Genomic DNA, 274,260 nt, shown 5'->3' on the forward strand with positions numbered 1-274,260 from the left:
GCTGACATTGGGCGAGAGACAGGGTACACCCTGGACAAGTCGCCAGACTATCACAGGGCTGACACATAGAGACAAACAGCCATTCACACTAATATTCACACCTACAGGCAATTTAGAGTCACCAATTAACCTGCATGTCTTTGGACTGTGGGAGGAAGCTGAAGTACCTGGACAAAACACACGCTTACACCCCTGCAGAGCTGTTAACATGTTCATGAAATCACCAGTGTAATTAGTGTACTTTTGCTCTTACCTTGAACATGCAGGACATGTTGAGTTGCTTCAGTTGCTCGCCCATGTGATCAATCTCTCTACTCTTATATTTGATGTTGCTTTTCAGGACATCTATCTCTCCATTCAGCCTCATCTTGTCTATCAGGAGTCTCTCTTTCTCCTCATCATATTTGCGCTGCATCTTGTCCAAGTTCTGTCTGTTCTGCAGGATCAGGCCCGTGCGGTTGGTGCTGCACCAGCGGTAGTCTTCAGACAGTCGCCAGTTCTCTGCCTTCAGGCGGCTGTTCTCACCCTGGATCTTTGACACCTGTGTTCCCACATTATTCAGGTAACGCTGGAACTTGTCCTCCACTTCCAGGGACAGGCTGGTACAGTTGGTGCGGATCTGCTCCAGGTGCTCCCTCTGTCTGGGACAGGTGAGGTGGAAGGGGCTGTGCAAGGGGACGAGGGAAGAGATCTTGTCTAGGAAAGCCTTGGAGACGTTGGAGATACCACTCAAAGACTGAGTGAAGTCATCTTTGCATTTTTGCCTGAAGAAGTCCACCTCCTTCTCATGTGTGGATCTTTCCCTCCGCAGACGGATGACCTCCAAGTTAAGGTTGTCCCTCTCTTTGGCGGTCTGGTCCAGTTCCATCCTCATCCTCTGTGTGGTTTGCGTGAAGTTGGACTCAACAAGCTCAAGCCTTGCTTTCAGCCGTTCAACCAGCAGCCCACAGTTACAGGTATCAGGGAGTTGTACTGCTCAGAAAAACAAGAGAAAAGAAGTGGATAACACATGCATCTTTTCCATTATAGCGGCTGTTTCCTTTATTTACGTGGTTATTTTTGGGTTTACATTTAGAAAGGTCATACTTACATGTGGGTTGGCAGTGGGAGTTGTAGCGTCCTGAGCTCTTGCAAAGGAACAACTCGCTGTAGCACTGTTGCTGTTCGTATCAGAGAAAGAAAAGCCAGTAATGTTTTAGTGGTTTGGTCTAAACTAGTTGTGAAATCAGACAAACAAGGAAAATAACTGATCATTTACAGTTTATTATGTTAGCACTGTCAACATCAACACTAAAGTACTCTGACTCATAATAATGATATTAAAAAATAATTTGTTGGGTTGCCTTTTGTTCTGAAAACTATAAAAGAATATCTCAGAACTACATTTTACAATCCCATACATTGAAATAGACATAAATATAACTACATTTAGACAGTGATCAGTGGTGCAAATATACTCAGTATTTGAAACCAATGTGAGGCTTTTAAAGCCCTTTAGATCATTAGAACACTTTTTTGAGTATATGTGACAATTCACTACATCAGGGGGTGAGTATTTTGTGCTAAATAAATAAAATCATAATTAATATTATTTCTATATTCTCAGAATAATTTAGTTGAACTTAAACTGTTGCATGATTTGAGTAAATAGCTCATGCTCAACTTAATTATTCTGGTGTGTTCATGAATTGTCACTTATACTCTATCGATGATTAGTTAAAGGGGAACTACGCCCATTTTCAAAATCCATACGTTATTCTAAGACAATCCAAAAATGTTCATAAACATTAACAACTCTCTTCCAAATAAAAAAACTATAGTGCTAAAACTCCAATTTGTGATGTCATCAAGTATGAAGTCAAACTATTACTATGACACAGAGAGCACTGAGTACATCTCTGGGTACATTTTCTGTTTCAGAACTACAATAGAATAAAACTCATTTGGGTATAAAAACATAAAACAGTCAGTGGCTCCACAAAATCAGGCTCCTAAAATACTGGAATTATCAATTTAGGTTGCATTCCCCTTTAAACACCCACAGAAACAGCTAAACTTCTGAATTTCTGAATCTCAACTAGTAAGCTGTTGATATCAATGGCGTAGTTACGGACCTCAGTGCACGCTATTGTGACAGGCCCTAGTGCACGCACACACCACTGGCAACTGTTCATAAAAACCCAAAGGAGTCCAGTTTTTGCCTCCTGTTGGTTCCTCTCTTGTCTTTTCTTACTGCCACTTTTCAGTCTAAAAGACATGACTGCTCGCTGGGCTTGTAGATTTGCTCAGCTTGTCAGCCTTGACAGATTTTGCACCTAGACTAGCTACGGTATTGCATCGTCTTGTCACATGATCAAACAGAGACTTGACATTAGCCAACATCAACATACGTGTTACCCAACAATCATCATTGCATACCTGTATATGACAATATAGGTTGCAATCTCAATCATTCGCATGCCCTCCACCTCACAGGTCCCAGTGCAACCACACTGCCTGCACTGTCTATATTTATGCCTCTGGTTGAAGGGTTTCAAATACTCTATTTATCTCTATCTCTAACTATCTGCAGCCATTTGATCCAAATAAAGCGTTTTTCTTGCAGGTATATTGAATCTTTTTTCCTTTCATCTGTATCTTATCTTACAGTGACACAAAAACATCCACATGTTCATTTCTATGGCTGCTGAAAGGTTAGCAGTTCAATACCGTATAAGACACAGAGGCAATATTACAGACAGGAACGTGCATCCAAAAGGCTTAAAAAAGGCTCAGTTTCTCACCATCTTCCTGTCCATATCTTGGATGAGAATGGCTGAGATGTTGGAGAAGTAGCGGAGGTTGACCAGGTCCCAGTCATTACGGGCTTTCTCTGTCAGGGTGGTGTTGAGTAAGTTGGTCAGGTTCTTCCTCTGCTGCCTCAGGAAGACGTTTTCTATGGAGAGTCGGCTGAAGCTCTCCTCCAGGTCGTGAATGCGTGACATGGATGCCGAGTCCTGCGACTTACCATAGACCAGAAAGAGCACCAGGCTGACTATGATGAGAGACTGAATGAGCGAGGAGAAGAAGAAGACAATGCGCATGTAGTAGCCGCAGCTCTTGCCCTTTGAGCGGTACTGCATCTTCTTTTGGGCATGCGGGCTGGACTTGGAGACGTGAGAGTAGCCGCTGCTGTACATGGGTGCTGATGGCCACACAAAGGGTCAGTAAGAAGTGGTGAAGTTTGAGGATGACTACGAGCAGCAAGCCAAGTTCAAACTAAGTTCATCTCTATATCAGAAGACAGACACGTTCCTCCTCAGCACTCCACAAGCCAAATGAACAAATAAAACAATGCTGAATTATTTTAGTGCAGCCTGATGATTCAGTCCATTTCTTGTAAAGTTGTGCAACCTTTCTCTAACAAAGCCAAAGGCACTAATGACGCTGACCAGACGTTTCCTACCAGCAGTGTTGACAGCTTGGAAATTGATCAGATTGTGTGTGAGGTGTAAACATGGGTAAGAATTTATAAACTCCAGCCACACACTTCCCATGATGGGAAGTTGTCCTGGCCTCAGTCCCCTCCCTCCTTTAGCTATCTCCGTGCTCTGGTGGCTGCCCCTCCCTATGCAGAGCTAATCAACACACACACACACACGTGGCCAGCACGCATGTATGTATAGTACAAACCAACCCTAACACACACACACTCCCCCATGTTTTTTGACCCTGGGTCAGTGCTGGACCTAGTATATTTAGGACCTTAGGAAAGCTTCCACTGCCCACATCCCAAAATATTATTAGGGCCCGAGCACAACATGGTGTGAAGACCCTACTGAAATCCTAGGAATTTTTCTTCTTCTTCCTCGTCCTCCAAATGAATCTCATTTTTGAGGGCCTAAAGGTGCTTGAAAAGTCATGGAACTTTGGGGTGCAAGAAAACAGTTCAGTAGCACCCCTTACAAAATTTCGACGAGGCAGGCCCCGAAGCTGGCTTCACCGACATGTATGAAACTTGGCAGGCACATGTAACACTTCAAGACGTACAAAAAGCCTCTGAAGCCAAACCCTAAACCCAACAGGAAGCCAGCCATTTTGAATTTTATATATAATTTTTGTGCAGTTCTGGCCATTTCCAATGGTCATACTTCAACAAACTCCCCCTACAGATTTAATCTGATCGACTTCAAATTGTGCCTGTATCATCTGAAGACCTTGGACATCAAAAGTTGCTTAAGGCTTCAGTTTTTGTCAAACTGTGTCTCCGTGGCAAGCAGTCAAATTTTGATGTTTCGCCACCAAACAGGAAGTGGTTTGTAACTCCAGCATACATCTTTGAATCTGCCCCAAACTTCACATGTTTTATAAGGCTCCAATCCCGAAGCCTACTACATGCACATTAGGTGTCATGGTGATTGTGCCACCGACTGGAAACAGGAAGTAAGACTTGTCAGTCAATTATCTTTTGATTTACCTGAAATTTACATGGTGGGGTCTACAATTGATTTACAGCAACATGACGTATAATTAGTGTGTTCTCCAGTGCCACATAGTGGACACAGGAAGTGGTACAAAATGTGAAATAGGTCATTCCAACACCCACACTTTATGAACTATATACCATCTCACTCCTGTGTGCAGGGTTTGACTTTCAAAGAAAGAAACAGCCCCCAGAAAGTGTGTCAGGCTTTGAAGTCAATTTTCATGGTCAAATAGTGGAATTACATTGTGAAAGAGACATCTGTAAAGCAGTGGATACATTTTTTTTTGAGGGTCACAACCCCCACGAAATGACTCGTTTCATTATCAGGATTTGATCCATTCAGTCCAGTAACATTTGGATAGTCTAGAGGAGCCGCAAGATTAAATCATTTTATCTCCACTCAAGTTAGCAGAGCGTTAAACTGGAAGTAGGCGGCAGAAGTCTTGAGTGTGCTAGCTCTAATCGGAGCAACGATGACAGCGGCAATCATGCAGGTAATTTCTTAGAGCTATTTTGGCTTTATGTGCCACTGAACAACTTTCATAGGGATGAACGCGACCCTGCCTCCAGCACTGTATCCAGGTCTCTTAATACATCCAGTATTCAGTATACAGTTGCTGCCTGGAAATACCGACAAACCACGCAGCAACGTTTCACACATCCAAACCTCGTTGCCTCTGGTGGCTTTTGCCTTTTCTTTTACTCTAGTGTACACACACTCCACTCCACCATTTCCCTTATGTTTGATAAATTAAGCCATTTTAATGTTGACACTGTTGCAGCAAAAACATTTGTGATGTTTGGAATCAGCTTAAAACCTCATTTCATTAGCATTTACGGTTTAAAAAATTAGTATGAAGTTTGAACGCAAAGTAGAAAAGTCTATAGAAAGTGGAGCACATTACACCAGCCCTTGAGTCACTTCACTGGCTTCCTGTATGTCAAAGAATATCTTTTAAAATCCTTTTATCTGTCTATGAAGCACCAAATGGTCTCGGGCCTAAATTCATGTTTGATTTACTTGGATGATATGAAGCATCCAGACCCCTCAGGTCACCTGGGGCAGCGGGTTTGCTCAGCATTCCCAGGATCAAAGCCAAGCAAGGTGAAGCAGCTTTTAGTTTCTATACTCCCCACCTGTGGAACAAGCTCCCTGAATACCTGATGTCTGCTGAAACTGTTAACTCGTTGAAATCAGGGCTTAAAACATCATTGTTCAATCTGCAACTATTTATTTGCTTGTTTTTGTTTGTTTAATTGTCCTTAATGTTTTTGCCTTTTTTTCTCTTCTCATTTTCTTTACCAATTCATTTATTCCTTGTCTTTTGACTATAATTTGAATGTTTTCTTGATTGTATTAAATGTCCTTTTATGCCCCTGTAAAGCACTTTGACTTGCCTTGTGTCTGAATGGTGCTACATAAATAAACTTGCCGTGCCTAAATGTTATTGATTAGGTGACATTTACACTGACAACACCCTCTGTTCTCTGTTGTGTAAACCAACAGGCCATAAAGACCTCACCAAACACCCTCCCAAACATCTTTATGGGATCATGAGCAGTCTTTTCCGGTGCACAGCAGGCCAGGAGGACAATGGCTCATGTTGTCCTTCTGACGCTCTCATTCGGTGGCTCTTTGATGCCGCAAGTCTCAGTCCAACACAATGACGTGGGTAAGCTGCCCTCTGTCTCACAGGACACAGACACACACACACAAAGAGAGACACTCAATTGAAAATGAAATAGAAGAGCCTGACAGTAACAGTCACAACTTTTTCCTGCCAAGCATTGTTGTCGTGCCAGGCCTCATCTTGACAGGAAGCAGTAATTCATAGAGGAATTGTTGATGGCCAAACCTGCGACAACGTTCTGGATGAGATCCGAGATAAAAAGGCACCAAGAAACGCAGGAAATCAGAGACAAATACGAGAAATAAACTTTCACAGTGTTGATTTGATTGAATCTGAAGGGGGTTGTTTTTATCATCACTTCTAAACACTGCGGGTAAGGAAGAGGGTTTTTTTTTATGTATACACATTTGGATGCAGTCATGGGGTGTTGCCAACGTGGCTGACACAGTTCTGTTGTAGCAGTTTTCATGCAATAGAAATATAATTCTGATAAATAGAGAGGGAAATTCAATCATATTTACTCATTTACATTTACAGCAGACTTAAAACTAAGCATGATATAAAACCAGGCGCTGATACTGAAACAGAGGTTGTTATCAGTTCTGTGTAATGAGCTTTGAAAGCCAAAATACCTCACGAGAAAGAAGTTAAAGGGATAGTTCAACCTCCAAAAATCAAAAACACATACTTTTCCTCTTACTTGTGGCACTGTTTGCTAGCTGAGTTGCCAAATTGATATGAAGCTACAGCCAGCAGCTGGTTGATTGGAAACAGTAATCAGCGAGCCTGGAATCTTGTCATTGAGGTTGGCAGGCATTTTGAGGGTTGGTGTCCACATAGGGTTTCTCTTTGGCAGAAAAGTGGTGGCAGGGCCCTGGGGAGCACTTCATCCCAACGCTTCATAAAAAAGCACTCCCAACACTTTATTTACTGACAAACTGTGTGAGGGTTTCATTTCAATGACAACAATAACTGAACCCCAAAAACAGTAGTTGGCAGCAGGCTTTCTGTGAAATGCTGTAAAGTTTACTTGATCCAAAACACATACTAAACACACATTAATGACACATTAAACATGGCTTAATAGAGACAATTTCAAACACAAGTACACAAATCAGCTTCACTGTAACTCGCAGCATTCACAGACAAAGCACTTGTCTTTATCTGGACACTTTTTCCCCACAAATACAACATGCTAATGTTATTAGCACAAGCCTATGGCATTTTACATTGTATGAATTAGGCTAGCAGCTAGCGGACTTTTCCTCTACTCAGATGAAGTCAGGGACAACAGCAACATTTAACAAAAGTAATGCTGCAAAATTTGGCTTACAACTCACAGGGTTCACTGACAAAACAACTGTCTTATACTAAACACGTTTACCAAACAAATACAACATGCTAACGTTATTAGCACAAGTCTTTGTATAAATTAGCCTAGCAACTAGCAGAAATTTCCTCAACTCAAAGGAAGCCAGGATAAATCACACACAAGACTTAAAATGATATTTAGTGGAGGCTTTATTGTCTTCACTATTTACTGTTTCTTATCTTTGAAATTAAAGTAAATAAAAGCTTTGTTTCCACTGAGGGAAATGGTTTCAGCTTACAGAAATAGACAGGAGGTCTGCGTTTCCACAACGTGCACTGTTGCCAACTCCTCAGTAAGAAAAGTAGCTATTGGCTGTCCTAAAAGTCGCTATAAGCCGCTAAATGACATCATTGCCTAATTTGCATAATTGTCCATTATGCATGTAATTGTAATGACTGCTGTAGGAGAGAGGAATAACGCCATGGAAGAGACAAAAATTGAGTAAAAAAACACTCTGAATATGTTTACAACTACAAATGAACCTTCTTTCAGTGATTTATATTAGACAAAGAAAATTTTACATTTACATCCCGCCCTGACTGTAAACCATGTCGGGATCAGCCAGTGGCGGTTCCGCACATGCGCGATTCACTTGCAGTCTGGACGTGGAGGGGTTAACATCTCCTGCTCTGACTGCTGCTGGGAGGGAGGACTGGGCCGCCTTTGAGTGCTTTGGGGCGAGAGAGGAGTCCACGGCAGCATCCGCTGCTCGTTGAGAAGAATAAGAATGATAGGTGCTCTCACAACAGTCTCCAGAAGTCTTCAATAACATCAGAAAAAGTTGCTAGATTTGTCGCTAGTCACTTTTTTGAAAAGAGTCGCTAGAGGGGTCTGAAAAGTCGCTAAATATAGCGACAAAGTCGCTAAGTTGGCAACACTGACAACGCGTAGTAACATTTCTGGGGAGGTGCATGTCAGGCTACGGCCTTGATTCAGTGCAGAAGTATAAATCCCACTTTGCTCTTACGTTTTTGTACAGAGTAAAGAAACAAGCTATAACATGTTGACTAGTGAGCTTTAGAGGTGCTGGTAGGAGGAATTTGTTACCTTTGGACAGAGCCATGCTAGCTGGCTTTATGCTAAGCTAAGCTAACCAGCTGCTGGCTGTATCTTCACATTTCAGCAGACAAACACAAGAGTGGTATCAATGTACTAATTTTCCCAAACTGCCATAATAAAAATGTCATAGTAACTAATAGTTACGTAGTTAGAACACAAAAAAATAAATAAATAAAAGAAGAGAACAAATTCAGGTTTGGTCCTTAAATCAATAAACTAGCATGAAACTGTCATTGCATGTCTCACATTGTGAGCTACTTCCAAAAACAAGTAGGAGTATGGTCAAAGGTTTAACGGCGTGTACTGTTACTGTGTGTCTGGAACGGATATATCCAGTATAGAAAGGATGTAAGTGTATCCTGTTTAAAGGGTGGCAGCGCTGTAATTCTTCACACCAACGGTGCTCTCCTGAACTTTGAGTCTGAAGCTTCTTACAATGTGTACGTCTCAGCAAGAGAGATCTGGAACTGTGAACTGCTCTGATGCTTTGGAAACTGTGTTATAGGCTCAGTGAAATTACAAAAATATATTTACTCATAAACTCTGAGTGGTACTTAGTCATGCAGACACATTTGATTGATTGTGCTGAGGTTTGTGATAGTTGCCTCTGAAATATGGAAAGCTTTTAATGAAAGGTTGATGCCATTTTGTCGGTGCTGCTCAAAGAGCTGAAAGATGACGTCTAACAAATTGAAAGCAGGATGTCTTTCCAGGGAAAATGTCTGGGTTACTCCTGAGAATAACAAATCTCACTTTCAACAACTTTTTATTAAGACTACTTATCCCTACAAGGCCCTACAAATTTTGCACAAAGTAGGCAAATGTATGGTATTTTTAATCCTTAAATGGTTTCTGTATCCTGGGGGATGCAGTGCACTTTGTATGATGAGAAACACCGAAGGTGGGGGTGGGTCATCTATTTAGGTCACGTGGCCTCATTCCATCATTAAAATATATTCTGATTATTTGTATCAAAATCCAAAATGAGAGCCTACCTTGTCAGAGACACTTACCATGACGCACATTGTTGTTTGTTGCCCATGTGGGTGTGTAACAGCCTAATTTGGCAGCACCTCATGGACAAACAAGCCAAAGCTGTACCACTCCCACACACCACTTAGCTACTGAAGGTGTGCAGCATCTGCTCCTGGAGCTGATGTTACGAACAGAATGTACAGTTTGTGAAGGGGGACACCGGGCGCCACAGATTACAGCCTTTAGTGGGTCAGGTGGTGAGGGGACACAGCTCCATTGTGTTTGCAGTTTGCAGTGTGTTGGACACAAACAAAGTCAAGTGTTTTCAGGGATGGTTTCCTGTCAGCTGAAGAGGACTGTTGAGATTTTACATTTCAGGTTTGTGTCGTCATGCAGCATAAAAAAAGGGCCAGTGTCTAATTCCTCTAACTGAATTGGAAAATATGTTTATCATTTTCTATAAAACCTGAAGACCTGACGTCACTCGACCTCACACTCCACTCCGTTATGCTCGTTCCTTGAACTTGCATACAACACACCATAAATCCACTAAGTTCAGTTTGTGTTGGCTTAAAATGCAAATTACTGCTGCTTTTAAAGACCAGCACATGAAATTTGAATTTCTCACTGACACAATTAACCCTTGGTGACACAAACTGAGTCTTGAAAAATCTCTTAACGTGTGCACCACGTTTAACACCTCTGTGCAAACACAAGGTGGTGGCAAAGCACCTGGCTCTGCTCAACACTGCGTCCACACACCTCGTCTTCACACAGATATTTACAGCTAAGAACTTTTCTGATGATAAACAATGAGTGGGGTAAACTCATGAAACCTCCACCCATGAAAAACTTTATAAAAGAAATACAAATGGGAAATGAAGACAAGAAATTCTATCTATATCTATGAATCTACTTACACATAAAGCAGAGATGGGAAGCAGAGATGAGCATGGTCGTATCACGTGCACTGGGGCGCATCTGGTCACAAATTCCAACACATGGAGGAAATTTAAATGGAAAATAATAATTCAATAGTATCTAAAATGGGTCCAACACATCCCAGCTTATGTTGGAGAAACTGTGGAACATGCACTGCCAATTTCACCCATATATTTTGGCAATGTCCGAAGTTGTGAGGGGTAAGAAATGCCTCTGACATAGATTACTTACAGCAGCCTTAAGTGTGTAAGCATCAAATGGCTGAGGCTCTCCTACATACAATACATGGATCCCAAAAGTCTGGGACCTCTATCAGACGGAACAAATTACACACTCATTAAGATTACAAACATCTGTCTTTACTACATGATGGGGTCCTGTCATGGCTTTATTCATACAGTGAGGTTTATCCTCAAGTAGGGCTCTGCCAAACCTTTACTTTTATATTGATATGCATTCTTTTGTAATTTTGATATACAGTACAGGCCAAAAGTTTGGACACACCTTCTCATTCAATGCGTTTTCTTTATTTTCATGACTATTTACATTGTAGATTCTCACTGAAGGCATCAAAACTATGAATGAACACATGTGGAGTTATGTACTTAACAAAAAAAACTGAAATAACTGAAAACATGTTTTATATTCTAGTTTCTTCAAAATAGCCACCCTTTGCTCTGATTACTGCTTTGCACACTCTTGGCATTCTCTCAATGAGCTTCAAGAGGTAGTCACCTGAAATGGTTTCCACTTCACAGGTGTGCCTTATCAGGGTTAATTAGTGGAATTTCTTGCTTTATCAATGGGGTTGGGACCATCAGTTGTGTTGTGCAGAAGTCAGGTTAATACACAGCCAACAGCCCTATTGGACAACTTAAAATTCATATTATGGCAAGAACCAATCAGCTAACTAAAGAAAAACGAGTGGCCATCATTACTTTAAGAAATGAAGGTCAGTCAGTCCGGAAAATTGCAAAAACTTTAAATGTGTCCCCAAGTGGACTCGCAAAAACCATCAAGCGCTACAAAGAAACTGGCACACATGAGGACCGACCCAGGAAAGGAAGACCAAGAGTCACCTCTGCTTCTGAGGATAAGTTCATCCGAGTCACCAGCCTCAGAAATCGCAAGTTAACAGCAGCTCAGATCAGAGACCAGATGAATGCCACACAGAGTTCTAGCAGCAGACCCATCTCTAGAACAACTGTTAAGAGGAGACTGCGCCAATCAGGCCTTCATGGTCAAATAGCTGCTAGGAAACCACTGCTAAGGAGAGGCAACAAGCAGAAGAGATTTGTTTGGGCCAAGAAACACAAGGAATGGACATTAGACCAGTGGAAATCTGTGCTTTGGTCTGATGAGTCCAAATTTGAGATCTTTGGTTCCAACCGCCGTGTCTTTGTGAGACGCAGAAAAGGTGAACGGATGGATTCCACATGCCTGGTTCCCACTGTGAAGCATGGAGGAGGAGGTGTGATGGTGTGGGGGTGTTTTGCTGGTGACACTGTTGAGGATTTATTCAAAATTGAAGGCACACTGAACCAGCATGGCTACCACAGCGTCCTGCAGCGACATGCCATCCCATCCGGTTTGTGTTTAGTTGGACGATCATTTATTTTTCAACAGGACAATGACCCCAAACACACCTCCAGGCTGTGTAAGGGCTATTTGACCAAGAAGGAGAGTGATGGAGTGCTGCGGCAGATGACCTGGCCTCCACAGTCACCGGACCTGAACCCAATCGAGATGGTTTGGGGTGAGCTGGACCGCAGAGTGAAGGCAAAGGGGCCAACAAGTGCTAAACACCTCTGGGAACTCCTTCAAGACTGTTGGAAAACCATTTCAGGTGACTACCTCTTGAAGCTCATGGAGAGAATGCCAAGAGTGTGCAAAGCAGTAATCAGAGCAAAGGGTGGCTATTTTGAAGAAACTAGACTATAAAACATGTTTTCAGTTATTTCACCTTTTTTTGTTAAGTACATAACTCCACATGTGTTCATTCATAGTTTTGATGCCTTCAGTGAGAATCTACAATGTAAATAGTCATGAAAATAAAGAAAACGCATTGAATGAGAAGGTGTGTCCAAACTTTTGGCCTGTACTGTATGTTGAAACATAAGCTATCTTTTTTGTTAGTTTAAGGCAAAACACTACAGGTGAATACTTAGTTTTGTCATGCACAGATCAGTTTTGAGATTTTGGGGCTATTTTGCTTCCATAACATGTCTCTTTCAGACTAGTGGGAAGAAAACATCCAAAATATGCCTCTAGGTGTTTATGTGAGTTCAGATTTCTGTTCTGGAAATGTCTGCAAAAAGTGCATCTTGCAATTTAATTTTTTATGCACAAACGTATCTTTAAAGGTCACTTTCAAAATTGACTTTTTTTTTTCTTATACTTTGGGCCAGAAATCTCCATTTTAGTAGCGCTTACATACAACAGAGTTTACAGTTTCATTTCTACCTGAAGGATTTTACAGACAGATTTGTTCATAGATCACTCACAGTCTGATTTATATAACATCTTATCCCTAAAAACATGGTGAAAATTGATCTTTTTAATGGCTGTTGACAGTATTTTCTGATTTATGGAGTGACAAAAAGAGATATCTAAACTTCCCTCTGTAAAAAAAAACCCCTGATAATCTGTCAACAAAATGAAACAAGGACTCTTTAGCTAATATTCAGATTTTTGTTCTGGAAATGTACACAAATGAGTGCATATTTATTTAGATAATCCCTCATTCTCATATTTAAACATAACATTTCATTAAATTGCAATGCAAAAAATATTTGTCTTAATGCGAGTAATCAGCTGGGGAAGTTTCATAATGGTATCTGTAATGTTAAAGGCGTTAAACCTATTTTCCTAGGGTGTCTCACCTTTCATATCGAACAACTAGATAATAAGATAAGCTTGTAAGGGCTTTAATGTATTTAAACTGGTAATCATGTTTTTAAATTGTTACATATACATACATTTATACTAGGCTATACACATGCTCACATGAAGCCCTGTTAATGGAGAAAGACAGGAAATTCGTCCATGTTCTCTGCTGTTACCTGGTTTCTGTAAAACTCACATTTACATGCAGCTGGTCAGTAATCTGAATTCTGCTGTTTGACAGAAGACAAGTGTATTTTATATAATTACAGTAGTGACAGTAATGGTATAGCATCTAGGGTGATAAATTCAAGACACACATACTGAGTATAAAATGTCATGGAACACTGCCATCTAGTGTGTGATCATTATAACTGCAGCTGAAGTCTGTCTCATTCCTCCATTCCTCAACAGATGTGGTGAATGTATGTGACTGCAGATTTCAGAGATCAATAATCCCCGAGTAAAGCAGTGAAACTATGGAAGCACACGAGGGACACTACAGACAGCTGTGTCCTGTATACATCATGTTAAAAAAGTTGCATTTCACTTATTCATGGCTTTGACTGTTTAGATCTGATCTTCTTGTGTTCAATATTTGATGGAGCGAGTCTTACACACAGTCTGTGCTCCTGAATTGTTAAACTAAGAAAAATCTTCCCACTATAAAAAATGTAAACTAGCCTAGAATCTGGCTGAATATAAACTACTGCCTGTCTTATACATGCTAGATATAACTGTAGGCCTATTTTAAGTGTCAGGCCAGAGGTTAATGAATGCACAGCAAAGTCAATTCTGTTTCTCAAAGAAATATTTCACAATTGTTGCCGAGAGTTAAATGAGAAAATCGATACCACGGAAGCCAGGCTCTAACAAAATCTGCCTACCAGCACCTCTAAAGCTCACAAATGATCTTTCTTTCTTATTTTTAACTGTACGCAAACAGAAGTGTAAAAAGCTGCAGCTTTTAGATATGGGTTATGTGCCAAACGTTTTCCTGACCATGCACAGCAACTTCTGGTTGTCCTTTTTGTTACCCATGAACAGAGCCAAGATAGCTATTTCCTCCGGCTCCTTGTTCCAACATATTCTCACTCCAACCTTGTCACATGTTGACATTTGGTCATGGACTTTCCAAGTCCAAATACAACATGCAAGGTACCCTGGGTACGTCAGTTGTTGATGTTCTGGGACGCCGTGTCAAGTTCTGCCTGTTACATGCATTGTCTTCTTTCAAAATACACTTCTGATTTCACAGGAAATTTAACATTTACATACAGTCTCTTTCAAAATAGACGCACTACGTCGGCTTCAGAATCTTACAAGACGTGAAAACCAGTCTCTCAGGTGAAAGTCAGTGTTGCTGCTGCCCTTACAAAGTGTGCACTCTTGCATGGAGTATGCATACAATTGTATCTTTTTAAGGTTGCGCCTTGACTCTTACTCATATATCCGTTGCAGTCTGAAGCTCAAAATTTTACTTGAAAAGAAAAGTGTGCGATCTGGAATGCAAGAGATCTTAACATCATCACTTAATGTACCCTGAAGATACAAAGCGCCTTTCACTGAGCTTGCCAGAGATGGAGATCCACCTGGAGAGCTCTGCTGTTGTTACTTTGTTATGTAGACTGTTTGTGAGTGACAGATTAACTGTAGTCATTGTGGCATCTGTCAAAGGTCAGTGAGCTGTCATCTGTCTGTATGCAGCTCAATCAGTGTGACGTATGTTCCACTGCACAGTGGATTGTGGGTCAAATGCAGGCTTTCTAGGGCAGAAAAGGCCCAACTGCCCTCCTCTACCTCTACCTCAGAGGCGTCTGAGTTCTCTTGAAGTGTTCACATTTGGGCAAAAAATGCTGAGTCATTGCTCTGAGTCTGTTTAGAGGGCTGAAAAGGATCAAGTGTGAAAACACCCTTATACCTGAACTTTTCTGGCTTAATGTGCCACTGATCAACTTTCATATGACTGAATGGGGCCACACTTCCAACACTGTCTTTACACATCATGCAAAATGTGACTGGATACTGCATTCGACATACTATGTATTGATATATACAGTAAATATTTTTCAGGCATTCTAAATAATACGGCAGTGGGGCGTCGGTGGATTAGTGGATAGAGCAGGCACCCCATGTCCTCCCCAAGGCTCGCGTTCGACTCCAGCCTATGGCCAGTATGGGTATTGGAACACTCCAATGACAGTGCTATTGCTCTTCTCCAACTCTCAGCTCTCACTAACACATTATATCTCACATACTTAATCTGTATATAAACAGAGGTGTGTTATTTACTGGACTATTTGTTTGCTGGGGGCGATAAATCTTGGAGTCTCCTGTAGTTGCCTGGCAACTGCTCAATAAGTATATTTCCTAAAATGTCTAACTACCCCTTAAAAGGAGAATAATCCAACTCCAGCTCTTCTCACTCCACCCACCTGCTGTATTGTTTCACCTGCCCTAACAGAACAACAGGCCTCCTGATGATAGTGCCTGAGTAACACATAGAGTCACACCATGAGGTTTCCCTCCAGAGGGATGTTTGGCTAATTGGTAACTTGCTCTGAAGGATCCGGTTACCCAGATCACAGCCGTGTGCTATATCAGATGGCTCGCCTGAAGAAAGAGCTCTCTGTTTCTGAGAGATACGGAGGGAAGTGGTAAATACCTGAGTCGCCTGCCAGAGAGAACAAAGACAAATAAACAATGTGGTGCTAAATATCTGCGTGTGCTGAGTTTGTGTTAAGAGGAGGAAGAGCACAAGAATGCTTTCTTTTGTTATCTGCGCCGCAGCTCCTGAGTGGGTAACACCCCATCGGCCAAATTTAAATGATACTCCGCTGCTTCAGTGGGGTTAAAAATTTCAGACACTCATTTATCCTGACAATGCATGATGATATCAAAGCCAGAATTGTTCAAATGAATTTTCTCAACAGGCACTGCCATGTGCAATCCTCTCAGATCATTTATTCAGGCTCAAATTCAATCCAGAAATGAAAGGCTGGCTGTGACCAGTGGCTCCTGTGGTGATGTGATAAGAAAGACTGCAGCATTCATATCAAAGAAATTCTCCCTCATATTCTATTTATTGGCTTTTTTAAATCATTTTTTCCTGCTGAGCCCAGAGGCAGCGGGGGCATTAATGGGTAAAATAAGGGGGATTTGGGTCGTAATGATGCGACGTACAGTGGCTTTCTGCATGCTCCCATCAGGCACTTCTCATCAGAGGTGGCAGAGAGATGATGAATCCCCGAGAGTTTATCCCCCCTCCTCTCTCCGTGTCCTCGGCCCAGCAGATGTTTTCCCTTTGACCCGCACAAAAGGCCGCTTGTTTTTGTTTCCAGGCTTGTCCATTCCTCAGAGGTCACAGGTCACGCTGGTCTCAGGGTGAAGCTGTCACTGCAAGTCTAAACATTTGACAGCCATCAGAGCGTGATGAAAATGCAGTAGCCGCGAGAAGGCTGCCTCATGATTACTTTAAGTAAAGACCTACTTTCCATATGCTGATGCGCTTGAGAGCACACACTAACACCCTGAGATTGAATTACAGTGGGTGCTGGGGTGCCTCAGGGTGAGGGCCGGCCTAACTTTAGACACTTGGACACACAGGGGGGTGGAGGGGTCGTGTTTGTTGTGGGACGGTCCTCTGTTACAGACCTTAAAGGTTAACTTAAATGGCTGAAATGTTAACTGAATCAATAGCTGAGTGAGTCGTGTTGGAGCCTGCCCAGAAATGCCGCAGGGTGGGGTTTAATGACCCCTCCTGTAATCTCAACTTTATAAGAAGTCTGACAATTTAAAGCCAAACAAAACAAAGGATCGTTTCAAATTTGACTGACAGGGCTACTGAGAGGATTATTACAAGGTTAAAAAAGAGGAGGGGATTAAACAAAAGAAACTTTAAATTATAACTGTATTTTGTGACCTAAACAGTTTTGAATGATTTAAAGTTAGGTCTCTTCCTACAAATTCACGTTTGAGTAGTCTAGAGAAACCAGAGCCACCTCCATTCTCAAACATCAGCTGATGCAAAAATATATTTATACGGTCAAACCATAGAAATACAGATGCTGTTTGTCTCCAAGGTTTCATCCTCTCATCTGCTCTCACTCTCACAGGGAATTACAAAAATATTTTAAAGGTAAGGGATTTCTTATTTGAAAATGCGCTACTCCACTGCTCATTTGGACATTGCTGCAAAGCCTCACCTAAGTGAGTTGATTTCTTTATGCTGAAGTTTATGCGGAAGTTAGTGGCTGCAATTGCAACAGTACCCATAAAAATGGTCGCCGCTCTGACCATCCTGCTACATTGATTTGAATGGAAAGGTCCGTACTCTCATTCTATTTCTATGGGTAAAACAAAACTCGTATTTAAAGAAAAAGAAGAAATTTATCAGCTCAGACTAAACATGTAGGAGCCAGAATGTGTATTTCACCCTCACTGTTTATTATAGGTCCGTTTCCACTGAAGAAGTTCCTGGTACTATTTGGGGGGCAGGAACTACTACAGGAACGTCCTCTCGCTCGGCCCTCTCAACCGCCGTGTCGCCACTGAGAGAGCGGAGTACGAGGAAGGTTCCTGTAAAGTTGCAGGCTCTGGATGTGACGTAATCGTTGCGTGACCCTTTTAACCGGGGTGACATAGGGACGCCATTAGCTGTTAGCCCTTAGCGGTGTCTGTAATAACTCACTAAATGGCCTGTGAAAAAAAATATTTTTTCCAGCGGATGTCTTAGTTACAACATGATTGAGCTAACTGGAGTAGTTTCATGTCGTATCCAACAACGGGAGGCTTTTAACAGATGACGTCCTGATGTTAGCTTTGCTGCTGCTGTTAGCTGTCCCTGTCAGCTGCAGCTACTGATGCTTTCTAGACATTGTGATTTCCCAAAACTGAATAAATACCACACATAGCAACACAAAAATGTTTTGCTAGCTCAATCATGTTGTAACTAAGATATCCGCTGGAAAAAATATTTTTTTCACAGGCCATTTAGTGAGGTTTTTTTTACATGGTGGCGAAAGCTATATGAACGAGCTAACCCTCGTCTGCTGAGATTTAAAAATGCCAGCTATTTTGTTGCTTTCTGTTGACATCACATCCCTCCTTGAGTATATCCAATCAGTACCACCTAAATCCCAAGCCCCAACCAGGAGTCTTTCGGGGCCGTTCTCAGTACCTACTCCGAGGCAGGGACTTGTTTAACCCCCGTAAAAGTTCTGGAACTCTGTCCTTCGGGGGTGGTTCCTGCGGTGGAGACACGCACCAACGGCCCCGGCCCCGTAAAATTACCCCGAAGTTCCTGCGGTGGAAACGGGCCTTATTTGTTTTGGCTGCACACGTCATTTTGGTCGCTGTCACTTCAGGTAGTAATTGCCACAGGTGTGGTTTCACATTATTTTACCTTTTCATTCACTGGCGTGGCGTTTTTTTTTTAGGTAAGAGGGTGAGTTTTGACTCAAATATTTTCTGTTGACCGCAATCATGTAATCACATAAGTTTGCTTCATCTCAGTTGCTTTAGTTATCCAGTTGTTTGTTAAATAAATCATAAAACGCATCATTGGACTTCAGCACATTTCTTTAAACGAGTCACAGTTAAGAGCCTACTCAGCCTCTTAGCAGCTTTTCTCATTGATAGTAGTCGCTACAAAACATTTGCATGAAAATAAGCGAAATTTGTGTGACGTGTGCAGTTAGAAATATGCATTAACTGAGCTGATTTTAGAGCAAACAAGACCTCTATTAAAGGAACACTTCACCCACTATATGATCATCTGTATATCAATTAGTCACCCCGTGTTACATGGAAATTGTGAAGACATCTTTGTGTTTCTCGCATGCCTTCAAAGTGAAAGGAGAATCCAAAAACTGAGAAAATTCTTTATGAATTGAAGTAAAAGGGGGCCACATTTCTCTATCTTCTGTTTACAAAATCTCATAGAACTCGTGCAGTATAATCCAAGTCATCCAGTCGTATACTCAGTGCTTCCCAAACACATGCATTTTTGCTAAAACCTAACTACTGAAAACACATCTGCAAACAAGCACATGCTTACCCAGTTGCGCTACTTTGTCAGCACATGAGACTGTTTATGCACAAGTGTTTTAAATGGCATGGTTTTAGTAAAAATGCACGTGTTTGGGAAGTACTTAGATTATACTGCACGAGTTGTGTGAGAGCTTGTTACCTGATGTTTCGATATAGTTTTGCTGTTATTAAACGCAGCGCCCTTTGACTTCAATACATTAGTAGTGTGCCAGTATTGGATTCTTCGTTCACCATATGTAGGCATGCGAAAAAAAAGTTTTTTTCACCAATTCAAGGTAACACACACTGAGTTACCTGACAAATGATCATTTTGTGAGAGAAGTATTCCTTCAAGGCAATGGTTCCCAACTGGTGGGTCAAGGTCCAAAAGTGGGTTGTGGGTCCATTCTGAATGGACCGCAAGTGACTTCCAAGCATGCCAACTTTTTAAAAAACTTTTAAGTACAGGGAACTTCCAAAGCAAAACCTTTATTTTCAAGTGCCCTTTCCTGTCGTAGAATGAGTTGCTAATGGATAGCCACTTGACAGAGACAGCAAACTAGCTCGACGACATGGCAAACCTCAAGTATGACACTGAATGTATTAAATTGTGTGGACCTTGAAATAATAACTAAGGAGAAATCTGGACCCCGTGGCTGGACCAGTTGGGAACCACTGCTTTAAGGTATGGTTGTTTCATCTTCTGGGTCAAAATGCTCCAAAACACTTTTAGACTGCAAGTTTATCCGCTGAACATCAGGCTTAATCAAACTCACATAAGAGTTTCAAACTACAGCCATGCCTTGTTAATTATATCCCTCCTATTGGCCACAAACTTGGAGACTTCTCATCCCAATAAAACTAGATACTGTCAGCTGAGCAAAGACACAAAGTTTGGATAAAAACAAATTAAGCTGCATCTTCTGAGAGCTCAAAATACATCACAGTGTGGATGTTGTTAGAAAGTTCCAAGGCAGCATCATGAAGCTGGAGGTATATAATCAAATAATCCAAACCCTCTGGCAGAGACATGGACAAACATGGTGGTGCATACAAATGTGTATATACCTGGCTGTAGAGTAGAATTGTTTATCTGTTTACACACACTGCTGGTGGCGCAAGATTCAACAGGTGTGTGTGCAAGTGTGTGTGCAAGTGTGACCCCATGAAACTAGAAATAGAAGTGACTTAAAATGGCTGCAGTAAAAGCAGCCAGTGTGACAGTGTGAGGATTAAGAGTGGTCACTGAAACTGCAGGAGCCAGAACGAACTCAGGTTAAAGGGTTTTGTTGTTGTTGTTTTTTGGGGTTAATGAATAAAAAAAGAAGATATGTGGCAGGGTCTACCACCATGCCAACTTGAACTAGTGGCCAAGTATGGTACTGCAACTTATACTAACAACAATACATTTTTCTACTAGATAGCTTCTATAAATGACATCTTATAATATACATGTCAAACAGCAAACAATGTCACATTATATTAAATTTTTGAGGACTTTTTGAGCTGCACATTGATATTAAACAGTGACACTGCTCTACTGTCAGCTGTCTCTGTGTGTGTAACACTGTATGTCTGTTGGGTTGGCAGCTTGGCAAACATCTTTTTGCAGTCTTGCATCTCTGGATTCCTCACTGGGAGCAACCGCATTCCTGACTGTCGATTCAAAGGTCACGTCACTCCTGCCCCCAGTGGTATCTCTGAGACAGACGCACACACTGACGTGGAAATGATAGGCATGTAAGGCATCTCTTTGAATCTATGGTCTATCATTCTTTTTCTCCTTCATGTGTGAAATTTTCAGTCTGTTCAAATGATCAAATGATATTTTAATATAATTACCGACTAATTTCTACGCACAGATATGTATGCAATGTCTCCAGACAACAGTTCAAGATTTTGGCATCAGAAGTGTTTCCAGCTATAGTCAGAGTAGTATTGACGAATCACATTTGAGCCGTGAGGTAAGCAGTCCGTGTGGAGAGGTGGAAAACATTGGCCGACATGCAATCTTGGAACCCATCAACTATTGACTGATGACAATTTTGCTTTTTATTTGTTTTTTTAATTTATCTGCAACTGTTTAAAGAGATTAGCCGAAATAAACGGCACACAGAACAGGAAGTTTTGGCCTGATTCTCTGCTTGCTACTCTGGATGTCCCAAAAATAACAACCATTTCCCCAGAGGCCTAATGTCATCAGACCGATGGCCAATGCGTTGATATTTTTGTAGTTTGTTCTGGTTTTGTACTAATTATTTTTGCCAATAAAAGAATCCTCTTCTGAAAATGTTATTTTTAATATTTAGAAAAAGACAGATGTAGAGATGTGCTACAGCCACATTATGATGGCAACCAGTTCAGACACCACTGCAAATTAGTGAGGTAAGGCTAAAACTACATGTATGACAGCAACAGACAGGGCCAGTATTCCGGTGTTAAATTGCACACGTGCACTGGAGCAGATTAAGACTAACTAGGCAATTAGGCAAACCTACTGTTGCTGGGTAGAAACTTAACTTTCCTAAACTGAAATACATGTGGACGCTATGTCCACCTAATGGCAACCTATTACCAGGCCAACACATAAGTGCTAAAAAAAAAAAAGTAATAATAATGATGATAATAATAACATATTTCATATAGAAGCACCTTTCAAGTCACCCAATGACAAGACCACTGAGTGAAGGAATGCATTGCACCGAGCATTACAACCGCTTGAAATGACTCATTTCACTTTTGAGATTTGACCCATTAGGTCCAATATTATTTGGAAAGTACAGAAGAACCACAAGATTACATAATTTTATCCCTAATAAACTTGGTGGAGCGCTAAACCGGATGTAGCTGGTTGTTCTAAAGGTTCTCTACGGAGTCGGATGTTCAGTTTTTCCTGTAAGTACACCTTGTTTTAATGCTTTTAAGTCTGTTTTTAGCTAGCGAAAATTAGCATTAGCATTATCACAGTTTACCACAAACTGTAAATGCACCATGCTAACCAAGCTAGCAGCTAGCATTAGGGTTAACATTAGCTTAGTCCTCTTGTCCAAATATGGTCACTTCTGGCTCTAAAAATCCAAGATGGTGACGGCCATAATGCCAAACTAGAGGCTTCAAATGAGGGGACTTTTTTTTTTTGAACATCAGATTTCATTCATTGTACCTAAAACAATGTGACAGTTAGCCACATTGCTAGCATGCAGGTCACACATTAGCTAAAACAGCTAAAGAAAATAATACTTTGTAAGGCCCCATCACTTTCTTACCCTAACCTTCCCGTATAATTAATCTATCGTTTATTCATTTATTATTTATTTATTTCACAGTATTTTGTAGGTAGTTCCTAAACCGGACAGGCAGAGGGTACTTGCTGTAGCTCTGATTGAGGGTAAGGGGCTGTAAGCAAATAGTTTGTTGGACAAAGGGAAATGGAGATCTTTGTGGGTACATGAGACCCTAAAAAAGAGGGTGGATCACAGGGAGTACCACCAGTTGGTCCAGGAACTGCGCCTCCATGATGGCCGTTTCCAGGCATATTTTAGGATGACTCAGGGGCAGTTTGACAACCTACTGTCTATCATCGGGTCGTATAGCTCTGGGTATCCAGCAACTGCTACCACCAGTTTCTCCTCCATTGTTTACCAACTGTAAACTTGTTGTCGTGACTTCTACAGATGGCCCACCTCTCAAATCATCCGATTGGACAATGGGTTAAAAGTGGAGATGATGAGAGGCACTTTTCCGCTCTGAGTTGAAGTATTTTGAACCCAAGGAGTTCAGAGTGCAAAAACACCAGGCGACTAGAGCGCAGAAACGTGAAGCAATTACAAAAAGCCACCTCCAGCTGCTAAAATGCTTGGGCCTGAGCTGTTACCGTTTTCAGGTTGTGTATTTGAGATATGCCAGTTTGTTTTGGTGTATCTGGCACTCGACTTTTTGGGGGCCATCTTTGTAAATTTTGAAACTGTTACAGATGCTTGACCTTTTCAACATCTTGCTAGCGCATCTGTAAGCCTGTCGGGGGTGGTCAAACTGTCGTAGCCACAACTCTAAATGTCTTTGTTGAAGAAGAACTCATAATTAGATTGGATTACTATTTCTTAATTTTTGGCGTGACGGTAAAGAAAAATAGAGCATTTGAGTACTGATTCCGACAGAGATTACTATGGAAATGATAAATTAATTAAATGTTTCTTAGGTAAAAACTACTGATTAACAGCTTTGCAGATATCTCATCATCTCTTTCACACACAATCCTTTACAAGCACCCTTTATTTGACAAGCCTAATCTTCCCCAACACAAGAAGTGACAATAAGCAGGCAGGGCGGGCTAATTAAAGGGACTTTCATTCAAATTAACACACACTCTCTCACACACACACAACCCTCTGATGACCCATTAGCCACACAATGGCCAGGACAATGCTTCTCTGTCACACACACACATTCTGTTCAGCAGGGGGTAAAGCTGGGTTTAGATTTAGGAATGCCATAAAAGTGTCCGTGGGGAGAAGAGAATGCCTTTAAAATCTCTGTAAAAGCTCTCCAGATAAGACAACAAGTTGCATATAGTGAATCTCTCGGGGGACTGACACTTTCATCTCATCATATCTGCGACTGCAACCCCTCCTCCACCCCCAAAGAGCTGCACATTACAAGCAGATTTGTCACTTATCTCTTAAAGCTCTTATCGAGGGGCTGCTGTGCGTCCTCTCCTCCCCTTTATCTGCGTTTGACCCTGGGCTTTGCAGCGTGGCAGGGGTGTGAAAGTCGGTTTGACCTTTCGGGGTAACCTCAAACACAAATCACTGTGTGCTCCACAAAGCGCTGAGACACAAGGCCTTCAGCAAATGAGCAATGACCACAGAACGGTAACCTTTATTTCGAGCAAGATAAGCGATTCTCAAGCGGGTTGCTCGCACGTATACAAGATCAAAATTCAAGTGGGAAGATATATCCTCGCTTTGAGAAGTAAAGCTCATCTCTGTGTTGCTGTGCTTCTTAAAATCATGTACTGCAACGCCGAAACTTTCGCCACCACATTTGATTTCTTTCTAAAGAAGACAAAGGGCACGCAGGGAGCTCGGCTTGCTTGTGTTTGTTGCAGGGCTTCGGGGTAATCTGGTATTGTCTGGGTGTTTTTTGAGGCCTCGGGGTCATGCTCTCTGCATCTCTGAGGGGAGAGATCCTCCACATCCTTCCTGTGTGAGTGTTTGTGTGTGCATGCTGCCCCACACAGCCCACTCTCTTTGCTCTTTGACTCCAATGGCCATATAAGGCAGCCAGCACCATGGAAACCGCAGGGCTTGAATAGCAGTGTCAAATCCCTGGGAGCACACACACATACACACACACACACACACACACACACACACACACACACACACACTGACAGACTTCCCCCTCCCCCTCTGCATACACTCTCCCTCCCTCCCTCTCTTGCTTTGCTTGATCTCTCTCTCTCAAACACACACAAATAGGTTGGATGAAAACAGACAAGGGGAAAGAGGGACGAGGAGGAGAAATAAAAAAAAAGCCAACGCTGAGAAATCCGGCCTGTCTCCGGCTGTGGCCATTTTCTTCCATCATAATTTGATTTGTGGACTCTGAAGCCTGAGAGAGAGCGAAGAGAGGGGGGGAGAGCAGCACCCGTCCTTCCACCCCCACCTCCTGTTTGCCTGAGCCATAGGGAAAGGCTTTACACACACACACACACACACACACACACACACACACACTCACACACGGACGAGAAGCAGCACAGGGCTAGGCCGCAAGTCATTAGTTCTTGGTGGGCAAGCACTGACAAAAGGCTGGAGGAGAGGAGCCCGCATGAGTGCCTGGAGAGCAACCACAGGAACTATGGAGGGCTGAGCACACAGACGCACTCCTCGTTTTCTTGGTTTTGTTTTTATGTTTTGGGAAAGGAAGCAGCTCAAAGGATATCGTCACAAGCGAGCACCACAACCAGCAGGGACGAGAGTGATCACTTCCTTGTGTTGAGGAGCTACTTGTGTATTTTGGAGGTCGGTCCACGTCGCCTCGTCTGCTGCTGCGGCTTGCAGCTGGCAGTGCCTTGAAGACCACATGAGAGTGATGTTGTTGTTGTGCGGACATCAGTGTGTTTTTGCCTGATCTGGAATGTCTTCATCGTGGGTCACAATGCTGCCGCTGAGAGGATTACAGCAGAATAGGAGAGCTGTGTCTGTGCTCTCAGCCTCGGTGCATGGAGGGAAGATCTAGAGCGAGAAAAGGATTTATTTCCCAGTGAGGGAAGGCAGAGACACGTTAACGTTGAGGTAAGCTTGGTGTCGTTTCTCTAAGGATTTAGAGTGGATCTTAAGGTAGAGTTATACGAGGAATAGCTGGTGTGAGCAGAGGCAAATTCAGTGTGATGGGTGCTTTAAGAGGGGTGGTCAGAGCCTCTCCAGGCATGTGCTAAGGCGAGCTACACCGAGGTCCTTTTTCAGCCATTACTGTTGCTACAGAGACAGAGCTGGGAGTGCATGTGTGAGAGTGCAGCCGTGTGGTGCAGGAGATTTTTCACCTCTTGTCATTTGCAAATCTTTTCAGCCTCTCTCAGGAGTGTATGTTTGACTCATTGTTTCCTGTGAAAAGGTTCCCCGGCTGAAGCGTGAGACTGTTCGACCGGGCAGGCTCCTCTTAAACCATCTCAGGAATCGGTCTGAGGAGAAGGACAAAAACAACAAACAGCTGGAGGAGAAGAGAGAGGACGGAGAGGAAAAGAAAAGGGGGAATTGAAATCCACAGGCATGCAAAACTAAAAGTTGCCACACTGAGACTGTTTCCAGGTCATAGTGGAGTGGGAGGAGACTGAGCTGCTCTTGTTTTTTCTGCCTAACACCCTCCTCCTCCTCTTCAATGCTACAGCCTATTTTTTCCTCATTGACATCTGCTTGTTTGGCCTGAGGACTTTTATTTTCTCACTTCTGCAATTATAAAACCATCAAGAGACTTAATTAACAAATGAGAGCACAGGCAAGCAGAGAATCCTGATTCTCTCAAGGAGAGGGGAAACACACTTTGGACTTTATTTTTTTTTATTCTTTATATATTGATGTTACCTTGACAGCAGCCAGACATCTTGGCCGCCTGTCCCATTTTCTTCTGCCGTGGTTCGGTAACCAAGCGATGGCCATGGTGAGTGGGGGCTGGGGAGATCCCAATGGGGGCACCAACGGCTTGGGGGACAAGAGCTACCTGAGGGGGGAGGAGGAGGACGGCTCTCCGCAGGCGGGAGGCAGCGACATGGAGGCCGGAGACGATGACAAGTCCTGCGTGGTGGACTGCGTGGTGTGCGGGGACAAGTCCAGCGGGAAGCATTACGGCGTGTTCACGTGCGAGGGCTGCAAGAGCTTCTTCAAGAGGAGCGTCAGACGCAACCTCAGCTACACATGCAGGTGAGAGGGGCATTGTGGGTAATTGTCCTTTTGTTTATTGATTGTGTGGTGATTAGGAAAACGGTGAAACAGTTGTAGCGTTTTCAGTTACAGACTCTTTCTACATGACGTATGTCTGCCATTTTTGTAGTTTTTATATCAGTTGTTGTAATATTTTTTAACACAGTGGTGATGATTGCTGAATGAATCATGCAGAGGATCAGAGAACTTTGTGCAGAGCTGCTACAGACAGCAACATGTCATTGTGTGGGTAAAACAATCAGTCAGGAAACCACAAACACAACATTTACTTTATTAAAGGTGTCTTTATGAGTGCTGAAACAATTCATCAATCAACAAAAAATCTTAAGCAATGTCAGTGGATCTGTGACAAAACTTGAGACCCCTTTCTCTCCTATATCCTCCTGAGACCCTGTGTCCTCATATAAGGACATAACATTTTGAGTTTCCTGCACTTTATTCCTCATTCTGCTGAACTTAGACTTGTTGTCCTTGTTTGTGGACATGTTTACGCTCAGTCTGCAGCTGATCCTGACACTAAAGTGGACAAAGTACAAAACCTGATCAAATTTTATGGTTGAAACTGATTTATTTGTGCTAAATAACGTCTGGAGTTTGATATGGAACAAATTTGACCAATTTAAACAATAGGAACAAGCTAAGATGCTTATAATTAGGAAGTACATGTTGGGACTAAATTGTCATCTTGTTTGAGGACAGTACGGAGCAGGAAGAATTAAATACAGTTACAAAATGAACAAATCACAAGGCTTTCAGGTATGTTGCATTATTTGCAATTTCGTTTTTGCACAGCTATGTTCATGAACAGTTTTGAACAGCTGAATAGTGACCTCTAACCCATACACTTACAACACATTAAACAATTGTTGCAATGTTTTTGCACAACAGTGTTCAAGTATTGAAATAAACTGTTTAATAATTTGTTACGCACTTGTGTCTATTTAAAATAAACCCATCGTCCCCATGTGAGGACATATTTTTTTTCCCCAAAACTACTTCCTGTTCAAAGATAATGCTTCGTTTTTTATACTTATCAGATCCTACATTCCAAATACCTCGGAGAAATGAAAAATGCATAGCAAACACAAGCTGGAGTGTCAGGAGGATAGTAAATCTTTAACTTAGATAGACAACTAATTTGCTCATTAGCTCTCATATTCCCTTGTCTTCATTTTTTAAATTCCCCTTCTCCTTTTCTTCATCGCTTCTTCCACTCAAGAAAGTGTGATTTGTAGCCACTAGGACACATGGGAAGGAGGGTGGGTTGGAGGGTGTTTTCGGGGCGATTGGTGGGTAATATTAATGTGTTTGTTTCTATGTTTGTTCATATCATTCCAGAGGCTGTCAAACGTCTGTTTTGCAGTCAGCACCTGCACTGTCTATTACTTGCTGAAGTCCGTTAAATAAATATGCTTTAAAGATATTTAGCAACTATTTTGATGATCATTGGAGTAATATTTCAAGCTGTAGTACCAAGCATTGGTGCAGGTTTTAGGGGGGATGCAGGGAACATGACCCCCTGAATAAAAACAGAAAAGTAGCCGACGACTATTTTGATTGAATTAAAGACATTCCCACCATAAATTGATGCAGAAAAGGCACAAATTCGTGCATAAAAATGTATCAGAATGCAGGAAATTAAATGTTTGAGGCTCAAAATTTCCTTACTCCATTTCATGTGTCCCCCACCTACTGTGGAAACAAAACCTACGCTCCTGATGTCAAGCTTTGTCTGGTTTGTCTGGTACAGACTCAATTTTGTGCATTCTGGTGAATTTCTATGCACCAATTTGTGCCTTCTCTTCATTAATTTATGGTGGAAGTGTCTTTTATTTCATCAAAATAAAAGTCCTCAGCTACTTTCATGTTTTTATTGAAGCACAAGTGTCCCCACCCCAAAATCTACACCTACGCCTGGCATTTTAGCTTGAAAAATTACTCCAATGATTATGAAATAGTTGCCAGATAAAACAAGTGAGCTGAACACGTTACCTTCAGCTTTCAGGACAAACAATTAACTGTTAAATTGAGAGAATCGTGGCAGCACTAAAGTTAATTGCAGCCTTGCTTTGCTACAGTATAATGTTTGAAAAGAACCATTAATGAAGGTGTCTCTATAATTGAGAGCTATATCCACATTCACACCATCACACAAAGACTTCCATTGATGATAATAATAATAATATAGTGAAATTAACTGTATAAATGACCCTATTTACTGTTGATGACTCAGCACGCCACAAGCATTGTAGCTCCGTAATTATGATATTGAGTTTAGGGCTGCGATTAACAATTCTTTTCAATGTCTGTACATCTTTACAGTGAAATGATTAATAATTTAAGTCTGTGAAATGTCACTGAATAAAGGAAAAACTAGTCATTATCATTTCCTAGAAGTCAAGTTGATGTCTTCTCACTGCTTCTGACCAAAGTCCAAAATTTAAACACATTCAATTTCAGTTTATATGTATGAAAATGCAGGAACTCATCACTTTTGGGGCGTTGGAACCAGAAAATATTTGGCACGTTTCTCTTGAAAAATGGTTGAAATAAGTGGTTATCAAAAAAAAAAAAAAGCTGCAGTTTTTTCTTTCCATCATCTCAGTGATTAATCAGCTAATCACATTCACATTAATTAAGCTAAATAACAATGAAAGAGTTTGTTGTTATGATATATGATAGAAAGCAGATGATTGTATCATTCAGGGTTATTTCTAAGCATGATAACGCTGCCTGTAGCCTCATGGTAAATCTGATGCAATATTAATGTTGACGAGCACTTTAAGACGGAAGTGTTGGCCGCAGATACATAAATAATCAATATTACAGCTTTTTATATACATTTAAATGTTTTACACAGACTTTGCATCACTGAGCAGTCAAGTTGGTTACACATTTGTCATTTGTAGGTTTGTAGGTTTAGATGATCATCTGTGAGTAAAATCAGAAAAGCACTTGAGGTGAAAGCAGATCTCACAGTCTGACACCTGCAGTAAATCTGACTGTCACAGCATGAGTGCAAACCAAGGTTATTATAGTTAACAAAAAATTAGAACTAGGTTTGAAAAAACATTTTAGTGAAATTAAATAAAAATAAAAACTAGACTTAAGAGAAAAACAACAACTAACATAAATAAAACTGTGTACTTAAAAACTAAGAAATAAAACAAAAAATACAGGAAAGATGTTTGTCAATTTGGTCAACTAAAATTTAACATTTTTAAACGATAAAAACTAAATTAAAACAAACAAACAAACACGATGTGGAAACCAAACTATAGTAATTCTGGTGAAAAATTTCAGCTTCTAAAACTCAAAGAAAGTTAAATAAATCACATACAGACTATTAATAATTTGTTTTTGTTCTCAGGTCAAACAGAGAGTGTCAGATCGACCAGCACCACAGGAACCAGTGCCAGTACTGTCGACTGAAGAAGTGTTTTCGTGTTGGCATGCGCAAAGAAGGTATCTGTCTACACTGATCCATAAATCCACCCTCCACTTTGATCCCCTGGAAAGGACTAGAGACCTTGTGGGTCATGCTGTCATTGGACATGTGCAATGTCTGCAACCAAATTGATATAAAAAATGAAAAGAGCCTGAGAGAGTCGCTCCATTACTTCAATCAGCTGCTCTTAGAACATAAAAAAATCAATCATAGTTAAATTAGCCTTTGTCATTATCTTGCTGCTTCTTCTATGAGCTCTACAGCGCAGAGAAAATGGCACACATGGCTGTCTAGGCCCTATCATGGCAAAGCAAGCCATGCGTGTCAGCTCAATGCCATGTACTAAGTGGCTTAATCTAGTGCTTGTGTAAGAGTGACTGAGAGGGATACAGTGCTAAGACACCTGCGTCCCAGAGCCTTAAGCCTCTGGTTGAAGCTGCAGAAACCCTCTGCCTCTTTGGCTCCATCAGGCAGAATCCAATATAGGGATTTCACCTTAAGTGGCACAGCCCAAGTGAGGCATCATTCAGCGTCATGCCGATAGATACACAGAAACAAATCAAGGCGGAGCTTTGTCTAAAAACAAGGGGATCTGATATGTCTTTGAGCTGCGTTTTCCTCCATAGTCACAGATCGTAAAGCATCCTAATGAGACACATTACGGCTCCCTGCAGAGACATTGACCACCTCCACAGAGAGGTCAGAGGTCAGGGTTAGCTACAGAGCAACATTCCTGGAACTGGGGTGGTTTCAGTGTCTTGCTCAAGGACACCGAAGCAGAACAGATCATTATCACATGAATTCATATCCCCAAATTATCTTCTCTGCTGCCTCTGTTTGGGTTGTAACACTGTCTTTCACAGCTATGGTGCTCTCTCTGCACTAAAGGCCAATTCATAGTTTACGCATTTGCATGTTTGCGAGGATCCGTGTTGGTACGCATGATGTCAAAGGTATCATCCTCCCATGTCTGTAACAGTCTGCCTGGACCCCTTCGTGGACATCCTCACGCAGCCCATATTTTGTCACTGCACAGATTGTATGTGTTGCAAGCGGACAGACCATACATGCTCCAATTACAAAATAGAATCTCTTGTTCCACACTTAGTCCAAAAGATTACAGTCAAGCCAGCTGCAGCCACCATACTGCAGTGAAGTTAGTTTTAAGTTGGATATTCGAAAGACATTCACTCTGGAACCAGCGTTGTCTTCGTAGTTTAACTTTCACCAATGCTAAGCGTAGGAGGATGATGCGCTTAACTCCCAAGACCCCTGTTTAATGCTGGGTAACCCTCAAGTTGTACTATAAGTGAAACCAGGTGTGCGACCGTGTGACGGCAGCTGTCCACAGAAAATATGTCCAAGCCTTAAGTGATGTTCTTTTCTCATCTTTTTTCTTTTTTTTGAGTAGAGAATTAAAGGAATACTTCACCCACAAAAGGATCATTTGATCAGTTACTCACCCTGTGTTATGTTGAATTTGTGAAGGAAAGATTTTTCTGGCATGCCTCCCCAGTGAATGAAGAATCCAAAAACTGAAAATTCCTAATCAACTGGAGTAAAAGAGGGCTGCGTTTAACACAACTTGTGCAGTATAATCCAAGTCTCATTTATCCAGTCGTATGCTCAGTGCTTCCCAAACACATGCACTTTTGCATGCTTGAACTCTGCTTAATAAAATGCACGAGTGTTTTAAACAGTAACGTTTTAGCAACAATGCATGAGTTTACGAATGGATAAATAAGACCTGGATTATATTGCAGGAGTTGTGAGAGTTAGCAAACAGATGTTTTGATACAGTTTGCTGTTGTTAAACGCAGCCCCCTTTTACTCTAATTCATCAAGAGTTCTCTCTGTTTTTGGATTTGTCGTTCACTGTGGAGGCATGTGACAGAAACAAAGTATTCCTGAATTAAATTGAACACGGGGTGAGTAACTGACATACAAGTGATCATTATGTGGGTGAACTATTCCTTTAATGTTCTGTGTGTATGACTGGGGAACACTACGGTTACTGCAATAGGATGTTGTAATTTTCCTCCAGAATTAATATTTCAGAGGTTTAAAATTTGAATGGAGACTAAATTCTTGTCTCAGAGTCTTTGTTTTATTTCCTCAGATAACCTTCATCTAGCCTGACAAGCACAAGAATATTTCTCCGCACTGTCACGCTCTTCTTGAATCAGTCTTGGCTCAATTGTGCCTCCTTTAATCTTGAAGAATAGCATCCTAATCGGGTCAAGCCTGTCCGTTGATAATCTGACACACACTGCTGGCTGAACTCAGTTTTAAGTTTTCTTTCTCTCTGTTTTCTTCTCCAAATCCCCGCGTCCTTCACCATTTTCTCCTCTCTTTATCTTCTCCTCCTCGTTACCCTCACTTCCATCTCCACTCTGTCTTCTGTCCTTTCCCTCTCCTCTCCTCTCCTCTCCTCCCCCTTTGTCCCCCAACCAAACTACAGCAGTTCAACGCGGTCGCATCCCACCTCAGCCGAGCCTCAGCCCCTCCATCACGCCAATAGGTGGCGCCAGCGGCCTTGGAGGGGGCGAGTTCTATAACAACAACAACAATGGAGGAAGTGGTGGAGGTCAGCCGGTGTCAGAGCTCATTTCCCAGCTGCTGCGAGCTGAACCGTACCCCAGCAGTCGGTTTGGGCACCAGTACAACCAACAGGCCGGGCCGGATAACGCCATGGGGATCGATAACATCTGTGAATTGGCTGCCAGGCTACTCTTCAGCACCGTGGAGTGGGCCAGAAACATCCCTTATTTCCCTGAGCTGCCCGTGTCAGACCAGGTTAGTAAATTAGCTTGAATTTCAAAAGTGGTTTGACGTGTTTGGATGCAGTTATTCCCTTGTTATCAGATTGCAGTCTTGAAAATGTAGGAGAGAAGCAGGGTAGGCTGTTTACATCAAAACATAAATATACAATGACTACTGTGAACATTAAAAATGGATGGCAACAGTGTAGGTCAATCTGATTAACACACTAACTGATCTGCAGGTGGCCCTGCTGAGGCTGAGCTGGAGCGAGCTGTTTATCCTCAACGCGGCCCAGTCGGCCCTGCCGCTCCACATGGCTCCCTTGTTGGCCGCGGCTGGCTTCCACTCCTCACCCATGTCTGCAGAGCGCGTGGTGTCCTTCATGGACCAGGTGAGGGTGTTCCAGGACCAGGTGGACAAGCTGACCAGGCTGCAGGTGGACTCGGCTGAGTACAGCTGTCTCAAGGCCATCGCACTGTTCTCACCAGGTGATTGTCGCTGCTCTGCTGTTTTATCTGCTGTTAGTGTGACAGAATGTGCTGCAAAACCATCCCAGCCGCCTTTGACAGGGAACTCCAGCTGTTAAAGAGAGAGTTCGTCCTCAGTCTAGATTGTTTTGGTGTGAGTTGCTGAGTGTTGGAGATATCTACTGTAGAGATGTATGCCTTCTCTTCAACTAGATGGCGCTCAGCTCTAAGCACTAAAAAATATATTTGAAAAATCAACAGCAGTGTCTCTTTCCGGAAATCATGACCCGGTTACTCAAGATAATCCACAGACCTTGTTGTGAGCAGATTCATGTAGGAACTATTTTCTCTCTACCAACCTACACTCGCCAATCGTATCACCACGCAGAAGGAAGCATGCATCTACTCATGGATTAGAGGCTCGTGAGAGTGTGAGATGTAAACATAAACAGCATCCTCCTCAGCTGAGCTAAAACATTTGCTAGCTCAGTGATGCTAGGTGAGCTAGCAGTGGATGCAAGCTTCTCTAGCATCTCAAAAAAAACCCCTCAATCCTTCATTTTCCAACGCAACTCGATAGCATCTTTCATCAGATCCTCCCTTCCTGATAAACATTTGCATCTTTCCAACTCCACATCTGCATTTTTTTAACACAGGCTTTCTGTCAGAAATTTGCGTTCTCAAAGCCTAAACCGAGATAACCCTCATGACATCACCATGACATCATCAGCGTTACCTTTTCAGAATTTACAAAGCTTTTCACAGGGCAAGTAGGACTAAGCATGACCAGTAAAATGATCTTCATGTGTTAACTTGTCACCCACCCAAACGCCATTGCAGACCAAGTACACCCCTCATAGCAATAGCACTCCTCGATGGCAGTGGCCCGCCCACAGGACAATGCACCATGCCACACCACAAGAACTGCTCAGCAATGGCCCAATGAGCGTGACAAAGAGCTCAAGGCATCGATTTGGCCTCTAAATTCCCCAGATCCCAATCTGATCAAGCATTCCTGGGACAAAGCAGTACCCCACCTTGCAACCTGCAGACTCAAAGGATCTGCCACCATTGCCCTGGTGCCTAACAGGAAAAGACGACCTCTGAGGTGCTGTGTCCATGCCTCGACAGGTCAGAGGCCCCACCATGGAGCACACTTGGGTCTGACCTGTCGAGGCATGGACACAGCACCTCAGAGGTCGTCTTTTCGTGTTTGGCACCAGGGCATTGGTGGCGGATCCTTTGAGTCCAGTAGGTTGCGAGGTAGGGTACCGCTTTGTCCCACGGATTGGGTATCAGCACATCCCATGGATGACTGGACTGGGATCTGGGGAATTTGGAGGCCAGATCAACACCTTGAGCTCTTGGTCATGTTCCCTGGGCCACTCCTGAGCAGTTTTATACAGTGTGGTGTGCAGTATGGTGCATTGTGCTGTTAGGAGGTGCACTGCTGGCCATGACGGGGTGCACTTGGTCTTTAATTGTGTTTGGGTGGGTGGTGCATGTCAAGTGGCATCCAGATGAATACCAGGAGCCAAGGTTTCCCAGCAGAACACTGCATTGTAACGAGATGATCGATAACAATTCACTTAACCTGTTGGCAGTTTAAATGTTTTGGCTGAGCTGTGTTTTAGTGTGAGGAGAACTGCAGGTAAATCTGCAACCTTAATCTGGGAATTCATCTCCTATGGCACCATCTCCTGGCTCATTAATGAAAATGCAATAATGCACAATGTGCTGTATAATTTAGTGCTGTCACTGATCATTATGCAGCACTGTGCACAAGACTTTTAAAGTGGGCTCCCTAAACAAATTACTCAGTAGATCTGCCTCATCCAAAAGAATTCAGATCCTTTGAAAGCTAAATGAGCACTTCCTGCCTTTCTTTACAATCCTATGATCAGGGTTAATAGGTTTTAAATGTGTTCTTTTTATAGTGCACACATGCTGAGGCACTATATTTGTATGTGTTCCCCTCACGGGCATTTTATCACATTATCTGCTGGGATTTCAACTTTCCTTTCGGCTCATCACGACGCTTTATGTAACCTGCCCACACTATTAAGTAACTGCCTCCTCCTCCTTCCCTTTCAGACGCCTGTGGTCTAACAGACCCAGTCCACGTGGAGTCTCTGCAGGAGAAGGCTCAGGTGGCTCTGACAGAGTATGAAAGGATGCAGTACCCGAGTCAGCCTCAGCGCTTCGGACGCCTGCTCCTGCGCCTCCCTGCCCTGCGCGCCGTTCCCGCCAACCTCATCTCGCAGCTCTTTTTCATGCGCCTGGTAGGAAAGACACCCATTGAGACGCTGATCCGTGACATGCAGCTCTCCGGAAGCTCAATCAGCTGGCCGTATGTCCCAGGACAGTAGCCCCCTTACAGGCGAGGTCTCCGTCTGGGATTAGTGACGACAAGGACCCACAGGAAACCTCCTGACTCATCACTATCCATCTGTGTGGTTATCAAACTGCAGCGCCAGCTGGCCATCATATGTACTGTACTGAAACCGCTCTATTCCCCCTCATGAAACGAGCCCTCTGTCTCCACGCGGGCCTCCAGCGAAGAGAGGAGCCAGTGCCAGGCTGGATCTGTCTTGTTGCCAGCCCAGTCGTTCTGGTGCCAGGTCTCAGGCCAGAGACCAGCTTTTCATGCTGGGCTCCGATATGGCCACCACAGCCAGTCATGTCACCACCCACATGCCATAGTGACTAAAGACGCCGCAGTTTCATGTAGAGGGCAGCAGCACCCTGCTACAAATACATCTAGAGGACAAAACTGTCCCGCCGCTGAAAGTCAGCAGAACAATTTTCCCCACACTGGGCTCATTTTCCATGGCTCACCATTTGTGATACAGTGACCTTTTTATCCACATAACTGAAAACATTACAGTCTCGTTATTAGTTGGATTTAATGAACGGTGGTGAACTGAACATAAGACAAAGGAAATGCCTCGTTGTTGAAGAGAAACTTTTGAACTGAGCTGAGAAAGAAGCCAAGGAGTCGATCAAATGGAATAGAAGTGAAATAAAACCAAGGAATAATCACCAAAGTCTATCATATCATCCTCAGAGATGCTTTTTAAACAGAATTAGTACACAAAGCAGAGAGAAAGAGCTGAACGGACTCTTGTGACTGACCATCAAGTGAACAATGCATTTAAATTCATTCACAGGGCTCACTGTTGCTGGAGTTAAAGATTTTTTCCAAAAAAAAAAAAGAAAAGAAAGCAGCCACAGTTACATGACAGCGGACTAATACCTCACAAGACATCAGAATGCTTCAGTCTGATCTTTCCTAAACACAAACCTCTGTAAGTGTTGTTCACCAGAAACCGCCTTCTTTTTGACAACTGCCTTGTTATTCATTATGAATTTGGGACACATTATAAAATATGAAATGAGCATCACAAACATTCGTCTTGTATCTTTTTAAAAACAAATCCCCAAAGTGATTTTCACTTGTGTTTTTGAATATGAGTTCTGACTGACTGAATAAGGTGAATTCAGCTATTAAACATTGTAATTTTTTTTCTATTGAGACAATGGCAGGCTGACATCAACTCGGGTTCTAGTAAAACAACTCCAGATATAAGAATTAGTGAATAGTTAGTGGTGAGAGAGTTTATAACCAACACTACTAATTGAATACCAGTTTACGTCGATCAATGCTGTTTCTGGGGGTAATAGTCTCCCGAAAAAATGTATTGAAGTGTATATATTGAGGCCAACTTTGTCTTTTTGCATGTTTGAAATGTTGTTTTGGATCTCTGCTAAGTGGAGACTGTTTCTTTTACATTATGTAATTCAAGGTTCATTTAAACATTTAAAGTATTGCTTTCACTGTTAGCTCCTAAATGTTTTTTTCTATATGTATTTACATGAAAATACCTCTGTCATCTGTTTAGATGTCAAAAAAAAGAAGCTTATCTTCATGCCATTACAGCTGATGTGACAGAGATGCTGTTGTGAATGATGTGAGACAACACTGTAATGGATGAAAATCTGGTGGAGAAAAAAAAACTGCACTTGGAGGATTTTAATGCCAAAACATCACGCTATCTGTGAGACGTTAAGAGAAGTTGGGCCCAGATTCGCTGGTCCACCAGGATTTACCTCACACAGGTGTTTCAAGAGGCGAGTTTACAGAATCAAATTTGAAAGGAAAGAACGATATCAACTCAAAACACAACATATTTCAGCATTTAGTGTTTCCACACACACAAAGTTTAAGGATGTAACTCTGCTTCTTGATCTACCACCGGGCCTTTTGAAAGACATTTGGATATTCTTCTTTTAGACAACAACTCACACACCCATGTCATCGAAGTAAAAAAAAAAAAAAAGAAAAAGATGATTATGCTATAAATGTTTTCTTATCTTTGTGTTACTGAGTTCTTAAGTTTTAAAACTTTCATGTGTATGGCAACGTTATTAAAAGAATCAGAAGATGACGATGTGTCTTTAGTTACATTTTTGTTTTTCAAATTACTTGAAAAAGTGTTGTAATTACATCTGTATGAAGAATGCCAAATAAACACTGCAACATGTACCATAAATGTACAAGTGTTTTAATAATGGAAGTTCATTCATTCATTTTCTGTAACTGCTTATCCTGTTAGGGGTTGCAAGGGGGCTGGAGCCTATCCCAGCTGACACTGGGCAAGAGGTGGGGTATACCCTGGACAGGTCACCAGACTATCACAGGGCTAACACATTCACACTCACATTCACACCTATGGGCAATTTAGAGTCAACAATTAACCTGTATGTCTTTGGACTGTGGGAGGAAGCCGGAGCACCCAGCTGGGGCAATGCTGAAAAATTTCACACCTTCATTTGGTTTGGTTCACTTTCACACTGCACTTTTTGCATGTCCCACTGTAAGCGAACCACACCAGGGTTCATTTGCAAGTGAACCGAGACCCCTAGTTTTCAAGCGGACCAGGGTTCGCTCGTGTGGTCCGCACCAGAGTTTGAATGAGCCTTCACGCCATTTCAAACAAACCGAACTATCCGTATAAGCAGACCAGGGTTCATTTAAAGTGGACCAAATAGCGCCAGTGTGAATGTGTCCAAAAATACCCCAAAACCTGCCAGCGGGTTTGAAAGGTATATTTCCTCTAACAAATAACACCTTTAATCAAAACTTGAAACTGTAAATACAGAAATAATGGTTGGATTTTAAAATTTCCAACAGTCTTTTAACACATCATGCGCGACAAACGCTTCCGTCAGGAAACCTAACCAAATCTAAGCTTTCGCCAAAATTAACCATTTGGAAGAAATATTCACATCTATTTCTGTAATCGCTTATTCTGTAGAGGGTCACCAATCCCAGCTGACATTGGGTGAGAGGCGGGGTTCACCCTGGACAGGTCACCAGACTATCACAGGGCTGACACATAGAGACAGACAACCATTCACACTCACATTCACACCTACGGACAATTTAGAGTCACCAATTAACCTGCGTGTCTTTGGACCGTGGGAGGAAGCTGGAGTACCTGGAGTAAACCCACAATGACATGGGGAGAACATGCAAACTCCACACAGAAGGGCTCCCACTCTGGGTTTGAACCACTGCATCACTGTGCCACCTAATAATGAAAGTCAATTCCAAAAATGGAAGTACGTTAACTGATTATTTATTCACATAATTTTCTCTTTTTCAACCTTCAGTCATGACATTATCTCTGTATAAAAACTGACATTCATCACGTCCCATATTTCAACATCCTGTAACAATTACACATTATTACATTAAAACTGCTGCTTAAAGTAAAATCTAACACAAGTTACAACAAATTCAAATGTTACAACCACACAGAGAAGTTTAAACGTAGCTCTATTTTGACAGTAATCTACTCTGACAGCGGCAGAAGTGATACAGACGTTGTAAACACTGGGGTCACAAACAGCTGAGGTTCAGTGAGGCCGGCATGAGGGTCGTGTTGAGCTGAACTGTCACAATTCAAACAGCAAAGCAATAAAACTGAAGATGGAGGATGAATCCATGTTTCTTTAGCCAGGTCACACCCCGTCAGTGCTCATCCTCAGCTGTTCGGACAGATTATTAAGACGCACACTAACAAAGACCTTGGTCAAAGGTTTTCACCAGACGCTTGATGTGGAAAAGTTTTTGCCGAAGTTCTTTGCACTGCCTCTTCTTTGCTTGATAGTCTGGAGTCTAGAGGGCAAAGAAATTAAAGCAAGTGGATATTAAACATTCAACATTATCAGCAGCAATACCTCTAGTAGAATAGTTGTTTAAAAATTTGCTCATTCACTTTTTTGCATAAAGTTAGATGGATAGAAATCTGATAGAAACTACATTTAGCCATGGGGGGGGGGGGGGGGGGCTAATTTTGTCTGTTTTTCACCATCCAGTAGTTTGGAAAATGCGCTTGGAACATTACCGGGGCAAAAACCGAACCTGCCAGGTATGTGGCATGTTATGTTAAATATTTAATTAAAAAGATATACGAATGGCTGAACAAGTCATATGACAATCTGACTGCACATTATGTATGACCATATTTTAACAGAAGTGAAATTGACAATGTCTTAAAACTAGATAAACAAGTTTAATCGCAAAAACTCACTTGACAATCAACAGGAAACTGAATTGAAGGAAATAGCTTGTTAGCCTGTTAGCAGCCTATTGGTTAAGCTAGCACACTGTCCTACGGTCTCTCCGAAATCCACCGCAAAATTTTTTTAAAGTACTCGAGGCAAATTCTGGACTGAAACATCACGGAGGGGAGGTGTTTCACAGGCACACTGGACATCACGTAGATTCCTATAGGAATGAATGGACTTCCAGTTGACTCGTTTCCATACATGTGTAAGTGGAGACAAGGCGTACAGTGTTGGAGGCAGGGCCAAGAACCAAGAACCATGAAACTGGTAGCCTCTGCATTTATGGTAAATAAAAGCCCCGCCTCTACTTATTAATTTTCTTACTTTATGCCCGTCTCCATTAAGAAGAAGTAACATTGTTTGCTAGCTTGATGCTAATGGCAGTACTCAGTGGCTTGCTAAAGTGCCTCTGCTGTTACACGCCATAATTTTTCCCCTTTTACTCTGTGTGGTAACATCCCTAGAGGAAATATCAAAAACCCTGGGGTGTTGTTGCCGTACAGTTCTCTACGGCAGCAGATCACTCTGTCTTTCTACTGGTCAAAGTGACAGCTGTGACGGGAGAAGTCATGAACGACAAAAAGAAAATCAACATGCTAGACTTTCTGTTGGAACGTTGTGAGGCGTCCCAGACGTGGCATCGATTGTCGTCTACTATGACACACTAGACAAGATGAAACGATGAATTATCGTGTACAACACTCATTGTTGTTCATGATCAATGCCAACATCATACGTTGCTGCATCGCAGGCTAGAATCGGGCTGATATCATGTAGTGTGAACCAGGTATAAGTCCATCACGTTTTGCCATCCGGCCCAAAAGTACTTTTTCACATAGATTTACATTGTGAAAGAGATGTCTGTAAATACTCTACTGATCTATTCATTCAGATGACATTCGAATGTCAAGAAGAGCCGCACAATGAAGTAATTTCATCCCCATTCAAGTTAGCGGAAGGCTAAACCAGAAGTTAGTCTCTCAGCCGGTGTAAATGTGTTTGCTACACTGCCTGGCCAAAAAAAAAGTCGCCACCTGGATTTAACTAAGCAAATAGGTACGAGCCTCCTATTGGATAATTACTGCATGGGCGATTATCTTTCAGCTGGCAACAAGTTATTTAACCCCAACTGGTGCAATGAGTTGCTTCTCATTTCCTAAACAACCATGTCGAAAGACACATCCCGTGGTCGTGGAAAAGATGTTAGTCTGTTTGAGAAGGGTCAAATCATTGGCATGCATCAAGCAGAGAAAACATCTAAGGAGATTGCAGAAACTACTAAAATTGGGTTAAGAACTGTCCAACGCATTATTAAAAACTGGAAGGATAGTGGGGACCCATCGTATTCGAGGAAGAAATGTGGCCGGAAAAAAATCCTCAATGATCGTGATCGGCGATCACTTAAACGTTTGGTGAGATCAAATCGAAGAAAAACAACAGTAGAACTCAGGGCTGTGTTTAATAGTGAAAGTAAGAGCATTTCCACATGCACAATGGGAAGGGAACTCAAGGGATTGGGACTGAACAGCTGTGTAGCCTTAAGAAAACCACTAATCAGTGAGGCTAACCGGAAAAAAAGGCTTAAATTTGCTAGAGAGCATAAAGATTGGACTCTGGAGCAATGGAAGAAGGTCATGTGGTCTGATGAGTCCAGATTTACCCTGTTCCAGAGTGATGGGCGCATCAGGGTAAGAAGAGAGGCAGATGAAGTGATGCACCCATCATGCCTAGTGGGCAGTGGGAGCAGTGTTATGATCTGGGGTTGCTGCAGTTGGTCAGGTCTAGGTTCAGCAACAGTATGTGCTCAAAGAATGAGGTCAGCTGACTACCTGAATATACTGAATGACCAGGTTATTCCATCAATAGATTTCTTCCCTGATGGCACGGGCATATTCCAAGATGACAATGCCAGGATTCATCGGGCTCAAATTGTGAAAGACTGGTTCAGGGAGCATGAGACATCATTTTCACACATGGATTGGCCACCACAGAGTCCAGACCTTAACCCCATTGAGAATCTTTGGGATGTGCTGGAGAGGGCTTTGCGCAGCGGTCAGACTCTACCATCATCAATGCAAGATCTTGGTGAAAAATGAATGCAACACTGGATGGAAATAAATCTTGTGACATTGCAGAAGCTTATCGAAACAATGCCACAGCGAATGCGTGCCGTAATCAAAGCTAAAGGCGGTCCAACGAAATATTAGAGTGTATGACCTTTTTTTTTGGTGGTGACTTTTTTTTGGCCAGGCAGTGTATATGGGCCCAATGATGCAGAAGATCCAGGTAATTTCATATCGTGATAATCAACCTTTTTTGGCTTCATGCGCCTCTGAGCAGCTTTTATAGGAGTTAACAGGGCCCCACCTCTAACCCTGTATCCAGTTCTCTTTATACATCCATTGGTGGGATCCTGCTCATTTCTATGAAAGCTGCTCAGTGGCACAAGAAGCCAAGAATTTGACTTCCCAGGTATAAAATTACCCAGCTCTTCCGCATCGTTGGGCCCATAGTGCAAGCACACTGCAGACTTTCACGACAGAGCAGCTAACTTTTGGTTCAGCATTCCGTCAATCTGAATTGTGTGTCTCTTGTAGAATTTCCAAATGTTATCAAAACGAATGGATCAAATCCTGATAGTGAAACAATCCACTTCATGGTAACTGTGATTAACAAACGTCTCTTTCTTAATGTACATCCATGGGGAAATTGGGCCAAAGGACATCACATGACAACCCTCGACATTGTAATTCCACTAATTAGCAAAGCAAAATTCGCTTCCAAACCTGGTCTCTTCCTTGGGGCTTGGAAATAGGCATAGCTAACTAGCTACCAAGTTGTAGTTTTAAGAGTGGTTAGATTTAACTTTCCATACAGATTTTCAGGGACAGAGCCCTCAGTGTCCCTCTGGAACTCTCTCCCAGCAGAAATTCATCTTTTGAAAAACTGAAAACCAACCTGTTCACCACGGCCTGAGGACTCAGTTAATCCTGTTATCTTCAGCAAACACTGCTGCCACTATTTTTTGTTTGTGTGTCCTTTGTTTCTGCCATCTTACACTTAAAACATCCTTTGGTACCTTGAGAGGTGCTTTAATAATCCAAGCTATTATTATTTCGTCTTCTTTTTCTCCTCATTCTCATTTCAGCAAATGTGAGTGTTATCGATCTGATCATCTAACGTAACTATTCTTTTAATTTCACATTATACAATGAGATCTAATTCCACTCACCTTTTTCAGGTCTTTGAGTCGGTTATACTCGTCTGCCACACCCTGAAAATGGAAATACAAAATCATCTCACTGGGTTGTGCTGACTTTATAATATATAAACAACATAAAATAATTCAGGGATTGTAATTGTTTCAATTCATCTTCACTGCTTTGTGTTCCTGTGGCCGACCCACAGACTCACACTGAGGCTGACCTGAGCTGTTAGATATAATTAAAAGGCTCAGCTCTGACTGCACACTCTCCTGGCAGCCGGCCCTGAATTTTTCCATTCTGCGCTCCACCCTTCTGTTGTTTTCTACCTGGTACTTCATGGAGTCCTCGTCCAACATGTCCAGCTCTCGGCTCAGCTTGTGCATCTGGTCACTGATGTCATCCATTTCGGCGCAGAGGCTCTTATAGCGGGCAAGATCGGAGTCAAACTCCTTCTTGTACTGCCGGCGCTGCTCATCTGAAGTTATCTCTGGGTACAGCCTGAGGTGGGATATTAACATGAAGACATGAAATTGTTATTAAATTTAAATTATTACTGAGGCAGTGGCAGAAAGAGAGGGGAATGAGTGTTCTTTATCGTAACCAGTATTAAATTAAAATAATTATTACAGTTGGCCAACTTGCCTCAAAGACAGCAGTGATGCAGGACAGTATTTGTAGTGTTGCAGCATTTTCTTCTCAAATAATATGATTCTCTGTGATACTCTTTCAAGGCAGCGCACACCAGAGGGAAGTAAGGCATCAGCTCAGTCTTCAGTACTTTAATTTGCGTCTTTGAATTTAGCATTTTAATAATAATATTTTAATTTACTAATAATAATCTGTTATCTTACAGAGAGGAAAAGAATCTGAACACTCATTGAAATAAAAAAAGTCTTTCAGTTGGATCACAGTAACTAAAATTATTAATATAAAAGTGTCATAGCAACCTTAACTTTTAGCTTGGGGCGACTGTGATACTACGACAATCTTTTTTTCTCTACATTTATTTTTAAAACTTAAAAATGGCTAGCACCCCTTTAGGGAGTGTTAGTTACTAATAATAGGGGAGGGGGTGGTGCAAAATGGAGGAGGCATGTGAAATAATTTTTTAAGCACTGGAGAGGGACTTGTGATTTTTTATTTTGGCTTCAGGGAGGGACACAAACCTTTATGAAATTGTGTTTTGTATGTCTTTTAAATACCCTCTGAACCAACAAACCTGCCAGTGAGGTTGAAAGACATGTTTTCAATAGAAAAAATGCCGAACATACAGCATTTATCAAAACCAGAAACTGTAAATACAGAAATTATGGTTGGATTTTTAACTTTCCGACAGTCTTTAAACACATCATGTGCGACAAATCCCACGACAAAATAGTGATGTTCCATCTAAATCACTTTATTCTATCTAATCAAGTAAGTGTTGAATGCATGAATCAGATCTTGTAAAATGAACAAACAAACAAACAAACATTGTATTCTGTGCTCCTGTGTGCATGACAACAGTGAAAAAAACAAGGCTTTTTTTAACTCCAGGATTTTGTTTTTCCAACTTTTAACTTTCAGTCATCAAAGGGTAAGTTTTTAAAATCTAATAATGTCTGCCATACCAAATTATTTATATTTTTCTGGCTGCTGCTGTCACTGTTGTGTGTTAAGCTATGGTTTATTTGGTAAAAAGCTTATCAGACAGTTCTGTGTGTAAATTGTGTTGATTTTGTGTGGTAGGATAAATGTAGTCAATAAACTATTAAATCAATAAATGAAAAAAAAAGACTCAGTGTGCATAAAATGTAAATACACAAACACACAAATAAAAAGTGGACTCACAAATATCTGTTTGAAAGTTGTGAACATTAAGAAATTTATATTTACATATGCTTTTCACATATTTGTAAATTAAATAAATGTATTCAAAGACATTTTTTATTTGTGGCATTTGTTTGTGTATTTGCAGCTGCATTTTAAATATGCTAAATATATTTGTGAGTTTACAAATCTTTTGTGCATTTGTGGAAAGTGTTTTATGTGTACGCATTAACACACAGATTGTTGATCTGTTCACACAAATAATACTGAGACAAATCTATGTCCAGCTTGTGTGATGAAGCGATATGTATGAAGAATTAAATTTGTTTAAGTAATGACTCTAACTCTCTCGGTGCTGTACATTTGGCGTGAATATAAAACAAATATGGTTATTTATGGCGGAGGGATGATCATACATTTACTCAGTCACTCAGGGAGGCTCAAGAAAAAATATTTGTAGCTCCAGGGAGGGTCATGATTAAAAACCCAGCCACTCCCCTCCTCTGATAAACAACAAACAGTCCCTTAGTTTGTCTTAATGCTTTATGTTCCAAAAAAAAAAAAAAAAAGGCACTTTGACTGCCCCTGCGTAGTGTGTGCTGTACACATAAACGTGTCTCGACTCAGATGACAAACACACTAAGACTGCAGTGCTAATTGGCAGCAGAGCAGCGGCCCACCTGTAGAGGTAATTCGTGTGGTCCCGGTCCAGCTCATTGCCGGTGTCTCCGGTGGTGTAACCGGTTTCATATGGGGACTCCATCATCTCCGGAGCAGACGGCCTGGGCTCTGGGTCCTTCCTCTGTTCCTTCTTCGCGTGATAAGGAGCAGGTTTCCTGATGCTGACGGTCTCATCTGAGGAGCTGCTGGAGCAAACTGTGACTCTGCTGTTCTGGCTCAGAGGCTCCGCAGCCCGACGGTTACTGTTGTCGGCAGAGAAACTACAGAAAAGCAAGACACACATCAGATGATTGATTGTGCTTGAATGCCTACTTTAAGTGTGTCTGAAAATATTATATGCAGCTATGGAGTGGAAATTAAGAAAACATCTTGATGATCCTCTCTAAATAATGAGCTGTAGGCCACATACAGCTGATTACTTATTAAATTAAGAAGCGTTTTACTGAACTGAAGCATATTCCAGGCAGAATAAGGACAGAGAGTCGGTGTATACTTCTTTTCCACAAAAGATGTGTGGTGTATTGTTTCAAATGACATTTTGTATGAATAAGTTTGAATTCAGCCACAAAAAACATTTATGCATCTCACACACGTTAGCATGAAACAAACAATACAGAAGTAATCTGGCTCCTCGGTTCTGAGCAATATGGAGGGTTTTTTGTTACATGTTTCTCAGCTGCACTTGATTCAATAACTAGGCAGTAGAGTCACCAGAAGAAATGTTGGCATTGTAAGTTTCTGCAAACTACAAATATTGTTCGTTTCATATGCATCATCGTTTCTAAAGTGATGAATTACATGAGCTACCAAACTGCAGACCACTGTTCGACACCTACAAACAACAAAACCAGCTGTGTTTTAGTGAGTCATAGCTGCGTTTCCAGCAGGTTTTTAGCTACCAGATGTGGCTGCTTTTCAATGACCAGTCGCTGCTTCTCCTGCCAACATAGTGCCACCAAAACCAGGTATTTGAAGCAGAAACATTGTCTTTTCCTAAACATAACCACACGTTAACCTCAGTGTTGTTGAAACTGGAGCGTATCCGTGGTTTTCAGAAATGTGCAATGCCAACATTTATTCCGGTGATTGGGTTGACTCAGGTGTGATAGAACAAGTGACGACAATGTCAACCATAAAAGAAGAAGATGGAACACATGCAGAACATTTCCTTAAAATTGCAACAACCTTAACTATTGTGGAAACAATGTAATCAGTCTAATCAGACCAAGACAGTAAATTATCAATCACCCAGTAATGTGGTTTTGGTCAATTGCTCCTCTTTTGCAGGATAAAACAGTACACCATTACATATTAGTTAGAACTGAGAACTAAGAAAGACCAAAATCAGAAAAAGGATCATCATAATTGACTAATTGCTGCATGTGTTTCTTTTTTATTATTATTATCTAATAACTGTCAGGAGAGCAGCCAAACGTTAGGCATCAATCACTGTCGTCACAGAAACTAAGGTGTCTACATTTTAAAGGAACAGTGTGTAAGATTCAGAAGGGTTAAGTGGCATTTACCGGTGAGGACTGTGGATTGCAACAGCTGAAACTTCTCTGTTAGGATTGTGAGATTTCCTCCGCTTAAAAACACGGACCCAGTGTTTCAAGTTACAAATCTGTTTCTTCTCCCCTGTGTGGCAGGTTGCAGACAGTTGCTAGCCCAATGTGTGCTCACCTTCTTTCTCCGTTAACTTAAGATTTCAGATTACGTTATTGTCATTGTACAAACAAATAACGAAATTCAGGTGCACTCGAGGGCCAGGCTCATATATGTAAGTAAGTAATAAATAGTAATGTCTAATAAATAAATAAATGCCTCCATTCCACTCACATTCTACGCAACTGTAGATACACTTAATACACTCATTGCCAACTTATGCAGTTAAAATAGGAACCAAAAAAAAAGTGCTCATGCATATTATTGCACATAAAAAAGTTACTGTACAATAGGAAAAAACTATAATGTGTTTCAGTGGGTTTGCTTCAGTTCCAGAAGATCCTGACGTTTAGGAACAAACAGACCCAGTGATTTAACAGGATAAAAACACTGAACAGAACAGTTTCACACAATTTTCTTTTTTTTTTTTTTTTTAAATAAAGTGTTTTTTTTGATGCTCTTGTTGCAGAGGGATTGCCAACTACGGTGGCGGAGGCAAAGACATAAATAGCCCTATCTAGAGCCAGTGTTTGGTTTGTCCGTTCTGGGCTACTGTAGAAACATGGCGGTGAAACATGGTCATCTTTGTACACGAGGACCCACTCCCTGTGTTGATATAAGTGGCTCATTCTAAAGTAACGAAAACTAAAGGAAACACTTATTATATTCCGTTTCTACCAATATATCCACCGAAATCCAACACACTTGATTTTTAAGGTTCAGGACTGAAACATGTTTTCCTGTTTTTTGAGCACTGTGTGTCTCAGGCTCATCAGCTGCCACCATCACTCACCTGTTGCCTTTATAATGTCCTTCACTGTGGATGCTGACTGTTCTGTTGCCGTAGGAGACCACACTGTTCTCTGCCCTCAGGTCAGGTGCTGCTCTCTCTGATACAACAACAGTTGGTGCCTGCTGGGTGCTGCGCACATCTCCAACATGGTTCACCTAAGACCATAACAGGAGACTGGGATCAGAAACTTTTAATATTCAACCACAGTGCAGATCATTTGATTCTGTTCTTGTGGACACAGAAGACAGAAAATACACATTATGTACTTTTCTGACACTTAATGCCATATTAACATCATGATACATATGAGAAAGTCCTCAGGAGGAGTCAGTCATTTTGTATGCTGGAAAGAAAAACATTTTCTGCACTAAACCTGTCACATAAGCAGCGGAGTGCAGAACTGGAGAGCTCTCTGCAGTGCACAGCACACTGCGTTCAGATGAGAGCGGCTGTGTCACTGCCAGACATGCATGCACGTAGCCAGACAGATACAAGGACGAACACACACAGTAGCCTTGGCCACAGTCTGACACCCTGCAGTAAAATGAAAAGAGAGCAGAAGTCCCTTCCCCCCTGATCAGTGTCTCACCTCCAATCCTTTCTTTCAACAACCATCAGAACCAATTAATTGGAAGGAAACACACAAAAACAATTTTCTGAACTGTGTCTGACATGAAACGCGTGTTACCGGTGGAGGTGTGTGTGTGAGTGTGTGTGTGTCACCATGAGCACGCTCAGAGAGGTTGAGACCGGAGTGAAATCAGTGGAACAAACATTTCTGCTGTTCCATCTCTCTGAACTATCTGGTAAACATGCAGCAGAGCACCAAGGCTATTTTCTATTGCAGGAAAGAAACGAGCTCAACATGCTTATCAAACAGAACATTAAACACCTACAGCAACACACAGCAACATTACAAACCTTTATAGCCACAGACGTGGGGGAAAAAGCATTACAAAAAACATGCCTGCTCATAAGAACATGTCCTCAAATGATACCAAACACTAAAACTGCATTGTCTCCTGTAATCTACTGTTCTACTGTATAATGCATCATTAATGACTCCTAGTCTTTGACCTATTTCTGGATCGGAGGGTATCCAGTGAGCTGGTGTCTGGAAAAAGCAGCCTGTGAAACAGATCTCATGAATGTGGAGTTGGAGGAAAGAAACAAACTCCCAGAAAGCTGCAGGGAATCTGATACACTGCAGCAAGAAGCTGTTTTGTGCAATTCAAGTGTTTTTAGGTCCAGTCAGTGTTTGTGACACTTTCTGCTGAAGACAAATCCAAAGACCTGCGACAAGGAAATTTGGAAGTGCTCTAAAGATGGCAAGAGGGATTTCAGTGTCTCGTTTCATTGCAAATTAGTGTACTGATTATTTTCTGGATTAACCCATCTGTGCCCGCAACTAAAATTTTAAATTTTAATTTTTCCTTTGGTATTTGGAAATCTTCTCTGGACTTGCCTAAGCACAAAAACCACTTTGTTATGGTTGGGGAAAGATCATATTTAGGCTCAAAATACACCGGGCACAATCCCTGCAGGAAAATCAGCGATGTCTGTGATAAAAGAACTGCTTTTTGTGCTACTATCCTGAGTGGAAAATCAGCAAGGTCTGTGTAAAAAAAGTTTTTGTGCAGATAACTTGAAAGGAAAAACAGCAATGTCTCGAATTAAAAAACAACTGCTTTTGTGTCTTTAAAGCCGCTGGAAAAACAGCAATGACTCTAAATCGCAACCACTTTTGTTAGTTATTACTCTTTAATAGTGGTCTGCAGCTTGGCAGGTCATCCACCACCCCCTCCACCTTCAGGTGACAAAGTCAGCTCATATACTACGTCATTTTATAGACTACGAAACCTGCAAATGTAAATGTGGTTTGAAGAAACATCTGCTTACATTTTCTTCTGGTGATTGGGCAGGTCAGAAACTACAAGGAGCACAATGAAGTACTGGATATCAATGAACTCTCGAACAAGGTGAATATCGATTCTCTCCACCTTTCACACTTCAAAACTTTCCTGTCATTAGAGGCAAAATAATAATAATAATAATAATAATAATAATAATAATATTCAGAAAAAACAGCAACGCAGTATTAGGATTTTCCCACTTTTTTAAAAAATAAAGACTTTGACAAGTTATAGAGATGTGATTTTTCATGTGATCTAAAAATTTAAAAGTTGTCACACACTGGTGACCAAGGCTACAATACAAGGTGCCACCTGCTACTCAGTTTTTAACACACTCACACTCGGATGGAAGCATCATCTGGAGCAATTTGGGGTTCAGTATCTTGCTCAAGGATACTTCAGCATGCAGACTGGAGGAGCCGGGGATCGAACCGCCGGCCTGGACCACCCGCTCTACGTCTGAGCCACAGCCATAATCTTTGGGTGTAAATGTTATTGTTGTTTACGTCTATAAAATCTATATAATAAGCTGGCACTAGCAACTCAAAAGTATTAACTGATTATCAAAATAGTTGCTGATTAATGTTCAGTTGATCAACCAATGAATTAATCAACTAAATGTTTCAGCTCCAAATATAGTGATGTCTTCAAGTTTAACAAAAAAAAAAAGACAAAGCAACAACAAAAATCTTCACTTTAAAGAATCTGTAAATAGCAATCATTTGTTAAAGGATATTTTTCACTTTTTGCAGGAGGAGCAGCACAGTTGACATTTCATCACATCATGTTTATCCTCTCAGTTCTGTTCTCCTGTTCGACTTGAGCAGGAGGCTCCTCACGACGATGAATATTAATTGTACTGAACTATTCTATATAATTAACATACAATTTTTAAAATATGCAGCGTTAGCTTTTAATTTAGCTATCCTACAATCTTTCCTCTCAATTACTGCCCTTTCCCAGTTCTGTTAAATAAAAATGTAGCACAAAACACGAGGAAATGACTTCTTTGCCAGGAGTCTAATCTGCAGCAGTCCCTTCGCATACTGAATCATTTAGCGCCACCACACTCTGTAGGGATTCACACAGCAACACAGAAGCAACTCAACCCTTTTTATACATTATACATGCCACATACATTATATATGCCTCCCTGCGAGGCAGGCATCTTCACTGCAATACAAGAGTGCCCCAGAATAGGGCCTGCATCTAGATGAAGTGGCTCGCTGCACCCGCTGCACTGATAGGTAGTATGTAGGCCAGGGCCTCACCAGATAAACTGATTGAATGTGCGTCTTCCCTTTCCATAACGAGTCACGGTGGACATGATACATTCATAGTGCACTGCGACTCGAGTACATTAATCACCGCTGAGTACCACATGAGGCTATCACTGTGAAGAACAAACAGCCCAGCTTTCACAGGGCTCCACAGCAGCATGAAAACCTGCTAAATGCTGGTGCACTGACAGTTTGAGACAGAGGCTTTCAACCTGTTGGCAGACTCTGAGCAGTTGCCAGATATTTACAGTATAACAGCATTACAATACTTTCACCATCTTCTGAATATGAAAATATGTAATTCGAACAAACTACCAAAGCTGTCCTTTTTCTATAGCGAAAAGTCATTAATAGTGATTAAAACATGAATAATTTTAAAGAGAACCGATAATGCTTTGCCTTATTTTCTGTCATATCATAACAGTACCGGATTTTCATATTAAACATGGCCAAAGTTTCAAATAATGATGTAGAAGTAATACCTGCGAGCAAAAACCTCAGGCTTCAGACCGCTCTGAATGCTCTGTTTCCAACTGTTTTTTCTATTTTCGAGACAAGCTGACATCAGCTCATGACTGGTTCTCTATATGGTCATCTGCTCAATGCACGCTAATGCAAGTATTTACAATATGTAGCCTACACTGCTACATGTAGCTACATGCCAACGTCAGGGAACCATGTCATTTTAGTTCATGTTACTTTCCAATTTTATATCATATTCCTGCTGGAACATGTCTACTTGAGAAGATTTTGGTTTAAAAGCTTTTGCTGGTGATTTTACTATGATGATACAAAGTGCTGCTTTATTCTGTTGCTATCATTACCTGGCTGCAAGTGCACTGCTACATGTAGCTACATGCTGACAAAAGGGAAACACATAAACTTAGTTCATGTGAATTTCTCCCAGATTTTGGATCACATTCTTGCCTGAACATGTCTGCTTGTGAAGATTTTGGTTTAGAAACTTTAATTTGTGATTTTTAACAGTAGAAAGTGCAGCTATATTCTGATACAGTCATTCCCAGTTACAAGTACACTGCTACATGTAGCTACATTCTACCTGGTTGCTGATGTTGTTAATTTCTCCCCAGTATAGCAACAGATTCCTGCTGGAACACATCTGCTTGTGTTTAGAAGCTTTTATTGGTGTTTTTCACGGCAAAATGTGCCACTATTCTCCATTACAGTCATTCCCCACATTGTTAGTTCACTGCCACATGTAGCTACATGCTAACGTCAGGGAAACATGCAATCTTAGTTCATGTAAATTTTGGATCATATTCCTGCCTGAATATGTCTGGTTATGAAGCTTTTGGTTTAGAAACTTTTCACAGTAGAAAGTGCAACTATACTCTGTTACAATCATTCCAAGCTACAAGTACACTGCTACATGTAGCTACGTGCTAACATCAGGGAAACGTACCTAGTTGCCAGTGTTGTGAATTTCTCCCTGATTTCAGTACAGACTCCTGCCAGAACATGTCTGATTGTGTTTAGAAGCTTTTACCAGTGTTTTTTCATGGCAAAATGTGTTGCTATTCTCCATTACAGTCATTCCCCCACTGCAAGTACACTGCTACGTGTAGCTACATGATAACATCAGGGAAACATGGTATCTTGGTTGCCGGCATTGTCAAATTTACCCTGATTTCGTATCAGATTTCTGCTGAAACATGTGCAGTTGTGTTTAGAAGCAAAACTGCTATTCTCCATTACAGTCATTCCCCACATTACAAGTAGCCTACACTGCTACATGTAGCTATATGTTAATGTCAGGGAAAGGTACCTGCAGATGTTAATTTCTCCCTGATTTCAGTTCAGATTCCTGCTGGAACATGTTTGGTTGTGTTTGGAAGCTTTTACTGGGGGGGTTTCACAGCAAAATGTGTCACTATTCTCCATTACAGTCATTCCCCTGCTACAAGTACACTGCTACATGTAGCTACATGCTAACGTCAGGGAAACATGTAATCTTGGTTGCTGATGTTGTAAAATTTACCCTGATTTCGGATCAGAGTCCTGCTGAAACATGTCAAGTTGTGTTTAGAAGCAAAAGTGCCGCTGCCAATGTTGTTAATTTCTCCCAGATTTCGAAACATATTCCTGCTGGCACAGTGCTGCTATGCTTTGTTATAGTCATTATCTAGCTGTAACGATGGTGCAGAGACACCAAGATATGGAAGACCCTGACACCTTGATCAATCAGAGCAGACTGGGATGTGGAGCTTAAAGACAGAGGGTGAATACAGGTGTTCCAGCACCGATGCTTATAAAAAATGATTTTTGAACATTAAAGCATGTAAACATGCTCAACAATTACCAGTGTTGTCAGTTTTATGGTGGCATCTATGTAGAAGGTTTTTTTTTTTAAATGATGCCACACCTGCCAGTTCCAACAGTACTTTCTCTCACTTTGCTGCACTGCCATAATCTGTCATTTTTACTGCTGCGTCACCATTTAATTTTCCCAAGTGATTTTTGAGCCCCAAATGATCATTTGTGCAGTATCATCCCATAAATGTTGTGCCAGTTTGACAAAGACATCACCTGTGGTTTACAAACTGTTATGTGGTGAGCTACAGTGCATAAACAAAAGCTTATCTAACCCACATCATCACCACAGGCAACAAAAATAAGTGAACTGCCAAATTGCTGCAGGTCTTGTGGGGCCTCTGGTATTTTGGAGTTTCATCCAACCAAACAATGCTAAATACACTTCTGTTTAAATGTGCTTTATTTAACACTTATCTGAAACTATAGTTTTGTTCTTAACTGACGGATAGCAACAAAACTTTTAGGTGTATACTGTACCAGTGGCGTGAGGTAGTTACGACGGGCCCCAGTGCAACTACACTACCTGCATTGTCTATATTTACGGCGCTGTACTGTACTTTTCTAAGGTTTTGGGTCAATTATACAGTGTCAGTACTGAAGTCCTCATTGCCACTGACTGTTTATTAATAAATGTCTGCATGGTTCTGTGTTAAAGAAATACATAAGCATATGTATGACAGTACGATATTGCAACCTTAAATACACTTTACCAGCTTTGCTCCTTTCAGTCTTCCTCAAAATTTACTTTCTTCTGTGTTTAAGGGGGAAATTAGGTCGGCTGAGTCAGTGATCTCTTTTGAGTCCCCTTTAAAAACACACTTTTATCAGAGAGTCTTTTCTGATTTTACATGAGTTTTAATTTCATTTTTATAATCTTTATTTCCTCGCTTTTTATGCACCTAATTGTTTTTCATCTATTTTCTTTTAAACCTGCTTATTTTTTGGCTTGTCAGTTTTATTTTGCTGCCTTGTGAAGCCCCTTTTAAAAGTGCTCTATAAATAAAGATTATTATCATAATAAAGACCACAGTGAGTTACTTTGACTGGTTTCAAATAGTTAACATCCATCCATAAAAGTTGAGTGATCATAACTGTGTGCAGGAAACACATGACTCATAATATCTGTTCAAACAACATGAAACTTGAAACCTCGCGCTTCACCATGAGCTGAATTACTTTGAAAGTGTCTCCTGACTTGTTTCCGTTCACAGGAAATCATATAATGTTGCTTGACGCACATTTTTATTTGGTTTCTGTGCAGCTGTTATCACTCGTCTGGTTAATGATCAGTCAGAGTGAAACCTGGGTGTGCCAAAGATAAACAGACGTGTTCTCCGAGTCAACAGCATCATGAGCGTTAGTGAAACCAAATAGTCACTAGCGACAAATGAGAGACTTGATGATGTGTAAATAAATGGGCTCTGAACTTTAAACTTGCAGGTAACATAAAAAGAACAAACATGAGTGTAAGCTTTTGTTTTGTTATCTGGCTGGAGAAGAATAGAAACAGACGTAAACCACACATCTTTTGTGGAGTTACCGTAACAAGTACTGATTTAGATTACACAAACACAATCCCCATTAACCCTCGAGGAATAAATCAAAACATTACTCACCCAGTCCTGTACATCCTGGCTCTCTGACGACCTGACCAGTGGCTCGTCCCAGTAGATGTTGGCTTTGCCGTGGCGCCAAATCTTGCTGCGGGTCTTGTAGGCGTAGTAGGCAGACAGAGACAGGGCCAACACCACCATCAGACCCAAAACTAATGCAACCGCCTGAGGAAAGACAGTACATCATAGATCAGGATAGAAAAAAAACAGAAGAAACTATTACTAAAATAGAATAATGCCACTAACCTCCTCTGGGTCCATGTAGCAGTAGTGGTACAGGTATTGATTGTACATGGGGAACCCTCCAGGAAAACCGGCCCCAGCGCTGCCACTGAGGCTCGGATTGCCCTGGATGTTCTGACACATCATCAGCATGGGATTGTACAGCATGCTCTGTGAGCTCTGAGACATCGGGTTCACCCCGATCACAAAGATGATGTCGATGATGCCCTTGAAGTCAAAAGAGAAGAACGTTCAATCACAATAATGATTTACATTAAATGTATTCTATTATTTTTTTAATGATGCCACCAATGCAACATATGAAGAGTATTCTCATGACATTACTGTAACACATATGAGATACAAGTTCATGCCCCACTTCACCAGACTGTCTCTTTCCAGAAATCATGACTTGGTTACTCAAGATAATCCACAGACCTTGTTGTGAGCAGTTTCATGTAGGTACTATTTTCTTTCTACCAAACTACACCCACCAACTGTGTTAGTGTGCAGAAGGAAGCGTGCATCTACTCATGGACGAGAGGCTTAGCTCAGTGAAGCTAGGTGAGCTAGCAGTAGATACATGCTTCCTCCTGCGCAGTGATACAGTTGGTGGATGTAATTGGGTAGAAAGAAAATAGTTCCTTCATGAAACCACTCACAACAAGGTCTGTGGATTATCTTGAGTAACCGGGTCTTGATTCTTGGAAAGAGACATTGCTGTTGAGTTTCTCAGATGTATTTTTTTTTTTTGTTTGTGCTTTGAGCACCACAAGCCGAGTGCCATCTAGTTCTTTCCTATCTGAGAGAAGGCAGACATCTCTACAGTTGATATCTCCAACACTCAGCAACTCACTTCTCATTTTGGGGTGAACTGTCCCTAAAAAGCTGTGCTACTCAATCCATTTCCATACATAAACAACAGGTCAAAAACGAAAGGGGTCACTTGTAGTGATGAACCCACAGAGAACTATCACCTTAATCTGTAGTTCCCCTCAGCTATAGGGAGCTATTTAGCATCTTTCAGCTCATTGTTTTGATTTTCCGGTCTGTAACTTTATTGTTCTCACTGTTTTTAATCAACTTTGTTTCCAGACAATAAGCAAGTGTCTGCAAAAAAGCTCCTATAAACCTACTGTACACAACCTGCTCAGCATTAAACAGCAGACAGACACAGTTAACAAACAGCTGGTTAACAGAGTGAAGCATTAAGTAACTGAGAAGCCAAATATTTCCCTCAGGAGCTGGTGGAGACCAAAACAGAGCTAAAAGTTGAGTGATTATTGCATTTACGTTCATCAGATGGCCAGAAATACGACTCCAAGCACATCTTTGTATTTGCTGGATATTTAATGTTCCCACCTACATACCCCTCACCTGACTGCTACATGTTGTTGTTGGGAATTATTAACTGACTGACACATTCACCATTTTGGCGAGACTCACCTGAAGAACAGCTAAGATGATATCACAAATGAACACAGTGAGGTAGAACCTGCATCCCCTCATGATCCGTGACCGTGAGAAACTCCCCACCAGGAAGCCCAGTGACACCAGGAAGTTGATGGCCGCCATTGAAATCATCGCCGCCTTGGCAGACTGCGGCGTCATGTAGGAGCCACCGTAGCCGTAGCTGCCTCCATAATACCCCGACTCCACGCCTGCGACAGCCCCTGTGGCCCCAACACCGTAGCCCCCATACCCAAATCCATTCATATCCCACACCAAGGTCGACGCCACGCAGGCAAAGATGAGGAAACACATGAGTGCTGTGGCTCCTTGGAAGGTTTTCACAAAGCCAGGAGGAGAAAACCAGCGGTAGAAGTGTTGAGGCTTCTCTTCAACGTAGTAGGAGTCTGGAGGGACATTGTAGGTGTAGGGGACATACTGGCTCTGGGGGGAGTGGACACTCCTCGGGGGATAGAAGCTGTGGGAGTTAGTGCTGTAAGGCGGGCTGTACACAGGGGGGCTATCGTAGTACCGAGGCTCATACATGGTTCAGACCATGTTACTGCAATTCCACCTGGAAGAGGAAAATATGATTAGATTAATTAATTCATAATCTTTCTGCTGTCTCTAAAACAGGACATTCCTGCAGATGTATATTGTCACCGTTTCATCTCATATAGTACAAATTAGGTGACTTCATTTGTGGTTCTGATGATGTCATTTGCAATTAAAAACCCTGCCTCTTTCAAATGAACACACTTGTCGCTGGACAGGAAAACCCAGAGCTGACTGAACTTGTCGATATCCTTAGCTTTATGATACTGGTTATCCATATGGCCAGTGATAGGGTTAGTGAAGCTGGATAACGAAAAGATATCCTGGTTAAGTTGAACTGGATTCAAAGTGTAGGCCTTAGGAGAAGACTTAAAATCACCACAAAGACACACAAAGGAACTGTTAAGCTACAAAAAGCAGGCAAAACAACCACAAAGAGGCACAAAACATTAAGAAAAGACAAACTGACCTCAAAGAGACAAGAAACTACCCAAAAAAGACACACAATGACCTTAAAGAGACAAAAAAACCTCAGACAGAAACCAAATGACCGCAAAAACACACAAACTGACCTCAAAGATACCCAGAATAACCTAAGAGAAACATGAAATTACCTCAAAGACACACAAAGCAAATGGAAAAGAAACAACATGACCTAAAAAAAACAACCAAAAAAATACACAAAATGACCACAAAGAGACCCAAAATAACCTCTGAGAAACACAAAACTGCCTTGAAGACACACAAATTAAATGGGGAAAAAACAAAATGCCCTCAAAGAGACAAAACAAACAACCAAGAAATATACATAATAACCTCAAAGAGTCATAAAAAAACAGACACAAACTGACCTCAAAGATAACCTCAGAAAAACACGAAACTGCCTCAGAGACACACAAAACAATCAAACAAATACACAAAATGACCTAAAAGACACATCTAGACCATAAAATAACCTCAGAGAAACATAAAATTACCCCAAAGACACACAAAGCAAATGGGAAAGAAACAAAAGGACCTCAAAGGGACAAAAAAACAACCTATAAATACACAAAATGACCACAAAGAGACCCAAAATAACCACACAGAAACACAAAATTGCCTCAAAGACACACACAAGACACAAAATGACCCAAAAAGACACAATGAAAAAAACACACACACAAAATAACCTGACCTCAAAGAGACAAAAAATAAACACAAAAAATGACCAGAAAGGACACATATCGACTACAAGAAAGGAAGCAATACCACCACAAAGTCTGTGTCTCGCTCCGATGTAGACGAGGTGTTGGGTCTTTTGCAAATTTGCACCCAGGGCCCCACTGTCTCATAATCCGCCCATGCTTATACATGTTTCAGCAGCACAAAATTACACATTTAGCAGCAGCTTTGAAGGTGGAAAATAGTCTTTCTTTGTGTTGTCTCAATTCTCTGATGCCTTGATGAGTAAGTTCAAGTTGAGTCTTAAAATTTAAAAGGTGAATGTAGAAAATAAAATACTTCAAATGCCTGTTTCTTGGTCCTAACAGCACCTCTTTAAAGCACTTTTTGTTGCCCAGCATGCACCTCTCTGCCCTCCATTCACCTCAGCCCAGCCCTGAACCCTCTCCCCGGTATCGCTGACCCATGCTTCATCACTGCAGAGCAACTCAACCCAACAGGCTTCAATAATTCAGACAGACAGCAGATAAGAGGCGAGCCGGGGGCAGCCATGCGTGCTGTTTACTGCAGGAGAGACCCACAGAAGTGTTCCTTCCCAGTGTAGCACCCACTGTATGTTACCTGTGTGCACCTGCTGGGTGTCAGCTCACAGAGAGAAGAAGAGGGGAAGCTACAAAATAAACCCAGTCAGGTGTGACAGAGCTGTTGGGGGCTTTTGATCAATTGCATGGTTCAGTTTGGCTCTCAGAGAGTAAGAAAAACAAAACAGAAATAACTTCTCAATTGTGTCCTGATGTGACTTTGCTCTGTCTGATCTTTGGTCCACACAAACACAGCAAAACAAACTGATGACTAAATATTAAACTTCTGTCCATTTCACAATAAGTGAGATCTGAATACTTTGGTTATTTACAAAGGCTTTAAACCTTCATCATAATGCCTGAAAGTCTTCCTCAAACAATCAACACATCAGATAATCGAACAAATACCAAAGACAATATTAACTGGAGCCTTTTGACAACTTGAATGATCACTTTAGAGAAAACACAACTCACCTGAACTGAAAACAGCTCCTCAACTTTGCACCCGTCCACCATACCGCCTGTGAGCCTCCTCTCTGTCAGCACAGTGTCCTCTTGTGCTCTTTATACTCACCGACGGTCGTAAACCGACTCATTTCCCCTGACGGACACTTTGTCTCCACAGAGAGCCGGTAAATGAAACCTACGGAGCGGCTGTGTGTCTCACAGTTCACCCGCTGCTGACCGGAGGCTTCCACGTGTCCTCTCATGGATCCTTTATAGGATCCGTGTGAATTAAACATTAAAGACTCACTGCTTGTAAAGTTTCTGTTCTCATTATTATTATTGCAGCTACATGTGGGTCATACAGTGGAGCAATACAATTATTCGATTAATTGGTTTGTAGATCAACAGACAAAATACTATTTAAAATAATTAGGTAAAAAATGATAAGCATTCAGGGGCGTAACTTTGGTTTGAGAAGTGAGGGGGGCACAATAAATCAGGGGTTTTGGGCTCCACCCCCAGAAAAAAATAGGATTGAATCCCATTTCCTGCATTTACATTTAGGCTAAATCCAAATATCTGGACTTCACCACACTTGCAGATTCGCAGCTTTTGCATGCGTTCCCGGGAAGTCTGAGAGTGCTTAGGGCTGTCCAAATCCACAAGGGGCCTCAAGTGGACTTTCTGCAGACTTCTCAAGAGTCCGTATGGGTGCACACACAAGCAGACCAACACATTCTCACTCCGACCTCGTCACATATTACGTTTGGTCATGGATCGTCCGCATCCAGATGACGTGAAAGGTACCCTGGGTGTGTTGGTTGTTGTCGACGTTAAACGACAGCTTTTTTCGTCAGTGTCTGATGCTTCAAGTCACTGCCAAAGCACTGAATTTAGACGATTTCAAAATGTGAGACCAGGTTGACTCAATAACCCACAATTCATTGCAATACGAACCTGAAGTTGTGGTTTTGTTTCAATTGCTGCAAGAAGAAACAAAACTTGTGAATGTGTAAAATAGTTATTGATAATTAGGCCTATCATAATATTACTTGAATTGTGTAGGTCAGAAAAAATATTCAATCACATCATGATACAGAGATATGAATAAGAATAAGCTGTAGAGGGAGTGAAAATGCATTTTATTATTGCGGCCCATCAGGCTGTGCAGTGAAACTGCACAGCCTGATGGGCCGCACATCAGGCTTTGTATTGAGTCACAAAAAGGCCACACATGGCATTTATATTTTGTTATCTGCAGGGTCAGATGAGTGATCATTGTTCATCAACTTATATGACATATATATGAATGTGACAGCAGCGATAGTTTAACGTTTCCAGGGCAACAAGTAAATCAGTCTCAAGGGCTGTCTATCAGCCGCTTACAGTCTCCACCCTTGCAGACTTTATGTGATGACAGTTAATACGTCTATGTGGGACTGAAGTCCATGAGGGTGGACATTTGGATTCAGCCTCAGGGATTTCGGTAACCAAAACAAAGTCCAGGAGATGATTAAGTTGGTCATCAAACTGTAGCCAAAATAGTACTTACTATACTAAATATTCTAGGGGAGGGGCAGGGAACCTCCTAACACAGGGTAAATTGTAATACAGAGCAGCAGAAACTGAAATGAAATCATGGATAACACCCTTTTAACAGTTAGGTGGCAAGAACAAAACAAACTAGCCCTCACTGGTAGTAATTTAAACCAACTGTCAACAGAATGCAAGTGCAAATAAGAAACAGCACGCAAAAAACATCCTTTATGATACAAAATTTCACAGATTTTTTTTATTATAAAAATTGCAGTCACTGGCAGAATGCCAATTTAAAACATACACTGAATCAACATATTGCTCCTCTGCATTGACATAAATGACAGGAATATAATACGAAAATGCAAAATGGTGTAATAAAAGCTGCACAAAAGGAGTGGTACCATTTAGCCCTTATAAGTTTTATCTCAGGTGTTAAAATTGTGTTATAAACCAGCTTTATCTTGATTTCTGTACAAAAAATATCCAATAAACTATTCAACCCATCCAGAGTGAAAACATGCATTGCATTCAAAATATAATATCAATATACTGACGCAACAAAACATGAAAAAAGAGACAAAGAATCAGTGACAATGAGGTTATTTGTTTTGTCCGCTCATTGGGTGCCAGAAAAAATGTTGGTGTTGTTCGTTTCTGCCAACTATGGAAACTTTTGACAACACTGTGGTTTATGTGTGGTTAGGTTTAGGGACAAAATGTTTAGGTAAAGATAATGTTTTGGCTTAAAATATCCAGTTTTGAGGACACGATCCCCACTGGAAAAGCAGCAATGTCTCTGTAAACAACAATGGCATTTTGTGCAACTATCCTCGCTAATTAGTCTTAATTAGTAAAAAGCTGCTGAAAACAGAGCAATGACTGAAGAAAAGACAACCGATGTTGTTGTTTGTTGGTCTCAAACAGTGGTCTGCAAGTTGGCAGGCGTCTGGCTTAGGCATAACGCCATCCACCATCCCAACCTCCCAATGACAAAGTCAGCTTACATATTACCTCGCTTTCTCTTATCTGAAAGGTACAAATGTAACGTATTCATGGTTTGCAGAAACGTACAATACCAACATTTCCTTCTAACAACTGAGCCTCAGGTGCTGCAGATATTTCTTGTTCTTCTTCATGTCCGACCCTTTTCCATGGTTTCCAGGTCAAAAGTGCGGATTCTGTTTTTGATGTGGCTTAATTTAGCTTTCAGATAATCACAGCGTTCCTTTTTCTCAAGGAATCCAGGGTCCTGTGAAAACACACACATAAAATAATCTATTGATTAATGGATGCACCCTCCATTACCTTAATCCGTCTCTTTACTTCTCTGTCTCTTTTCCTCTGCTCACTGCCGTCTTGCCTGAGTCATTCTGTAATGTAGCTGCGTTAAATGAGAATTTCCAACACTCAGTTTCAGGGTGGAGGAAATATTATTTGCATCAGTGGAGAGCTTCATTGGAGAAAAGCTAATATTACCTGGGTGTTGACACAGCAGCAGCAATTCTAAATGTTATAATTACCAAATTATATTTCAGTTGTTTTGGAGTGAACAGATGGGAAACACGAGGGATTCAGTTTTTAATGAACTTACTCTCTTTTTCTGCTGATACTTCTTCAAAATACTTTGAATCCTCTGCTGATCCTAAAAGAAATGACAGAGAATGAAGACCAAATGGGTAGTAATATGGTTAGTAACACTCATACAACATTATGTTAAATAAATATATATACTATGTCTGTACAATAAGGAGGCCTTATTATAACCTTTACAACTCAGATTAAATCCTGGCCAATCAAAAGACAGGGGTTTAGACCAGAGGAGTGGACCTAAGTCACATGACTGACAAATTAGATTACTTTAGATTCGACTTTACAAAATCAACAAAGACTTGGACTTGGACTTGAGTCTTTTGACTTGAAAATACTTGATAGTTCCCCCAAGCCCAAAGATTAAAGGTATGTTATTTAAAAAGTGTGACAGAAATCGGTTCATTTCCTGAATCATCTAAGGTTAATGTTATTCATTTCTAGCAGGTCGACACTTAATTCCTCAGGTGATCCAGTTTGTTTTCACCGAACTGACAGAATCCAGTCAAGAGGAGAGAACCATGAGGAACTAATCTTAGGTCACTGAGCTCTCATTGGAAAAAATAATACCTAACTTTGTACAACATGTGACGTTGCAACGTTGCAATAAGTTGAGGCTTGTATTTCAGCCTGCGCTTAACAAAAAACAACCAACAGCTTATTATTACGACAGATATTTCTGTTTATTGTCAGGCAGTGCCCTCTAGTGGCGGTAGTAATTATTACAGGAGCAAACAAACACAGGACTTTCATCCAGGAGAAAGGTATTCATGTCCGGAAGTCAGTGTTGACTTCTCTTAATAACAATGTAGCCTAATGTGCTAGTATGTGTAGCATTCTACGCTAGTGACGTATGTGACATGTCTAATGTGATGAATGTCACATGACATATGTGATGTTACATTAGTTACAAAAGTATTTATTTAATGCTTAACCATGATGTATTCCTAAACCTAACCACATAGTTTAGTTGCCTAAACCTGATGAACTGCTACTGTTTCGTGACGTTAAGGACATGATTAAAATTGTGACCATTAGAATGGTAATATATGTAATTTTGGGGCCAGTCATTGAAGACGTTGTGGAAGTCAGTGGGAATCGATCTATTCAGTTGGTCAGGTATTAGAGAGCACTGAATATTAGCATAGTGAGCTGATGCATAGCTAAGTCACTTTTAAAATGAACTTGTTTTAACAAATAAATACAAATTTAAAAAAGCATCCATAATATTTGTAAATCGAATATGTCATTCATATGTTGGTGACATCATGACCAGTTTAGGACTCAAAACTCAAAGTTTAAAGTGGGATTTATACTTATGCGTTGAATCGACCCATAACTACGCCGTAGCCTGACATGCACCTCCCCAGAAATGTAACCAGCTGGGTGGCTTCGCACACCTCCTGTCTGTTTCTGTAAGCTGAAACCATTTCCCTCAGTGGAAACAAAGCTTTTATTTACTTTAATTTCACAGATAAGAAACAATAAATTGTGAAGACAATAAAGCCTCCACTAAAATAGCATTTTAAGTCTTGTGTGTGATTTATCCTGGCTTCATATGAGCAGAGGAAATCTCTGTTTGAAAAACGTGTTTAGTATAAGACAGTTGTTTTGTCGGTGAACCTTGTGGGCTGTAATGGAGCTGAATTTTGTAACGTTACCTTTGTTAAATGTTGCTGTTGCTCCTGGCTTCATATGAATAAAGGAAATCTCCGCTAGCCCCTGGGCTAATTTATATAATGTAAAATGCCATAGGCTTGTGCGAATGACATTAGCATGTTGTATTAGTGGGGAAAATGTGTCCAGCAAGACTTGAGACTTACTTGTGACTTGCAAAACAATGACTTGGTCCCACCTAGTTAATGAAAATGGTTAAATAAAGGTTACTGTACATGCGTCTCACCTCTTGGCTTTTTCCATCTCTGAGCAGTCGTGCCATCATGACATCCAGCTTTCTGAACTTATCGAGGGTGGTGCTGATATCTTTGTGGAGGTCCTTGTACTCCTGATACTGGTCATTGAAAACTGCTTTGTACTTTTCCCTTTCCTCCACACTGCTGATCTCTGGATACTTTCTATAAGGTTTAAAGGAAGATTAAGCGGTGTCATGACATCTAGTATAAACAGTATGACTCATACAGGTAGAGAAATGTTTTGCAAAAAGGAGTCAGAATATTTACACAATCCGGTAACATGCACATTCACTCACATGATGTAGTCTGCGATGATGTGTACTTTGGGGGTGTATTCTGCGCCTCTGTTCAGACTGACTGGGTTCTTATGTACCACAGTTTGATTAATACAGTCTTTGCTCGGAGACTTATCCATTTCATCCTTGAATGATATGCGCTTTGGTTTTTGAGGAGTCAGTGGGATGGACTGGTGAAACTCCTCCTGGGGCTGAAGGTAAAAGACAAAAAGGATTATTAACAAAATATGAACCAGCAAATGAAATTATGTAATGAATATACCCCACTATGCAGGCCTGTGTCATCATCACAAGAAACTCTCTAAGAGGCCTTGGAGCTAAATTTAGGTTAAGCTATGTGTCAGAGAAATCCCAATTTTAAAAAAAAGTACAGCCAAGAGAAAAAACTGCCCCATTCTTTTGCTTCAACAGGCTAAGCCTCTGAAGCTGCATTCCCTCAGCTGGGAGATGGAATTATTATGTTCACTCCTGGCCTCTCGCCCTTTCTTATTGGACATCAAATATATTGGCTGACCATGCTGTTTCTCACCCGTAGGTGGTGGCTGTGATGCTCGATAAAGTGGACTCTATTTGCAAACAGTAATAAGCTTGAAGGGAATGTACACATGTAGTGTGAGTACTATATCTCGGCCATCTGTGTTGATTTACACTACGAGAAATTAACTTGGCACAACAATAAACAGGCTGTCTACTCTAATACTTTAAAAGAACTATTGGGTGTTTACTGGATTGCTCAATGGGTATGTTGGAGTAATTGGATCAAATTCCAATGCCAACCATCACACAGTGCACATAGGCCTATTTGTTTTTGCCATGCTCTTGGGCAATGTGTTGGTTGGTCTGTTGTCCCTGACTTGAAATATCTCAATAGCATGCTAACACGCTAAACAAAGATGGCAAACAAAGTAAACATCAGCAGCTTTACATCATATGTTAGTATAGTCATAGAGTGCATTTACATGGACATGAATAACCCGTTCATAATTTGGTTTTTGGAGCTTCCTGTTAACACCATATCCCAAATACAATCATAACTGGAACAGGTCTCGTAAACAGGATATACATGTCCATGTAAACACACTAATTGTGAGCACATAAGCATACTGATTAGCGATGCACAATGTTGGATTTTTTGCCAATATCCAATGGCCGATAACCGATACTGATATCGATATATCCATTTTTTTCCCCCACTCAAGTTTAGTGATCATCAAGTCTCTTCTGTAGTGGAATTAACATCATATTATGCATGTATACTCTTATCGTGATGGCCCACCAGCAGATGGAGACATGAAATACAATACTTGTATGTAATGTATGTAATATTCAGTCATTGTGCAAATAAGAAAAAGCATGCTGGCAGATTCTTTTGAAGCCAATACCAGCCAATGCCAATGACGCTGGTATTATAATGCATCCCTAATACTGATGTTAGCATTCAGCTAAGTTCCGTACAGCCTAACAGATCTGCTAGCAAGCTCATCCTGTCAACCTTACACTGCGCAGATTACACAGCTTTAAAGGGACAGATCACCCCAAATCCAAACTACATATTTGTCCTCTTACCTGTAGTGCTATTTATCAATCTAGATTGTTTTGGTGTGAGTTGCTGAGTGTTGGAGATATCGGCCGTAGAGATGTCTGCCTTCTCTCCAATATAATGGATCTAGATGGCACTCGGCTTGTGGTGCTCAAAGTGCCAAAAAACTATATTTGAAAAACTCAACAGCAGACATTTCTTTCCAGAAATCATGACCCGGTTACTCAAGATAATCCACAGACCTTGTTGTGAGCAGTTTCATGTAGGAACTATTTTTCTTTCCACCAAATTATACCCCAGCCTTCAATACTACTAGCTCATCTGAGCAAGCTAACGTTACAGCTCAGCCAAGGAGGACAGATATTTTTTCTCCAAATGGCAAAGGTATGACCCACACTTCTCTCACTCTGATTCACTAGCACTCCTTGCCCTCATTGGTTGGGTTGGTTAGGTTTAGGCAGCAGGAGTGAGGTTGGTCAGGTTCAGGGTAAGAATGTCAGGGTGAGCCAAACAGAGGCACGGTAAGGCAGAGTAAGGCTGGTCATGCCTTAGCCACCAAAAACCTGGAGGAGGACGCTTTCAGTGTTTAAAACTTGCACTGTCACAAACACAAGCCTCTCATTCATGAGTAGATGCGCTTCCTTCTGCGCATAGATACAGTTGGCGGGTGTAATTCTATAGAGAGAAAATAGTTCCTACATGAAACTGCTCACAACAAGGTCTGGGGATTATCTTGAGTAATCAGGTCATGATTTCTTGAAAGAGACATTGCTGTTGAGTTTTTCAAACAAATTATTTTGGCACTTTGAGCACCACAAGATGAGTGCCATCTAGTTCCATTATATTGGAGAGAAGGCAGACATCTCTACGGCCGATATCTCCAACACTCAGCAACTCACACCAAAACAATCTGGACTGATAAATAGCACTACAGTTAAGAGGAAAACAAATGTACTTTTTACTTTGGGTTTAACTGTCCCTTTAACATAGAGGCATTGATGTTGTTATACCATTATAATTTATAGAGCAGTGTTTATGTGTAGGACTATGTCTTATGCTGTCGATTCAAAAGTAAACTTCTCACTGTCGATACCAAAGACACAGGCAAGAGTGACTTTGCCATAACTCAATATTACTATCAATATCATTGACTCTTTTTTAGTGCTATGTCAGCCTCACCCCAGTGGCAAATAATTTTATATGCATCGGAAAAGCATTGTACATGTGGAAGCATAAAAAATAATGCCTGCTTCACCTTTAACTTATCTATTTCTGGCACATTTACACAGAGAGGACTGCATGGTCTATAAAGTAAAGAAAAACACAGTTTACAGCTTTGGGACGAATCCTGGTCGACTGCCAGCAGAAAAAGCTGACATATCAATACCAACAAATGGCATGGTCACTGCGGATTATCTTGACTGACTTTAAATTTCATTGGATTTGATCTGCCACTGTTGTTTCGGGGCTGTTGTTGGCTCATTTGCAACCAGTAATAGTATCCCTTTCTGTTGTCAACAATAAATGGGGTGTTTGATATGTCATATATATTTTAAATGACATCAAAAGATGGTAAAAACAGGGGGAGAATGATGCCCAAACTTCATTTGGAAAGCCTCAGGAGAGAATGTGACAGATAAGCATAGACAGAGTAAAACACAAGAAAGGGGATAAAGCATGGGCTAAATATTTACGGACACTGAGAACAAAAGCTGTGAACACTTTAACAGTGCTGTGGACGGTCACACCTCACAAGAGCTGGCTCGGAGATCACGCCGTAGTTCACAGTTTGAATTTTGAAGTTCACAGTCCCAAAAAATAAACTAGTTTCCGATCATATTTTTCCATTTATTAGAATAAAATAAAATCTTGTGATTATCAATTATTCACAGTTATTTCCCAAGACTGTTCGGATGCTTCAAATTTGTTGTTGCTTTGGCTGACGTTCAAACTTGTTTGTTCAGACCTGGCATGCACAATTCAGAAAAATGGGAGACCTTTTACATTGGAATCTGTACTAAGTGGTGAATAAAACGTCTTCAAATATTCATATGATCTGGCTTCCGCAGTACCAGCAGCTGTGTTGTCTGTAATGATGGGTGAAAATGAACAAACAAATCTTTTAAATGAATTGTTTTAGTGTCAGCCTGTTGAACATCTGAGGGCTTATGAATCCCCAACATTACCCACTCGCCCACTCACTGCTATCGTAGGGTACTGATCACGCCCCCTGCTATGAGGAGTGAACAAGAAGAGGTTGAATCGGGCTTGAGACAGGAACTCAACCAGCCAAGGCTGATGTAATGACAATAAAGGCTTTCTAGTTCTAGTTCTAGTTGTGTGGAAGTCTCTTACCCTGTCGAATGGTGTGTCCCTCCTGGTAAAATGTGTGGTGCCCCACTCTGTGGTTCAGTAAAGGAAAAGGTTTGGTTCCGATTCTGGTAGGGGGAAGTGCATTGACGGGGGAAACAATCTTCGACATAACACTGGCAGACCGAGTGCTGTAAATCCGCAGGTGTTGTAAAACAGTATGTCTGCATTGTTAACTGGGGAGGGAACAGGGAAGGATGCTTACATTTACGTTGATTAGTTGCAAACAGATAAGTTCAGTTCCTTGTTGGCCAAAAACTTAATGACCTCCCATGCACAAGACTGCACTTCAAAGGGGAACTGACACCTTTTGTATTGGCCCTATATAGTGCAATAACTTAATACTTCTGCACTGACTTCACGAGGAACATTTCCCGTATCCAGCAACTCTGCTCTTTTTATGACAATGATTCGCCTCCCACTTTAAATCTAGAAGCGACAAACTTGTCCTCCATCTAAAATCTTTGTAGAATTAATGACCTGTACCTGGTTCTCGAAGTACTCCCTCTCCCTACGTGCCGCCTCATGCCTCCACATCTTCAGACACACCAGGAAGCTTCCCAGATACATCGTCATGTTGATGAAGATGAAAGCCGTTCCCGCCATCTGGCCCCCATCGACCCGACACAGATTGGCCATGATGGGGTTAATGCCTATTGTCGTGTAGCACAGCCCTCCACGGCTCAAGTCGTTCAGGTAGACGATCCCTGCTGCCATGTAGAGCAGGAACAGCGCCACGTTGATGAAGGCCTCCGTCAGAGGCCACCAGGGGGCGTCAAGGAGGATGGTGCGATAGTACATTGTCATTCCCATCACTAAGAGAGCGAGGGTTATAATCCAGGAGATTCCAGCTACTGCCAGTACAAAGGGAGTCATGGGGCCTCTGTAGCTGTACCCAGACAGGCCTAGCCCATTGTTGTACACGCCGTTATAGAGTCCGTAGCTGTTGGACCACTCGCTGTCTTTCTGGATGTAAGCGATAACACAAGCGAAGACCATGCCCCCGAATAGCAGCTGGAGTCCTGCAAGAAGTCTCAGCAACCCTGGCCAGGATTTCAAATAAGAGTACTTCAGGTTGTAGACCTCCAGCTTCTCGGCGTAGTACTCTGCAGGGTGGATGCTGGTCAGGATAGACTCCTCTCGTGGGACCACATCGAACAGATCATCATCCCTTAACAAAGGCTTCTGGGAGTTCTGGCTGGAGTGGCCAAGTGAGTCGCCCCAGTTCCTGCGCTCCAGCAGGGGAGTTACAGGAGGGCTCACCCTGGTCCCATTAGGAAGGATCTGGATCCTACTGGTGCTGGCCTCAGAGTCATTAAAACTGTCACTTTCCTTTGCCCATTTATGGATGAGGCCCCCCCATGACTGAGGGATGAAGGACTTCAGTCTGTCCTTCAGGCTCCCTTTATTGTCATCCTTCTCTGCATACGGCGGAGTGCTGGATGTGCGGCCTGTGGAGTTAGTATCACCATCATCTGTGATGTTATCTGGTGTGGGTGTGTGAGTAACCCACACAGGCACTGGTGGATCACTAATGGCGTTCCTCTTGCTAGAGGAGGACCCGACCACACTGTCAGCCTCTTGTCTCTTGAATTTCCTGCTCCAGCTTTTCATGCTGTGGGCTGATTTTGGTGATTCATTGAGAAAGAAGTAATCACGCAGTCCTTATGAGGCATGGAGAGGGAGAAACTGTGGGGGGCAAAAAAGATAAATTATTAGTTATGGATAATAAGCATGAAAGCATATGTGCCATAATTACATGCTGTAAAATGTATAATTTATACACCTGAGCCTCAGCAGCTCGCATGTTATGATTTTATCAGTATTCCAGCATCTCTCATTTGATTCAAATCAAAATGATTGTGAATGTGCCAGTTGTTATGAACTTTAAACTTTATATCACCTTCCATAAACCTCTCAGATGTATAAAAAATAAAATATAAAAGAGAAATGATTGTAAAACTATGATTCTATTGTCGTCTCTAAGATAAAGACGATATGAAATAATGGAAACGGTGTCCTCTCTGAAGATTTAATCTTGAAGGACCAAATCTGTGTTTAAGGTGATAAAACAAACTTGTCAGCAACCAGCTGGCTACTTACACACCCAGCAGATATGGAGCAACATTGCCGTTTATTTAAAGTCTTGTTTGTGTCCACCTTGAGAAAATAGGCACAATATTCTCTCTACTTTTTGTTCCATTTTGGTTTCCACCAACTCTTGAGTGACATATCTGGCTCTTGAGCTGCAGATTGCCTGGTGAGAGTCGTGATAGTGACCCAGAACAGTGACAGTTTGGCCTGAAAATCAAAACAGTGAACTGAAAGATACTGAAAAGTTCTGTAATGATGAGGGAAACTGCAGAGCTAGGTGATAACTATATGTGGTTTCGTCATATCTTATTTACACCTGGCATTAATCTGTATTTGGATATGTTATCTGGATTACGAAAATTAAATGCATACAGACTAATTCAAAGACCCACTGACTTGATATCATTATCCAGATAACATATCCAGACACTGATCACATGTTGAGATGTACATAGGGCCCATAAGTTGCAATGTAACCATTCAGGGCATATCCGCATCTCCAATTTACATCCAAGAGTGTTTGTTTTTGCCACTGACATGTTCAGATTATTATTTCAAGTGTTCCCTACAGAGACAGACCTTTTTCTTAAAGAGTAAGATCCTTCTTGTTGAACCAGAAACAGTCCCACAATTGATATCGCTAAACCCACCAGACTCCATTTAAATAAACAGTAATTTTATCATCATAAATGACACTTCATTCAAAGTCAACTGAGACAAAATAAAGCATACAGAAGCTGTCTTTGTCCGTCTTTTAGCTGTCTCAACAATTACCAACTCTGGTTTGGTTACAGTTAACCTTTAATTTACCAAGTTAGATGTAAATATCACACTTAAATATGCTGGCACTATACATGCTAAAATGAGTGTTTATTTAAATGGGGTCTGGTAGAATTGGCGATGGAGATTTCTGGGCTTTTTCTGGTAAAACTAAAAGGTCTATCTCTGTAGGGTTGCTCTTCATGAACTGTCAGAAACCTAAAACAATGATCTGAGCCTGTCAGGGCAAAAACAAGCAGTTTTTGTGGACATAAAGACGATGTAAACATGCCCCAAGTGGTTACATTGCAGTCTGCCTCACCACTGCCGTTTGCAAGACTCTAACTCAGTTCTGGACGAATTTAAAAAACTGTTGTTCCTATTAGTTATATAGACATAAAACCATGGGGAAATAGGGTCCAGGTTTAAAAAAAAAACATAGTTACCCTTTAATGTTTATTGTTATGGATTACACAGCTCAAGCAAAAGTCTGATAATCAAATTTCATATTGAATAGAAATGAAGGAATGGTAGAAGAAAGGATTTACTCTAACTAACGGTGATGTTACAGTATCACAGTGTGATTTGTGGCCCAACAATGCCAACACACTGGAATAGTCCTTTAAATACACTGCTCAAAGTGTGTGGGCTGGCATCAGAAATACGCCACACTCTGCTACAGTGGAACAACTCAGAGAGGGACCACAACATGACTGCAGTACAGCTCAGGCTCCTCTAATAACAGAGGAGTTAAAGCTGAGCTGTGACTCACAGCAAGCTGCCGCACAAGCTCTTAATACACAGCAAGAGTCATGGAACTGTCACAAAGTGGGAACACACTCACAACGCAGAGCATATTTGTTTTTGAGACGATAAAAAAAATATATATCTCAAAACTCCTCTTACCCATTTGACCCCAGCTCGTCTCTCTGGTCATGCAGATGGACTTTGAGCGGCTGTTTGTAAGAAGACAGGAACTACTGTAAAATGGCCACCAGGCCCACTCCACTCACCCTCTTCAGTCTCTCAGGTGACTCACAGTTCCGCTCACGCAGGGCGATTGGCCAATGTGTGTGTGGAGGGGCGAGTAAAAGCTTAAACATTAAACCTGAACCACCCCTGTGCTGGTGCTGACTGGCACCATTAGGTTAATCTGTGGGAGAGAACCAGAGAGAGAGGCTGGAGCTGTTGACATTCATAAAACTGCAGAGAGGAGGTGGTGAGCTGACCTGAAAATGATGCATGTGACCCACAACGGGTGTTTTAAAAGAGCCTGGATGACCACTTAGGCTGCTTGTGGTATTAATCCACTAATTAATACTGCCTGTGTGTACAGATACAAGCCGAGCATTGTCTATTAATACTTTAAAGTATCGCTGATATCACTTTGAAGCATCAGAAACACTGGCTTGTCCACAAGATTACACTTATTTTTAGAGACAAGCATGTGTTTGATATCAGCCCTGTGATATCAATTACATCTCCTATCTAAGATCTGTGAAATACTGCTTTATCATCCCGTCATTTATGAATAATTCATCCTCTTCTCAGCTGTGTCATATTGTGGTGTTGCCACAGAGGGAGCGGGGAGTGTTTGGCACTAGAGGGCAGCAAGCTCCTGTGCTTCTCACTGAGACAGTTCATCGCCACCTCGCTCTCTCTCCATCCCAGTCACCGTCTCTCTGTTTCTCACTTACTTTTCCTCTGCTGCATTTAATGTTTCCAAACCTGGCTAACCCTGTGAACATCAACTAACACCCGTGCTCTTGTATCTTTTCACCGTTTCTTCAGTCACATGTAACAGAAGAAATTAGCAGCTAAATTAATAAAATACATCATTTTGAGATATTCTATTGTTTCCATGTAGCAAAGTACAGTTGGTTATTTCAATATAACCTGCCAATATCCAGTCTATCTTATACTGCAACATCACCTTCAGCAATAACTGCATGTCGTCTCTTCATTAAAGGAGCACTGCGTAAAGTTTAGAGGGATTTAATGTCTTTTGGAGCTGAGGATTCCAGATTGCAACCAGCTGAACTTGCTTCAGTGTTCATCAGTTAGAAGGTTTTTACCAGGAGCCAAATTATCCACAGAAGTCTCTTCCTCTTCAAAACAAACAGACCTGGTGATTTAAACCAGTAGAAATGCTGAATAAAGCAGTTTTACATGACAAATCAATGTTTCTCCAATGCTGTTTGGCATGTCGAAGTAGGGACGCTAGCCCAGCACTTCAAAATGTATGCTCACCTTACTTCTGGTCCAGATGTTCAGGAGGTTTTTACTGGAAGCTGAATTATCCGCAGAGATCTCCAACTCTCCAAAACAATCAGACCTGGTGATTTAAACATGTAAAAACGCTGAATAAAGCACTTTCACATCGAAAGTTTGTGTTTCTCCTACGCTGTCAGCTCGTCTAGCCCAGCGCTTTTTACCGTTTACCATTTACCAACACATTCTCACTTCGCTCTGACCTCGTCACATATTGACGTTTGATCATGGACTTTTCTCGTCCATATACGACGTGCAAGGTACCCTGGGTGCGTTGGTTGTTGACGTTCCGGGACACCGTGTCAAGTTCTGCCTGTTACATGCATTGTCTTCTTTCAAAATACACTTCTGTTTTCACAGGAAATTTAACGTTTACATACAGTCTCTTTCAAAATAAATGCACTACGTCGATACAACAGCACGAATTGACGTTTTTTTCCTTTAACAACAAACACGTGGTTGGGTTTAGGAAAAAGGCACACGGTTTGGTTTTAGAAGCTTACAGGCTCCTCGGGTGAAAGTTGGTGTTTGTTGGACCCATCCACCACCCCTTCTGCCTGCTCCAGTCAGACTTTCACCGTCTTAACTTTCGTCCTTGTCCCATCACGTTTCCCACTGACACCGCCCGGCGCCTTTATACTATCATGGCAACCGGCTGTGTATCATGCCGGCGTTAAAGGATGCCACTGCTAAGTCACTGCCCAAGCGCCAAATTTCAATGACTTCAGAGTGAGACCAGGCTCTTTTTACCAAGAGCTTAATTATCCGCAGAGGTCTCTTCCTCTCCACAACAAACGAACACAGTGATTTAAACCGGTAAAAACACTGAATTCCAGTTCCTCATCACAAATCAATGTTTCTCCTAAGCTGTCGGCTCGTCTAGCCCAGCACCTGCTGATGTGTGCTCATCTTTTACTCTGATAATTTAAGATCCAGATGTTCAGGAGGTTTTTACTAGGAGCCGAATTATATGCAGAGGTCTCCTACTCTCCAAAATAAATGGTCCCTGTGATTCAAACTGGTAAAAGCACTGAATAAAGCCGTTTTCAACACTGCTCAAAAAAATAAGGAAAAACATGAAAATGCAAATTGCCCTTTCTAAAGCCAGTGTTTGTTTGTCTGTTCCAGGCTACTGTAGGAACATGACGGTGCAATATGGTGGACTCCGTGGATGAGGACCTGCTCCCTATGTAGATATAACCAGCTTATTCTCAGGTAACAAAAACATCAAAAACAATTCTTATTTTCAGGTGATTCTACACTAAAGAATACATACTTATTATATTATATATCCTGCTGAATCACACACACTGAACCTTTAAAACTGAACCCTCTGTGTGTGACTCTAGGATTCACTCCTGCCCCATAATGTGACGTCACTCTGTGCCAACGAGTGAGCAGCACTGATTTTCATGTAGAGAAAGCTCAAGGCAAGGACATCTGTAGTGACCCCCCCCCCCCACACACACACACACACAGCAGTACTCATAGCCAATACAGTACAGTAAACACATAATGCAACCCACTTTCTCAAGTGAGTACCGAGTCCCACCAGTGGCCCTGGCCCGCGGCTACCTCATCTGTTGTTGCTGTGCATGTCCTCTACTGCCGGCGCAGGTGCCTGCTCAGCTGCAAGTAACGTGCAGAACAATGTGAGAGTCACGTATAGGGAGTGTGTATAAAGGCAAAGGCCTAACATGTACAACTGTTACATAAAAGAGCATACATAGCATACAATACAGAGCATACAAATTTAGCACAGATATTCACACGGTGCCAAACATACTTTAAAAGGTAACAATGGAAAACACTGAGTGAGTAATGGAAATGTTAAAGGAAAATATCAGGAAATACGCTTCATTTGCTTTTCTGCTGAGTTAGATGAAAAGATTGAGACCACCCTTGCGTATGTTAACATGACGCAACACCTGGAGACAATTAGCTTAGCGTAGCTTAGCATAAAGACTGAAAACAGGGGGAAACAGTTTGTCTGGCTTTGCTCAAAGCTCAAACAAGACGTACGCCTCATTTCCACTGCATGATTTGGCTCAACTCAGCTTGACTTACTCTTGGTCGCAGGTGCTTTTATGTATTTTGTTTTCCATTGCAGATCATCCCCTCTCAGTGTAGGCGGGATTTTCAGCCAATTGCCACAGCGACACTGCGTGAAACTGCCATGACATTATCTTTAACGTGACATTGGCTGAATCTTTTCATCGGCAACCAAACCAAGGAACATCTGCACTTTGTTAATTGTACTGTGTAGTGTACTTAGTGTATGCCTAGCATTTTTGAAAATATGGATTGAGTTCATTAAAAAATTACGGTTGCTACTGAATGTAGCCTGGCTAATTAAAAATGGCGGGTCCGTGCAGGCTGTCCTGTGTCATGGGGTCCGTCCCAAGTCTCTTAAATTACTGCTAGTTATCTTACCTAGCCGACTTTGTTAGCTGTTTATCCCCTCCCACCTAGGAAAAAATGCGAGGAGCTAGCGCTAGGAGCGATGAGCGAGCATTGTCGGTTTAGGAGACATGAGACGTCCTTTCCACTGGAGCGTCACATGAAGCGATGTCCATTCCTGATGACGGCGGCACCGCTGGATCTGCTCCATAAAGCAGCCAGCGTCTGGTGTTACTATGGGTACATCCCAAGTCTCATTATATTCGCTGACCAAAACAGTAGCCCCCACCCCCCGCTATCATGACTCTGGTCACACACTTTTGCATGTATTACCATTGTTATTGAGTCATTTGTTGAAGTTTGTGCAATTACAGAATGGTCTGTAGCCCTGCTATTCCACTGTCACTGTGATGAGCACGATCATTCAATTAACTCACCATCATTCAACATAGTCAGTGAATCATTGCAAAGAATGCATGTAATGGGTACTTACTCTTGTACTGTTTCTCCGCCATCTCATTCAAATGTGCCAGATGTAGAGGGCGGGTATTTATATGTCATGGCGTTCAGCTGAAAAACTCTTCCGGATAGGAAGCTCTCAACCATCCTAGCTCGTAGCTGCTTAAAGCTTGCTGCTAGCTCCTAGCGCTAGCTCCTCGCTGCACAAATAAGAGACTTGGGACGGCCTAGAAGATGGCGGACCTTGAATGACTTCCGGTTCAAGCGAGGAGCTAGCAGTAGCACTATAAAAATAAGAGACTTGGGACGGACCCCTGCTAATGATGGTTTTCTCTCACCAATCAACGGTCTGCAGTGTTTAACTCCACCCTCTATTGACTTAGTCCACTCAGAACCTCGACCAAGGTGGAACCAGAGACAGTACCAGGTTCTATCTACAACTCTTGCTGATGGAAATCCAAAAAAGGGCACATTATTTTGAGTCGTGCCGTACTATGCAGTGGATATAAGGCATACTAATGGTTCTGTGAGGCTGTAACTAGGCACAAAGATGCTGTCTGACATGGAACAGGACGCAGCATTAGTGGCACATGTGGCCGAAAAGTTGACGTCCCAGGGATGAACTTACTACCACCAGATCTTCTGCATTGTTGGTCCCATAGAGCAAGTGCACTGCAGACTTTTGCCAGCCAAGTGGCTAATTTCCAATTCTAGACTTCTTAAATGTCATCGGACCAAATCGATCAACTCCCGAAAGGAAAACAAATCATTTCGCAGAGGTTGTGATGTGCTCAAAAAAATTTAGCCACTGATTTACAGACATCTCTTTCCCAATGTAAGTCTATGGGAAAACAAGTCTTCTGGGGCCCAATGGCATCACGTGACGGACCCAGACGTTGTAACTAACTAACAAAATTGGCTTCAAAGCCCAGTGCACTTCCTGGGGGTCCAAGCTAGGCTTAGCTAGCTTCCTCCAACTGTAGTTTCATATTTAACAGATAAGAGAGTGGCATCCATCTTCTCATAACTCTCAGCAAAAAAAAAAAAAAAAAAAGTCTGACTATGCCTTTAAGTCCAGACGAGTTTCAATAACAGAAAAGGAAATTTTAATCTCCCTCCTCGTTCCATTGATACACAAGAATCCTTCACTGAAGCTCTTTGGACTTGTTTTGTTTATTGATTAACTATAATGTCTCTAAAGCACTTTAATTTCCTTTATTGAATATAGAGCAATTTATTTTATCATATTCTATTTGTCATTGTGTTTTAATTTACTTCGTTTATTGTGTTTTAAAAAGTCATTTGAATGGATTTCTTTGCCTTATGTAAAGCACTTTAAATTGCCGTTGTGTTTGAAAGGTGCTGTACAAATAAAACTGCCTTGACTTGCCTATACTGTAATTAGCCACTGACCTCCGTGCATTCTGGCCTTTAACAGTGGCTTCACAGTTTTTATTTCTTTTGCTGTATGTGGTGTGATGACAGTAAATCTAATATATTCCTTTCAAAGAGGTCAGAGGTATTGATCGCTGGCCTGACTCTGTGTGTGTCATTAAATAGCGATGTACTGGGCGATGCAGCATTAACAGATGAGGCAGTCGTGAGTGATGCAAGTATTAGTGGCTGTATGGAGAACATTAAAACTGATTAAAACCAGCATGTGTGAGTGATGTGATCAGACATCTGAGTGTCTTACCTCAGCTGAAATGACTCTGTCACGCAGAGGACAAATGGGAAGCTCCTTGTCTACATTATGTGTGTATCAGGGTGTTCACATACATGAACACTTTCATGCTCAGAGTCCTGACACATGGCTTAACGGCTCAGACAAAAAGGCTCTTCTCTTCCTTCGGAGCTAAATGAAGCAGGGAAGTTACGGCAGCCTCCAACAGACAACCTCATTTGTATCAGTTCATTCGGCCTCAGAGAGAGAAACGAGCAGCAGAGGAACAGATACAGATAGGTAGAGATAGAAAGAGAAAAATGATTGATGCTGAAATAAATGACACTCTAAAAAACATTTGCTGGAATGAAAAGGCCCTTCACACCCACTCTCCACCACTACAGCACTGTGCATAAAAAAAGGCCCAAAAAAAAACCACAAGATCAATACTCATATTCTCTCTGATTTCCCCAAGTGTATGCCAAACCACGTTAGCTGAAAGTGATAGGGAGGGCATTAAGCATAATGCAGCTGCTAGCTATTAGCTCCCAGGGCAGACAGGGAGAAAAGTGCGGCCTGTGGTAAATTCAATAAATGACTTCCAGTGCATGCTGCAAGCTGTCCCCGAAGGACCTTTTCACACTCTAGGATGATCCTCAACACCCTGCAAGCTAATTCCTCCCTCTCCTGCCCTTCCTCAGTCCGAGGGTCATCTTCACTCCTCTGCAACCTGCATCCTCTTGTCTTTCCTCGCTGTGGACTTCATCTTCAGTACCCTCTAGGGGAGGTCTCAGGTAATTTTATGCTTCTTTTCTTGCCTTTCACACTTAAACACAAGAGTAAGTAGTAGCTGGACGAATTAACTGTGCCCATTAAGACTTACATCGTTACAGGAGGAAATGATAGAAAGCTTACCTGCCCAGGACATTAACTAAGCCGGGTATCTGTGGCTAAACTGGACCTAATTTACCAGTTTTCCACTTTGGCTTTCATCATGAAACAAGATTGTGTTAGTGTGTGCTTAAAATCACACATGATCCTTGTTATATTTTAAACAATGGGCCTCACACAGGAACAACCTCCTAAATTTATATTTTCTGTCAAGAGAAAAAATAAAGAAGTCAGCTCCAGATGCACCAAATGTTCTCAGCCATCTGAGTCTGCTCTTACCCAAGTGCACTGAATGATGAATCCCACCTGAACATAACTAATTAATTAGCATAGGTAACGCCCCCTTAACACTGTGTAAGGGCAGGTGTTATGTCATGTGCAAAAATACTCTGGCACATGCCAAGAATGAGAGAGGTGCCACCAAAAATGGCTGTAAGAAGAACTTGGTGAAATCGCAATGTTAAATAAATCCAAAGTAAACGTATGATTTTCCAGAGTGTCAGTGCTGGAGTTAGAGGAAAATCAAAAACCTAGTGATATTTGTGATGCTGTAAATGTCGGGTCATCAGCTACCACACTGTTAAAACCAGTAGTAAAAACCCTGCACTGAAAATGTTAGTTTGGTAAAAGTATGTATGTACAATCAGGAGTATGTACTAAAAATTAGAAGCAGTCAGTGCAGTAAAAGTCCTCATATTTGAGAAGCTGGAACCATGAAATGTTTTGCATTGAAAATGACTTAAACGATTATCAAAATAGTCACCAATTAATGTTGTAATCAGTTGACTAATTGTTTCAGCAGCACTCATGGGTGTGTTACCAAACAGGCCTACCAGGCCCAGGCCAAGGGGCCCCTAAGCCAGAGCCTCTGCATAAAGTCCCGGATACAGATATGGTGAAAAACACTTAAACAGTCTAACTTTTCATGTGATTTCTAACATGTAAAATGTGTTCAGATGTAAATCTCAGACTTTACTTTACCCTAACTTAAAAAAATCTTAAAGCATTTCTTGTCAGAGGGGTTAAGGATAATTTATACTCCTTAATGTACGCAAATAGATGAGTCTGTTTCAAACATCTTCCATGCATCTTCTCTGATGGCACAGTGGCATGCATATTGATGATGATGATTTTATACCTGATATTTATAACTATGATTTTGTCTCGTCATTTTAGTAACTTTTATTGTATATTACTGAATTGTTTGATTCTATGATCTATGGATACATTGCTGCTTGTTTCTTCTTACTGTGTCTTGTAAGGTGTCCTTGAGTGTCCTGAAAGGTGCCTATAAATAAAATGCATTATTATTATCATTATTATTATTAACAGATGGCACTAGAGTGCAGAGTCAAAAGTTTGCCCCAACAACAAACAACATGATGGTGGATGAGGTAATGATATTATACCTTAAACGGAGGCAGTGTTGCCTTAAGGGGAAGGTAACAATTTGTTCTGTTTCACCATTATATACATTTCCTCGCCGTCTCCTACAGTCGTGTCTTGCTTGAGCTACACCGTACTGCCTCCAGATCTCCGGTACTCCCTTTCATCCATATCCGTAAGCTTTCAGAAAACACAACTACGGATAAAACTAATACAAAGTACGCATCAAACGTTGAGCATAAATTAACCCTTAGTCATCATGTCAATAACAGCACCAAAAGTGCTAAAAAAAAAGAAAAACTGTGACGATGTCACACCAAAGAATGATACACATTAAGAGAGTATTTCTCTCCCCTCAGTTTGTCTACAGGGCTTTAGATGGGCTGAGCACTCAGTTCTGTGGGGAGAAACAACAGAAGGTTGTACCTGCCCTGGGGGGTAGGGGGCCACTTAAGCGTCTGGGCCCAGGGGCCTGTTGCATCATAATCTGCCTGTGGCTGCACTTAGTTGGTGAGCAAAAATCTTAATTTGTAAAGTTGCCAGTAACTAAAGTTATTGAATAATTGTAGTAGAGTATAAAGTGCAATATTTCCCTGTGAAGTGTAGTGGAGTAGAAGTAGAAAGTGGCATGAGATTAAAATACTCAAAGTAAAAATACCTGAAATTTGTATTTAGTTACATGCCACCACTGGTCAGCAGAGTGACGTAAAGTACCTGAATTAAAGGAATTGGGATCAATTGACCAGGTACAGTAGTACTTTTTAGCCCATAAATTTAATCATTGCAAGTAATCTAAAACATAATCTAAATGTGATTATATGATAATGCGTTCTTTTTTTGTTCCTCAAATTTAAAACCTGTGTATCCTTGCATTGGACAGTTGGAGGGCTTTGGTTTCTTGGTAAGAGTACTCTAAACCACTCGAAAAAGGCTCTCTTCCCTCGGAACACTGGTGAATCCCGGGTATCAGTGGGTGCTCATGAAATTGGAACAAATTGTGGATACAAACAAAAATAAGAGAAGATTTGTTTGTGTATTGCGTCCTGCACGAGGCCCAATATTTCATGTAATGATGCTGTACTCATAAGGGAGGGCTGGGGAGCAGAGGAGCTGTGTTTCCACTGCTGCATGTCTTTGGGGTTGTATAGCAACAACTGCAGGGTGACTGACTCTGCCACTCTTGCGGGATATCGGTCTGCTGCCAACTCCCTTCTGATTTGGCTGTAATTAACCAGGCTGAGCCTTGTTTGTGCATGCCGACATGAATAGTAGCTTGTTATTTGAGCATTAATGGCTGTGTGTGTGAATGTGTGTGTGTTAGTGTGTGTGTGTGTCTCTTGTGTACAGCCCATAGTTCACCTTGGAACAGCGCCTCAGCAGCTGTGTGTCCTCTGGAGCGATGTTTATGTTTATGTCAATACATCCTCCTGTAATCATGTTTTAGGATGTCCCTGCCTCACAGTTTTCCAGGAAGGGACGCGTGATGTCTGTCAACACATGTGCCAACTCACCTTTCACTGTCACAATTGGCTTTAAGCTGCTGCCACTTCCCTTTTTCCTCGGGTGGACCTTGTGCGGAAAAAAGTTTCAGATTGGAGGACAGGAAATTGGACGGTTAAAGTTTCATCTACAGCTGCCAAAAAGAAGAAGAGAGCTGTGGTCATAGCTGAAGATAGTCTTTAATGATTTGACCTTGGTGTCTCTCCTTGCTAGGACAAAAGTTCACCTGCAAAATGAAGGAACAGCGAACAGCATACAGAGAACGTGTTAAACCCATTTGCCATCCATTAAAAGTTGATTTATTCCAGTGCTACTACGTACATTATGCATCATGTGGCAGTGTACACAGAACAATGATTGGGTTACATTTCTTCACTTTTTGGGGGGTTGTTCACTCCGTTATTGTTCAGTAGAAGTGTGTTCTGATTCCTGCTCTATGAGGAAAGCCTACTTTTCAGGATAATAAAAGACTCTGGGATGCGTTTATCACTTTGACTCACCTACCATCATCGGAATAACATCATGAATGTCCCTCACTTCACTACAAAATACTGTGCATTTTTTTTATTTTCTGGTGGAGAAAATCGGGTCACTATTAAATATTGGAATGGCGTTTTGGCAGGACTTTGGTGGCGACAGCATAGACTGAAGAAACCTTCACAATAACAGAACCTGATTATACCTCCGTGAGCAGGAAAACAATGTGTGAAATTAATAAAATGTTTAATTTGTCAGAATTTCAAATCCTTTCTCGACGTTTTTCTACTGCACACTTGCACCCAGCTACTTTCACCATTTGTCCCGTTTACTTTGTGACATCTACAATGAGGTCATATTTACAGGACACCCACTCTCGCTGTTCACAACCCACTTGCAGGCCAAAACAGACGTCTGTCGGTAAATGAGCTCTCATCTTCTCTTTTTTTTTTTCAATCTAGTCTCGCCCTCTTAACACCAACACCATCACATCTCTCTGGGGAAGACACTCCAGCATCTGTGATCCCTCCTGGTGTAACTGAATATTACACACTGAGTGCAACATGGAACATGACCTGGGGGTTTCCCTGCTTCTTCCTTCCTTTCTTTTTGTTTTGTTTTTCTCTCCATTCGAACCACTCAAAGGTCTTTGCTGCGGGCCATTTGGAAAGCCTCTTTGTATGTGGGGGACTGATGTTCTTAACAATGACAGATGACAAACGCAAGGCTAAACCTGCGATGTAATGAGGAGGTGGAAAGCTTAGATACGAAAAAGGTAGGTAAGGTCGCGATTAAGCGGATAGTCTTCCATTAGCCGTCCTGACTTATTGGACAACTCTGATTGAAACGGAGACTGTAACAGCATGATAGATCCCTTCACACTGGAGGGGTGGAGTGCAGCACTGTACGAAGAAGTGGCGAGAGGTGGGGGCAGTAAAGAGTCATGCTTCATCAACTCAAGTTGAAAAGGAAAAAAGCTAATATTCATGCTTGATTAAGTTCCACTCATAGCAAACTGAATATGTTCTTAAATGAAGTGCTCTCTGGTCAGTCCAGAGCCTGTGGGAGAGCGGACTCACTCGCCGTCTCACAGGGTTTAGACTCACCCCAACAAAGCAGCTTGGAAAAAATTAAGATCTAAGAAATAATAACAATAATCCTATTTGTCTGTTAGCTTTAGGGACTACAAAGATGATTCTCAACACTATCATCCTTTTGCGACTCAGATTTTCTACCATTTAATCTAGTTCAGGACAGCATGCTAGCCCGCTGACTTCCTCTTCTGCCGTTAATATGCACTTTAGAAAAATAAAAACTCTAAAAAATCCTAAATATTACTCTTCAAGTCAAAAATCTACAAGTCATCACAACTGGATGCGTCACATACCATGCCTTTGATATTTAAAATCTTAGAATCTCTCCTCCATCATGGTGAATGTGTTTCAATGTCTTTTTGAAAGACAAAACAGAGGCCTGATACTGTAATATTAAAGGAATAGTTTGACATTTTGGGAAAATCGCTTATTCATTTTTTCTGCTGAGCATTAGAGAGATGCTTGACACCACTCTCGTGTTTAAATATAAAGCTAGCTAACAGCCAGTTAGCTTAGCGTCGACTGAAAACGGGGGAAACAGCAAGCCTGGCTCTGTATTATGGTAACAAAATTGACTTACAAGTGCTGCTAAAGCTCATTAATTAACTAATTATATTAGGTTTAATTCGTACAAAAACCTATGTGTATGAAAGATAGGTTTTGGTATTATGGGAGACTAGTCTTGTTACCAATGTGATGTTGCCAGGCAACCAACAGACACTCTGTTGGCTGCCTGGCAACCAACAGACACTCTGCTTTTGCTTTGAATGTTATCACTCGGCTTTATCACTGGTTATCAGCTTCACAGATGTGGGTTAAAGGGCCCTGCTAAATCTACTAGTAGGCTCAGATCGTAGACTGACATGACTGCTCCCCAAAACTGAAGCCAAAACATCTTGATCGCCCCCTTGTGGCTGGCTGCAGTATCGGTCATAAACCCCTTCTCCTCCATGTTAGCAGATGGCACATGGGCCAAACTTAAAGATCAAAGTATAGTCAAATAAATTTTTCCCTAAAGATTGTGTCTGTCATTTTAGGTAGGTCATAATACGCTGATGTATGTTCAAGTTTTTAATTAAAAAGTTTGATTTTAAGTAGCTATTTGATGCTATGAGAAGGGGGTTTGGCGTCATGATTGACAGCTGTGTGTTCCAAATGTGGCTATCAATGGCAGTGCTCACAATTGGTCAAACGGTGGGAACTCGATACCATGGTGATCCCTACTGCACAGACTCTGGCTCCAAATGACATCACCAGTGCAAGATGTCAGCAACCATATCTGGGATATTTTGGCTTCGTTTTTGTACAGTGGGAAGAAGGGGAGACGCATTTAGACGAACAGTATCAGCCCAGTAATGCGTTTGCAGTTTCGTTTCAGTTTCATTTTTGTTAAGTTTAGGCGCAAATACTAAGAAGTTAGGTATAGAAAAAAGATCATGGTTTGGCAAATATATTTGTTACTGACGTAACCACAGATGACACACTACGTTACGTAGTTAACATATTGCAATGCTGACTTTATTTTCACACAGGACACGAATCCACACTCCTGGGTGAAAGTCCTGTGTTGTTTGACCCACCCACCACCCCAACGTCCCTCCTTCCACAGACTTCTCACTATATAAACTTACTTCGTCTGACTTTACTCTCGTCATACTTACTACAGCCACTTGAGGTCACCGCCTAACAATGAACACGGCCATCTTCAGACATTGCGTCCACTTTAACCTTTGGGAATGGGGATTGATTTTCCCTGACCAATCACTAGAGACCAACTTACATGCCTAAAAATCTGACGTCATTTTAAGTCGACACTGATGCGTCGCTATGCCAACATATCTGTTTGGCCGGGCTTTTTAGAGAGGAGCGAATAGAAGGAAAGCAAACCCTTAAGTGTTGCGTAATGTTGAGAAGATTATGTTGATTCCATGTCACAATGCCAGATGAATCATTCAACTCAAACTTGGCAGGTTGGGCAGATTCAAAGGTCATGGCCCAGGCAAACGACACTCTGAACCTACTAGCGGATGTAGCAGGCCCCTTCTAACCCACACCTATGAGGCTGATAACCACTGATAATGTCCTTTCAATTGTGATAAAATTTGTTCTGGACTCCAGACTGCGACTGCACAACTTAGATTTTTGGTTTTGTACGATCAGATTGAGTAAGGCTAGCTGTTCCACGAGAGTGGTATCAATCTTCTCATCTAACACTTGGCTGGAAAGTGAATAAGCGTATTTCCCAAAACTATTCTTTTAAATTTGCAGAGGGACCCATTCATTAAAGTTTCTTCAGCACTTTTATTTGTATCCTTTCAGGATTCTTTTGAAATAGCGATCTCTCTTCACCTCATATTTTAAACAGAGAATGCATTACAGAATCACATTACTGCAACTCTCTAGTTCTGCAACTCTAAAACCCTAGGTAGCCTAGTAAAAAAAAAGAAGGAAAATTTAGAAAAAAAACTGAAAGAAAGAAAGGCCACAAACAAAAGTAAACGTGATAAAAATCTAAATCATGTAAAAATCATCAAGCCATCCGAGGAAGGTTGTAATCCATTGTCATTTTTGCACAGAACCATGCAAAGGGGCAGGGTTGGTTTCTCAGTTCGACCAGTGATGCGTGCCCGTGTGGCCGTATACACCAGCAGACCTCAAGCCATGCCATTATCTGAAGACCACAGGAAGCTCTAATTAGTGGTGGTGAGAAAGGTAGACTACTACATATTTCATTGTTGTGTGTATGAGTGTGCAGCATTGAGCTAAAAGTGAACTTGTTCTCTGACAAACACTCACAAATAACCTCTCCGTCGGTCTCACTTTTGCTTACTCTCTGAACTTTTCATTTCCCACGGTGTTAGTAGAAATAGAAAAAAAAAGTTTTCAAAACATTTAGAGTTGCTGTGTAATGGAGGCAATGTTATGCATTACATTAAGACATTTTCTTTAAATTTTTGGAGAGGAATGTATCTGAAAAAGGAATGCAATGCTGTATTCAGACTGTTAACATCGTAAAAAAGCTCTGAAATTAGTAATTAAATAACCCTCTACTATTTATACATTCAGGCACTGAAAAATCACATGTCAATATGTAACTAAAAAAGATAGTCGCTCTCATTTTCCCTTGGTAAGAACAAGGAAGCTGAAACCTTGAAGTTGGCAACTGTGTAAATTTTTCCTACCCAGTAGTAATGCCATATGCATCCCCTTTGCTCTTCTTTTGTGTGACAGTTTCCCCTCCCCCTTAAGTGCATCTTCAAACACTGACCTGAAGTCAGAGCTCTCGTAGCCTCGTCTAAAGCTTTCACCCTAACCTATGGGAAAGAATCCATGACACTAGTCTTTTGAAAGGGAAATCCAATGGTTTGTCTTGCTCTCCTCACCAGACAAACAGATAGACGGACGGATGGGTGGACGGATGTCCTCCATGGCCTCAGAGGGCCAGCAGGTGAGCCGAGGCCCTCAGCTCCACAGACCAACTTCCCCCCTCGTGGTTAAGGACTCTCCGGTGTGATAGCCAGCTCTCACCCCAGCGACCCTGAACTCAGTCATTTTTTAACTATACAAGGGCTTTTACAAAAAAGCTAACTTGAACAGCCATACAATGGCTAAAACATAAACCATATCTCTACTTTATCTCGGTTTTTCAGTCATTTTTAATTTTTTTTTCTCTTTTTCTTTTTTTGGATGCATTTGTGTTTTTTCTTGATTTAAGTCTTTGTTTGCTTTTCTTTGTTCTTTTGGAGTAGCTCTGATCCAGTCCTGTGCTGAGAGGCTCAGTCACAGAGGAATTGGTTTTTGGATTTGATGTTGGGCGAGGAGGAACAGGAGAGGGGATGAGTGGGAGGAAGAGAAAGAGGGCAAGGATCAGGTCAGGGGTCAAGATATGGGTTCATTATTCGTCCAGACATGGACTCGCCAGCGGTTACAGGGACGGCTTTGGATGGGAAAGAATGAGGTGACGAGTTGGTCTGGGAAAAGGCGGGGCTCAAAGGTGATTGCAGAGGGTTTGTCAAGGTTATCCGCTATCAGAGGAGGTGTGTGGTGCTGTGGAGGGAGAGCGCCGCCTACGGGCGGTGGAAGTCCAGGATCGCTCTGAGCGTTCGGAGCGCTCTGAGGCTAGTGAGGCGGGCCGAAAGCGGTGAACAAAGCCGTCCAGGAAGTCCTGCTGCTGCTGGGTTATGGCTTGGGAGATGAGGCAGGGCAGCGCCTGCAGGCTGCCCGTCACCGAGTCCAGCTTGTCCTCCAATGTGCCGATGCGCTTGTCCAGCTCCTCACTGCGCTCCTGCAGCTCTGACACCAGGTCATACATCACATTCTGGGTCTAATGAAGGAGAGAAAGTAAATGTGTTTGGGGAGGTGCAAGAACAGGAGGACAGAGAAGGAAGAGGAGGAGGGCCAGACAAAGGAGGGAAGGACAAGATGAAAAACATGAGCAATTTTACAACTTAATATCCCCAGGGAGAGCTGCAACAAATTTACAGAAGGTACAGTACGTATACATCACAGCGAATACGCCTTTCATGTCATAACTCATCATGAATTACATGAGCAGACAGTCTAAATCTTATTCAGGCCGAAGAGAAGGAAAGAACGACAGGAAGCAGAGTGAAGGGGAGTTGGACAGTTTCAGCAACTCAGCATTGATTTTATCTTCCCACCGTTTCACAACCAGCTTCTCCAATCCATTTATAGCCAGAGAAGGTCTTTAATGCTTTATGTATATGCTCCACACAACTCATTCATATAATGAAAAGCGTCTCTATTATTTAGGCACTTATTGTTCCGCAGTGGATGCAGCTGGGCCAAAGTTAATGCCAGTGGTATCTGCGTGTAATTCCTCTATTCAGACTATGGCTATTGTATGTATTGTAAAATATACAATAAAGCATTATATTCTTTCCTATTCTTTATTTTGACAAAGTAAATTCCATTTGACATACAATTGGTCACCAGCAGTGTTCACAAAATACTTTAAGGCCTTTTTCAGACACCAAAATCAAATTATTTATCATAAGTATAAGCCAGAAATCAAAGGGTTACTTCGCCATGGGGCTTAACAAAGAGACACTGAGCCGTTGAACTACTGTAGGCTGTACACAGATGGATCTGACCATCGAGCAGAGTAAGGGCAAGTAAACACACATTAAAGGAGTCACCCTCAGAACCTTTTAAAATACACACTGGAGTGCAAATGCCATCCACATCAAATGAGGCTGCAGTCATGCACCTCCCTTTGAACCCCCTCTCCGCTCTGCTCTGCTGGGTCAGCTGACGTCTATACAGCAGGACAGAAGCTACCAAGGCATGACTGCATTCACCCTCTCCTTACAGACGGATACTGTTTACAGTGTGTGGTTAGGCTCAGGTTCCCCAAACTCTTACACTGCCATAAAATATTACCAGCAATGGGACTTCAGTCTGTGCTGAGTTTGATTTGATTTTAGTTGACAAATATCAATACACTTAACAACAAAAGTATACAGTAGACTTCAGGGATAGTCCTGGATTTGTTGTCGTTATTGTCTCCAGTGATTTTAGAGCTCATATCAGCTCGACAAAGAATGAGACAGTTGGTCTACATTGAATATTAAGACAATGGGCCCTCCAGTATCTTCCACTCGCCGCAAAGTGGCACACAGCGCAGCGCAACTGTTACTGCTAGTTTCAGACCGACGCAGCGGTCATTTACACAACCAGCGCCCACGTTGTGTAAGTAGCAAATGTACTTTCACCCATCTGTGCGCCCATGGTTGTGTAGGTCTTAACATGAGGTGTGGTCAGGTGCATTACTGGCGTATTGGTTAACAAAAACCTGCTCTAAAGTCAGAATGGTGAAGTATTTTACTACTAGTTAAAGGGCGCATTATTCAGATAGTAAGATGTGACTACATACGTAGCAGGAGGAGCAGTGTAACTTCATTGATTACTTCAGGAGGTAAACATTTAATTCTGTTTCCTCTGCTAATTTTATAACTACAGTTTTTGGCTTTGTTGCTCAGTAGTGCAGTGGTTAGCATTGTCACCTCACAGCAAGAGGGTTCCTTGTTTGAACCCGGGGTGGGGGAGCCCTTCTGTGTGGAGTTTGCATGTTCTCCCATGTCAGCGTGGGTTTTCTCCAGGTGCTCCAGCTTCCTCCCACAGTCCAATGACATGCAGGTTAATTGGTGACTCTAGTTTGACTGTAGGTGTGAATGTGAGTGTGAATGGTTGTCTGTCTCTATGTGTCAGCCCTGTGATAGTCTGCTGACCTGTCCAGGGTGAACCCCGCCTCTTGCACAATGTCTCCAGCCCCCCATGACCCCTAACAAAATAAGTGGTTACGGAAAATGTCCCACGATATTTGCTGCACTGACATTACTGCTCTTCCAGCATTACTCAGCAGAAAAACGCTTGCTTTTTCAATTTGCCAAAGTTGGAAACACTCGAAATGCACTTGAGGTCATGTGCTATAGATCATTTAAATAGGGCCCTATATGTGCTGCTTGGTGCTGGGCAGATGGTGCACAGCTGGTTAATTAAAGTCTTCTTTCCACACAGGTAGTCATGTAATCACTTGTCTGTATGAAAACATTAATTCTACCCACATCAGAACGGAGACTTACCTTCGCCAGGTCCACCAAGGTGTTGGCCTGATCATTGAGTTTCCTCTGCTCCATCTTCACACTGCGCAGTCTGGTGGAGGCAGAGGGAGGTGGGAATAGGAGGAGGAGGGCAGGAAGAGGTGGACAAAGGAGAAAGGGGAGGAGGCGAAGAAGAGTGGCGGAGGGAAGGGGAGAATAGAGGACGGTTTGCAGGAGTGGAGCAGAGAGATAAAGACAGGTTGTTTGGAGGTGATGAAGGGGCAGAGAGGGCCGATAGGGAAGAAAGGAGGAGGAGGAGGAGGAGGACATTTTTATCAGGCATGCTCTCTCACTGATGACATTGAAAAGAGAGAGGACTGCCTGCATGCATCGTAAATATATGTAGGGTACATATCTATATATATACATATATAGAGAGATATATGTATATATATACACAAGCATTCCTGGTCTTGGTCAATGCAATACCAACCAAAACATGCAAAACTGCGGAAGCATACTACGCTCATTTTGAAAAACAAAAATAAAGACCGTGTTTATCATGTTTTATCTGATTTTTTTTTGTTATAACAAGATCTTTTTCTCATAATAGTGCAGTGCTGTAAGTAGCACTTTTTACATTAAAAAAGTATTTTTCGCTGCAACGATTAACAGTCCTAATACTGAGATGATCTTGTTACAACCCAAAAAGAATTTGCTTCTCACCAAGAGGAAAAAAATCTCAATATAATGCCAAAAGGTATTATTACAATGACAAAACATGATGGTTTTTTTCAGTAAGAATGCAATATGCTTCCATACAAGAAAACCCCCCAAAATTTATGTTTGAAATCAAAACATTCCCATCTCTTTCCAAAAGTAAGACGTCAAAAAAGGAAAAAGATGACATGCCCTTTGTCAGTGCTACACACAGCTCAGTGGTAGGACTTCATATATACACACTGGTCATTCAGTAAGCGTGCAGTGACCGTGAGTGACTTTGTGCACAATGAAATGTGAGTCTTTCAGTGTGTGTGTGTGTGTGTGTGTGTGTGTGTGTGTGTGTGTGTGTGTGTGTGTACATGGGTTGATGTGTGTGTGTGGATGTCACAGATAAAAGATGAAACTTGCCAGAAATAAACTGTTTCATGACACTGCTGAACATACGGCAACATAGACATTTCAGATAACTTGCGCAATGATACGTCGGACATGTTTTGTGATGCCTTCAACATTGTGCCTCTTTATCTCTAATCAAATGCACTACGTCCCTGTAAGAACTGTTAACGCTAATGCGAATAATGTGTCATTGTTAGTGGTGGCATCACACAGCCATCATTGGGATGTGTGAGAGGAAGAATTTCCCTGTTCGGCAAATTATGAGACAGGATGACATTCAAGGGCATTTATTCATGTGCAAATCAGTATATAAGAGCGGAGTGAGACCGCTCGCTTACGGCTCTATCTCTGTGGGAAACAGCTTGTATGTGTCTGTTTGCCCGGCTTTGTTATCCCTTATGGCTATCAAAGAATGGGGGCTAAAAGCTAACAGCGCTACTTATTAGTGTAATGCATTATGAGAACAATTTTATTCTACAAAACCACAACCTACGTGTTGTGTGTTGTCTTTTTGTGCTGTCGTCAATGTCATGTGCAAGCTTTGGCATTTGATCTCAAAAAGAAAGAAAATAAAATGTAACAACAGCAAATATTTAAACCTCATACATTACATTACAGTGTGTGTGTGTGTGTCATCACAAAACCATCAGGAGTGTAGGATGATATCTGTTGATGCAGGTTAATATAGCCTCCAGAGCAGCTATATTAATCATGGGCAACATTATACAGTACATCGTAGATGATTATGAACCGCTGACCAGGCCAACAAAGCTCCAAGCTCATTCTGTGCAAGATGCTTTTCCTTTCACACGTTCTCGCCAGACAAACCCTCCACTATCGACACCGGTGGCAAAATGTTGATGCTTTTTTTTTTGTTTCATTCCATTCAAAGGGGGGATGGGAGGGAGAGGGAAGTAAATGGAACACTGAAGTAAAAGAAAAACTGAAGGAAAAAAAAACAATTCAGCATCCAGCTTTTTTTTTTCTCTTTTTTTTGTGGTAACAAACGCTGTTTTTTTCATGCATGTCAAACGCAGACATGGAGAGAGGAGGAGGATGTTGAGGAAACAGTAGGAGGAGGATACATAGAAGACTCAACTTACTTCTGAGCTCTGCGGTGATAGAGCAAAACAAAGACAGAACACAGTACAGAGTTTTAACCTCACAACATTCACGAAACGAGTGAAACCATTACACTTCTCACTGTAAGCACGGGGTAAAAGGGGGTCGGAGGGAGAGGGAGGCGGGGAGGGGGGATAGGAAGGACCATTACACTAGATTGCAGCGTGTGTGCTTGTGTATGTGTATGCATGTGTGTGAGTTTGCATGTGTGTGAGCATAACAATCAAAGGAAATGGTACTCTCGGAGAGGACACTGTAACAAACGCTAGAAACATTCTCTGCTACAGCTGCATTTTGTACATTTATTCCAATGACTCCTCCAATTTATACGACCACATAGGTTGTATGCTTCTACCCTCTGAATACGACCCATGGGAGTATTTCCTAAATTAGCGCTCTTATTGGTGGACGACAGAATAGCTTGTTTATGACTGTTAATGGCTGCAGTTGCACCAAAACTAAGTGGTTCGGTTTCAGCAAACAAAACTCATCGGTTAGGTTTAGAAAAAGATCATAGTTTGGCTTCAAATAAGTATGTTTGTTACTAAGGTAACGTAATGTGTGTCACATTAGAGCTATGATCCTCTGCCCAAGCCTGATTCTGCCCGAACATGGACTGTAAAACTAATGGACTTAGCTACCGTGATGTCACCCATTGGTGTATGGACTCCTGTTTTGAAGCCTCAGGTTCAGCATTCTGGTTGTTACCATCCAGAAGTGACCATATTAGGGCAAGAGGCTGGCACTGTGGAGTAGCGAGGGGTGGATCTGACTGACAAGCCGAAGACGCTGTCAGCAGACAGTGTGTCACTTAAGTGGCCCATCCTTAATAATGGGTAGCTTTACGCCCTAATAAAATGTAAACAGGTGAGTTATATAAAAATTCACTCCTATACAGTTGTCATGGATATAAAATCAACTGTAGAGACCAAAACCCTTTTCTGTACCAGGCTGTAAACATGTTTATTTCTGCTGTAAAGTTGGACATTTCAACATGGAGGTCTACGGGGATCAACTGGCTTCTGGGCCAGCCTCAAGTGGCCATTCAAAGAACTGCAGTTTTTGGCACTTCCATGTTGCAAACCCGACCTGGACTAGGCTTCAATTTCTCAGTATTCCTCTGAGCTTGAACTGGGTCAAGCTCTGGCCAATTTACCAGTTTGTCTTTTAAAGAAATTGGCAGTTCTCGTGCATAAATGCTGAAAGTTGCATTGGACTGAATCAAGAGGCAAATAGAAAGACGAGGGGGACTCAATGGAGATAGAGAGCAAGTGACGAAACAGCGGAGCAACATAGTGGAGGACCGGTGGAGCGAGACAGAGCACGCAAGAGAGGGATGGAAAACGAGAGAAAGAGAGAGCTCAGGGGCTGCAAGGCAACTTGGTTGGCAGTGTTTACTTCTGTCTACCCAGCAGTGAGAGAAAAGTGCTTAACATGCAGCGGAAAGCGCTGATCATTATCTGCACGCCACATCGCCATGGACCGCCGTGCGTACTTGAAGACGCACCAAAGGGCACAGACCTAGTCTCGCCACCAGACAATCAGAGATCTCCGCCTTCTGATAGTCTGGGGACACTCCTTTCTAAAGTGTTTATAACACACTGGTGAAAACGGCCGGCAACAAAGCAATGCCTCTTGCATTTTTGAAAAGGACATGCCTTCTCGGAAATGTGCGCTCCCCCTTTTCTCGTCCGCAAGGAAACAAACACACAGAGAGCTTGAAAATGGATGCCGAGAGATTTAACTCCGTTTTATCAAACGCTCATCCGTGAAGAAAATATTTTTTCCAGCGGATGTCTTAGTTACAACATGATTGAGCTAACTGGAGTAGTTTCATGTCGTATCCGACAACGGGAGGCTTTTAACAGATGACGTCCTGATGTTAGCTTTGCTGCTGCTGTTAGCTGTCCCTGTCAGCTGCAGCCACTGATGCTTTCTAGACATTGTGATTTCCCAAAACTGAATAAATACCACACATAGCAACACAAAACTGCTTTGCTAGCTCAATCATGTTGTAACTAAGATATCCGCTGGAAAAAATATTTTTTTCACGGACTGTTTAATGAGTTATTACCTATTACAGACACCGCTAACGGCTAAGAAATAGTAATGTTTGTTCAATCATTGTGTTTATAGACTTTACAAACATTGGATTAGTCTAAACGGTGATACAGTGATGTGAAAAATGTGATATATATAAACCAGCAGAGCTTTTAGCTATATATATATATATAGCTAAAAGCTCTGCTGGTTTGCTACCCGGAAGTAGGCTATTTGTAAACAACAAGGCGAATCCCTCTATAGCCCAGCCGGACGGATGAGTCATGGCCTTGTAAAAGATTATGTTTGTTTCTTTTAGTTGGCGAGAATGTGTCGCCCCAAACGTGACAAACATCCACTAACTTTGACGGCGTTTTCTGCGAGCGCGGCTGAGCCATTTTGAACCGCTACATGTGTTTCTAGTGGGACTATGTTTACAAGCACAAGAGTTCAGCGAGCCACCGAAGGACCGCCCTGCAGATTTACTATTGGTTCTGCAACGTAAGGAGTTTTTTTAAACTCTGAAATTGTATCCGCCCATCTAAACACAAAATCTGGGAGAAAGTCATCAGTCTTTAGTTAAGCAAAGTGTCTAAAGACTGACTTGTGAGTCTACACAGACCAGACGGCCCAACCTGTCATGCACAAGATGACAGGCTTTTGATATAACAGAGGGAAGAGAAAAAGGAGAAGTGGTGCAATGAAACACATGAGCCCCCACTATTAAGAATTTTAATTTGGGTTTTAAATCGAGCTCGGGCTAAACAATGTTCTGTGGTTCTGCTCAGGTCAGGCTTGGACAGAAACTGTGCAGGTTCATGAAGGCTTTGGCCTGATTTATTGGGTACAATCAAAGCTCTATGTCATGTGACGTACTGTGACATACTACGTTAAAATAGATCAACGCTGACTTTCAGTTTCACACGGGACACGAACATCAGTCTCCTGGATGAAAGTCCTGTGGCTGTTTGACCCATCTAACTCCCCTCCGCTCCACCACAGGCGGACTTTGTTGTTCTTTACATCTTTTCACTTTCACTTCCTCTTTTGCTCTACAATAATTACCACGGCCACTAGAGGTCACCGCCTTCCAAAACTGTAAATATGGGTTGTATTTCTGCTCATAAAAATGACCTACGTGGTCGTATTTTGGAGGACAGTCTCGTTTATTAGCTTTAGAACTCTTAATAATACAGCTTAAGTATTTTTTTTTACCATAAATAGCACTAAAGACAATCACATGGATCAAACATCGTAAGAACTATCTGTCAGTAACATACTGTATTCTTTAGGGCATGCTGAGTGATTCCCCTCAGTGGCTGGTGGTGAACAACGCTGTCATATTTCTGTCAAACATTTTAATACATATTTGATAACACAAAACAAACGCAGTGCAGGACTTACTGGTGAATGGCTTGGAGAAACTTGCGCTGGTGTTTCCGCACCTTGGCGTGATCTATCTTCTTGACCAATTTAGTGTGTTTGTAGATGAGCCATGTTTCCCTGAGTACATTGGCAGCTGTGTTCTTTACCTGTGAGGCAAGGTTGAGAAAAACGTAAGATGTACAATAGCTTTAGGTTTGACATCAAATTTGAAAGTCAGTGGTCCATGATTAATGTTACTGTCTGAAAATATTACCTACAGAGAGAGCTGAAATAGGGCAAGTTAGAAAACTTTATTTGTATAGCACTTCTTTAAACAAAAACAACATAAAACCACCAGAGTAATGAATTGTAATGTTATTAAAATGCCGGCCTATGCAGGAGGGGTTTAAAAGCAACATAGAGTCAGCTGATGTGATGCTGAGGACCTTTACGTTTCAACAAGGCACAAAAAACACATGAATATGGTTGGGACAAGATCAAGTCTTGGCTTAAAATACACCATTATGGGGGCATAATGATGTCTTAGTAAAAAACAGTTTATTTTCATGGTGCAATCCCAGCTGGAAAAACAGCGACAGGTCCCTAAAAACCACCTACGCTCGGTTGCCAAAAAGCCACTGGAAAAACAGTGATGAGTCACTAAAACAAAACAAGTTTTCTTGTCTGTTGGTCTCGAACAGCGGTCTTGCCTATGTGTCTCGTCATCCACCATCCCCTAAAACTCCTAATGACATAGTCAGCTCATGTACTACCTCACTTTAGAAACGTTGATATGTCACAGGATAAGCAGCAATCAGTATTTACTTTCTTTTCTACTTTCTTACATAGTTTGACTTCTTTAGGCCTCCATCAGGTGTTTTGACCCTAATATACCTGCTTGCAGATCTAGTTACAGTCTTCAGGCCTCTAGAAACTGAAATTTAAATGAACAGCCTCAAAAATCGAAAATCACTCTCTGATCGAACCGTTTCCAACACATATTCATATGCAACTTGTTATGTTAGATCATATAAGTCAACAAAACATTTGTTTATAAAGCAGTGGTTCCCAACTGGTCCAATCACGGGTTCCAGGTTTCTACTTGGTCATCAGTTCAAGGTCCACACAGTTTAATACATTCAGCATCATACTTGAGGGTGGCCATGTCGTCGAACTAGTTTGCTGTGTCCAACAAGTAGCTGTCCATTAGTCATTCACTCTATGGCAGGAAACACTTCAAAATAAAAGCGCTGTGACACATTTGTGAGTCACTTATAGTCCATTCAGAATGGAACACAACCCACACTTGGACCATGACCCACCAGTTGGGAACCACTGTTTTAAATGGTTATGAACCAAAACTAAGGGCGCTTGTTGCAGTAAAACAAAACAAACAAACAAAAAAAAACAGCAGAGCATTATCACAGTTACATGCAGTGGAATACTGCAATACTCACTCGTTTGCAGAGTTGTGTGTCCATCATGAAGTTGTGGACATGTTTCTCAGCCTTGGTCAGCTCCAGCTTCCTGGCCACCACTGCAACCACCAGCGCAGTGCAACCAGCTCCCTGTTGCACAAAGACACGGTCAAGCAAGCACACACAGCAACATTTTGTTTGTGAGCTTTCAAAATGCAACTTTACTACATTGATAATATAAAATGAAAACCAGTAAAGAAACAAAACAAAGCAGCTTTAAGTCAGGGGATGTCATTTAACCAGGAACAGCTAATTGCATTTGGCATTTTCCTTAATCTTTCCTTAAACACCAACTGAAAAAACTGTGACAGTTTAGTAAAGCAAAATAACTTAACTATGCTGTGTTCAAGGTTTACTGAGTGTGTTTCAAAGAGAAATTGTCTAGAGCACACCTAAACATATATATATATGTAAAAAATGGCGGCTAAAAGAAAGTTACACAAGTGGGATTATATCTAAAGTTATCTCAAAGTTGTGTTTCTTATTCCATGAGGCTCAGTCGGTGTAGCTGGCAGTGAGCGCAGAGAGAGCTGAGGTTTAGTTTTATAACTGTTCCAGTTGTCCTGTGAGAGTGTTATGTATTTATCTTAGCGAAGACGAGAGGAACCCACCATAATCCCTGTAAGCAGACACACGCCTTTCCCACAGTACGTGTGCGGTACCATGTCCCCGTAGCCGATGGAGAGGAAGGTAATCGAGATGAGCCACATGGCTCCCAGGAAGTTACTGGTCACTTCCTGTTTGTCATGATACCTGAGGTGACGAAGATAAGCAGAAGTGGGATAGACACAGTCAGTGAAACCGCGCACAGTTACTTGAACGTGAGCATGCTGGAGAATGACGTGGTGCTGTGTGAACCAAACAGGGGGTGGTGAGTGGAGGAGGTGGAGGTGGTGAAGATCGAGGAGGAGTGTGTTACACCTGTTTTGTAAAGCCAGTGTGGCACTAAAACATCCATACTGAGTGAAAAAATGAAGGTGAAGTTGATGGATTTGAAAGAGACACTATAATTCCTGTTCCTCGTTGACTTCGGGTCATTTCTACCTGTGACAGTTTAATGTAGGAACATGGAAACTTAAAATGACATGAAGCCAGGAAAAAGCAAATAGTGTCCATTTTTGAAAGAAATTGATGGAATGATTTTAAAACTAGAGCAACACCAGTGAACATGTTTTATGTCTGGTGAGAGGAATGACGTGAAGGAGCATTCATAGGAGATGATTCTGAGGCCAAATCACTTACTCTTGTCGTACATTTGCATAGAAATTACAATTTTAGACAACATGTTTCAAAGGGGCCGTACTGAATAAAGAGTACCGCAGGTCAAACTTGATTTGAATGTGACAACCCAACAATGTTAATGTCAGAGCATCCACAAAATGCACTTACTGCTGCATTAAAATCAAACTAACAATTGGCTTATTGGTCGCAGTTTGCTGCAAATCGTCCTCCATAGAAGTTTACGCTGCCCCCAAAATAAGGTTTGGCAATGCAAATCATCACTTCAAACATGTTGTTTGCTGAAAATAGCTGACAGCCATGCTTGAATTGTCAGACCAAAGGCCCACAGTGCATATGCAAAGATATTTCTATAAAAAAACACACACTGCACAAAAGCTGCATTGATGATGACATTCCCATACCTTTTGCAGCAAGACAAAAGTCCATCACAGAGGCAAATCTGCCTTATCCACCCACCCTCATTCAACTCGTCTAATTATTCCCAATGGGCTGTCTAGGAGGAGATCAGATAAGATTTAATTTTGGAGTTAAAATCAAATATTCATTAAACACTTTGAGACAACATCTCGCCAACATCCTTCTGACAAGACGACATAGATGGAGTCTAATTTCTTGGGATTTTGTTAAGGCTTTTCAAAAAGGGGATTCTGACTGAGCCAATCATGAATTGCTAACGACTTCAAACTATCCAGCAGTGACCCAGCGTGCCGACTCAAAATCGCCGGAACAATCACCTCTAATTAGTGCACAAGTACAGATCGGAGCACTTGGGGCCAGACGATGAATTTCTTACGTTTTCTTTCCAAAACGAAGGCAAATGCCCTCTCCTCCTTCTCCTCCAAGACAGTTCATTGTTAGCAAATATAAGTAAACTAATCATGCCTTCTGCAAGTTCTTCAAACTCCCACTCCCACAAGTGTCTATTCATGCTCAAAGTCAGGGGGAGAAAATAACTATGAGCACTTTTTCTCCCTCACAATGACAAAAAAGTGTGCGGTCTGTGGGATTCAAGCCTCTTAAATGACATGCAGAGAAGCAGTCTGTACAATACCATGCAGGAATAAAGAAAGATGTCTGCATCCTGCATGCTTCAAAGCCAGTATATTGAGAGCAGGGGAGCGATGGGAAAAAACCTGGGGTCCGTTTAGAGATGAAAACCACCTCTGACAAATAGTGCAGTATCACCAGGTGGAGGGGGGATTGTACGTCTTCGTGGACGGGCTTTCATTTGTAAACAGTGGGACAGGATTGGATGAGTAACAAAGGAAGAAGCTCATTGAATTTGACACCCCTGTCTCTTTTACCTGCATCCCAACACTTCACCAGCTGCCCTTTGATAGCTGCCAGGGGGCTAAACTTGATCAGCTGGCTAAATATTGTAATTACAAGTGACTAGTATGTTAATTTCATTCATCTTGTCATCAAGGCGAGCAGAGAGTGAGTCATGTCTTCAAGGCAGGCAGAAATGTGCTGCACCTTTTAGAGCAGCGAACAATGCATTACAGTGTATTACAGCGGCCCTCTCTCTGTTGTAAATAAACCCCCATAAATATGCTCTGCTTTTCTTTTGGTAATAAAATGTTTAAGAGAATGCTTCCTGTTTTATCGTCCGTTTTTCTAATGGTTGAAATATAGCTCCAACGCACATATTTCAATAATCCTCTACTCTGAAAAAGAGCAGAAACAGCAATACGGGAATAGAGACAGAGGCTGAATGGGGAGCTGATCAATAGCATTTTAAGGCTCTCAATATACTGTGTCAAGTTTTGGAATAGCATGGAGAAGAGCTGGCACCACTTTCAACCTATTCCAGGACAAGAGGTATATACTGCACTGTCTAGAGCAGACAGTTTTATCCCCCGCTGTTAAATTCTCCCTGACAGACACTCTGCAGCGAAAGCATTACCCCGAAATCACTTACTCAAATACTTCAGTGATGATGTTGTTTATCCACTACTGTATATAAAATAATGCTGTAATTTACATCCAAATGAGCTCTGAAACTTTGCTTTCATGGTGGGATAGAGGAGGGAGTACAGCACGATTCACACAGCACACGACAAATGATCTCTAATCTGCATTAAACAAGTCATCAGTAACGACAGCCTTCCTCGTCAGTCTCTTCAAATGATCACCAACGTATCAACTAGACTTGTCAGCCCTAAAACCAGCACTAACGTGTTTGTTTATGTGTACTGATGAATGATTCCCCGTCATTTAATATCTTAACTGCCACTGTGCGCAGATGAGCTCATGACTGAAGAGACGAGTCCTGAGGAAATACGGAGGCCAAAGTTGACGAGACGTCTGAACAAACAGAATCATACTGATGGATTAAATGTGAAAGAGCAACGAACTTCCTTCAGCCAACACATACATACACACACAAACACACACATACACACACACACACACACAATTGACAGGAATATTAGAAATGTTTGACTAAAGCACCACAATATACAATATTTCCGAGTGCAAAGGGAAAGCTTTTGCATGCAACACCTAAAAAGTTCACATGACTACAACCTAGGGATGCACCGACTTATCAGCTGAACATCTGCCGATATATTCGCCTCTTTGACTGCCATCGGCCTATCAGCAAATAACATTCACCGATGGCAGTGGCCGATGTTTTTCTGTTCTGTCACACTAATTTTGCGCAGGCTAAAAAGCAGAGCTCAAGGCTAATGGCGTCCTATTGTCCTGGGGACAATAAAAAATGTGTTGGGATGAACAGAGACGCCTTCAGGACAAAAGGACGCTGTAAACTAACTCATGATGCATCAGAGGATGCACCCTGTTGTTTCCCTGATAATGCTACATTGTGAACAACAAATCCATGTTAAAATCAGCAGGAGGAGGAGAGCTAGTTACCGTTAGCTGTTAGCAGCCGGTGGCCAGAACTAACAGCTAACGAAGGTTGCATTGAGTTAAGTTATGATGCTTTCAAGCTCTATTTGGGAAAAATGAGTATTGGGCAAAAGAAAGGGGTTCAAAATTTAGTTTTTGGTGAGAAACTCAAATTAATACAGTTTTCTGAATGAGACATTTGTTGATGTTTTCACAGCAATATAAGATAGATCTGAGAGGGAATTATGATATCTATAGTAAAAGGCTTTTGAAGCAGCTTTTGAAAAATTAAAAGTTTATTCATGTGAAAGAAGGCTGCATCAAAGCAGTCTTTTTTTTTTTACTAGTCAGCTTTTGCAGTGAAGTTCTGGGGACATTTTAGTCTTCAGATTTTGCTGCAGATTGAGTGCTTTTGGCTTTCACGCTACTTTTTGGTACAGGAAATGATGCAGCGGCACAGAGGAGGAGAAACTTCCCACCATAAGTCTCCAAGATAACAGTATCTTCTCTCTTCTGCTTAGAAGTGGTGAATTTACAGCTCACAGACACCTAATACGATACAGTCTTTGGCTTTCGTTTGATGTCTAGTGGCAACAAAATATGATGTTGTTGCCACTTGTTTACTACTTTACATGAATGCTGCTGTCACACCGAACATCCTGCTGAACCCTGTTCAATCTTTAAAACTTTATATGGAAAAAAAAAAGAAAGAAAAATCATCAAATATTCCTAGTAAACAGCCAAAGCTTTGCATTCAATACCCCACTGCCATGGAGACAGGTGTATGATCTCATTTATAAAGCTGTTGTAGATTCCAAGTCACAATATTTTCAATTAAAAATTCTTCATAAAATACTGCCGACAAGAAAAACGCTTCTTGGTTGTGTTTCTGTAAATCTGAAATTGAAGATACGTTGCATTAATTTTGGTTCTGTCCTCATGTGGCAACTTTTTGGACAACTATCAAAAGATGGCTTGCATCAAGTTGGATTTGTTTAACCATGTGCCCTCAAATAATACTGCTCGTTGAATTGAGAAATGGTTGTCCTCGCATTTTAAATACTATCATATTAGGAAAAGAATCAAACAATGTGATGTGTTACAGTGTAGCTGTGTAATTTGTATTTGTATTGTTTAAATTAAAAAAAAAAAAAAAAAAAACTAATTGAACTTGGAGTCAGGTACAACCCTAGTTATATTAGGTTGTTTCATAAATTTGTATGATTGAATTTTTGCTTTTTCAAAGGTAGTGTAATGACTTTAAATCTGTTAGATCATTTTTTTCAGATTTCTTTGTCTCCCTGGCACAAAAGGGGGAATAAATACAACAAAATAAATGACAGCAACAAAAAACCACTGGTATCAGTATTGACTACTGGCCAAACTGTTTTTGTAAACATCAGTATCATCCAAGAGTTTCACAATCGCTGCATCCTTAGCTTCAGTCTCAATGCTTTCAATAAAAGGTTTCACATCTTTGTCAGCAATTATCTTTAAAGTTTGTGAATGACTTCAGATACATGACATCTGTGAAACCCACTATGACACACTGCTTCAATATCAGAACAGAAGAAGAGAGACTGTTTCAGATATTTCACACGTTTGTGTTTTTGCCCCTAAAGTACTCTTCTGTTAACATCGATTAATATATGTGAAACCTGAGTCTGTCTGTCCAACGTCTCCTAGGAAGAGCACAGAGCTCCCTCTGTTTCTCCTTTCCTCTGCCGGTCAGCTGCTCGAGCAAAGTAAATGACTTCCTCCACATTCAAAAGCTGCTGCTTAGCATTCTGCAGCTATCGCCTGCGTACAATAACAGCACTTCCCCTCTTCTTCCTGCATTTTGGTTTCACATCAACAAAAACAAATTAAAACAATTTTTCAACGAGTGCAAGTCTTGTTGAAATAAATGAATTTGAGCTCTGGCTGAGATTGCTTGGGGACAAATATGTTGGGATGCTCCTCAGGGAGTGTGTTAGTTGCAGTAAATATGAGCAGATTAAACTCAAAGTGATGATGACCTAATTAAAAAACTGCAAACCTAACTGTGTTTTTACAGCGCAGCCAATATGCAAAGCAGGCGAGCAAGCAGCAGCAGCAGCAGCACACTCCGACTGGACTGTAGCAACTTTGTGATATGTGCATTTTATAATATGTTTCCAAGTTTAACAGACAGATAAATAAAAAATCACTTCAGCTTGGTAAAGTTAAGCTAAGGCAACAGAAGTTGTGTTTGTTTTAACTGCAGATCACTTAAAAGAAAACTGTTTCAATTACAATTACAGAAATACAGTATCTGATGTTAATGTCGCTGACTGTCGGTCAGTCCGCTTAGGTCCGACCTGAAATATCTCAACAACTCTTGAATGAATCCCTAGAGAACTGTTTGATCCTCTAACTTTTCCTCTGGCGCCACTACAAGGTTCACATTTGTGGGTTTAAGAGAAATCTCTCAACAACTATTTGAAGGATTGCCATAAAATTTGGAAAACCATAGCCCAATACCATTTCTTATTTTTACTCGTATCCCTCGTCAGTGAGTGGCCCTTAAGGCTAGTTAACATTACACAATTTTCACCCCGATTTTTGACGTTGCAGAGGATCTTGAGAGCCACCTTGGGTCGGAGATGAGTCAGCAGATAGTCTGCCACAACGAGTCCTCATGTGTGAACAATCCTACAAGCAAGTTGCCCCCTCGTCTGTGATTGGGACCGGATATCTGGCATGCTAGAAAACTGGAGAAGTCTGACACGACTGACAAAGAGCATCAGCCAATGAGAGGCCGGATACATCCCACGTCAGCAAGCAGGAGGACAGAAGAAATATTGAAGACAAACCAGCAAGCAACAACAACAATGGCGGTGTCCACAGGATCATGGGGAGCGCGTTGTGTTTGGACCTAGGCCCTGGCGGCAGAGCTGATTCAACACTGGGAAGAATATCCATGCCTTTACGATGTGTTGTCTCCAAGTTTAGTGCCAGGGAACTTCATAATATCCTGTTTTGTAAAACGTAGTTTGGTGACGTCACCACGTTATCTGGGGCAGAAACACACATCGCCAGGTGTGAACGCTCAAAAGATTACGATAGTCTCCGCGACTGAAGACTGGTCGGCCAATCGTGTAATGTGAACTCGCCTTTAGCCGCTCAGAACAGAATTACAAGGGGTAGTGGTTGAAATCTTCCCCTATGAAACGGTACAACCCTTCAAAACCCTGATACATCATCAGCAGTCTTCAATGGCCTTTGCGTAAACAGACACAACTATCGCAATAAAGGTATCGCAATGACATTAGCCATTAATCTGACAAAGACAGAACAGTATGAACACTTGCAATTCATTCACATCTTAAGTTTTATGCTATCAACCAATAAAACAAGTCATCCAATAAAAAGAACACTCCTTCATGACCAGGCCACTAGCAGTGCTCTGACGGCTAACGTTAGCAACCCATGCTCCTACCCTGCCAGTCTGCACTGATGTTTGAGGAGCAGTAACAAGTGCAGGAACTTCGCAGCTGGAATTTAAGGCCTCATACACCATCAAATGTGGGGAATGCGACATGGAAATATGTCCAAATGTGGGACTGTCATGCACGGATCAGCAAAAACAATGTAACGTTAGCTAGCTAGCTCGTTAGCAACTGAAACATGAGCATACTACTATACCAAGAAAAGGAGTGTAACACATTGAAACAACATTAAACCAAGATAATACGATGGTTATCCTACTTTTAAACCTTCATTTATGAAGAAAACACATTCATGGGTTTCTTTTGTTGCTTGTGCTGCCATTTTGCAGAAGATTTCTCATGACACTCAGTATGGAGTGTATCTCTGAAAACCTTCACTTGGAGGGCCATGCAGCCCTAAAACTTCGCACTACCCCTTCATCCTATAACTCAACAAGAATCAGGACACTCTACCCCCAATGCACAAACAGAGGCGTAAGGCCTTAATGGTAGGGACAAGGGATGCATTGGGATTGAGCCCGAGCCAGGTCCCCCAAAAGATGAATTAATATAACTTTGGTGAGGCCTTAACTTTCCATCTCGAACAATTACAAAAAAAATTTCCATTGCTTTTCTATCACTTTGGTTTCTGACTAAATACCTGCAAAACTGCATTCCCATCAGCCTCAGCTATACATACAACTAACATGCTAACCTAGATGGCGAGCATGATAAACATTATACCTGCTAAACATCAGCATTTTAGCAGTCATTAAGAGCATGTTAGCATGCTAAAGAAGTTAAAATGGGTGCAGACTCATGCTTTTAGTCTTGTTACAATTTATACTGCATCTTTCTGGAACATAAATAAATATAAATATAAATATACGGACATAAGACACTATCCGGAAAGTTCAACAAAGCTGTGGCTAGTTTGGGGAAAAAAATACATTACAAACACTTGATCTACATCTGTATTTTTTTCCTAGTTTCTCTTTATCATGTTCACTGAAACAGATTTGCATTGTACATAAGTCTCAATACATGTTTATGTCCCATTCACTTCAACTGTAGACATATATGCAGAGGAGAGGAAGTATCTGCAGTCATCTTCATCTGCTGGCTTTGTGCCCAAGTTTACTCGGGGGGGCTCAATGTCACGATGACCCCTCGTCTGATAATCAAACATGGAGGAGTGGCGGTCTCACAAGGTGTGTGGTAATTGTACTTTAGCCAAATAACAAAATACAAACGAAGAGAGAGGCCTGCTGTGCTGCAGAAACCAGATATCAACTTTAGATCAAGAGTGACTTAATGAGCCTTTGCACTGTATATTGGTTGCAAAGAATTAAATGATTTTACTGCACCGATACGACTGCACTTTAATAATGAATTATACATAATGTATTGCTGTCAACCAACTAAGTTGTGAATCCAAAAGTAAAGACCTGCTTGGATTAGCTGATTTGCAGATTTCGCAGCGAGGCGGGCTTCGGGCCTTCGTTGCCAGAAATGATCAAGTGTGTGTGTTTGCGAATCTCATCCATTTTAAAGACGCTGGATGAGAACTTCCAAAGAGTCTGCAACACTGACATAACTAGTGAGATTTCCTGCAAGTCATCCTATTAGATATAATGAAGTCAAAGACGTCAGCTCACGTAAGCCCTTGAAACAGTCTTGTGGCACTACCCTTGCAAACTTTCATATCTAAGCTGAGCACTTCACAAAGTCAGGCCTTTTCTGTCCTTCTTAATCTATAAGGCCACCAGACAGGAAGCTCTGCTCACGAAGCCCTTAATCTTAATGTTACAGTGTGGTTATGTCTCTGGGGTTATCAGATAGCAAGTGTCCTGTTACAAATGTTTCAGTGAATTAGACTGGAGACACCTTTAGAAAACTCAACAGTGAGTTCTGGTATCCCAGTCCCTGTAAACAACCACACACCAGTTCACGTGTAATCTTTAAAAAAAAAGGTTTTCCTGCTGGATATTATATGCTCAGGGCATCCATCCCATACCCAGTGATGTTTAAGTTTACCTTGCTGCAAACTCCAACCTTCAGGGGACACGACAAACTTTGAAACACCATCACCACTCCACCTCCACTGCCAAGTAAGTACACCTCAGCATTTTCTTTCATGTTCCCAGTCTTCCCAATACACTCCACAAAATACCTACTTCTGCCCACAACATCAAGTTTGGCTTTAAGGTACTGCTTGCTCATTAGAACCCATGAGATTGCAGACTTTCTTCTTAAACTCAGCCCACATTCAGTTGCCCCACAAAATGCCTGCCCAAAAAGCTTTCATGGTTTTTAAGCTTTCGTCTGAGAGCAGAGACGAGGGATGAAAGGATTCTGTCAGCTTAGGTTCGTTTGTCTGATTCTTTATTAGCTGTTTGTGCACTGATTGATACGTGCAGGGTACATGATACTGTACTGTACTAGTGCATAAAGGTTTATAGCAACAATTTATTTTCACTGCTCGAACTTTGTTAGAAAAAAGCATACAGGAAACCACAGTACCTTAATATAAGGCTCATTCGAGATGAGCCAAGCCTGTGCAGAATCAATCACTGCCAATTGCTGCAAAATGCAGACTGGTTAGATTTATGTCCGACTTGTTCCGTTCTTGCGCTTATGTCATGCACACTTGGGCAATGATAACCTCACGAGATCGAGGTGGATGCAATTTTTAGGGCCAGGCACCGCAGTTGTTCTCCACCAGCCACTAGACTCAGCGCATGATGGGAAACACCGGCTCTTTCAAGACAAACCCCACATTTTGTAAAATCCTAATTTTCTGTGTAATATTTAACGTTAGATTGAAGGATGAAGAATGAAGGTTTAATCTGTAACCAAACATATCTTGGTAGCCTACAGGTGGATCTAACAGGATGTAAATATTTCTGTGACTTCTTGTTCATTCTTTAAAAGGCGATTGGAAATAGAAAGTCTTTGCTGCCAAACTGTGAGACCTGACGGCAGCTAATTGTCACCGTCCCTTGCTGCAGCTGCCTGATCTTGTCTATTTGCCAGATGAGGCACAGTTCAGCTCGAACAACCCTTATATTAGAGCAACTAAAAGGTATCAACTAGTGGCCTTGAAATAATTTAACTAACATTACCCGAAACAGTTGAAATAGAACAAAGTATTCGCAAACAAACTAAGTAGCAAAATATCAAGTTGTTTCTAAGGCTCAATCCCAATTCTCATTTTTACCCCTACCCCTTCGTCTACCCCTTCCCCTTCATCTAGCCCTTGCCCCTCAAGAGTGCCAAGGGCTAGGGGTGAAGATATTCCCCTAAGAAATGGGACAGCACTCGATTACCGCTATGCCATCAAACGTTGTCGCTAGCTGGCTGCTACATCAGCAGAGGCGACAAGTGTCATTCAAAATGCTGTCTGCAAACGTTGTAATGTCCATCGCTTGGGTTTTAGTGTTATTTCTGCGGCTGTCCACAAGTCGCAGAAATCAAAGGAGGAGAAGATATCTTCGATGCATACAAGTGCTGATGGACCAGTTTTTGGTATGTATGGATTGGCTGTAAATAGACGTTTTGTTGTATTTAACGTTAACCGAGCTAATCAACGCTAACGTTAGCTAACGAGCTTACCTAAACATGTGTAAACATTCGTGTATACATTTATAGCTCGCTTTGGCTGCTCGCTGCGCCATTTTGCCGGTGTTCGCACTTAATTATGGGAAAATTCCATGTACCCCTTGGTTGCTAGTGTGGTCCGGGAAAATCTTCGTTTTAAGGGCTATTTGGCCCTAGCCCTTGGCACTCGCCCTCGATCCACAGGAGAATTGGGATACCCCTTCCCCTCACGTGAACGCGCAAAACTAAGGGGTAGGGCTAAGGGATGGAAATGGGATTGAGCCTAAGTCTACTTTGACTACTTTCTTTCTCTTCAATCCTTTAGTAAGCAACTGAAGCTTTATCTTAGTTCTAATATTAACAGATAATAGATTTTACTTGAGGGGTGATTCGTCTACAAGCTTGAGGCAATGTGTTACTCACAAGTAAGCAAAAACACTACTGCAGTTTTACAACAATAACAGTAACATCTGAAGGAACCTTTTACTTTAAGCTACTACCACCTGTCTTCGAACAAAGAACTGCTCTGCTTCGGCTCATGATCTTCAGCGCAGATCTTATCACGGCTGATTATAACTTCCACATGCTTTGCAGGCTCTGTATATGACTTTGCCATAGGCTGCAATCAATGCAGAGCGTGCATAGTTTAAAAAGAAATTATCAGATCAAGTCATCAAACCATAGAGAATCCGCCTGTCCTTGAGGTTGCAACAATTTGCATAAAATCCATCCAGCTTTGTGGAAGAGATGTTCATTTTTAAGGTCTCGTGAATGATTCAGGTTATGGGAGAGGTGCATTAGACACTTCGACTGATGCATGGCAAACTGTGCAGACAGTTCGCTTTGTGATTCTTGGGTACCACTGTTAGGCACATTGAGAGTTGGACTGGAGCATCAGTTTGTTCTTCAGTTTCTTTCAGATCGATGCCAGCATGTGTGGACACAAATGCTTTGAAAAAATGGATACGTTTCAAAGTTGTCATCGTCCATTCAGCCAGGAGAACAAGCATTCTGAATTTTAATCTAGTAAGAGACTAAAAGGAAGAGTGTTCTTTGTTGAATATGTGTCAGTGCTGTTTCACTCTTAGCCTGGAAACTGTAAAGTTGTAAAATCTACCTGAATATTTTATGTAAACCTGCGGCTGGTGTGAGAAAGTTCAAGTTGCACTGGTGTGTGTTTCTTCGGTTAGACATTCGGACAGTCTGTTCTTGGCTGCCGCTGTTTGTATCTTGTGGCTAAGCGATGACACAATCTAGATGTCAGACCTTTGGCGTGGGTGTAGCTGACTAGTAACTCAAGCCTGATAATCCAGTGCTGCGCTCTGAGCTCTGAGGGAAAGTCAGCTAAACTTTCTGAGAGCTTGCCTACGGGTCCTCACCGGAGAAAGCAAGGTGAGAAACAGCAGTCTCACATCGCCTCGAAATAGAGCGTTTTCTTTCAGATAACAGAGTTAGAACAGGAGAGGAAGAGAATTAGATAACAGTTAAAGAGAAAAAGGAGCGGGACACCAGGGAGGCAGGCAAGGCATGCATGCAAGTGTGTAACTGAGTTCTGGCCGGATTAGGCCTGCTTGTTATGGATAAGGGAAGGCAAAGGGACGAGGAATCAGTAGTGGGGAGAGATGAGGAAAAACTGCAAAGCATGCCACATTAGATGGGTACAGTAGGAGATCTGCAAAGGATCAGTCAGGAGTAAGAGAGAGAGGGAGGGAGCCTTATGGTAGTGAGGGAGAAGCCAAAAGAGCTTAGTTAAGGAGCTTAGTTGAGGTAGGTTAGCTCTGAAGATGGGCTGTATCAAAAAAGAACAGAAAGCGGGCCAGTGACCAGCGTTAAATCCATCTACTGTAACATTAGCATCCCTCCCAACTTCACCCTCCCTCCACCCTCCATCCCTCTCTGCCCCCCCCCCCCCCCTCCTGGTTGTGTGTCTTTCATTCCCCCCATCTAGGCATTTTCCAGGTAGACTCCGTGCTCGTCCAATCTCACACCGTACTGCCCTTTGATTGGCTCAGGAGCGTGGTCAATGTGACAGTGTAACGGCGCATTTAACAGAAGATACAAAAGTCACACACAGCACTTTGGGAAACAAGCGCCTCTTTTTTTTCTTTTTGTTTTTTTTTCTCTCAAAATGATGGGGTTGATAAGTAAACATGAAAACTTGCATGCTGTTTCAATGTTTACCAGAGGAGGGGACGAAGGGGGATGAGGACATTCAGTTCATGGGTGTAAACAAAAACTGGAGACACTGCATTCAGCACAGGACAAACTCCTCCTTCAAGAGTGTCTAAATTTAAGAAAACGGTGCAACAATGGAAAGCAATGCCCTCATTTACCTGCCTCGCTTTGAACTGAGTAACACTACTCATAAAGATGCCGATTAAATAGATAGTAAGACACAACCCAGACCAATATGACATTACCTAGTACACAGAAAGGCTTGACATTTGTCCTCTCCTTGCAAACCTTCTTTTGGCTAAAGGAGACAAACTGTCTTCACCTCTAGAGCAAAATCTTTGGGGCAGAAGCAACAAAAGTCTGTGGAAAACCATTACAACACTGTTCAATTAATTTTGTGAAGGGAGACACATAATGGGATGGTAATGTGTGAACACAAAGAACAGAAAGGCTTTTGCTCCTCGACAAATCTTTGGAGTCACTGCTAAAAAGACTTTTTGTGCAATATGGATCTATAACAATTGCATAAGGAGAGGGAGAGGAAAAAAATGAGAAAAGACAAATTGCCCTCTGGCACATTCATGAAGGTGACTTGAAGGAGCTGCTCCACTTTAGCACAAATTTCCTCCTCCTCCTCCTCCACCTCCTCCTTCTCCTCCGGCCCCTACCGGCCTAACACACAATAGTTAGCAAAGAGACGCTTGCTTCAAAGTGCTGCTCACACCGTTGGTCTCTGCTGTGCTCCTATAGCCACTAAAAGCCTGTTTTCTTAGCAGGATGGTGCCACGTTCACGTCAACTAGAGGGCCTGCCTAATCCTCCTTTGCCATACTGAGTTTGGAAAGGATCATCGGGTAATTGTTTTAGAGGGGCTGCCCCTTCTCCCCACTACCACCCCACCCTCCAACCCCGCTCAGGGCAGCAGTGGCGCCAGCTCGGTGCAAAAAATGGTAAGTTGCTTTGGGTTTGTTTTTTTTTCCACGGCTAGAGAACGAGGACTCACATGGTATCCCTATGGAGCAGCATAGTGGGGAAATAGAAAGTACAACAAAACATTATACAAACACACACACACATGCACGCACTGCACACACGGCTACATGTGCATGCTTGCACCCATCCATAGTAACACACGAATCCACCCATCTGAACACACATGTTATCCTGAAACTGAAACCAAAAACCTAACGGCATGCACTGCTCATGGAAAGTGTGTGTCACAGAGCATGTGTGTGAGAAATCCAAGACTCTGTTTGAAATTCTGTGCATCCCATCTAACCATCAGTGCAGGGTCAGATCTCTGAATTGACCCCGTCATTCTGTTGGATTAGGGACGTGCAAAGTCAGATATTCATTCTCGTAGTTTTTTTCTGATGGAATTCCTGTTTTAGATAATGAGATACTAAAGACCCACCAATGACAATAATATCAAAGTTCACTATTACATTCAAAAGGATCGTTCGACATTTTAGGAAAAACACTTATTTGCTTTCCTTCTGAGACTTTGATGAGAAGATCAGTACTACTCTCATGCTTATACCGTAGCTGAATGTAGCTAGAGCTAGCGAGCAGTTACCTTAGCTTAGCATAAAGACTTGAAACAACAATCCTGGCTCTTTACAAAGGTAACAAAATCCTCTATAACTTACCAATTAACACTTTATATCTTTTCTCATTCCACACAAGTGTAAAAACAACAACTTGCTGTTTTACAGGCGGCTACACGCCATACTATATCTGGTCTGGGATCAGTAACTTCATTGAGTTTCTACTGGTTTAATGTCTTTGTGCTAAGCTAAACTAACCCGCTGCTGGTTCCTGATTTAACGTACAGACATAAAGAGTAGTATCGATCTAATCTTGTAACTCTCAGTAAGAAAGCTAATTAGCATCTTTCCTAAGATATGAAACTACTGTTTATCTTTAAAGGGACAGTTCACCCTAAATCCAAAATACATATTTTTCCTTTTACCTGTAGTGCTATTTATCAATCTAGATTGTTTTGGTGTGAGTTGCCAAGTGCTGGAGACATTGTCGACCTGCTCTTGAATATAATGGAACTAGATGACACTTGGCTTGTAGTGCTCAACTTGCCAACAAAATACACAGAAAAACTCAACAGAAACATCTCATGACCCGCTTACCCAAGATAATCCACAGACCTTGTTGGGAGCAGTTTCATGTAGGAACTATTTTCTTTCTACTGAACTACACGTGCCAACTGTATCGATGTGCAGAAGAAAGATGCAAGGTGAGCTATGCACGCTTGATGCACCCTTTCTTCTACGCGGTGATACAATTGGCAGATGTAGTTCAGTAGAAAGAAAATAATTCCTACATGAAACTGCTCCCAACAAGGTCTGTGGATTATCTTGAGTAACTGAGTCATGATTTCTGGAAAGAGACATTGCTGTTGAGTTTTTCAAATGTATTTTCTGGTGTTTTGAGCACCACAAGCTGAGTGCCATCTAGTTCCATTATATTCAAGAGAAGGTCGACATCTCTACGGACAATGTCTCCAACACTCGGCAACTCACACTAAAACAGTGTAGATTGATAAATAGCACAATAGGTAAGAGGGTGAGATGAGGTGAACTGTCCCTTTAAGGCTGGTAACAGGAAAGCAAGAAAGTGAATGAGTGTGTCGCCATTAAAATCCCAAAATATGAATTCCATAAACCTGCTGAAATGGACTGTATCGAGGTATTACTGACGGTATACAGACTGGGCTGTTGTTTTTAACATGTGGTGATGCCAGTTACACCTCGCTGTGTTCCAGAGGAGCTGGTGTCAAAGGTCAGCTGCTCTTTTTACTGCTGGTTCACCCTGTGAGGTTTAAACCCACCACCCCACAGCTGGAGCTGCTGAGGGTCCAAGAGGATCCAGGGTTGGGCGTGCGAGGAGGGGTGGTTAGTGACAGGCGTTAACACAGGGAGGGGGGAGGGGAGTTAAGAGGAGAGGGGGAGGGAGGGAAGGTACTTAGTAAAAAGCAGGCGAAGTGAGCTGCAGGAGGACATGGAGCATCTGTAGTCAGGGCCTGGCTGACAGCCTTTGTCTGAGCTGATGCTTGACTTTTACACTGCAGCACGTGTACGGTATCATATTGGGTCTGACAAGAACCGCTGCTATAGATCTTCCACTCTCCACCCACCCTACTCAAGTTCCCCTTCCACTCCAACTACGTACAAATGACTTTGAAACATCAAAGCTGGCATTAACGTCTCATTTCCCTATGCAAATGCAAAACGAGACAGGAAAAAAAAAGCTTTTCATTTCTCCCTGCCTCTCATTTTCAGTGAGAATCGTTGCTGCCCCCTTGAGATGAAGCCCGATGCGCAGTTTTGGGGAGAAAACGGGTTAGGGGATCCTGGGGGCTGCTCTGCATTACCAAAACAAACCATTCAGCAAACAAACAATTAGACACTCATGAATTATGGACAAGCCATCTACAATAGCAATGGGGAGTCGTGGAGCGATTGCTGAGTTAATGAATCGTTTTTAAACAGTAGTGGAGTAGCATGTAATATGACTTCCTGTACACATGTGTACAGTATTTATATGTAACCTATCCTGATGATTCCACTCAATTCTTTGGACCAGTGCAGCTGAGTGACTGAGAACAAGGTAACACTGAGAAGCCTGGGACGAAACAGAGACGAGAGTGAAGAAAGAAAGGTGTCTAGTAATCCACAACGCGTGAATGTGCATCAGCCATTTTGTTTTTCAATCTGTCCCCAGCAACATCCATTATTCACAACCCTGTGTTTACCTCTCACAGACGCGCACAGTCCATGCAGCAATGATCCAGGAGGATATACTGAACACCAGCAGAACAGTTCCCGGACAGATGGTCATGAGGGTCTTCATGACAAAGCGTGTGTTGAAGTTGATCTTGTTGAGGGCGCCGATGCTGCGAGACGAAGCGTCCGTGAACAGCTTGCTGTGGAGTAACATGACCCTGCCTATCAGGTAGAGTCTCAGGAACATGGGGATGGAGAGGATGATGTCCACGTCAGCGTCGGCCACCGACGGTGTGTAGGTAAAGGCCAGCCGCGCCGTCCAGGTGAAGACGTACTGGCCCGGGATGGGATGAATGGCACACACCAGCAGCTCCAGCACGATGAAGAAGATCCGCTCATACGTCATGGCTATCCTCCAATCGTCCGCACCATTGTCGACCATAAACAGCTGAAGAAAAACAGACAAACACAAGGACTTTAGTTTAGTTTAGTTTGTTTTTACTTGTTATAGTTTGGTGTTTTTTACAGTTTTCCCATGCTCTTCAACCCCTTACACCTCCAAAGTTTTTATCAATACAAAGTTAGACTGTGAAACATACATTATTTAAATCAATCCACAGATTTTTTTTTTTTGAATTCTAGTCAAGATCTGAAGAAGTCATGCTGAGTTAGATTAAAATATATATGAAATGAAGGAGAAGACATCTAGAAATTTTGCATTTGTTATAATGCTATAGCCATAAACCAAGATTTGGATATTTAATTTAATACAAATGTGGTAAGTCTGATACAGCTCAGATACAGCAGAATAAAACAAAAAAAAACAACATAAACTGAGATGCAATAAAAGGCTGCAAAGAAAACCTCATAACATGCAAGAAGTTTGGTCGACAGATTCATTGCATTGTGTGTTATATTTATTTTTAATGGCTACTTAAAGCTGGGATAGGCAGTTTAATTTTGGTGTCATTGGGCAAAAATCCCATAAGAGAGAAAACTGGACTTCTGCACTTCCTCTGGGCTCTGTTTTTAGGCTTAAGAAAATCTACCCCATGACAGGAGACTTTGGCCAATCACAGGTAGTTTCAGAGAGATTACGTTCTACTGGCTGTTTTGCAAATGTAGATGCATGTGCATGTCCCTTCAGATGGTGAAAGCCTGATTAAATGGTGGAAAATCTTGCAGAAAAAGTTGCTTTTCCAGCATTGGCAACACCAGTTTACAATGTAAAGTGTCCCAAAAACAGAAGACTGGCTTATCAAAAAGAGAGTTTAAAAGAAAGCCAGACAATAAATGAAATAAGTGCACATTACTAAGGTTATGCCTTCTGTTGCACAGCAGGCAACTAAACAACGTGTCAACATCGGCGAAGAGTTTCAGAGATGGAGAGAAGATGTTGCTAAAGGCTCATTGCTGCGGCTTCAAGTTCATATCTATATAGCTAACTAGAGCCTCGAATCACAGTGTGTCCTCCGCCCCACTCCTCACCACTACAGGCCACTTTGCTGGGAGAACTGCAGGCAGAGGTCCTGGAAACAGACCTCCAGCCAGCAGCTACAGCAATTCAAACTCAGCCAGCACTGAGGGGACCAGACTGCTCCGACTCCAAGACTCTGTCGCTGCCATTACACAGGTTAGACCTGGTGCTTCCACTGGCCACCAGCCCGCTGTGATCACTGAATTTGAGTTGCTACAGCAGTCAACTGAAGGTCCCACTGGCCCGCCCTCCCACTGGCGAAGCAGTCCACAGTGGCAGGGAGAGAGACGGAGGGACCGTGGGATAGCTTGCTAATTCTTGTCTCATTTGTGGTCTGATAAAGAAATAGAGAGTTCTACAATTAAATAACATTGAATAAATCAATATGTGCGGATCACTGGGTCATTGTATGAAGTGTGTACATATGCTCATGCGTGTCTAGTGGGAGGGGATTCGGACAGAGAGGGAGAGCTGCAGGAGAAGGGTGTATTTTCATGTCAGAAAATTGCATACTCCAGCTTTAATGATAAGAAAAAGAAATTTCTTTGTATAACCAGTATTAAAGCTTTCTAATTAAACAATATGCCTTGAATGCTGTAACTGTGTCATTACATTCAACATACATGTATTTGTGTACCATATTTTAAAATCTAGTAAATGTTAATCATAAATGCACTGTGTATATTATCATTGTTATATAATATACAGTACAGGCCAAAAGTTTGGACACACCTTCTCATTCAATGCGTTTTCTTTATTTTCATGACTATTTACATTGTAGATTCTCACTGAAGGCATCAAAACTATGAATGAACACATGTGGAGTTATGTACTTAACAAAAAAAGGTGAAATAACTGAAAACATGTTTTATATTCTAGTTTCTTCAAAATAGCCACCCTTTGCTCTGATTACTGCTTTGCACACTCTTGGCATTCTCTCCATGAGCTTCAAGAGGTAGTCACCTGAAATGGTTTTCCAACAGTCTTGAAGGAGTTCCCAGAGGTGTTTAGCACTTGTTGGCCCCTTTGCCTTCACTCTGCGGTCCAGCTCACCCCAAACCATCTGGATTGGGTTCAGGTCCGGTGACTGTGGAGGCCAGGTCATCTGCCGCAGCACTCCATCACTCTCCTTCTTGGTCAAATAGCCCTTACACAGCCTGGAGGTGTGTTTGGGGTCATTGTCCTGTTGAAAAATAAATGATCGTCCAACTAAACGCAAACCGGATGGGATGGCATGTCGCTGCAGGATGCTGTGGTAGCCATGCTGGTTCAGTGTGCCTTCAATTTTGAATAAATCCCCAACAGTGTCACCAGCAAAACACCCCCACACCATCACACCTCCTCCTCCATGCTTCACAGTGGGAACCAGGCATGTGGAATCCATCCGTTCACCTTTTCTGCGTCTCACAAAGACACAGCGGTTTGGACTCATCAGACCAAAGCACAGATTTCCACTGGTCTAATGTCCATTCCTTGTGTTTCTTGGCCCAAACAAATCTCTTCTGCTTGTTGCCTCTCCTTAGCAGTGGTTTCCTAGCAGCTATTTGACCATGAAGGCCTGATTCGCGCAGTCTCCTCTTAACAGTTGTTCTAGAGATGGGTCTGCTGCTAGAACTCTGTGTGGCATTCATCTGGTCTCTGATCTGAGCTGCTGTTAACTTGCGATTTCTGAGGCTGGTGACTCGGATGAACTTATCCTCAGAAGCAGAGGTGACTCTTGGTCTTCCTTTCCTGGGTCGGTCCTCATGTGTGCCAGTTTCGTTGTAGCGCTTGATGGTTTTTGCGACTCCACTTGGGGACACATTTAAAGTTTTTGCAATTTTCCGGACTGACTGACCTTCATTTCTTAAAGTAATGATGGCCACTCGTTTTTCTTTAGTTAGCTGATTGGTTCTTGCCATAATATGAATTTTAACAGTTGTCCAATAGGGCTGTCGGCTGTGTATTAACCTGACTTCTGCACAACACAACTGATGGTCCCAACCCCATTGATAAAGCAAGAAATTCCACTAATTAACCCTGATAAGGCACACCTGTGAAGTGGAAACCATTTCAGGTGACTACCTCTTGAAGCTCATGGAGAGAATGCCAAGAGTGTGCAAAGCAGTAATCAGAGCAAAGGGTGGCTATTTTGAAGAAACTAGAATATAAAACATGTTTTCAGTTATTTCACCTTTTTTTGTTAAGTACATAACTCCACATGTGTTCATTCATAGTTTTGATGCCTTCAGTGAGAATCTACAATGTAAATAGTCATGAAAATAAAGAAAACGCATTGAATGAGAAGGTGTGTCCAAACTTTTGGCCTGTACTGTATACATTTACTTATAAATAATAAAATCCTCTGCGTAACAATTATCATCTTCACAACACTGATACCAAAAGCTAATGGTATAATGAATAAAAATAATGTTATTTTTTATGTGGTAGACTCACCTGGATTTCCCGGGCATGGTACATTATTATAAGACCAAGCAATATAACAGTGGAAAGGCTGATAAGGCATTTCAGTGCAAATGAGTATGAAGATTCCTATGGTGAGAGAAAGAGAGAGGAAAAAAGACACAATTAACACAAATAATCACATCTTATATACAGATAACAAACTGTTTCTTGTATTCATTGTATATCTAGACTCAGTAGATGGCAATACTGACTTGTCCTGATACAACCAAGGATTTCTGAGTTGTATGTTACTGCTTAGCAACGAGGTGAAATGAGGTAGCCGAGCACATTCAAGTGAAAGCTAAGTGTCTTTACTGTTTGCTTACTCAGAATTTTGAATCTGGAAGTGTTGAGTTACATTGAAAACAAATGCTTCTGATGTTGGCTAAGATGAGGAGCATAAATAAATATGAACACATCCATACACATTAAGTATATGCCCGCTAAGGTATATACAGCTACACACACATACACACACAAGTGGACACACATTCTTGCAGACATAGTACTTATTAGCTTAAACGTCTAACTGAGACCAGATAATGGGGTTTTACACACAAACAGCGCAGTCAGGATGTTGCTAAACAATGCAGCTGCAGGTGTAGGTGCAGCCTGATATTATCTATGGACGCTGTTCCCCACCATCTAAACTACCAATTAATCAAAGCCCAGCACTAACAGGGGGACTTTCCATTTAATGGTAGGTGCAGAAAAGGCAAGGCATTAGCAGGGGGGCCACCACAGTGTGCGTTGCTGGTGATAAATAGGCCAGCTGGATGCTAGTGCTGCAGTGCTGTGTTTGTTTGTGTGTGTGTGTGCATGTGGTGTGTGTGGGGGCAATATATCTAGGAAATGAGAACCTGTACTACCCCCCCCCCCCCCCCCCCCCCCCACACACACACACCCATTTTGGGGAAAATGCCATTTGATGAATCAATTTAACAGCCATGGTGTAAAAAGGCCGCTCTGCAGCAGGCTAATGATCGCAGGGTTATTATAATAACAACGGCGACAACAAATGACAAGAACGACAAGTGGAAATATCGTTCATAATCGTCAGTGTGTGATGACAGTGAGAGCTGCTCAGTATTACTCCGTCCTTCGGTGGTCCATATTACAGAATGTATTTTTAGCTATCAACTAGATTGCTTTGCCCCTCAGGTCGGCGACATGTTCTCAAGACATTCTAATGTCTGAAATTGTTTTGAGAAGTCCCTGGTGAAATAACATTGAGTAAACCAATTAATCCACCTGCCAGAGGTTCAAGGATTTTTCAGTCCCAGTGCTCACTGCCTCTTAACGTGCTTCTATCCTTCAGGGCTCACAGAACCTTGGCTGAGCCTCAAGTGTCTGCTGCGCGATGTGACGTGAGATGGAAAATGGACCATCCTGCAGCACATGCTACCTGTCTGATGTGGGAGGGGGTGCCGCCGTGCTACTCAGAGATGGGAGGTCATTTCCATTTAAGCTGAGGTCAGCTTGATGAATGGACTGAACCCGGCTCAGTAAGTCACAGACAAACCTATTGACTTTCTTAAAACCCCATAAATCATCCTATAGATTACCACGCTGACTTTCTATATCGCACAGACACACACACACACACACACACGCAGCGATGTGTAATCAAAAACGCAAATAGATCTGACAGACACAAATGGGAAAAAATCTCTCTTGTGAAAGGAACATACCAGTGGTTTTGCAGGTTTTAGCCCATTACCTACATATGTTCTTGACATTAATGCTGATGATTTTTCAAAGCGTATCAAAAGCTTTTATGTGCCTAGAGATTTGTCCCAGTTGACAGCCGACATACGACATTTCTGAAAATAGCCCTTTCTCACAGCGACAGCACCATGGGACAATAATGTAACTGACAACAAAATAAAGGTGACACAGTATTCACATTAAAAGACATTTTACAATCACAAAGCTCCTTTCCCTACAGCAGGAAGTTGTGATGTTCAGTGAAAAGACACAGAAACTCTCTTGTTCTTTGGTGGTTTGAGAACAAAGTATTAGCACGACCACCACCCACTGATGTAGCAGTGTGTCTCAATATTATAAAACATCTTGTCCCAGCTGTACAGCCTTCAAATATCACTCATCACAGTGAAATAAATGAAAACCAGTGGTGGCTTGAAAGGTAGAGAATAACTGCATAACCTTGTGTTACTCTTTATACAATGATCTGTAATAATGTTAAAGTTGCACAATAAAGTTGAGAAGAGAAACGGGTCACGTGCATGGACGAACCCTCAGAGAACTATCACTCTAATGTGCATTTTAGCATCTTTCAGCTCTTGCTATAGTTATACAGCCCGCAACTTTTTTGTTTGGTTGTTCAAGGTGTCCTGTCAACAATTTTACAACTCTTCTAGGGGCCTACACTTAGCAACTAGCCAGTGAACAGACAAAGTTAGCAACTAGCCAGAGAACACACAAAGTTAGCAACTAACTAGTGAACAAACAAAATTAGCATATAGCCAGAGAACAGACAAAGTTAGCAACTACCTGGAGAACAGACAAAATTAGCGACTAGCCAGTGAACAGACAAAATTAGCAACTAGCCAGAGAACAGACAAAATTAGCAACTCGCCAGTGGACAAACAAAGATAGCAACTAGCCAGTGAACAGACAAAGTTAGCAACTAGCCAGAGAACACCCAAAATTAGCAACTAACTAGTGAACAAACAAAATTAGCATATAGCCAGAGAACAGACAAAGTTAGCAACTACCTGGAGAACAGACAAAATTAGCGACTAGCCAGAGAAAAAACAAAGTTAACTACTAACCAGAGAACAGACAAAATTAGCAACTCGCCAGTGGACAAACAAAGATAGCAACTAGCCAGTGAACAGACAAAATTAGCAACTAGCCAGAGAACAGACAAAATTAGCAACTCGCCAGTGAACAGACAAAATTAGCAACTAGCCAGTGAACAGACAAAATTAGCAACTAGCCAGTGAACAGACAAAATTAGCAACTAGCCAGAGAACAGACAAAGTTTGCAACTAGCTAGTGAACAAACAAAATTAGCAACTAGCTCGTAAACAAAAGCAACAGCAACTAACTAGTGAACAGCCAAGGTTAGCAACTAGTCAGGGAACAAACAAAGTCAGCAACTAGCCAGAGATCAAGACAAAATTAGCAACTAGCCAGAGAACAGACAAAATTAGCAACTCGCCAGTGGACAAACAAAGATAGCAACTAGCCAGTGAACAGACAAAGTTAGCAACTAACTAGTGAACAAACAAAATTAGCATATAGCCAGAGAACAGACAAAGTTAGCAACTAACTAGTGAACAAACAAAATTAGCATATAGCCAGAGAACAGACAAAGTTAGCAACTACCTGGAGAACAGACAAAATTAGCGACTAGCCATAGAAAAAACAAAGTTAACTACTAACCAGAGAACAGACAAAATTAGCAACTCGCCAGTGGACAAACAAAGATAGCAACTAGCCAGTGAACAGACAAAATTAGCAACTAGCCAGAGAACAGACAAAATTAGCAATTCGCCAGTGAACAGACAAAATTAGCAACTAGCCAGTGAACAGACAAAATTAGCAACTAGCCAGTGAACAGACAAAATTAGCAACTAGCCAGAGAACAGACAAAGTTTGCAACTAGCTAGTGAACAAACAAAATTAGCAACTAGCTCGTAAACAAAAGCAACAGCAACTAACTAGTGAACAGCCAAGGTTAGCAACTAGTCAGGGAACAAACAAAGTCAGCAACTAGCCAGAGATCAAGACAAAATTAGCAACTAGCCAGAGAACAAATAAAGCTAGCAACTAGTCAGGGAACAAAAAAGTTAGCAACTAGCCAGAGAACAGACAAAATTAGCAACTAGCCAGAGAACAAATAAAGCTATCAACTAGTCAGGGAACAAACAAAGTCAGCAACTAGCCAGAGATCAGACAAAATTAGCAACTAGCCAGAGAACAAATAAAGCTAGCAACTAGTCAGGGAACAAACAAAGTCAGCAACTAGCCAGAGATCAGACAAAATTAGCAACTAGCCAGAGAACAAATAAAGCTAGCAGCTAGTCAGAGAACAAAAAATTTAGCAACTAGCCAGAGAACAGACAAAATTAGCAACTCGCCAGTGGTGGACAAACAAAGATAGCAACTAGCCAACGAACAGCCAAAGTTAGCAACTGCTAGAGAACAGACAAAGTTTGCAACTAGCTAGTTAACAAACAAAATTAGCAACAAGCTCATAAACAAAAGTAACAGCAACTAACTAGTGAACAGCCAAAGTTAGCAACTAGTCAGGGAACAAAAAAGTTAGCAACTAGTCAGGGAACAAAGGAAGCAACTAGCCAGGGAATAAACACAGTTAGCAACTAGCAAGAGAACAGAAAAAGTTAGCAACTAGCCAGTGAACAAACAAAGTTAGCAATTATACAGGGAACAAAGTTAGAAACTAGCAAGAGAACAGACAAAATTAGCAATTAGCCAGAGAACAGCCAAAGTTAGCAACTAGCAAGTGAACAGCCAAAGTTAGCAACTAACTAGTGAACATACAAAATTAGCAACTAGCCAGGGATCAGCCAAAGTTGGCAACTAGCCAGTGAACAGCCCAATTTAGCAACTAGCCAGAGAACAGCCAAAGTTAGCAACTAACTAGTGAACAAACAAAGGTAGCAACTTGCCAGGAAACAACTAAAGTTAGCAACTCGCCAGTGAACAAACAAAGTTAGCAATTATACAGGGAACAAAGTTAGAAATTAGCAAGAGAACAGACAAAATTAGCAATTAGCCAGAGAACAGCCAAAGTTAGCAACTAGCAAGTGAATAGCCAAAGTTAGCAACTAACTAGTGAACAAACAAAATTAGCAACTAGCCAGGGATCAGCCAAAGTTGGCAACTAGCCAGTGAACAGCCCAAGTTAGCAACTAGCCAGAGAACGGCCAAAGTTAGCAACTAACTAGTGAACAAACAAAGGTAGCAACTTGCCAAGAAACAACTAAAGTTAGCAACTAGCCAGAGAACAGCCAAAGTTAGCAACTAACTAGTGAACAAACAAAGGTAGCAACTTGCCAGGAAACAACTAAAGTTAGCAACTAGCCAGAGAACAGCCAAAGTTAACAACTAGCCTAGTTACTGAACAAGCAAGAGAGTATGATGCTAAAACAGAGACATGTCTCTTTTCTCCTTATTTGTCTGGCAAAAGTTAGCAACTAGCAAGTGAACAGAGTAAGTTAGGGACTAGCCATTAAACACAAAGTTACCAACTAGCTTATGAATATAGCATTACATGTAGTAAGCTAAAGACAAACCTACTTTTCTCACAAGTTGGTGAGGACCAAAACAGCGCTAAAACAAGTATAAATATTGGACTTACATTCGTCAGGTAGCCAGAGGCATGACTCCAAATTAATGCTAATGCTGTACGTGTAAAGCGGCAGCTGCTGACATTAGGGATGCACCGAATATTCGGTAACCGAATATATTCGTCCCAATATTGCAAAAAAACACACATTCGGTATTCAGTGGAATAAGTGAAAAGCAAGGCCGAATAAAAAAACAGTGTGCAGTGACGGATGGAGTAAAATGTCGGCAGTGTGGCGATATTTTAATATGTCCGTCACCGCACTCGCATTTGCGACTAAAAATAGTTTTGTGCGGGCAAAATAAATCATTCAGCACGCTGTGTGAGTACAGGTTTCAGCCAGCAGCAGAAACAAAACGGCGAATCCCGCTGGTTGTGGGTTGAACGTGGGGTCACAGACACAGACAGAAATACGTATTCCTGTCAAATACGGCGGCGCATGATAACGGGTTACCAGCGACGGAGAAGTCCGGCTCCAGGTGAATAACTTGTTGTCATGACTGCCCAAAAGTACCTGAACAGCCGAGCCATGGCGGCACACAGTATGGGGCGTATCAAAGGAGAAACAAGCCGTTCATATTTCTTGGTCCACAAACCTCACTGCACTTTAGGGACTGTTCTTTACTTATGAAGGGACTTGTCAGGGGAGGAGGGTGGCTGGTTGATTTTTATTTCATTTATTTATTTTATTTTGATCCCCCCTATGTTAATCATTTATTGATGCCGTTTTTAAAGTATGAATAAGTCAGTAAGTAATTTATTCCATTGAAATATCATTGATGTACTATAGAAAAAGTGATTTATCTTTTTATAAATGACAAAAGGCACATCTGCCTCATTTTCGCTGTGGTATCCTGATACTACTCAGAACCGTGATACTTTCACTGTTATCGTACCGTGGGTCCCAATTGTGGTACCGTGACAACACTAATCTGGAGGGGGTTCATCTGCAAAAACTAATGAAAAACTAAACAACGGCATTCGGTATTCGCTACTCAGTATTCGGCCAAGCGTTTAATATTATTCGGCTTCGGCCACAAATTTTCATTTCGGTGCATCCCTAGCTAACATGATAGCAATATCAACTTTATAATGCTGTAAGTCAAAATCCTGTTCTTCATGTGGGATTTGGACCCAAAGTAATCGATGATGCTTAGATTAAATATACACAATTTGTAGTTAATGGGCTCAAACATGCAAAACCACTTATGTGTTTTCAGTCCTGTTCAGTTTTCACTAACATACAGGTAAAAAAGTGGTCTTATTTCCCAAGATGAAAGACACCTGCTCTGTGACCTATTATATACTGCAGTGCACTGCAATGTCAGCTCCCAAGTAAACAGCCTTGTAAATATTGTGGTAGAAGCTGCTCTGACTGCACTGAGTGAGCGCTATTCTTCCCGATATACCCTGACACAGCAGAAGTGATCAGCTGAAAGAGAAGGACAACAACAGGTCAAGGGGTGGTGACCTGGTCACCATGACCCTGACACCAAACTGCCCTGCTGATGTCCTTGGTCAAGAGTCCCACATGTTCCCACTGTATGCTGTGTCGTCTTTACTCTGATCTGCTAAAGTAAAAGACGCTGTTGGGCATCTGGAATGGCATTCCCATCTTTTATTCCTTTTGACCTTTCTCTTCATCTCTACTTGTCTTTATCTCTCCTGCTCTGCCTAAGTCTCTACATATCTATCTCTCTTCATCCCCTTTCCTCTGCTATCCCCCTCTCCATCTCCCTCCCCTGCTGTGAGCTAGTGATTTCAGATGCTGGCTTTACAGAGAACAACAGACAGCCACAATGGCACCAGTAGTGGAACCAATCCTTTGGCTAAACTCCGATCTGATGCCAATATTGAAAAACTGGATATTTGAGAAAATAAAGAACTAGTAACAAAAGCAGGCAAGAAATTACTGATTAAAAAAATATTCCATTTTATCCAATAAATAGACTGTTAGTCATAGTATAGATCACATGACACTCCTTGTGACTTGTATTTGTGCAATATTCCCATCACCTTTGTTAGATAATGTATGTCAGTGTCTGTGCTAATAATCACTCTTCATAAATGTGACAGCTACAAACCCCACACAAATCAAAAATTAACAAAGGCAGTGACAACACACAAAGCTCCCACTCATGCATCACACACATGCACAACCCACCTTAGTGTAAACCCCCCATGACAGTTCCGTCTCTGTCACCATGACAACAATCCCAAACATCCCGAAGATGAGTGCGTAGTCGCTGAGCCGCTTCCGCTTCTCAAACAGCGCCCTCCGGTGGCCGAGCTTGTAGCCAATGTCCCTGTTCTTCTTCTGCGGCGCCCTGCCTCCGCCACGCCCACTGCCCTCCCTGACCAAGCTCTCGTTGGACGCCTTGCTGGGGTCTTCGCCGCCGTTGCCCTTGGACACCACCACCTCCAGGCCAGAGCTGTGCAGCGTCTGCAAGGGCTGCGTCTCCGAGTCGAGCTCCGCGAGGTTGCGGCGCGACGAGGACGCCAGGCTGCCCACTAGTGGTCTCACCACTCCGCCATTGTACTTGCAGGTGTTCATGGCTATCTGAGGGAGTCGGCCGCTGCTCTCGGAGAGGGAGGGCTTGGATCCAGCATGGCTCAGCTTCTTCTGCTCAGTAGTGGCCTGTGAACGGGAAGAAGAGTGATAAATACAATACTATCACAACAAAAAAGGTGTAAAAACTGACAGTAGGTTGAAGAGACACATACAGGTTTTAAATAGAGCATTGATGTGGGAGTTACACCTCTGTGGCTCTGGAGAGGGCACAGAGAGGGAAGGATCTTGCAAAACAATTTTGGTTATAAAAGCAGACAGATTTAGTGCTCAGCAGGACATGTGGCCAAACATACAGTATGAACCAAAATATCAACAGTTATTGTTTGAAAGTCCCAAATACTCTTCTTTTTCTGAGAAGCATAGACTGAGAGCAGCTAACAGAGACGGGGTTGTTCATTTTAAAGGAGACCTACATGCTTTTCTGTATTTTGTGTCTTCTATATAGCCCGGTGTCACAATGAAGGATGCTCATTTTAATGTGGCCAAATTGTCAAATAACGAGGTAAACAAATGTAGAAGTAATCCTCCTACTGATTTTAACACTCCATTTCCAACAGTTTTTTTAATACTTTGGCTACAGTATGACATCATAGTGTGCCAGATTTCTTAAAATGGCACGCAACTGCATTATGTCGTGTACAGTGCTACATGTAGCTACATGCTAACGACAGGGAAACATATAATCTTGGTTGCTGGTGTCGATTTTGGATCATATCCCTGCTAGAACATGTCCAGCTGTGTTAAGAGGCTTTTGGTGGTGGTTTTCATGGTCAAAAGTGCAGTTATTCTCCGTTACAGCAATTCACCAGCTGCAATGATGGTGCAGAGATTCAGAGATAAGGAAGACCCAGCAATGCCAACCATGGGCTTTTTCGGGAGGGGGCCTTAACCCTTTGAATTCTGCAACACTAATTGTCCGTATTTCTGATTATTATGATGTCATTTCTTGGAGTATTTTAAATGCTTTATATCCCAACAATCTTTTTAAGGTCTTTTTACAAAATAAAAACACATAACATGTTGATCCAAAAGATTTTTAAATTTATGAACATAAACAAAACATTTCTTAACACTCCATAAGTTATTTGAACTATGTAGATTATTTAGTTTTTGAGATTTGCTCATTTTTATGAGGAGAGTGCAAAGGCATTGTCATAGATTCATCATCCATTCTTCTGACACCACCATGCATTTTGCACCACATATAATGTAGCGCAGTAACGTCATCCCAAGTGTGATGACAAGGAAGACAAAAGCCTTAGCTCTCAGCTGCAAAAAGAACAAATCTTCAGGTTGTTACAGTTTTTATTTTAGATTGGTACATGCAGGATTATGGAAACAATGACCTCCCACAGCCATTACGGGGAGATTCCTTGGGAAACGTTTGCATAATTACTACGAAATACCATGTTTGTACGGCCCGTGAGGCAAAGTAACATAAGGTCATGACATGATGGCGAGGAAGACAGAAGCCTTGGCTCTCTGCTGAAAAAAAAGAATGAATGCACTTGCTATTTAAATAGGATCATGCAAACAATGATTCTCCAAGGCCATCCGTGGTATGTCTGTTATAAAGGGTTATAAAGATAGGTGCTAAAATGGCCTTCTCAGACAGAGGGTGAATACAGGTGTTCCAGCACAGAAAGTATCAGAATATTTTTTTGATTTGACAATCAAAGCATGTAAAAATGTTCTAGTTGTTCTACTGAAACTGAAGTATGAACCTGAAAATGAGCATAATTGCTTTCATTTAAGTTCAAGCCTGTGATATGAAAAACATGCTAATCACAGTTTTACAGTTAAACTACAACAGTTGAAAAGTTCCTTTGTCTGACTGTATGTTTCCGGAGTTTCCTTAAAGAAAATGGCATAAAAATTGGATGGCTGAAAAACAAATAAATAATGAATGGACTTTGATGTATAAATAAAGCCATATAACCAATAGTGGACCCTACAAAGTGCAGAAAATTGAATCTTTGCGCTGCACAAATTTAGATATGAATGATTAATGCTTGGCGTGACCCTGTTTCCTATCAGAGAAACACTCTTCCCCTGCAGAGATAAGAGGAAGAGAACGGAATGTGGACCTTCTCAAATCAGGCGTACCACAGAGACTAAATGCGAGATTCCCACTATTTTAAGAGGAAAACAAGGGAACCCATTTCCTTTGAAACTCCAAGGACAGTGTACTGTACATAGTGTCTGTTGAAGGTTAGGGGCAACTTAGGGGCAAGCAGAAAAGCACAGGTGCATATACACATGCCCTACCAATAAATATTACATTGTGTATATAATTTCTAATTTCACAGTGATAGGAGAGAATATATATTTCACTTTTTTTCTTACTTTACTTCTTTATCACCTGCACATAATGCTACTATTTTTCTTTTCTGGAACGATGCCGTGTAGACTCTTCTCTTGCTGCATTGAGCTGTCTATCGTTTCTGCTCTTCTTGGCAGATAGGAGTGAGTTTCTGTCCCGGTTACGGAGACAGAAAATGTTCAATCCATGCAGAGGCTGTAGAGCAGTCACCCCAGAAGCATCTATCTGCCTGTCTATCCCCTGCCCTTCAGAGACTCGGGCAGATTATCATAATGGGTTATGAAAACTTCACATGGAACAGTGCTTTTTCCGAAACAAGTTGGGGGGGTGTGATAGTACTGCTGGCCCTTTTTATTAGCCTTGACAAAGCATGCCTAATGCCTTTAAATGTGCTGGTGGGAATAAAGAAGGGCGGCCCTAATGGAAATTTACTAACTCCAGTCCTGTGATGCTATCGTCTTGCGCATATTGTGGCTCCATGAGAACAGGACTAAAGGTTAAGGATTAGTGCAGCCCATAGTGTTTCTAATCCCCTTTTCTGTATTAAATTGCTTTTTAATCTGTGCCATTAGGACCCCTCTAAACTTTCGAAGACTGTGCAGTGAGTGAACTTTAGGTTTGAATGACAGGAAATACTGCAGAAATAGATGCTGATATGGCAATAGTGGTCAGGATGTTGTTCTGTATTTGAAGATGAAAATAGAACAGAGTGTGCTGAATTTTGCAATTTAATTTCAGTTCTGCTAATGAAAAGAACAGAAAGGTCCTTAAAGGTGCTGTATACAACATTCAGAATTACAAGATAGCAGCAAACTACTTGCTATGTGAAGATATAGAGGAGTAAAGGCCCTGACACACTAAGCCGACAATCGGCCATGGGTCACTATTGGGCTGTCAGTGATCGTCTGTCGCCCTAGTTGCCCTCGTGTGTCCCCCACCGTTGGCCCTTGTCGACCCTTGTCTGCTTTTTTTCAGCCAATTCAGCATGTTGAATCAGCAATGGCAGAGTCTGTTGGTTAATGAAAGTGCTCTGTCAGATAAGCTCAGCACACCGGAAGAGAAACGGAACTGAGGGAAGTAAACAAATTGCTTAAGTCCGAGGATGTGAGATCAAATCAACCTTGAACAAAAGATAAGATTATTTTTCTTTAGTCACTGAGTTCTTTAGCAGAAACTTCTAATGCTGTTTTTTTTTTTAATTGGAAATATGCTTTGTTCTTTCAACATTTGATCGTGTTGTTAATGTGCTAATTGGGTAAATAGCGATAAGACGGTTTTCCCGTTTCCCTTTTTGAATGACAAATACAGACTACGACCTTCTGCTGGGGTGGAGAGTTATTTCCTCTCAAGCAGGTGCATAACGTACGTGCTGGTTGGCTGTTGGCTGTAGTCTTTGTGGTGTGTTCATGTGCAACTTTCTGGCTGAGACACAGGCAATGTGAGGCTTTCCACACTGCTAGTTCTTTGATAATGGTTTGGCGTGTCTGTGCCTTATTGGCATCCTGATCAAAGAATGAAGTCACGCTAACTCTGCGTTTGATGCAATCTGAGCTTCCCTGTACTTTGTTGTGGTAGCCAGTCCGGCTGCACATGTATTGCACTAGTAGTTGATGAGGTGCCTGAACTACTTGGTAGATGGGTAGGTTACAGAGGAGGAAGTGGGTACACTCTCCTATGTATTCCAGTGGGTTTCTGGCTTATAAGTGGGTATACTGTAAACAGCCAGAAAAAGAGGTGGGTATACCCTGTATATGTGCTTATACCCTCCACTACACCAGTGGTTACCGCTGATAACGCTATCCCGACTCACAGTGGCAGTACCGTGGTGTCATAAAAGCCTGACACCCACCCAACGGTTCCCCCTGAGGCTGATACGGCCCTCTGCCAGACAATCTCCATCCACCCACTTTAATATGCAATGCAATTTTATGCGGTTTATGCAGCGGGGGTCCCTGCTCCAACACTGAAAACTCCTGGTATCGAGCAATTATGGCCCAACCTCCCACATGTGCAAGTTTTTTTTTAAATGGGTAAAATTTGACTCTATTACAGAGCTGCCTGCAGTGTATTGCTTTACTCAGTGTCTCCTTGCCCCGCTGTTGCTTTCTCTCTTTGTTTACCACAGATAGAAAGTGAATGACGGTCATTCTATTAGTCATATCAGGCATTGGCAGTCTATGTCTATGGTCATAGCACTACTGCTGCGGGAGTGTGAGCTCAGCACAGACGAACAGTTGGTAAGGGGCCCGCACACACAGTGACAGGGCTAACTGTTATCATCCTACAGCTAATGTTACCTAAAGGTTATTAACAGGTTTAATGACTGAGTAGAGGTGTTTTAGTGGGAGTTTGTTGGGACCATTAAATGACTTGCTGTCGGATGTTAGCCACCGCTACTGTGTTAGCTCATGCTAATTGGCCAGACATTGAACTGACCAGGAGGAGAGCAGAACCGGACTCCAGGGACAGTCTCTTGAGTGCGGCAGCAAACCTATACCAGATTTTTCTTATGTCAACATTAAATCTATGGTTAAAAAGGCTAATTGAAGCTTTGTTATTCAAAAAATGTTCTCCACATTGCACTTGTTTTCTGTTGTTGGATGATTTAGATTCCTACCCTTATGTAAGACTGCTTTTTTGTTTGTGTGTTTTGCAAGTACTTGAGTACTTTATAATTTAATGTGGGTACTAAAATACAAAAGTTACTTAAAATGCCCATCCCTTGTTAAAACTGTTTGCTCAGTCAGCACTGTTGCCAGTGAATAGCACTGTTGGACTGGTAGCAGTGCTAGCTGCTCGCCATCAACTCAGCCACCAGCCATGTTGAGAACCACAATACCAGCTCAGACTCTGGATCATAAATACGCTCTGAATGTCGAATACAGTTCCTTTAAAGATGGTGAGTGGTTTAAATGTCTCGTTTCTGATTCTTCCCATTCTGCAAAAGGCAAATCAGATGCAGCAAGAGGTAGAATATGTAATTATTTTCCTGCCACACAAAATTTCAGAAGTCTTGACGCTCCTGGGATTCTCAGCATCAGCAATAACTCACACTCACTACGACAACTATATATCAAAAATATCACTTAAGCATATTTACAGACCATGACAGAAGACCAGCCAGTGCAAAATCATCCTGACAAATATTGTTAGCCAATGCATATAATGGCTGAACAGCATCAAAGATAACAGAAATATTGCTGTACTGAGTTATTTTAATACATTTGGGGAAATATTTTTAAAGTCCTCACCGGTGCTTAAATAGCTTGCTTTTTTTCCTCGCATCAAGCTCTACAGTAGATCCGCCTGTCAGTCTTTTGAACATGTCGAATCCCCAGCATAACTTGTACTGAACAACTACAAAACATCATTATTCTTTTGGTTTTGAGTGTCACAACATGATGTCATTCATTGTCAAAAGAGAATTTCCTGCTTTTGTGTAGGAAGTAAATAACTCTGAAGCTCCTGCTCTGAGCTCGGAGTATTTTTAGACCCAGTCAAACTTTCAGAGTGGGTCTGAGATGCTTGATATGTAAATTTGGTTCTTGGACTATAATATCTGAGGGAAAAATCCAAGACAACTAGCTCAAACAAAGGTTGTGCATGTTTGTAGAAAACATTACTTTCTCTAATTTAAAGTACATCAGTGTATTTTTACTGTTTATCTCACCATTGTCTTAACAGTTTAAGAGTATTACCGTTCAGTATGTTGGTTTGAACCACCAACCCTACAATAAATAGCATCCTTGTCCTACCACCACAGTTAATAAGACACCAGCAAGACAAAGAACATCATTGTTCATGTTGGTTCAAGGTGTGGATTCATAGAGCAAAGTGAACTCTGAACTCTGAGTAAGCATCTGTACAATAAGATCATTGACAGACTTTAACACTGGACAAACACACCATTTCCTGCATGGGCTCTCACTGATATTTGCCTTGGAATTTCAAACTGAACACGTGATTAATGTGCTTGATAAATTACTCTAAACTATCTAAAACTATAATTTAAATAAAGCCATGTAAAAGTAATCTGTCTTTGCAAAGCTATGGGTTCCTCCATTCATGAAGTTAGATTAGGAAAAGAGGTATTTTCTTTAAGATAATTAATCTCCCCTTAAAACATTTCTGTATATTGTGAACGTACCCTGAATTAAGTTTCCGAAGACCAATTACATGACGATTGATCAGAGTAAAAAGGCCATGTTGTGACAGTCAGGAGCCTGAGACGTAAAAGGAGAACGTCCCAGGAAGTGTTGCTCCAATAAGGTAAATGAACAGGATTGATGATGGACACCAGGAGAGCAGGGCTGCTGTTACACCCTCAGCTTTAGTTACCTGTTTCTGGTGCTCATCAGTCACTGAACCAGGTCAGGACTGCAGCCGCCCCATGACGGCCGTTTGTATGAACACTGACTGTCTGCATTATTACACGTCAGGGAAGGGCTTTCATCTTGAAGGAATGCTTCACCCACAAAATGATCATTTGTACATTAACTACTCACCTTGTGTTACACTGAATTCACTAAGAATACTTTGTTTTTCTCGCAGGTCTCTACAGTGAACAAAGAATCCAATTACAGAAAATTCTTGAGTCCATGCTGAACAACAGCAAAGTATATATCAAAACATCCATTTACAAACTCACACAACTCGTGCAGTATAATCCAAGTCTCATTTATCCAGTCGTGTGCTCAGTACTTTCCAAACCGACAGCCCTTTCTGACCAGGTACAGAACTGAAAGTGAAACTTATCTATGCTCTCTTTACAGCCAGACTCCATTGACAAAAACAGTAATTTTACCCTGCTGAACAAGGGAGCTGCTGGTCTACCGCCGCCTTGATCAGTAGTTTGTTTGTGTTATTGTGTGATTTTGGTGAATCTGAACTAACCCTTTAAAACACTAAGGTCACACAATACCACAGACAAACTTATGGCCGGTATCCACTGTGCGATTTTGGGCTGTCCCAGATGAAAGATGGCCATTGTGGGAGAAACGTGGTGATATCTTTGTTCGTGGCTCTAAAACGGTGGTCTTACGTTGCACTGAGACAGGTTCAAGGACAGCCATTGTCAATGTCTTGCGACCAAAGATAACCTGAGATAAAATTCTGACGGTGTCAGAAATTTAGGATGACTATCTCACAGTGTGACAGCTACTACAACCTACGTCTACTAATCAACCAATAGAAATGCAGCACGAAATGACACAATGGTCACCACGACACTGGCGCTAAACCCAAACAAATGATCGCTTGCCATGGAGGTAAAACGAACAAAAAGAAGTCTGTGGAAATCCCAGAAAGACGAAAGTTTGGTGGAGCTGTGGCAGCAGAAGCTTTGTTTATTTGATGTTTCCTCCAGCTGCTATCATGACCGTGAGAAAAAAGATGCTGCATGGAAGGAAATTGCGGAGGAACTGCAACTTCCAGGTGAGCAAGCTACCTATGGTGGCGCAGATGGATGACGTACGCTGATGCGGTGTATGCTGTTGACGTTGCATATTGACGTACGTTGTAACCTGTGATTCAGTAGTAAGCGGCCATCGTACAATCTGCACACATCAAACTTGACGTTGTACCAAAGTTTATTAGATCCACGTCTCACAGTGTGTCATGCAATGGTCTTGCAATGGTGCTAAAATCGCACAGTGTATAGAAGGCATAACAAATCGAAACAGTGGTAGACCAGCAGCTCCCATGTTCAGCAAAGTAAAATTACTGTTTTTGTCAATGGAGTCTGGCTTTAAAAAGAGCATAGACAAGTTTCACTTTCAGCTCAGTTTTAAATACTAAGGTTTTAGCAAAGTGCGTGTGTTTGGGAGGAACTGAGCATAAGATAAATAAGATTTGGATCATACTGCACGAGTTGTGTGAGAGTTTGTAAATGGTTGTTTTGATAAAGTTTTCTTGTTGGACCCCTATGACTTCAATTCATCAAGAGTTTTCTCAGTTTGTTGATTGTTTGTTCAGCATGGAAACATGAGAGAAAAACAGTTTTCTTCCAGAATTCAACCTAACATAAGGTGAGTAATTGATATACAAATAATTATTTGTGGGTTGAAGCATTCCTTTAAAGAGACACAAATAAGAGAGAGAACATCTGTACAGGCACATTGAAGAACTAAGGCACTATAACAAGATGTATGCCTGACTTTTTCCTCTGTAAAACTAAAAAGTCCTTCACAGACTTTGCAGCAGGAGTCCTCACATCACATTCCAAAACCTCAAAGCAGCCTCCATCAATTCCATACTCTCGCCCACTTAGCCAGCTGCTCGAGCTCTGTCGCTTTTCGCATTTCCCCTGCAACCCGACTAAACAGAGCGGCGAAAGGGCACGGCGGGCCAGCGTTGCCCTTGTTGTCCCCCAATGCCCCCACAGAGGAGATGCGGGGAGGCTGCTCGTCCAGCCGACCGACGGCTCAATTTCATTCTGAATGGCACGCGGCATCCAGGCTCTATGAAATGGAGCCTCATAATCAAATTGAAAAGCCTCAGTGCAGAACAGTTTAAATGAAGGCAACTCTCTGCCACGCTCCTCTCTCCCTCACTCTGTGTGTCTCTCTCCAGCCGGCTCAAATCTAATAGAAAATCCTCATTCTTCAGTGTTGTGTGGGGCTTCTGTGCTGCAGTGTTAAAGGCTTAAAGACCCTAAAAATGGAATTGTGCATTATAAAATCAAGTGTGTTCAATTCGTTGTGTTTGTTTGCGAGTTTGAGCATGTGGGTGCCAGTCTGTTTAATTACGTGTGTGTTGTATGTGGGTGGGTGGGTGGATGTGTGCATATGTGTGCTAGTTGAACAAGCTGAGCCTCAGCCAGGCACCGGATTAGGTCGGATATTGACGCAGACAGTGTGCAGCGACGGAACAAGCACGGGGAGGAATTGTTTGAGAAGATCCACGTGTATGCGAGTGTGTAAAATCTGCGACGGGTGCTGACAAGGCTGACATGAAAGGAGGAACACGAAGGAGAACGACGAAGAAGGAAGAGCGGGGAAAATAAGGCAGAAATTGAGGGAACATGAAAGACGGGGAGGGTGGAAAAGAAAGAGATAAATGAAAAAGAGGGAAGACAGCTCCCTGTGGGTGTCTCTGCCAGCCCCTGGAGTGATTGAGAGCTGCAGGCTATACTCTCCAGTTTGTCCCTGCACACTAGACGCTGTCACATTTCTCTGACAGGCCAGCAGGCATCGGGGCTCTTCCGTCCATCCCTGACCAGCATGTGGATCATTACTCAGTGCTGGTAAAGACGGAGGAAAACCGGAGGCTGCAGCCCCACATTCATAAAGGAAAATCCTCCATCGCAGCTCTCTGTGTGCTGCAGTGATGGAACCAAACAATATATATTTAATGCGATCTTGTTATAGCATCTAAAGCTCCAAAATGAATTGCACAGGCGTACGTATCATGTCTCAGGGATAACTCCAAGAATTAAAATTTATCATCTTTATCAGTGTCTAAAGCAGAAATGCGATTTTGCTTGCAGGAGTGGAAAGGGTGAGCCTCTATGTGCCGAGTCTTATCGCCCTATACTTCATGTCCTTATATCTCTGTAGGGATGTCTGCTGTTAAATAATGGCTGCTTTTGCCCTTCTGCAGGATAAGTCGAAGCTATTGTAAGTGTTTCAGGAAGACACGACAGTCCTGGAGATTGTAGAGGCAGCCGATGTTCAAAGAGTTTTCACAGAATATTCTCGCGCTGACATCACATATCTGGTACATTCAGCAGGCGTACCGACAACTGCTTGATGTGCACTGAAGTGAGCGGCTCACGTGTGTGTGGGACAAGACTGGGATACGTGTGATGAAGCACATGAAAAGCACGTTGCCAAGTGTGTTTTTTTCACCTCATACATTTATTCAGACATTTCCTGTCCCACATGTACTCATGTGTGATTGTATGGATTAGTTTATGTTTAGTGTGTATCATCAGTAATGCTGCGACAAACCAAAAGGATCACTTCACAATTAAATGAGGTACATTTCTTATATAGTTGGCAGATTACATCAACCAAAGGTCACATCCAGGGGTTCTCTTGGTGTATTGAAGAACTTTGTAGCTCTAATAGCAGCTGTTCAAACACAGTATCACACAATACAGCAACTGAGTACTGATTAAATATGAATACTGTGATATGAGATTCCATATTGTCTCTAGTCCCACCCAATCACAAGCAGCGCCACTGATAGCTAGCACACCAATCAATCCTTCATAAAATACTGCTCCCAGACGCAGACTGGCCAATCATAATGTGGCATCAGGCCGGACCAAACAACGTTCATCAGCACACACTGCGATGCCACACAGCTGGTTCGATATCAGCAAAGTTTCCCTTTATATTCATTGTCTTGTGTGGCGATCAGCAGTGATGTGGTGGTTCACTTTTACACTGTGATCTGTAGCCTATAGTTCGGCTTTAGCTTCTAACTGTCTTTGTCTTTTTAACCTGTTGTTGCTGCTGAGTCAGTTTGACATCCTGGATATATCCTTCAAACACAGACTGTAGACCCCTCTGTCTGCTTCTCTCTGGAATCACTGTTTCATTTTTCCAAAAATATGATCATATTTCTAGTTAGTTACAGTCCATCACAAAGAGGCGGGGCTTGGCGAAAGATCAAATAACCAACACAGCTGTCAATGATGATGTTAAACCCCCTTTTTATGGCGTCATATAACTAACTAAACTCAAACTTATCAGAAAAAGTAACACTACATCAGCGTGACAAGAACGACCTAAAATGGCAGAAAGTCTTTGGGAAAAATGTGCTTGACGTGTACTTTGATCATTTAGTTCAGCCCATGGTCCATCCACAAAGATGGAGGGAATGGGGTTTGTGACCCAAAGTGCAGCCAGCAACCGGGGGCAAACGAGAGGTTTTGGCTCCACTTTTGAGAAGCTGTCATTCATTCATTCATTCATTCATTTTCCGTAAGTGCTTATCCTGTTGGGGGTTGCTGGGAGGCAGAGTACACCCTGGACAGGTCGCCAGACTAACACAGGGCTGACACATAGAGACAGACAACCATTCACACTCACATTCACACCTACGGTCAAACTAGAGTCACCAATTAACCTGCATGTCTTTGGACTGTTGGAGGAAGCTGGAGTACCCAGAGAAAACCCACGCTGACACAGGGAGAACATGCAAGCTCCCCACAGAAGGGCTCCCCCACCCCCAGGTTCGAACCCCCCACCCTGGATATGAACCGCAAACCTCACAGACTGTAAAAATCACTCATTGTCATCCATTGGTTTGTGGACTCCGATTTGGAAGCCTCATGTTCCGAATTTTGGCTGCCACCCTCTTGATTTCTTGGAGCCAGAAGTGACCATATTTTGGCCAAAGGCTGGCGCTGTGGATTAGCGAGAGGTGGATCTGACTAAGAAGCCGAGGACACTATTGGCAGCCTGTCACTCAAAGCGGCCTGCCCTTAATTATGCATACAAAATTTAAAGGGGTGACTTTCACTCCTTTAAATTCACCCCTGGTACAGTTGTCATTGAGGGGGGAGTTAGCTATAGAGACCAAAACTGTTTTTTGTACCAGGCTGTAAACATGTTTTTGTCTGCTGTAAATTTGGGCATTTTAACATGGGGGTCTATGGGGACTGACTGGCTTCTGGAGGTGGCCTCAAGTGGCCATTCAAAGAACTGGCAGACGTTTTTCAGCCCCGGAGTTTGCTGCTTGCTTGTACTCCAGTAGGGGGTGTTCCTAAATTTACTACCCCTCTGACTCACTGCGTGCCCTGTTTGCCTATTAGGAAGCTAAGCTATTGTTGCTCTCTGTGCTAACACAGATAGCTACTAACAAGCCAACAAATCAATAAATCGTTCCAGCTCTAACTGGCATCGTCAAGGATGATTTTAAATGAATTTCTGAGTACTGAGGTCTTGTGGGTGTAACTGAATGAATCATCTGTAATGGAAGCTGCATTTTTGACAACCCAAACTGTCATGACCACCACCTGGAGCCCTAAAGCCAGCTTAAATGCTCACCGTCAGTCAGTGAGGACGATTAGCTGCAAGTGGTAGGGGTCTGCAATGCAGCCTCCATTACTGCTGGTGGCTTTAATGGAATCCCCAGGGGGAAGACCCAACACAGCAACTCAGCAAGAAAATAAAAGCCAACAATAAAATCTACACACAATAAATTGTGTCAATACAATAAAAAAAAATCAAGTTCAGCACTGCAGTCGCCTCGGGGAAGCTATAACCTTTACTGAGGCAAATAACTAGACTTAAAATATGGCAATAGCATTAAGTCACAGCAGAAACAAGATGAGATTCTTTCACTGTTTGGTTCAGTGTTGGCATCCTTTAAAGATCACATTCACTCCAACTATGAGTCATCTGAAACACGATGTGGCCATTATTAGTTTGTTATTTTGTGTATTTTACAGTGACAAAAATATACAGTAATACAACAGACAGAAAAGCCCTGCAGAAGAAGATGAAGAGAACAATATCACTACGACAGTATGTGCACATTAGTGTAAAAAAGATGATTCTAAAAACATCTTAGTAAATAATGTATGACACATGCAGGGTCGTGGTAGCTATACAACAGCTACTATTCATTATCAAAGTAAAAAATATGAGATTTAATTCTGTGTCTAAAGAATTCACTGTACACACAACATGCAGTTACAAATGATGGTAGCTTGATAACAGAGAAATTCATTGGCCTCTAGCAGAACTCGGCCTCCCTCACTCCCCCCCTTTCTCTTCTCTCAGAGATTAACAACAAAAAAGTAGGCAAAAACAAGACAAACCCTCCATGGAGAAAAAGGACATGAGTACATGCCTGTGGGAATGTGTTATTGTTAGGACTAATAACGCGCTGTGTTCAACAGAGACACAATGCTATTATAATTAGGACAAGGTTACTCCATGTGAACCTGTGTGAGTGTGCGGTTTATAAACTAGGTCCTGGGGAGATTGGGGTTAGAACTGATGGGGGGGTTACTTTCCCTGTGGGACACCCACTGCCTCATTAGGAACAATTTTAATTTCCAGCAAATTAAAGGAGGCGGGTTGTTAGAAACTTGATTTGTAGATCGGGGACATAAAGGATAGACTGATACTGGCAACCATATACAATACACACGACAGGAAATGTTCTTGTACAAATAGAACGGAACCATTTTACAAGTAAATTAAATGGGGGGAGGATGTCCTGTTTATGACTTAGGGTGCTTTCACCTGCCCTGTTAGTTAGGTTCATCAAAAATGATGAGCAGCGCTAAAATCAACCTGCGTAGTTGTCCCTCCATTGTGACATTAGAAAGTGTCACATTTATCTTGCAAGTGTACTCTTCTTCAACGTTTGGTTTACTTCCTAGATTTTTCCCGCATGGAAATTCTGACCAATCAAGAGCAGCTTTCTCACACAAGGCATTTGATCTGGTCCGCTTGTAAATGCTGCCGTGAGAACACGAACCAACTCTAGGCAGTTATACAACTTTGTCACAAAATAAGTCCCTGATTCAGACCAAAGCAAGACAACTCTAGGTCTGACAGCACCCTTAAAGCAGAGGATTTCAAACTGTGAGGGAGAGTTGAAGGAGGAGGCCTCCTTTCTCCTGGAGTCATAACTCTGCCACATTTGAACACATAATACAAATATTTTTAGATTCAGCATGACTGACACTTCTGAAGGATATTATTATCTCTTAATATCAAAGTAGTCTCACATCCAGACCTATCTCCTAAATAGTGTCAGGATGGAACTTGTTTTAGTGGAACATCTGCACGTGGGGAGGGAAGCACTGTCATTAACATGGCTATGTTCCTGCAAAACAAAACACTGGAGAACACATTAAAAGATGTGTTAGCATGTAGGTTGCTAGCTCAGAGGCAACTGTTGTTTCACCCATAGCACTAAAATGAAATGGTGAGAGAGGTGCGAGACTAGTTTAACATAGCAATGGGGATTTGGGATTTTGAAAACGGTAAAACGCAGGAAGTGTATAAACCCCACATAAAGTTATACAGTTGTAGCCCATAGCTAAATAACTGACTCAATAGCAACATTATACCTCCTGTTTACAACCTGCATGGGCACTCAGTTGTCTCAATTGCGTCTGTAAGGAGGCAGAGTCATACTTTGTAAAACCCTGAACTTATCAACCTTGTCTCATTCCCAGGTCGTCAAATACTGATGCTTTGTTATGTCCCTTGGCAGTGATACCTGACCCACAAAGCACCCTTTAGGGTCTGTATGAGACGCATCAGACTTTAAACTAGCACCAATGCAAACCCATGAGACGCTTAGAGCAACTCGTGGTATAAAGAGCAAAAATGTCTCTGTAGTGAGGTGGTTGGAGTGGGTGGTAGATGCATGGGTCAAACAAACACAAGACTTTCACCAAGGAAACGGCTGTTTGTGTCCCATGTGAGAACAAAAGTTACCCGGATTTTAACCCAAACCTTGATCTTTTCCTGTACTTAACCAAGTAGCTTTGGTGACGAAACCTAAGTTTGCTGTAAACATGAATTAGGGCTGCCCTCTAATAGTTGACCAAATGTTAGACGACCACAAAGGTCATTAGTCGGCAAGATTTCAGCAGTTGCTTAGCTGCAAAATAAATCAAAACCTATATGACTGGACCACGTAGGAATTTAATTTGAAAGGACAGACACAGGAAGAGGCCACACTCAGCAGTCAGATAGGAGTCACATTAAATCACTGGGCTGGTACCTGATATGTGATATGTAAACTCTGCAGGCAAACATTTACCTATTGACCTCAAACATGACGTATCATCTGAAACATGGAAGTAGCTACATGCCCATTAGCCACTTAGCACAATCATTACTGCTTTGCCAACAGTGTCATTAACAGGCGGCTCGCTCAGTGTGTGACGTGCACTTGTAGATAAAATATAGGCCTATATTAATGAAGGCTCATTAGTACAGTTTTGTATTTCTCTGTAATGTAGCACAGTGTTAACAATGTTACTGATACTAAAATCGTAAACATGCAGACGACTAATCGACTAATGGCCCTAAATGATGACTAATGGTTGTTTTTACAAGATGCTGTTTGCCAACCAGAAACTGAGATCCAAAACTGACCCTACAAGACTACCTAGAGCATTACAGTGTAAAGCATAGGGCCACTGACCATGCTGCCGTATTTGACTTGCCAGGGTCCAGACTTTTGAAACCGCCCACTCCGCAAAGTGAGAGTCCACAGATACATCTGGCATCGTGACATGAAACAGAGGTTTCTTGGTTAAAATTAAAAACAATTACCACTGATTGCCGCAGGGGACTTGATTAGATCATCAGCAACATGGGCAGGACTAACCCCATTATCAAGTGGTGCACCAGAACCCATGAGGAGTACTAACAACAATGACGAAGGCTGACATCATAGTTTGTTTTACTTTGCTGTGTTCCCTTCTGAAAAACCTGGCAAAATAAGTATGTTGGCATGGCTATGCTATAGTGTGGACTTAAAGTGAAGTCAGATTTAGGCTGATGAATTGGTGTCTGGGTACATAATGTCAGACTTAAGATGGAAACGGAGTGTAACAAGTTTACAATTCTGTCTGATATCAGGCAACTATTTCACGAGTTGGGAGAGAGAACACTTATACTAATTAGCAGGAAGGGCTCTGGAACACACAATCATTAAACTCAATCAAAGGCAAACTTTTGACACAAACGGACCTGCATTAATCTCCTCCAACTGTTGCATTCCCTTTGTGCCATCTAATAAGGCAACAGTATATTTACAATGTGGTTATTCAATGAGAAAAATGAAAACACCCACAGCACTCACTACTGCAGAATATTCCGGACACTAGTAAATGTCACTTAAGCAAAGATGGTTTCCCAGAGAAAGACATATAACTTGGAAAATGGCCAGTCGGGCCACTCAAAGGTGGGTAAGTTTGTTTGCACTCACTGGAGGTAAAAACCGCTCATAAATGACACAACAGCTGAAGAAGCGAAGCAGCATGTTTGTGTAAGCGAGCCTCTCAGACATAACTCAGGTGTGTGAGCGTGAGCAGGGTGTAGATACTGAGGAAAAAGAAAGTAATGAGAAAAGGTTTTAGACCGCTCAATTAAAATGGCTTTAAAATGTATTTTGGAATGTGGATGCATGATGGATTTCTTTCTATTCTAATTATTTTTTGTTTAATCATAAAGCATTGGCAGTTTTAGTTTAGTTTAAGTTTAATTTGCACAACTACGAAAAGTTGTCTGAAAGAACAAAATAGCCGATTCCAGGTTAGATGGGCGACGGCACGATATAACGTCTGTTAAGCATCACATTGAATATTCTGTTGATGTGTTAATGCCTCTATAAAACCTGCTCCTTGAGGTTTGACATTGTACATGGAAATGGGAACAGAAGCGCATTTCAACGTTGCACTAATCAGCTTCCTAAAGTGTCCTCTTTATTCTAGCTAATCAACAGTATTGCCCCATATTGTTCCTATTATGGCCCATTGCTTGATTAATGCCAGATTTGTGCTGATGATCTTCTCATAAAGAGGTAGACCTGGTCCTCGACACATTCCTACACACACACCGAGTCTTGTGAGAGCAGGTTAAGGCCACAACGCTACTGCAGTTAGCGTCACCTCTCTCTGATACAGCATTACACCATTCATAGTCGGCTCTGTAAGACAAGCCACAAAAGAATTACATTCACATACAATAACTTTGCATTTGCTTAAACTGGAAATGTAACGCCACCCTGATTTATTTTATCAATGCACTAGGGCCGTCACTTTTTAAATAAATCAGGTTAAAATGGATGAGAGATAACACTTGTATCATTTAAATTGAGTCGAACATAATCTACTTAGCCTGAAACTAAACTTTGTTGTAGAACTGACCTCAGCAGCCTCAGCTCAGCCTCGTTCCAGACTGCTAAATCATCCTTGATTTGTTCAGCTATTTGAAGTAAAATGAAATATCAGTTCAGTGTGACTTTCAGGCTACAAATTAGCGACATGAGATTTCTTGCTGCAGTGTCGTTACTGTAAGGGAGTTGCATCTTTAACAGGGAGCAAACAGCCTTACCTACAGTTTTTCCATCAATAATGCCCAATCCAAAATGCATTCATATCAGCAGCTTACAAGTTTTATACATTTTGCATTGACAAAGACACCCACAGTTTACTGACAGGGCACCCAATAGATAAGAGTGAGAGTGCATTTGCCAGTGAAGACTCTCAGTCATCCAGGTCATGGTATCATAAGTGCTACATCGTAGGCAACTGGACTTGCTGGTCTCGCTCTGAAGAACAGAAGAAGCCTCTTGGATGAGAGGCGAAACGTCTTCAAGAAACTCAAGCTAAATAGCTAATTTTTTAATATCAATTCTTAAAAGCGTGACAACTTTACAACAAAGTGACAAAAAGGTCTGACACGTTGTATCAGCAAACTGTTTACTGTGAAGTTTTTTGAGGATATATTCATACTGAGCAGGAAACTCACAGCACGGGTAAACATCACGGTCATGGTAAGTACAGCATGGTTAAAGTATGGCTACTAAAGGCCCAAACACACTGAAACTGACGCACTTCCTTTGGCAGGCATCAGATATGAAATGCTAACACTACAGAAACGGCAGTATTTTAGGAAATGGTCACTATATGATTGTATATTACAGTGTTACAACCCAGTATGTGTCTAGGGGTAAGGGAAGCAACATAAAACCAAACAATGAAGTGAATAAGGCAAGCTATATATATATATATATATATATATATATTTTCATTTTCTGTACATTTTTATTTGAGCTGTTCTATCAAATTCCAGCACTGCAGAACCAGCAGTGTTTTGAGGAAAAAAACTGCCCTCAGAAATAAAGAGATTAATTTAATTTAATTAAATTCAATTCACTTCAATAGAATTAAACTTGTCCCGAAGGAAATTCTTGTGCCAGAGAATGCTTCAAATCACAGTAACAGCAAGTACAGTGACGACAATTGACCAACAAAGCAGACTGCACCTGATGATCAATGTTATATTGAATATGATATAACAACGAGATGTAATGAAGAAACCCTCCAAATTTCACACCAATCACATCAAGGAAATGTGACTTCTACTGAGTCTAATAAAACATTAATGACCCTAAAGCAGGGATCCTCAACTTGCTTTGCCCGGGGGCCACTTTTGCGAAACAGGAGGCCAGGGCCCAGTTATTATACAAACAATAATATATCAGTATATATAATAAATGAATTGCCTGTTTTCAACCTTTGCTGTTCTCACTCATCTCTGCCAAGAGGCAAATCCAGTCGCACCAGCTCCATATAGGTCAGGTGTACGCAGGGGCGTTTCTAGGTTTAACTCAGACCTCTGTTTGAGGATCCGCGGAATCCTTCCCTGGCTGTTTTTTCCTATTTTGATGTATTTATGCACTCTGGCACCGTATTTACATTACAGTACAATAAAATCCCAGTGTGAATCAATTCATTTTCATTGTGAATTAGGAGCAGTGGTTCCCAACTGGTGGGTCGTGGTCCAAAAGTGGGTCATGGGTCCATTCTGAATGGACCGCAAGTGACTTGCGAATGCGTCAAGTTTGCAAAAAACACACTTTATTTTTAAGTGCAGTGGATTTCCAGCACAGAGCGATAATTTGAAGTGCAATTTCCTGCTGTAGATTGAGTGACTAATGTACAGCTACTTGACAGAGACAGCAAACTACTTCGACGATATGGCCAAACAAGTATGTTGCTTAATGTATTAAACTGTGTGGACCTTGAACTAATGACTAAGGAGAAATCTGGACCCCAGGGTTGGACCAGTTGGGAACCACTGAGTATTGAGTATCACTGCTCTAAACGTTGACAAACTATATACTTCAGATCATTTAACACCATTGACTAGCCCCACAAAGGAAATTATATTGTTTTTAAACTGCAGTTTGTTGTATAAATCATTACAATGTCCAGTAGTGTTCGTTTTACCCCCTGGCTCCTGTGTCCTTATTTGACGCCCCAAAATCATGACAAGGTCGGAGCAGGGGCGACAAAGCATTTTGACAGGCCTTATACCATTTTTGGTACGAGTTTAGCAATTTAAAATAAATAGATGTACTTCAAAACGCTTACATGAGACACTTTCAGTGAATTTGGGCCTTTAAGTTTAATTAGAAATTTGAAATATTGCTGTGTGTGTGTGTGTGATTATGATAACCTATTTAAGAGAGAATCTTTGTGTGAGAAATAATGATGGTGTGTGTAGTAGAAACAGTATTATGCGAGAATATGAGCGTAATTATTATGTGTCTGAGGACAAAAACCAATGAGTGATGAAAGTGTGTGTCAAACAGTATGAGAGGGTGTGACTGTAGCCACTTCAGTGTACATTAATGTCATGCAGATACCCTCCATTGTCATTCACATGTACAATTATCCTCTTGTGCTATTATGGCAGAGTCTAACATGAGAATAGTTGCATGTTGGAAAAAACTGCGGTGACTGCACATGTGAGAGGACATACTGGTGTGAAGGAGAGTATAGTGGAACATTATGTGATGATGTTACGTAAAAACAAGTTTGATTTACGACCTGAATGGCCTCTAATACCAAAACTTCTTCCCACTTATACACGTGGTCAGCGACCACGAAGACTCACACAGGCACACCAAACCACAGAAGAAATATAGCCCAGTTTGTGTGGTACCAAAGGACTAAACCATCTTCATTATGTGCCTGTTCCCCTGACGGCTATTGGACATCCCAACAGAACCACGGAGGTCGTATATTCCTCACAGAGATTATCATCCCTAAGTGCCCCATAACCCACTCCACAATCCCACAATTCTGACCGCTCATCAAGCTGTATTCACTCTCGGGACATCCAACAACAGTATCAATGTAAAAATGCCACCGCCTGACAACTTCTATTTTCATTGCAAAGTGATTGTAAGTCATTTGAAAACGAGCCCTCTGTAAATTCAGGCCGAGGCAGTTTCATTCTTTCCCCGAGGCGAAAACATCAATAGAGGAGAGAGAAGCCAGGACAACCTATAGCACAGGACAGATCGATAGCGCAACAAACTCAGTAAAGATTGACTGGAGAGTTGCCTGGAAACGTCCTGCTTGAAATTTATGACATGAGGAGGACATGAGCCAACAGGAGAAGCTGGAGGACAAGAGAGAGGGAGAGGAAGAGAGAGTGATGGGGAATCAGCGGAATTTTTTTTTCTCCCCCCAACACTTGAGGGTCAAAGTGAATCCTCAGCAATATCTCAGAGAGAATATATACATTTTAAATATCAATGAATAACATGAAAAGGTTTTTGCTTGCAGCTGTGAAGTTTTCAGTGAGAATCAACACCAGTAAAAAAAGTTTAATCTCAAACTGTGTTAATCGAAAAATCAAAGATGCGCTGAATGTAAAATTCTGGGCCGATACCGATGTTTAAAACAACAATTTGGCCGATAGCCGAAAGCCGATTTTTTTGTTGTTGTTGCTTATGTTGTGATTGTTGTTACATATTCCTGCTTTTGTGCCGAGGGGAAAAAATCTTTATTTTAAAAAAAAGAAATAAATTGTTTTAGAGTAATTGAGCCTTTCCCCACCTTATCTTTAAATGAGCACAAATGTGATCATTCAAGTTTATGAAACAACCCTAAAAAGTAACGTTTCTTCAAATGAAAACTATTTTGAAAAACGTGACTACATCAAAAACTTTTTTACTCTACATATCATAATTCCTAGGGCCGTCACATTCTGGTCGGTTGGTCAATTGGTCGATCGATATGCTTTTGTCGGACCAAATTCTCATTGGTTGGACAATCACTGGTGTTGCCTTTATAAGGCTGTGTGTCCACCAAAGAGTTTCTTTCCCAGCTGAAAACACAGTTGCTGCTGTTGATGTCCGGCACCTATATTCGTCCTCTGTGATGGTTGGTCTTTGTGGAATTCGTCCCTCCCCTTCTCCACTGTGATTGGACGGCAGGTGACATTGATGAGCACAGCTAGACATTTTTCAACTCTCATTTTTAATTGGAAAACGGATAAATAATCACAGAGGACATTTAGTGTTGGATTTCATCTCTAAGAATTTATTTTACTACGTCTCCAAAAAGACACTGCAGTTCAAGGTTGGATTACAAAGCTTCTGAAGGGGATACAATCACACCGGAGCCCTTGTTGGAGCAGCAGGATGAATAACATTAGCGTCTGGACACAACAGTGAATCTGTCTCTCGCATGCAACATTACAGAGATATCACTTTAATTATGTTTGTTTATAAAGTCCAGTATGTCAGATTTTTCTCATCAGTCTCATTGAACGCTTAGTTTTAAGATGAGCTCATGCATGAAGCTCAGCTGGATGTTCCCACTGATAAAGTTATTTTCAGATAATATTACAGTGAACATTACATTTATTTTTCACTCGAGGTGTTCAACTTGTCTGAATTGAATTAACTTGCCCTGGGCAAGAGTTAATGTCGAAGCCTGTGACACTCAGTGCACTGTGGCTGATTTAGTTAACCCAGAGAGAATGTGCAGAATTTTCTTCCCCATCAACAAATCCATTGATTGAAGAGTAGGTAGAATTTCAGTCGACCAAGATTTTCTTGATTAACGTTGATTAACGCCCTAATAATTCCCTTTCTAATGTCTATTTCATATAGCTGTGAAAACATAAAATAAATTCTTCTTCTTCAAACAGCTGAATTTATTCGAGTTTTTCACCAAAAACTACATTTTACAAGATTATATTTGGACACAAAATGAGAATATTATAATTCACCTTCGCCCAATACTCATTTTTACCAAAGAGGGCTTGAATGCATCTTAATGTAACTCAATGCAACCTTCATTAGCGGTTAATTCCGGCCACCGGCTGCTAACAGCTAATGGTAAGGGGCTCCCTTCCTGCTGATTTCAACATAGATTAGCTGTTCACAGTGTAGCATTATCAGGGAAACAATAGGGTGTGTTCCCTGGCACGCCGACAGTGAGTTTACTGCGTCCTTTCGTCCCGACGGCATCCTGGGAAAGATCTCAGATCATCCCAAACACTATTGTCCCTGGAAGACGGTGCACTGTTAGTCTCGAGCCCTGCTTTTTACCAATGCTCAAATGATGTGACACAGAAAAACATCGACCACTGCCATCAGTGACTGTCATCTTTTTTATTTGATAGGCCAACGGCAGTCGACAAGGTGAATATCAGCTGATACCGATGTGCGTCTGATAGATCAGTGCATCCCCAGTGTGCCGTTTTACATTAGAATAAACACCAATAAAAAAAAGTTTAATCTCAAACTGTGATAATCTGAAAACCATTCCATTTTATTCTAGTTATCTTCCATTTTCATTTCTAAGATGAGACTTTCCCGCTGAGAGAAAACAAGAAAAAACTGATATCTACTGAAGCAGACAGTGTATGTTTGACATTCCAATGGGAAAATTACTGAAACAGTGACAAGATGAAATGAGAAGATATCAGGTTTCATTGCTCCTCCACACTAACAGAGAGCCCTTACCATATGTCACCCGGCTCCGGCATGCTCTGACTGGTGCAGCCGCCTTCCATAGACTCGAGCTAATTGAATATCCTTATCTGGCTCCGAAACACCCCCCACCCCCCCCTTTTCTCTGGTGAACTGAGACAAAGGGCCAGTTGGAAAAGCAGCACATTTGTATTCACCCACAGACACAAATGTAACACACCAACCATGAACCATAACCCGACCCTGCATCGCACTTTACTACAGTCAAGAGTAGCTGTCTTTCATGCTTCTCTGTTACGTCTCACATGATAAAAGTTCTGGGAAATGTGCTAACAGCCTCTAGCTGTGAATTTTTTTTTTTTTGGTTATGAAATTAAGTGCAGCAGTTTTCTAATGCCCCCTGGGCCCTTTAGTGTAAATTGATTCTATTTTAAAAAGCCTTTTTTCCCCCAGTCTGACAGAGAAGAAGAGGTGGCTGGGGAGCGGAAACGAAAATGGACTCTCAAAGAAAAAGAGACGGGAAGAGAGAGAAAGGCAGCCTTGTTTGTGAAAGGGTTAAAGAGAAAATGGCAGTGACAAAAGGGGAAGTGCGCAGACCACTGGCCTATTAAGGGGTTAACAGTCACAGAGAGGCCGATAATGGAGGCTGGAGCAGCTGTATAGGAACTACAGCGCAGCACGGAGCCGAACACCATAGAAACCGCTAACATAAACCAGAGATAAACAGAGGGAGGGAGAGTGAGGGAGGAAGCGAGGTGCTACATTTCTCTCATGTCAGCATTGTGTGAAGACTCATAAACCAAGATAAATAAAAATAGCATTCATAGATTGTTATACGCCTTTTTTATGGACTGCAAACACATGTTCACACCCATTAACGCATACAGTATGGTGCATCCGCCCTCTTTGTAAACACCACTGCAGATGCATAATTAGGCACGGAGCCTCGATGCTGTGATACACACAGGAGGAAGACTACAGTGCAGCGAGGATTCCTGAAGACAAGGCTCGTCCACATGACCGAAAGCTGCAGCAGAGTTAATGTGACCTTTAGCACCTGAAGACAAGACTGTGGCATCCACATGATAATGATATACTAAAGCCATATCCTCCCACTCATTCACTCTCTGGCTCTCTTTTCTTTGCACACAAACACAGGTGCAAACCATCGGCAACCTCTGGGACTGAAAAATGAAGCAGATGCAGAGGAGCCAAAAACTGCAATCCCTCGAATGGCCACTTGAGGCTGGCTCCAAAACAGATTAAATCCCCACAGACCAGTGGTTCCCAACTGGTCCAGATTTCTCCTTAGTCATTCGTCCAAGGTCCACACAGTTTAACACATTTAGCGCCATACTTGCGTTTGGCCATGTCGTCGAGCTAGTTTGCGGCCTCTGTCAAGTAGCTGTCCGTTATTCACTCATTCTACAGCAGGAAATGGCACTTCAAAATAAAAGCTCTGTGCCTGAAATTCACTGTACTTAAAAAAAAAGTGTGTTTTTCACAAACTTGACACATTCTCGAGTCACTTGCAGGCCATTCAGAGTGGACCCGCGACCCACCAGTTGGAAACCACCGCCATAGACCCCTATGCTAACATGCCCAACTTCACAGCAGAAAAAGACTATGCTCTATTCTGATACCATGATTTATTAATAAACTTTAAAGTAGATTCATACCTAGATAAAACAGCACTTTTCCCGTAGATCAGTTCTTCTGCGCTGCTCCAAAACAGTAGCCCATACAGCAAGTTGCACTGTGCTGCCACTGGTATCTACTGCTTCAGGCCAGGGACGAAATATCAATTTCCTTTAAACAGTGTAACGTTAGCACAATGCCAGCAATCTGTTATTAACGATGGCATTCATTCTTTGTATGTATTTATTCATGTTTAGTTTAACCTGAACTATACCATATAACAACGATAGCAATCATTCCAGTGGTCTTACAGCTGATCTTTTTTTTTTTTTTTTTACTGCAAACGTACTCAGCAGATTGATACTCACTATCAGCTGATACGCAAATTCAGGTATCAGAATTGAAATTGGGAAGAAAAATATTGGTACATTAACATCTCTAATGTTTAAGGCCTGCTACAAAAACAGTTCTGGGGTCTCATTTATAAAAAAAAAAGCGCGTAGGATCCATACTAAAAATGTACGTATGAACAAAAGCCAAAAATATAATATTTCTACAATCAGGCTTCCTCTTCACCATCTGCGTCGCCAATTTCCCGTCTCCAAAATGTTCGTCTGATGGGTCAAAGCTTCTCCCATCATGTCTGTTTTTATACATCATAACCTTTGCGTGGGAAGTGGTGTACGCTTCTTTCAGGCCTCGTTTTGTGCATGTGCAATGTTTATAAATGAGTCCCCTGGTCTCTATAGCTAATTTCCTAATTTATGACTGTACGGGTGTGAATTTTTATATAAATCACCCTTTTACATTTATTGGCGTGCCCACTCATGGTTCCTCATCTCAGCGTCAGTGGGTTTTTGATGCCTGAATTAAAAATTGTGGTTAATGCAAGCTGAAGAGACTTTCATGTTTTATTCTACAACATAAAATACCTCACCTGTGAATTATGAAGCTTTTATGTTGTGGGGCAGTTGTGGCTCAGAGGTAGAGCTGGTCATCTACCAATCAAAGATCAGTGGTTAAATTCCAGGCTCCGCCAGCCTACATGTCGAAGCATCCTAGAGCAAGATACTGAGCAAGATGGTAGCCTCGGCCACCAGTGTATAAATGTGTGTGTGAATGGGTGAATGCGACTCGTAGGTTGGATGACTAGAAAGGCACTATACAAGTGCAGGTCCATTTATGTGTCTTAAAAAAGTGGTTGCTAACAAGTGACTAAACGAGACTACAGAACGTCATCATGCTGAGTTGTGCCGAACACAGTTTTACAGTCTTGTTATGTCATGCGACTGTAGCATAGTTTGTTTATAGCCTAACGTTAGCTTTTTACTGCTGTCGATTGCATTTAGGCTTCAATAATCATTAAGTGGTGTTCATTTGTGAAGAGTATCTTGAAATCATTATAACAACGTGCAAGTTTCATAAACGGTTGTTTGCCATTGTTGGGAATAGAATGATGTTATGTGTTTTACTATAAGTTGTGTTTCACTATATAAGTTTTAGATGTGTGAACAATGAGAATACTGAGATGATTTCAGCTGATCTGAATGTGTTTGCTTTGCAGAAGTGGAGAAGTACAGGAGAGGAAGAGACGTGAAGTCTGAGGAGCACATACCGCAATGCTTAGATAATTAGTTTCATATATGGTAAAAAGAATAGAAAGTGATATACAGATAGTAAGGTACAGCACGTGTAGGGAGTTGTGTTGTTCTCTTGTCTTTCAAAACAGGAACCACGCCCCCACCATCAGCGGGAAGGAGTCAGATTAACACGAGGCAGGGGCGTGGTGTGGTGAAGGAGGAAGTGGAACTGCCAATGAGAAGAGGACAACGCCTTGCGTGCACAATGACACTCTGTTACGCTCAAATATACTGGGTCAGGGAAAGGACAGGAGGTCAGACTTCGTGAACTGACACACCTTTGTTGTTCGTCAGGGACGTGAAGTTGAGACCCAGAGCTCTGTAATTTTATTCCTTTACTGCTTAATAAACTACATTAACGGAGACCGAATATCTTCTCCTATTGCTTCATTAAAGAACACGCAGGACTGAGCTCACACATAGCACATTAGAGAGTAGGATGAGACTCTTAGTCCATCACCATGGAACTTATTTTCAGCAATTATCCACAATTCAATCGAAAAATCCCATCGGATTTTTGACAAGGGAACCAGTGCAATAAAAATTTCAGAGTCAGCCTACAGCAAAAGGTCATCCCTGGGGCAATCTATTAGGGCTTAAAGTTAATTAAGGGCGTGGCTGCTTTGAGTGACAGGTGACTGTTATCAATTGACAAGTTACTACCATGGTGACAACTTTGGTTAGGTAGCGTAACCCCAGATTCACAAAGTAGAGGAGTTGAGCTATACACTCGTCAAAATATGGTCACATCTGGCTCCAAAAATACAAGATGGCGACGGCCATGATGCCAAATTTAAGGCTTCAAAACAGGAGTCCACAAACCAATGGGTGACGGTGACTACGTCCATTATTTTCATACTGTCTGTTGTGCAAACTAACATGTAAATGTGCACAACACACATGCAGCAGAACATACGCACATCGTTACCTTAACTATGCTCCATGGAACAGATGTTTTACTGCAGCTTTCATCACGTGCAGTCAACCTCAGGAGCCCCTCAACAGATCACACTGTTGCTGTACATCCGTGATGGCTGTTTCATATTCAGCAGCTAGGTGATTTGAGGTAACGATGGAGGGTGTGTGTGTGTGTGTGTGTGTGTGTGTGTGAGGGGGAGGGGGGGCTGACAAAGCTGAAGGAAAAGCAGCTTCATTCAACTCGTCTCCTGTTTCTATTTGTAAAGCTTGTGTGTTGGAGAAGAGCCACTACGACTGGCGACAGCAAAGCACGCACATATGCACACAGTAATTTGTACATAACACACTTAAAGTACACACACGTACACGCAGAGGCCTCCTGATTAGAGGGTGGGTTACATTTGAATTCCCATAGCGATGTGTTTTGTTTGTTTAAAGGTAACAAATTGTGCTCACATTTCTTATAAACAGCTGAAGGCAGAGTAGGTTTGAGTAGATGCGGATCAGCTGAGGCTTTTTGTTCCTCACTGAATATTTATCAGTGGCCAGCGGAGGCTGTGATTGAGTTTTACAGGGGAACGGTTGTGTATCATGTGCTTTAAATGAAGTAGTGCGGCAGCTCAGGGGATCGGCAGTCAAACTCTGACCTGAGGGCATAAAGACTTGATGAGCAGGAGGAGGAGAAGCGTATCCAATGAGAGCGCACAGGCAGAGCATCATGAATATACACGCATGTATTCATATGCACGACTGGCGCGCATGCGAGCCAAACACTCTCTGTATGGAGTTTCACAATGGCAGGAGAAGCTTTTCAAACTTGCACTTCCAAGGGCAGGCTGCAAGCGAAGCGTTAGTCGATTGTGTGAGCAAAGTATGATGAAATCACACATCTCTCACATCTCGTTACCGCACCCTGCACTCCCACCAAACACAGTGTTTAACAAACATTTGAAAACAGCCAGCAGGCAATACTGAAATGACTCAATGAGCCTCGTGCCTCGACAATATCATAAGATATGTGGAAAGACCGCACTGTCACACACACACAAAGCCGCCGCTGTACTGTTGAGTCTCACCAGCATTGTAATGAATGACAAATATCTGCTTACAGCTGCATTACTCATACTCTAATACTCTTTTGTGTTGTGATCATGCCCTAACGCAGGAACAGCCTCAGATCAATAACCTAATTAGCCATAAAGCATATGCATTGCGGTGATACATTATATGCCTGGCATCCCTTGGCTAGCATCTCACAGGAATTACCATATAAATGAACTGCGGTCATTTATTAAGCAAAGAGCCGTGGTGGCGACTTGGCATGCTACGGAACAGGAGGGGGGAAAGAAATTGTAAGTTACAACACACATTAGAAAAGGGAAACATCATGAGAGGTCGAACAGGCAGGTTACAAATTGCATTGACTGCTGGCAGAGCGAAAACATCTGCCATGCTGTGACTCTACCCGTGGAGCAAGTAAGCAGCGAGGCTCACGGCGGCCGAGGAAACCCCCAACACGCTTTCTTTCCACTCTTTGTATTCAACTGGACTGCAAGTAATTCAATACACCTCTCCTTGTGCAGGCTCACTCAAATGAAACGCAAAAGCGAATGAACTATATCAAGTGGAGCACTATTTGAACACCACTTACAGTAATATCAGTGTTTGTGTGGGCTTGTTCAGTGTGTGTGTGTGTGTGTGACGTGGACATGCGAGCCCGTACTGTATGTATGTGTGTAAAATCAAAAAGATTAATCTTGTTCCGCACATGATTCCTTGACCAAACTCAATACCGCCGAGAGAGACCGCTACAACAATACCAGGCTGATCTCTCCATAGCAACACACATGGTAACACAAATCTATTTCAGAGCAGGAGCGCAGCACTTAAACACAGCGGACAAAAAAAAAAAAAAAATATGGAAAACAGCAATCAATTATTAAAGAGCTTCATGTTCATACTTACTGCCTGTGTGTTGCCAGCTGCAGCCGAAACTAAGAGGCTCCCACAGCCACCTCTCCTCAGTGCGATTGTGAGTGTTATCAGGGATCTACAGGTAGTGCCACTACTTCGTCATACACAGAGGATGTGAACTAGGATCTGCCCCGTGTCTGACATTTAATTGTTCAGCGAGGTGTGTTTACTTTCAAGGTGTCGGCTGCCCTCTCAGACTAAGAAGGCAGTGGAAACATGGACGCCTAATGAGGGAAAAACAAACTCGGGGCGTGTAACAACAGCAGAGAGATGACCGATAGAGAAAGTTTAAATCAACATAATGTTTCTCCTGGCATAAGCCCACTTGTAAATCATAACGCTGTAAGCAGATCTATCGACATCAATTGTTCCGAGGGCCTGAGCGTTCAGCGTTACCTCAGCGATACTGCAAAGCCAACACACACACACACACACAACTGATATGACAAACTGCTTTTTTAAAGAGGGCCAGCAACCAAATTACTTCGGCATTTTCCTTAATTTAGACAGGAGGGGGAAAAAAAGTGCTCCGTTGAAATAAACAATCTTAGTTATAGGAAAAATTCAACACTGAAACATGAAAAAAAGGAGCTTTAAATGCAGTGGAAATATTCAAAACTACTTTACTTGCTGTCCCTGTTTCTGTGGTAACAAAATCATTCACATTTCAAAGCTCTCTCTACACACACACACACACACACACACACACACACACACACACACACAACACTAAACACACTAAATCCTCCAGACAGCATCAAAGAGACACTAAGTTGGTTGCAGGTGCCACTTTGATATATTCTGTGTTGACCTTTTCCAGATCATATAGGGTGATTATACGCATGTTGGACCGGCGTTTGGCAGGATCCACACAAAAAGCTTTGCTGTAATAGCTTTCCTCCTCTTTTCCAGCCATCCATTCTGCAATGACACATACAACCTTATGTTCTCCAGAAAGGTGGGCTGGCACTCGCCTGACACACACATATACACATACACACACATACACACGGCTATAGCAGAGCGGCTTACAGGCCTGGTGCACCCAGCAAACATGGGTGATGTGACAAGAGGAGGGAGAAAGAGAAAGATGGCAGCTGGCTATGAACAATCTGATTTCTAGATTTGCTTTTTTCTACTAAACTATGAAATGACGAGTTAATAGTGAACGTGCAGCACAAAGGTTTGTTATATTTTGAATCACGAGCATCAGATAAGCTCAAACGATCTGTCAATAAATCAATTATTAACTATTCTGAGAATCCATGAAGTCATTTTCAAAGCAGACATATAAACAGTCCTCAGTTACAGCCTCACAATTGTGACAATTTGTGTTCTTTTCTTATCTTATGTGAGAGTAAATCAATTATTTGGGGGTTTTGGACCGTTGGTCAGACAAAACAAGATATTTGAAAACATAATTTCGTCTTACAGAAATTGCAACAGATAATATTCACTATTTTCTGACATTTTAGAAACAAACAATTAATCCATTAATAGCGAAACTAATAGGCATAATGGGTGTCATGATATACCGGTATTGATGATAACCTTGATGTCTGACAATGAAACATGGATATGATGCTAATAAATACACATATCATGTAAATAATCATTTCCGTTTCTCTCCGTTCTCGCTTTGTCTCCCTCCCCCAAAGTCATTTGGTCGCTTCGTCACCATCTATTAAGTGTAATTGCTCTTTTTGAAAATTTTGTACAGTTACAGTTACACACTCTCTCCACCTCCCGGACTTTTGAGTATTTTGAGCGTAATTGATTTGCCAAAAACAAGTGAGAGAAATGAAACAATAAGAAAAGTTAAAAACGATTTTGACTAACAGCATTATCTTTTTTTAGAATTTTTACAGATATCGCGATAATATCGTTATCGCAAACTCTTTAAGCCCCGATAATTGCATTGTGAAAATCTGATATTGTGCCAGCCTGAAGGCAAATAATAAAAATACTTTTTATCTCTCTGTGTCTGCTAAAATGTTTTCTGAACATATTTGTGGTGCTGGAGCAATTAGTCGATAAAATCGAATAGTTGACTGACAAAATTTATGTTAACTTTTCGTACAATCCTGTGTTTCCACTCTCAAATATGAGTATTTGCTTCTTTCTTTGCAACTAAAATTGGTTTTACAGCGTAAACAATCTGAAGATGTCACCCCGGACTCTGGGAAATGGTTATGAAGATTTTACACTATTTTCTATTTATCAAAAAAAAAAATCAATAAAATGGTCAAACTTATTCCTTAATGGAACAATTTGACATGTAATCTTCTCATCTAACTCTCGGCGAGCAAGCAAATAAAAGTAAACCAATCCTTCATTTCTACAAATAATCAATATATTAATTGACAATTTGAAGACAATTTGAAAAAATATTGGTCTCTTTGTTAGGACGCACCAAGACGGATTCTCTGAGCTACAGCTCCCATGGGTCACCCATATTGTCCCTGCAGGGGGACTGGCGCCACATAAATATCATCAGACGCAGGTTTTGTGTCAACACTGGGGGCAACATACAAAACGGAGGGTTTGAGGTCATCTGAATGAAAATTTAGAGCATCAAACACTTAATTTCCTGCATTCTGGTGAATTTTATGCACTTTTCTGCATCAATTTATGGTGCAAATGTGTTTAATTCTCTCAAAATAAAAGTCACCTACTACCTTTTTGTTTTTAAATATCAAGGGAGACCTGTCTACAGCGCCCCCCTGAAATCTGCACTTGTGATTATAATAAAAAACATGGACAGGGAACAAGTGAAAGTGCACCTTCATTCTATCTACTGGCCCTGGATGGCACCAAATCTGACCAACTGTAACGTGACTAATCACAGGTTTCTGCTAAACGAGACGTATCCTGAAAAATCAGCCTTGTTCGACGAGAGCAAATCCATCGGTGTTTGTGTACCGCTGTGTCCCTGCAGGAGATATCACCATAGCAGTAAGTGGCAGGCATTAGAGTACTTACACAGCCCATCACAATAGAAGCAGCAATGCACCTTTCAAAGCACAATGTTATTGAGGCAGGACACAATATCGTACTACCTGCCACCAGTTCAGCGGGCTGGGTATTGGGTTTCAGGGTGTGCTGCGGGATACTGTAATCGTATACACTTTATCGGGCTTGTTCTGTCACAAGTGTTTTGTTTAAGGGATTTCAAATGGGAGCAGGGGTAGGGGGCTGTCTCCTCGTTGAGGGCGAGTCAATAAGATGTAACCACGATCCCGCGAATATCCGTGAATAGATAAGCGTGTCTGGCCGTATCAAAATACTTGGCACGGTCGGATCTGAGCGAGTGGAAAAGGTTTGATACTTAGAGTCTGTCCGTGGAGCACTTCTAAGATTTGTTTTTCCTTCAGATTTCCAGTTTCATGATTGAAACCGGATTATGTAACTGTTGTGTGATGAATAAACGTCTTGTTTTCAGTGGAAACCACAAGCTGGAAAGCTGCACAGCAAAGTGAGTTATGATGCTAAAGTTATATCGCCATTTTGATGATTTTTAAGAATGAGAAAACTTTTTCTGACATCTCTATTATCAATGATTTCTTCAAATTGCTGCCTGCTACGTTATATTGCGGTCATGACTGGTGTCCTGCTGCATAACGACCATTTTCCAGCTTTTTCTTTTGGCTGTAGCCATCAGAGACAAAAAAAAAAAATCTGCCAGTATCATAATCAGAATGGATTTAAAAGACATTACGGCCCTACAGCTTGTTAAAATCCCAGCTGTTTTAAACAGTAATAAGAATTCACTGGGAGTATTTTACGACTAAAAAAGACTTTACACTGACATTTTACACTATAATTAGCACAATATGGGCTTTTATCCCCCAGTATACTGTGATAATGGTGTCACAGCATCCTTATTATATTAACAGATAACATGTAATCGTGGTAAATGGATGGATATCATGTATTTTTATACATTACTGGTGATTCACATTGAGGTCCAAGCGAATTTAAGGTGATAACTGGTGCACAGTATCCGACACCATTAACCTGATGCCTCTAAGATGCAGTGCACGCAGCAGCTTAGAAAGAAACCAAGCGCTGGCATGTGCTGGCACTTTATATACTGGACCTTGATCAATATTATGCAACTAGAGGAACAAGTTCCCCTGCTCTTAATTCAGCTCATGCCTCAGGTTTAGCTTCCCCTCTCAACAAAACACCCCGTGATTTAAACTTGAAAACAGCACATTGGAAACTTCAAGAAAAGAAAGTTTACTTCCCCTTGGTCATTTCGGCATTTTGCTGATGCTCCGAAATTGAGCCAAGTTCAGAACAGTCATGTCAAGGTGGTTCGATGTAGCACCTTTTAGTGGTGCCAGCTCGGCCTCGTGCAAACAGCTGCAGCATTTTAAAGAGGAGTCTGGCGCTCTTATTTAGATGCTGCACCCTCATCAGCGCCTCCTGTTATTTCCTATCCTGCGATATGAGAACTTCACATTGACCGCACCGGAGGGGGAAATGCTCAGGGGAGGAGGAACGAAAACAACAGTGCACGGGGACTAAACTAAGGATAATAACTTCCACAACCGAAATGAACATCTGTTCACGTGTCCACTGTGTATGAGGGAGAAGTGGCCATGTTTGTGTCGAGCAGATTTCGCAGGGGAGACGAGATGACTGGTGGCACTTTGAAAAAAAGTAGTTAATTTCCTCTTGTGAGGCGTGAGCAGCCAGAATCAACAACAGTGTGCTTTAACATCTTGCAGTTTGATTTAGCTTCTTCTGGTCTCTCTGCAACACCCGAAACAATTTGTTCTTCAACTCCGAGCAGCCTCGGCTCACTCATTTGTCAAACAATATTGAGCAGACGTACGTGAGGATGATTTTTCATGCTTGCTGTGAGTTTACCGTGAGCTACAGTAGTTTATACTGTCAGTTAATCTACATCTGCTGATAATTAGAAGCAGATTTGAGTCGAACTGCTTTAAACTTTCTCTTTTTGACACATGCATGCTGACACACTTTCACTTCACCTATGATTTCATATTCTGCAGGAACACTTGAACTTATTTTACCTGATTTAATCTCCCTAATATGTTTTAATCATGTTGTCACACATTATCTAACATGCTTGTCCTCTTCATTTCCCTGCTGTCACCTGTTTGCTCACATGAAATACATCTTTACTTTTATTCTACTATACATATCCTGCACATATGAGTGCAAGACAGCTCTCCAGGCAGGAACACAGAGCACATACTGCCATATAAAGTGACTTTGGAAGTATGTCGAGCACCGTGCCAGCAGCTGCTCACACTGACAGGTACAGGCCTAGATGATAGAAAGCTAAGCGTTGTGTCTGGGAGCCAACATCTGAACAGACACCCCTCTGCTCTGTGAGACAACACGCGCTTTGTCTCTAATTCAGCAGCTGGGAGCGTCATTTGAATATTTTCACTGGGCTACCCAAAACACCACCGCAACATGGAACAGGTGTGTGTGCGCGTGTGTGTTCGCGAGCGCGTTTTTTTTGTGCGTGCAGGCGCGCGCTTGTGTGACCAAATGAAACAAATACCAGGTTAGATAAGACACACATCACGCACTGGGTTACATGTGCGGTAGTTAACAGCGGTGCGTTTTGGAAAAGCTGGCGAAGACATGAATGGCGATTCAACCCCCCCCCCCCCCCCCCCCTCCTCCTCCATCACCACCACCTTTACATACATACACACATGCCACGCGCGTGCACACCGTACACATATGCGATTCTGCTCTATCAAAATCATATGACAGGCGTGGTCATTGAGTGAAAACGTTAAGGCCAGTTTGTTTTTGTCATGAGAGGATAATTAGATCCGATATCGCAGGAGAAATATGTTGGAGGAAAAAAATCTACCTTATGGAGGTCGATGCGTATCCTCTCCTCTCCTTTATGCGGGCTCTCTGGCCACAGGTGATAGCTGGAGCCGTAGTTGGGGCTGTCTTTGCTGCTGTTGCTGCCAGTCGCAGACGAGTTCCCCGCGTACGCCTGCTGTGTTACCGGGGGGGTTACGCGGGAGTCGCGGCTGTGTGGCTGCGCCTGATCGCCTTGCGCGGTGATCCTCCCAGACTTATTGCGGTCTTGTTCACAGTGCTGCGGACGCTGGGGACAGAGCCCCAGTGCGCCTTGCTGCTGCTGCCGCTGCTGCTGCTGCTCTTGCTGTTGCAGCAGTGGAGCCTGGTGAGTCCTACATAGCTCTCCTGAGCCGCTGGCGCAGTAGTTGATAGGCAAGCTGCTCCCCACCAGTAGCTGTTGCTGCGCTCGTAATTGTGGGATCTGTTGCTGCTGCTGCTGCTGCAGGTCCTGAGTCTGAGGCTCGAATGCTCTCCTGTTAGCCTCGGTTGACTCACATGCATTTAAAGAGCGCCCTTTCTGCGAGTTTGCACGGGTTCCTTCAGGGGAGGGGTCCCTCTGTTGGAGTCTTAAATGACTGTGCTGCTGCTGCTGCTGCTGCTGTTGCTGCAACAACTGCCTGTGGTCTCGGTGCCCTCCTGCTCCTCCTCCTCCCCTGCAGCGTTCCACGATGCTTGCCTGTTGGTAATTATTGGCACTCCTTCGGAGACGATCCCCTCTTTTAGATTCCCGGGAAAACAGCAGAGAGGAGGAGGACGACGTTGGTGGCGGCGGTATAGGCGGCGGAAAAGGTGGGGAGGGCTGCGGTGGGAAAGGATCGGCAGGATGGTGATGGTTTTGAGAAAGACTCGCCTCCTGCTCGGAAAAACTGCAGTGGCAGCTCGGAAAAACAGGCTGCTTCTCCGACTGCGGCGGCTGCTGCTGCTGCTGCTGCTGAGAGCCGGCCGGGGCCCAGGGATCCTGCTGCAGGTGCGCCGGCTGCCCGGTGCTGGGTTCACTGCCTCGGTGTGAAGGTCGCTGGGCGGTGTCGTAGCTCGCCAGAGGTAGAGGGTCGCCGCTGTGAACAGGTCTCCGAGAGGGCTGGCTCAGACACGGGAGCTCCTGGAGGCTCTGGCGGTGAGCGGCGGTGGTCGAAGTGCGGTCTCGGTGGTGAGAAGAGGGCGGGGGCGGCAGGCTGAAAACAGGAGCGACTGGGTCTCGGCTCTGCTTGCTGCTTGCTTGCTTATCGTCGGGGATTTGGTGCTGATGGACAGCTCCCGCGTACCGATGCCGCATCCCCTTGATCGCCTCGTCTCGCTGTGGTTGCTCCTTTGCCGTGCAGAGCTCCGACACCCGTTCATTGCGATCAGTCCCAGCAGAATAGAACCGACTTGTATCATTGGTAGGTTTGACCAAGACCTGCCTTAAAACGTCACCGTACAGCCAAAACACCGCCTTCGACTGAATATCGGTCCATTGCCTGCTATGCGCACAGGTTGCAGCGGATCGATCACTCCTTAAGGCTGTTAGGATAATGCAAGAATGGGATTACTGAGATGTAGAAAGGTGTTTAAATCCCGTTCACATGGTCGATCACCTTAATCCACTGTGGACCCAGTGGATCGACTTTGTCAATGTTGCCATAACCACCCTGCATAATAAGAAATCACTTTTACTGCTACGTCACCCAAACAGATCCACAGGCCTGTCAAACATGATCCCCCCCCCCCCCCCCCCCCCCACACACACAGTGTAGTTTATGATCAGCTCTAAGTGATTACCTCCGCTCCTGATGTCCATAAAGTGTCAGCATTTAAAAAATCATGAATGGAGCAATAAACACACTCTTAATATCTATCTGCTGAAACACGTTCCCACTTGTTGGCCCACAGGAAAAGCATCAAACACACAGTGCTGGAGCGATTACCTCATGCCACACAGCCTCAGCCGCGCAGTCTGGTATTTAATTATTAAGCAGAATATGCCTGGTTTTGTATTACCAGGCAGAAATATTAAGAATGGGTGCTGCATGCAGAGCCTGCAGTCGGCTTGCAGCGGTGTGTGTGTGTGTGTGTGTGAGAGAGAGAGAGAGAGAGAGGGAGAGAGAGCTGCTGTTGCATGCTCTCAGTGTAACATGGTAAAGGCTTCACTGTCACCGCGGAGAGCAGACCGGCTCGATGGACACAGAGAGAGGCAGGGCGCAGACTGAGCTGTCCGTGGTGCTGGAGGAAGAGTCCGGACGCACACAGACTGTGTCCGTGGTGTCAAGTGGCCAGAAAATGGACAACTGACCATCGCATATATGTAATGATTTGCAATTAGACAGCACAGAGCTTAAATTAAGGGGATAAACCCTGAGTTTTGTCAAGTGTCTTTGTTGTTTTATCACAATAAAACAACACTAAAATGCCCAAAAGTTACTGGTGGCTGCTCTCTCTAACACTAACTTAAGATGCCTCCTTGATTTAGCAAACATAGAGTGCTGAATGTGCCCAAATTCTGTCGCTTCAGCTGAACTTTCAATCAGACCTCTCAGGTCATCACGTGGTGGTTTGCTAAGTGAGTGAACTTTATGTCTATAGCACCCTTAAAAACCAGAGTTGCAGACTCAGCTGATGAACTGAGGGGAGGTTTGTTCCCAGTGTTGGGGGAGCTACTTTAAAAGCTACCAATTACTTCACACTGGAAGAAGTTCAACTACAGGGAGAGATCCAGCTTGGTTAAAGCAGGGGGGGCCACAACACTGTACATAAAGGCAAAATGGGAAGAAGCGGGGTTAAAGGTTTAAATAAGAGAGGAAGACTGGTGTCAAATGTGTGAGACACAATGCACAGCCACAGTCAGTAGTGTGGATGGAAGTCTGCTGGCGGAATTTAACCCTCTTTTTCACAACACCTGAAATAAAAAGCAGGCAGCTGGGAACACAGTAAAGTTGTTGGAGGCTGTACAAGGATCAGGTCATACAGGGAAAATATTAATGTGGCTGTTGAAAGTGTTTTGGGATATGAAATCCCAAATACCTGCCTTGTGAGGTATTGTGATGAGAAAAGATATTTCCTTGACTAAAGTCTTGCTTGCTGCAAGTAAAACAGGTAATACCAGGCACTGGCTCAAAGAAAGCCCCCCAAAGCAGGAACACTGGCTGAGTGATGGAAAAGCTGACATACGTTTTGAGAGTTTAAGACAATACATTTACAAAGAACTGGGAAAAATGGAACATTTATAAGGGACGTGACACCAAATAAAAAAATACGTAACTTGAAGATACTTAAATACCGAAACCGTCCCAGACGACCATATATTGTTACTGTGTATTTTTATTTGTGTACTACAAAAGTGCTTACTTCTTAACATGTTCTACACAAAAAAAAATAGAATAATAATTATGGGAAAGTGGAAGAAATGTCAGCTTTGGTTTTGTACACAGTGTCCATCAGTCAGACACCTGCTGTCCAGAAACTAGAGTCAGTGTTGGGGCATTACAGGATTCCTCAGTGAGCCAGGTAATGTCTAAAATACCTGCAACAGCCTTTCTGAACATTTATTTGTGCTCTATACCTGCCTTTGTTAAATGCTGTAACTACATCCCTGATCTTAACACATTTAAATTGATAGAGTTAATTGATTTCAAACAGCGACAAATCAAAAGCACCAATTATATATGAAGATGTTCAAATTGTCGACACTCGTGTTTGATGTCAACTCGGAGTCACCTGTCAAGCAACAAAGAATTCTCTTGATGCAGAGACTTAACTCTATTTGTGTCTGTGATACTATTCTATGTCATTTTTTTATCAATCAGTCAGTAAAAGTCTAATATTCTCATTTATTTGCTGGTTTAATGGGCTGTCTGAGAAGGATGAGAACAGCCTACATGGTATTGTGAAAGTGTGCGCTAAAACAGTGGTTCCTAACTGGTGGGTCGCAGGCTCATTCAGAATGAACCACAAGTTTGTAAAAAAAAGACACTTTATTCTTAAGTAGAGTAAATTTCCAGCACAGAGCTTTTATTTTGAAGCACTGATTTCTGCTGTGGAGTGAGTGACTAACAGACAGCTGCTGGACAGAGACAGCAAACTAGCTTGATGACATGGCCAAACACAAGTATGACGCTGAATGCATTAAACTGCGGGACCACGAACTAATCACTAAGGAGAAATCTGGACCCTGTGACTGGACCAGTAGGGAACCACTGCTTTAAGATAACTGGAGCCCAGCAAAGAGACTTGTGTTCCCTCTGGGAGAAATGGAAAAAGAATCATCAGCCAATGTGACCATGTTCTGCCTGTCTCAATTATATATTTAACAGTTTATTTTATTTGCTGCGTGTTACCTGGTGTTGCTACAGCCTATGTTGACCTGTGTCTCAGACATATAACTGCCTCACCTGTGAGTCTTTGGCTTTTTGAATGTTGTGTGTATGGTATGGACCGGGTAAAGCTGCAAATGAATTGTCCTTTAGGGACCAGTAAAGTTGTCCAAGCTGAGCTGTTAACAAACAACAGTGATAAATAAATACTTGCAGTCAAAGCGGATTCAATTACAGTAGCGAAGCGATGGTAACATTCAGTCATTAATTTTCTGTCACCATTTATCCTACACCCTGGACAGGTCACCAGACTATCACAGGGCTGACACATAGAGACACATCCATTCACACTCACATTCACACCTACGGATAATTTAGAGTCACCAGTTAACCTGCATGTCTTTTGTCTTTTGTTACCTCAAGGCTGGATTACTGTAACTCTCTATTATCAGGTAGCTCTAGTAAGTCCTTAAAAACTCTCCAGCTAATTCAGAATGCAGCGGCACGTGTACTAACAGGAACTAAGAAACGAGATCATATTTCTCCTGTTTTAGCTTTGCTGCACTGGCTCCCTGTAAAATCCAGAATTGAATTTAAAGTCCTACTGTTAACTTATAAAGCTCTAAATGGTCAAGCTCCGTCATATCTTAGTGAGCTCATAGTGCCCTATTATCCCACCAGAACACTGCGCTCTGAGAACGCAGGGTTACTCGTGGTCCCTAAAGTCTCCAAAAGTAGATCAGGAGCCAGAGCCTTCAGCTATCAGGCTCCTCTCCTGTGGAATCATCTTCCTGTTACGGTCCGGGAGGCAGACACCATCTCCACATTTAAGACTAGACTTAAGACTTTCCTCTTTGATAAAGCTTATAGTTAGGGCTGGCTCAGGCTTGCCCTGTACCAGCCCCTAGTTAGGCTGACTTAGGCCTAGTCTGCCGGAGGACCCCCTATAATACCCCGGGCACCTTCTCTCTCTGTCATACGGATTACTGTTAATTTATTATGCTGATCTGTTCTGTACGACATCTATTGCACGTCTGTCCGTCCTGGAAGAGGGATCTCTCCTCAGTTGCTCTTCCTGAGGTTTCTACCGTTTTTTTTCCCCCGTTAAAGGGTTTTTTGGGGGAGTTTTTCCTTATCCGCTGTGAGGGTCCAAAGGACAGAGGGATGTCGTATGCTGTAAAGCCCTGTGAGGCAAATTGTGATTTGTGATATTGTGCTTTATAAATAAAATTGATTGATTGATTGATTGATGTCTTTGGACTGTGGGAAGAAGCCGGAGTGCCTGGAGAAAACCCACACCGACATGGGGAGAACATGCACACTCCATACAGGAGGGCCTAACCAGCCGGCAGGTTTGAGCCCAGAACCATCTTGCTGTGAAGTGATAGTGCCAACCACTACACCTCTGTGTCACCCGTAATGGTAAAAGAAAAATGTATTTCTTGACTTTAATGGCAAAAAATGTTTGTTGTTTCAGTAGTAAACTACACAAAAAGTGATTTCACTACTGGAATCACTATGCAAATATGAATGTAGCTGTACTACCACTATGCAGTTAACCCTGTAGTTTAATTACATGTTGGTCACAGCTCCCTAACGCTGTTTGTTTCGTAGTGTAAAGCTTGGACCGTGCAACTACTAACATTCGCTTGTGTTAGAGGTCTTGATGTAGAATAAGGAGTTAAAAAACCTGAAACCATTTTGTAACTGCACCTAGAATAAAATCCAGGTAAGGTGCAGGTGCTTTCAGTTACTTTAGTCCTACTCTGCGGAATAAGGTTTCCCAGTTCGAACCAAAGGTGGGGGGTTCAAACCCCGGGGGTGGGGGAGCCCTTATGTGTGGAGTCTGCATGTTCTCCCTGTGTCAGCATGGGTTCTCTCCAGGTACTCCAGCTTCCTCCCACAGTCCAAAGACATGCAGGTTAATTGGTGAGTCTAAATTGTCTGTAGGTGTGATTAGTTACTGTATGTTTTTGTCTGTGGAGTACAATGAGGACTGTGGGTTTTGTCCCCCATCTCTTATCACCGAGTTGTGCTTGTAAGGGGTCACTTAAGGGGTCAAGTCCACGACCAGACCAGTGCGAGTCCCACACAGCATGAGGATTAAATGTAGAAGATGCAAACTATAGGCACTCCTCGAATTGCCATATACATGTGTGAGTGTACAAGTGTACCGTGGGAAATGGGCCCGACATTAATGGTATCAAAAGTTCAAATTAGACATGAGTCAAGGAAGCAAGAAGTTTCACATCCGATCACAGTGACAAAGTAACAAGTAATCAGACAATGCACAGGCATTTGTGGTCTAAAAATAAAATCCAGACACATCCAGGGACCGACACAAGACCAATAAAAAATGTGGTCGAGTCCAAGACGAGGCCGGGACCTTTAAGGAGAGGTCTTGACACAAGATTGATCTCGAACACTACATCACTGCTTATAATGTACATATACACATTTGAGTGTTTTATTAAGATGGACTTTCACATCCTTGTTTATTTCCCGCTCCATCAGAATATGTTAATATTTGAAAATATGAGCATAAACAACAACCATTTCAGTGAAGAGAGAGAAGTTGAGGCTGAGCCAAAGAGACAGGAGGGGATAGAGATGGAGAGGGAAGCCAACTTTTACATCATACATTAGCCATTCTTAATAAGTAATAATCCTTTGCTTAAAGCTGGTTCAGCCGTTTGGAGTTTTGATGGGTCTAAAGACTGCAGCGGTGGCACACTTTGCCTAACCACTGGAAGAAAGCTGAGGTACACTCTGTTTTATAGCTCGGTGAAGTACTGCAGGAATTTGGAGTGGAGCTCTGGCCAGGGCCGCATTAGAAACCTGATCATTTTCATTAAGTAATTGGTCGCTGTGACCTGTGCGAGTTCCTTGGCAAGATGGAGTTTCATTTGCTAGTTTGGGAAGCAATGTTACTGCTTCCACATGAATAATTAAATCAAACTTTACAACTCCTGGATACACACAAACACTCATTCACTGACCGGCTGTGAACGCCAGGGCCCACATTTTCTCTCCGTCTTGCATTTCCCCCCTCTCATGCACACACCCACAACCCTAACGATGCTGCGATATTTCACTCAAATAGCTTCTTTCTAGCAAAAGCTGCCACCAGAATTTAGTGCCTCTTGGATTTGTCCCATGCAGCCGTCAAACTTGGCCGGTCCAGGCCATGTTAAAGCATATTGTGTGTCTCTGCCTTGTTGGCTCCTGTTGGGAGAAGCAGCGGAAGATCTGTGACACTAAAATGGTAGAGGAGGAAACATGGAGGAGGCCAATGGCTGCAGCACGTAACATAGGAAGTAGATAAGAAGCCTGTAATTACAGAGAAAGAGAAAACCAACCAGGGTGAAGCAGAGAGATGTGTAAGTATTTGTGTGTGTGTGAGAGAGAGAGAGAGAGAAACTGATAGCATGTGTATGTGAGAGAGGGAAATCGGACCGAGTGGGAGAGATATCTAAAAAGAGCAGGTGCGCCAACACAGAATAGATCTAAAGAGTTCAATTGAAAAGAAGAGGAAGATAGAAAATGTGTTGTACTGTGAAGTGAACCAAAAATAATTACACACAGGTACGGAGATTAGCCTATTATCTTAACACAGAATCATCTACGCTCAAAGATAAGTCATATGGGTTTTTATAATCACTGTTCTTACAGATACATGTATGCCTCTGAGTGCTATTTCATTGTTCTTGGCATCTTGACTGTATATTGTGTAACGTGTGCACCGGGGTTTAATGAATATTAGTCTGAGCTGTTTTACCTTTACTTTGGCAGAACACATGGCTGTTTTGGGGTTCAAACAGGAGTGACTGTATCTTGCATCAACAAAGGCAGACCCACGTTTTTCCTAGTCATTTCACTACCGTAAACTATCTCCTATGTTGTTTTCATGAATTTGGCAGTACATCCAACCGTCCTCACAACCACGAGTAACCCCGCCAGCCCAGGAGCCAGATGTACAAATGATGTTTGCGAACAAAAAACATGCTCCTCCAAAAATGACCTGCAGTCCATATTTGTTTGCTCTCATTGTAGTGATCGCAGTCATGATAGTAGGCCCATGTCCTATTAAAATAACCCATGTGACTGTACCCCATGTCCCCAAAGACAGACCCACATTTACCTTGAGAAATAAATTTCTCTTAACAATATACTTTAGAGATCTGTTGTATTGCTGTTTTCTCCCTTATCACTTCACTACCACAAACTGTCTCCAATGTTGTTTCCACGAATTTGGCAGTACATCCAACCATCCTCACAACTGTAGACCACAGGTAACCCTGCCAGCCCAGGGGCCAGATGTACAAATGATGTGTACTAACAAAAAAACCTTGCTCCTCTAATAATGTTCATGTTTATTTCCTCTCATCATAGTGATCACAGTCATGTAAGGAGGTCCATGTCGTGTTAAAAAAAAAACAAAAAACAGGTGACCGTACCCCATGTCCACAAAGATCGACGCACGTTTACCTTTAGAAATATATTTCTTTTAACAATACGCTTCAGAGAATTGTGTTGCTGTTTTCATAAATGTTTGCAGATGAAGTCATGCTAAAGGTTTTTCCTTATCATTTCCCTACCAGAAACTGTCTCCAGTGTTGTTTCCACAAATTTGGCAGTACATCCAACCATGCTCACAACAAACCACGTGTAACCCCGCCAGCCCAGGGGCCAGATGTACAAACAATATGTGTGAACAAAAAAATGCTCCTCTAATAATGAACTGCACTCCATGTTTGTCTGCTATCACTGAGTGATTGCAGTCATGTAAGTAGGCCTATAAATAGGCACATGTCCTGCTGAAATAACCCAAGTGACTGTATCTTGTGTCAACAGAGGTAGACCCATGTTTGTCATAGTCATTTCACCACCATAAACTATCTTCTATGTTGTTTTCGCAAATTTGGCACTACATTCAACCATCCTCAAAACTGCAGACCAAGTGTAACCCTGCCAGCCGGGGAGAGGTACATAAACAATGTGTGCAGTTGATGTTTGTTTGCTCTCATTACAGTGATCACAGTCATAAAAATAAGCTCATGTCCTGTTGAAATAACACAGGTGACCATACTTTGTGTCCACAAATACGGATCCACGTTTATCTCCAATATTGTTTCCATGAATTTGGCAGTACATCCAACCATCCTCACAACCTTAAACCACGTGTAACCCTGCCTGCCAAGGGGCCAGATGTACAAAAAATGTATACAAACAAAAATCATGCGTACGCCTCTTCTCACATGTAAACTGGTGTTTATAAAAGAAGAATGTGCAATGAGAATGTGCGCAGCTCACCAATTCTTTACACATGGTGTTAGCCAAGATAGCTGTGGGTGAGATGCTACAGTTGAGACAGATTACGTTGCTTTTAGGTTGTTTGCCAATACATTGCATTCTGTGAAATGTCAAAGTTAATTTTAAACAATTTATTAGTGATGAATTTTATCATTATTTTTATTTACATTCATCTCCCTGTAAGTTATCGTTTGTTATCCTGTGGAGCACTTTGTGAAGTCAGTTTCAACATGAGCACTCTGAATAAATCATCTATCATCCTTCTGACATTAAAAAATAATGATGATTGAGTTTTTACTGCGATAATGGTTTCCAGAAACGTGATGAATTAGTGGTATGGATGCTACAAATCTGCCAAATTTGACAGCTTCTCTGGCATTATTGGAGAACCTCGCCGATGCGACACAGTATTTTTACTAAGTGGCGGTGGTGTACAAGTTTCGATATGGAAATGGATGTTTAGGGGGATTTCTAAATCCATCTATGGCGAACAGTGGGTGTGGAAATTAGACTTATGCATGTGCATCCAGCGCCACAATGATAGAAACTTATAAAAAAGGTGTACGCACTGCTTTAAAAATGTGTCAAAAAGAATACACATGCATATTTCTGTCTATATGTGTACACACAGTTTTAGTCATGAATCTACAGAGTTTCATGCATCTGGCCCCAGGACCTCCACATCTGGTTTCTTCACCTGCAAGATCGTCTGAGACCAGCGACCAAGACAACTAATGAACCAGGTGCTTTACACAGCCGAAGACTTTCTGCAAAATTGTCAGAAATCGTCTCAGGGGTGCTCATCTCTGTGGCTGATCTCAGACTATCTTGCAGGTGAGGAAGCTGGATGTGGAGGTCCCGGGCTTGTGTGGTTACACATGGTCTGCTGAAGTGAGGCCCATCAAATGTAGTCCCAAATACTCAGAAACAACATTAGAAACACTCAGCTCAAGGACAACAGATCTGGTGGGCAGTCCTGCGGTCAGCATGCACGCTCCCTCAACACTTGAGACATCTGTGGCATTGTGTTGATAAAACTGCACATTTTAGAGTGACCTTCTATTGTCACTAGCCCAAGGCAAACCTGTGTAATAATCATGCCGTTTAATCAGCATCTTGATTTGCTTCAGCTGTCAGGTGGAGGGATTATCTTTGAAAAAAAGAAGTGTTCACGAACACTTTGTGAACAAAATTTGAGAGAACTGAGCCTTTTGTGTACACAGATAAACAGTATTGCATTTATATTTTTGTTCAGTATATGACAAATACAAGTTAATATTTAGAGCTGAATATATGCAGAGGTGCAACCAACTGCTGTTCTGAAGACAGAGACGTGAGACAAAGGAGAAAGACACAAAAAAGCAGAGAAAAAAGACAGATGTTTAAAAAAAAAACCTCCTCTTGCCTCTCAGTGTGCCATGTATGATAGCTGAGTGTAAGGCAGCCATCTTGAATTAGCCTGTCAATTCACTGCATGTCATGGCTATGGCTGTCATTTCACTCAACTATGACTAACTGGATTGATGCCTCAAGGATAGAGAGTTTGGTGCCGCTGGAGCGACAGCGGGCCTTGATACAGTGTTATGACCAGTGAATAATGTGACACATATTCAGCTGGACGGATGCGGCCGGCCTGCGTAAACGCTGATACGCTCCACACATGACAAACAACCTGCGATCCCAGAGATAAGAGACGAGTCGTGACTCAACCCGGGGCTGCGGCGTCATTGAACACTCGGTGCAGCCAGTGTGAGATGATACCGAGGGCATGCTTGAGACAGAGTGTCTAAGAGATACGCGCTGCGAGCCACAGCAGCAGCGGGGCCCAGCGCCCAATGGTGGAATTTATCTCTGACAGCTAAGATCATTAGTTAGATTTGCTCCGGCTACTCAAATGACTAAGCAGCTTTGCCATCACTCAGGAAGAGGCAGGTACAGGAGGAGTCGCTGTTAAATATCAGCTGACATGTTAGCATCCCAAAGTCCCATAAATGAGTGGAAAGGCCTGCACAAGGTGGACAACTGTGATGAAGTGTTTTCTATTACCGCCACAAGCAAAGCCAAGGTGCAGGGAATGATAAAGTGGCCCATGCAGGCAGCAGCTGTAATGCACGGGCATGCCAGGTAACACCCGAGATGAGATGCGATCCCATTGAAGGAATAAGGGGACACTCTGCGACCATCCTGGGTAATCCTGACACATGGAGGGGACAGGAGCAGAGGGGTGAGTTTTGTCATCCATCTCACAGGATGAACAAGAGGGAAATTAGTCACCTCAGTCCGTGCAATACGCCCCCCCATCACACGCGCAGATACCACCACCTCGTTATGGTTGTTTCCTCCTCAGCACGCGAAAGAAAAGGCCATCACAGCACAGTTCTATTCATTTACTGTATTAGATTTGCTCTGGTTTTTAATTATGAGATTATCAGTGACATTACGAGGAAAATCTTATTGTCAGTGGCAATTATTTCGACAAGAATGACACATAATTAGCAAGAGGATGACTGTAGTACAGGGGGAAAAAACAAAAATTTTGATATAGACAGTTAGATTTAAAGCATCTTTAAAGATTTATTTTTCCATTGATAGCTCCCACTCTCATTTAACTCATTTATCTCTATGTGAGACGTTATCTCACTAGCTTTAAAACGTTATACGTCATACTTTTTCCTGCCTCTAATCAAAGTCTGGCAGTGTTAATGCAGCGGTGACAGAGATGTCTCTGGGTTTGGTCTGCTGCTGGTTGTACATGACGTCTTCTCTGCTAACACAACAGCACAACACCTGCCTTGTGTTCCCTGGCGTGGCCTTGGCAGAAGCACTGGACCATCAACCTCTGTTCACAGAGCACAATGATGTCATTAAATGGAGCAGTAGATGATGAGGGGAAGTGGAGAGGACAAAGAGAAACAAACTGGGCAAGGTCCACTTAGGACGGAGTCTGGTGTGTGTGAGGTAAAGATGGTTATGGCATTATGCCTGTTTGTTCAAAACATGTGCCTTGGGGTGTGTGTGTCTGTGCAACGACGTGCACATGTGAACACATGTGCATACCTTTGTGGGCGGATGGGACCAGCGTTTGACAAGAGAGGCTCAGTTGTAAAATATGGTGATGAGAGATAAAGAGAGGAGAAAGCTCATCACTAATGCAAAGGTTCAAAGACTCGGTCCCCGTCTCATCTTCAGAGCCGCAACAAACACAAAGGAGATGACCAACTGACCCCCCATATTCACCACCAGCAGGCAGAGGTGGACTGTACGCTCTCCTGTTAAGACACATCTCTTAGAAACCGTTTCAGGAAGACCACACACGTAAATGTGACCAGCTTACACCATCTGCACACGGACAAAAAAAGTTTAAATACTGTACACACGGGCAACCTTGCATGAGACTCATCTAACGCAGGGGATATCCCTTTATATTCCACACTGCACACCAGTAACACAGAAATGGTTCATTTCTGCTTCAAGGTGTAACTATGACAGATAAGAAAAATCATCCCTGCAAAAAAAAAAAAAAAAAAAAAAGTCATGCATGCCGTTAGGTGTGTAAATGCAAATGAAGTGGGCTATAAAGACTATTAGCCACAGATATTAGAGCCTACAATTGCAATTTCATCATGCAATCTTTTCACACCCCTCTTCTTTAACTAACACTCATGGAAAAGAGAATGAAGTGAAAGGAAAGGAAAGGGAAGGACATACCTTTTATCTGATGGAGGTTGCACAGGCTCTCTCCATGCAGAAGGCACATCAGCGATGATTATAAATGACAGCAAGAAAATCAATAGTCTCCTACTAAGAATAGGGGCTCTCCCAGTCATTGCAGTCTCCTGTCGCTCGTAGCATGGAATAACGGGGAATACACGCGCTGAAATTCTGCAAGCACATGCTCAGCTTATTGTTACAGCTATTGGCTGCTCCCTCTTCTTGCCTTGTGTGTTTTCTCCCCATCTCCTCCACCTGTTTTCGCTCTGATAAACCCCAGCTATGTAAAGTCCTTTTTTTTTATTTTTGTGTGATTTTAGTCCGCAGTGAAATCTCATTCTCACCTCTGTGTCATGAAATTAATTATAGGAGAGGCGTTTAATGTGATTTAAAGGAGATCGATACTATTTTTTTTTATCAATTCAGGGCGATAAAATAAAATCTGACACGGTGCGGGTCTCAGAAATAAAAAAAACGCTGATAGGAGCTGTGACAAATCAAGAAAAACACTGGAGGGGGGTTTTATGACCTTGTGTGTGTGCACTGACGTCCCCCCACCCCTCCTCCTCCCTCTGAATTGATGCGGGGATTCCTGATGCTATTTTTAGCCTCTTGGTCGTGGAGAGCCGTGCGTGGGTGGAGGAGAGAAAGAGACGAGAAGCAGGAGGAGGAGGAAGAGGAGCAGCAGGGGGATGAAGAGGAGGGAGAGATGGAAGAGGAGAAGAGGAGAGGAGAAAGAGGAGAAGGAGGAGGAGGGGGGGGGCTGTATGGGGGGGTTCCCATGCGGACTGCAGCAGCATCAACACAAAGCTCCCCGCTGTGAGGGCTTTGAATCGTGACCAGACAGCCAGGAAAAACAGAAAAGGGAGCGCCGTGTCATTTTCTCCACACAGGACGGTACTGCTTTCTTTGATTTAGCATGATTTATTTTGGTTTTTACACCAGTCTTAAATTACGCAGCGCTTTGCAAAAGATGTTTGGGGGGGGGGGGGGATCATGCAGAATTATACAGTATAATTATATTGTGGTAAATTAGAGGGACATGATGCTGATCAGGGAGAGTGTTTAGTAATAAACCTACAGTAATAAACCTGTAATGGCATTTACGTTTATAATATACGACAGTTTCACAGCCATTATTACTAATGCAGGCCTGTATGTCACAGCTCTGTCATTTAAATGTCTGATTTTAGACCTGTTACGTGCACAACCATTTACAGAGAGAGCCCTTAGACAATATAATATTTATGTGAGGTCTGGACTGCTTTAAATTGAATTTAAACAGGCTACAGAGGTGCCCTGATGGTGCTTTCCTCGTGTCTATATTGATACCCGATGCTTGTACCTACCACTGTAAAAACCATTCATGATTTAAGTTTCTAGGTGTATTTTCTCACCCTATAATAGCTGAATAATGTCTCAAATCCAGCCAGTGTCCACCATAAACAGCCTGAGCACTTACAACACACACCCAATTCAAATGAAGTCATACAATTAGTCGCACAGACTGAGTTCAGGAGGAAGGTGGAGGGAAGCTTCGCATATGGGGAGAGGTTTTATTATTTATCACCAGCCGACTATTTTTAGCTCGCGCTGCCGTGTTGGCGTCGAGGGTTTCCGGGCACATTGATGGCAGGTTTCCCTGTCACCCGCAGGTCACACGGCGGGGGGAGACCCAGGCAAACCATACCGCAGAAAAGAAAAAAGAAAAAAAAAAACACGCATCAGAGAGGACTCCTCCAGCTGGTTGCATTATTCACTCGCACACTTAATCAGAGGCGTATAATTACTGGGAGAAACACGAGCAGACAAACTGCCGCAGAGGAGGCGTTCATATAGTGGTACATGTGATGAAGAAAAAAAAATGATAAAGCAGATTGTCCCAAACCTTAAAGCTAGTTCACGTTTGAAGCTGCAGGCCGCCAAACAAAAAGCACACCTGTGACCGCATGACACTTAATTAAGAAGAGGATGTTGCTGCACTGAATAAAAATATAGCCACTCATGTAATGGGCTATTTAAGTGTTGTTTACTGCAACCTAATTTTTCAGATATTGTTTAATTACTAATTAAAAAACTTGAACATCTGCAGGCAGGTTTTGTTCTCCTTGCTTGTTGTCTGGCATATTAAGTAGACTGTGTAAATTCATACAATGGTTTTATTGTTTTTGGGTGCACGTGACATGAAGCCACAGCTCAAACAATAAACACACTGTACACCACCTGCCGTTTCATCGTCATTGCTTTGTTTACACAACTGCTTTAACTTCACGTTCATTGTTTGAATCTCACATGCTTAAAGCTGAGGTAGGCAGTTTAATTTTGGCATCCTTGGACAAAAATCCCATAATAAACTTTGAGCATAGTGTAATTCAAGTAGACAAAGAGGCATTAAAAAATTCTAACCCCTTAAGGAAAACTTTGGCCAATCAGGGGTCGTTTCAGAGAGAGAGAGGCGTTCCTATTGTCTGTTCAATGAATGCAGATGCGCTTGCACGGCCTTTTGGTGAAAGCCTGATTCAATGGCGGAGAATCTTGCAGAGAGAGTAGCTATTCCAACACTGGCAACAACTGCCTAAACTGCAAAGCAACTCAAAAAGGAAGGCGGACTTATCAAAAAGAGAGTCAGACAATAAATTAAACAAAACATATCGATATCAGCAAAGTGTTTCAGAGATGGATCGAAATGTTGCCAATAGTTTAGCCTTCTGCTAACCAGAGCTAAAGGCTCGTAGCTGCAGCTTCAAGTTCGTGCTTATGTAGCTGACGTTAGCCAGAACCACAAATCACAGTGTGTCCTCCTCCTGGGAGGAGAGCAGGCAACAGTTAAGGAGACTGCCATCCAGTCAGCAGCCATAGCAACGCAAATCCAGCCTGTGCAAACCCCAGCTCCAGAGGACCGGACAGCTCTAACTCCCTGCCAGAGCAGCAAACTTTCTGTTGCTGCCATTACACAGGTTAAATCCACCAGCCTGCTGTGAAACCTGGTGCTGGGGGTTTGCGCTGGCTGAATTCGAGCCACTATAGTCACCAACCGAATGTGCGTCTCCTGAGCTGATGCCCGCCTGGAAGTAGTACACAGTGGTGGGGAGGGGGCAAAGGGACCGTGGCTGGCGAGCTAATTCTTGCCTCATTTGTAGTCTGATAAAAGGGGCAGAGAGAGTGGGGCAAGGAGGGGCTGAGTGAATGAGCTGCATGTGACTGTACAATGAAATAGGATTAAATCAGTGTATGGGAAACACTGCGATACTGTATGAAGCGCATGCATATGCCAGTGGTTGTCTGGTGGGAGGGGCTTAAGAAAGAGACGGGGGAGCTGCAGGAGGAAGGTTTTTCTTGCCTTTTCCAGATTTCTAACAACCCAGCTTTAAAGCAGGAATGCTTTGATAGCACATGGTGAAGTGGCAACCTTTCCTGGACATAAACACCTTGCTGTGTTCTGCAAAAAAAAAAAAAAATTGCCCTAACTTCTGGGCGTGAGCAACAATCCAGGAACAAGGAACTATCAAGTTCTCACCACAGATAATTTAGGCCAACATTAGTGTGAAAAACGTAGCACGTAGGATCCTGAAAAGTAGACTTACTGCTGCTGTTTCTCCTCCTAAGTAAATAGGAGAATAAAGGGAAGGAACAAGAGCAGGAGAGGACAAGACACAAAGTGAAAAGACGAAAATTAAGAACAATAGAGGACTCAGAGGTAGTACGGGATAAAAACAGGGTTGTCTGATTGAGTGGGAGACGTGGGAGGGAGAGGGGGAGGAGGGAGACAGAGTGCATTAGAAATGATTGGAGGGGAGCGATAGAAAGAGCGTAGTGGATGGGGGTAAATTCAGATGTTCTGGATGATAATGCTGCCTTGTGTCCTAATGAAAGAAAAAACCCCAGATGTTATCTGGCTGCTGGAAAATGCCGAACCTCCTCTCTCCCTCCCTCCCTCCTTCCCTCTCTCCTTGGCGGGGTGTTAAGCCACTTTCTCTCGTCTTGAAGGGCCCTAACTGGCTAAACACAGCGGGGGATTAGCTTTAGCTTCTCTCTACTGCCAAAGTGTCCTCGAGGTGTGGAGAGGCAGCGTGGTCTGTCCCTGCTGCCTGTTGGTCTGTCTGCCCTCCATCTACTCCGCATGGATGTCTGGATTTCCTCCACTCTGCCTGCCCGCCTGCATGTCTTCTTATCCATCATGTGTGTGTGTGTGTGTGTGTGTGTGTGTGTGTGTGTGTGAACTCGCCTGTCTGTCTTTGTCTGGCCAGCTGTTTGTCCAGTCTGTGTATTATTTATATTCCATGTGTATCTTTGTGTATCTTCCCTGACAGCCTCCCTTCCTCTCTCTCGTGTCTGCCTGTATGTTGATGCTGGGTGCCTCTCTCTGTTTGACTCCCTCCATTTTGCTGGACGTCTCCGCTTCTCGCTGCATGCTGGGGCCGCCTGTCTGCTTCACTGCCTCTGCTCTGCCTCAGAGAGAAAAAAAAAAAAATTGTAGAGAAAGACGGCTCAGCCACACCCAAAAGCATTGTTACTTTGTTATTCACAACCTCTCCTATAAGTTTACAGTGTGACTGCTCTGCATGTGTAAATTTGGGTAAGTGTGGCTAATTTAAAATGGAGCTGAGGGGAAGCGCAGAACAATGACACAGACACAGTTCTAATTAAGGAATTAAAGCAGCTTAGGTTTAATTTGTAACAAGGTCCGTTCATCGGAGAATTTAACTCCTTACCTTGAGTTGGCTGTTGCAGGATGCAGCTCTAATTCACAGCTGACGTCATAATCTTTAAGTATTGTGGAGCAACTATCAGCTATTAGCAGCATTGTTTTAACCTTCGAGGGACACGGTGACATTTCAGATTTTGCTCTGTTGTATATTTTCCACCAGGCCCTTAAGGCGACAGGGTATTTTTAGCAGACAACCACCCTGGAGAATGACTGTCACCACGAGGATCTTTTTTTTGCCTCCTCTTCTCAATATCAAAATGTGCGCACAAGTTATATTAAGAACACGACAGCGTAATGAAATGATTTCAGACCTTCACACATGGGTTCATATGTGCTAAACATATTTTGTTAGTCAGGTGGTGGATTTATGGACATCAGAGGCCAAACAAGCACAAAGAGCAGTGGCTATATATTTAGTCAAGGTTGAGTTATGACCTGAATCTTTTGACATATGTTTTACTGTTTGGAATATATTAGACCATGAGCCCTATTTGCACAGGACTGGTGTTACCCGGGGACCTCTAATAATTTATACTAATTGCAGGGGTCGTCTGTGATCTTAATCCCGTGCAGACTTTCCATTTTTGTAATTTGTCAAGTAAGAATTCCACTAAATTACCGAACATATTTCACCAAACACAGAGGTCATGTGAGACTATTAGTCCTGTGCAAATCTGCATCTCAGTAATTCGGGGTCGTACTTAGGTTTGTTGTTTCCTCTTTTTCTGCCCTCTCCCAGTTGAGAATAATGGAGGCTGCGTTGCAATTATAAATGGAAGTTGTGACAGCAGCTTGGGTGCAGGAGGCTCGTGTTGCTACACAGCCTGGAGACCCGTTCACAGAATGAGCAAGCTCATATCCATCAGAAGAGCGAAATCTTGAGAGATGATGAGATGGATGACATGTGACAATGTGTGGCAGAGTCAGTTCTGTTTATTTAACTCACATCTTTTAAGATTATCTAATCCCCCAGCTGAAAATCAGTGTATACGGGTATTTTGTAGTCTTGCTGAAGCATTTAGGGGCCAGTTGCACAAAACACCTCAAGTTTTCTCCTTAGCTGAGGGACTTACACAGTTGCTCAGAATCCATTAAAAGGTTTTCTTTGTTAAGGAACAACGTTCATTACTGCCTTGAAAGAGATTTCACTGCAGTAAAAGTTTCCATGGAATTTGTTTGTTTGCTCGGACTCATGCTTGTGATTCCTGTTATTGTCTCACAAAGTTGGCTTATAGTTAGATGGTGAAAAAAAAATGGCAGAAGAAAAGAAGACAAAAAAACATATTGGTCAAAGGAGGAAAGATTATACTTCTAGAGGAATACAATCATAGCAAGCACATACTACAAAGTAAGTCTGATCCTCAAATTCTTTTACCTTGCTTTGGTTGCTAAGAACTTTTGTGCTACGGTCTAGGGGTTCCTGTAGTATAAGACCAAGACAAAGAGAAACAATAAATACTTAAGTGAACATTTTAAAGAAAGCTTAAGGAGAAGACTTATGGGTGTTTTGTACAACTGATTTTATTACGAGGAAATCTTAACTAGGACTTAAAGGAAAATCTTAACTTTAGGTTTGCTGTGTGTTATCTCCTCTCCATGTAATAAAAGCCAAAAAAATATATGTTACGAGATATATGATTTTCTCCATATTGCCCTGCCCTGACTTGGAGGTTGAATAATCAGCCTAAAAAAGGCATTATAGGAATGCATAACTTTTTTTGTTACACAGTTTGCTGCTCAGCCTGAAGCCTGGAGGTGTACAAAATGCAGCGATGTGATCTCAAACATGTTGTTTTATCATGGTAAATTCATATAGAAATGCATGTGAGGACATTTTTAGGATGTTTCTTATTAAAGAAAATGTATATTCTAGACGCTCAAACTATATCAGCGACATAACTGGACATAAAAGACATAAAATCATACAGACAACTTGTTTTTAGTTGACTGAAGTGCAGACGCTTCTTCCAGACTGCTGTGTTTTGGGGCATGATGCTGTTTGTTGGTAATGGGCCAGACAGATGTGCTTGCTATCCATCAGCCCACAACATCCTCCATGTGTCACTAACAGTCTATTTCCCCGTGGTGCCGCCTCTCTTTAAAATGTGTCATTTTATTGTTCTGATTTCTCTCCCTTCTCTGGGGAGTGGAATATGATTTCACAGAACATTAAGTGGATGGGATCTAAGGGAATAGTGTGGGGACTGGGGATGGTGGTGCTGATGGTGGTGGTGGAGAGCGGCGGTGATCTGGCCTAATTAAGCCCTCTTCCCATTTCCCCTCCTTCTCCACCTTCACTCCCACCCCCGACACCCCTCCACCCCCCCGTGCTCTCTGATAGGTCCATGACTTTCACCGTGGAGTGTGAAGGGCGAAGGAGTACTCCTCAAATCATAATCCGCCTGACTTTGGGAGAAAAAGGATTAGTCTAGCAGTAGCCTGAGCAGCCATGCAAAGACGCACGCTTCAGCATCCTGTGTCTGTTTAACCCTATATGTCATCTATAAAAACACAGAGAGAGTAAATGGACATATTAAGCCATTAGAGCGGGGATGCTTATTCCTTCATGGTGTTGGTGGACTGAGGTTACATCAGCTGATGAAGCCACAAATCATATCACTGCACTACATCCAACCCCCCTACATACTGTACAAGGCAATCTGCTGGTGGTTGATGATGCTCCCCTTGTTGGGGTTTACAAAGCAGGGGTGTCCAAACTTTTTTAAACGGGGGCCAACACCTGTTTCATCTTTCAGTGATAATTTATTCAACTTTTCACCGCTCCTGAAAGCGCTGGTCCTCACTGTTGACTTTACATTTCTTTGCTGTGGGCATGTCTGCTACCGAACAGGAAATGGCTGCCATTAGGTAACTGTTCTGTTTGCTCGGTTACAATTATGAAACACATTAGTTACACCTGCGTAGTTCCTACTTAATCCATGTCTACAAACTGTATGATAGTTCTGCCATTGTGAGGTAAAGGGAAAACAATGCAAAGTGGTCTTGCCTGATTAACCAATAATGTGTGGGGCTGAGAGCTGTTTAAAATTGATCTGCAGGCCACGACTGGCCCCTGGGGGCCAGACCTTGGACATGCCTGACATGAGGTAATTCAGTGGTTAATCATTGATCACTTAACTGCCAAGAATATTTTTGACCGGTTACACATGTCGGTCTGTAGGTTAATTCTGCTACGCCTCAGTTCTCAATCACAACACCCAACAGCTGCGTTAATTTGTGGAAACGTATTGTTTACTGCCCACTGTCCAGTCTCCACTGGTTAAGTAACGTTAGTCTTGTCCGCTCTGCACTACGCACCAAACAGGTCAGGTGGAGGCTAGCTAGTGGCGATGCTTATTTGGCAATCACAACTAGTAACGACCCAACAGCACTGCTGTGCCCACTCTTCAGTTTCCACCCAGGTTGCCTCACTGAGTAAACAGCTCAGTTTTGAGCTGCAAACCTCCTTTAGCATCACTGTTAGCATCAGAATGGCTAGTGATGCTAACATAGATAACAAAGGGGTTTTGTGGCTCAAAATGAAGCTGCTTATTCACCAGGTCTACCTGGAGAGAGACCAGAGGGAGGTCACCGTGTTTCAGAAGCAACATCATCCCACCATTGGGTCCACATTACCAGCAAGAATTGCGAATGAGCAGCGCAGCTAGCTGACTTATCTCCCAGACACACTGTACAGTGTATTGTAACGTTAGCTGACCAGTGGAAACCGTAGGGTGGGCAGTGGGTACTTTGTGGGACAATGTTGCTTCTAAACACGGCAGACACAATCCGGTTTCCCCCCTGGTAGGCCCGGTAAGTAAGCAGTGTCATTTTGAGCCACAGAACCCTTGTTGTTAACTATGTTAGCACCACTAGCCAAGCTGACACTGCTAACAGAGCTAACAGTGATGCTAAAAGGTGATCTGGGGGGAAACTGGAGGGTGGCCAAAATGTTTCCATGGCAACACTGTTGGGTCGAGACGGCGATACTAGTGGGGCCACTAGCTATCTTCCACCCGACCCAGGTGGTGCACAGTTAGCCATCGCTAATGTTAGCTAACCAGTGGAGACTGGAGGATGGACAGTGGGCACTATGTTTCCATATGTTAACATGGCTAGCCTGCTGTCTAACAGCAAAGCAAACATAAAATGTAAGGCAAAACATTTATATCACAAAACATTAAAATGTCACCACCTAATGGATAGATCTTTGAAATACAGCGCTAAGCTCAGACTCAGTTAATGGAGCGCCACACTCAAAGGAAAGGGCTCTTGTATTTCTTTTTTTTATTACCAATAAACCAGTTAGTTACCAGTTAAGGTGTGTTAGGTAATCAAAAACAACATTAACCGAAACTGACATTCCTCGTTTACATATATTTCATATGAAGGCATGACCTCATGTTTCCTTAATGGCTCTGACCCAAGCTTCATTGCACGGGTGAGTGGCACCAGGTGCGTCTAACCCAACTGTGTTTTCCCTCCAGCCTGCATAATTATTACCCAGTCGTCTCCTGCCATTAAAAGCATCGAGTCTTCTGCAGTATTGAGACAGAAAGGACGACCAACAGAGGTCATTCAGGGACGTAGACCCCAAATACAAAAAACACATGCTATGAACGCACCATTCAAATGACAAATGTGCTGGCGTCACCGTCACAGAGGCACAGGAGAGGCAGAGGCAGGGAGTCCCGCAGCTACAACACATGCCCCCTCCTGCACATCGGGCACAGGGCTCGGGCAAGCGTAGGGTGATTGATAGCGGTGCCAAGACAACATCTCGTCAGGGGCCCAGTGCACAAGGGTGCCTAGCAGAGCAATGATGGACGAGCCCGTAGACGCTACATAAAAATCGAACCCGGCATATATAACACATTCCCAGCTCCCTTTCTTAACCTGTAATGTATAGTGATAGAAATTTGTTTCGCAGTCCATTGCCGCGGACAGTGATGGATGCCAAAATGAAAGAGAGGGAAGGAGGAGAGCGGGGAGGGGGACAGGGGTGATTCAGTGTGTGTGTGTGTGTGTGTGTGTGTGTAGACACACCGTGGGGATCAGTGAGATGGTCTTGTTGAATGTTTTGCAGCTTTTTGTTTTTGACACTCATGCACATATAGACACAAAAACACAAGTATAGAGACTAAGGAAAGTGTGTTATGCAGTGCCAGAGTGGAGTCATCTCTTTTACCATTCATTATCATTTCACTCGCTATGTTTACATAAGAGAAAATAGATTTATTGTGTAATAAAAGTCCCACTAAAACCAGATTTTTTAAATACATGTAAACATGTTAGTCTGACTGAAACTGTACCAAATTGAATTTCTCAAAGTCAGACTAACACGCCCGGACAATGGAATTGGTAGTCGAATTACTCCTGCATGTGCACAGTCAATCAGACCCAAACTGGCCTGGAGGCAGTGCACATGCTCCACAGTGTCCGGCCCAGGCTTTGATCCAGAAGTCGAATGGCATTAAATGCGTAACAGAAGAAGAGAATAAAAGAAAAGGTAAGGCACAAGGTTGTCCACCATGGTACCAGTTTGCCATAGCTAACCTGTTTGGCGATTGTTTGGTCTGTGACGTAAAGATCAACCGGAAAGAGGTCCAATACTAACAAGCTGAAAGGGGGCATATCGCCACCTATCACAGTGGAGTCAGACATACTTAAGTCAATACATCAGTTCCCCTCCCGTGCTTGTAAACTGGGACAAGGACAGTAGTCCAATTAAATGGCCTAGTCAAGCTGTAAATGTCGCTCCACTGTTCATGTAAACGTAACGACTGAGAATGTGTACTGTTTATTAAATGGATACTGTGCCGATTTCAAACAGCTTTGTATCATAACAGTGTGGGAAGTATGTGTAAATGATCTATGTTAACATCCCTCCATCTTAATAGAAGCAAGATCTCCCTTGCTGCTCTCCCAACGCAAATCCACCATATAACACTCTAACTACAGACTGTACTTGCGCGTGTTCATATGCCGACCACCACCACGGACACAACGAGTATGGAAGTGGATCGAGATAGAGAGCTGCCCCTGTCTCTCTCCCTCTTGATCTATGAAACACGGACCAAACGGTAAAACTAAGCAGTGCTGATAAAATATGAACCCAGATCCTGTCACTATGTTGCCTGTTTCTCAACTGTTTTAGAAACAAGTTTTAGCTCACTGTTTAACGGTCATTCAAGATTTTTTTTTAGAAGCTGGCCACCATATTGTTTCCTGTGTCAAAACAAAGATGCTCACCACCAGCAGGAGCATTGATTGGTCTGGTGTAGCGCATTGCATTCTGGTAGTTGTAGGTTTTCATCCTTTTGAGCAAAAGCAAATGCTGCAGCCCTTTTCCTCTGTTTTCTCTGATCATGTAGCATCAGTTTCAAAAGTATTTGCGTCTTTCTACTGCAGTGACAGCCCTGTTGTGAAAAGAACATATTTCCAGCAGTGAAATACTTCTTTATGGCTTTATGAATAGATATTATCTCTTGCAGTAGACTCAGTTTTGTAGAGTGTACTACATTGTGTTTGGATGTTTTCCAGTGGCTCAGTAAGTTTAAGTGCCCACCAAGTCCATCTTGTGATCTTTGTCACATGTTCTCTTTATCTATGTCTATAAATAAGAGCACAGAGGAAAAAACAAATGCTTTTTCAGGTTGGTGCTTTTTAGAAAGTCAAGTGGGGTCGCTCTCTGTGTTAACAGCCAACTATGTATCATGCATGCATGAAAACACTTGGCCATCCATTTCCACTTGAAGCACAAAGTGCACACGTGTGCGGGTACATGACCCATCATCACATGTCATACTCTGTCAAACACATGCACACACATGCACTTATTGACCTGATTAATTTTTGACGCAGTAAATTATCAGCAAATTCTTTAATAAATAAAATACATTGTAAAGTAATTAATTACAGGTGAATTTAAATGGCTCATTGAAAATACATTTATTTAAACTTTTCTTTTAAATGACAGATAAATATTCAGTTAATTCACCTATTCATTCAAATCTTTGTGAAATCATTTTAAAACAGGTTTGTGTAAATTAATTTTGATCATAACTAACCACTAAAAAAAAGTCTATATTTATTCTCTTGACGCACCTCAGCCTCTGTGCACATGCCCTCCCATGTGTGTTCTGTTTATACCTTGTTAATGGGGACTCACATACCTACATGTGCGCACAACAACACTGACCACCTCGGTGCATTGTTAGCCTATCAAATTGACTTGTCGTCACGAATCTCCCAGTAGCTGATGAATATTAGATGGGAGCGGATAATACCTCAACAGAGGAGGCCTCCCCCCGCCAAGGCAGGAGAGGCTGCGCGCTCAGCGGTGAAGCTCTGCCCGCTGAGACCAAACCCAGCCTGCTGAAAGATTCCCTCGCAGTTGTGAGCGGGACGCTGTATAATTGTGGGTGGATTTCATGTAACTCCAAGAGTGAGAGGAAGTGTGTCCATGTGCGAGCGTGTGCGAGTCCATATTTGTACGGCAGAGAGACAGAGAGAGAGAGCGAGGGATGAGGAATAGAGGTATTCATCTCCATCTATCTCCATAAACCTCCAATTGGATTTTACAGCAGTTGCCTCTTCATCATGAACTGCGATGGATTGTATTCCAAAGCTGCAGCTGTAAGAGGAGGATTTCAAGGCTTAAAATTTTTTAGTTATGTGTGAGAATGACAAGGAGGGGAAAAAAGCTGTGCGTCAGAGATTCTGTATATACATATGGATGTGTGGCCTTGGAATATAACCCATGCATGTGATAGGCTGTCTGTATGGGCACACATGCAGTTGTGCATATGAGGATGAATAATTGAATATAGAGTTATTCAGCATATACTTGTCAGTTTGCCCATTTCTTAAAGCCACAATCTGTGATTTAAATATATGCAAATGAGTAAATGGGACCTCCTGTCAATCTTAAATTGACTGACACATATTTTCATACAGGGATTAACTCTAGAACACAACTAAACCTAATTCAACATTTCCAATAACTATAAAAAGGTTTGATCACAATTTAAAGTTGTAAAAAAATATATATATCAAACAAGCCAATACTTTGAACTCAGATCAATTATAAAACACATGAAATGCTGATTTTCCATCTGCAACTCAAACACTTCATAATGTATGTGGAAATTCCTTGATGTATACAGTCAAAAGAAATACTGATTGGGCCTTTAAGAGAAGAGTTAAAGATTGAGGTTGTTTTGACAATGTTCCCATTACGTCAAGTCAGTCCTTTTTTTAGAAACTGACTAAAGCGCTTCCTGGAGATTTGAATAAGCAGAGTGGTAAAACTGAGAGGAAACATGGATTGAAAAAGAATCCGCATACAGCCTATTATTTATTTAACACAGCGTGGTTAAATTTTGATTTGTTTACATTGTAGCTTTAATTTATATCAAGATCAGAAAGAACTGGACCTGAGTAATTGATGCTGACACATTACAAGACTCTTTCATTGTATATGAGTGACATGCTCTGCCTAGCAATGTATGATACAACCCCCATCCAGCTACATGCAGGCACAATTCAAGACGTACCACACACATGAACCAACACAATCGCCAGAAAAATGTTGCTATTGTGCATTTCTGCAAACCACAGATATGTTACCTTGGTACTTGACACTTTATGTTTCTAAAACACGCTATGGTGAGGGTGTGATTAGGTTTCAGTTATGGTTAGGAGAAGATCACATTCTGGCTTAGAGCACCCACTTTGGGGGCATGAAAGCCACTGGAAAAGCAGGTATGGGTCTGAGAAAAAACACAACATCGCTGGGAAACACCTTGATGTGCCGATAAAAACACCCAGGTTCTCTTCCATGGGCGGATTATGACACACTGGGCCCCTGGGCACAGATATGCATCTGACCCCACCACCCCTCCTACACAGGAGCAAGACACATCATCTCTGAATGTCTTTTAACATGCTGATGCCCACAGGGCTGGTACCAGAACTCCTCTGAGCACAGAGCTACAAAACTCTCTATTTCCATTGTCCAGTGTGCATCTCCGTTATTATACATTAATTGTTTTTGACTAGCGCTCTTTTAAAGACCCAGACACACCGAACTGACTCCTGCTGCGTTCCCTGATGTCACTGTGTCATGTGTTTACATCGCCTACAAGACTACACCCGACAGTCAACCAGCATGTACATTCTGCACCTGCAGAAGAGCATGTTTGACGCTAGTTAGCCTGTTAGCACATCAATAACACAATCCAATTTTGAAAGAACAAAGCATTTTTACCAATCACCAGTGAACAATAACACAAACCATCAGGAGACGTTTCCATTACGGAGCTAAATGGCAAAAGAAAAATAATCTTACCTCATATAATAATAAGTTTGTTTTGGTCTCACTCCCTCTTGACTTTAGCTCTTTGTTTACTTTCCTCACTTCCGTTTCTCTTCTCTCTTCGCTATGCCAACGCGCCAAAAAAAAGCCAAAGGGGAGTGACGAGGGGCAACGGTGCAGGACACACTGCACCGACGAGGGTGGCAGATGCTAACTACAGGAGCCATCCCCAGTGTAAAATGTATATGTGGGACTCTTATTTGTCCTGTAGGGGTCACTGCATTGTCACGGGTGTCTGCCAATAGAGGTAGGAACTATTAATTGAGGGACAGGTGTTGTTAGACAGGGGAGTTGTTTGACCGCGACGCCAGGCCTCATTAATTGAGGTATGCATTGCTTAATGTAATGGTGAAAAATGTATACATTTGAATGGTTTATGGACGTTTGCAAGGTTTGATTGAAGACTACAGCAATGATAAATTAATTATGCATCAAAGAAGAAGAACTGGAACATATTTGTTTTCACCTGATGAGCAACGGTCGGGTAGTTCAGGCAAGTGCGTCGATTAGTAAGTAGCCTGTCTACGCAGCCCTCAGTAGTTTTAAGTTTAGGATTAGCCGCTATACTAACTAGTGGCCCAACTTTGAGCAATCGGTTTGGTGTGTCAGGGCCTAAAACTAAGTCATCTCATCATACCCTCTTATTCTGCAGTGGCACCTGAGAATTAACGCCACCTACTGCTTATCTCCACAACAGTGGATGGAGATGCACATAAATCCACATTTTCTTTTGCAGACTTTCTGAAAATCTGGTTAAAATTTGGTTTCTACCCGCTGTAAAAGGCAGGACTGAGTGATCTTTATTCCAACTGCTCCGCACACTGCCAGAGGAACACCCTTGTGGTTACGCTGTGTGTTTGTTCTGTGTCTGCTCAAGCTTGTTTTCTGCCCATTGGGAGCTGCAGCACACTGGTTAAAACTGCTAGACTTCGGTTTGTTCCTATATTCAAAGTAAAATACATTTTGCATTATATTCAAAAATATTTGCATTTGATTGGTTTAGAAGATTTTTTTTTTTTTTTGGTTTGCTGAGCTTCCTTTTATGGTTTTCTATTTTCTGTTCGGAATCTTTACTTTCCTTCTAATACACAGGTACCTTTACAACAATATTTGGTACATTTTGAGTGACAGTTCAAACATGAATTTAATGAAAGTCTCAGGTTTGCAGGTTTAAATTTATTTGTTGCTGTTTGGAACTGTTTCAGGAACTAGTCTATTACTACAGGTTACAGTGTGATCGACTGAATTAGAGTATGGCATTTGGCACCAATGAACATCACCTTGTGTTGACAGCAGCGTCAGTCCACATAACCTGCACCAGCTCAGGCTTCTTAAGTCCCCTGTAAATACAATGTTCTACCTCATATCATAAGTAGGTCTATTTTACAACATAGGCTGCTCTCATTTATGGACTGTACATATACAGTAGTAGTAAGGCACTATAATTTGTATATGACCCACATAACCGTGTTGTGGGAGGCTGTGACCACTTGACCGATGCACTGCAGGCTATCAGGAGCAAAGGAGGAAGTCAGGTGATGTAGTATAACTTAATTAGTAAGTAATTCAAACCTTAAACAAGGAAATATGTAGTTTGCCTATTCCCTTTTTTATTGTCTGTAATTCTCTATTGTTTTTAAGTGGTATACGGTCATTTTGAAATAAATCACAGCTGATTTATATTAATACTACAGAACTCAACACCCCATCTTCCCCCAAACCTCCACCTTTGTAGCTCAGCATGGTCATTTATTAAAATAGGTACCTGCTAGTTAAAAAATACCTGCAGCATAAATTCTTTTTAAGTTTCCAGATTGTTGCTCCCTTATTCCCTAACTACTACTATATGTACTAACTAAAAAATTACTCAGTAAATTGGAAAGACTTACACCGTATATTTCGGGCTCTATTCCAAAGTGTTACCCAGGAACTATACCAATTTGGTCACTGACACTGGCGACCGGTACAGCCAGTTCTCAGCTTAAAGATTTTGTGTTAAAACTGTCTTCATTTATTGTACTTAAATACCTAGAACCAGTTGCACAAAATACCTTAAGTTTTCTCCTTAAGTAGGAAGAAGTAAAAGTTTCCATGGAGATTGTTGGTTTGCCTGGACTCAAGCTTTTGATGCCTCTTTTTCGTCTCACGAAGCTGGCTTATAGTTAAATAGTGAAAAAATGGTGAAAGAAAAGAAAACTTAATTGGTCAGTGGAGGAAAAGTTCGAACTTAACAATCATAGAAAGCACAAACTACAAATAAATTTAATACCAAATATCAGAAAACAGAAAACAAATGAAGGAAGAAGCAACGAAAATGAATACAGTCAAATCTAAATTGTAAAATCAAAAGTGTATCCACTGGGTTCTCCTGGTTGCAGAACACTCTTTTCAGGGTGGGTTAGTTTTTTTCATTTATCACCATACACTCGATAGTGTTGCAGTTAAGATAGAGTCAGAGGTACCTTAAGTTTTGTTTTGTTTTTTACCTTGCTTTGGTCACTAAGGTCTTTTGTGCAACGGTCTAGGGATTCCTTAAGTATAAGAACAAGACAAGGAGAAAACCATTAATACTTCAGTGAACATATTAAGAGTTTTATGCAACCAAATTTATTTTGAGAAAACCTTAACTAGGTCTTTAAGGAAAATCTTAACTTAAGGTGTTCTGTGCAACCAGCCCCTGATCTAAGTTCCCCTAAGCTTCACAGCTAATCTTGCATTTTTATCAGAGGGGTTGACACCAGGCACAAATGGTTTATGTAATTTAAGAACCCAAAAATGAATAATTTAAGGTAGGGGTTTACCACGGGATCATTTTAAACTGAATTCATATTCAAATCCATCTGTGACATAGTAGATCTCCCCTATTCAAAGACTCTGTCAGGCCCCAATTGTAAATAGAAAAGATTGGCACAACCTAATTAGCATATCGAAGGATCTACCCAACAGATGGCCTTGGATTATATTCAAGGCTTGGCTCAAGTTAGTGCGATGGAAATGTCTGACACAGGAACTGCCTCTCTGTGTGCTCATGGCTACTAGATACATGTTATAATCATGAATAAACACTTACCTGATCTCCAGGAAAGGCTTTCATTGGACACCCTCCAGGAGAGGGAAGCGAATGGTTAACTTCTAGTGGGATGGTATTATGCTACAGAGGATGATTTAAGACTGAATTATTCTGTCTGCAGTGACTCACAGTGGGTATTTGCCAAAAGTTCTGCATACTGTATCTTGATACAATCCAGACATTTTGAATTACTTCATGCCTATGTAATGAATCACTGATATCCTACCCTAATGTCGGCTATGGCTGAGCAACCAGCGAGGTACATTACCAGTCTAAATCCTGTAAAGCCTTAAAGCTGGTGACAGGGCCACCAGTGGGTCAGTGGTACAGTAGCTGCCGGAAAATGCATTAGCTGATAAGATGGACTACCTTGTGTAATAGTACTAAAACAGTATAGGCTAACAGGTGAGTCACCCATTGTTTCGAAGGGTTACATTAACATGAGGGGACTGAACCTGAGAGCAAATGTGATGAAGTCTCAGTTTTAAAAGATTCACTGCTGTAGAATGAAGAAGACGATGTCTTAACGTCTGTATAACAATGAAGTTAAAGTAAAATAAAAGGAGCAATCAATTCCACATATTTCTCATTGAAAACTAATTACATTACTCTACTAATTACTCAACAGTAGAAGTAATTAGTTACACAGCTCTGTCAAAGGTGCATTTAATGACTCCAAAGTCACAGCCACACATCACAACTTCTGTATTTAACATGCGGAAACAAAAACAGGTATTGTGGTTTAACAAGCAGCATGCTTAAAGGAGTAGTTCAGATATTTTGAAGTGGGGTTATATGAGGTTCTTAACCATAGTCAGTGTATTACCTACAGCAAGCCTCCAGTTTGGAGAAGCAGATAGGAGGATCAGCATGTACTGCTGTGGTCGGGGGCAGCAGCAAAAAATATTTTAGCCACCTAAAGAAAACAATATCAGTCTAATAGGGCCGTAACGGTACATGTATTTGTGTCGAACCGTTCGGTACGCGACTTTCGGTTCAGCACGACCCTGTACCGAATTATTGGGCGCAGGATATTATTTTATTTTATTTTGTTTTATTTTAATTCCGTTTTTGCGAGCCAAACCATTTAAAATATCTAGTTCCCCGACGGACATAATTGAGTGACGGACCAAGCCCGACCGTAAATCTCCACTTTCACTTTGTGCAGCGCATTCTTGCATTTTGACAACATGGCAAGTGAGCCTGACGAACCTGAAGACCCACCCGCAAACCTTAAGTCCTCCGTTCGGGAACACTTTGGTTTCAGGGTAAAATATGAAGATGGAAATAAACAAGTGGACAAGACAAAAGCAGTGTGCCGACACTGCAGAACAGCGGTCGAGTATGTACTTGGAAACACGTCTAACATGCTAACGCATCTAAAGCGACACCACCCGAGTTTGAACGTTAACCGGCACAACTAGAAAAAGCAATCTGGTGCAAACTACAATATCATCGTCGTTTAAAAAGAAAGAGCGTTTCCCTGACCATCGCGCTAGAGAAATAATCAACGCCACTGGAGTTGAGTAAAATTGTTTAAGCTGCACTTTAGATATAAGCATGTTTTGTTTACTGCACTTTAACAAAGTGGGAAAGCCAAGTAAATTCCTAGTAAAACTGAATCTGAGCAGGCTTTAAAGCTGACCAGCTGCACTATACTTTTTATTTTAATTGAGTAAAACTGTTAAAGCAGAAATGTATATTTATATTTTTCATTCAAAAAATGTGTTAAAAAAACAGCAGGATTTTATTTTTCACTTTTATATTTATATTTTCATTCAAACAATGTGAAAAAGCAGGATTTTATATATATCTGTTTCATTCAAAAATTGTATAAAAAGAGTTAACTGCTGTGGTGGTATGTTTTAATAAGGTTACCAATAAGTAAAAGATATTTAATAGTTGTCGATTGTCTGTTAAACCCCTACAGTCTAAGTTAACACTTAGACTGTAACAAGGTTTCTGATTGGATAGGGGGCAGGGCGGATGTTACGTGTTTACGTTTACCGGAAGAAAACACTGTAGTCCTCACTCCGGATAACAACATGCTTGATGACGCCGTTCTTAGTGCCTTTTTCGGGCTTGTTTTGCTTATATTCTTGAAGCAGCAGTATGACAACAACCTTGTTCTGCTAATGCTTTGTCTGTTGAGGAGGAGAAGGGAGGTAGAAGGTCAAAGAACGGAGGCAGAAGACCGTGCTGTGGCGAATGGACACCGGTGAGTGCAACGAGTCCGACTGCTCCATCTCAGCCCGTTGCTATGCAGCCCGTTGCTATGCGCGCTATATATGTCATTGCGCCAGAAGTGCAAGGAAACGAGCATGCACAGAAAGACCGGAATGAACTTAAAGGGGAATGAGTGTATACATGCACACAAAATTCTTTCATTCAGAATGACAAACGGAATAAACCACCCCCTCTAATTGGATTTAATTTTCAATCGGAATGACCATTTACATGACCAATTTTACTTGGAATGGCCTTTCATTCCGATTAAAAGTGGAAGTAAACTGTCCATGTAAACGTACTGATTGTGTGGTTTTGATGTTTTAAAGGGTTAGTTTGGATTCACCAAAGTTGCTAATGAGATGCTTGAGACAGGCTTTCAACTAACTCAGATATAAACATATTTGACGCTGACGTAGTATTAAGAGCAAGAAAGTCAGCGTAGGGTGGGATGGAGATGAGTCAGATGGGCCAAACGAAGATGGACTTTCATCCAGGAGACCACTGTTTGTGTCTCGTATAAAACCAAAAGTCAGTGTTGTTCTTTTGTTTAAGATTATTTTTGCGCATTTTTGCCTTTATAATAGTACAGCTGAAGACAGACAGGAAAGGCGGGGAGAGAGAGGAGATGACATGCAGCAAAGGGCCACGGGTCGGAGTTGAACCTGGCCACTTCAAAGGACTCAGCCTATATATCAAATGTTACACAATGTACGTACAGTCATCACACACTAAAAGCTCTTTGTTGTAAACATAACCACATTGTTTCACAACATTAATCACAGGTTACAATGTGTTTCAGCTGTGTGTCACATAAATACACTAAAAGTTGCCCTGTGAGTTGCTATGAGATGCCAAAGGGGGTCACAAAGGATTGAATGAGGTTTGGACCAACGTGAACCATCCCTTGAACATTAGCCTGCACGTAAGCCTCAGTGACTAATCACAGCACTACAGAAGATCCGTTTTCACATTGAAACCTCCAGGTTCAAACTCCCTCCAAGACTAAACATAACCAGCTGATTCCTAAACGTTGGTGCAACAGAAGTTAACTTAGCAAGCCAACTAAGACCACACAAGTAAGATGACTTTAGAGTCAGCTGGTGTTGCATTTATACATTTTTGGCTAGCTGCCTCAAGCCCCTCAAGCTAACACATTCTACAGTGGTCTGTCCACTGAACGCAGAAGACAAAACTGATATGGACTCTCCATATAACTCCCAGTAAACTAGTGAACAAGCTGACTCCCAAAAATGTAATTTAATTATTGGATTTCTCTACCAAAGACTGTCACACTACGCATCACTAGAAAAGTAATCACATTACTGTTACTGCCCAACACTAGATCATATTTGCTTAATGAATTCAAAGCTTCTACCTTCTGTATAACTGGTGCAAAACAGGGCTGTACAATCCATCAATCTTGATCAATGTATTAATTCAATAATCAACAATCAAATATCATCATCGATTCATATCATCATCTTAAGGATACGCCTTTATTTTGAAATTCTGTTTCGACGTCAAACAGCAGCAGGCAGATTATGACAAGCAGCTGACGATGAGACAATGAGAGTAACGTCATTTACTCAAAAGAAAAAATCAGCAGGATGGATTTTTTTTATTTCGGGTTTTGGAAGAATACAAGTTGTTTTTTTCCTTGTTGTTTTTATTTTTATGTTTTTATGGCCAAAAGCAAAAAAAAAAAAAAAAAAGGGTTGGCAGCTTCTTCTGTTACAAATTGTTTTAAATGGGCAGATGATACTGTTTCAGACCCCTGAATCGAATCAAAATTGTACCCTGGCAGACTTTATGATATTTGCAAACATTGTATGGTTGTCAAAAGAATCATATCATAATAAAACTAATCATTTTCACCCCTGGTGCTAAATGAATGTAGTCCTTTCAAGTTACCCAAAAGTGTTTCAGCCGCTCAAGTTTTTAAATCTGAATAAAATTCCTGGTTCCTGGTTTACACCACATGAATATATAATCTTAGATATTCTTAAATTTGGCGTTACAGTATTGGGCTGTAAGGTGGAGACAGGACGTGGGAGTGAAACCAAGAGACCCTGAATTCGACCCACTGTTTTAACGCGCTGAATAAATGAAATAGACATGAAACTGAAAGAAAGAAGGAAGTCCGATACTTCAGACTCATTAACATGCACATTAACACAGAGTTGGTCAGGCCCCAAACATCATCCTGTCTAATGTTGGAAGAGGAATACACAGGCTGATGGAGCTCCTGCATTGCGTATTGATGAGAAGGACTGGATAGGATGACAGCGCAAAGTGAAACCAGAGACCCCTTGCAGAATGAGGCGGGGAGGGAGGCGGCGACAGTGGTGGCTGTGCTGGTGTGATTTAGCATTTTAACATTATCACTTAACAAGACAGGCCTGGCACTCAGCCCCAGTGAAGGCCTGAGGAGAGCAGGAGGTAAGGGAAGGAAGGAAGGAAGGGAGAGGAGGAGAGGAGGGGGGAAAGAGATGTCAATTGCTCTGCTGCCAGTCTCTCTTATTTACAAAAAAGGAAGACAGAATGAAAAACAGAGAAAGAGAAAACGGAGAGAGAGGGAGGGAGGGCGCACTTCCACTTGAAACTTAATTATGCATGGCAGGGCAGCTGGAGCAAAAGAGAGGAAGAGAGATGGATGGAGGAGAAAGAGGAGAGGAGAGGACCCACCTACGCAGAGGGACGGGGGGCAGGTGGAGAGGAGGGGGAGTAGGAAGGGCCAAAGGGATAAAAAATGAGTAAGAGGTGAGGGGGTGAGGGGGCGTTTCTGTCATGCTTAAGGGTGGTTGTGGGTGGTGAAAGTTGCAAACACACAAGAGAGCCCATTGTGTCGACTGAGCTGCAGGTGATTTTTCTGAACAGTTGATTTGGTCTGATCAAGAAAGGAGATCAGGAGAAAACACGAAAATAAAGAACGGTCATAATTCAGTATTTTGTCTTTATTGACGCTGTCAGCCGTCCTCACATTAATACACTGCACAAGAACACGTCAAATAAAGGCAAATAATAATGCAAATTAAAGAACTTACAGAAGTGGGAATCACCAAAGAATGTACAATTCAATATTATCATGATACTTAAGTCACGATTCAATACTACTGTGATTTTAAATGCTGTGAGCGCCATGCCCAGAGAGGCAGTTAGAGCTACAGGCTACAGTGAGGCTAAAAACAGAGTTCAAATGACGTTTTTCCAAACAACTTTTTTATGTCGGGGCTTCAGGACACTTGGATCACTACGGACGAGCAGCATGGAGATATTTTGTGGTTTCAATTATGTGTTTTTGGACGTTTGAATCTGGGGCACCATAAGCTTCCATTAGGTGGAGTTGTGTTGCTACCCCCTCTGCCCTTGGATCTCCCCAAGTGTTGTGAGGACTCTAAAACTTCACCTGAGCCTCCATCAGCATATGGGTGAGTAGATAATGGCTGAATTTTCATTTTTGGGTGCACTATCCCTTTAACAATAAATTGTGCTACATGTTGACTGTTTTCTGAGTGTTTTCCTTTTTTTAGACTAGTCGACTAGTCTTCAATAAAATTTTCGTTTAGTCGTCAGAGAAATTAGTTGCCAGGAACATCCCTAATGGTAAGTGGTTTTGTCGCATAGAGTATTTCCTCTTATCTCTATAATCTTTTTTTTTATTGTCAAAATGTCTTTGCATTTCCTGCATTATGCTACCCGCTCGCTAGTTTACTACAGTGTCAGCCTCTGTAGCGTTGCCTGGCAGAGGAGTTCTCACAACCTTACCACTTGAATGCCAACTGTCCATGTCATCACCACAGGCTCACGAGTCTTGAACACAGCAAAAGAACCAGAGAATCCAGGATGGAGGAAGCTACCATATTAGCTACCATGACATATCCCCGCCCTGCCAGAGCAGGTAGAGCTTTCCTCTTTGTATCCATTTTGCCAACAACAACGGGAAGCCACTGCAGTATCTGCAAGTGGTTACTCAGTCACCAAGCGCCGCCCATGCGTGGACATAAAATAGATTTATCTGTTTTTTACTGAAAATACGATTTAAAGGCTAACTATAGGACTAAAGACTAACTATTAAAGATTTATGGTGGGTTGCAGAGCAGAAAAATGAGATGACAAACTTGGGCCCCCACCCTTTCTTTCTTTTGCACCTGCCAGGTTCAGGTGAGCCCTCTTTAATGGCACATTTACCACAGAGGGGGCCAAACCCTGAACCATTAGGCCTCTGTATTCGTTAATGGGTCCGCTTACTGGAAGTGACAGAGGGGCCATGTTTCAATTTCTTAAAAAGCTGCCTCACTGTACTAAGATACTGTACTGTCTGTTGTTCTGTTCCTCTGGGCTTAGGTATCCCACTGACTCTCACACACACACACACACACACACACACACACGCAGAGGCAAACAAAGCCCCACACAAAACCACACGGAACATGCACACACATGCACATACACACCTCAGCCTGCCAGGAAACCCCATGCACTCTCATTCCGTCTTCATCACACACCCTGATGGGGTGGAGAACTGGAAGCAACACAAGCAGCTTAGCTTTGATTAGGTGAAGTGTATTGAATGGACTGCTCATGTTTTAACAGCAGCCTCCCCCCTGAGATGGACCCGGCTGATAACAGTGACAGGAATATTGAAGGAGGCAAGCCAAGGATGCAGTGTGTGTGTGTGTGTGTGTGTCTGTGTTCAGATATACCTCTGTGAGTCATTAATGTGGTTTATTTCACTTTATACAGAGGATTTAAAAGATATTTGTCAGATATAATGAAGACATATTTTAAAGCAATAGACAGCCACTACATTATTTCACTCACTAACAATGTTTTACCCTCCCATCAAGTATAATCCTCCTCTCACAGCAACGTCTTTAAATTGTACGTCGCTGAAACAGAGCGCCACACCAGCTAAGTTCTCCCACTCAGAGTATTTTGTCAACATTACATCAGCTACAAACAGCCCAGTCACACATGAGTGTATGGAGGGATGAGACGGAGCGGAGGGAGTGATGGACGGAGAGAAAGAGGTGCAATGGAGCAATTGGGAGCAGCTGTGAAAGAGCAGCTGGAGTAATCGTTTTTCTGGGCCTGCCCACCGCTGTCTCCGTCTCTCTCCCTCTTCCTGTCGTGTTTTTCTCCTCTTAAGCTTTTCTTACTCACTCAGTCACATACACACACACACACACACACACACACACACACACACACACACACACACACACCTTCTTCGTGCGTGCGAGCTCTGAAACACAGAATAACACACAGTGGACAGATACGTATCCACGATACCAGCTAAGTCTTACTCCAGTCAGCCTTAACTTCATAAGACACCCGTGACTTCCAGCGTGTGAGTGAGTGCCGTGCTGCATGGGTGGACGTGCAGTAATTGCATCACGTTTGACTGCCAGGTGAAGTGGCATCACGTCACAGTTATGGTCAGGACTCTTCTAGGGTTACTTCAAGGGACGTTACCGGTGGATTAAGAAAGGGAAGGGGTGCAATAAGGTACAAGAATGTGTTATCTTACACAGCCTCTGAGTATATGGTTTGATTGTTGGGCATACAAAGAAGTGCATGATTTGTTGTAACTGTTTAATTGTGAGTTTTCAGAAATTAGTCTCTGTTAAACTGATTTAACAACATTTAACAGCATCTCAAATACACCTGTCACGATAACTGCTTTTGTTGGACAACATATCATCCCAGAACTAACTGCGATACATTATATTTTTGTCGTTTTATGCCACCGATATAAAATCATAATTTAAGTTTATCCTTTCAAATAGCAATGAACTTTTCATTTGACCAGACATGATGGTCAAACATGTCTCAGCAGTCCTTTTTTTTCTGTTTATTCAGCTTAATTGTAACAGTCGATAATCCAGCTTTTTATTTCGGGATCATGTTGGTGACATTCTAATGTAAACAAACATGCATGTAACACAAGGGAAATATTGTACATACAGCTGGGCGATATGACCTCAAATCAATATCACGATTAACTGAACACTTTACCTCGATTACGATTAATGAACGATTATTTTGCCTTTGTTTTTTGCCCTCATAGTTTACTGACAAGGTTTGTACTGTAAATGTGCTCAACTATTAAAGCTAAGATATTTTTTCTAATGAATAAGTGCATATCTTATTTTTGTGATGTTAAAATAAAGGAAGATACTTATGATCATTTACGGAATATTTCGTGACTGAAATCAAAGCACACGTCACTTGAAATTAAAACTTCTTACGAAAAAGATCACATTTTAGTTTTAATGTAAAAAGTAAGTTCCCTAAAAACGCAGAAATAACTTGCATTTCATGCAGACAAAATAAATCATTTTAAATATTGCCATGTCGAAATCAAAAAATAACACACAGCTTCAAAAATGTCACATTTTAGTTTAAAGTAAAACTCAAGTTCTCTAAAACGGTAGAAAATAATAACTTACATCTCTTGTAAACAAATGTTTTTAAGATAATGCAACGGCCCACTGTACTCCACTGTAGCTATGAAAGCCATATCCTTTGCGATGTCATAAGAAATGGCTTCAGTTATTTCTTTCCATTTTCTTGAATCTTTGACATATTGTGTAGCCTTTGTAGATGCTTGTGTGATCGAGAGCTGCCATGCACTGTTCATATTCGGTAACATGATTGTATTCAAATGCGGAAACAGATCAGTGGAGCTACCTTTGGTCACTGAAACGTTTTTTTTTTCGCAGTGTTTACATTTGATTTCTGTCTGTTCAGTGTTGTCTTTATAAAAGATAAAATGTGCAACAGACATGGCGTTTCTCTTTGGGACAAGCGGAAGTTGCTCAGTTGGTTAGAAAATTACATCGGTTAGAGGCTCTGAATATTGGTTTCAATTAATTTTCGATTAACTGCCCAGCTCGAATTGTACGTTATATAGACGTGACTTTAATTAGTCAATAATGTAATTATCGTGACAGGCTTAATCTCAAATAGCACCAGCTCACACACAAAACCTAATCTGAGGGTAAAGATGAGACTTCTTACTGGTATGAGGGATGTTTAAGAAATGACACATATATTTGGTTATATTTCAGTCCAGTGTAGATCACGGAACAGTCAACTGAAGAGTACGTATTACACCAATTGTCTAAATGTGACAATCTGATGTTAAACTGACACAGTACCACTGTAGAAAGAGGTTTAACTGTACTGCTATGGTTCCTGCTTAGTATCTCAGATGCAAAACAAACTATAGATTCTCATTTAGTATGCAGTGCCATCAGATTTATCTGCCAGCAGCAGCGCAGAGCGTCACATTATCTGTGCTGCATGGTGGCATTCAGCTCTGCAGCTGCAGAAAACTTGCCTGCAGTCGGTTAAGCTGCTGCTGCCACACTGCCCTCTACCAGCTCAGCTCTATTAGTTCAGCTTCACCACCTCCCAGTGGCCCCAAGGTTGTGACAAAGTGGTCGTTAATGTCTGTGTGTGAGTGTGTATGTGTGTGTGTTTGCTGCATGTGCTTCTATTCTTCCGCTGGACAGATTAAGCGGATATAATGACATGCATATGGAAGACTGTATAGGGCGAGAAACTAATTAAGGAAGTTGAGGTAATAATTGGCTTCGGTTCAGAGGCCACCCGCTATGGGAATCTGGGGACATTTAAGTTGTAGAAGGATAAAACAGAAAGCTGGTACTACATACTCACGGCCTATTATAGAACACAATTTACAAAATATTAATGAAGAGCCCCAAAAAATTATACTGGCCTTGATGTATCTTGGAAATGATACAGGACATACATGGGGAAATACTTCTGAGGGGCTAAATATGTGACATTACACAGCCAAACATGCTGTAAGAACAGCATGGAGGGTAGAAAGAAGTGCTAAATGGACAATCACACCACCGATGCCCTCCAGCCATCATCTCTTCTGAACCACAGCATCTCTCTTCAGACTTAAACACTGTAAGTCTTTCTTTTTTATAAACTTAAAGGAGCTATATGTAAGAAATCTAAAGCAAATAGTCGTAAAATCCTCCTAATATGTCACAGAGACTAAGGAATAATGTTCATATAACATACTGATCTCACCGACAACAATAGTACAACCAGAATATTTGCATCTAAAAAAATTTTTTGCAGTCCGCAAATCATGTTTATGTTTTGAATTTGTATTTTGGCCTGTTGCACAACCCACCGCCGTCTACCAGTCATGCAGTCAGTAGAGTCTCAGCATCAGTTACAGTTACAACTGAGCTACAGCAACACGGCAAGCAGCGTTAGCAGTGTCCCGGTACATAGCATTAGCAGCCGGCTTCTCCTCCGCTGTATCCCGGCAGCAGTGTTAGCAGTGTCCCAGTACATAGCATTAGCAGCCGGCTTCTCCTCCGCTGTATCCCGGCAGCAGCGTTAGCAGCACAGAAGCCGGACTTGCTCGAACGGTCCGCTGGAAAACCGAAGATCAAGGACGCGGTGACGCAGCCCTGCCACGTCAGCCGCCCGTGGGCAAACAAATCAGTCTCCAGCATGCCGCTGTCCAGCAACCTCGAATCTGTAGGGGAGGGGGGGCGGACACGACTCGCGGCAGTATTTTGAATTTGAGTGCAGTAACCCTTTTGGCCACATTCTTACATACAGCGCCTTTAAAAACATATATGAGAGTTTTTGACACAGCTCTAATTGAGCTTTATTAAAATATTTTAAGTTACAAGTCTACAATAAATCAGGGGTTTCCCAGCAGCCAGTGATTTATAAGATAATATAGTGTGTTTATGATAATGAAGGTATTTTCAATTGCGGCACAAGTTCAACTATTTCAGAAGTGAATATGCATCATCTGCAAAAACCAAAACAATACCATTTATGTAATTAAATCAAATAAAACTGAGTTGAATAGATCCTGAGAATTTATGTAACTATGTCCTGTTAGTTTGTCGGGACAGGGCTAAATAACGCTCCAAAGTTAAGCCCAATTTTGACGAGGAAACAACTGGCATGGCCATTTTCACAGAGGTCTCTCAACCTCTCACCTCAAGATATCTGAATGAAGTTGGGTGCTATGGGTGCCCACGAGTCTCCCCTTAAGAGACATGCCCACAATATCCCATGCAGTTTTTTGCATTCAGTAAAAATGTGTTATTTTCACTTATTGTATTTGAATATTTCTGCATACTTGAGTCCCCAGACAGTCTTGGAGTTGCATAAATCTGGCATGACTGGAAAGCTGAGACCTGTGGATTCAGTGAGCCCAGTTTTATTCATGTGTGTTGATGCTAGTCCCCACAGTAGCCATTTCATTGTCATTTTTAAACGGACACCACTGTGTAAAATGTAGCACTGTGACCTCTAGAATGATCAGAGCTTAATGAAACTTTATAACCACTAACTAGAGACCTCAAGTACCCAGAAAACGTACTGTAGTGATACTCAATTTAGGGCCCATGGGCCAAATCTGGCTCGAGATGCAGAGCTGGCTGGACCTTAATCGTTTTCTAATTCACTATGAAAATAAAGTTATTCACACTGGGAATTTTTGCGTATTTTATGTAAATAAGGTGCCAGAGTGTATAAACAGCATCAAGATAGAGCTTGCTTATATATATATATATATATATATATATATATATATATATATATATATATATATATATATATATATATATATATATATTTTTTTTTTTTTTTTTTAAATGCCAAGGGAGGATCCTACAAACCCCCCGACAGATGTCCGAGCTAGGTCTCGAATGTCCTCAAGTCCTAGAAACATCCTTGTTTACACCTGACCTGTGCGAGGATAGTCCACTGGCCCCTGGCCTGCTGTCACTTTGCAACAGTGGCCCCCAGGCAAGCAAGTTGAGTATCCTCGGTGTATGGCTTCCATAGGTATATCAGTCAATTATTCATTTGTCACATGTAATTGTACAAGGTACAACTCCAGCGAAATGTAATCCCATCATCTCCTTTGACTTGTGCACTGCAATTTAGTCCTTTTTGTGTTTTCTTTCATCGTTGGCTGCTGCTTTATTATTGTTCATGCTCCTCAAAGGTTCTGGTAATCCATGGATTCTGGGTTTTATTTAAATTGTCAATGTTGTAAATTCTTGTAAATGTCTTGTTTTCGCGTTTTGTGTGGACCCCAGGAAGAGTGGTCATTACTGTGGAAAGAAAGAAAGAAAGAAAGAAAGAAAGAAAGAAAGAAAGAAATCAAAGCATTAATTTGGTGTTTGGTGTCCCTCAAGGTCTCGGTGTCTTAATGTGGTATTTTGGGGGGATTTCTAGTCTATTTCATTAATTCTCAAGTGGTAAAACATTGTTAAATTTTGCACCAAATCTGTGTAACAAATGGTATCAACCAAAAAAATTGCTTCAACAACTTATAAAACATAATTGAGCATGAAAATATCCATCATAATGTTTTACGCCCCTAAACACTCTAAACTTTTGAAGTTTGAAAAGATGCCGGATCAAAACAGTATTTTTTGGGTCATGTTGGAATTATCTGAATCAACTGAATGTAAATTTTATCTGAAATTTAAATATGTAAACCTGACAAGAAATACTAAATAATTTCCTGGAGTGAGGGAATGTGTAAAAAGATGATGCTGTGATATGAAGCTGCATTTCAAGTTATAAGCCATATCCATGTACGACTTTACTACTGTCTTGCCTGTTATTTGCAGTTTCTCATAGTAACAATGCTAAAGATAGTGGAGCACTATCCCCAGGCCAGGGAGATGAGAGGAGATCAGAGACAACAAGAAAGCTCTTTTGGTGGCTCTGTCTTCCTCTCCCTCGTCCCCTGGGAGCAGCGTCTAATCACACGGAGCTCCTGAAGCTGTCACTGCTGGTCAGGCCGTCTAAATGTTGTCAAGCAGAGAAGAAGACAGACCTGTCACATCACTGTAGGAGATGGTAGATGGCGGGCGAGGAAGACAACCAAGTTGCACAATATATGGGATGACGTTGGGGGGGGTGGTTTGCTTGACATGGATTAAGGATTTAGGCCTTGACTGGAGAGTGTGTATCAGCCAAGGAGCTCTTTGTCTTTTTAAGAGCTTTCAGGTTCAGGAGCAGGAGCACATACATTCAGTTGATGGCGTGTCCATCGGTTTATGGAGTCCGAATGACCTCACCATGTGTTATGTGATTAATCTGAAGCCCTGGAGGCGTCGAGCGGGGCTGCAACACCAGGATTTGATGTGAAAGCTTCTTAGATGGGAAGAAAGTAAATGTGTCATCACCAAAGGAGGACACAGAGCCATAATGGGATCATAAGTAGGAAGTATGTTTCTGAACTACATGTATGTCGCAGGAGAAGTAGGACTGGGTATCATTTGAAAAACAGATACCACTACCCTTAAAGTGATACCAAAAGAGTTCTTCATTTAATACCTATCATATGAATGGAGTGGCATGTAGTGTAGCCTTACTTTGAATGTATCAGTGGCATCTCGTCAAACTGAATTGCCAGCTTCTTTAAATACACTAATCTCAATTTCACCACACCACAGATTGTATGGGTTGTAGCTGCTGCTGCAGGAGTGTGAGCTCCCTTATGGGGACAGCTGTGAGAGTCCACCCGAATGCACTCACACAGTGACAGGCGTAACTGTTAGCATCACATGGCTAACGTTACCTGATGGTTATTAGTGGGTTTAACGACAGATAAGTTGGTTCGACGTCAGTGTGAGTTTGTTGGCACCATTTAAAGGCTCGTGTTGGATGTTAGCGGCTGCTGCTGTGCTAACTCGTGCTAACTGGGCAGGATGTTGAAGTGTCTGGTGAGAGCAGCACCAGAGACAACAGCAAAGGAAAGTTTACTAATCCACTGGGGAGTCTGGATGTTCCGATATCAGACCGCCGTTGCAAGAAGGATCGAATGCAGGAATCATTTGACTGGAGACGGTCCGATACTACTTGGTATTGGGTTATTCTAGTCGATACCTTGAAGGTATCAAGCACCAATATATTGTAATTACTGCCCTGGAACAATAACAAGTTAATAGGGTTGGAGCGATATACTGGTTTCAAGGTATACCATGATGTAAAAGTTGATAGTTATCAAACCATCGACATTTACTTATCTACGATATTTTTAAAGAAATTAAACTGGACAGAGAATCTCACCTTAATTTTAATTATTTTCAAAGGTAAGACTTTGTAAACATACTTCAGTTAACATAATGGTTTCAAGTCTCATTTATAGTCACGAAAAGTTTGTTCAACCAAAAATAACCCTTTTATTTTTATTCATCTAAAAGTCATTCTTACTGATGATAGCATACAATTCTGTAATTCTGATTGAATAATTGCAGGGTTTTTTGTTGCAATCAAACATATTTTGCTAGTCCAGTTTGTTATCACTTGTTCTTTATCTTTCTGTACTTCTGAGTTCTTAATAACTTTGTGAACATTTTATAAAGGGCAGGCTTTAAATAAGCCTCTCCCTGCACTGTATTTCATTATTCATTTTTCTTGCCTTTTTGTGTTTTAATTGTGCAAAAAATAAACTATAAAATAAAAACCGTGAAACCGCGATATTACCGCAGTGGTAAAATCTCACACCATTGCAACCCTACAATAAAGGATTAGACTTCACAGTGGCTGCAGCCCAAACAAGAAAACACACACACAGTGCTACGTTGCCAGGCTGTGCAGCAAGTTACAACAATTACAACACTTAACTTCAGTAGTTTGTTGTACTCACCTGTCTGAACATGACACCTGTGCAGCTGAAATCCTCCAGTCTGCTCCAGCTTCAACCTCTCCTCTCCTTCATCCTCAAATCCAAAGTCCACTCCAGCATCCCCAGCCTCTGTGTCCCAGTATAACCAGTCCACACAGCCTCTCACACAGCCATCAGTCCCACTGCATTCCTCACAGTTTGCACACATGTTGAGCTGAATGAGTCTCAGCAGTCACAGTCAAGGAGCTGCTGGGAATCCACTCATGTTAGCTGTTAGCATGTTAGCTAGATCCAGCGTGCACCTGTTGATGACGCAACACACGGGGTGTGTTTGATTTGGGTCACTTAGCGTGCTGGGTGGTGCAATCAGTCAGTGATTAACTGCGGTGAGGAGCTCTGCCCTCCTGCGGCTGCACACACACCTGCAGCTGCTTCACTGCTGCAGCTGTTGGTGTATCTTCTTTTTTCTATTCTCACACAGTTTATCAGGACTTTTCATGTGACTTTTGTTTGTTTATACTTTGTTTGTCAAATATATCCTTGCAAAAAAAAAGTATGCTACTTAAGAAAAGGGGAAATTACCTATTTATTAAAATACTCAGAAGGGTACAGGTACACAAAACCACATTGTTACAGTTGTAAATGTGTTGTGAAGATGTTAGGGATGTAATTTATTTCCACACCTGCAGGCAGTAAGCTATTTTCAGACGGTCGACATATAGCACAAAAAGCACAGGTGTAACTAACAACAGTAATTATGTCTTTATTCTAATCAGGTGTGTCAGTTTCAGAGTTGGTTTTGTGCATGCTAGCTCACCAGTTAGGAGACTTAAAGGAACAGTTCACCCTAAAATGAAAAATACATATGTGTCCTCTTAGCTGTAGTGCTATTTATCAGTCTACATTGTTTTGGTGTGAGTTGCAGAGTGTTGGAGATATCAGCTGTAGAGATGTCTGCCTTCTCTCCAATATAATGGAACTAGATGGCACTCAGCTTGTGGTGCTCAAGGTGCCAAAAAAATACATTTGAAAAACTCAACAGCAATGTCTCTTTCCAGAAATCATGACCTGGTTATTTAAGATAATCCACAGACTATGTGAGCAGTTTCCATTGATGAATAAAGACAACTGGATACAGCATTGGAGGCCTCCTGTTCATTACTATGAGAGTTGCTCAGTGGCACATGAAACCAAAAAAGCTCAGCTGCCATTGTATGAAATTACCTGGATCTTCCACATCATGGGGGCCATCGAGCAAGTGCACTAGACACTTACTGCAGCCAAGTGGCTTATTTATGGTTAAGCACTCTGCTAATTTGAATGGGGACTCAAATGATTTAATTGCTCTTCTAGACTTTCGAAATGTTATCGGGCCAAATGGATCAAACCCTGATAGTGTAATTCGTTAATTTGCAAGGGTTGTGACACTCAAAAAAAATCATCCACTGATTTAAAGACGTCTCTTTCACAATGTAAGTCTATGGGGGAAAAAAGTCTTTTTGGGCCCCATGACATCACATGACAGACCTGGAGGTTGTAATTCTGCGTTTGGCCACAGTACAAAATTGGCTTCAAAGCCTGGCGCTCTTCCTTTGGAGACCTGGCAGCCTCATGGAGAAACTATTGTCTTTCCACCAAACTAGACCCATTCACCTTGTCATGACGTTGAAGGAAGCGTGCGTCTACCAGTTAACATTAATGGCATCCTACTTGGTTGAGCTGTAATGTTAGCTAGCTGTAGACGCCTGCCTCCTTCTGCGCATTGATACGATTAGCAGGTGTTTTTTGGAAGACAGAAAATAGTTCCTACATGAAACTGCTCACAGCAAGGTCTGTGGATTATCTTGAGCAACCAGGTCATGATTTCTGGAAAGAGACATTGCTGTTGAGTTTTTCAAATGTATTGCTTTTTTTAGTTGCACTAGTGCATCTAGTTCCATTATATTGGAGAGAAGGCAAACATCTCTACAGCTGATATCTCCAAAACTCAGCAACTCACACCGAACCAAACTAGATTGATAACTGCCGCTACAGGTAAGAGGAAAAATATGTATTGTTGCTTTCATTCGCTCATTTTCCATAACTGCTTATCCTGTTATGGGTCGCAGGGGGCTGGCGCTTATCCCAGCTGACATTGGGTGAGAGGCGGGGTATACCCTGGACAGGTCACCAGACTATCACAGGGCTGACACATAGAGACAGACAACCATTCACACTCACATTCACACCTACGGACAATTTAGAGTCACCAATTAACCTGCATGTCTTTGGACTGTGGGAGGAAGCTGGAGTACCTGGAGAAAACCCACACTGACACAGGGATATGTTCGCATGTCTTAGGTTGAATATCAGAAGTAGGTAAGAGAAAGCTTCCACAAAAATATCTCCCATCCTGTGATCACTGAAGAGGGCAACAGTGTGTATAAAGTCATGTGTCACGCTGTAGCAGATACTTCATATAAGAACCTGACAAAGGTAGGATTTTATATGAAGGGAGGTAAATGTGTGCCCTACAAAATGAGATCAGATTTTATTTCAGACTAAATTGCAGTTGAGCCTTATTTATTTCTCACATAAGCAGAGTGGATTTGTTTGTCACTTAGGTCGAATGTAACAAGCTTGCAGTGTAAATCTTATTTTAGAGTTTGAAGTCTCAGTCAAGATGGAAACACTGCATGTGAGACAACAAGACAAAGACCCTGTTGCCGAGGATTTGTTTGACACCACATCTGACAGATTGAGTTACGTAGAAGAACGCCTGGAGCTCTAATAATAATGAACACAAGAAAAAAAAAAAACAGAAACGTCAGTCATTGTCTTTACTTCTGCTCCCACACCCAAAATAAAACACACACAAAAGTGCACTTTAATAGATAAGTATAGACTCCAAATGGGTTCCCCGGTCTTGCACACCCACACACATACACACACACCACCATCATGCCCAAACATGGACACACGAAAATGTGAACACACACACATACACCAAATATAGCATCTTTAGCCTTGACACTTTTACTGTTGGAAACAAGAGCACTGAGAGCCATTTCATTTACATGCAAATTGACACCCACCGGTCCACCACACACAGTCTCCTGCCTGGCATGTGTGTGCATGTGTGTGAGGAGTGTAGCTGCTCTGCTGGCACTCAGCGAAGGTGCTATTCTGCCCTGCTGCTTTTCCTGCTCACTGAAACTAGACACAAAGAGACAGAAAGACAGGAAAGAGATAGAGGCTCTGATTTCATTTTCCATATTCGGTTTAGCAGCTTTTCAGCTGACAAAACAGCCATAAACAGAAGCCCATCAAAGAGGCCCCATGCAGCCGGGTGTTTGTCATCTCCTGTTGGCACTGAGTAATGATGGGCTGAGGCCTAGAAGTGTCCTCTGATCAGATTTCTCCTCTTGTCACAAGGAGATAAAGGATCACTTGAGGTGATTGAGCATTTTACAATAATGAGCTTTGAGAGACTGATCATTACAGCAGGAGGGGAAATGTGGCTGTAATGACTGAACTTGATACAGGAACATTGAAATTCAATGGTAACAGCCTTGGAGTTGGCAGAGTAAGCCGGTTCTTCGCCAGCGTCAGCTGTGAGAGGTAAGTGCTGCTGTCAGATGAGGAAAAGCAGTGCAGAAAGGACATCGTCTGAAATCAGATATCTGTCACTCTCTGCTGGTTAACACGAGGCACTGCGTCAAATCTCTCCATTAAATCACTTCCTGCTCTCTTCTTGCAGGCACCAGTGCATGCATGTGTGTATATAGCTGGGATTTAAATTTTTGGTTACACTTTATTTTACAAATCTGTAATTTCCTAAGAATCTTAATTATCTAACAAGGTCTAACTAAAGGGAAAATATTTTAAGTTTATACAAATCCTGACACTTTGGGGCAGCAGTAGCAGTTCAAGACCAAATATGTAGCATTAACTGGTAGCTGGAGAGGCGCCAGCTCCCCTCCTGGGCACTGCCGAGGTGCCCCTAAGCAAGGCACAGAACCCCAACTGCTCGGGGTGCCCGTCCATGGGCAGCGTCACTCTGACGTCTTAGCATTTAATGTACGTATAGGTCCTGTTTGTGCGTGTGTGTATTTCAGGCCTGTGTGTAAAACTCAATTTTGATGCAATTTAATGCACTCTGGCACCTTATTTACCCTAAAAAATTAACTTTCCATATTTTACCTGAATTATGTGTTAAAAATATTAGAATTAGTAATGAGTAGAAACAAAATACTTTACAACTACTATCATTCAAAATGTATACGCTCAAGTGGATTTTTTTTTTTTTTTAAAGACGTTTTTTATTGAAGGACAACTGCAAATCATACAGAATTACAATTAAAACAATATTCCCCATCTCCCACCCACTGGGGCTGAAGCTTCAGACACCCAGGTCTGACAAGGGCACTGCCCTACATATCAAAGTGTAACGCTGTAGAGACCTTTTCTGCATCAGTTTTGGGCGTACAGGGACAGCCATGGGTGCAGATCCCGGGGGGGGACGGGGAACATGTCCCCCCCAACTTCTGAAAAACACAAATTGTCTTCCCCAATTCTAAATAACCTAAATGATTGAAATTGAACAAATGTATACAGTAGTCCCATATACTAGGAAAAAAAGGGAAGATGATGAGGAGAATTGGGAATCTGTGAGAGGCGAGAGATGAGAACGTGAGTAGACATAACATGCCTGAGACCCTGAAACAAGAAGTAGCATTAACTAACAGCGAAGCAGTGAAAAGGAGGGGGATGGCTGGCTCCATGTACTATTGGCTGTTTAAAAGAAATAAACAGTGCATGCATGTGTGTATATAGCGTCATGGTGATGGTGATGAGCGTCTATAAAATCATGAAATATGCTGGCAATCTCAAGCACTCTGTGGGCATGATTTGCACGCGTTCAATTAAAAAAAAAAAAAAAATCACAACTGATTGTGTCCCCCCCAAACCTGTCATCAGATCTGTCATCAGAATTTCCACTTGTTACCTGCATTGTGTCTTCTCAAAATGAATTTCTGTTTTCACAGGAATTGTACAGTTTCTGCTTGTTAAACGCATATGCCAAGGACCACTGACCAGGGGTTGGTATTGGACGAGTTTGGAGTGAGTGCACACTGAGCGACGACTGACTGTTGGCCTGGTGTGTCAGGGCCTTAACAGTGCTAACTCTGCAAACAGTGCTAAAAACAACAACAGTGCTGACATAACTAACGATGTTGACCAGAGCGAAATCAGACAGTGGGCACCATGCTTGTAATGACAACGTCCTGATATCAGTCGTAAGGACTGTATGAGCACAGTGTAGAGTGGCTGCAATTAGCTAACCAGTGAGATACACACAGAGAGACTCACATGCATTAACATGCACGTGTGGCCACACCAGGTACCACAACAACAAACAAAGAAGCTCGGATTACAACACACACAGAGGGAGCATGACTTCATTCTTCACTTGAGACGCCGTTACGCCACTATATATTTACATAGCAAATAGTTGTTTGCTGATGACTGTAGGATCAACACCATGGCCAGAAACACTTTGCTAGATCTTATCGATTGTTAAACATTATCAGAGTGTTGTATTCTCCAAGTATCTGTAATTAAAAACCTCCCAAACAAAATTATCTGCTTACAACTTGATCTAAATTTAAAATTCATCTTGGGGGGGTTTGTCTGATAACGCAGCAAATAAAACCAATTACAAAAAAACAATTGTACATTCAACACAATCCCTCCCTCCCCAAATAAAACCAATTAACCAATCAGTCACTGTACGCTGATTTCATTTGCTATTAAGAGTCATTTAGTGAAGGCTGCAGTATAGAGTGGCAGATAATCAGCACCACATTTGATTATCCGTCGAGAGAATTATACACTCCTCAGTGTGAGGAACTGGCCGCTTTACAGAGATTATTTCTGTTGTTATGGAGCTAAATGGCTTGGCCACAGGCCTCAGTCGGATTTAGCGCTATCTGAGAGAGCACCAGTGATGTCAACTGCATTCACACCATCCTATTACTCAAGTGTGCATCTTATGTGTGTGTGTGCGTGTGCTTCAATGTGTCTTAACTTGCAATCTAGTTTAATTGACCTATTTGCAATTTCAAGGTTAATTTCTCCGCAGGTTTAATTATTTTAATTAATGATGGAGAAAATAGTGTTACTGTTGCTGATTGGTGTGTTGCCGGTTAGTTTATTCAATCAGGATGTGTTGACTGATCTAATCGACGACTAATCCGTGAAATTAACTGACAAAGATGAATTAAAGTTACTTAACGCTGTTAAAGTGTTAAAGGGACAGTACACCCTAAAATCAAAAATAAATATTTGTCTTCTTACTTGTAATGTTGTTTATCAGTCTAGATTGTTTTGGTGTGAGGTGCCAAGTGTTGGAGATATCGGCCGTAGAGATGTCTGCCTTCTCTCCAATATAATGGAACTAGATGGCACTCAGCTTGTGGTGCTCAAGTGCCAAAAAAACACATTTGAAAAACTCAACAGCAATATCTCTTTACAGAAATCATGATCTGGTTCCTCAAGATAAACAACAGACCTTTTTGTGAGCAGTTTTATGTAGGAACTATTTTCTTTCTACTGAACTACCCCTGCCAACTGAATCACCTCACAGAAGGTGTAACGACTGGTGAACCAGGTTAGGGTGGACTCAAACGCACGACTCTGAAGACAGTTCAGGTAAAATCACACAGTCTTTACTGGTCATAAGGTAGGTTTGGTACACAGAAAGTCTATCAGTAGAGATAAACAATCCAATAGGGATGAGGCAGAGGCAGAGGGCAGAGTCAATCAACTGGCTAAACCCAAAAAAACAAGGGGAGGACACTGGGAAACAACAAGGAGCTAGGACGAACTGGCACAGAGAGAAAACAAGACATGCTAAATACTCTGGTGAGGTGTAGGATAACAAGACACAGGTGAGGCTGATCACACACAGGTGAAGTCATCAAAGGAGGGAAAACACGGAGGGGCAGGAAGTGAAGTGATCTGCAATAAGAGCAGGAAATAAACTGAATGAATGAAATAAAAAACATGACCCAAGACACTTGAGCTGTGACAGAAGGAAGCGTGCATCTACTCATGGACAAAAGGCTTGTCCTTCTGGCAGCGCGAGATGTGAACATTAATGACGTCTTTGTCAGCTGAGCTGTAACGCTAGCTAGCTCAGTGGTGCTAGGTGAGCTAGCAGTAGATGCACACTTCCTTCTGAGCGGTGATACAGTTGGTGGGTGAAGTTTGGTAGAAAGAAAATAGTTCCTGCATGAAAGTGTTGCAATCTAGTTCTATTATATCGGAGAGAAGGCAGATATGTCAACAGTCACCAAAACAATCTAGACTGATAAAGAGCACTACAGGTATGAGGAAAAACATGTATTTTTATTTGGGCTGAACTGTCCCTTTAACATATATATATATATATATGTATATATATATATATATATATATATATATATATGTGTGTGTATGTATATACAGTACAGGCCAAAAGTTTGGACACACCTTCTCATTCAATGCGTTTTCTTTATTTTCATGACTATTTACATTGTAGATTCTATGAATGAACTATGAATGAACACATGTGGAGTTATGTACTTAACAAAAAAAGGTGAAATAACTGAAAACATGTTTTATATTCTAGTTTCTTCAAAATAGCCACCCTTTGCTCTGATTACTGCTTTGCACACTCTTGGCATTCTCTCCATGAGCTTCAAGAGGTAGTCACCTGAAATGGTTTCCACTTCACAGGTGTGCCTTATCAGGGTTAATTAGTGGAATTTCTTGCTTTATCAATGGGGTTGGGACCATCAGTTGTGTTGTGCAGAAGTCAGGTTAATACACAGCCGACAGCCCTATTGGACAACTGTTAAAATTCATATTATGGCAAGAACCAATCAGCTAACTAAAGAAAAACGAGTGGCCATCATTACTTTAAGAAATGAAGTCAGTCAGTCCGGAAAATTGCAAAAACTTTAAATGTGTCCCCAAGTGGAGTCGCAAAAACCATCAAGCGCTACAACGAAACTGGCACACATGAGGACCGACCCAGGAAAGGAAGACCAAGAGTCACCTCTGCTTCTGAGGATAAGTTCATCCGAGTCACCAGCCTCAGAAATCGCAAGTCAACAGCAGTTCAGATCAGAGACCAGATGAATGCCACACAGAGTTCTAGCAGCAGACCCATCTCTAGAACAACTGTTAAGAGGAGACTGCGCCAATCAGGCCTTCATGGTCAAATAGCTGCTAGGAAACCACTGCTAAGGAGAAGCAACAAGCAGAAGAGATTTGTTTGGGCCAAGAAACACAAGGAATGGACATTAGACCAGTGGAAATGTGTGCTTTGGTCTGATGAGTCCAAATTTGAGATCTTTGGTTCCAACCGCCGTGTCTTTGTGAGACGCAGAAAAGGTGAACGGATGGATTCCACATGCCTGGTTCCCACTGTGAAGCATGGAGGAGGAGGTGTGATGGTGTGGGGGTGTTTTGCTGGTGACACTGTTGGGGATTTATTCAAAATTGAAGGCACACTGAACCAGCATGGCTACCACAGCATCCTGCAGCGACATGCCATCCCATCCGGTTTGCGTTTAGTTGGACCATCATTTATTTTTCAACAGGACAATGACCCCAAACACACCTCCAGGCTGTGTAAGGGCTATTTGACCAAGAAGGAGAGTGCTGGAGTGCTGCGGCAGATGACCTGGCCTCCACAGTCACCGGACCTGAACCCAATCGAGATGGTTTGGTGTGAGCTGGACCGCAGAGTGAAGGCAAAGGGGCCAACAAGTGCTAAACACCTCTGGGAACTCCTTCAAGACTGTTGGAAAACCATTTCAGGTGACTACCTCTTGAAGTTCATGGAGAGAATGCCAAGAGTGTGCAAAGCAGTAATCAGAGCAAAGGGTGGCTATTTTGAAGAAACTAGAATATAAAACATGTTTTCAGTTATTTCACCTTTTTTTGTTAAGTACATAACTCCACATGTGTTCATTCATAGTTTTGATGCCTTCAGTGAGAATCTACAATGTAAATAGTCATGAAAATAAAGAAAACGCATTGAATGAGAAGGTGTGTCCAAACTTTTGGCCTGTACTGTATATACATTTACAGTAACTAAAAATGGATACTGCTGATTTGGTTTTAAATATAGGAAAGTACATAGTGGTTATTATCTTGCATCAATTTTCCAGGCGTCAATGGCCCCAATTCATCTAACAAAGAATTTAAGCCTTTCAGTTACAGAAATGTCACATTTTAAACACTTAAAAAGATGCTATGGAGATGCATTATGGGAAGTGTAGGATCCAGTGTTGCTTGACATAAACTAGAGGCTGAAACGTCAGGATATCTCAACCTGTGTTGCATTGATTTTGACCTTCTTTTTTGCTCTTGCAAGCCGCCCAGATGAGCGGATGTCGATTACTTAGCAGTTTCACTTCCATGTAGTTATCCTGAGAAAATTGCACTAGGTGATTTTGCACTTAAAGTTTTGTTTTGCATTTAATGAGACGAAGGGAGCAAACACGTCACAAGACACTGGGGAATTACAGATAACAAATGAATCATCACATATAATCAGCAAAAGCTTTATTACAGTGTAGTTGCAGATTATTTTTTCTACAGTGATACAAAGAATAAATTATATTAACACAAAAATAAACAGTCATTTTAATTTCAATTTGAATGTTTTATTCACAAAACCTGTGTTTTGTACATAAAACCTGCAATTTTTTTTGCCCTGCAGTATGACAGTAAATAATTTATCTAATAAGATCAAGTTTCTATAACTGAATATGTGTAGTTTTGGCCAGAATACTACATCAAGGATAAGGCAACATGGAAAAGCTCCCTTTAAGCAACTTCCCAGCGCAGACCACATTTTTGCTGCATGACAAGAAGGGAGATGCATCTAGCAAAACTGGATCAACTCTTTCATGCTGCATCCTTCCTGACAACAAATATCAGATATTTTCCCAGCAGCACGTCTCATCCGGGAGGACAAGGGGTACCAGTGAGGAGCCAGCGAGACAACATCCTCTTGAGGGACGTGGACCATCTCCATAGCCTGGTGCTCCTCTGTGGAGGCGTCCTGGTCCCCTGTGCAGAGGAGGTGGAAAGACACCTGGGATTTAGAGAGCCTTGGAAATTTGTAGTTTTATGCTTAAATACTCTAGATAGAGAGTTAACTCAAACAAGACATGATATTTATTAAATACAATTTAAAAAGCAAATAAAAAGGCTAGTATGTGTCATATATTTCTTTATCAGGGGACAGATATTCAAAAAGAAAAGTGAGGTTCCTGCCGCAGAAGACTTCTCAACTTTGTCTCCAAATGTTTAAAATGTAAAATATATCTCATCTTTATCCACAAAAACAGGTTTAAGTAAGCAATAGTTCTCAATCAAAGCACCTGATGTTTGAAAATGTAACATACTCACAGTGAGAGGTGTACTGCCCCAGTTCCACGTCCGGGATGCTTCTCCTCAGCCGAGAGTTACCGCAGGACGAGACGGCCAGACGTATCAGCTCTCTCCCACACATCTTAATCCTCTCCTGTGCATGAACCACACACACTGCAGCCACCAGCACCACCATCAGAGACACCAGACACTTCACAGCAGACATCGTATGGTTGTTTTTGCTCCTCAGCTGGTCGGAGGAGAGAGGAACCAAATGGACTGGTAGATGAGAGAGAGAGATGAGGATGTGACTTGTGTGGTGAACTTAAGGGGGTTTATATAGTCAGTGTATCAATGTAAAAAAAACGCTGAGGCCACAGTCTTCGAAAAGATGTATTCGGCCTTGGTGAAGGAAAAGCATGTCCTGATCTTGAGCTCAACATGAGAGTGATGCGAAGTCTTCTCAAGGCTGAGACTCTCATTGAGATAAAAATCTGGCTCTGGTCTTAAAAACATTAGAGATATTAAAGGTACACTATTCAGGATTTTCCTAAAGAATAGACTCTGTGTTTGGGATGTTCCTTGGCACAGCACATAGGTGAGGTCGGGACTTAATAAAAAGACAAGATACACAAGCACACAGAGAAACAATGTTTTTACTGTTTCAAATCACCTCGGGTCTCATTTATAAAACAGTGCGCAGGATCCATATCAAAAATAAACGTACAGACCAAAGCCAAAAATGGCGTGCGCCTAAAAATATTCAACAATTTCTACAATGAGGCTTCTACCTCACCATCTGCGTCGCCAATTTCCTGTCTCCAAAATGTTCGGAAGCATGGGTCAAACTCTCTCCTATCAAGACTGTTTTTATAGATCACAACTTTTCCCGTGGGAAGTACCGTACGCCTCTTTCAGGTCTTGTTTTGTGCGTACACAATGTAAACAAATGAGACCCCTGATCCAAACACCGAAGAAATCCGAACAAGGAGAGGTGTCAGTTGGTTGCAATCTGCAATCGTCACCACAAGATCCCACTAAATCCCCCTAAGTCTTACACACTCGACCTATTAGTGGGAAAGATTGTGAATGGTTTCTTAATGTGTTTATTTAATTATCATCCCCAAATCCCTGTTTTGCTCACAGCATTTCCAAATGTTTGTTTGGAAATGTCATAACTTATGTTATTAAAGTGAACTTTTTTCCTTGAGTATGATTTGTTTCTGCACCTTATCTTGACACATCTTGAGGGACGGGAGCTAATTGGAACAGAGTGTGACTGGCAAAGAGATTTCAAGGATATTGACGCAACTGTTCACACATGGTCACCCCAGGATGTTCTGATAACAGTTTCATATTTACAGTACTGATGAAAAATATGAAAGGTAGCACTTTTGCATCATTGCTGTACTTCGGGCCATGCTAGGCATTGTCACCTCTAATGACGGTATTCTTCACTGGTAAACAGTGGTTGGCACATTACAGAGTAGGATAGTGAACTGAAAGCACCAGTCTTACTTGTTTATTATTTTGACCTCACCAGTTTTCATTTTGTATTTCTTTGGGAGTTGTTAAAGTTGATGTTGTTCATTTACTTTGCCTTTGGAGACAATGCAGGCAGATATTACAGATGTTAAACTGATGAAACTGGTCACAATGGACTGAGCCATCTATGCCTCATTGTTTCCTGGTTTGTTACAGAAATTGATATTTCATTTGTTTTTTGGCTCCCAAAATATTCTGTGCGTTCCAGTACCCACACTACCATACTATATAGTATGCAGGAAAAGTTTTAGTAAGTCCCAAGCCAACATGCTTTTTACAGGCAGCTGCAGTACCTACTGAAAAGGTGTGCAATTCGGAATGCACCCATAGTCTTGTTTGACACTTCAAGGCCACCATAATGACAGATGTAAAAGTAGTCATACCAGAGACCATCAATAAACCAAGATAGCCCTCTTTAGATTCATTCCCTGTATCTCTGTGACACAGGTTTCACCACTGCCCTGCCCCTTTAGGAGACTAGGTCCTGAGTCTATTCATTTCAGCTCAGATAAAATAACAGTACGCTACCTGCCCAGCAACAACACAAAGAGAACATCAGCTTATAAACACAGTGGAGAATTTAGCAGCTGGAGTCTGATATTTCCCTGAGGAGGTGGAGGAGACCAAAACAGAGCTGAGAGCAGAGTAAATACTGGACTTGGATTTGACTCCAAATAAATGCTAATGTTGCTGTGTGTCTGCTACCTATTTGAATACTCCAAACATTCTCACTAGGCCCGTTTCCACTGAAGAAGTTCCTAGTACTATTTGGGAGGCAGGAACTACTACAGGAACGTCCTCTTGCTCGGCCCTCTCAACCGCCGTGTCTCCACTGAGAGTGGAGTACAAAGAAGGTTCCTGTAAAGTTACAGGCTCTGGATGTGACGTAATCGTTGCGTGACGTAGGGACGCCGTTAGCTGTTAGCCCATAGCGGTGTCTGTAATAACCTAATAACTCACTAAATGGCCCGTGAAAAAAAATATTTTTTCCAGCGGATGTCTTAGTTACAACATGATTGAGCTAACTGGAGTAGTTTCATGTCATATCCAACAACGGGAGGCTTTCAACAGATGACGTCCTGATGTTAGCTTTGCTGCTGTTAGCTGTCCCTGTCAGCTGCAGCTACTGATGCTTTCTAGACATCGTGATTTCCCAAAACTGAATACATACCACACATAGCAACACAAAACTGCTTTGCTAGCTCAATCATGTTGTAACTAAGATATCCGCTGGAAAAAATATTTTTTTCACGGGCCATTTAGTGAGTTTTTTTACATGGCGGCGTAAGCTATATGAACGAGCTAACCCTCGTCTGCTGAGTTTTAAAAATGCCGGCTATTTTGTTGCTTTCTGTTGACATCACATCCCTCCTTGAGTATATCCAATCAGCACCAAGTAAATCCCAAGCCCCAGCCAGGAGTCTTTCGGGGCCGTTCTGAGTACCTACCCCGAGGCAGGGACTTGTTTAGCCCCCGTAAAAGTTCCGGAACTCTGTCCTTTGGGGGTGGTTCCTGCGGTGGAGACACGCACCAACGGCCCCGGCCCCGTAAATTTACCCCGAAGTTGCTGCGGTGGAAACAGGCCTACTCCTACTAATCTAATACCGATGCATGGTAATCGGCAATAGGACGCTCTCGGTTACCTACAGCATCAGTTTTGGACATGTGCAAGTTTCTGCTCATTACATGTCTTTTCAAAATATGCTTCCATTTTCACAGGAAATGCACAGTTTGTACTCAATCACATGAAATCATAAAATATAATTTCAGTGAATAAATAAAAGTCAATGTTTAGGATTAGGCAGGGTCTTTATTCAGGATCCTTGTGGCCTAAGGGTTAAAGCTCCTCCTGAGCCTCTCAGTGCTGCGCCTGCTGTAACTGGTTCCTTCTTCCCAACCTCAACACGGTACAAAAGCAGTTATGTCCTTGCATCCAAAGTCTTTTTAAAATCATACAGTCCCTTTAAAAAAGATTAAATCAATGTTGGTTTACTTAATTTTTAGGCTTAGGCAACTAAAGTATTTGGGTGGTTTAGAAAAAAGATCATGGTTTGGGTTAAAATTTTTGTTTCTTTGGGTTAAATAAGCAAGTAACATGACATATGTCACATGAGCCAAGGGTTGCTCACCCTATATGCTTATATGCTTTTGTATCAGGAAGTCACTATGTCTGGGGTGTCAACAAATAAATATATCAAATATCCGATTTTATAAGCAAACCTTTAATCAGGTTGTTATTTTTTACCTGTTTCCCAACATTACATGTGTGCATTCATCTGCCTGTCTATCTGCCTATGTCTGTCTGCGCCTGTCTGTCGGTCCGCATCTGTCCTTTGCCCGATGTCCCTCTTGATTGCATCTATTCCTGTCCATTCAGCCCCGGCTGAGTCACATGAGACAGCCAGAAGTTTTAATTGATGCTGACGACACTATTAAACCCCTGGCATCTTTCCCATTACCTTATCCTGTAATACTATTACACAGGCAGCGACATCCCACAGACGAATCGGCCAAGTGTCTGTTAATAGCAATGGACTTCAAGTTCCTCCTCTATCTGAAGGGAAGGTGGACAGTCATGATAAAACGACAGTGTTGTGCGGATAAACAGATTTTTTTATTGAGCATGGAATATTCTTTCTCTTCCAGCCCGTTGTTTGTTTTTTGTGAAGCTTTGTTGCATCTTTATGCACAACAAAGACAAATAATGACACAATAAAATATTTACACATTTCACATAATTTCCACAAGGAAAATCTCTTCTCTCTAATAGATTAAAATACATGTATAGAAATTGAAGATGTAATGAATGAATGCCTGTAAGATGAAATAAATAAAGTGCTCTTCTTTTGTTACCTTTTGTTTGCAGTTTTTTTTTTTACCAATGAGATTTTTACCATCTGACTAAGATGGAAGGAGTCTCTGTCTGTGTGTCTGTACGTCTGTCCTACGATTTTCTCACTGAACTGTTCATCCGATCGACTTCACACTTGGCAGGTGTATTGCTGAGGATCCAAGGAGGTGCAGTGTGGAGTATGAGCTCTTACATATTTATTAGTAGTGAGAGGGGACCCCCGCCCTATTAACTGTTCAACGTGATCTCTCAGAAATCATGGAAATGACTACGACCTCTTAATACTGCATTACATGGTGGTGGCATGGTTGGGCTTAGGCATCAAAACTACTTGATTAGGTTTAGAAAAAAGATTGGGTTTTCAGTTAAAATAAATAAGTTTGTTATGTAAGGTCAAAATAAGTCAGCGTTGACTTTTAATTTCACACAGGACACAAACAGCAGTCTCCAGGGTGAAAGTCATGTGCTTGTTTGACCCATACACCGACCCAACCTTGTCCCTATACAGCCTTTCTCGCTCTTTATACTACCTGTGACGGTCATAACTTTAACCACCATCCAATGTGCGATGTTGCTGAACCAGGGAAATCATGTGTCCACCACAACAAAAAATCCTGACTTTCCATTGCCGATGTTTCCATGGTACCCGCATGTAATTAAATAAACACATTATGTGCCATCACCTCATAAATTGGGGTTTAAGAGGTTGTCGTCATTTGACATATTTCTGTGAGACTATGTTGAACTGTTAAATCACCAAATGGCATGCTGGGTACAGCTCACGCTCCATCGCTCCCTACTGTACTGGACATTCAAAAATGAGAGACCGGAGATGTTATGCTGTAGGAAACTCAGACATTTCAAGCATCAGCCAAGTAACTTTTGGAACTTTTGTTCCTGGAAATAGCCTGACTTTGACCTCATTGGGGCTATAAAACGTCCATGTGAGCTTTTGCACCCAAACGATGTGTATACTCTCACACTGCTAGGGGACTCAAGTGTTAGGCAGGTGTATTGCTCAGGACCCTAAAAAAGCACAGTGTCAAGTGTGAAGTTGTCTGGACAAACGGTTCTCAAGAGAGCTCCAAGCAGCACTACCAGAGGCCAAACAATCAGCCCGTTCCAAACAGGCATGTTTTCAACAGGCGATGCAAACCTTCTGAAACTGTTAGGCTACTGTTTTGTCATAACGGAAAAATGTAAACAGAAATTGGACAGTGGTCTTAATCCTTCAACAAGTATGTTTGTACATGCAGAAAACTCAGATAACAGCATTAGTTATGTTATGTTGTGTAATTCTGATGAACAACCCCTGATCACACCAAACATACAATACATACAGTACAGGCCAAAAGTTTGGACACACCTTCTCATTCAATGCATTTTCTTTATTTTCATGACTATTTACATTGTAGATTCTCACTGAAGGCATCAAAACTATGAATGAACACATGTGGAGTTATGTACTTAACAAAAAAAGGTGAAATAACTGAAAACATGTTTTATATTCTAGTTTCTTCAAAATAGCCACCCTTTGCTCTGATTACTGCTTTGCACACTCTTGGCATTCTCTCCATGAGCTTCAAGAGGTAGTCACCTGAAATGGTTTTCCAACAGTCTTGAAGGAGTTCCCAGAGGTGTTTAGCACTTGTTGGCCCCTTTGCCTTCACTCTGCGGTCTAGCTCACCCCAAACCATCTCGATTGGGTTCAGGTCCGGTGACTGTGGAGGCCAGGTCATCTGCCGCAGCACTCCATCACTCTCCTTCTTGGTCAAATAGCCCTTACACAGCCTGGAGGTGTGTTTGGGGTCATTGTCCTGTTGAAAAATAAATGATCGTCCAACTAAACGCAAACCGGATGGGATGGCATGTCGCTGCAGGATGCTGTGGTAGCCATGCTGGTTCAGTGTGCCTTCAATTTTGAATAAATCCCCAACAGTGTCACCAGCAAAACACCCCCACACCATCACACCTCCTCCTCCATGCTTCACAGTGGGAACCAGGCATGTGGAATCCATCCGTTCACCTTTTCTGCGTCTCACAAAGACACGGCGGTTGGAACCAAAGATCTCAAATTTGGACTCATCAGACCAAAGCACACATTTCCACTGGTCTAATGTCCATTCCTTGTGTTTCTTGGCCCAAACAAATCTCTTCTGCTTGTCGCCTCTCCTTAGCAGTGGTTTCCTAGCAGCTATTTGACCATGAAGGCCTGATTGGCGCAGTCTCCTCTTAACAGTTGTTCTAGAGATGGGTCTGCTGCTAGAACTCTGTGTGGCATTCATCCGATCTCTGATCTGAGCTGCTGTTAACTTGCGATTTCTGAGGCTGGTGACTCGGATGAACTTATCCTCAGAAGCAGAGGTGACTCTTGGTCTTCCTTTCCTGGGTCGGTCCTCATGTGTGCCAGTTTCCTTGTAGCGCTTGATGGTTTTTGCGACTCCACTTGGGGACACATTTAAAGTTTTTGCAATTTTCCGGACTGACTGACCTTCATTTCTTAAAGTAATGATGGCCACTCGTTTTTCTTTAGTTAGCTGATTGGTTCTTGCCATAATATGAATTTTAACAGATGTCCAATAGGGCTGTCGGCTGTGTATTAACCTGACTTCTGCACAACACAACTGATGGTCCCAACCCCATTGATAAAGCAAGAAATTCCACTAATTAACCCTGATAAGGCACACCTGTGAAGTGGAAACCATTTCAGGTGACTACCTCTTGAAGCTCATGGAGAGAATGCCAAGAGTGTGCAAAGCAGTAATCAGAGCAAAGGGTGGCTATTTTGAAGAAACTAGAATATAAAACATGTTTTCAGTTATTTCACCTTTTTTGTTAAGTACATAACTCCACATGTGTTCATTCATAGTTTTGATGTCTTCAGTGAGAATCTACAATGTAAATAGTCATGAAAATAAAGAAAACGCATTGAATGAGAAGGTGTGTCCAAACTTTTGGCCTGTACTGTATACGGGGTTTATACTCAGTAATTATGTTCCATAGGCAGGTACAGGGTGTTCTGTCATGACCACAGACACAACACACCTTCAGTATGGTTAGAGAGGGGTGTGAATTAGTGTATGTTGTATAGTAAGGGTTGGTATCAGTCATGACCAGGGTGCAAAGTACAGGGGAGCCAAGGGGAGCTTGGCTCCTCTCAAAGAGGAACTATGCCCATTTTCAAAATCCATACATGTTACTCCTGTGGTCTGAGACAGTCCAAAAATATTAGTGAACATGAATAATTCTCCCAAATCCAAAAACTAGAAAGCTAAAGCTCAAATTTGTGATGTCATAGGGTATACAATGTGAAGCTGCTTCAGAGACGACAAACTGGGAAAGGTGGTATAAATGACTCACTGTCTATGCAGAAGCTCCAGACTTTAAACTTGATCATTATTGATCACAAGTTTGATATTTATGTCTCTGGGTTCTGGCTTTGAGAGAGAGTATCTCATGATCACGAATACTGATTGAACTTTCCTAAGCCATGTAATAAACATATTGGAATTCTTAATGTAGGTGATGTTTCCCTTTAATAAGGCATTACATCCGCTAAAAACATGATCTGTAAAATTTTGGGGGGTGGGTGGGGGATGTCTCAAAATATTGACAATTTGCTTTTTTACCAGGCTTTTCTTTCTAACGTATCTTCATCATCATGTGTAAAATTAGGTGATTATTAATGTATGATTCATACATGAGAATGATTCATCACTAATTCACTTTTTTATAGCAATACTGGCATGCATGCGACTCTTGTCATTATCACTGAAGCATAGCAGTGTATTATCATAAACTGCAATCACTTAAAATGAAAGAAAAAACAAACTTTCTTGTCATTCCACTTGCAGCAAATTGCCATTTTTCAGTTTTCTGTTTTGTAGTCAGCATACATGTCAGAAAGAAAGAAAAAATGAGTTCCCCACTGGGAAAATTGAAACGAATGCACACTCAAGTTGGAACAACAACTCAGAAAGTTGGAAACTTTTGTTACACAAGTTGTGGAGATATCATATCACACAGAAACATGGCAGACAAAACTAAATGTTTGGTTGATTTTATTTACTCACATGTTGCTTGTTAATTTTCGCTCACATATAATATGGCATTAGGTTGTAACTGTTGTCCACATAGAGTGATGTAGATTAGTTAGAAAAGTTATTTATTAGCATTAACCATGATATCAAGTCAGGTAAAGCAATTTCAGTGGATTTAGGGGATGTACTGGTGTAGCAACAAGTCAGGGACAAGACAACTCTTCAGCATATTTGTAGCACTGTGAATCTTCACTGGGATGTTAAACACTCTGAGTAACAAAATATTTCTTTTCCTTTTTTGTAGTGCCCGTGTTGTTTCCAAATTATGAGTTAAAAGCTTACGAATACAGTTGGAAGTTGGAAGAATGACTTCCTAACTCGGGAAATGGGACCATCCGCGGATCATGTGAATGCTGCATTATTGTGCATATATTTTTGTGTTTATACGCCACTTTGCTATTTGACCTATCTGTGTCTTATTTGTGCCAATAAACTATAGAATATAGTACATAACTGTGCAGAGTAGACTGTGAGGTTTGGTTTTGAAACTCGTGTGGGTACATGCTTGCAGCTATGAATGTTCATCAGAAACAAGAGGCACAGTCAGTTTTGAGCCCCCACCCCCTGTAAAAAAAAGTGAAGTCCCCTAAAAGCCATGGTATAGTTTGCACACTGGTCATGACCAGTCAAGAACTTATTTTTCTTCAATCTGTCCCTTTCTCTTTAAACCAGTGGACCGAACAGAACAGCCCTGTAGCAAATCTACAGCAAGAAAACATTTCAAGAGAAAACTGTAGCCTTTGTCCAATGCGGCTACCTAATTATGTTTGGATGACATAATACATTTGCTTGCTTCAGCTCTCTGGTAACCAGGACAGGACTTGGTTTAATGATCTTAGAGGAAGTGCTAAACACAGCCAGCAGGACGCTGCAAGGTCGGTTCGACTACAGGGCAGGGCCACGCTTGATCCTGACATCTACTGTACAAGCCAAGACCAGGGAAGCTGACTCCCTGCTGTCATCATGCCAAATACTGACATGTTGGCTGATGTTTATTAAGTGACACTGTCCCTGTAACTAACAACTTGCAAGAAAGACAGTGCAGGTCTGTCTTGTTTTTCCAGCTTTATCAGAGTAACCTGCCATCATTCATAAAAGTAACTTCTAAGTATTGAATATAGAACTTGATTGTGCACACCTGATCAGATTATCTGTGCCACCAAAATAGCACAGTACATGGCTGACTCTTGCCCTTGTCTGACCAGGCAGGAGGCGCAAGCTCAAATCCCGGTAATCCTTGACAACAAAATTACACTCGTGCTCTTGATCGCTATACTGACACACCCCCTGCTGCACCTCTCCTCCGACTTAGTGCCGTTAAGAACAGGCCGAGTGACTGGACAGAGAGAAAGGTGTGCTTCCTTTGACTACAATACCACTTTGCTGACACATGAAGCATGGCACATAGAAGAGCTTTGCACTGGGGGCGTTTTTTTCTGAGGTGCATGTAAATCTGAGTTTTCATCGCATGTACACTTGTATTTCCTTAGTCTAAAAGAGTGGAGGACAATGACTACAATCCACCACGTCCACCATGTTCAAATGAGTTGATATTTAAATAAAGGTTAGAGAGTGCTGCAGGAATTATGCTTTCTGTAGGCCAACCCGGAAGTTAGGATCACCCTGATTCCCGCGACAAAAGCTAATGGTAATTTTCCATTGGATTTTGTATTATTGCAGAAAATAGATCTGTGGCAAACAAATGTTAGCTCACAAATTTTGTTCAGCAAGATAATCTTCACACATGAAAACCTTTGTAATGATTTTTGAAGCATAAATGCAATCATCAGAAGTAAAGAGCTAATGTTAGGCTATAAACAAACACCAGCGTGGCATGACTTCAACATCACCACCACTAAAACTTCCGTCATGACATTCAAAGTCCTCCTCCACTTTTAGATTTGTTTTTCTTATATTTATGAGCTCCTAAAATGTCTGACCTGGACTGTGCTGACTTGCATCTGTGCAATTTGTCACTAGAGAGGTGTTTTCATATACTGTACTGCTGAGGGGGGCGATGTCTGTGCAATTCCCTAAAATCTGAGATTCAAATGTCCTCTGGGCAAGCTAACGTAGGTAGCCTACGTCACTAACACAGAAGTCATTCGTTGTCTAATACAAGACACACATATTGACGGGGGAACAGACTTCGATACAACACTGACAAAGAAACCTGAAACCCCCAGAACAGAGAGTAGAGTTAGCATTAGCATAGTGGAATTTTTACAGTAAACATGAGTGTTCACTTTTTGGATGTAAACCCTGGAGCTTCCTTCCACCACCTACCAGAAACCCCATTGTAGCAGATATTACTATGTTTCACACCCACTCAGGCTGTGTCAACCACTGCCAGTTAGCCCACAAGCTAACAAGCTACCAAACAGCATAAATAAAAGATGCTAACTACATTTAACATCCGATGTTTCCTCCAATGCTAACGCTAGCCATCTTGATGCTCACTGCTCTTTCGCTAGTCAACTTAGCATGAGCAGCTCTGGAAAAAGTGGAACGCAAAACTCACTGAAAGCAAATTTTTTAACTATTATTTGGAAAAACCATGTTGAGGAAAATATTATTGTTAGTGTAATTATTTTTACATAATTAAATATGTGTCTGGAGAAAGACTTTAATGTCCGCGACAACCTCTGTAGTTACATTTAGCCACTTGTTGGCAACTGCCTTTTTTAACACATGTAAAAGCTTCAAAATTCACAAGTAGGGTATTCACTGACATATTTAAAATCTCTATTATTTAAAAATTTCTTAAACTTGCATTTAAGAGATAACAGACCTTATTTCAGGTTTCTAACTAAAACCGATTTAAAAAAACCCCCACTGACTTCGAGATGAGGCAACTGGAAGGGCTAACTCATTTCTGGGTTTTAGGACTCATTCCTGCAGCACTCCATTATTTCTGCTGCAGAATATCAAGGATGTAAAGTAAAATGTAGGAGACCATGTAGTTGTCGAAAACAGTCCATTAATAGCACTTCCAATGAGAACAGTTCTTCACAAGCATCACACTCCCGGTAAAGTGATTAGAGTATGACATTGCTTTGTTGATAATGTAACTACTTGAGCTCCCTGAATCAAACATCTATCTCGGTTTAGTCAGAATTAGTTTCGGCCGAGTGCTATTCTTGGAAACAGATAACAAGCCATCCAGCAGGAGGTTCTTGTCCATTTGACAGAGGAGTCATCCCACATAGCGTGCACACAGCACCTACTGTAAAGCTGAAGCTTAAAGCTTATCTCAACTTGCTGCTGCTTCCATCGCCCCATTGACCCCCCTCCCCGAGATTGTTTATCTTCACATGAGCTCAGACCTCAGAGTCGGAGGCAGATGGGTCTTACAGTTTCTAGACCCATGGGTGATAAGGCCATTTAGGGTGAGCGAGGTTGTAACTAGTGGGTTGAGAAATCATCGCTGTCGAAGGTAGTTTGCCTTCCACTGGGCCGATAGTGTATCTCGTCATCGGACTCCTCTGGCGGGGGTTCAAAGCAGCTGTCAAACTTGCGCCGCAGACGTTTCTTGAGCTGGAAGGAGCGCTCCGTGTTTGAATATGTGTATTCCTGTTCCTTCAGTTTAGCGTAATAGTCGGAAAACTTGTTGAACAGGATGGAGATGGGCATGCCGTTGAGGATGATGCCGAAAGAGATGCAGCCAAACGCCACACAGCGTCCAAGATAGGAGATAGGGACTACATCTCCGTAGCCAACAGTAGAGATGCTCACCTGTGGAAAGAAGAGTAGAATCAGCTTACGTGCATCTACACTTTGGTTTATTAACTTAGTAAGAAAAGGCAAAAGGAACCCCAAGCTCTACACCCCTGTGCTGTTTTTATTTTATTTTTTTTAAATTCAACATGACGACATTTAGAGCATGGCAGGAAAATAAAATATCTGGATTTCCCTTCTTTACTCCAAAAAAGGAAGGGCTCATCCTCATAGTGCCTGTCACCCTGCCCACCAACACCCATTGGCCATGGCTCCTGGAGAGTGCAATAAATAAAATATTTCTTGTACTGATCAGTTGTTGGCGTGTTTCAAAGTTGAGACTGAACAGGATCAACTAAAACCTCCAAGAATGCAGTACAACACTTTCCATCCCTGGAATGCAATCACTGTGTCTGGCCACAAATGAGACGCATAAAACCGTATTAGAGGGGATTAGACACATATAAGTTAACAGCTGCCACCAGATAAATAAAAGCCAAATGTCCCTAAACGAGAGTGAATGAAAGAGAGAACCAGGCTGATGATGTACAAGCACACTACCTACAGTACAACAAAGCTAGTGCAATTTGAGAATGTTGTTACTATTACGGAGGAAATATAATCTCATTTCTTACCTTTGTTTGCCATGTACAATTAAGCTGTGAGTAGAAAAGGAATCCATAGCTGTGGTGGAGCCTTTGAATATGGATTCCTGCACAATGCCCACTGGATCAAAAAGCTAATTAGCTCACTATTCTGCACCCTATCGTTATATAATTACATTGTCAATTACCAAGAGTGTCTGATGCAATTCTATCAGCTAGGATAAAACAGGTAAATGCAAACCCATGCAATTTCTTTGGTAGTCAGAACGTGCCAATATTTTGTCACTAAACATGACCACTATTGCCAGCAAATGTAAGGAATAGTTTGACCTTATGGGAAATACGATTATTCGTGTTCTTACCGAGAGTTAAATAAAAAGATTTATACCACTCTCTGTTAAAGGGTAACGTCTGTATTTTTCAACATGGACCCTATTTCCCCAATGTTTTTGTGTCCAAGAGGCTAATGGGAACATTGCAGATTGCGATGCAACCATAAAGTGCCTGAAAACATTATGGGAAAGATCTCTACAGAGACAGACCATTTTTGTTAAAGGATAAGATCCTATTTTAAACCAGACACAGCTCCAAAATCGCTATTCCCAGACGTACCAGACTCCATTTAAAGAAACAGTCATTTTATCATTGTAAAACACATTCTATTCAAAGCTGACAGAAACAGAATAAAACTCACAAAAGCTGTCTTGGTTTGTCTTTCCACTGTTCCAACAATCGCCAACACTGGTTTGGTTGAAATAAACCTTTAAATCACCAAGTTAGATGTAAAACAATGTTGGCTCTATACATGCTAAAATTGCTGTTTATTAAAATGGAGTCTGGCGAGTTTGGCGATAGCAATTCTGGGGCGGTTTTTGGATAATCAAAAAGTATCTTACTTTTAAACAAAAAGGTTTGTCTCTGAAGGGATCATTTCCATAATTTTGTCAGATACTGAAATAACAATCTGAGCTTGTTAGTTGCAAAACCAGCTACCTTTAGTGGATTTAAGTTAATGGTGTGCATACTGCCCCAAGTGATTATAATGCAGCCTGTTTCATGGCTGCCGGCTGCAGCCCTCCACTCAATACTGGACCAAGTTTTAGAGAAGCTAGACTGGAAACGGGAAAACAGCTCACTTGGTCCTGTCCAAAATGTCAAAAATCTGCCTGCAGCATCTCTAAAGCTTACTTTTTAACAGATGATCTCTTACTACATACACAAACAGAAATTGCAAAACAACAAGTTATGGTTTTACAGAGAAATACATGGCTGGTTGCAGAGGTTGGAGCTGGACACAGTCACTGGGTAACAAACGCTTGTGGAAAACTTGTGGAGCAGAAGGTGCATAATTACCAAGAATGAACACACAATGTGGCACCTGTACAATGATTAGCTTGGGAGAAGACAGCACATTTGGTTACCTTTTCATTTTTTACATTTTGTAAGAGATCTGCTGCCCAGTGAAGGTAAGAATAATTTTTGTCAAAGAGCGAAGCAGTAGTTGGTGCTTAACCACAGGTCAGTTTGGTCACTGTCACCAGCCAGTTTAAGGTATACTATGCAGAAATTTCCTAAAAAACAATGTAGCCTATAGACTCATACATAAGTATACCTCTCAGTCATCACTTATTACCAACCAGACGTGTGTGGTGGTGTATTTATCTGCAGAGACTCCGCCTTATTGCTTAGTAGAGTCCCAAAAATAGCACAGAAACACGTCTCTGCCTCGCACTGTGAACTTTAGTCTTGGTCTGATTAGGCAGACAGCACAAATCGTGGTAGGCCTAATCCTTGACAACTGAAATGCACCACACTGCTGGATCATGCTGACCCCAGACACAATCCTCAGTCCTTGAAATGTTGCGTAACATTCTTCGTTACATTGATAATAATGGCAATTCAGGCATCTCCTGGCATTGTATGTATATGTTGATTCTTGACAATTCTGTTCAGGAAAGTAGTGAGAAAGAGGAAAACTAACTAACTCTACACTATCTGGATCAAGTCACAAAAAGGCACTGCCAACAGTTGAGTAAAAAAACTAAATAAATAAATAAGAAAGAAAAAGAAAATCAGAACAGAACTTTGACTGAATTGGATGTTGAAGTCTAGCTACTCACCGCAGCCCACCACCAGGCGTCTGGTATGCTGCTGAAAGGTGTCCCAGGCTGATCCACCTCCACAGAGTGCATCAGAGCAGAGAAGGTGAAGATGCCCATGGCAATGAACAGAAACAGACAGCACACCTAAACAGTGACAGAAGAGTACATGTCAACAACAGCGCTCATTCATATTTGGAAATCCATATATTCATATATTTGGGACCACCCATCAGGTCACATGACAATTTTATGCTTTACTTTGCACCACCTAGAAAACCTACATATTATGTGTATTACTGTAAAATGTACATAAAGTATTTTTAACAAATGGCCAATATAGAGTAGCTGTTAAGAACCTCGGAGCAAAGAATGACACATAAGCTTTCCTGTGTACTGTGTGTTAGATCTGTCTCACCACAGGTGGCAGCACTGAGGCGAGCAGGAGAATGCTGGACAAAAGAGGAGGTTCTTACACTAGCGAGCAGGAACTGTCAGTTATATTTGCATTTTTTTCAGCTCTGTGTCTGTGATTTCTGCAACTTCCTCTTGGATATGTGCTGCTAGAGTCTGGCATTTGGTGGCTACCTTTTTATAAAAATCCAGACCTCACCTGTACACTGTTACAGGCCGAGCCCAGAGGCAAATGTTGACACTGTACGCTCTTGTAAACCACAGATACATTGCATTTGTACGCTTGATATGTTTCATGTCAATGTTTCTAAAGTGACGTGGCATATGAGTTGACTTTGTCTAGGGGGGTGGAGGGGATGGTAGATGGCATGACATCTAGGCAAGATGGTTGCCGATGTGCAGATCATTCTTCGAGACCAACAAAAAAAATGGTTGTGATGTCGCTGTTTTTCCAGCAGCTTTTTAGGTACAACAAGTTCTTTTTTTAGAGATATTGCTGCTTTTCCGACCGGGATTGTGCCAACAAACAACAAAATTGGTTGTTTTTTGGCTCATCTTTGTCGTGTTCAGTGGCTTTTTAGCTTCCAAACTTGGTTACGTTTTAGTGACCCATCGTTGTATTTCCAGCTGGGACAGTGCCACAAACAGTTGCTAACTGAGATACTACAGTATTTTCTGCCATGATAGTGCCACGAAAAGTGGTTGTTTTTTACAGACATCACTACATTTCCGGCCGGGATAGTGCCACAAAAAACTTGGTATTTTAAGCCAAAACATGATCTTTTCCTACAGTAACCACATGTTAAGCAAGGCATTGTTGAAACAAAAAGTATCCACTTTATAACATATAGATGTAACATATATGTGGTTTGCAGAAGTAAAGTTGCCATTTTTTATATACTTTATTAATCCCCGAGGGGAAATTGCTTGGGCACTTGTTAACAAAGTGTTGTATACTTATACATGCAGCAGTTATGAGGCAACATTAGCATTCATGGACATGGAGCTATGTTTTTGGCCACCTGATAAATACATGTCCAATATTTACTCTGCTTTTAGTTCTGTTTTGGTCTCTGAAAAGCTCCTGAGGTAAATATCTGCCTCTTAAGCTGCTAGATGCTCCACTATGTTCACCAGCTAGCAGCTTAATCTGCCTGTTTGAAAACAGCTACAAACATCTCTGATAAAAGCACCAAAACAGTAGATTTGCAGGTCTGAAACCCAAAGCAATGTGCTGTATGAAGCTAGAATAGGTGATAGTTCTTTACTGGTTCATCACTACAAGTAACCATGTTCATATACAATTAGTCATCTGATCCACTGTTACAGCCACTTTAACTCTAGCTTATATGGGAGTTACCTGTGTTATCTGTGCATGTCCCTCACTAAATGTATTTTTGTGTGTCTGTTAATTTGTCAGCTGTGACTCCTCCATACCTGCTCAGAGCACTGTCGGATAGTAAAACCAAATGCCCTCATGCCTGTGGAGTGACGGGCAAGCTTCAAGATTCGGAAGATGCGCATCAACTTGACAACCTTGAGCACCTTGCTGACTTTACTGACCCTCGCCATGGCCTTTAAATCCTCCTTTGCGCTGACGTCTTCGGAATCCATAACAAATGTCTCAAAAATGATCTGGAGGAAATAGGGCATCACAGCCACCACATCAACAAAGTTGAGGGCACTCTTCACAAAATGTTTGATGTTGGATGTGGTGAATAACCGCAAAAAGTACTCTAAGGTGAAGAAAAGGATGGAGGAAACCTCTATCCACTCCATGTAGGTTTTGCCACCAAGTTTATACTGCCTGAGTTCATTTACTGTATTCAGTGTCATGGCAACAATAGAGATAAGCACAAAGAGACTGGAAAACACAGCAAAGGCTTTGGCTCCTAGAGAGGAGTAAGGATTCTCCATCAAGTCCCAGAGGATCTTCCGAAAGTCTCCAAGAAACATGGTCTTGTATCCCTCGCCATCTTGGTGAGGCTTAATCTCGTCGAGCAGCTCCTGGTTCACCTTCAGCTGGTCTCTGATGTCATCCACTTTCTCCTCAAACAGAATGCGGCAGCACCTGAGAACAAGGAGAAGATCATTTTACAAGAGCTGCTTGAAATACACAAACGACAGACCAAGCTATACAAGACACAAAGTGAGCATTAAGTATCTGCAGCACACCTTGGAGTGTCCTTCAGTTTCAACCCCCAGAATGACATCTCCTCCTCAAAGCTGACAGGACACAGACTGTCCATCACCCACAGGACATTACTGCAGTAAAAGTGGAAGATGTAGTGGAAAAACATGGGGTCCCTGTCAAAAAAGAACTCGTCATTCTGAACATTGTAATCGTCACAGAGTGTCAGACGCTTCACCGGATCGTTGCAGAGGGCAAGGACTCCAATCCTGGTTTTGGGGTATTTGAGAACCAAATGCTTTGGAATGTGAAACACCTTTCCTCCTATGTTGAGGTTGACTATGTTCGATTTCCTTGGGTTGGGTGTAATTTTTTTCTGATCTTTTCTTGCACCTTTTTTCTCTTCAGGTGTGTCAAGGTTGTCCATAGATGTCCATGCTTTCACAGAGCTGTCCTGTGAAAAAGGGAATTCACTTTCCTGTTCTTCAATGCTTTGCGTAAAGCTCATCTCCCGTTTTATGGTCGCAAAAAGGCTGGAGCGACGCTTTTTCAGCACTTTCAACTTGGGCTTCATAGCCTCCATTGTGATGGCTCCTCAGAAGACAAACCAACAAAAAAAAGTTTTGTTCCAATCAGATAAGTCAGTGAAAAACAATAACAACAGTATTCCACAAGATCTCCATTGAGGCTAAATATTGTCCTCTGAAAAGGCTGAAATAAAGATGAAGAAACAGCTACCGTGTCTGTCTCTCAGCGTGCAAGAAGATCAACTGCATGAGTTAGGGATTCAGCCTCTTTACTGACTCTCTAATCCTATTGCTGTTCTTTCTGTCCAAACGCGTGTTAAAAATACTGTTCACGAGGATTAGTGTTGTGATTTAAGGCTTTGAGTTCTGAGAGAGGGAGAAAGGCGGCGAGAGTGGTGTGATGACTGTGTTGCATTGCTAACAAGGCTATGGAGAGCTTCAGCACAGGGAGTTCATATTAATGCTGCAGGTAGATTTCATTGGCTAGCTCCGGCTATGTAGTCCTTCTGAACTCGGTCTGAACAGTAAAACTAAGCTTGGACGTATATTTCAATACCCAGAATTTAATATATGGTGTAAATGTCCTCCTGTTTTTGTCTGTTCAATAAAAACACATTTTGGTAATGATCACCTCCCTGTTTGTCATTGATCGCTTTATAATAGATTTACAGCATAATTTGTTTGTCATAACACAGTTAAGCAAAGTCAAAATAAAGTCCAATTTTAATTATATGATACTGAATGATGATACTGAGTGTATCAACCAAACTATGATTCTGTTTACTAAATCAGTACTTTAAAATTATAGTAGAATGTGCACTGCTACAATGTGAACATGCCACACAAATAAATATGTATTTAATAACACTTCTCACTGCATTTGTCACTGTGATGCACAAGCTAACATGCTAAGATTGCAACCCAGTATCAGTAATCAGATTTTTTCATAGTCTATTTAGCCCTGCAGGTAGACACCACACTATGCGGTGGTTTTACAGACATCCCTTTCAAAAAACTGGAAAATATTTGTAGTCTCAGAAAGAATTTAACATAAAACAGGAAATACTAAACAGATGCATGCATACATGAACAAAATATGGGTTTACAAAGCCAGAGATAATTGATTGGGTCTATTATTCCAATAAATTGAAGTTAAAAATAGTGATACGGCAAAAACTATTACGACACATTGACTAATGGTACAGCCCTGGTTTCCCCCCATGAAAGTATGTGTGAATGGTATTGGCCACTCGCCGGAAGAGGAAGAAAGAATCTCACATGAAATTTCAATTAAAAATAATAATATCACGTTGTTTTTATTAACTTAGCCAATCAAATACGTTATAATTTAGTAACAGTTAATATTAAATTATAGAATTTAAAAAAATAATTATAAATACAGTTGCGATATAGCCCTGCCGGGCACCACGTGACTTCCTTTCCGCTCTAGCCTGACAACATGGATGCCAACCGCGTGCAGCTGATCAAGCTCGCAAGAGTAAGAAAACATATACTACTGTTAAAATAATAAGATCCAAACGGATAGATCGCTACAGTAACAACTAATGTTTTATACGGTACCAAAACATTGAAGCTAAATTTAGTTTTCTACTCCGTTGCAAGGGACGGCATGTCGGCTCTCGCGAATCCATCATGGAGGCCCGTCCATGCTATAATCTGCTAGCTAGCACACTTTAACATGTTGTAGACCGTTCTGGCCGCTTTTTGAAATTTACACCCAATAATATGTTGCTTACTTTGAAAGCCTTTAGTGTCAGGGTAACTTATATTTTGTTCTCTTGTTTCACAGGTTACCAGGGTCCTCGGAAGAACCGGCTCCCAGGGACAATGTACACAGGTATGCTAATAAGAGTTAGCATTGAACATCAAATCTAAAGATTTTGCAGCAACCTGTCGCTGTTTTTCCAGCAGCTCTTTAGGCATCTGTGGAAGAGTTTATACTAAATACCTCCTAAAATATAAAGAAGCACTGTATATGTAGTGAATATCTTATTTGTTCAGTGCGACACTATAGTATTGACTGTCTTAAGGACTGCTTCACATGGAGTCAAACCAGTTTCCTTAGTAGAACAATAATGTCGACGTTGGTTGTTGAGCACTGTTCAAGGGCTCAAGTTTTACTCACAGGTAAGCTTTGTTAAATGTGATTTTAGGAACATTTCACAAGCTTATAATATGATAAATTTTAACTCATGATACCCTTTATACCAGTGTGAACTGAAGAGTGGGCCACAAACCTGGTGTCAGATTTTACCTGTTGACATGTTTAAGGCTTGACGTAATATCACGTCACTTAATCTGATCTTCTTGCAGGTCCGTGTTGAGTTCATGGACGACAGCAACCGCTCCATCATCAGGAACGTGAAGGGCCCAGTCAGAGAAGGAGATGTGCTGACACTTCTGGAGTCTGAAAGAGAAGCCAGGAGGCTGCGATAGGTGAGGAGGCATAAACCCAGCACTATCTGTTAGCCAATTTACTTACTATAGGTAGGTATTGAACAGTTGTTATCAGCTGTCTGCATTAGAGATGCACAAACAAATGTATTTGTATAGCACCATATCATACAAAAGCAGTTCAGAGTGCTCTTCAGGAAAACAAACTATTAAAAATGTTACAAATAAACAGAGGCATCTATGAAATTGCCGATCAGCACTTTGATGACAAAGAAGTGGGCTGGTAATTTCAAATAGGCACTTGTCACGTATCATTTCATAGGATACACAAAATATGTTCAATAGGAGAATCAAGATGTCACTGGCAGTAGGCTTTAACTGTCACAAAATTAAACCATGTGTATATACAACAATATAACAGTTTTTGGCCTTCCTAACACCGTCTATTGCAGCTGCTTCAAAATAATATCAAAAGCCCAACATAAAATAATGAGACTAGTAGGTTTGCAACCACATCTGTTTTTCTCAATGAACCATAAAGTTTGATTGATAAAATGTCAGATAATGGTGAAAAATGTTGATTAGTGTTGACCAAAGCCCAAGATGACATCCTGAAATGTCTTGTTTTGTCCATAACTCAATGATATTCAGTTTAGTGTCATAAGGGAGTGAAGAAACCAGAAAATATCCACAGTTAAGAGGCTGAAATCGGAGAATCTTGACTTTCTTCCCCAAAAAATTTACTCACATCGATTTCATTGATTTATCAAATTAGCTGGTGATAAATTTAATAGTTGACAACTGGTCAATTTATCATTGCAGCGCTAGATGTCCAAAGGTGCTTTCACAAAATATTTACACAATTAGATTTGACAAATAATCATCAGTTATGACGATATAATGACTTAGTGAGTAAAGACAATTAATAGAACAGTCGGGGGGGAGGGGGGGGGCTCAGAAAATTACATCGCTTTACTATAATGTAGCCTTTAAAACCAGGAAAAGACAACATTTACAATATCCAAAATCTAAGATGATATCTAGTCTCATATCACCTTAATTGCAACCCTGCAATAAGTGTCATCTCTATGAATAGTCACTTAATTTGAGACAAAAATCAGTATTGTGTGTTGTATTGAAAGGTGTTTGCAGTGTCCTGTCTATATAGTATGTGAATGGCAGTTGACAAAACTTTGGAAAACATCTTTCAATAAAGTTAAACACAAAAACACCATAGTCTGTGGCCTTTAAAATTAGTAGAGAATTTAATCTGGAGCTTTTTGACACTCTACAAAAACTGAACACTAAGCTTCTCAAATGGAGGATTATCACAGAGCATTTTGAACTGTTACGTAACAGAGTTCATATTTCTCTGAGTAAGTGTATTTTTCACCCAACTCTCAGCCCTGGTTGTTTACCACTGCCGTAAATGGTTTTAATCCACTGCAGCTGAAATGCACTGCTGACCGCACGTGGAAGCATTAACTGTCAGTCACTCATCCGGGGGAGAAAACGTGCTTGGTGTTGCATGCTTTTATTTGTTGTTTGCAGCAGAAAAAATGAAACATTTGTTGGATTACAGTGAGGAAACAAATCAGTCATGGCCCACCAAAAAACAAAATAAGGTGTTTTTGTAAATTTAAGTGAACTTGAGTGACAGTTGAACTCACGTGACTTGGGGGTTTACGGTGAGTGTCAGCTGTTGATTCTGACCTAGTCATCAGGGCGGCACTCACTTCTCTCACCATGGATTAATTTCCCCCTGAAACACCAGACAAATGCAGGAGACAGGTGGCTGCGTTAAAAATAGGAAACAAAAAACAAAAACTTAACAGTATTTGGTCAAAATAACCAGGGCAGAGAATCAGTTGTTGATTCATAATATTATGAATGAGATTTAACCATCCTTATTTTTGAGTTGAGTTGAATGTGATTATTTTGAGCTGGTGTGTGACCGTTTCCTTCTCTCCACAGTGCCCGCTGACACCGTGAGGTGCGAGTCCAGTGCTGTGACGCAGAAGACCTCGTCAGTTTGAAATGGCCTACAATCTCACTTGTTCAGATGCTTTGAAATAAATTTGGTTATTAAGATGAGAGTAGATGTCCTGTGTTTATTGTACAGTAGGTGCAAACTGTTTTTCTTATAACTGACATTTCTTAAAGCAGCAACAATTTGTCTTGTGTGATACAACTGGTCAGTTTTGCTCACAAAGTTTGTCTTCTCAGAGTTATTGATTTGTCAGTTTTGGTCAAGGTATACAGGCAATGTGATTGTGCATGTGTGTAAATGCACCGAGCACCCGTTCAGTTGAGATACTAAACTTTCTTAAATTACTGATTGATACAAAGTGATATCAGCCTAATTAGTTAAAACAGATGCACTATGATTAAATTTATGTTTTATAGTGAGTAAAATATTTTGGTGTAAAACATTTAAAATGCCTGCAAAATGAAGTAATCAAAGTTGATATTCAAAGTATCGCAACTCAACTGGTTCATGAACTACTTTATAGTCAGTGGTGGAATGTAACAATATATTTACTCAAATACTTGAGTACGGTACTTGTTTTCTACTTACTTTATACTTTATTTCTTTTAAATTGGTGCTAAAAATGATGTAAAACTACTCAGCTAATAAATAATATATTAATATAGTTAAACTAAAGAATAAAAGGTGCCGCACAGAAATGCGGAGGTGGGAGGTGGGGGCTTTGATGTCACTGGCAGAAGGGAGAGGTTGTTATTGAGGGGAAAATATCTCTGTGTATGAAATTAGTTTGTGTTTAGCAGGCAGGCAGGTGATATTTATATTGAAAACTTCAGTACTTCTATTTTATATAACATACTTCACTACAATTCAGAGGGTAATTTCATATTTACATTTATTTCTAGCAATGCATTTCAGCTGTCAGCATCCACACCTTTTTTGCAGGGAATGCATTTTCTAATTTAAATTAGTGCCACCTTTTTGTCACAATGATGTTATGCACGCATTAATGCATCAATAGTATAATCAGGGTTCCCAGTCATGGAAAACCTGGAAAAGTCATGGAATTTCAGTGACATTTTCCAGGCCTAGAAAAGTCATGGAATTAGTAAAAATCTTTCAAAGTTTTGGAAAGGTCATTAAAATTTGTTGTTTGAATGAAATTGTTAAATTTATCTTCCGTGAATAAGCTTCCACATAATGTAACATAACGGCAAATTTATTTTCTGTAGCTGATGACATAACACAGCTCGAATATTCATCATGTTTTGTTTCATCTCTAATTTCATGTATGTCTGCTCGGTGAAATTATGTTTGAACAAAGTTTGAAGCTGATATGTCTACACTTGATAGTGTAGAGCAAGTGGGGCAAGAAAAAAATGATGGGTTCATGAAAAGTCGTGGAAAAGTAAAATGTTGTCCATGAAAATGAGTAGAAACCCTGTATAATAAATATTCTGAAATGAGCCATTCTGCTTTTGGTACTCTTCAGTACAGTCTGATGCTCATGCTCTTGTACTTTTACCCAAGTCAGATTTTAAATGCAGGACTTTCAATTGAAACAGAGTATTTTCACACTGTAATGTTGCTACTTAAGTGAAACATCTGAATACTTTTTCCACCACTGTTAAAGGTTTAGTTTTCTCATGAGCCTCTTGTTATAAACAACCCTGCGACTTCTCTGCCTGCTGAAACTAGAGCAGCTTTATTTTTAAGTGACTAAAGGTCACAAGGTCAAATCAACAGTAGCCAGTGATGAAGCATTTCTGCTACAGTGCTCTGAGTCCAAGTCAGTATGTTTGATATTATTCTTTCACATTTATTTCTGCAAATGCAGTTCGTCTCAATATGGTTGACAAACTGTAGAGAAACTGACATTTTTCTGATCAGGTTCAGGTTGTGCAGTTTACATTCTGTCCAGCAGAGGGCAGCATCACTCTAAGTTGACTTTGTTTACGTTCATTCCAGTTCAACAGTTCAAGGCTCACCTCACCCAGTCTCATCTTGTCTTGATGGATGATTCCAAAACAAGCTGCTTGTCATTTTCACAGCCCATTTGTACCTAACTCTGACTTATTTTCACACTTAGAGTCCAGCAAATGACAGGAAATCTTTAACTGGTGCCAGTTTGGTCTGCATGTCTAAACTTTCCTTGTTCACAGTGTGAGACTTGTCTGAAACCACTTATCTGTTGGCTGAGAGGATTCATGGCATCAGCATCAAAGGTTGGGACTAAATCCACAGAGGTGCTGAAAAATCGGGACACATTCTCATGCGTGACTATATTAATTGTTATGAATTGTTTCAAGGTGTTAATTTGAACCAAAGCTGTATCAACACATTTTTTATGTGACTCAGGTGTTGTCAATTTGCAACATTTTTTCCTGCATTTACAGGAAAATCCTGTAAATTGAGTACAGATTGAGTGCACTGGCAAACACTGCGGTAGGCTTTCACTGTTTATTGTAACCTCTTCAATTCTTTCCCGTTATATTGCACGCAGTTTTCCTTTCCTCTGTCCTCTAAATCTATTTTTCCTTCCTTTAGTGAGGCAAAATCTGATCCTGGTGATCCCAGCTTTGCATTGCCTTCTTTAATACATTTTTCAGCAAAGCCCTATTCTACTTTACCCTATATGACTCTGGATCTATCAACGAACCTTTGCGTCTTCTTGAAATTTCACTTGACAGTGTTGTTTTTTCAACTTGAAGGCATTTGGGTGGATTCCAGCTTGAGGTTCATAAAGAGCCCAGTGTCTGAACAGGAAAGCAGGACTATTTGAGTTATGTGTGTTGTGATGAGGCTCTTTTGCTGCTCTATATGTTCCATAGGTTTAATGACCTTACATTTTCCATTCCAGTTTGACCTACTTTACTCGGAGCTTTGAATGGAGCTGCAAGTGGAGAAAAAAGGAATTTATTTCACTTGTAAAATCAGTACTGTATGTGAAGTGAAAGACACAGCTGTATTATACCATACTTCTTTGCTATGTCTATAAGGAGTGTTCGGATTAGGTGGTTATATATTTAACATACTACAAAAAAACATCAAATACATATTGACTGTTAAATTGTTTGTGCACACGGTCCAGCTGACTTTAGCGTCTTATAGGAACACTCGCTTCTTTTGGCTTGCAAACTCCATCACCTTTTGCAAGTTCAAAGGCACAGTAAATCACAACCGAGCAGCACGGGCAACTGCTACTGCCCTTTATTCTCAGTGGTACACAAATGCATCAGACCAGTCTTTACCAAGCCTAAAGGATAGAAGTGCTAAAGACAGTTAAAAAAAAAGACAAGGTTTTAACATTTGGTTGTCACACTTAAAGCTAGGGTAGGCAACTTATTTTAAAAGCATTTTTTGGATATATTTGTTGAAATTCTCTTTACAGTCCGACAGCAATCAATAAATAAAATGCTCTGGAAAAAAAATCTGGTGCCTGTGGCTGTCGCTGGCTTGTAATAAGAATGTCGCATTATTTCATTCAGGCCAAATGAAATTATTGGATAACTTGCCTGTTGCTATTTCAGCATTGGCGACAACTGCCTACACTGCAAAACAACCCAAAACAAGAAGACGGATTATTAAAGTGAGTCAGACAATAGACGAAACAAAATATATTTATATTGGTGAAGTGTTTCAGAGATGGATTAAAAATGTTGCTAATAGTTTAGCAACATTGTGCTAACCAAAGCCAAAGGCTCACTTCTGTGGCTCACTTGAGCCTTGAATCACAGCGTGTCTTTCACCTCACTCCACGCCACTACCAACCACAGCAACAACCAGAATCCAGCCAGTGTAAACTCCAGCTCCGGGGGACCAGACAACCCCGACTCTCTGTCTCTGGCTGAATTCAAGCCACTACAACTGCCAACAGAAGGCCTGTCTCCTAGCTGCTGAACGCTGACCTCCTAGGGGAGCAGTTCACAGCGGCGGGGAGCCAGGTGGAGGGACGATGGCTGACGTTAGCTTGCTAATTCTTGTCTTTGTGGTGTAATAAACAGAGAGAGACAGCAGGGCAAGGATGGGCTGTGTGAATGAGTGTGTGCATTTATTACATGATTGAATAAATCAATGTGTGGGAAACACTGGGTTACTATAAGAAGCAAGCGCATGTGCCCATGGTCATCTGATGGGAGGATGATGAGAAAGAGAGAGGAGAGCTACAGGAGGATTCATTTTCAAAGTCTCCCCTCTTTCTTTTTTGTTTTTGGCTTTTCCGGATATCTGCCTACCCCAGCTGAAAAATTACAGACACTACTGCATACAGTATGGTGGCTGAAGTTCCTGGGAATTATAAAGCATCAACAAGTTACATGAAACCAAAGTGACAGCAACCCACAAATTAATTCTTGGCAGCTACAAAACCAAGAAGAAGCATGCTGGCACTTGACAGCCAGAATCAGAGAACCAGAGAGAGAGACAGTGATAGAGGCAAGAGTGACACAGAAAAACAAGAGTCAGAAAAAAGACTATCTGGACAAACAGCATTTATCTTAGAGCAAACAGCCCCCATGTTGGCATTCATTTACAGCCGAGTGCACCTACAGCATAAACACGTGGACAAGTTGCCCAACAGTCTGTGGTCAACATGCTGCACCCTGAGGCAAATCAGGAAACCAATCTCCAGCTCGGCCCGGCCTGGATCTGATTATTATTTAAAAAGCCACAGTTTTCCAAAACCTGCACCCGCATTTTCTCTGACTTCATTTTAACCTAAAAGTAAATCAGAAAGAGAAAGGACAATAGAGAAGGAGTATGAGTGAAGGAGAGGGAGATTCCAGCTATGATTTTTCTTCAGTCAACAACAGCTCTGTGCTTGAAAACAACCTGGTGTCACCTTGTCATTTTCGTTCCACACCTCTCCGTCTCTATGCCTCACCCACTCGCACAGACTTTAAGAGTGGTGTGTGTTTACCATCTCTCCATCTCCCCCTGTCTCTTCCTCCCTCCCTCTGTTGCTCTCTCTGACACAGAAAAATACAAAGCTAGAAACAGATCTATCTCAGGGTCGCTCCCTGTTTGTCTGCATGCCGCCAAGGTCTAACTCAGCCGGGAGAAAACACCAGCAGTGGACATGTCTGTCTGTCTGTCTGTCTGTCTGCGGGCAGTATCTGGAATTTGCAACATTATGCTAGACATACAAACATCAATAAGAACAAGGACGTTGGGCCTGGAGGTGTAAAGGTGTAGTACAGTGCTGCTAGAAAGTCTGTGAACCCTGTTTTCTGTCTCATTTGTTCTGCTTTAACCGTTCTTAAACGGACCTGTGTATTTAGGGTTATTGTATATGCATGACCCACCTTTTGTAGAGCTTCACTTCGGATACCCTGACATTGTCTTGCAGAATTTACTTGTACAATCCAGAATTCATACTTCTGTCAATGATTGCAAGCTGCCCTGGTCCCAAAGCAGGAAATCAGCCCCAAACCACAATACTGCCACAACCATGCTTCACAGTTGAGATGAGGTTCTAATGGTCTTGGTATTTGCCAAACACAACACTTCTCACACTTATCCTTTAACAGAACATTCTTCTGATGGCCTTCTGGTTCATCCACAAGGCCTTTAGCAAACTTTAGACAGGCAGCAATGTTCTTCTTTTAGAGTAAAGGCTTTGCTATCCTGCCAAACGTGCCAGTCTTGTGGACTCATGAACTTTAACATTAGCAATGCAAGAGAGGCCAGATATCCTTAGATGTTACTCTGGGGTTCTTTGAGACCTCCTTACTGTTAGAGTGATTTTTGTTGGACAACCACTCCTGCAGAGAGTAAGAGTAGGGTTGAACTTCCTCCATTTGAACACAAACAGTCTACACTCAGAGCAAACTGGCGAAGGTCAGATACTGAGGAAATGGTTTTGGTTTGGTTTTGTCTGAACTCCGCAGAAATATCCTTTGATCAAGGCATGGTCCACAAAACTGTGTGGTGAAAACCAGACTGACCGCTGAAGTCACACCTGATTGTCATCCCATTGATTGAAACACCTGAATACAATTAACTCCTTGAATGTGCTGTATACAACATTCAGAGTGTGGGCCGGGATTGCCTGCACACAGCTCTCAGCTCTGATGTCACAAGCACAGCCAAAAGTGCTATCAATACGAATAATGGCAACAGTACTGACAGAGCTAAAGGCAGTCCATTTTTTTGGTATACGTTTTTTAAATCTGTCATCCAAAAATAAATATTATGCAGAGAAACCTTGAACCAGTAGTCCGATGTGTTTTTTTTGTTCTAAAATGGAAAGACACCTTTGCTCCCTGCGCCCTTGCTTCTCTCCACCTGGCTGTCCCTACTCTCTGCCGATGTCCTGCATTTGGCACCGCCATTACCCAAAAGAGGGGCACCACGGTGGTGTGGTGGTTAGCACTGTCGCCTCACAGTAAGAGGGTTCCTGGTGTGATCCCAGAAAGGAGCCCCTCTGTGCGGAGTTTGCATGTTCTCCCCGTGTCACTGTGGGTTTTCTCCAGGTACTCCGGCTTCCTCCCACAGCATGCTACACGCAGGTTAATTGGTGACTCTAAATTGTCCGTAGGTGTGAATGTGAGCGTGAATGGTTGTCTGTCTCTGTGTGTCAGCCCTGTGATAGTCTGGCAACCTGTCCAGGGTGTACCCTGCCTCTCACACAATGTCAGCGGGGATGGGCTTCAGCCCCCCCGCAACCCTCAGGAGGATAAGTGGTTACGAAAATCCACATCATCCTCCTTGTCATCATCATTTATCTGAAGATTACTATCTTACCCTTTGAAAGTTATGAAATAACGCTGTGCAACCCGTTCTTCTCTCTTGTTGTGGATGGATGTGTCTCACAGGTTATGCCACATTTTCTTAGATACTTCTTGGTGAAACAACTCTCTGAAGTTTTGACGGATGCAAAGAAATGCTGAAAAACAAACCTGATCAAAAAATTTAATGACAAATGAAAGTTTCGTAGGCAGTGTACAAACCTAATTGACACACTCGAGGTCATATTTCTTCTTAAATGTGCGGCAATTATAAAATATGGCCTTAGTGTGTAATGGCCTTAACAGTGTTAGCCAACAGGGAGCACCTGAGAGTAGGTGTTCCACTTCCACAATGGCGTTGTAAATGAACGGAGGGACCAACATGCGTGTGCAGTCAGCCTGGTTACCAAAACAAAGAACAGGGAAGCTCATATTACAACACACACAGAGGGAGCGTTCCTATTAAATATTGACCCGGCTGTGTGTCCACAGGGTGTCCTGTGTTAATGTTTGATGCATTATTGTGTTGACAACACACTCAACACATTTTCATGCTGTGTTCAAGCTGGTGAAAGTGGAGCTACTTTGAACTACTTCATATACTATTTGGTACTTTATTCTGTCACGGTGCATTGTATTTTATAAACTGATGAGTCTGAATTTTACTTTTTGATGTATAATGTCACTTTTGACTGTAGCTGTCAAATTTAGTGGAGTAAAAGGTGCACTATTTGCAGAGTAGAAATACAAAGTAGCATAAAATAGAAGCGCTGAAATAAAACAAATACCTCAAACTGCACTCAAAACTAAGTACAGTAATCGAGTAAATTCACTTCGGTACGTTCTGCCATCACACGACAGTTCTCTGCCAAATGTTGGAGTTTACCTCTGGTCATGACTTGTTTTTTAAATTCTGCTCAGATTGTGATCCCTGTGACAAAAGTACAGTGACATGAGTGGACACTAAAGTCATCTTGTCATGCTGGTGTGAGGCGGCTCTTTGGAGCTGGAGGAACTTGGCAGGAGGCTGTGGGCTTTGTTTCTCCCATGCTGGTTTACAGGATGTGCAGCGGGGAGGTCATGGAGTGTCCAGGGGGAGAGAGGCCTCTGATTTACACACTCTGAGCCCGACCTGGGTCATGGCCCTCAAATTTACAAATGGGGCCCATAGGATGCCGAGGGAATGCTGAGAGGATAATCACCCCAGAGGTAACTAGAAGACATTCCCTGCCCCTCTTTCTCTCTCTTTCTCCTCTTTCTCACAAGCATCCCAAACTTTTTTACCCTCTCTGTCCCCCTCCAACCCCTCTGAACACTGAACTTTAGTACACCCAGCATCTCCATAGATTATCTTGTTTCCTGACATTAACTGCAGAGGGTGAGGCTGGTCTAATTAGGCTCCAGGAGGGCAAGCCAAGTTCTCAAAGCTTGCAGCAATGAGGGGAGCTTTAGGAAAAAAAAAAATCTGTAATGACAGATAAAAAACCTGGCATGCATAGCACATCTCTCACTCGAAAACATGCTAATTATGTTTACCTGTTTGCAAAAGCACAGGGCTTTTATTACCGCTCTCCAGGAAATAACAGTAAATCAGATCCGGGATGCTAAAATAACACAGAAGACCTTGGAAGAGCTACATTTTGAAACAAATAGCTTTGGATGTTGGTATTAAAAAACCCTTGTAAATAAATGCAAGACCAGAAAAAGTTCAATGAAGAGAAGACAACTTGAAGGATGACACACACTCTTCATTTTCTCTTATGTAAGCGAAAGTGCAAAAGGGGGAGACTCCGTTGTGTGAAGGTCAGAAAAACAAGCCATCCATTTATTTTTTGAAGGCTCCATCCCCCGCAATGCATGCGACTTGTAAGATATATTTTCCCACAATTCCCTGCACAACAATGTCACAACATAAACAGCAGGTGCACAGATAGACAGAAATAATGATGGGATGAAACACAGGGTCAGATACTTGGCTGTTTATATTAATGTGGCCTGTTGTGGAGGGATGGCGACGTGGAGGCAGGGTCAGAGAAAGAGTTCTGTAGCACATGTCCTTAAGTAAACACTGTAAAAACAAAGCTTTGTGGACTCTGTCCCCTGGACTGACATGGACAGTGAAACCTGTGCTGGCTGCAATCACAAAGTCAGGTATTGTTTCAGAGGTAGAAGAGCTTGTTTGGCACTGAGGGGAAATATAAGACGTGATTTTAAGATATCTTCATTTAGCTTCACCTGAGAGAAAGATTACCTACTTGCAGTTTACTTACGACTGAGAAATAGAAAGCCTCTAAGCAGCGTGATCAGTTTCCTCCTCAACATGGTCCTTAAAGGCGCTTTAAAGTAAAAGTAATGGCGTCCTAACCAGAGAATGAGGTAACAATACCTCTCTGCGCGGCCCTCTTTATATCTGGTATTATCATGTGTGTTAAGTGATCAGATCACAAGTGGACAGTGCAAAAATCAAGTGTAAATACCACCAAGAAGCACTCTGATCCGAGCACTCAAACTTTCAGTTTTCCAGCAGCGTTTGAGCCACAGATCGCAGGTGTTGACCCTTGCGACATTTCCAGTGGCTTTTGATCCACTGAACCTGAGTGTTTTTCACCGACCTGTCCCTGTTTTTCCAGAGACTTTTGTGCCACCATAAGTGGGTGTTTTAAGCCAGAACATGATTTTTTTCCTAACCATAACCAAGTGTTTTTGGTGCCTAGACCTGACCACACATTCACCACAGCGTTGTTGACAAATTGGGATTGATTGGGTCGTCTAAGTGCAGGGAGTGTGTATTTTTTTTAGAAATTCGACTTCAGTGCAATGGTGCCATAACTGGTGAGAAGAGAGAGTTACTGCCTTAAGCAAGGGAGTTCAACTATCTTGGGGTATTGTTCACGAGTGAGGGTAGAATGGAGCGTGAGATGGATTGGTAGTTTGGTGCAACGTCTGCAGTGATGTGGGCGCTACACAGGACTGTCATGGTGAAGAGGGAGCTGAGCCGGAAGGCAAAGCTTTCGATTTACTGGTCAATCTATGTCCCAACCCTCACCTATGGTCATGAGCTTTGGGTAGTGACCAAAAGAATGAGATCACGGCTACAAGTGGCCGAAATGAGTTTTCTCTGTGGGGTGGCTGGGCTCAGCCTTAGAGACGGTGAGGAGCATAGACATCTGGAGGGAGTTGGAGTAGGGCCGCTGCTGTTATTTGAGATGGTTTGGGCATCTGATTAGGATGCCCCCTGGGGCATTTGAAAATATCACTGCACGCAACTGGATAACACTACGACCAATCAGAACAATACACGGGGTGACGTATACACTTAGCTACCAGCGGAGCTAACTTGTAGATTAGACTCTTGCCGTATCCGGTCGGCAAAACAGCAAAAACGTCCTTCTTGCAAAGGAAAGATTCGAGCGCCGTCTTCTGTTCCTCTTTTAGAGAAAAAGCCAAGTCTAACTCGTTCATTGTAGTGGCCAAAGCCATTTCAAACAACTGGTGTTCAACCGTAGCCATCTTGCAATGTTCACTGACTGATTCTGGACTTCGTCATCGCAGCGCTGTCGTCATCTGTTTAGCTCGCCTCTGTCCTGCCTATATCAGATACACCGATGTGATTGGTGCAGCTCGGCTCCATGGGCATGGGTAATGATTATCATTACTGATTGCCAGAGTGACTTGCTGAGCAAATTCAAATTGTGCTCTCGCGAGAACTCTGGATTTCCAGGGTAGTCCAGCCCCGCTTTAGCAGGTGAAAATGATTGAATGGACGGATGAACTATGGGCAGTTCCTCCCACCCTGGATGTGCATAGAACTAGCACTGTGCATAGTTTTTGTCATTACATTTTGGTAATGACGGGTATTTGCTTTTTCTGCCTACAGTAAGTTGGTAAGATAAATGCCACTCTCATATCTGCCTATTAAATGTTAAGAACCACCAGCAGCCAGTTATCTTAGCTTAACATAAAGACTGTTTTTTACGTGCAGACTAAACAAACATGTTAATTAGTCAGCTTTAGAGGTGTGAGTAGGTGGATTTGTTGCCTTTGGACAGAGCCAGGCTAGCTGTTCCCCCTGTTTCCAGTCTTTATAATAAGCTAAGGTAACTGGCTGCTGTGCATAGCTTCATATTACAGTACAGACAGCAGGAGTGATTTTAAACTTGTTAAGATAATGCTATACAATAAAGTTATTTTATTATTAAATATGAAGTTTCACTGAACTCTCTGCAACAACCCAAATGTCTTTAATATGGTGTTAACATCTATCTGTGCTGTCTGCGGTTAACTGTAAATGTCACAACAGTGATTGAGAAACACTTATTATATATTCAGCAGGCCCCTCAGGACTGCTTGTGAAATATTCCGTAACTGTAACTCTGCTTACAGTGTAATCTAATGTACAAAACATTAGCCACATTACCCAAACAACTGTTTTCTGGGTCAAAGGTTGTGTTGATGTTCCTTCTGTTTTGTTTGTCTACTAAGTGTGTTCAGGGTTTGTTCTCTGTGCTAAAGAAAGGCACAGATTGTGTCAATTTGAATACAAGCACAAAATGAGATACAGCAATCAATAACGCTAAAATAAAAAAAAAAAAAGTTAAAAAAAACCTCACTGCAGGGTTAAGCTTGAGTGGTGTCGCACTCTGATTTTATGTAATGATCCCGCAAGACTTTGACACACTTAAAGCCCTGAGCTGTTGACACACCTAATGAGAGATCACGCAGGATCACCACGCCACCACAATGCGCCTCCGGTTGGCAAGTTTGCATTTTCAACCCATGCACAAAAGAATGTATCATCATAAATTGAGGCTCTGAAGTAAAACAAAATAACACAAAATACCAAAACATGTCATTTTAGCTGGACTAAAACTGCCACACTGCCAGAGTAATAACTACAAACACAAGACCTCTTCTGGTAATTTCATCCCACGGCTGCTGAGAAGTCACACAAAATAAGGTTTTCTGGCCGGGTGTACCTCCAACACAACCTGCTGCCACCCTTACTGGTTAAAACCACAGAAAAACACAAAGCTGGAAGCACTTTGTGAGGCCACTCAATACTAATTAGGATTTCAGATTTGAGATTAGTGTGGATCAGGGGTAGTCCTTGGCGACTCAGCAGATGGTCAGGGATCATTAACTCAGTTTGACATCTGATGAATCTTAACATTAAATGTCTTGGTTCAAAAAAACAAACTCCCTGTCACACTCTTGTCTCCACCTGTCTAGTTCTTGTCTCATGTAGGCAACGAGACACATTACAAGGTCCTTCATTAAAGGTAACATTAAAAGAATACTACCATTCAGCTTATGTTGGAGATGCACTTCCAGCCTAGGCAATACAGTACACATTTTTAGTTGCCCCTCACTGGTCACTTTCAAGCAAAAGATCATGGAGATGGTCAGCAGCAGTCTGGAGACACCAGTAACTTTCAACCCTCATTTCTGCCCCTTGAACATCACAAAAGATATTAAAGATCTTCTTCTTCTTCTTTCGTCTGTTCCCTTTAGGGGTCGCCACAGTGAATCATCTGCGTCCATCTAACCCTATCCTCTGCATCCTCTTCTCTCACACCGACTGACTTCATGTCTTCTTTCACAACATCCATAAATCTCCTCTTTGGTCTTTCTCTAGGCCTCTTGCCTGGCAGTTCCAACCTCAGCATCCTTCTACCAATATATTCGCTATCCCTCCTCTGAACATGTTCAAACCATCTCAATCTGGCCTCTCTGACTTTATCTCCAAGACATCTAACATGAGCTGTCCCTCTGATGTACTCATTCCTAATTGTATCCATCCTCGTCAGTCCCAAAGAGAACCTCAACATCTTCATCTCTGCTACCTCCAGCTCTGCCTCCTGTCTTTTCCTCATGCCACTGTCTCTAAACCACAGTTGGTGGTTGGTTGATTTTAGAATCTAGCAGCCACTCAATAGATCACCACTTTTTTTGTGGTTGGTGAGTGAAGCTGATCTTTTGGCTGGTGGCTGGTGCTAATTTCCAACCCTGGGTATGTACATACTGCTCTATTTGTCAAGGTTTAGGTTTATTTAGACATTTTTTTCTTAGGGAGACTCAGGGCTGGGTGATATATCAATTTTATCGATTAATTCGAATTTGCAGTTTAACTCGTTCTCAAGAAAGGGAAAGAGTTCTTCAGCGCTTTTGTGCTCACCTGTGTCTGTGTCTGTGCTCACCTGTGTGTGTGTGTGTGTGTGTGTGTGTGTGTGTGCGCATCAGGGCCAAACTCCGCCGTGCGCGACACAGAGAGCAGAGGAGGATTTTAGACGCGCACCGTGTAGGGACGTAAATGACATGCCGTTGTGTAAATAAGATGAATAAGTGTTACCAACACCAAGCTGGCAGATCCCCGAAACGTAGTAAAGGGACCTCCGAAGACCATTAGCTCCTTTAGCTTGTTAGCTCGTTGTGGCAACAACACATAAACGGGACTTCGTCTGCGTTAAAGAACGGCACTTTATTTTCAGCACTGCAGGGATGATGCACAGCCTCTGTCATCAGTATCTGACTTTACATAGAGGGAAATAACTCAAAAACAGCATGCAGAACTGCATAGGCTTCTTCACTGTGGCTGCTCGATGTAAACAACATAACACATGCCTCACTTTCTTCCTGGGGCGCATCCGTCTGACGTCACACACCACACCCGGCGCACTAACGTCTCATACCTCCTACATCAGCTACACACATACACAGCTACACACACACACACACACACACACACACACAAGCCACACACATCAGGCTCAGCCTGTAACATAAGGCTATTTAGTTTGTTTAATAAAAGGACAAGGTAGAGAACTGTTCTATAGGAAAGGTAACCTTAAATGACTTCTGTTGTGATCCAATATGATGGTAGGGGAAACACTGCCGTATGATAAGAAAGGGGTCCGGTGGAAAGCGATCACAGATGCAGTCGCCATGTATATTGCAAGAGATATGGTGCCCAATATATAGGCTACCGTGGAAAAGCTGGGGTTTATTCACATGCTGAAAGTTTTGGACCCCAGGTATGTGCTACCAGGCCGCAAATATATATATTTTTTTAACTAGAAGGGGAAAAAATCGATCTAAATCGTGAATCGGATTTTTTGTGAAAAAATCTGAGATTTTTTTTAGGCCATATCGCCCAGCCCTAGGGAGACTACAAAAAAATTTAGAAAAGTAGTTTGACACTTACTCACTTTCTGGCAGAGTGAAATGAGAAGGTCGATTCCACTCTGCCGTGTGAGAGTGGCACTGATCTTCTCATCTTATTCTCAGCAAGAAAGCAAGTCGGCATTTTTCCCAAAATGTCAAACTATTCCTTCTTGATAAGAGTTTGGCGAAAAGATCAGTGACACTAATAATTTTACCGTTAAGCACCCAGGAGATGATTAGCTCAGCTTAGCTTAGCATAAAGACTGGAAATGGTAAGACAGCTTGCCATACCAGCACCTGTAAAGATCTCTAGTTAACATGTTGTCTCTTGTTTGTTTAATCTGTCTAAAAGCTGACGTGTAGCTGCCTGGCTATCAGATTCTCCTTTCCAGGCATTATGTTAAGCTAAGCAGATGTGACAGTAGTATTTAACATCTCACTTAACTCTCAGCAAGAAAGTGAATAAGCCATTTCTAAGAATTTCAAAAATATTCCTGGAGTACAAATGATTATAAATGCAACAAAATACTGAATTATTTTGGCATAACATCCTCAAATGCATGTATTAATGTACACAAAGATCCCAGCTGTAGTATACTGTTTGCGTAAAAAAAAATCCCTCTGGAGACCAAAACAAGTTACCAAGGTCAAGGAGGAATTGCATGCTAAATGCAGTCGCTGTAAATAACTCAAACACATATTTACATTGTCTGGGGATTCTGCTCAGATGAGGCAGCTATGGGTGTGAAACAAGCTCTCCAGAATCTGTCTTTTACATTTTATAGACCAAAAAGCTTCAAATGCCATAAGCAGTAGCTGTTTAGTCTCCCCAGAGTTTCAGAGGACGCATTTTTCCCCTTGTTTGTCCCGAAAATTACCCCTTTGGTGGCATGTATCAAGCCTGATTCCCATGAACTAATTGGCCTCCTGAGGAACATTCAAACACGCATACTGTGTTTACCACAGTGTAAGGAGCACTTGAGGCCACTGGGTGTAGGTTACTGATCACAATGATACTAATTCATTGCCCCATTAATTTTAATCAACAGGAGTGGAGGTGGAAGCAGGTCGGATGGAGGAGACTCTCGAACTGAAGAGGGCTCAGACTGTGAATGTGGCCTGTCCTGGGAAAAAATGTGAGTAACTGGCAGACAGCCTCTTACTGTCAAGTGCTAAGCAGCTGGCGGTTTGGAGAGGGAAAAGGAAAGAGGGCTTGAATTACAAAGTGTTCTTCCAGGACAGTAGGGGTCCTGACCTATAACTGTGCCATAGCAGCTGTGTTCTCTTTAGTACTTACACTTCTGTAGAAATTATGCACTTATGTCTCTTATTTCTGTTTTCAAAGGACATTGTGCTGTATGTTTGTTTGGAAACTACCCACCCTCTGGAAGTCCTGTGGAGCAACATACAGTATCAAAAAGCTTTTGTATTGAAGAGGCAGTTCGTCCTGCTTCTATTATCTCTTAGGTTCAGTTTTTCAAAGGTCTAGTGTGTAGGATTTAGGGGGTTGCACTGGTGGAAATGAAGCATAAAATAATAAGTTGCCACTATGTTTTTACAGGAGACCAGAATGGACAAACCAAACACACATTTTTGCGCCAACGGCTGTAGTTAGCAGTCCCTCCGCACTGAGCAGGGTCAGAAAAACACAGATTTTTTTTAACATGAAAATGCTTTATTCAGTGTTTTTACTGGTTTAAATTACTAGGTCCATTTGTTTTGGAGAGGAAGAGACCTCTGTGGATAATTTGACTCCCAGGAAAAACCTCCTGAACGTCTGGATCTTAAGTTATCAGAGAAAAAAGGTGAGCACACATTAGCAGGTGCTGTGCTAGCAGCCCATCTGTGACGAACCAAACAGCATTGGAGGAACACTGATTTGTCACATGAAACTGCTTTATTCAGATTTTTTTTTTGTCTATTTTTGTCTGTTTGTTTAAGAGAGGAGGAGACCTCTGCAAATAATTCGGCTCTCGGTATAAACCTCCTGAACAATGAAAACTGAGGGAATCCTAACCAGGAGTTCATGCTTGGCACATGGGAGAAGTTTCAGCTGGTTGTAATCTGCAGTCCTCACCACTAGATGCCACTAAATCCTACATGTTGCTCCTTTAACTGATGGATGTGAGAGAGGGGTATCGATCTTCTCATCCACTCCTGGCAAGAAAGCGATTATTTGTAAGTGTATGTTCTCAGGGCCTGTGTCCACATAGCTTTTTTTCTCAGCATCTGCGTCTTTTTTCAATTGTTCACAATGACAAGAGTTTTTTGTACAGCTGCTCCAAGCACTTCGAGTTGAGAATCTCTGAACTTTTCAGAAAGGCGCCTGGGACATCATTGCGTCTTCTTTAGCTAGGCTGCTGTCTACTGTCTAAATAAAGACAGAAAAGCTATTTTTTTGGGAGCAGATCAGTCGCCAGATGCTAGATGCTGCTGGTGAGTGTTGTGCCTTTATCAACGTATGCCGTCAACCATCTGTTAATGCAGCGTCATGTTAGCTACCTAGCCAACGTTAGTGTCAAGATATTGTTGTCACAGAAACATACCCACACACAGCGCATCATTTACAAAAAGCACTGGGAGCGCTTTTTATAAAGCACTGGGATGAAGAGCTCTCCAGCCCCATGCCACTGCTTTTCTGCTGAAGAAAAACATTATGTGGACACAGCGCCTAATACTTGGAAATATTTCTTTAAACATTATTTCTAGTTCTTTAGTATGGTGTATTCTGTCATCATATTCTATGGGCTCGTGCATGACAAAAAGGCTCAAGAGTCAAGTTGTTTACAGCAGTTGTGTAACTGTGGATTTCCTGTCTGGAAGTAAAGATAGATCAAGGCTTGAAGGCAGAAATGACTAAATCTCACCATGAAGATCTGTCACTGAACTGCCCTGATAAATGTCTGTGTATTCAGTCAACAGAACATTTTCTTGAGGGCTGTTTTTGCTAAATGTAGTCACTGCATTTCGCCTGAAGATTAAGTCTAATAGTATTTTCAATAAGCAGCATTTGTTTGCTCTGCATAGAGGGGCAGGCCTAATCCAAAAATACTGTAAACCAGTGTAGATTTCATGCACCATAAAGAACTGACAGCAAACACAGCTGCTGAGGTCAACCACAGTCCATACGTGTTTACATTATCCAAATTGGGATAAGTGTACATTCTGTACTTTTCTGCTTCCTGCCAGCTGGGACAGTCATTTAGTTCGTGAGCAGTGAATGTGCAGACGGAGCAGCATAAAAAGTCTGGGGGAAGAGGAGTATGAGTATGTGGGTCGTCCATCAGCGGGAGCGTGTTCCTCACGACCAGTCTGAGAAGTTAAAATATCGCATGGCAAATACCGAACCAAGTCAAGCAGAAGCAAAAACAAACACATTCGTCTGTATCGTGTGACACGTCTGTGCATGTGTAAGCTGAGCATGAGATGTAAGGAATGTAAAGGGAGACAAGGGTGTGTGCATCAGAGCATGGAAGCAATACACACACATGAATGGAGTCTGTATATGTGTTGATTTAAGTCTGTGATCAGCTGCACAAACAAAGCCCTGGGGCACATGTCACTATGGTTTTGACCTCAAAGAGAAGAAATTGCTTTTACAGGATGTTACAAAAGCTAAGCACATGCAGATATTCAAAGTTTGGGCGTCATAAAAAGGCAGAAGTCAAACATTTGTGTGGGAATTGAGGGAGTTTCTTGATACTGACGCAAAATGGGGACCATCCTTGTCCAAGGACAGCATGTTGGAAACCTCACAGGAAATCTCTCATATCCTCCCGGCCTGCTCTCCCTACCCGGGCCTGTTTGCACTGCACCAAACCCAAGGTGAAATGAATTACACCTCGTCTCTCAGGGACTGCTGAAGGCTGAGAGAAACTGCAGTTTTTCATTTGCCTCGGTGCCATGTCACACTCAGTATGCAGCTCCTGGGGCAACAATAGCAGAGCAGTCACCTAAGGGGCCCCAGTGGTAAAGTGGGAAGGGGTCATGGCTGAACAAACAAGAATGATATGCTCGTGCCTTTCACCACTGGGGGGCAGTAGTGTGTTTCACCTGGCTGGCTGGTATTCTCAGGATACTGTAGATTGGGAACTGGTTCAAGTCGAACGGTTTCCTCAGCATGCCTGTACGGCGTGTTTAAAGCAGGACATGTGTATCTGTAACCGTGTTTGTCTGTCCTCAGTTACTTGATTCTATTTACGTCTCTCAAATCTAAACTTAGCTGTAAGATGGTGCAGTTAAATCATGGTTTATGAGGTCATGTATTTCTAAATACAATGAGATTCCCTTGAAATGGGAACACTAAAAATGTATTCTGCAAAATCCCTAAACTCATCACATTGAGTGAAACTGATTAATCAGTGATTGTTGCATTAGCAAGAGACAGGCGTAGCGGTCACTAATAACTAATTATAGCTGCGTTCTATGTAGGAGTACCAGTTTCAGGGTCCTTTGGTGTTGACTCACTGTCACGACTTATTGGTACACTTGTAGGGGACCTACGCCCATTTTTAAAGTTCAAGCGTTATTCATGCCGTCTAAAACCAGTGTTACTAACCCTCATCTAGTGACCTCCCACAGGGTCACAAGATAAATTTCAGGGGTCACCACGCAGGATAAATTATTTGAATGTTTCTCTAATCTTTGCTTTTTCATGCAAAGCATTAGAAAATTGTTCCTGACTACAACTTCTTAATATAGAACAGGAAGAGAGTTTGGCTGACCTCGCCATAAGCTAGAGCAGTGGTTCCCAACTAAGGGGTTGGGTCCCCCTGTGGGGTTGTAAGATAAATTTGAGAGGTCAGAGTAAACAGATTTGGGTATCAGAGGAAATACAGTTCTGCTGCATCAATTTATTTTACAGGTTTTTTTCTAATCAATGATTTTACTCATGAGTTTTTATGAGCTTACATTGGGCCCAAAAAATCCAGCACGACCCCACCTGAGCCTGTGCATGTTCTGTCCGAGCCCGGCCCAGCCCTTTAACTGTAATTATGATTTTTTTTTTTTTGAGGATGCGCACGTGGACATTGAAGGCTGACTCACATCTCCCTTTCCATGGCAAGCCTTCGTCGTGTGCCTCTTGAGTGTCGAGGTCCCTGTGTTTTTGCTGTCATATACCAGCATCATGGTACACTCCACGAAGCCAACAAACACACACGTTGTCACCGTCGACAACTCACATGTGCACAGCCAGTGGCGCCGTCAAGGAGAGGCCGCGGGCCTCAACCACCGGCTTTGATAAGTAGTTGGTTCCAGAGCCTAGGTCTATTATGAGGAGTCGGGTCGGGCCGGGGCCGGGTCAGGTTCGGGCTCGGGCAGAGAATCTAAGTTCTATTCATGAGTTACTAGGTAATTTTACGAAATGAAACAACCTGAGAGTAAGAAAAAAATGAATGAATGAGGTCACCTCAGAGGCCACATTTCAAAGGCCACCTCTAAGCGATATTTGTAACACGTGATGTGGGGTCACAAGATGGCACAGCTTCAATTAAGGGGTCAATAGACAGAAAGGTTCGGAACCACTGACCGTCTAAAAATATTAGTGAATATGAAAAAAGCACTTCCAAATCCAAAAACTAGAGCATTAAAACTCAAATTTTTGATGTCAAACGGTATAAAGTCTGGAGCTGCTCCGATGACAGTGAATTGGGAAAGATGTTACAGATGACACTAAGAGCGCCCAGGGGAATGTTCTGAGTACACTGGTACACTTTCTGTTTCACAGCTGAGAACACTACAACAGGATAAAGCTCATTTGAGTATGAAAGAGAAAACAAACATTCTGTGGGTCAACAAAATCAGACTCCCATTCATTGCCAATGAAGCAGCTCCAGACTTCATACTTCATGACATCACAAGTTTGAGAGTTAGTTCTCTGAGGCCATATTCACAAAGCCTCTGAGTACAAAGAGTTGCTCCTAGTGACGAAATTCTCAGGAAATTATTAACATATAGACGTTTCCTAAGAATTTACCCCTGGAGCTAAAACTAGGTCCTTATAAAGATGGAGGTTACTCATAAAGCACTTAGCCTTTAAGAAAGTTTCTAAAGTGAAAACCTGTTAAGAGTACGGAGGAAGGAGGACTTTTAAGAGGCTTAAGAGTTTCTTAATCTGGGGAGAAAATGGTGGAAAGACAAAGAGGAAGGAGAATTATTTTCCAAACGCTTAATTTTCCAAAGTGAATAAAACACAACAGATGGGATCGTGCAGGGATAATGTTTGTGGTCGACCCATTAGAGATGCACTCACATCTCCCACCCAATAACTCTACAACACCAGAAAATGAAGTGATCACAACACTGAGATATTTGGCAACTGGAAATATACAACAGTGCAGCAGTGATGACTCGGGTCTGTCGCAACCTTCCATCAGCAGGGTGCTCACACTAACAGTTATGGCAGTTTGACAGTCATATGTTGTGATGCAGTAAATTTCCTTTCCACACATTGCAGGCTCACAAAAGGGTAACTAATTACATCTGTTAAAAGGGTGTGTCATACCTAGCAACGAGGTCAACCACACGTCCTCACTAAAAAAGTTCAAATTGCTCTAAGAATTTTTCTAAATCATTTTTAAGCCAGGACTCTTTGCTAAAAGTTTCTCGGCTAAATTAAGAGCTCACTAAGAGTGTTCTCAGAATACTGTATGTTAATATGGCCCCTGGTTTCTGGCTTTGTGAGAGAGTATATCATGTACACGATTACTGATTGAACTTTCCTAGGCCTTAAAAATAATACATTGGAATTCTTAATTTAGGGGGTGTTCCCCTTTAAATGAAAAGAGCCATCATTAATCAGTTACACCTGTACATTTCATGCTTCGAAAGTCAAAGTGTCTGAGTATGAATCTGGCTTTGAAAAACCCCCATCTAATTAAAATCTAATATACGGTATATTCCTGACTACACCCTCATCAAAGGAAACATATTTTATTGCTTATTTTGTCATCAGTTATGGAGCTCTTCAAGATTTGCCTCGCCAGTCCATCTTGACGGATTTCTCAATCACAAGGCAGTCATGAGCCCCATTCAGTAACCCTGAACCTCAGTGATCGTGTATTAAGATAAAAAGGTCACTGCTGGTTTGCATGAAGATCTCATGATATCAGTAATGAGGAACAAAGGCCAGGTGACATTTGGCTGATCAAAGAGGAGTGAGGTGGGTAGGTGACACATCCCATGACATGTTTTATGTGTGATAATGTGATGGGTGCCCTATCTGATGATGGATGAGTGGTGATATTAAGTCTTGCTTGGATATTTGCTGAGAAGACTTTCAGCAAACGCGAGCATGTGAGGTGAAATTTTATAGCTTTTCCTCCCAATTTTCCTCAGTCTCCCTTTTCAAGATTGGTCTAAGTCTTTACTGGATGTTATTTAATTCATTGGAATATATTCAGATACGCTTCTCTGGCAAAAGCAAATGGAAAAAGTCAGTGAATATGAAACCGCAAAACCTCATAAAACATTCCCAAATGGAAAAGATCGCAGATCACAGTGTATTCATGAGAAACAGAGGTTTACAGCTCTACCGGGCTCTGGCACCTGTTTTTTTTTTTTTTCTTTTCTCCTTCTCCCTCTTTCCATTCCCTCGTACATGACTAAGTCTGTGGGCTGCACTGGGATTTACAGATGTTCTGTGTTTGGAATCTGGGTAAAAGGTCACCATGCCGGCAAGAGATGGGAGTGGCCATTTTGGGAAATTGAACAAGCAGCTGTGGGGAGGTGTGGATGCAGTGATGATCAGTAACACACGACTGTGTGGTTTAAGAGTTTGAATGAGAGGATACAGAGAAGGCTGCTAGACACACCCATTATTGCAGACACTATACAAATAAAATTTATGTTTATGAAATCAATTTGTTTAGTTTGTGCTAGATCTATCGTCTACTTTGACTACAATGTGACGAGTAGCCTGTTGGTTCTCCTTGTTCTTGTTCATCTGTAATAATAATCCAATATATTACATATAATTAAATGATAATCTGACTATTATGCATAATTTGTTGGCTACTTCTGACAATTTAAGGAACACATTTTGTACTTAAAGTGGCAAACAACAAGTTTTTTGCTTTCACTTATCATTATGAAACAAATGTTGATTGTAAAATGTGATGGCTACAGAATAATGAAACCATTTGCGTTTAGATTAGTTCCATATAAGCCTCACTTTCACTATGCAATTCTGTCCGCCACCGGGTACAGTCTCACGGGAAAATGAAGGACTGATTTATGAAGCAGAGGAAGTGTATCACTGTGCAACCAAAACAGAAAGAGGATAATACTCTTGTTTTATTGTACATACAACATCAATACATCAGTTTGTAAGATATCTCATGAATCGATGAATGATGTTACATACTTAAGTTAAAAGTTTTGTAGGTTAGGTTTAGGAAAGTGAGGTTAATGTGGCAAGGTATAGGAAAATAATCATGGTGACAACGTACCGAAACTAAATCGAAGTTAATTTCGTTTCACAAGGGACACGGACATCAGTCTCTTAAGGGAAAGTCCTGTGTGGTTTGACCCATCCATCACCGTAACCTGCCCCCTTAGACGAACTTTCAATCTTTGTACTACTTCCGTCTTTTCTACCGTCAGTGCATTGGTCATGTGATCGCAGGGGGGAGTTGTCTGACTGATATTATGTTGTTGAGTTTTTGTTTTTGTTCAGTTCTGTCTTAAAGGTAAAGATGGAAATAAGCATGCGTCATGCCTTGAATTACCGTGCAAATCTGTCTTAGAGGTAATAATGGAAACAAGCGTGAGTCATCCCACAGTCACAAATAATAATAATTAAAATATCAAGCAAACTGGATTTGTCCGAGACAGTTTGACTAATGCATCCACGCACCACAAAATCAAGATCATCATTTCCCTGATAAACCCAAGGCTATTTTACACACCTACATTCCACCTCATCAGGCTTGTGTACAACCGGCTCCTCCAGACTGACACACAACTGCAATTTATCGTAACCACCACAGATATATTTCTGACAATCTTTACTGTTTCTTTAAAAATCTCAATTCTCCATTTGCCTGATATGAAACAGAAACAGAGAGCCACAAACGGAGGCCCGCAGCTCCTCTTTCATACCACCTCATTGTGCACCTCGCTTGCATACGTATCGAGTTCTGTAATGTCCCAGAAGAATGCAACAAGGCACGTACGTTCCTTACATGTGCTTTCATGACCACCATGTACCAGACGGTTGTCAAATTTAACTGTCACTGTATTTCTCTCAAGAAGCGGGTGTCTTTTTGAGATGCCATGTTCCTGCTTGTACCTGCTGCAGACAGACACCTTTCAACCACTTCACCTTTCCCCTAAATTAATCTGTTCCCGTTCAGTAATTATCCTGCTGTACTGTAACTGACAGGACATGAGTCATGACTGCAGTTGACACACACAGGTCTGTCAGCTCGAACAAAACTAAATCTGTTTGTATTGATGATGGTGCTCCTATCAAAAGGAAAAGACTGATCTAGAAATATCTATTTTTAACCAGAACACAGCAGTCTTTGGTTGTTCAGGCGGAAACCCCTCTCTGCTGAGGCTTTGAGGGAATAATGCATGTTTGTCACATTCCAGACGCTTAAATGAGGGCCCTGTAATTCCTCTGCACTGAGTTTCCCCTTTAGCACCGTCACAGTTACCTTTCACCTACTTAGTCTGGGCTGCAGACAGGAGAGGGTTAATCCAGCTCCTTTTTTCTGGTCTGGCCCTGGATCACGTACAACCTACAAGCTCCCCAGCGGAGGTTGAAAAAAAAAACCATGGCCTTGCAATATGGGCATTCTCTGTGCCGTGAACTTTCCCCTAATTCTCACAGTCCTCATGGCCTCCCAGCAGTAGATCGTTGCCGAGGAACACCTCAGGCCAAAGTTGTACGCATGTTCCTCTCTTGACATACTCCACGCTGTCACTGACTTCATTCATTCATTCCTGAGGTTATCCCCAGAAAATTAAGAAATCCTGTTTCTGGCACTATTCATTGCCCATGCAGAGAAAATTGACTTCCGAGCTATTTGTGAATAAAAATTGCATTTTAAGGGATTGTTGTGAAGGCTTATGATTGTAATCAGCCTGATTAAATTAAAGGGAAATCAAGGAAATGATTCACCTCCATGAAAGGAAGCTAGAGTAACTGTTTTTTATAGCTAAATAATTTAATGTTGAAGCTGATTATTGACTAGTATTTTTTTCTTGTTGTGCAGATCAATTCATGTTTCCCAAATTTGCATGAATTCTTTCTCAGTCTTATGAGGAGACGGTGTAAAGTGCAGTTTCCTTGACAATACAGATTTGATTCACACAGACAGCACGTGATCCTGACAGGCAAAAAAAAGACAAGTAGGACACAGAAAATAGAGTAAAAGCAAGATCCATAGATTGAATGGCAATTAAAAAATATTCCATCAGTTTGGGACAATAAAGTGAGGTTACATAAGCGACTTTGGTTTAGGAGTTACAAATCGGAAGATCCTCCAGTCTGCAAGTATTCCTGAGCAAGACACTAAACCCCAAATTGCTCTCAGTGGCTCTGCATCCGTTTCAGAGCGTGTGATGAGCAGGTGGCACTTTTAGCAGCCTCGGCCACCAGAGTGTGAATGTGTGTGTAAACGGGTGAATGTGGCATGAAGTGTAAAAGAGCTTTGAGTGGTCGGAAGACGAGAGAGGCCCTTTACAAACGCAATTCCATTTACCATCACCGGACATGGACTAGAGGACCTTCCTTTGTGACTGTGTGAATAAATGACATGAAGAAGAAGCTCACATTCTCCCTTCAGATGGTGATGAGTCCGCTCTATAAAGGTCTGGGCTTCATCTTTCATGGGCATCTCTGTGTGTGGTCCACTTACAGCACAGCCCTTTGCAGCATTTGTCACTTTCATTTTTACTTTCAGGCCAGTTAAGGTTTACTTTAAATCAAGCCAGGTTAATGGAAATGACGTTTCCTGTTCTTTACAAATGCCTGAAAGATTTCTAATAATGACAATATTTGTGATATGTTTTAGACTCACTGTAACGACTGAATGAACTCTCCAAACAGGCAAACTCTCCACTTAATGAGCTTAATTTAGGATTCTGAGATTATTATCATTTTAAGGGTAGTCCCTGTGCTGAATGGATTAGCTCACTTACTACTACGCATACTACACCCTACTGTGTTAAATCAATACTTCACAATAAAGGAATAGATTTGTTGCACTGCTGGGGATATCAACTGTTTCATTTCCTCCAGTAGATAATGTGTCTCCCACTGTGCAGAGATAAAAGGCCAATCTTTTTGTTATATCACATCCCTCCTCTGCCTCAGACCTGAATAGCTAACAGAGAGGGGGAGGAGGGACAGAAACCTGAGAGTAACTGCACCCCTCCCTCTGCTCGGCTGGCCAATGGCAGGCAGTTTACAGCTCAGAGTTGAGGGCTGTGAAACTATATAACTGAGCTCTGACTGCTCAGTTTAAAGCTTGAGCTTACTAATCCAAGTCAAGAAGGACGAGCAGGACGCTGCAGACTTCTGCAACAAGAAATCAGGATACTTAAAACAAGTACTTCAACAGTTTAGGACAACGGCAGCAATGAAGACAACACTGGCAACTCTGACACTCTGCCTGGTGGCGCTCATGGCCACAGGTTTCCCTTTGGAGAGGAAAGGGGGCTCATCCCCCGGTGGTGCTGCCAAGGAGAAGCGTGTACAGTACGCTGCGTGGGATGATGTGAATGTCATTGCCCACGGCCTGCTGCAGCTGGGCCAGGGGCTGAAGGAGCATGTGGACAAAACCAAACTCCAGATGAGGGACATTTCCACCAAGCTGAAGATCTACAACCGCACTGTGACAGAGCTGGGGAAGGAGAGCCAGAAGCTGCATGTGGAAGGGGAGTCCCTGAAGGCTCGAGTCCACGGGCTGGAGGACAGAGAGGGGCAGCTGCTGAATGTCACAGCCGAGCTGAGGGAGAAGGCAGAGGAGATGCAGCAGGAGAGGAGAACGATGAGCGAGAGGATGAGCCGGCTGGAAGAGAGGGTGGACAGCATGCTGCAGGGTGACGCTTTGCTGCTTGACACAAACGCCGGTGCCAAGAACAACAGTGATGCACGCAACATCCAGGTGAGAATGCACGAGTTTCTGTCTTTGGCTGTTGATGATTATTTGTTTGGGAAGTCTGAGGGGAGTAAGTTAAGAAGGAAAATGAAACTAAATGAGGCTTTGCATTGTCTGCAGAACATGACTCATTTACTTCAAGATATTATTAAAAAGTACAAGATGTTGTTCTACTGCAGATGGTTTAAGGGACTCAAGTTGAGTTACAGTATGCATGGACTGTTGGCTTTTATGGTGGTCTTTTTCCCAGCTTAAAGGCACTAAATTGTAATGCACAAAGGGCAAGCGGGTGTAGTAGTGTAATGGAGTAGAGGGGGGTTGGTTAACAAGCTTGAATGGCGTGGAGGTAGAGCGTGCAGTACGTGCAGGAATATACTATAGGCTGCCAGACAAAGGGATCTGCACGCATCATCAGCTACAAGAACGTGTGAATAATCTTTCACAGCTGGAGCAATTTACAACCTGTAGAGTATTTGGCCATACGACACAGTGGAAGGGGCATATGAGAGCTGTGCTTTTCAGATCCCCGTCTATAAAATGAGCCTGAAAGGCTTTATAGTGGGATGGAAAATCCCGCGGTGTGAGAGAGTTACATAACACACCACAGCAGGGTGGAAAAGACAAATGCTTGTCTTTGAAGGGTGGAGATGTGTCTTAAGTTTCAATGAAACTGCAAGATGCCCATTTGTTGGGTTAATTCTGGTGCTTCTGTGGTGATGTAGATCTAAAGCACCACGGGCACATTTTACGCTCAGGCACTGTGTGCGATAAAGTTGATAAAGTGCTAAAATGTGGTATCTTTGTGTCATGTTTTTTGTCAGATGATGCTGGAGTCTCAGAACAAACGCATTGACGATCTGATGGAGCGGATCAGACTCCAGCAGGAGAAGCTTGACAAGCAGAATGTGCGCATCAGGACCCTACAGAGTCAGGTAAGGAGGCTTTACAATTAAGCTCACAAACGTTTCCACATCAGCGTAACTGTTGTGAAGTTTGTTCTTATTTCATCATATTTTCTGCAGTCTCATTATTGATTTAATTTTTTTTTTTCCAGGTCCAACAGGCACGACAGAAACCATCCCCGCAGAGCAGTGACACTGACATGCAAAGTGGCGTCGCCGAGCAAAGCGACTCACCAGCCGGTAAGTAAAGCCAGAAAGGGCCCAAAATCCTCTCCTGACACCGTCGTAAGTCGACTGAACAAAATCTGACGCCAAATGTGGCGGGCCATCTGTTGAGCGAGGCTAGAGAGAAGCTTAAATCACTAGCAATTAAAATCATGGAATCTAATCAATTTGGGACAGCTACTCTGCTCAGCGTGACACCACAGATATCAACTGGTGGATTTTTCTGCAGAAGCTGCAACCTGCAAAATCCTAATAGCATTATTCAACTAATACAGGACAGCATTAACACAATTGAACGAGTAAAAAAAGCAATTTTAAACTACAAATTAGGCATTCTACTTTGCAGATCTCAAATGTGTATCACTAGTTTTTATTTATAGCTTTATTTGAAACTCCTCAGGCTCAGTTTCGCCAGTGCCCCTCATACTGGGGCTTACAGTAATTGTAAAAGGCAGTAAATGATGCTCTCAGTGTGCAGCTATGCCAAGCAGCTGCTGCTCCCCTCTGAACTGAACTGTGACTGGACCAGCAGTCATAATGAATGCTTTCATCCAGACTGTACTTGGCTGGATACACACCAACTGGGGAAGAGTTGAGACACACTTTCAGCTTTCTTTCCCATCACACTCTGGTCTCACTTACAGTTTAGCCTACTAAGAGGACGAAAGGGTGATGGAGGATAATAAACAGAAATCTTTGCATACTGAAAGTGTACATGTATATAAATTATTAAACTGGGATACATTTAAAGTCAAACCTCTGTTTCTAATGGCCATAGATGAGAATTAGGTGAAAGGTGAACACGGCTGAGGCAACAGTTCAGACTCGTCAGCCATCACAATAACACCTCAGAGCTCTGACATCAGCAGGATTTGAAGAATGAAGAAAAAAGAAACAACCTTCTCTGGCAGGGTTTCAACTGGGGGAAAGTTCGCTGGTCCCTGAGTGTTCGCAGTCACACAGTTCAATGGGATTACGCACTCTGTTCTTTTCTGAGGGGTGTGTGCGGGTGTAGATGAAGGGAACCTGCAGGGCTTTGTACAAACGCAGCATGCAGTGTTCCTCAGATTCCTGTCCTTGTGTCTGAGCTAAGAAAGAAAAACAAGGAGAAACAATAGTAAAATGGGAGAAGGCAGCCTATATTTATCGGTGAACTTTGTACAGATATCCTCCAGCGTTTTCGTCTCCGCCCAACTTGTTGAGACGTCCCACCGTTTTGGGTAAAACAAGCAGTTGTACATCCCTCAAGAAGAATGACCAACCTTTCCCCTAGATCTGTCAGGGAGTCAGACATCCCTCCTCACCTCTCCTCCCCCATCCCTACACACAAGCCCTCCACCTCCACCTCCTCTTCCATTGTAATGAATAAGAAGTGTGCCAAAGTTCAGGAGAACCCCTGACCCCTGAGGCAGTCTACAGCCACAACTGGCCACCACGAGACCATGCCTTTGGAAGAAAGGTCATTACTCACAAATGAGGTTTTGTGGCTCTGCAGTCAGCTGGTGTGCTCACATTTAAACAATGTGTAGGCAAATATCCAACAAGAAAATACATTAAAAGCAAAAAAATACATTTTATTGTAATTTTAAAGATATTAAATAGCATCACTTGATGTTATGCGTGACAAAAAAAGGATTATTGAAGAGTTTCTATTGTTCTTGAGCCTCATTAGGCACATGAAAGCACCAATTGGCTCCAGAGTCCCCTGCTTTGTGTTACTGCCTTCTCTGATGTCCCTTTACAGCAACAGCCCCCTATCCCCCTTCACCACCCTCTGATCACTCCCCATGCATGCACAAGCCATGCACTCCTACGTCACCGACTGGCTGCTGTGCACGTGAGGGAGGTGTGATGAGCTGGGGGAAGAGGGGGGATCAGTGACAGGCAGAAGGGGGTTGAGGAATTTAAAGGGTAGTAGTGTGTGCAACTCAATAGCCTGGAAGGCTTAGCAGCCGTAAAGAGGGAAGTCTGCTTGGGAACCGGGAGAAAGGTCATATTTATACCCAAGAGTTCTCACTCTCAAAGGCTCTATCGGGTACACGTTTATATCTCGAGACTTAGTGATAAGCGCGCGTGGAACGATAGTCGTATTTGCAGACATGCAGTACTCGCAGTGCAGAGGAGCATGTCACTAGGAGGTTCCCTATGTTTGAATGACCTACTTATCAATGTTGGGTAAACAAGATTTCACTTGGCAGCGGACCAGCAAACTTTCACTCAGTTTTGCAAACTTCCATCACAATAACAGAGGTCAGGGGAGTAAAGGTGAAGGAAAACAAATCTGTTAAATGTGTCATGTATAAATAGAATGGTTAAGAGGGTAGTGGAAATGTGGGCCTTGGAGGTTTGGGAGTCCTTAAGCACTTAATTTCCTGCATTTTGATACATCTTTATGCAACAATTTGTGCCTCTTCTGCATCACTTAATGGCGTAAATATCTTTAATCGTATCAATGTAAAAGACAAATGCACATGTTCAAAATTTTGAGGAGGATGTGCCCCCTGTGTCTCCCCCGAGAATCTATGGCTTTGCAGTGATTCCATAAGGAGCTGGTTGTCTTAATGTTTTTCCCCTCTTCTTCCAGAGATGGCCTCAGACTGTCATGAACTGTTCCTGAGAGGAAAGACCACCAGCGGGGTTTACACCATCCAGCCAATAAACGCAGAGCCCTTTAAAGTCTTCTGTGAGATGACAACTGGTAAGTGGAGTTAAACTTTTCCCACAGGTTTTCCAACAACAGCTAACTATTTATACAATCAGTTATCAAGTTCAAACTGTTCAAAGTCTCCAAACTGCACAAGAAGCAAGAAACTTTCTCCTGATCAATCTATTCCTGTCTTTCCTTCCAGATGGCGGATGGACAGTGATCCAAAGACGTCAAGACGGCTCAGTGGACTTTGACCAGCTATGGCAGGCCTACGAAAAGGGCTTTGGAGGCCTCAATGGTAAATGCTCTTTCGACTTTGATCTCACTCTCACTAACTGGACAGGTGCAAGCCAGCCCGGGCCAGGTTCAGATTAGTTCACGCAGCATTACTGTCTTTTACAACAACTGCATCTGAGGGCAGGATCTGTCCCCCAAAAGCATCTTATCGCTGACAAGCTTAAAATGGATCAAACAGAAGTCAAAGCAGTGCCTCCACTCCGGATTGTTTACTCACCGTTTCTCGTCTTCTCTGTATCTTCTACTCTAGGTGAATTCTGGTTGGGGTTGGAAAAGATCCACTCCATTGCTAAAGATGGCGGCTACATCCTCAACATCAAGCTTGCTGACTGGAGTGGCGACATAGCATCTGTCCGCCTCCCCTTCAATCTGGGCGGAGAGGAGACCAAGTACTCGCTCAAGATTCAGAAGTCCGGCGCTTTCAGCCCCTTGGAGAGTTCCCTGGGGATGGACGCCACCTCCAGCTTGCCTTTCTCCACCCGTGACCAAGACAACGACCGCAAAAATGACACCAACTGCGCCAAGCACCTCTCTGGTAAGCTGAAAATGACAACAATCACAATGATAAATGCCTCTATTTGTCTACTTTCCAGTGTCCAATTTGGGATTAAGGCAGCACCTAACCTGATATTGTCATTTGTCTTTATAGGTGGCTGGTGGTTCAGTAACTGTGGGCGCTCCAACCTAAATGGCAGATACTTCCAGAGCCCTCCTCCCAAGCAGCGGCACCAGAGGAAGCAGAGCATCTTCTGGAAGACCTGGAGGGGCCGCTACTACCCTCTGAAGTCCAGCAAGATGATGATCGCCCCCGCTGTGATCGTGAAGTCATAAAGGATAGAAAGAGACAGAGAGAGCCTGGTTAATGAGGTAGAGGTTTCTGTTTTCCCTGGTTGTCCTTACACCAGAGCCTAGGCCCTCAAAATAGAAGCAAAAAGAACTCACATTTAATGAGTTTCCACTGCTCTGTTCTCTGAGGGACAAGTAGATTCCTCCCCTGCACCTAGAGCCACAGATGGAAAAAGAGACACTAGTAAAACGTGCAGTGGAAAGTTTTTCCACATGCTGTACCATTGCAGTTGATTCCCTCTGTTGGCACAAGGCAGAGGCCCCAAGCAGGAGAACATAGAGGGCGAGTCCCGGCCTGTCCACTGTGCTGTAAGCCGCAAAGGATTTCCAACAAGTAGAGACTCATCACCAGACAAGAGGTGTCAAGTGTGGGTTGTTGTTGAGTTTGAATGTGGTTAAGTGTCAGCTCAAAAACATATCAAGATTGGCTCTTATTTTGTAAAGGATGCATGTAAGAGTGAAAAGCAGGCTGATAAAGCACGCCTTTTAAACCCAATGTTGTGGACCAAATAACGACTTCACTAAAACAAAGAGCCATTTACGACATGAGCATGATGAGATTTGTGTTCAAATGCATTATGTAAAGTTAGAAATCACTGTAAACAAGGATTACGACGCAGAAACTGTGTTAAGACTGATGTTGACAAAGCAGTTTGTGGGGCACTGAAAACCATTCCAGCCTTTTGTACAATATATTTTCTGTCTGCAATTCTTAATCAAATTAAGCATATTCTTCACTGACTTTAATTTTTCTGTGGAGGTTTTTGACGACCTTAAGTCATATTGACTTATTTTAATACGAGAGGCATGGTTTTGTACATAGTGTATGAAGGAATGTCATCTTTCTTTTCAGAAATATATCTGTTACAGATTTGTTGTGACATTATCTGTTGTCTTCGTGACCTGAGAGTTTGTTACTGTAGATGTTCCCTTTCCTTATTTAAATGCTAAAGAATCAATATATATATATATTTCTGGTGCTGCCTGTTTGTAATTTATATTGTCTTTGTTGTGTTTACCAGATGTAAAATTGTTTTTTTTAAAAGACTTTAACCATTTTTGGGTCCACAGCGAGCCAATAAAAATGATTTAAACTAATATTGTCTTTTGTACGTGTATTTTGTGCCACAGCTTTGCAACAAATACAAGCTGAGGAAGTATACCAGCATCAAACAGTCGACTGACTGAAGCAAAAAAATCACAAATATTTCACAGAAGCAAATATAACATCATGATATTTCGAAAAATATGGCCACACGTAGAGTCAAGATAAGTCAAGCAGCTTTGTTATTATACATTTTGTCATATCAAAAGCAAGCCAGTTACCATGAAATAGAAATATGATGCAGTTGCCGATTTGTTTGCCATTAATGGTGGTAAAAAAAATTATTTAATCAAAAACTAAAAGTTTCATTTGTGGTTTAACTGAGAGCATAGAAACTCTAGTAAAACTGGCAGTATTTAAGGCCACACGCCAAAACGCATTTGTCTTACAATAAAGTTGTTCTACATACTACGTTGCTGAAGTTTCTACACCAGTGAGGGGACATTTTAAATGAGTTATAGATTGTTGCTTTCCATGTAAAACAATAAGTTTAATAATCCTTGGTTCAATGTAACACATTGTTTTTACCAATCTAACAAGATTGGAAGACTTGCTGGCTTACAGCAACTGCCCGGAGTCTGTTCAAGTTATGATGTGCAGTATGAAATTTAGTCTATCTCTAAAAAAAGAGTGTCATTATGAATGCTAAAGGCAAGGAGGATCAGAAGCAAAATGTTGCTTCGTTATTCGTGGCAGACTACGTGCTATATGTGGTGAACAAAGTGAGATGTTTGGGTCACATCATCAGGGATGGTCTATGTGATGATGATGACATGCAGCGCCAGCGTAGTACACTCTATGCATGAGATAAAAGTTTCATATATGTGCAGATGATGTAAATAAAACTGATTAAATATATATATATATATAACGAATAATGGCATTAACTAAGCCCACAAAAAGTGACACAGGGTGCTTTTGTTTTTGGAAACACTGGAACAAATGTCTGTATGTGTTTCAATGACTTGTGATCTGCAATGACAACTTTGTGTTGTCCTTGTATTATATTTTTATACTGATATGGACCTATGTGTCTGAAATAAAGTTTAATTTCTTTGGAAACCACCTGCAGGCCCAAACACAGCAGAAGTAACCCACTTCATTGAACCACACGTGGCGGATCTCTTGTATCTTTTTAGCAGCTTAGTGTTATAACGTGGAGGCAAACTCCAGGAGCTTCAAGGTGTCAGCTTGAATTTTTCACTGCACCACTTTCTGCTTCCCTGTCGAGCTTACTGTAGCTTCATCCCCACTGATCCTCCGAGTACTGACAACCAGCTCAGGATCAACCTCTGCAACAGCTGATCTGATGGAGTGTGCTCTCAACTGACCTCTCCCTCCAGGGTGTCAAGTGTAGTGAAAGTCAACGCCTGGCTGCAGCATAACAGGTGATTTGAAAACATGGGGACAGCATCTGTTATCTGTAGAGAATAATGTAAGGCAAATCAGCTTACTTACTCAGCAAAACTCTTGCATTTCATAATTTCCATATTTAAAAAGTTTTCTTAGAATAAATAGTTGGACATTTTGGGAAATATGCTCTGGCTTTAAGTTAGCGCCGAAGACTGATACCAATGTCAAGTTTGTATGACCAGTATGGCCGTTAGCTAGCAGCCGGTTACCTTAGCTTAGCATACGTTGCGAAACAGGGGAACAGCTAGCCTGTCTTTGTCCACAATTTTTTGAAAAAATAAATCCTACCAGCACATGTTAACCTCGGTTTAATCCGTCCAAAACAAATAAGTGTAAAAACGAAAAGTTATGGTAATTTTTCGTGGCTAACAGTAGCTGCCATTAGACGTAAACGCGACGATGGGACCCGCCCACTCTCCCTCTGATTCGTGGTTAGGTTAGGCAAGAGGAGTATGATTGGTTATTGTAAGGGTAGAATGTCAGAGTAAGCCAATCAGAAGCAGAGTAGGACGGGTCATGCTTAGATAGCTAGATAGATTATGCTTTTCCACCACTAGATGGCACATAAACATGTCCACAAATGAGGACAACAGCATGGGTGTAGCAAACCTAAAACATAATGTCCTCATATGAGGACGCAGGGTCACAAGAGGATATTCCACCCTGGATATAAATATATAGATAGCAATCTGCACAAGGGGTGATCAATACCACAAAATTTGTATTTGGTTTCAATCTAACACCAGGTAATACAGGGCCAGAACGAATGATATCAATACCTATACAATACTTTTTATTATTAAAAGTGGCTTATGTTCTTTGATGGAGGGTCAGTGTGTCATCATTTATTAGTTAAATAATCAGTCTGCTAAAGTTACAAGTTACAGCTAATGATGACCAGTTACAGTTTGAAAATGTATCATTAACCAAAGCTGAAAATCTGTTTTGACTAAAATAGTAATTTTACTACAATATACCTGGATATCCCTTGCCCAAGCCTCTCTGAACAGACAATGCATCTGTGTCTGTGTTGGGGGTCTGGATACTGAGGCATTGTCCTTCTTCCTTCTTTTCAGTTGCAGTTCTCCTTTTTGTACTTTTTTCCTCTATCATTAAGCCACTGCAATTATGTGTCAGATTAAACTAGTCAGGGTGCACACCACAGTGTTCTGCATATGCTGTTTGAATGCAGACAACACAAAA

General features: G+C 41.9%; 8 protein-coding genes and 1 long non-coding RNA gene across 14 annotated transcripts in view; 4 read left to right on the top strand and 5 right to left on the bottom strand.

Moving 5' to 3' along the window:
- Positions 1 to 3,486, bottom strand: part of LOC117271366 (uncharacterized) — a 9,834-nt gene extending 6,348 nt beyond the window's left edge. Inside the window, exons 1-3 of the mRNA XM_033649482.2 lie at positions 2,784 to 3,486; positions 1,091 to 1,160; positions 254 to 972 (exon numbers count right to left, since the gene is read on the bottom strand). Coding sequence (XP_033505373.2) covers positions 254 to 972; positions 1,091 to 1,160; positions 2,784 to 3,179 — 1,185 coding nt within the window. The 5' untranslated portion in view covers positions 3,180 to 3,486. The remainder of the gene's footprint in view (positions 1 to 253; positions 973 to 1,090; positions 1,161 to 2,783) is intronic.
- Positions 3,487 to 24,806: 21,320 nt separating this feature from the next.
- On the top strand, positions 24,807 to 36,701 carry nr2f6a (nuclear receptor subfamily 2, group F, member 6a). Of its 2 annotated transcripts, none has more exons than XM_033650606.2 (6): positions 24,807 to 25,656; positions 25,976 to 26,778; positions 30,170 to 30,264; positions 32,712 to 33,043; positions 33,252 to 33,498; positions 35,572 to 36,701. In XM_033650606.2, the coding sequence occupies exons 2-6, from the start codon at positions 26,510 to 26,512 to the stop codon at positions 35,844 to 35,846; spliced, it is 1,218 nt and encodes a 405-aa protein (XP_033506497.1). In that variant the 5' UTR covers positions 24,807 to 25,656; positions 25,976 to 26,509; the 3' UTR covers positions 35,847 to 36,701. The 2 variants fall into 2 exon arrangements, with proteins under 2 accessions (XP_033506497.1, XP_033506495.1); XM_033650604.2 differs by having other exon boundaries at positions 24,809 to 25,656; positions 32,709 to 33,043.
- A 2,404-nt stretch (positions 36,702 to 39,105) lies between these two features.
- Positions 39,106 to 73,060, bottom strand: ocln1 (occludin1). The gene is made up of 15 exons (XM_078172854.1): positions 72,830 to 73,060; positions 69,557 to 70,759; positions 65,161 to 65,351; positions 64,855 to 65,026; positions 62,956 to 63,006; positions 62,508 to 62,613; positions 59,953 to 60,093; positions 57,076 to 57,629; positions 55,654 to 55,857; positions 55,411 to 55,572; positions 48,268 to 48,422; positions 45,809 to 46,069; positions 43,646 to 43,817; positions 43,346 to 43,387; positions 39,106 to 39,661 (listed from the first exon to the last, which is right to left on the bottom strand). Exons 2-15 carry the CDS (start codon positions 70,682 to 70,684, stop codon positions 39,560 to 39,562), a joined length of 3,441 nt encoding a protein of 1,146 aa, XP_078028980.1. The 5' UTR covers positions 70,685 to 70,759; positions 72,830 to 73,060; the 3' UTR covers positions 39,106 to 39,559.
- Positions 73,061 to 73,082: 22 nt separating this feature from the next.
- LOC144465098 (uncharacterized) lies at positions 73,083 to 75,654 on the top strand. The gene is made up of 3 exons (XR_013492453.1): positions 73,083 to 73,142; positions 75,323 to 75,409; positions 75,544 to 75,654. It is a non-coding gene; the product is annotated as an uncharacterized LOC144465098 (long non-coding RNA).
- A 6,999-nt stretch (positions 75,655 to 82,653) lies between these two features.
- kcnn1a (potassium intermediate/small conductance calcium-activated channel, subfamily N, member 1a) lies at positions 82,654 to 162,966 on the bottom strand. 5 transcript variants are annotated; one of them, XM_033650397.2, is made up of 9 exons: positions 161,455 to 162,966; positions 126,237 to 126,710; positions 118,723 to 118,818; positions 114,839 to 115,257; positions 98,363 to 98,504; positions 97,731 to 97,841; positions 96,313 to 96,440; positions 90,670 to 90,739; positions 82,654 to 88,388 (listed from the first exon to the last, which is right to left on the bottom strand). In XM_033650397.2, exons 1-9 carry the CDS (start codon positions 162,724 to 162,726, stop codon positions 88,083 to 88,085), a joined length of 3,018 nt encoding a protein of 1,005 aa, XP_033506288.2. In that variant the 5' UTR covers positions 162,727 to 162,966; the 3' UTR covers positions 82,654 to 88,082. The 5 variants fall into 5 exon arrangements, with proteins under 5 accessions (XP_033506288.2, XP_078029339.1, XP_078029337.1 ...); XM_078173213.1 differs by lacking the exon at positions 161,455 to 162,966 and adding an exon at positions 155,580 to 155,965 and having other exon boundaries at positions 87,707 to 88,388; XM_078173211.1 differs by lacking the exon at positions 161,455 to 162,966 and adding an exon at positions 133,616 to 133,677 and having other exon boundaries at positions 87,707 to 88,388.
- A 53,607-nt stretch (positions 162,967 to 216,573) lies between these two features.
- insl3 (insulin-like 3 (Leydig cell)) lies at positions 216,574 to 219,931 on the bottom strand. The gene is made up of 2 exons (XM_033637908.2): positions 217,269 to 219,931; positions 216,574 to 216,926 (listed from the first exon to the last, which is right to left on the bottom strand). Exons 1-2 carry the CDS (start codon positions 217,453 to 217,455, stop codon positions 216,739 to 216,741), a joined length of 375 nt encoding a protein of 124 aa, XP_033493799.1. The 5' UTR covers positions 217,456 to 219,931; the 3' UTR covers positions 216,574 to 216,738.
- A 5,738-nt stretch (positions 219,932 to 225,669) lies between these two features.
- On the bottom strand, positions 225,670 to 235,444 carry LOC117272498 (potassium voltage-gated channel subfamily V member 2). Its single transcript, XM_033651461.2, has 4 exons — positions 234,736 to 235,444; positions 233,998 to 234,631; positions 232,168 to 232,293; positions 225,670 to 229,460 (listed from the first exon to the last, which is right to left on the bottom strand). Exons 1-4 carry the CDS (start codon positions 235,272 to 235,274, stop codon positions 229,131 to 229,133), a joined length of 1,629 nt encoding a protein of 542 aa, XP_033507352.1. The 5' UTR covers positions 235,275 to 235,444; the 3' UTR covers positions 225,670 to 229,130.
- Positions 235,445 to 236,584: 1,140 nt separating this feature from the next.
- On the top strand, positions 236,585 to 239,727 carry rps28 (ribosomal protein S28). The gene is made up of 4 exons (XM_033651462.2): positions 236,585 to 236,716; positions 237,029 to 237,076; positions 237,553 to 237,675; positions 239,608 to 239,727. Exons 1-3 carry the CDS (start codon positions 236,678 to 236,680, stop codon positions 237,673 to 237,675), a joined length of 210 nt encoding a protein of 69 aa, XP_033507353.1. The 5' UTR covers positions 236,585 to 236,677; the 3' UTR covers positions 239,608 to 239,727.
- A 25,242-nt stretch (positions 239,728 to 264,969) lies between these two features.
- Positions 264,970 to 271,637, top strand: angptl4 (angiopoietin-like 4). Its single transcript, XM_033651299.2, has 7 exons — positions 264,970 to 265,628; positions 266,444 to 266,554; positions 266,677 to 266,764; positions 269,334 to 269,447; positions 269,599 to 269,694; positions 269,944 to 270,228; positions 270,343 to 271,637. The coding sequence occupies exons 1-7, from the start codon at positions 265,101 to 265,103 to the stop codon at positions 270,522 to 270,524; spliced, it is 1,404 nt and encodes a 467-aa protein (XP_033507190.1). The 5' UTR covers positions 264,970 to 265,100; the 3' UTR covers positions 270,525 to 271,637.
- Positions 271,638 to 274,260: the final 2,623 nt, after the last annotated feature.

Source organism: Epinephelus lanceolatus, chromosome 12 (genome assembly GCF_041903045.1).
Source record: "Epinephelus lanceolatus isolate andai-2023 chromosome 12, ASM4190304v1, whole genome shotgun sequence".
NCBI classification, from domain to species: domain Eukaryota; kingdom Metazoa; phylum Chordata; class Actinopteri; order Perciformes; family Serranidae; genus Epinephelus; species Epinephelus lanceolatus.

Coding starts and splice junctions, on each gene's coding strand:
- nr2f6a (XM_033650604.2), top strand. CDS start 26,510: ATGGCCATGGTGAGTGGGGGCTGGGGAGATCCCAATGGGGGCACCAAC. Junction 26,779..30,169: donor AACCTCAGCTACACATGCAG/GTGAGAGGGGCA, acceptor TTTTGTTCTCAG/GTCAAACAGAGAGTGTCAGA. Junction 33,499..35,571: donor CATCGCACTGTTCTCACCAG/GTGATTGTCGCT, acceptor CTTCCCTTTCAG/ACGCCTGTGGTCTAACAGAC.
- ocln1 (XM_078172854.1), bottom strand. CDS start 70,684: ATGAAAAGCTGGAGCAGGAAATTCAAGAGACAAGAGGCTGACAGTGTG. Junction 65,027..65,160: donor ATCATCGCAGACTACATCAT/GTGAGTGAATGT, acceptor TAAACCTTATAG/AAAGTATCCAGAGATCAGCA. Junction 62,614..62,955: donor AGTATCAGCAGAAAAAGAGA/GTAAGTTCATTA, acceptor GTGTTTTCACAG/GACCCTGGATTCCTTGAGAA.
- kcnn1a (XM_033650397.2), bottom strand. CDS start 162,726: ATGCGGCATCGGTACGCGGGAGCTGTCCATCAGCACCAAATCCCCGAC. Junction 126,711..161,454: donor TACGCATCGACCTCCATAAG/GTAGATTTTTTT, acceptor TCCCGTTCACAG/GCCACTACTGAGCAGAAGAA. Junction 118,819..126,236: donor CATGGGGGGTTTACACTAAG/GTGGGTTGTGCA, acceptor CTCTCACCATAG/GAATCTTCATACTCATTTGC.
- insl3 (XM_033637908.2), bottom strand. CDS start 217,455: ATGTCTGCTGTGAAGTGTCTGGTGTCTCTGATGGTGGTGCTGGTGGCT. Junction 216,927..217,268: donor GGGGCAGTACACCTCTCACT/GTGAGTATGTTA, acceptor TCCTCTGCACAG/GGGACCAGGACGCCTCCACA.
- LOC117272498 (XM_033651461.2), bottom strand. CDS start 235,274: ATGGAGGCTATGAAGCCCAAGTTGAAAGTGCTGAAAAAGCGTCGCTCC. Junction 234,632..234,735: donor AAACTGAAGGACACTCCAAG/GTGTGCTGCAGA, acceptor CCTTGTTCTCAG/GTGCTGCCGCATTCTGTTTG. Junction 232,294..233,997: donor TCCGACAGTGCTCTGAGCAG/GTATGGAGGAGT, acceptor GTCACTGTTTAG/GTGTGCTGTCTGTTTCTGTT.
- rps28 (XM_033651462.2), top strand. CDS start 236,678: ATGGATGCCAACCGCGTGCAGCTGATCAAGCTCGCAAGA. Junction 236,717..237,028: donor AGCTGATCAAGCTCGCAAGA/GTAAGAAAACAT, acceptor CTTGTTTCACAG/GTTACCAGGGTCCTCGGAAG. Junction 237,077..237,552: donor CCCAGGGACAATGTACACAG/GTATGCTAATAA, acceptor ATCTTCTTGCAG/GTCCGTGTTGAGTTCATGGA.
- angptl4 (XM_033651299.2), top strand. CDS start 265,101: ATGAAGACAACACTGGCAACTCTGACACTCTGCCTGGTGGCGCTCATG. Junction 265,629..266,443: donor GTGATGCACGCAACATCCAG/GTGAGAATGCAC, acceptor GTTTTTTGTCAG/ATGATGCTGGAGTCTCAGAA. Junction 266,765..269,333: donor GCAAAGCGACTCACCAGCCG/GTAAGTAAAGCC, acceptor CTCTTCTTCCAG/AGATGGCCTCAGACTGTCAT.